General features: G+C 33.1%; 2 protein-coding genes, 1 long non-coding RNA gene and 1 pseudogene across 5 annotated transcripts; 1 reads left to right on the forward strand and 3 right to left on the reverse strand.

Annotated features, from left to right (window-relative positions):
* Positions 1-4,978: 4,978 nt before the first annotated feature.
* On the reverse strand, positions 4,979-132,168 carry LOC145293091 (hexosaminidase D-like). Of its 2 annotated transcripts, none has more exons than XM_080139465.1 (15): positions 95,692-95,819; positions 89,891-89,958; positions 85,430-85,484; positions 82,648-82,757; positions 68,556-68,643; positions 51,696-51,774; positions 42,497-42,582; positions 37,254-37,437; positions 33,349-33,417; positions 32,160-32,355; positions 27,705-27,787; positions 21,912-21,993; positions 16,892-16,993; positions 9,208-9,294; positions 4,979-6,176 (listed from the first exon to the last, which is right to left on the reverse strand). In XM_080139465.1, the coding sequence occupies exons 2-15, from the start codon at positions 89,914-89,916 to the stop codon at positions 5,996-5,998; spliced, it is 1,428 nt and encodes a 475-aa protein (XP_079995591.1). In that variant the 5' UTR covers positions 89,917-89,958; positions 95,692-95,819; the 3' UTR covers positions 4,979-5,995. The 2 variants fall into 2 exon arrangements, with proteins under 2 accessions (XP_079995591.1, XP_079995592.1); XM_080139466.1 differs by lacking the exon at positions 95,692-95,819 and adding an exon at positions 132,048-132,168 and having other exon boundaries at positions 5,165-6,176.
* LOC145293093 (uncharacterized) lies at positions 57,966-58,981 on the reverse strand. The gene is made up of 2 exons (XR_013869659.1): positions 58,868-58,981; positions 57,966-58,739 (listed from the first exon to the last, which is right to left on the reverse strand). It is a non-coding gene; the product is annotated as an uncharacterized LOC145293093 (long non-coding RNA).
* On the forward strand, positions 106,478-173,231 carry LOC145293092 (COP9 signalosome complex subunit 3-like). Of its 2 annotated transcripts, none has more exons than XM_080139467.1 (15): positions 106,478-107,022; positions 140,464-140,593; positions 140,741-140,853; positions 142,191-142,240; positions 145,623-145,724; positions 147,360-147,434; positions 152,825-152,929; positions 156,754-156,843; positions 156,991-157,041; positions 157,657-157,758; positions 163,091-163,162; positions 164,706-164,792; positions 166,890-167,003; positions 168,573-168,653; positions 172,794-172,991. In XM_080139467.1, exons 1-15 carry the CDS (start codon positions 106,917-106,919, stop codon positions 172,854-172,856), a joined length of 1,341 nt encoding a protein of 446 aa, XP_079995593.1. In that variant the 5' UTR covers positions 106,478-106,916; the 3' UTR covers positions 172,857-172,991. The 2 variants fall into 2 exon arrangements, with proteins under 2 accessions (XP_079995593.1, XP_079995594.1); XM_080139468.1 differs by lacking the exon at positions 106,478-107,022 and adding an exon at positions 132,528-132,676 and having other exon boundaries at positions 172,794-173,231.
* An 80,110-nt stretch (positions 173,232-253,341) lies between these two features.
* On the reverse strand, positions 253,342-253,458 carry LOC145293437 (5S ribosomal RNA; annotated as a pseudogene).
* Between the last annotated feature and the right edge of the window lie 34,900 nt (positions 253,459-288,358).

Consider the following 288,358-nt stretch of genomic DNA (forward strand, 5'->3'; position numbering starts at 1 on the left):
AGTGATGGGTTTTTTTCAGGCTTCATGTGTGACGTTCTATCAGGTGGCATTCCAACTTCGTTCCACACACGAGATGCACTAATGGAGATGTTTGGAAATGCTTCACTGAAAATTAGAACAGTTGTCAGACCTTGGCATTCCTGTACATAAAACTGGTTATAGCTTATTTATCTAGAAAGACATCAACCAAATCTACTGGAGCACAAACTGCAGAAGAAAAGAGCAGAACACAATTGAGAGAAGGAAGACTTGATACACAACCATTGAATGACACAAAGATTGTTGTTATTAATATAATTAAGGTCATAACATTAATAAAGATGCATCCACTTAGAAAGTTGAATAAAAAGAAAATTTTTGCTTCTTTATTTAAACAAAGAAATGGATGAGAAAGCATAAACATTTTGACGTTTCCGAATTTTTGAGATGAGGATTAGTTATTCATATTATTTAGATTGATCCGACTACTGCTCTCATCTTGAGTGTGATTTTCACGTCTCGGTCGATGTAACCTCCGACCTTCTTCAAATGTATCTTATCGAACCCGGGACGGAATTTCGAACAGAACCCTTTATTTACTTTACAGGGTAGCATGCTCTCATTCCGTCAGCCATGACTGGATAGAGGCCCCAAGTAAAGTAGAAATACAATTACAAATTACTTAGGACCTTTATCCGTGGCTGACAGAACGAGAGCATGCTAATCTTATGAAGTAAATAAAGGGTTCCGTTCAAAATTCCGTCCAGATTCCCAAGTTCGACAGAAACATTCATGAGTTCAACAAGATACACCCGAAGAAGATCAAAGGTTCCATTAACCAAAACGTTGTGAAAATCACACTCAAGATGAGAACAGTAGTCTGAAGAATCCAAATAATATGAATAACCAATCCTCATCTCAAAAACTCAGAAATGTCAAAACATTTTGGGGCATTTATGAAGGATGATAGCAATGCAGAAAATCTATTTATTTTTCAAAAGAGCTCTCACTTAATGAATCAATAAAAATGAGATGCACTGCAAAATATAAATAAAAATAATAGGTTCAGGGTCATCATTTATACATTGTACAGGTTGGAACGATAAAATTGTCACCCTAAAGAAAACAGCACTACAGTTTTACAAGTTAGAAAAGCATTTCATCCAAGGCATGAAAATTGTTGAACAAAATGTTTTTACTATAGGCTTTAAAAATAAAGGTACAAGATACAATTTGAAATTTATTTATCTTCAAAGTGCACTTTTATAAATTTTACAAAGTAAGGTATAAAAATTTAATTTAAGTTGAATCAAAAAAATTACATTGGATTTATTTTATGTAATGTACATTTTGTTGCACTTTTTAAAAAAAAATCATTGAAAATTTTATATCTATATCATTAATTGCTAGATGAAAGATAATGTTTTTAAATTGCAACAGAATGTACATTACATAAAATAAATCCAAGGTAATTTTTTGATTCAATTTAAATTTTTGTTAAAAAAAAATTCAAATATTTTAGCGAAAAGTGAAAGGAGGCTAATGGGGTGGTAATTTACTGGGTCAGTTCTTTCGCCAGAATTCTTGAAAACTGGTACCACAGAAGCAGTTTTCCAGCAAGCAGGAAAGCAAGATTCATTAAGGCATTTGTCGTAAAGTTTGGAGAGAACTGGAGTTACTTTGGTGGAGCACTTTTTTAATAGCACAGCCGGGATGAGATCAGGTCCACATGCTTTTGAAGTGTCAAGATTTTTTATGATAGCATATATATATATATATATATTTAGTAATGTGATTGATAATTTAAAATATATATATATATATATATATATATATATATATATATATATATATATATATATATATATAAAACTTTTACAATGTGAGAAAATATATAATTATTTCCACAGACAGACAACGTCACAGCTCACAAGAGTCAGGACAGCCAACAAACCGAAAGTCCAAACTCGAGTTTCGCCCTCATTTGGGCTCATCAGTTAAACACATCTGAACTCGGTATTCGAAACCAGAGCCTCTTGCATGCAAAGCAAGCACTCTACCAGCTGAGTAAGCGTGCAGCTCGTTTGCGCATTTTCTAGTGATTCATCTTTGATATTTTGTTTATTCGTGTCTAACAGCTGAGGAGCTGGTTGCTGTTCCCAGAACGTAACAATAGATGCAGAAACATCCTCATGAGAAACCAAGTAACTCTCCCTGGCAAACCATCAAATCATTTTAGTACTGACAAAGTTCATCCTTGCTTAACGATATATACATATATCCATCTAGAGCAAACAATAGAACCTGTAACCATATATCTCCATCATATGAAAGGAATGGCACCTGTCACCACCTAGAACAAGACTGACATGCTTACCCCATTACAGCAAGATGTGACACAGTCAGAAGGGAGAGAAGCAGCTCCCCCTCTTGGTCAGATATTGTTGTATCATTGAGTAGAAAGCGATGATAAAATAGGTTTATTCCGTTAGGTGCAATAATAGAAGTCCGTGTCAGGTAAGAACAAATTGATTTGACAAGTAAACCACTAAGTTTTCACATTCCGACTCTCATCCAAATAATGTCAAAAAAACATTAGTTTCTACATAATCTCCAACAGACATTCATTCGCCTTAATTTAATATATTAGTTTGAAACACATCGTTAGTTTTTGGGTTTTATTTAATGTCCATTACGGTATTTTATACTGAAACAAACCATATAAATGTCTTCTGAAGATGATTGATTAAATTTCAAGCTATGCAACAAATAAAAAGTCAGATAAAAAGCAGAGATGAAATGCAGTTTGTTTTTATGCCGCAACTTATTTCACCGAGATACACTTGTGAATGGTTAGTTCTTGGTTGGCTTGCTTTTCTAAAAATAATGGTTGGAGTATGAACTGTGATTAAAGGAAAGTATTCTATCTTCAAGTGGAAAGCAATACAACAAATATAAAATAGGTTTATTCCATTAGGTACAATAATAGAAGTCCGTGTCAGGTAAGAACAAATTGATTTGACAAGTAAACTGTTAAGTATTCATGTTCCAACTCAGCACCAACTGACTCTAACAAGTTTTGTTCTCTTTAAATATACATAAATCATAGTCAAGTGGTCAAACCATAAAACAAGAATTTTTTTTTTGTGTTAATTGGCTTTGCGAATTCAATTTTTCTTGATTCAAACAATTCAACACAAGTCCACAGGTTACATAGCATGGTTGGAGTATTATTCAATCCTTACAGTATCTCCACTTCATTGCTGAAAAAACATTGGTTATATTTCTGCAGTTGTAGTGATGAGGTGGCAGCCAACTTTCCCTCTCGTCTTTCCATCGCTGCAAATGTCAGCTTCATATTCTTTTTACTAACATCGTTTGTAAATAATACAAAGAAAAAAAAAGCACAAATTCCTTGGATTTGAACAATTTCTTTTAGACATTTTATTCATTATTTTTTTATAGTATAACTATTTTTATTTTATAGTATACATATTTTTTGGATAGTATACATGTATTCAGATAAAATAAACCTTCCTTCCTTCATTTCCTTTCCCCATGAAAGAAGGAGGAAGCAACTATCCAAACCCAACAAATCTCTTTGATAATTCATTCAAAAGAGACAGATATGTTAGCTTGATATGTTAGCCTAGCGACTTCCTGTTCATGTGACGTCACTGTCATAATCCTATGATTTCTACCTGAAAAATTCCACTCTACCTAATTTTTAACCTGACATGGAAATGTACCAAACTAATTCTATTCTTGCACACCCGTCTTTGATATTGTTATATTATGACGATGACGTCTTGTTGTTTTGGAAACAACGTTTTATTTTCTTGTATTTGAGACGGTTGTTGTTTTACAGCATTAATTTGCGGTCGAGTCATTTGTGACGTGTCCGTCTTGTTGACATTATTCTCGTGCTTGTTGCTTTTCATTTCTGACATTTTTACTGACTTTATTCAGTTTTGTTTGACAAAAAACTGCTTTCTCAAGAGATCGATTTTCTCTTCCAACTTCACAAACCTGCTTCCTATATCAGTGACGTCACAGCCAGAATACATGGGTTTCTTCTAATCTTAAATGGAAAATTCCACTCAACCTAATTTTTAACTGGCTACCCTGTTTCTTTCTAATCTTAAATGGAAAATTCCACTCAACCTAATTTTTAACTGGCCGTCAAAATTTGCCATTACAAATCCTATTCGTACACACCCATCTCTAATATTGCTACGGATGCACGTCTAAAGCTTTGAACTATCAAATCTTCTTATCTGTCGCATTTTGAAAAATGCATATTCTTACTTTATTTTTTGTGGAAATCGATCCAGACAAAGCATGAAGCCACTTGATGTAAGGAGTTAAAAAATACTACTTCACGGTCACAACTGAATTTAATATTGTTATATAATGATGATGACATCTTGGTGCGGTGGAAACAACATATTTTTTTTGTATTCAAGACGGATATTGTTTTGCAGCTAAATTATTTGTGAAGTGTCTGTGTTGTTGATATTATTCTCATGCTTTTTTGCCTTTCACTTCTGATAATTGTTTTTACTGTTTTGTTTGACAAAAAAGCAAATTGTCTTCTCTGGTAGTTCATACAAAAGAAATCAATTCTCTCATGGGGGAGGAAGCAGGTATCAAAAAGTCTAAGTACCGTTTCTAGTGGTTCAGCCGAAAGACTTGATTCTCAATACCAATTTGTCACATTTGCTTATTTCTTCTAATCTTAAAAAGAACCATATATATTTTATATGCCAGACCCTTCTGCTTGTACAGTGATAAAACTTTTCAAATGATCTTGTGATGTTAGGCTGTATAAGGATGTTAACTTTGCTCAAAACTGGACTGTTTCTTCTTTAATCGGATTTTTTGGATTACTGATACTTATCGGAGGCATTCTTATACAAAACACTCCCAAACATATAAAGTACATTTGTGTGAAATAAAAAATCAAAAAAAAAAAAAAATCAGCCCAACCATTTCAAAGTCCATAGGAAACAAACTCACACAAAGTGCCTTTTATATACTGATAGAGATAGAAATGTTATAAAAACATTAAAAAGTATCAAAATATATTCAATTGATTTTTAAATAGATTGGACAGTTTAAAGCCCAAAGCAATTTTGTTTTCACTTGTACAATTTTCATAAAAATTTGATTTGATCTTTTTGGCTTTTTTTTTTCGCAAAACTCAAGTCGTTATATAAAATCTACGGCCAATAAGTGTTTGGATTATAAAAGTTATTTGGGCAACCAGGAATAAAAAGCAATAGATTTTAAAACATAGAATTTATGGTTTGAATTAAAGTTCAAAAGTAAAAGTCAAGTATTATGGTTCATCTGTGCTCTTAAACCACAGGGAAACATTTATTTTTTAATGTGCCCCTGCAATATCAAAGAACCACGATTTCCTTGCTTTGATTTTCTGCTGTTGTCTTGAAGCCAAAAGAAAAAAAAAGGTGCTTATTCAGCTTGGCACTTATAACGATAAACAAAAATGAAGGAAAATTATTATATTGTACCTACTTGTCAGAGAATGAAAATTTTATCTTCCAAAAATCACTAAAATTTATCAAATAGTTTTTTTTTTTTATTTACGAAAAACAAATTTGCTGTGTCTTATGAATAAGTGAAAGACAAGGCCATGTTTCTATAGAGAATATAATAAGGGGAGATAATCAGTGATTATTTTGACAGTTTCCACATGCATTAGGGTTGTTTGTCCTTGTCTACTGATTTGTTGATTTTATTTTTTTCATCCTCATCAAAACAGGGCAAAAATTGATTTTCTTGAATAAAAAGAAAACTACTTGATCAAATTATGTGATTTTTGGAATTTTTCATTATCCGTGACAGCATCATACATCATACAAGCATGTTTCTATTTTCTTTCATTTTAAATGCCGCCATAAGTGCCTATCTAAATAAACACAAAAAAAAAAATCTGATCTTAAAATCAAACTTTCTCTCTAAAAAATTTCAAGTCTCTTATTTTTGCGGACTTTCAGGATGCTGTGGTTGTGGGACTTGGCAGCAGGGGAGAAGCTTTGTCGAGGATGGCCTTGAGTTTTTCCAACTTCTGCTCAATGTGAACAGCGATCCATTCACTGACCATGTTCTCGTAGAAGACTACTGACAGACATTGCTGCATTTTAAACTGCAGCTGCTGAAGGCTGTTCATCAACCTGCAAATACGAACAAGACAACGAAAACATATCATTGAAAAAAAAAAAAAAAATGGTGAGTGATTTGAATTTAAGGTATGCTTCAATCTTCAGAATTACCCCATATAAATAGAAAAGAAAAATCTGTATAATGTATATACCAGTGACAAAATGAAAATATATTCCAAAAATCACATAAATTATTTTTAAAAAGAAAATTAAATTTGTTGCTTCTATATTATTGGGATGAGATTTCTTAGTCGATAAATGGAGTTTTCAGATAAAAAAAATGGTTTCAACTGATTTTTTTTGTCAATGTTGCGAGTTTGTCTCTGCTTTATCGTTATTTTCATGGAAAGTGTTCGACTGAGCTTCAATCTATGGTCCCCCCTCGCCAAACTTTCACAAGAAACACTCGTCTAGCTGAAAACACTATCAATAATTCCCCCCCCCACTCCTTATCTGTGCTTAAACCTAAACATAGATTCCAAGATCAAAGCTTCTTTCTTAGAACTGCACGCCTGTGAAATTGTCTTCCGTTTTCCTACTTTCCAGCAGTCTATAATATGGTTGTCTTCAAGTCCAACGTGAACAAGTTTCTGATGAGCCGTTCCACTTGTTAACAAATTTACCGAACTTCCATTACTATCGATTACTATATTGTCCTTTTGACTACTGTACACTCTTTAACCCTTATCCTTGAGTGGCCTATCGGCCTTGATAAGTGGTGACGACTATGTAAAAAAAAAAAAAATTTACAATGGTAGCTTCCAAATTATACAGTCAAAATTACCTGAATATTTACTGGATCATAAAAAAAAACAACTTTAATCATGCTAGCAGGTGAAAATTTGGCGCCATCTTTGTTTAATTTGAATGGAAAATTACCTCCCTATTGAACTCTCCAGTGTTTTACGATCATTTTCATCAAATTCTATTTTTTTATTTTCTTTAATAAAAAATTTTCTACCTTATCAATTTTCGTCATTTTTTAATATAATCATCTTAAAAATACGAGGAATACGTGGATACCATTGTTTATATGTAAAATTTAGTTTTATGATTTCCGAAAATCTCGTCCCAATTCTGTAGAAGCGCCTTAAATTTTATGAGTAACTACGGAACGGCTGTTTCGTTTGCCATTTTGAAAATAATCTAAAAAAAAAAAAAAATAACTAAAAGGAGATAACTAAACATAATTCAAACTTGCAAGATTTATATTGTAATACCTATGAAACTCCATTAATTGCTTAAAAATAAGAACAAGAATGAAAACATTTCTCCATTTATATAAATTGAAATGTTTAATGTATATTAGTGTTGGGACGATTAATAGGAATTGGGAATCGAAAAAAAAAATCACAGAATCGGAAATTTTTTTGCTTATTTTCCACTGCCAAAACCAATGCTTTTAATTGTTTAATTTTTACCTTTAACACATATTTATATATTTTGAAAACTAAAATCTACAGATTCTGACTAACCACAAGTGTACTTTTACATTACTGCAAATGTATGTACATATTACACAAGTATTTACGACAATCTATCTCCCCTCCCCTAAAAATACAACTCTATAACAAAATATTTTTGATTTAAAAAGAACTAGAATCAGTAACTGTATTGGGATCAGTAATTGTATTGGAATCAGTAATTGTATTGGAATCGGTAATTCAAAACAGAAACAATAATTGTATCTGAATTTGGAAAAATATTGTTAATTGTCCCATCATTAATGTACATACCAGATGATTAACAAAAATATCATATTCCAAAAATCGCATAAATTATTTTTAAAGAGGAAAATCAAATTTTATGAATAACTAAAGAATGGCTGTCTTGTCTGCCATTTTGAAAACAATCTAAAAAGAAATAAAGGAAGATAACTCAACAATAATTCAAACTTGCGAGATTTATGCTGTAATACTTATGAAGTCCCATTAATTGCTTAAAAATTATTTTCTTTATAAAAATAAAACTACTTGATGAATTTACATCATTTTTGGAATATGATATTTTCGTTTTGTCATAGGTACGTACATCATACAGATTTTTATACTTATGTTTCAATAGAGGGGGAATTCTGGACAAGAACGCAATCTTTATATTAATAAAATTCCAAAGTGATCATATCTAATGTGTCTGTGTTCATATTTATTTTCCTCTCCATGAAGGTAAGCTTTTAAAGGTATCTAAATTACTTTACTATGTAATTGAAACTTTGTGTAATGACTAAAAATAGGTTAGAATGCACAAATTGTTAAGAAAAAGCTATCTATTTTATTTAGACAGTGAAATATTAAAGTGATTTGGATTTAAATTGATCGCTCAAGGATGGAAAAATAACAATGGATACGATATTGGTCGGGACTATGATTTTAGTGATGATCACTTATGTTTGCCACATTTATATCCGTGATAGTCACCGTATTAGTCGTGTTCATTATCTTGTCAGTCTAAGATAATGAAGGTGACAGCCACACTGACTGTAATATAGTATGGATGGCTATATGCAAATACCGAACCGTGAGCAAAATGACGCCACAGTAAGGAAATAGAAGACTATAGAAAGGAGAGAACACGTTTAAGAAGACTATCATGTTAGAGACGTCACAGCTGTAACGAGAAGTCACGTGTAGCAGGAGATAGTGGAAATAAATGTCATTGTACAACAAAAAATAAAACTAAGCAAGTTCAAATTGTTTTCTATTCTTTGTCTATTTTGCGACTGAGCTTACAATGTATTGGGTATCGTTACATGACAAAAATGAAATGGACTTACTTACTTACAACTACTACTACAACAACAACAACAACCTCATTTGGTAGTATAATTGATTGACGAAGAACTAATTTCAAACTCAATTTTGAAACACACACATTTTTTTATTCACTGAGAAATGGCTGCCCAACATGCGAAACATCCCACACAGGAGCTGGTAAGCATTTGCTTTCGTCCTCATTGTTAGATTTTATTCCTTTTAATTTTCAAACTATATGGAGCAAACTTTTAAGACAACGGTGGATTATGTCAAAGGTCAAACTCGATTACCTGATTGCTTCATTAAGGAGACTCTGTAAATGTGCCGGATTAACAAATTTTCGAGCTATAAAGTAGTCGTTCATCCATGTAAGACGTCTGCAAGAAAAAAAAAAACACAAAAGAAAACAGTTAATTGAGAATAACAGAAAATTAAAGGCCATGTGAGGTCAACTGGGGGGGGTGAGGATTTCTAGATTGTGGGAATAAATAAAAAGCGTTTTTATTTTATATGACGTCATATGGCTCAAAGAGAAAGTGGGAGAGAAAAGCTGTCAGCTTGTTGAGTATATGCAATGTATAAACATGAAAATTGAGATAGGCTATAAAATATAATTAAATAATGATTATCAATCTCTTACTGGTCAATGATTTGAAGTTGTCTTCCATCAGACTTGAGTCGACTTGGTCCTTTTCAAAAATGTAAATAAGGAGCTTTCATTACATTTCAGAATTTTTGAGATGAGGATTGGTTATTCATATTATTTGGTTTCCTCAGACTACTGTTCTCATCTTGAGTGTCATTTTCACAATGTTTTCGTTGATGTAACCTCCAACTTTCTTCAGATGTATCTTGTCAAACTATGGAATATTTCTGTCAAACTCGGGAATTCAAACGGAATTTTGAACGGAACTCTTTATTTACTTCAAGGGGGTAGCATGCTCTTGTTCCATCAGCCATGATTGGATAGAGGTCCTAAGTAATTTGCAATTGTATTTTTCAGTCACCTACACTGACAATTGAACCTTCAACCTTCAGGAGAATATCACTTTTTATAATTAATTTCTCCAAGTACTCTAACCACTGTGCCATAGGCCCTATTTAGAGCCATACCTGCAGAGACATTGTAGGGAGATGAGTCGTGAGATGCCTGTTCAAATTACATTTAAACTTCAGCATGTCAGTACAGTCAGGCAACCAGATCTCGGCCCCCAAAAAAACTATTGATCAAAATAAGCACCATGAGAACCAATACACTTTTGTCAACGCAAAACAAGTTTATTTATGCCAGTAAGGTAAAAATTTTGCATTCTGGTGGCGATAAAGTCACTGAAGGTGTTTTTGATATCGATTAGGTTTTTTAAGCATTTCTCATGCAGAAAGTTGTCAAGATACTTGAAAAGTGGTAGTCGGTAGGTGAAAGATCTGGAAAGTATGGTGAATGAGGCTGAGTTTCATAGCCCAATTCATTCAACTTCTGCAGAGGTGGCTTAGCAACATCAGTCTGACATTGTTGTGGAGGAGAATTGGGCTTTTTCTGTTGACTAATGCTGGGTGTTGTTGTTGAAGTTTCTGATGCATTTCATCCATTTGTTGAGAGTACTTCACCACCGTAATGGTTTCACCTGCATTAAAAAACTGTAATGGATGACACTGGTTGCAGACCACCATACAGTGCAACTTTGGCTTTGGGAAGTGTAACTATGTCGGCATCTAACTACAGCTCTTTCTCTCAAGTGGTTGGAAATCGTTGTATATGTTACATCTAGTTCAGAAGCAAGTTATTAAACAGTTGTGCATGGATTGTCTTCGACTAAGGCTCTTAATTGATCGTTGTCAACATCCAATGGCCGACTACTATGTTCATCATTTTCAAGACTCTCGCTGCTGCCATGAAATTTCCTAAACCACCATTGTGCTGTGCATTCAATAGTTGTTCCTGAGCCAAATCCCTTGTTGATATTGCAACCTGTTTCAGCAGTTTTTCAGCCTAGCTTGAATTGAAATAAGAAAATTGTGCAAATTTGCTTTTTTTCCATCTTGTATTCAATGTTCTGAAAAAAAAGACATAATTGTTTTAAAGCAGTTCTTATTTAAACGATTAAATAGATCGAAAAACACTCTTTAAAATGATATACAAATAAAGGTATTATTAAACGATTAAATAGAGCGAAAAACGATCTTTATAATGATATATAAAGTAAAGGTATTATAAAAAAAAAACTTGTTTGAAAATGCATCATTTGAAATCAAAATTAAAAATTCTGCAAGAACTTTATTCTCAATCTAATAGTTTTCTGATTTGTAATAAACTAGAAGAATACCCGTCCCTGGACGAATACAAGCAATATGTATATCATTTTGTGCTACACATTAAGATTTAAAGAAATACATGGGTGCTTCTTAGTTATAATAGCAAAATCCAAAAATCAAAAAACTGAGTTTCAATTAAAGTCAATAATGAAAACCTAAGAATAAGCGAAGTAAAAAAAACAAAAAAGAAAACAGAAAAACGAACGCGGGCGTTTGGGGGGGAGGGGGGAATCAAAACATAAGAATAAAACACAAAAAAACTAACGTAAGGCAAACGAACGATGTTAAATGTAAAAATCGAAAAAAACAAAAAGAAAACAGAAAAACCAACGTTAAAACTGCTTTAAAAAATCTGAAAAATAAAAACCAAAAAAAAAAAAAAAACATGTGAAAAATGGCTTAAATAAGCCTGTTTCGATATTAAAATTTAAAAAATCGGTGGGTACCCGGGTGTTTTTGGGTGTGTGTGGTCGGTCGGAGGTGGGAGGTGTTAATGAAAACCTAAGAATAAGCGAAGTAAAAAAAGAACAGAAAAATGAACGTTACATGAAAAATGGCTTAAATAGCCCTGCTTCAATATTTAAATTTAAAAAATCGAAAAAAAAAAAAAAAGAAATCTCACACCATGATTCGAACCCAAAACCTTAAGATAATGAACCAACGCTCTAACCAACTGAGCTAACACAACATACATGAAATTGTGTCAGTTCTTCAAATATTTAAACTAAATCAGGTTATGATGTCGTCTGATGCATGCGTAGAACCGATCTCGTCATGAGAGGACGGTTTTTGCTGACCCCCCCACCCTAGAAAAGGATGAAAAAATTAATGTTTTTGGCTAATTTTTCGATATTTGTCGGGCGAAGGATGGGGCTTTCATATAAGACCAAGTTTGTGAATTTTTGTTCTGTCTGTCGAAAGTTTTTAGCAGACATACAAACACACAAACATACATACATTTTCGCTTTCATATAAATACTAGCGGGGGTACCCAGCATTGCCCGGGTGTTTGGTGGTGTGTGTGGTTTTGAGTAAATAAAAAGAAAAATCGTTGGTTGTTTAAAAAACAAAACGAAGCCTTGACGCGCAGTTAGAAAATAGTAGAGTGTGAAAAAAACAAAAAACAACAGGTGCCCGTTTTGACGAGTTATTGACATGAACTTTGAGCGCGGGACAGTGCTTTATTTAACGCGAGTCTGTTTTTTTTATACAAAAAAGCTTAATGCACATGCAGCGATGGTACGCGATAGCTATTCAGCAGTTAACATTTTCTGCGGGACAGTTTTTAATGAGGTCAATAAACCGGTTTGTTTGTTTTTAACTAACTTTGGAAAAAAACAGCTCCCTGTTTATTAGGGGGAGTGTCTTGTCTCAAAATAAAAGCAACCGTCTGATATGACGAAGCCAACATTGACCGAACGTTACATAGCTTTCTAGAGACCACTGACCGTGGACCAGTGTTTCGAATCGAGTTTCGCTTTTTTTTTTTATACTGAAAAACGAATGCAACACGTGTAGATCTGAAAATGTCGAATAATTAACGTTTCAAAGTCGGGCAAACTAAATAGAGAGGCGACCACCGTTGTTAAGTCATAGATATTATCATTTAGACGAGTTTTAAAAATGAGCGACGGCCTTGAGAATCCGCCGGAAAATAGCCTTTTGAAGACATACAGAAAAAGCGAACACACATACATTTTCGCTTTTATATATATATAGAAGGAACATTTTCCATTTTATCTTTTTGGTGCTTTTTCCCGAAAAACTTGGCTTTAAATTTTTTTTTTTATATACTTTGGCAACTCGAGTTACTTCTCTTAAAGTGTAAAAACTGCCAAAAACAATATGGCTGGTAGTTGTTTTTCGCAATGCATGAAAATACGTGCTTTTTATAATTTAAAAAAAAACTTAATTTAACTGAAGTTGAACTGACTTTTTCGACTACCGTATTTCGTCATTATAATGAAGAACTAATTTTTCGTGGCTTTTGAGCGAAAAACAAAGTGTAATAGACTGGCGTTAGGTTTATAATGGAAAGGGAGATAACTCAAGATAAAGTTTGTAAAAGTTATCTCCCTTGAGTTGAATGCGGCTGATTCTGATTTTAATAATTATGTTTTCGCTGTCCAAAACAATATGGGTGCCGCATTTTCGCGATTCATAAAAATACATCATTTTAGTAATCGTGCAGTAATATTTAACTAATTACGACATGACAATTAAGTAGATAACATTGCTTTTAGTTGAAACTGATATAAAGAATAAGTAATTTTTTTTTTAAATAAAAACTTAATTTTTCGACTGTCGGATCTCGCTAATAACAAAGAATAACCACTACTGCAATACTGCATGCATGTTAGTCACGAAATGTAGTTCAATAGTTCATCATGTTAATAGCAAAATGTTATTTATTTTTCACAGTTATTTTATTTAAAAGGAAATTGTATGTAATTTATTATAATTTTTGGTAGTTGTGCAGTAGGTGTGTCAGAAATTTCGTGAAAATAGTGAATAATTCCACCCCATCTTTCCAAGCTTATAACTCCTCGAAAAATGTAATTCAAGCCCTAATGTTTTTTTTTTTCAATTAAAGGAGCAAGGACCAAGGTTTTATTAAAAAAAACAAAAAAAAAACGTGTTTTTTTTATTTAAAAAGGTTTTAAACTTCGGACTTTACAGGTAAATTTCTAAAAAACAGTTCTTTTTTTTGTTTTAAATTTGAATATATTATTTATTGACCTTTTCTCTTCAATTTGTGATATATAAGACTTTGGTACATAAATTAATTATTTACTTTTTAATAGACATTTCAAAATGGGAGGCGTGAATTATTCGACCCCCTGTCTTTCCAAGCTTCTAACTCCTCAAAAAATGTAATTCAAGCCCTAATTGTTTTTTTTTTCAATTAAAGGAGCAAGGACGAAGGTTCCATTAAAAAAAAAAACAAGAAAAAACAAATAACGTGGTTTAAAAAAAAAGGTTTTAAACTTCAAACTTTACAGGTAAAATTCTAAAAAAACACTACTTGTTTTTTGTTTTAAATTTGAATATATTATTTATTGACCTTTTCTCTTCAATTTGTGAGTAAATTAATTATTTACTTTTCGGTGAGTAAATTAATTATTTGGTTTTTAATAGAAACTTGAAAATGGGGGGGGGTGAATTAAAAAAAAAACGTTTGTCTAAAATATTATATTCGGTTTATTGGAAAGAACATAAAATTTCACATTGACCCTGAAAATCGTCAGTTTTTCGTGAAATTTTTTATAGAATCAATAGTCAGTTTTTCGTGAAAGTTTTATAGAATCAATAGAAAAATTTTGATAGATTTTTAAAGTTTAAAAATTGAAAAATATTGAGTTCGGAAAATTCATTACTGTTTAAAAAAATATATATTTCTATTACTTTTAAAACAACTTAAATAGTTTATTTTGGAAGTATAATCCATAAAGAAAATAAATAACCCACTTTTAACAGAGAAATTACGAGATTTTTATATTTTATTCGTAGTTTCGTGTTAGGGGTGTCAAAAATTCCTACAAAAATTCTGATACACCTAGTTGTGCAGTAGGGTCTGCCAAACGATTGTGAAAAATGGACCGCATGTTTCCGTGACGTCAGATTTGTATTAACTATACGAACTATGGAAAAGCAGAAGCGACTTAATGATTTTTTAAAACCTTTGTTTATCTTCTTCAAACTGTAATTAATAATTAATCTTTGTTATAATTTTGTTAGGTTTTAAGATTTACACAGTTTAACGATTAATCATATTATAAACATTTGGATATTAAATATGAATGTTCATTTGGTTACCTACAGGGTTCCATATTTTGTTTGGTAAAAAGAAACATAAAAAATATGAGGGGGGTGGCCTACAAAATGCTTATGTTTATATTAAAACTTAATATTTTTAAAAATATTTAAACACAATTAATTAAAAATCTGTTGTAATGACACTTTTTATAAATAATGGAATTTTAATCATTTTAATCTTTTAAAAATTAATTAATTTTTAGGAAGTTTCTTTTCCTTGGCAATTCAACTGATTATAGTATATATTAATTAGAAAAAACGCTATTTAAAAAAAAAAACATAATAATATTAAATTTATATCATTTTTTTAATTGCAACTTCCAAGATAATTTTTTGTTCAATATGTGTATTTAAATTTTTTAAAAATAAATGTTTCATAATAAATAGAAATATCGATAGATTTAAATATATTTTGTTCAAATTTCGAAAAACATAAATAGGGGGGGGGGACACGCACTAAAAAAAATATTTTCCCTCATATATTTTATGGAAACTGCATTTTATATGTAATTTAATTCTAAAATGGGCAAGTATCGAAAATTTCACGAAAAGCTGACCATTAGTTGATTTTTGCTAGATTTATTAAACACGGGTATGTTTTCACGTTCGAAATGCTTACTACATGAGAACGTTATTTTAAAACGCCAATTATGTAAACACGATTTTCGTCTCACAATTTCATTATTTTCGTACGATGAAAAAAATTTTTCAAAAATTATTACTGGTTTATTTTGCCTTTCTTCTTTTAAATGATACAAAAGTTATACTGATAATATTAATTTATAATAAAGTTACATCGTGTTACATATAGGGTGGGGTAATTCTGTAGTGAATTTTGGCTGTCCCTACGGATTTTGCTATTATAACAAAGAAGAACCACTGCATGTTAGTCACGAAATGCTCATCATGTTAATAGCAAAATGTTATTTATTTTTCACAGTTATTTTATTTGAAAGGAAATTGTATGTGACTTATTATAATTTTTGGTACATTTGCAGATTTTGAACTAGACTTATCTAAGCTTTGCCCGGAATATGATGTCAGTCGCTTGGGTTTGGCTCTAATCTGATGTAAGACGCAATCACAATGCACAACAATGAGCAGATGACTTTCATATAAATAATGAAAAAGAAAAACAAAAGCTAGAGGTTACATAGAAAAGATGGAGAATAACAATAGTATGAATTTAATAATGTCAGACAAACAACTGCAGACGTTCAAAGAAAAAGCTGCTTTTATTTACTTTTCGTTTTTTGTCAGAATAAGAAATTAATTGGATTCCAAAAAGAATTGCATTACATGTGGCATCAGATGCATCATTGCAAAGAGAGGCTCCATAAGTGACAGATTTGGTTGGAGGTGCGCAAACTTTTACTTACAATTTTCTTTGATAAAAAAGTTTTAACAATTGCACCTTTTTTAAAACACCTTTTTGCAATTTTCTTTGAAAAATGAAAACAAAAAATACAAAAAAAAAAAAAATGGTGTTAGTAAATCCCCCCTCCGCATAAAAAAGATATATTTGCCATGAAATATTAAATGAATAATAAAACAAAATTATGGTAATTGTTGTTTGTTGTTTTTTATTTCTACAGTTTCCATTTTTTTTACTATTTTCCTGTTTCATACCGTTTTTAAGATTTTATCATTGGTGAAGTTTGCCATAATATAATGCTTGACATCATGTTCCGGGCAAAGCCAAGCGGACACTTACATGTGTCCAATTCAAAATCTGCACAAGTATCTAATTTTTTAGTGGGCGAGTGTGGGGAGGTTGCTGGGGGCACAAATGACAAGAAAATGTGTCCATAATGCACATAAGGAATGGATGCCTCTTTAACTTACCTGTCGCTGTGCATGTATTCTTCATATTCCAATTCAAGACGCAAAAATTCAAACATTCCAAGATAAATCTCACTGCCAGGAAATTTGCAACTTGGACTTACTCTAAAAAAAAAAAACAAAAAAAGAAAAAGAATGAAGAACAGAAATGGATTCAATCAAACAAGCAGATTATTTTTTTTCAATGAATTTGCATGTTTTCATCATTTGTTGAATAGCAATAAGCCACAGCTTATAAAGGCTCAATGGCCATTTAAGGATAAAAATCTACCTATCTATTAGTGGTGGGACGATTAATCGGAATCGGAATCGTTAATCGTAAGAATCGTGTATTTTGGGAGGTATCGGAATCGGAATCGCATCGTTAAAAAATACCTTAATTTTCCGATTCCTTCATTACGATTCTTTTAGTCTGATGCTGAAAAAAAGAAAAAAAATTCCTGATATTTCTAACCGCAAGAGAGAAATAAAAAGAAACCAAAGAAATTCATTATTAACAGGGCAATGCTTAGTGCCCCTTCCTTACAAGGTTCATTCATTCAGATCTATTGTAATCAAAACTACAAAAGAGTTAACTTGAAAAGAAGTATGCAGGGCTCTATATTGCGAGTAAAAATAAAAAAAACGCTTATCTTTTTGGCGATTGTTTTTTTTTACTGACAAATCTAATACTGAATGAAAATGCTTTTTCAACTTATATTTTCTTAAAATAAAAAGAGCAAAGTCAAATTATTTAAACAGTAAAAGGTTTAATAGAACAATATACTTTTTTTTTTCTTTTTTTAAAAGAAGGCTTTTGAAAGAAATATCTCTAAAATGAAATTGATCACGTTGTATTATTTCGCAAAGTTTTGACAGTAGTCAGTTTCTTTTGAAGTTTCAAAAAAATCGACCCCATACCTATCTCTATCAAACCTAAAGTTATTAAATAACCCCTTCGTTAATTTAAGGGTAATTAATTCAATTCAGTCAAGTTTTTTTTTTTTTAATTTTATTGAAATAAAATCCATTATTTTTTTTTTTTCTCCAGAAAGATAAAACCCTGAATTTGATTATATTAAAAGCAGAATAATATAATCTTTTTTCTAGAATTTTAAATTGAAAATTAAAAGTGTTTTGCGCAGTTCTTTGCCGAACGAAAAAGAAATTAATATATATATTTTTAAAAGGTTTTGTAATCAGTTAATTTTTATGTCTAAATAATATTTACGATTAATTAAATAATTTCATTTTAAAAAGTATTTATAAATAGAATTTTACTAAGGACTTATAGTTGGCTTTGTATTACTGTACACATAGATTCGAAAAAGTTGTCAAAAAACAAATATATAACAAATAAATGTTATCAAAGGCAAGATAAGTTATTTTTCTACCTAACTGGATATATTTTTCGGGTTTTTATTCAATGTAACATGTTTATTCAGCTCCAAAAGCATACAGTGTTTACAGATGTATTGGAAAATTCAAAATGGCGCCCGACACTCTCTTTAACACGGTAAGTTTGGGAAAAGATGTTATAAATAATAAACTATACAAAATACTGCTAGAAACTCGCTCAATATATGTTACCATGACATATTTTGATATATATTCGGTGTTTTTTTTAATAGTATTTTGTCTAGTTTATTATTTGTAACACCTTTTCCCGAACTTACCATGTTAAAGAGAGTGTCGGGCGCCATTTTGAATTTTCCATTACATCGGTAAACACTGCATGTTTTTGAGCTGAATAAACATGTTACATTGAATAAAAACAAAAAAAAATGTATCCAGTTTGGTAGAAAAGTAACTTATCTTGCCTTTGATAATATTTGTTTGTTATATATTTGTTTTTTGACAACTTTTTCGAATCTATGTGTACAGTAATACAAACCCGGTTATTTTGTATCTACGGCGCCATGTCACGTGGTATATTGTTTTTTTTTTCATTACGCACATTCATTTATAAATTATTAAATTAAATATTTATCTTTTTTATATTTAATTAGTATATATTTTCTTTCTCTTCCGCTATATTTTTTTTATTTAATTCATTAAATCTGTTAATTATGAGGACCAAAATAATGAATCGTGTGTATTTATTCTCTAATTTTCTTGTTTTTGTTTTGTTATATAAATTCTATTTTATTTGTTTTTTCTCTGAAGGATAAATTCTATTTTCTTTGAGTTTTTTTTTCTGTATTCCAATTAAGTAAAATAAATTTTCTCTAGAATAAATTTTGTTAATTTTTCCGTTTAGTTTGCTATATAATAATTTTATTTAATCCAAAACACGACGGTGTAGACATAAAATATCTCTTCCAAAGTTAGGGAACATATTTGGGAACTACCGACTATAAGTATAAAACTACCTGGTATATTTCAAAACAATAAATTCCCTAGGAATCGGAATCAGAATCGTACTTGGTATCGGAATCGTTAATCAATATTTTCCTGGAATCGGAATCGGAATCATATAAAAATTAGGAATCGTCCCAACACTACTATCTATTATCTATCTACTATTATATAAAAAGAACTTTGTGTGTGTGTGAGTTCATGCTCAATGGACTAAAAAATGGCTGGGTAGATTTTTATGAAATTTCACACATTTGCATACAACGTGTGGGTCGCGAGTGTTGACGACTATGTTATAGCAGAGTTACATTTATCAAAACAAAGATTAATTATTTTTCTTTATACAATTCTTTTTTTTTTGCATTAAAAAATTGTGTGGTGTTATATTTAAGGTCAGAAGGGATTTCTCATTCAATCCCAGACAATGCTAACTCTACATGCTAGCAGACAATTGTAGCAAACAAAAATGTCTATAAATATTCTGGGATGAAGTATAGAATAAAGACTCCAGCCGACTTCACTAAGAAAAGATTTCGGTTGACCTTCACCTTGGCATGTTCCAGCAGATTTTCACACCTAAAATTGTGTTTTTTATATTTTTACACAACTTTAATTGATCTTTGGATTGTTAATGTTGATTTTGAATTTTAAAAGAAAAATAAAAAAAATTAGCCCCAAAAGGTGTGTTTTTCACCCCTAAAACATCCTGGGGCTCAAGTACCAGAATTTTCCCAGGGTCAAATATTACGTTTCCAGATGTATATCCATGTGATCTTGCTTTTGGATAATTTTCAGCAAAATCTAAGGATCAGAAGAGAAAAATGATACTTTTGGCCATTTTGACCCCTTTTGAACTCCTGGGGACGCAACCAGAATTTTTATCAAAAATCCGAGAATATTACATTTCCTCCATTGGATAATTGTAACTTCATGCAAAATTTTAGAAAAATGTAATGAGTAGTTATTCAGAATTTGGGGAATGAATGGATGAACGGACAAAGGTGAATTCTAAGGCCCAAATCCAACTAAGTCAGTGGACCAACAAGTTATATTATTTATACGTGACCAAGATTGATATTTTTTATGGAGAGTGGATTTATAGATTTACAAATTTGGATTGATATTTTGATATTTTGATATTTTGATATATTTTATTAAAAAGAAACAAACAATGATAATCAAAAAAATGAATTATATTAGGTATTTGTGGCCTGGTAGAGCAAGTGAAGACTTACAATTAAAAAGTTGAGATTTTTAGGGGTATTTCAGGTCTGTTTTGAATGAATATCACAATTAAAATTGTCGCTGGCAAGTACTTGTTTACAAGTAAGGAACAAGTCAATCCGGTTTCGTTTTCGATTTTTCAAAAATCCTATCGTGCAATGATGGTTCAAACTTAATCACAAATTTACCAAAACAAATCCCAGTTGCTTAAATTGTGTTAACCCATCTACATTTTTTTTTTTTTTTTTTTTACAAAAGAGTCACCACTTATCAAGGTTTGTTAGCCACTCGAGGATAAGGGTAATTCCATCCATCTTTTTTTTTTTAAGTCGGTTTATATCCAAATTAGCTATCAAAATCCACAATTCTGAGAATGAAGATATTTCCTTTCAGCAAATGGATGCCTAAGATGTAAAGCATCTGCCACACTTGGAAATAAGAATGTTTTTGTCTATTATTACAACAATAAAATTTTATAAGAAACTATGTAGGGGTGGGATTTTGCTGCTTGCTGGGTTAATCTTTATTTAGTATTTATGTCGAGAAGGCACAAGTGCTATGAGTTCATCAGCATTTACTGGCACCTATTGAATGTTTACAAAGCCGATGCAAATGATGTCAGCACAATTAGGAGATGGGTTCTTCGATTTCTATTTATTTTACTTCAGTCAAAGTTTTTAGAAATCAAGGGCCTACAACCTGGGGCTAACACTTGCACTCTATATAAGATACAGAGATATTCAAATGTTCCATTTAAGTTCTTTATTTCTCAAACACTTAGTAAAGAAATTGAGAATATAATTTTCCTCTCCCCAATTAACCATTTTCATACATTGTAGTATATCTTCCGTTTTGGTCTCTTGGTCTTAGTGGATTCCAAAGCAAGAATTTATCTAGTCTGATGGAGTATCCAACTTTGTGCTATTACTTGAGGTAACAACACTAGGTAACATTCCTCGTAAAAGCTAATATGCATTAGCAATAGAAAGGAGATCTTACTTGGGCTACGAATACTATGTGATTTTGAATATTTGGTCAGGGTTTACTTCTATGGAAAAGTATCCTCATGCCAGGTTATTCTGAAAAACCCCTGTACAGAGAGACCTTAGACACTCGAGGATAGTGTTTAGTAGGTATCCAAGTTCTCTCCTATGAGTAATGAAACACTTTTTGAACTTTTATGACCAAGCCATCAAAAGGGACTGGCAAAAGTGCATTGAGAATGGTGGTGACTATGTAGAAAAATAAATTCTGAAGCCCAAAAGGTCGCTCGTTTTAATAGTACCACTCCCACCTTTGCAGCTCTTCAACGTTTTAGTTTGTGAGTTAAAAGAGGCCTTACTCGTAGGATACAAATCAAAGTAATAGACTCAGTGCAAAACTTTTGAATAACCTTAATATACTTTTTCGACGTCCAAGTTCTCAAAAATAGTTTTCAAAAAGTGCTAATAATGATACAAACCGTTTATCAGGTACGAGCGGCAAAGCCGACTCAAACTGTAATTCCTGCGAAACTGACAGATGGACATCAGAATTAAACGTTCCTACAAATAATAAAAGATAAACTTTTAATTTTTTTTTTTTTAATTTTGTTCAAGTGAATAATTTTGTTCAAAATCAAAATTTTCTAGAAATTAAAACTAAATAAAAATACAAAACAACAAAAAAAAAAAGAAAACTTAATCCATCATTAATCATGTTATTTGGATTATTCGTACTACTGGTTTTATCTTGAATGTTTATTTTCACAATCTAACCTCTGACCGTCTCCAGGCATATCTTATCAAACTCAAGAATCTGCACGGAATTTTGAATGGAACCCTTTATTTAATCCACGGGGGTAGCATGCTCTTATTCTGTCAACCATGACTGGGTAAAAGTCTCAGGTAATTCGCAATTATATTTTTGAATGCCACCTGCACTGATAACTGAACCTTCAACCTCCAGAAAAGTTGTCACTTACAATTGAATTTTACCAAGCACTTTATCAAGTATACCATGAGTTCTTGCGGACAATTCTAGTATGAATTTTAAGACTCTTCAACCTATTTTTTTTTTTTTAGATGTACATCCTTACTACTTATCACTGTACATCATTACATATTATTACTGCATGTATTAGCAGGGTGACGCAACATTGCCCGGATTTTAATGATGATCAACAAATGTTCCACATTTTCAATATTTTTATTGTCATCGAAGTCGGTGTAATCACCCATTTTTCAATCAAACTGATTGATTGCCTACTCTAGTTGGGGAACCATCGTGGTGAACCAGGAGAAGCTCACATTCCTCTCGCAGTGACTTACTCCACCATACATTGTATTCTACATTGCACTGTAGAGAACCTCCTGTTGATTTTATAAAATTATTTTTTATATATAATGACTTTCAAATACAAAAGTTTCAAATACAAAAATCAAGTATCATAACTCAATTTTACTCTAAACAGAAATATTTGAATGTGCTCCTGTCATATCAAAGAACCTACTGTTGATTTTATAAGCATGGCCTTGAGGCTTGTGCGGTGATAATTGTTTGAATTTAAGTTTAAAATGAAAAAGCCAAGTATCATGGTACAACTGTCCTTTAAACAGAAACATTCAGTTCAAACGTGCCCCTGTCATATCAAAGAACCTACTGTTGATCTTGTATGTTGGGCGTTTCAGTTTGTGTGACAATAAAATTTCTCAAATGTTAGGCTGTGTAAGGTGTTAAGTTTGGTCAAAATCGCCTGTTCCTTTTTTTCATTAGATTATTTTGATTATTGATATTTGTTGAAGACATTGTGATACAAAACCTATGTAAGAACACTGCCAGGCACATAAAGTACCTTCGTGTAAATTTCATAAAAATCGACCCAGCGGTTTTCGAGTCCATAGGGAATGAACTCACACACACACGAGGCTTTTTTTTATATAATAGTAGATATATATATATCATATTATATTATATTATAGTTATAATTAATGGTTAACTAAATATTGTGTTAAATTCTATGCTAGATCTGTTTAGTAGGTTATCATCACCCAGCATATACACTGCACCTATGAGTCGTCTTACTCTCCACCATTTTTCTCTGTCTATAAGATGTCTGAGATTACATTGGCCAAAATGCTGTGAAAAACACTCAAGATGAGATCAGTAGTCCAAATAATATGAATAATCAATCCTCATCTCAAAAATTCAGAAACTTAATTCATAATTTCATTAATCTTTCAGATCCAAAATACACATACCTACACATGCCAGATAGACTCTTGATCAACACATTCTTCGATGGCCTAACGAGAAATTCATTCACAAATTGGTTGCCCCAACAACAACAATAGCATTAGAAAGGGTAACGATGAACAACTGCTGAAATGGATTAAAATGATGAAAGATATGTAGCAGGTAGCGAGCCCATACATCTTTGGAGTCGAGAATGGCTGAAGTGTGCCAAAGACTCCACTACCAATCAATATTGGTTGACTGCCTTGACATGAACATATCTAGAGCCAGTTCAACCCATCCCGGGTAAATGCTATTATAAGTTACAAAAGTATTTGTGTGAATTTGAAAACTATTTAAGAAATTAATTTCCATTGCATTCTGTTGGATATTTTGATACTTTTGTAGAATAAGGAAATGTCTAGTGTGAAAATTTTCTGGATAGTTTATGTAAAACGGTAAACGGTGCCGAAATGCTGAGCCAATGAAATCGCAGTAGCTCACATCGTGTAAGAAAACATTTACCATTGTTGGTTTATTATAAAATAATTTTTTTAAATCTAAATATTTAATTTAATTTGAACAAAAAAGATCATAAATAAAGGAAAAAATCATTAAAAAGAATGAAAAAAAAGTTGTTTGTTATTCAAAAAATAAACATTTATTCATAAAACACCTTACAATTAGTGGATTTTGTTTCTGGATTTGAATTATAATTTTCTTAAAGTTTCATAAAAATTGTCCAAAAATTAATTCATTGTATTTTCTTCATAAAAACAAAAAATTGTTTTTATTTTTTTTCATTGAATTATCTTCGTAATAACAGAAATAATGTATTTTCCATTGAAAAAAAATCAGCTAATATTTGTACAAAAAAAAACAAAACACAGAAAACAAAAAAAAAATCATGAAACTATCGTTCAGCACCTTCCAGCATTTTACAAAAACTACCCTGAAAATTCTGATGGTAACATCATCCTTATTCTGCAGAAGTGCCACCATTTCACAAACATTATTCAAACACTATTGCAATCAACTTTCCATGTTCCAAATATGATTTTTTGATAACAAAACAACATAATTTAACAGAAATAATTTGTTACAGAAGAAATGACTCCACTTTCCTGGGCCATGGCATGAGCATTCTACCCTGGTTTGATCCACTTAGAAGTGCAGAAAAACCTTTTAAACAATAACCACAGAATTCATTTGTTGAAGGAAAGACATTTCCAAATAGTAAGTAATGGGCAATCAACAATTCCCCCACCAACAATCATGAAGTTGTTGGCACAGCAACCGAGAAGGCTAACATGCTAGCCAGTCGGTTTGCCTCCAACTCCCCACTGGACCCTGCTAACCACCCCTTCCCTGTCTTTCCTTTACGGAAAGACACCATGCTAGATGATCTGAAAATCACCCCTTCTCAGGTGTATGCTATCATAAAAAACCTTGACACTTCAAAAGCATGTGGACCTGATTTAATCTCGGCTGTTCTATTAAAAAAATGCTCCACCGAAGTAGCTTCAGTTCTTTCCAAACTTTACAACAAACGCCTTAATGAATCTTGCTTTCCAGACTGCTGGAAAACCGTTTCTGTGGTACCAGTTTTCAAGAATTCTGGCGAAAGAACTGACCCATTAAATTATCACCCAATTAGCCTCCTCCCACTTTTCGCCAAAATATTTGAGTCCATAATTAACCAAGCTCTAGTTCATCACCTTTTTTTTTTACACAGTGATCACCACTTATCAAGGCCCGGAAGCCACTCAGGGATAAGGGTTATTGCAAGTACATTACGTTAGTGTGGAGATTTGATGAAGTGTTTACTTAAGGGGGCGGTTCATTAAGAATTTGTTAAGGTTGGACTTGAACACATCCAAGTTGTAGTCCGGTGGGAAGCAGGCAGACAGAACAGAGTTCCACAGGCGTGCAGTTCTAAGAAAGAAGCTTTGTTCATGGAATCCACGTTTTGATTTAGGCACAGATATAGAGTGGGGGAAATTTTTCACAGTGGATTCAGCTAGACGGGTGTTTTTCGTGAAAGATTGGCGAGGGGGGGACCAGAGATTGAAGTTCAGATGAGCACCTGCCATGGAAATAACGATAAAACAAGGATAGGCTCGTAACATCTCTTCTGTGGGAGAGAGGTTGCAGGGTAGAGAAAAGGGCATCCCCCACTAAGCCACGAAGTCTATTTTGTACTCTGTCAAGGCAGGATAGGCTGTTTTTAGCAGCTCCTGCCCAGATATGGCAACAGTATTCCATCCTTGGATGTACTTGGCTTTTATATAGATAGAGAATTGCAACAGTAGTGAGATATCTTCTGGAGCGGTAGAAGGATCCCACCATCTTTCCAGCGACCTTGGCAACAGACTTGATGTACGTGTTCCATTTCAGATCAGGAGTAAAGGTCAAACCCAGAAGCTTGTCAAAACACGGGGCCTCACCCAGACGAGAGCCATCCATCACAATTGATGCCAGATGGGGATCAGAGCGTTGGTGATGTAAGGATAGGAGTTTGGTTTTTGATGCATTAAAAGTAACCAGCCACGTCTTCCCCCACTGAACCACGCGCTCGAGATCAGAGGAGAGAGAATCAGAGAGAACTTTGTCATTTACAGCCTTTGATGTGTTGCCGTAGATAGTCGTGTCATCAGCATAGATGTCAACGAATGATTTAAGTATGTGTTTAGGGAGGTCATTGATATACAGATTCTAAACTTCTGACCGACCAACAATATGGATTTAGTTCCACAGCAGATATCTTAATTGTAATCTCTGAACGTATATACCATTCACTGGACAAAGCAGGTGAGGGTAGAGTAGTAGCTCTAGATATATCTAAGGCTTTTGACAGGGTATGGCATGAAAATTAGATCATACAGTATTACTGGACAAATACTTAAAATAATTAAATATTTCTTAGATAAGAGAAAAATCCAGGTTGTCCTTGACGGTCGTACATCTAAACAATATGATATAAATGCGGGAGTGTCTCAGGGGTCTATCCTTGGACCTCTATTATTCCTAATATTCATAAATGACCTCCCCGACAAAATTGCCTCTGAGATGGGTATATATGCTGATTACACACTCTATAATAGGGACAGCAGGAAAACAAATGAACACATATCTAAAGAAATGGCAGAAACACTAGAGGATGACCTCCAATCTGTAATGGAATAGTGACAAAAATGGATGGTCATGTTCAATGCCGCCAAGACTAAACTTGTTTCCTTCAATAATTACAAGAAACCTTTTCTACCACCAATAGTAATGGCCAAAGATTCATTATCTGAAAGTACTTCTTTTAAACTCCTCAGACTAACGTTTACAGGAAACATGAGTTGGAACAATTACATTGAGAGCATTACCAGGACCGCTGCAAGGAAGGTAGGCTCTCTCTACCGTGTTAGAAAGCTACTAATGTCCGAAAGTATCCTGTATCTCAATAAGGCCACCATTCGCCCATGTATGGAGTATTGTTGTCATTTGGGCTGATGCATCTGCTACTAGTCTCTCGCTCCTATACAAGGTCCAAAAGAGAACCTCCAACCTGATAGGTCCTTAACTGTCATCTAAGCTTCAGCCTCTGTCCCACTGATGAAATGTTGCATCCCTCTGCTTGTTCTACAAGTATTTTAATGGTGAATGCTCTGACGAACTGCAAGCACTTGTGCCCCCACAGTGTAAACACCCTTGACAAACCCAACAAGCAGCTAAATCCCACCCCTACACAGTAGAGATCCCTAGATGTAAGAGAGGTTTCTACTTCAGTAGTTTCTTCCCCAGAACCGCTAGATTTTGGAATTCCCCAACTTCCCCAACTGTACTGACATGCAGAAGTTCAAGTGTAACGTGAACGACATCTTGCTGCCCAACTCCTTACATAGTACCCCAGTAGCTTATATCCCTGATAGTAGCCCCCTACACGAAAGTGGCAATGTGTCTTGTTTGGAGTGAAAATGTAATTTAAAAAAAAATAGTAACATCTTCTAAATTTTGAGCAATTTTTTGAAAAAAAATAACATAAAAAACTCACCAGTTTTCAAGACATTAAGACAAATAGCCAAACATGGAAGTGCTTCTGGAAGAACTTCACAAAGAATTGCATAATGGTCATATCTAGAATAGAAAACAAAAACTCATTCATCATATTAAGATACCATCTATACTGATTTGCCTCAAACCCTCTCTCTCTCTCTGTCTAGCTAAACGTGACAATTGTGCAATGCTGTCTTGAAAACAGTCTAAAGGGACAAGGGAGATAACTTCAAATCAAGATTTTAGAAAACCATTCTTAATATAGGGTGTGGAAGTATTGGAAAAACTCAAATTTGCATAAAAATAAAACAACTTAATCTGTGACAATGTAAGGAGTTAAAAAAAAAAGAAGAGGGTTGATATGCTATACCTCCAATCTATATATATATATGCTAAACCTCCAATCTATATATATATGCTATACCTCCAATCTATATATATGCTATACCTCCAATCTATATATATGCTATACAGACAAATGTTAAGATTCAGACAGTGGAAAAGAAAAGGATGAAAGGACAAAAAAGAAAAGGAAAGGAAAAGGTTGAACAATGCTTTGAACAGTCAGAAAAAAATAGGATTGATAGTTACATATTCTGTTTTTTCTCAAGGAGGGCCTTTGAGTTATTTTAGGTGTCACAAGTCTGTCTAGGAATATGAACGTGCAATAAATTAAAAGAAAAAAACAAATAAAACTCAGAGTTAAAATAAAGAAATGTTTAACAACAAACAAAACATACAAATAATATTTACAAGCAAATACACTTTCTTAATACTACTGCTATTAGCTTTGAAAGCGATTATAATGTCTATAGCGTTGATGGTAAAAGGGAGATAAGAACTACTAACTTCAAATAAAATGTTTTATGTATGAGTAAAATTGAATGCCTCTAACCCACAGCACACTCTTGACTCTCCACCAGAGACTGAGAAAGAAACCACACACTCACACAGGAATAGTTAATAATTGAATTACCTGGATCCTTCCCAGTGATTGAGTTTTAATAAAAAATTGAATGAAGAAGGGTTATGTTCAATGCAAATTAAAGAAACACATTTATAACTTTGGGGAGCAACCCAAAAGAGGAACCTCTCATTCATAGTAGCAACGAGACATGAAAAATAGATTAAGAAGAAAAGAGCAAACCGTCCAAAAGTCCATTAGCCACTCATGATCCGATAATGTATTCTTCAGAGTTGGGAATTATAGAATAATGTCTTATTGAGAATTATGAGTTGAATTCTATTGGGAGGGAGACGTAGCTATACCCATCTGGTTCTCGATATAAGTTGGTGTATCAGGAGCTTCAGAGATTGGACCTGACTTAACCCAATGGGTTCTGCGCTGCTAAGGGATTGCCCCTTGGCTTGGAGTTGAAATGACTAAACTTGAAAATCGTTCAAACTCGACACAGCTCTCCACCAGAATCCACACGGCTTGGGGATTGCTCCTTGGTTTGAGATCGCTTAACTCAATAAGTGACTCGCTCTGCTTGCCTGCCGACTCCGCACCATTAAGAGACTGACCCTTGGACTTAGGGTTGAAATTACTCAACTCAAAAATCGCCCAGATTTTTACCAAAGGCAGTTGTTAATATTAAAAGCTTAAGTGAATGATCAGAGTTGTGTAATTGTCGAATGAAAAATTATTTTTACTTTATCCAAAAAGACCAGTCGTCAAAGTAGTATTCTTTCTTCTTTTGGCATGTAAGTAACCTTTGCTCCCCAGTGATACAAACTGTAGCAATTAGTGCCGAGTGATTCGCCCTCTTGATCTTTTCACAATGTGGGGAGAGTGGTGATTAGCCAGACAGGAACTTTCAACACCCAGGGCCTTCACCAGAATGACCGCTGAGCACCAAGAGACCAATCAGGACTCAGAACGGCCAAATTTGGTGACATCACTCATTGGACATTGTTACAGGAGTGGATGAGGTGCAGATAATTTTACGTGATTTTCGGTATACAATATTTTCTTTCCATTATAGGTATCTACATCAAACAGATTTTTCTTTATTTTTGTTTTTTTCGTAGGAAGGCAGAGTTCTGGACAAATGCCATTTTTTTCTTCTTTTTCTGATTTATAGCTTTCTATTTGACTTTCTTCACAAAGTTTACTACTGTTTTTATGCTGTCAATATTTGACTGAAAACACGGGGAAAAAGATTTATAAAGAGGGGAGTGGTGGTAAAAAAATTCTTCATTGTTTTTTACTAAAAACAAATTTCTTAAACATAATGGTAAACAAACACCTAACTATGTGACATTTATTATGGCTGCCAGTGAAACATTCATGTTTTTTTTTATTATTATTTTATTGTTTCCAATAATTTATGGGAGGGGGAGGTTAAGAAACAAAAATCATAACATTTTCTTAATATTTAACTTTATCGTTTGCATTTTACAAATATCTCCAGTTTATAAATTTTATGTAAGTATCCTTTCTCGTGCATACACATTTCGGCAATCTCCAGCCAGCGTGCCCCCAAAATAAAGATGGTGGAAATGGATATGGTTGATGCAAATACAGAACAGAAGTCACTAAGCATGAAATAAAATACAAAACCACATACAAATATTTACATTATTAATGAAAACAGTTTTCAAAAACAATTAGTGAAATTAAAGTTTTGCTAAATTGGTCGAAGATTTTCAGTTTTCAAAAAATATTTATCTCCTTTTTGCTACAATTAAAACTCTTTGGTTTCTTTTTTTTGCAAAATTCAATTTCATTAAGAATTAATTTTCTATCCCATCGTTTTTCATAATTTTGGGATATTTTAATTACTGTGACCTGATAATTCAGTAGATTCCATTGGTTTCACTTGAAGTTCAATATTTCAATTTTCGAATTTCAATAACGAAGAACCGAAAGTTAATCATGCGCTATTATGTGTTATTTCCCTGGCGTTATTTATGAGACTTAATAGCGATTACAGATGACCACAACAGCTAGTAGTTCATAGACAGCTCATAGTTTATGATTTTGAATCTGCATTTAGTTTCTAAACGCAGCACTGATTGGTGCAAACATTTAATTACCTTCCTGGCTTACCCAATAAGAGGCTATCTCTCAGGTGAACCAAGAACATTACTGAAGTTAATAAAAGGGATTAACACACAGTTTGCTCCCTCTTTTCTCAGTCAAGACATGGTACCAACAACAGCTCCACATGGCTAGGATCAAATCCCAAACTCCTTTCTTGGGGTACAACAGACCCCATCCCCCGGATATCTAGCCCTGGATTCAACTTCAACAAGAAAACATAATAATCCATACAAGATTAATATTAGTTTATCTTTGATTTTTGGTCAATGGATTTGTGATAATCATTGTAGAACTTGCTTTTCAAGGACATTTTGTATTTTGTTGACAAACTGCTTTTTTTTCATTGTTTTATTTGGTTTATGTGGTTAAATAATCAAGTGGTAACTATTCTACACTTACTGAAGTTAAATTTGACACACTGCTGTCAAAAACTTGCTACTCAAAAACTTGACGCTCTTCTGCTGTCAAAACTCACAATTCCAAAACTCGACACGCTGCCATCGAAACTTGTTACTCTAATGTCTAAATCCAAATCAAGTGAATCTCTGAAAAATTATGCTTTTTATTTAAACCAGAAGCATCTCATTTGCATATGAGGTGACAAGATTGCAAGAATATAAAGAGAAGCAGCAGTTATTTTTTATCTTTTCTTTATTCTTTTTGTCTGCACCAGACACCAAATTCAACAAACTGCTGTCAAAACTTGCTACTTTAATATTCAATTTCAAATCAACAGAGTTTTTGAAAATTCAGGTTTTTATTTAAACCAGAAATATCTCATTTGCATATCATATTATTACTAGTATTACTATTATTATTACCATTACTATTATTATTACCATTACTATTGTATCTCCATATATAATAAAATGACTGCAGAAATTCCCCTCTGGTATTGTAGGTTTGCAACCTTCTTTAAACAGTATTCTTTTCAATTTTTTTCCATCCATTTATTACTGATAAAACACTATACTTTCATACAAAAAAAAAAAAAATGATTGGATAAATCTTTTAATTTACAAGATTTTCAAGTGTCTGCTCACATACATGTCCATAGTAACATTAAACCCTCATGTTTTGCCCACTATCGACCTAAGGAAGAACAGGCAACAAACTTGCATTGAATGACTTCAACGAATACACCATTTTTATTTAAGATATTGCACTTCACAATTCGCTGGCGTTTGCAATAACCATTATCAAGTCTCAAAATATTGTGTATCAGTATTGAAACCATGATCATAAGAAACATACACTTGGTCTTTTTTGTTTGTTTCCCATTTAAACAAACTGAGCCACAGCAACACGTGGCCTGGTACAGCTAGTTATTAATATTATTATGATCACAAAAGCAATGAAAGGAAAGCATCTGTTCTGTGGTTATTTTTGCAATGATTTGCTTACCTTTGCCAACCGGTGATTGCAATTCCTCGTATCGTCTGAAACTTGTGTTTTTCTTTGGCCATCATAGCAATCCAAGCCAAATGGTTCTCAACATGATATATAATGTTCGTTACATACATACACGAGCCTGTGGCGCCTTTAAAAGCACTGGCCAGCCAGATATTGGGGAACACTTTTGAATACCTGTCCCATATATCTGAAAAACAAAATTAAAATAATAGAAAAAAAAAGTTTCACAAACTTCATTGTGCTAACACGCAGAAATTCAAATGAAATGCGGACATCTCGCTGCTCAACTCCCTGTAGACATGGCCCCAAATAATAGCCCCTTATGTCCAAATGGCGATAGGCATTACTTGAGTAAAAAAATAAACTTGTCTGACAAGATATTTTCAGTCTATAAAAATTCATATTAAAATATCAGTTTGGAAATTATTTTAAAGTCTGTAAAAAAATTTGGTTCGTGTTCAGAATTCTCCCATATTAAAATAAAACAAACTTCTTGTGGATTTATAAGATCAAAAAATCCAACCTTGATCGCCCTTCGGGGCCCGTGGCGCAGTTGATAGAGACGTTGAATCTCTACGGTTCCAGATGAGCATTATCAGAAGATAGCGGTTTCAATCCTACCCAAAGCCGGTCAGAGGCTTACTTGGTCAAAATATGGTGAGACGACAACAACTACGGATGGCAGTAATTGCAGTGAATGCAGTCAGGAGGTTCAGAGTTCCTATCTGTCGCGGTTACCACCTGATGAAGGCCAGAGGAATAGTTGGCCGAAACGTTGTGAAACAACAACTAATAAAGATGAGAATAATAGTTCGCAATAAATAAAAAAAAAAATTAATATATTCAATTTTTTTTTTATAAAAATGTTACACAACTCAATTGGGTTCGTTATCATTTATTTATTTAATTTGAAAAACTAACCCTTACTTCCTTTATTTTGTCATTTAGTTCTCACATTCCACGAGTGATGTTTCTGACAAAGGGAGAAAAATTGCTGTTTTCCGAGTCAAAATCTATATAACTAACATTTCTTGTTAGATAGTTTTTGACCGTAAAGTAATATTGTATTTCATTTTTTTTTAGCTTCTTACATTAATTGGCTTCATGCTTTATCTGGAGTGATTTCATTTACTAATTGAGATAAGGCAAAGAAGGTTTTGCTTTTTTTCTTCCAACCTACCTGGAGGCAACAAGAAATGATTCAGATAATGCCACACCATCGGTTCCACCATATTGCCAATCCCGGATTCTAAAAAACAGATAAACCAACAAAACACATTAATGACACAAACAAAATATTAAAATTTTTCAATCATAGCAAAAGTTCCTATTTTGAATTCAATTTAATAAAATAGAAAACGAAAATACAGAAAATATGAACAAATCTTTATAATGTACATACCAGTCACATAAGATGTATTCCAAAAATCATTTAAATTAAGTAGTTTGTTTAGTTTTTTTGTTTTTTTTTTAATTAAGAAAATAAAAATTCATGACAAGCCAGGAGTCACGCAACTGAGATTTTATTTGTATTCAAAATAATTAAAAATTCTTAATTGCTAAAAATTGTAAATTTTGATTTTCTTAGTAAAAAAAAAACAAAAAAAAAACACTTGATTAATTTACGTGATTTTTGGAACATGACATTTTCATTTCATGATCAGTATTTACATGAAGATTTTTCTTTATTTTTATGTTATAATGTACTTCCTAATTTCCGGTGTAGCACTACCGAAAGCAGCAACAAGTTTTTTTGTTTTTTTTTAATTTTTAAAAATAAGTTTTTTATTTGAATTTATACAATAAAAATGCATTTGTCATGCAATAAAAATGCGTTTGTCATGCAATAAAAAAGAGTACATGCACAGGACATGAAAGAAAAAAAGCAAAGGAACCAATTTTCCTTGTCACTGTTTCTGGTAGCACTATGCCGGAAATTAGGAAGTATGTTAGCTTACTATAACCTATTTTTGTTTTTAATCAATTCAAATCTAAGAACCAATTTCTTCATGATGCAGGAGGAAAACATCTTTTTTCATTGAATAATAATTGAAAAGTTTTTTTTCAGTCTTATTTTAATTAAGAAATAGCGGGACCTGTGGAAATTCCATAAGAGACTCATTTATATGTAATATATTGATGTTGGCATTCTGTAGATGTTCAGTGTAAATGGAGATGCTCTGATATTATTGTAGTTTGTTTTATTAAAACTGCAAAAGTATTTATTTAAGCTAGCACGCATTCTCGGCAAAGCCTGGTCATAAAGTACGCTTAAATATGATATTTTAATTCTTGCAGATTTTGTATATATTATTATAGAGTTCATGTTCTATCGATTTTTATATATTATAAAGTTGTGATTTCAAATATAAAAAATATATATCCATATGACTTTAGTGCATTGGCTTGAATCAAAACCAACATAAAAACTTATGAAAAAAAATATAGGTATGTATATATAATTTGAGTTCCTTCAGCCATAATTGAAACTGAAACCAAAACTTAGTAAGAACTCTTGATAAAATTATTTATAAAAAAATAGATGACTTAAGTGCCATTAACTATAATCGAAACTGAAACCAAAACTTATGGAGAATTATTGGTAAAATTATTTATGACAAGAAATTGAAGTACATAACAATTAAACAACCCGGATGTAAGTGTGACGCAGAAAATAACACACACGCTATCGTATTAATATATAGATGAAAAATAGTCTAATTTGATCTAGAGCAAATGTGGAATGGTATTTCTTGTCGAATTCAACTGGCGGATTCAAAGAGATGATTATGATGATGATAATCATCATCATCATAATAATAATAATAATAATATCGTATAAATACAAAGATTCTGTTGTTGTCATTGATTTAAAAAGAGAACAACTATTTTAAATATCTGTTCATCAACATCTTCATATGAATCCAAAGATTCTATTGTTAGCATTGGTTTCCCCGATATTTTTCTAGTCAGACACAGAAAATAATACACATGCTATCGTATTAATATATAGATTATCGAAATTAGTTTCAGTTTGTTTGAAATTTTGTTATTTTGAGTTCACTAATTTTATTTTTATACTTTCACAAATATAAATTTATTATATAAATTCAAATAAACTTTAGGTGCCTTAAATAAGTTTCCAGATTTTTGTTTTTTGTTTTTGTACATGCCTTTAAAATTGTTGTAGACTGTTTAAAATTCAGTATGTTATTGCTATACATATTATGGGATGACTGACCAATTTTTAGGATTTAAGGTTAAAATAAACAGGTACAGCAGGAATTGGAATACACCCTACTAAAGCCTGATTGTCACAATTGATGAATTTCAAAAATACAATCTGAACATGAGGACACTTTAAAAGAACGATATGCAATAAAATTCTGTTTTAAACTTTGCAAAAATGTTACAGAAATGTATGGAATGCTTCAGATTGTTTTGGACCATCTTGCATGAATCAAACATCAGTTTTTGATTGGCATAAGAGATTCAAGGAAGGCAGGGAGTCTGTGAGAGATGATGAGAGGTGTGAGAGGAGTAAGGAAGTCAGAACACCAGAGCTGGATGGCCAAATTAAGAATTTCATGGAGAAGAACCATCGTGTGTCTAAAGTGTACAGTTGGATGTCAATGTGAGAATTGTACACATTATTCATGAGGAACTGAAGTTATGGAAGATTTGTGCGAATGCACCAGTCCACGACTTCATCATTGTCACAGACTATTTGACCAAGATGAGCATCAAGACAATTCCTCACCTTCCTTATAGTCCAGATCTTGCTCTCTGTGGCTTTTTGTTGTTCCCTAAGCCCAAAGAAAACCTTAGATGCTGTTGTTATGAAACAATTAAGGAGATTAAAAAAGGCTGTGATGACAGTCATTGACATGCTCACACAACTTCCATGGGGCCTTCCAGAAGTCGTTGGAACAGTACAACAAGTGCATTGCAGCCGGAGGAGATTACTTTGATACTATCCCATTGATTACTGTACACGAAATAACCCTTATCCCCGAGTGGTTTCCAGGCCTTGATAAGTGGTGACTTCCATGTAAAAAAAAAATAAATAAATAAAAAAACTTTGACTCCTGACCTTGTAATCTGAAACTAAAATATTTTTTTTTGTTTTCATGGGAATTTGTCCAGACCAAACATGAAGCCACTGGACGTAAGGAGCTAAAAATAAATTACTTCAAGGTCAAAAACTTGCCAACACTAAGTGTTAGCTGGAATAGATTCTGACCCAGAAAACAGCAACTCTTCCCTCTCTGTCAGAAACATTGCTTATAGAATGTGAGGAGTAAAGAAAAATATAAGGAAAACAAGAACTTCAATAATCATTTATTTTTTGCAGTCATATTCTTTGAATTATTAAGACTACTGTTCTCAACAACAGTTCAGTCAATGTAACGGCTAACCCTTTTCAAGTGTATCTTGTCGAATTTGGGAATCCTTTATTTAATCCATATGGGTTGCATGTTTTTGTTCTGTCAGCCATGATGGGGTATAAGCCCTGAGTAATTAGCAATTGCATTATTAGTGCCACCTACACTGAGGATTGAACATTCAACCTCCAAAAGAGTGTAATTTATAACTGAATTTTACCAAGTACTTTATCTACTATGCCACGGGTTCTTGCAAGCATTTCTAGAATTAATTTTAAGAGCTTGAAAACTATTTCGTTTCTAGATGTACATTCGTAGTTCTTATCGCTATTTATTACAACATACAATACCCCTGAAGAAGGTTTCATTGACCGAAACGTTGTGAAAATAATGCTCAAGATGAAAAGAATCCAAATAATACAAATATTCAATCCTCATCTCAAAAATTCAGAAGCATAATGGCTTTGTTACTGTCAGAATGCGCAAGGGTTCTATGCCGTATTAGGGAGTCCCCCTTCCCAGGCTTTACCTTCTTTTTTGAGAAGGGGTCAGTTTATTGCTATTCACTTGAGGTGCTTTTACTTGAGAATGCCAGTGGCGCTTCTAAGGCATTTTTATAAGCTAGACAGTGCTGCAATTTTACGTAGTACTTTATCCGCTATACCACAGGTCCTTGCGGAAACAAATAATGTTTCATTACCTTCAAGAACAGAGAGTTCTGTGATTCTCATCATATCGTCCCACATAAGCACCGTGATGTGGCTATAATGAGTTTTGATGTAACTGATGACAGCACGGATATGAGCAAAAAACATCTGTTGGCTCGACAGCTTCTCGGAACGCATTCTTTTCTGACAATGCTCACAGACTCCAATATAATAGACCTGCAAAAGAAAATCAAAAACAACATCAGAAAGAATACAAGGGTTCTGTTGTTAAATGCTGACAACATACTTCTTCCTACGTCAAACTTCTCAACTTAACAGTTACAGGAAACATTAATTGGAACAAACACACTGAGGATATTACCAAGGCTGCTGCAAAGAAGGTAGTTTCCCTATACCGTGCTAAAAAATTACTCACACCAGAGAATATTCTATATCTTTACAAAGTTACCATTCAGCCATGTATGCAGTATTATTGCTACATCTTGGCTGATGCATCTATCGTTAATTTATCTCTCTCAGACAGGGTATAAAAAAATTCTCCAATCTAATAGATCCCCCCACCATCGATCTAACTCCAACCTCTGTCCCATCACCACAGTGTTGCATCCCTGTGCCTGTTTTACAAGTACTGTAACCGTGCATGCTCTGATGAACTACATCAATATACATACTTCCAACTAACCCGACTAACAGCAAAATCCCACCCCTTTCACCATTGAAGTCACTGGATGCCAGAGAGCCTTCTACTCTATTTTTTTCTCTTGGATTGCTTCCCTTTCTATTTTATGCTTCCCTGACTGTACTAACTTGCAGAAGTTTAAATGTAATTGTAAACAGACATCTCGCTGCTCAACTTCTCAGATTTCTTCATGATCTCGAATAGTAGACCTTTATATTCCAAGTGGCAATGTCTTGTTTGGAGTGAAAAAGAGCACTTGAATGAAATGTGTTCTGATGAGCTCAGCACTTGTGCCCTCTTGAGATACAGACTCCCAACTAACCCGACAAGCAGTAAAATCCCACCTCTTCACTGTCGTGGTTCTTAGACGCAGAAAAGCCTTCTATTCTCATAATTTCTTCTTTCAGACTGCTAGACTTTGGCATTCTCTATTTCCTGCTACCCTGACTGTACTAACCTGCAGAAGTTTAAATGTAATGTGAACAGCCATCTATCAGCAAACTACTTTTTGATAAAATTATGTCGGTTGAATCTCATTATTATGTACAGTGAATCCCCGTGTTGTATTTAGCACTTGAACTGCCTTGCCTGTCTTTCAGAAAGACATACTTCTCACGCAACAAAAAAATTTAGTGATATAAAAATCCAAATATCATTGTAAGGCTATGTTGGTTGTACTCTTCAATTCTTAGAAGTCAGAATGGCACAGCATGTCCCTGCCTGTTTTCACATGTCACAGACATGCGTGAAAAAAAATATTAATAGGCATATTCAAGCAATCACCAATTCACAAATTATCGCCTGGTCAGCACCTGCATGAAAATAAAATGTGTGGTGCAGCGTACTCTGATGATTGCTTTCATACATGGTGTGGCAGAAATACCTCCCATATTTTAAACTTTCAAGTATATATTGCTAATGAACTTATGCAAGTATTAATGATGGTTTTTTTGTTGTTTTTTTTTACATAGGCGTCACCACTTATCAAGGCCGATAGGCCACTCAAGGATAAGGGTTAAAGAGTGTAGAGTAGTCAAAAGGACAATATAGTAATCAATAGTAATGGAAGTTTGGTAAATTTGTTAACTTAAGTGGAACGGCTCATCAGAAACTTGTTCACGTTGGACTTGAAGACAACCATATTATAGACAGCTGGAAAGCAGGAAAACGGAAGACAATTCCACAGGCGTGCAGTTCTAAGAAAGAAGCTTTGATCATGGAATCTATGTTTAGGTTTAGGCACAGATAAAGAGTGGGGAAAATTATTGATAATGTTTTCAGCTAGTCTAGTGTTTCTTGTGAAAGTTTGGCGAGGGGGGACCATAGATTGAAGCTCAGTCAAACACTTTCCATGAAAATAACGATTTCATTTAGCTAATAAGTTGCCATGAGTTTTTTTTTTCAGGTATCCTCATCAAGCAATATGGTTTGGATTGGTGCACATCGTGTTTTTACTGTAGAAATGTTTTTGAAGAATAGTGAATCTGTAATTGAAACACAGAGAGCTTTCCAAGTTATTTCCATGGCAGGTGCTCGTCTGAACTCCAATCTCTGGTCCCCCCTCGCTAATCTTTCACAAAAAACACCCGTCTAGCTGAATCCACTGTGAAAAATTTCCCCCACTCTTTATCTGTGCCTAAATCAAAACGTGGATTCCATGAACAAAGCTTCTTTCTTAGAACTGCACGCCTGTGGAACTCTGTTCCGTCAGCCTGCTTCCCACCTGACTTCAACTTGGATGGCTTCAAGTCCAACGGTAACAAATTCCTAATGAACCGCCCCCTTAAGTAAACACTCTATCAAATCTCCACACTAACGTAATGTACTTGCAATAACTCTTATCCTTGAGTGGCTTCCGGGCCTTGATAAGTGGTAACCACTGTGTAAAAAAAAAAAAATAAATAAATTTCATTACAAGTTAGGACGACATGGTGCTGTTTCAGATAGAAAATCAATACAGCAAATTTCAGAGCTATGGGTTTGGCACTTAAAAGAAAGCCACCTGGAAGGCCTTAAAGTACTTGAACACAGGACAGAATTCGAGCTGTGAGACTTTCTCTTACTCAGTCTCCTACATGTTCAGCTCGCCAACATGCTTTGGCCTTGGGATTGTCTGATTCAAACAGTCAGAAGAATTCTACATACTGACATGCAGTTCCATTCATATAAATTAATGATTGCTCAGAAACTGCATGAGTGTGACTGGGAAGATTACATGTCAAAATGTGGGCGATATTTCTGCCGTAACCTGTATTTGTGGTAATGGTGTGGAGAGGTATAGCAATAAGTGCCCACAGTCGACATGTGCCTACTAATAGTGAAAGAAACCTGGACCCAATACAAGAATAATACAATTATGCAAATTTAAGCAGTGTTTGGGAGTTCAAAGTGGCAGCATAAGAAGACAGATTTTTTGTTCCACAACAATGTCTTTGATGTTTCTGAATTTTTTTGAGATGAGGATTGGTTATTCATATTATTTGGATACATCAGACTACTGTTCTCATCTTGAGTACGATTTTCATAACGTTTCGGTCGATGTAACCTCTGACCTTCTTTGGGTGTATCTTGTCAAACTCTGGAATGTTTTTTGTTGAACTCAGGAATTTGGACGCAAGGACCTGTTGTGCAGTGGTTAGAGTACTTGGAAAAATCAATTGTAAAAAATGATATTCTCCTGAAGGTTGAAGGTTCAATCCTCAGTGTGGGCAAACAAAAAATACAATTGCGAATCCTGTCATGGCTGATGGAACAAGAGCACGCTACCCCCGTGAAGTAAATAAGGGGTTCTGCTCGAAATTCCATCCAAATTCCTGAGTTCAACAGAAACATTCCAGAGTTCGACAAGATACACCTGAAGAAGGTCGGAGGTTACATCGACAGAAACGTTGTGAAAATCACATTCAAGATGAGAACAGTAGTCCGACGAATCCAAATAATACGAACAATCTCTTTATTTAGAACTCTGTCTAGTTTATGCGTGATTTTATTGTTAGAGAGAAAAAAGAAGAAAAGAACTGCAGGTGATAAAGCAAATGTTTCGTTATGAGAAAAACAAAAAGAACAAAATAATCCAACTCAAGTGTGCATTTTGTTTAAAACTCCAAAGAATTTACATGACTGAAATCGGAATTAATTTCCTAAAATACATTCTTCGGTCATGAAAAATTATAGATAATCCTTGGACATCGTAAACAAGGCCCACTCCGATCACCACCTTAGTATTTTTGAAGCCGTAAATGTAAGCATCCAAAGACCCTAACTCTCCAGACAAAAAAGCTGCCACATAATATACATCTTAAACTTTTTTGCAGATAGTGCATCATTTCTTTACAATTTAGGCGATATTCATTTGTTCTTTTTCTCCTTCCCCACTTTATCGCTTTTCCTTTTTTTCTTTTGTTTGGCTCTAAGGGAAACGGTATGTAATTACTAATTTATTTATTTTAACTAATTTTTGATTCACTAAAATTAAACTGTGGAAATCAATTAAAATCCACAATAAAAGCTTATGAAGACATTTTTGTTGATTTAAAATTGATAAATGTTTTTTTCTTTTTCAAATTATTTAAAACACTATTCTATGTAAATAAAACAGTAAATGCACGCGTGTCTGTGTGTGAATATTTAACTGATAAACTGTTAAACTCCTGGTTATCTAACACTGAAATTAATAGCCTGCTTCCCACATGACCACAATCTGGATGTCTTCAAGTCCAACGTAAACAAATTCCTGATGAACCGCCCCCCTTAAGTAGGCACTTTATTAAATCTCCACACTAACGTACTGTACTTACAATAACCCTTATCCCTGAGTGGCTTCCGGGCCTTGATAAGTGGTGACCACTTGTAAAAAAAAAAAAAAAAAAAAAATAGTAATCATACACCAAGAATGGTTTATAACAAGTAAAATCTTTGTTTGGACGATGCATAATACATACAGACATATCAGCAAGTTAAAATGCAAAATGTTCATTTCAACTTGCCAACATATTTCTGTTACTTTTTTGCATGCCCAAATTCATTCATAATTGAACTCGTTTAATTATATTTTTTTTTTATTTGTCTGTTGATAGATCAAATGGTAGGAATCATGTCACTAAATGTTTTGCTTTCAATTCTAGCTGATGGTACCCAAGTCATTTTTTTTTTTAGCTTTTAAAATCACTACTATATATTAGGTACAATATAATATTCAATAGAGAATTCCATCCATAGCTTTGAGCCCATGGAGGGGAATAGACCATTTAAAACTTTATAGATGCTTTTGTAGCGAGGAGTTCTTTTTTCAGGATAAGGGTACTGGCCCCAGAAGGTACATATAGCACTTGGCCTTTCCAAATGGTCACCCATCTGGCCAGGCTCAACGTTGCTTAACTTTGGTGATCTGGTGAGAACCGGTGTGTCAACGTGATTGTGCCATACATCAATAAAGAATTGGCTTTCTAATAATAAATATGAAATTTGCATGAATTAAAAGACATTTAAGCATATTTCATGACATGATATTTCATAAAAAACAAAACAAAATACAATTACAGAAACTTTAGCTATTTTATTACTATTTTATTACTTCCTTAAGAAGAAATATTTTACCTCATCAGCTCCGATGTGAAATCTACGCGCCTGTGGATGCAAAGCTATAACCTGATCTATCATCATTTGAACCGTCTTTATAGAACCTGGAAAATAGCAGAAAAGGAAATTCTGTTCATTTCTTACCATATTTCATAAAATGGCAGTTTATTTCACAAAAAAAAAATAAATAATTTTCAAAATATTCAATGAACATAAACTGAAACTGGACATTCGAATTATTTCTGAAAATTCACAAAATGCTACGATTACATCTACTACAATTGTCTTACATTCAATAATTATATAAAAAATTACAATTGCCGACTATTCAACAAGTGTGTATCTCATTATTTGGATACTTTAGAATACTGTTCTCGTCTTGAGTATAACACATAAGACATACTTCAGTCGATGTAAACTCCGACTTTCTTCAGGTGTATCTTGTCAAACTCAAGAATTTTTCTGTCAAACTCGGAAATCTGCAGTGAATTTCAAACGAAACATTTTATTTTATCCATGGGGTAGCATGCTCTCGTTCTGTCAGCTATTACTGGATAAAAGGTCCGAAAGGACCTGTGGCATAGTGGATAAAGTACTTGATAAAATTCAGTTGTAAAGTTACACTTTTCTGGATATTAAAGGTTCAATCTTCAGCGCAAGCGATACTCAAAATACAATTGTGAATGACTTCTTTTTCTGAGCATTTGTACATTAGATCGGAAACCATAAGTAATAAATGGAATTGTTTAGCTGGTGGACACTAACAACACACATCAGCAATTTTCCTTGGAACAAATGATAATTGTTGCAGTTGCTAGATAATCAAAAGCAATTCTTGGTTGCAATGAATGATGGCTTTTTTAAAATTTGGTTTAAATGAGGCTGTAAGAAATGTCAAAGAAGGAACGAGAATATATATATATATATATGATGATTGCAACGCCACTCCCTCTGACACTGAAAGTTCATGAGCCCGAAAATGACTTATTTAGTCCTGCCGGCGAATTCACACGCTCAAGCAGACATGACATTGAAGACGGTCATTGGTATACATACATATATATACTCGCACACACACATACATATCACACACATATATACATACATACACAATACATAATATGTATACATATACATACACACGGGCAAACATACACAAGACAGTCATTGGCATACATATATATAAATATATACACGCATGCACACATATATACACATACATATCTATAAACATACGTACATATATACTTATATACATACACAATGCATAATACACATACATACATATACATAGCCACATGCATACATATATACACACATATACTTACACATATATATACGTACATATATGCACCTACATATACATACACATATATCCATTCATACAAATACATATACATGCATACATACATACACACAAATGCGTACATACACATGCACACATATGTGCATATATACACATAAACACATATATGCATATATACACATAAACACATATATGCATATATACACATACATGCATACAAACATATATAAATGTATATACATACACACACAAACATATACATACATATACACATCGATATACATACATATACACACACATGTACATATATAAATATACATACACATATACATACATATATACATATAATGATGGCAGATCAATTGTTACATGTATCCAGCATTTCAGGCCCACACACGTCACAGCTTTTTCATCGCCACAGGACTATTTTTTATAGACAAATGCCTGAGGGAGTATCTATACAAAGATGATGTTACAGAGTTTTAGCTTTGTACGACAGCTAAATCTCTCTCTCGGTTCAAAATGTTGACATCCAGCAACAAGCAAGAGCAAGATAGCCAGCAACAAGTCAAACTGCAGACCAGCTTAATGTGGGTACTGGTCTCCCGCGTTATGGTTTTTTAAATCAGAGATTTGCTTCTCCTAGAGGGGTTGCCTTCACCACAGCTTACGGGAGCCCTCTCCACCCCACACACATATGGAAATAAACACATGCATACATGCAGATGTACGCCAATATAGATATGCATGTGCATACACATGCAAACATACACACGTAGAAGCACAGATATATGCATATACATAGACATGCATATACATACGTACACATAATACACATGAAGGAACATTCCAAAAGTCATACTCAATGATCAGGACGACGATGATGGTGATGGGCACGATTAAATGAGTTTGAAATTAAAAAAAAAAATAGCACGGATTTCCATCTTCTTCTCATTGTTAAATAAAAAGTTTGTCTATAAGACTAACACTTCTGCGGTAGATAATGATGATGTGGACAAATTCACACATTATTTCACAAATAAAATCGACGTCCAAATCAAATGTAAACACAATCCAACTGACATGTATTAAAGACGCTTGGACTTTCTTTTTTTTTTTAATAGAAAGTTTGGTTGAGACTCACACTTCTGCAGTAGAAAATGATGATGATGTGGACAAATTCACACATTATTTCACAAATAAATATATGAGTGTGTGTGTGTGTGTGTGTGTGTGTGTGTATATATATATATATATATATATATATATATATATATATATATATAGCGTGGAACAATAAAATTGTCACCCTAGAAAAGATGACATGATTACATTTCTGTTTGATGAAAACCAGTTTTCTTTTTGGTTGCAGACTATCTACTAGTTGGCCAGTTGTGTACAAATCTCAAGAGTGATAGGAACCTTCTATTATATCTTAAAGTGATACTATATTCAACGAGCGAGATCAGAGATGCACCGCTGTACAAATCATTCTCTCTACTGATCCAAGTTATGACAACAGGACCATTACCAGCACCCTCAAAATGTAAATCTGGACTGTTCAATGCTTGAGGGCACAGTTCACTGAAGTTTCCGGCCATGGTATTGAGCTGTAGTGTTGTTTTTTTAGGGCGACAAATTTAACGTTCCACCCTGTATATGTATATATCATGTATATATATATCATGTAATCAATAAATGATTAAATAAGTAGAGAATGAGTACAACACACGTCCTTGGATGGAGTGAATAAAATATCCATTCAAAATTTCTTATAGATTCCTGAATACATAAAGATTCCCAAGCTTTAAATGATGCGCTTGAAGTAGATTGGATGCCATATCGATCGCAAGGTTTGTGAAAACATCAAACAAAAAGAGAATAGTAGTTTAAATAATTCAAATAAGACCAATTATCACTCCACGTGTAAAAAAACAATCTCAAAACCTATTAAAAAGTTATTTTGTATTATAAGTGTTATGCAAAGTTGAATTAGAATTTGTAAGTTAACAAGCCGATACAAAGCAGAAGTTATTTTTAAAATAAATATTTATTCATTATAAAATTTAAAATCAGCTACGACGATATACGCCTCTATTTTTTATTTGCTTTTTCTTTCCTCCTGACGGAATGAGAGCATGCTACCCCCATGGATTAAATAAGGATTCGGTTAAAAATTGTGTGCAGATTCCATACTTTGACATAAAGATTCCCAACTTTGAAAACAACACTCAAAATGAGAACAGCAGTCCGAATAATTTTGAAAACCCAGAACTATAATAATAGTAATAATAATAATAATTTATGAATTTTAGAAGGGAAGAAAAAGTAAAAGTAAAATGAAAGTCAGAGTTGTGTTTTCCGTGATAGTATCAGTAAATTAAAGAACATTCCAAATAACATAATTGCATTGGTTAGATAATCTACCTGGCATTGCCGGGAATCTTTACTTCCATTTTTGTCCCCCACCTCCTTTTCGAACTGTTGCTATGACATCATATATACTGCACATATAATACATACCAAACAAACAGGAATACAGCTTTATACTAGGTACTAGCTGTACCCGGCCACTCTTTGTTGTGGCTCAGTTTGTGTAAATGGAACCCACCTCCACAAAAAAAAAGAACATAATTCATGACTACTCTGTCAATTTTCAGTCTACAGGCTTCAGATTTGACATAAGGGGTATTGAGATTTGGGAAAATCTTTAATCAGTTTTCGATCAGAAATTTGGCTGTTAAAACTCTATCAAACTCCTCCACCAATTTTGGGTCTAAACAGTTAAAATTTTAGATGTAGGTCACTTGGACATGGATCAAACTTTTTTAGTTGATTTGAGCCCAAAACAATAAATCTTAAGGGGTCAAAATTGGGGTCAAAGTTAAAAATAAAGTTTGACCTTTTTTTTTTTTTAACTTTGACCCCAATTTACAAATTACTCAGCCAATTTTTGGTCTAAGCATTTGAAATTTTACATAAAGTGTATTCAGACATAGAGCAAGCTTTTTAATCAGCTTTTGGGTGAAAATTTGTCTGCCCAGGGGTCAAAGTTCAAAAGATTTGACTTTTTTTTTTTTTTAAATTAATTTTCACCCGAAACAAGACACAGTGCCACTTTGAAGTAGGGGGCTACTACCGTGGACATAATTTGCAGAGGCATTATGAAGGGAGATGAGTAGCAAGATGTTTGTTGACATTACACTTGAACTTCTGCATATCAGTACAGTTGAGAAAGCAGAATCCTGGAAGGGAGTTCCAAAGACTTGCAGTTTTGGGGAAGAAACTATTGGAGTAAAAGGCTTTCTTACATCTAGGGATCTCTACTGTAAAGGGGTGGGACTTAATTGCTTGTTGGGTTTGTCGGGGGTAATCACGTTGAGGAGGTACAAGTGCTTGCAGTTCGTCAGAGCATTCACTATTAAAGTATTTTTAGAACAGGCAGAGGTATAGGACAGAGGCTGAAGCCTAGATGACAGTTTAGGACCTATCAGGTTGGCAACTCTCTTTTGAACCCTGTCCAGGAGCGAGAGACAAGCAGCAGATGCACCAGCCCAAATATGACAACAATACTCCATACATGGGTGAATGGTGGCCTTATAGAGGTACAGGATACTTTCAGGCATAAGTAATTTTCTAGCATGGTAGAGAGAGTCCACCTTCTTTGCAGCAGCCTTGGCAATGCTCTCAATGTATCTATTCCAGTCCATGTTCCCTGTAAACGTTAGGCCGAGGAGTTTAAAAGAACTACTTTGAGGCAATGTGTTCTTGGCCATTGCTATTGGTAGTAGAAGTGGTTTCTTGTAGTTATTGAAAGAAACAAGTTTAGTCTTGGCAGCATTGAATGTGACCATCCATTTTTGTCCCCATTCCACTACAGATTGGCGGTCATCCTCTAGTGTTTCTGCCATTTCCTTAGATATGTGTTCATTTGTTTTCCCCTCATGCCTTTCAGAGAGTGGTGTCATCGGCAAATATACACATCTCTGAAACAATTTTATCAGGGATGTCATTTATAAATATCAGGAATAATAAAGGTCCAAGGATACACCCCTGAGGCACTCCCGCATTTATATCATATTGTTAAAATGTACGACCGTCGAGGACAACTTGGATTTTTCTCTTACTTAAGAAGGATTTAATTACATTATGTATTCTTCCAGTGATACCATATGATCTAATTTTCCTTAGAAGACCATCGTGCCATGCCCTAACAAAAGCCTTAGATATATCAAGGGCTACTGCTCTACCCTCCCCTGTTTTATCCAGTGAACGGTATATACGTTCAGATATCTACTGTTGAATGGGCTTGCCTAAATCCATATTGTTTGTCGGTCAGGAGTTTAGCAGCTGTTAGGTGTTGGACTAGGGTTTAATTAACTAAGAACTCAAATATTTTTGTGAAAAACGGGAGGCTAATGGGGCGATAATTTAGTGGGCCAGTTCTTTCACCAGAATTCTTCAAGACTGGTACCACAGAAGTGGTTTTCCAGTAGTCGGGAAAGCAAGATTCGTTAATGCATTTATTGTAAAGTTTGGAGAGGACTGGAGCAACCTCAGCAGAGCATTTTTTTAATAGCACAGCCGGGATGAGATCTGGTCCACAGGTTTTAAGGTGTCTAGGTTTATGATACCATGTACCTGAGAAGGGGTGATTTTCAAATCGCCTAGTGTGGTGTCTGTCCGCAAAGGAAAGTCGAGGAGGGAGTGGTGTGCCCGGTCTAGTGTGGAGTTTGAGGCAAACCGACTGGCAAGCAGATTAGCCTTGTCGGTTTCTGTGCAAGCAACCTCATGATTGTTTGATAGTGGAGGAATCGTTGACTGCCCATTATTTACTACACTTGTAGATTTTCCAAAAATCACGGGTTCCTAATTTCTGTGCTTTGATGCGTTTTCTGGTGGTTTCAGTGTAATCTGTCTTAGCTGTCGCTATTACTCTCTTACAATTATTTCTAGCTTCTATATACTTCTGTTTGTTTGAACTGGACTTATGTCGGTTAAATCTGCAGAACACATGCTGCCTTTGAGCAATGGCAGCTGCACAAGCAGAAGTAAACCATTGGGGAAAGTGGGGCATGCTATAGAATTTCCGTGTGGGAATATGTGCTTCAATTGCAGTTTTGAACCATTCAGTGGTCTCATTTGCACACTTTTGCGCTGGAAGAGAAAAGATATTTCGCCATGGGGCATCTCTGATGAGTTCGCTGATGGCTTTCCAGTCAGCCTTTTTATAATACATCATTGTTTTGAGTAGTGGGTCTTCAGTTTTAGGGCGAGAATTTAGGGTGATTTCTACCATTATCACAGTGTGATCAGCATGGGCTGTGGACATTTGTTGTACAATTATCAGGAACTGTTGTCAGAAATAGATCTTGTTGATCTTGCTGGTCTGGGAAACGTGTCGGAAATGTAACTGTCTGAGATAGGCAATGGGATATAGATAAGCTATGTGTTGTGCTACCATCTGTGTAATTAGAGAATCCAAGCCAGTTACTGTGGTGGACATTGAAGTCACCAAATACATGTACTTGTGCGCTAGTATTGAGGGAGAGTGCTATATCTATGGTGTCAGAGACTTTGTTTATTAGGGTACAGTCCTGGGTTAAGGGAGAGCGGTAAAGAAAATAGAAGTAGCTAATATTATGCTGCATATTTAGTCTGAAGCACATAAAGGCCTGGTCATCTGATGCTAGTTTTATTTCTCTAGTCAGGGGGAGTGTGTTATGAATATAGACTCCCAGCCCATGCATATGTCTGTCCGAGTCCTTACGGTAGAGTGGGAGATAACCAGGCATGTTAAAGTGGTTAGAAGGAATGGAGGAGTGTAGGTTAGTTTCCTTTAATGCTAAGATATCCGGGTGTTTACAAGGAGAAATGATTCAACATCATCTAAGTTAGTTCTAAGCCCGCGCATATTCGTAAATGTAAGTCTCAAGGGAGGAGGCAGGTTGGTTTTCTTTGAGTTTGGTCCTGGTTTAAACGTAACTTTTGCTTGAACTGTCACTTTATTTTTCAGTCTGTAGCAAACTATTCAGCCAATTTTGGGTCTAAACATTTGAAATTTTACATAAGTGGTTTTCAGACATACAGCAAGCTTTTTTATCAGTTTAGGGGTGAAAATTTGGCTGGCAAGAGGTCAAAGTTGAAAGAGTTGACCTTAGCAGACTCTACCAAACTCCTCCACCAATTTTGGGTCTAAACACTTGAAATTATAGATGTAGATTACTTGGACATGAGTCAAACCTTTTAATATATATATATATATATATATATATATATGCACATAAAGTTATGAACAGTACATAAGGCCTGAGCAAAGCCGGGCTGAACTGCTAGTCTCCTATAGTTGCTGTTTCACAACAATCTTTGAATACGTAAGTAAAGGCAGAATGAAAAGTAGGTAGATTAAGTTTTTTTTGCTTTTCTGATAGCAATAAATTGCTATCATGATAAAACGAACACACAGACACAGAAACACGCAAGAGAAATAATAATCAGAGTGAGAGAAGAGAGAGTGAAAAAGGACAGTTGGGAAGAATATATACAGAAGGAGAGAGGGAGAGAGAGAAAGAGAAAGAGGAAATAAAACTGTTGTAAAACGTTTGCTTTCTTTTGGCATGAGAAGAAATGTAAAAAGCGAGAGAAAGAAAGGAAATAAAAACTGTTGTAAGATAATGTTAACGCCGTGAAATGTTTATCGATTTTTCTTCAGCATAAAAAGAAATGTAAAAAGCGAGAGAAAGAGAGTGAGGGAGAGAGTTGGGAAGAATATATACAGAGAGAGAGAGGGAGAGAGAGAAAGAGGAAATAAAAACTGGTGTAATGCTTTTTTATTCTTCGCATAAAAAGAAATGTAAAAAGCAAGCGAGTGAGAGAAAGAGAAAGAGTTGGGAAGAATATATACAGAGGGAGAGAAAGAGAGAGGGAATAAAAACTGGTATAGATATTGCATGCAAATACTGTTAATCTGGCCAATCAGAATGAGCGGAATTAGTCTAGGGAGACTTTATTATTTATGTATCGGAAAAGAGGAAGATTATGTTATGTTTATGAGTTTATGATCCAGTTAGGAAGGGTGCAAGCACAATATATATATATATAATGTGTATATTTCCTCCCAGTGATAATTGGGGGTGGTAGGATATAATATTTAGAGGGAAAAATAGGAACCACTTCCTCTAAAGAGGGTTGTGATTGTGATGGTGATGCTCTTAGGATTAAATGTAGGATTTATTTATTGTGATGGTGATGCTCTTAGGATTAAATGTAGGATTTATTTATTATGTGTCTGAAATGGCGTTCTAAAGTTACATAAGATAATGGCTAATAGTCTAGACAATAAATTTGTATGTGGCATCTTTTGATGCAAACCTACAGTACTTTGGTCCAGAGGGGAATTCCTGCAATCAAAGTATTATATATGGAGATAATTAAAATTATATATGGGAAGCAAAAAGGGCAAAAAAATTCATCCATAAAAGTTAATTCTTAGTTTTTATTATACTGTTCTATGTGATATTGCCCCCCCCCACACACACACAAATAAAAAGCAAAACAGAGTAGCTTTGCTAATATATAACTATTAAATCAAGTTTATATCATTCTAATGACAATTTGCTTTAAGAGTTGCATTAAAATTTTAAAAGTTGAACTTCATCTTTGCTTTAGGTACTGATTACTATTCAAATTGATATCAACTGCATAAATTTGCTCTCATAGTGTTACATACTGGCTGACCCATGTTCTGCCATTGCCCAGAAAAGTTAAAGAATTAACTGATGGCAAAGCAATCACTTACAGGGATAGATAAAAGGAGTTGCTTACTTGGACACCGAGCTAATATACCAAAACTGAGAAAGGAGTCATTTATCTGGATGGGCAAGATAGAAAATTGATGAAGGAACCACTTACCTGGATGGGTCGGACAGAGAGCTGCTGGGTAAGGAGCCACTTCCCGCAATTCCTTGAACTTCTCATGTTTTAATACAAACTAAATTTATGAAAAAAAAAAAAAAATCATTTATATTCAAAATGTAATCAACTAATAGAGTTACCCAGAAGTTTCTGGAGGGGTGATTGGTTAATACTAGTGGTGGGACGATTAATCGGAATCGGAATCGTTAATCGTAAGAATCGTGTATTTTGGGAGGTATCGGAATCGGAATCGCATCGTTAAAAAATACCTTAATTTTCCGATTCCTTCATTACGATTCTTTTAGTCTGATGTTGAAAAAAAGAAAAAAAATTCCTGATATTTCTAACCGCAAGAGAGAAATAAAAAGAAACCAAAGAAATTCATTATTAACAGGGCAATGCTTAGTGCCCCTCCCTTACAAGGTTCATTCATTCAGATCTATTGTAATCAAAACTACAAAAGAGTTAACTTGAAAAGAAGTATGCAGGGCTCTACATTGCGAGTAAAAATAAAAAAAAAAAACGCTTATCTTTTTAGCGATTGTTTTTTTTTACTGACAAATCTTCTAATACTGAATGAAAATGCTTTTTCAACTTATATTTTCTTAAAATAAAACGAGCAAAGTCAAATTATTTAAACAGTAAAAGGTTTAATAGAACAATATACTTTTTTTCTCTTTTTTTAAAAGAAGGCTTTTGAAAGAAATATCTCTAAAATGAAATTGATCACGTTGTATTATTTCGCAAAGTTTTGACAGTAGTCGGTTTCTTTTGAAGTTTCAAAAAAATCGACCCCATACCTATCTCTTCCAAACCTAAAGTTATTAAATAACCCCTTCGTTAATTCAAGGGTAATTAATTCAATTCAGTCAAGTTTTTTTTTTTAATTTCATTGAAATAAAATCCATTATATTTTTTTTTCTCTCCATAAAGATAAAACCCTGAATTTGATTATATTAAAAGCAGAATAATATAATCTTTTTTCTAGAATTTTAAATTGAAAATTAAAAGTGTTTTGTGCAGTTCTTTGCCGAACGAAAAAGAAATTAATATATATATTTTTAAAAGGTTTTGTAATCAGTTAATTTTTATGTCATTTACGATTAATTAAATAATTTCATTTTAAAAAGTATTTATAAATAGAATTTTACTAAGGACTTATAGTTGGGTTGGTATTACTGTACACATAGATTCGAAAAAGTTGTCAAAAAACAAATATATAACAAATAAATGTTATCAAAGGCAAGATAAGTTATTTTTCTACCTAACTGGATATATTTTTCGGGTTTTTATTCAATGTAACATGTTTATTCAGCTCGAAAAGCATACAGTGTTTACCGATGTATTGGAAAATTCAAAATGGCGCCCGACGCTCTCTTTAACACGGTAAGTTTGGGAAAAGATGTTATAAATAATAAACTAGACAAAATACTGCTAGAAACTCGCTCAATGTATGTTACCGTGACATATTTTGATATATATTCGGTGTTTTTTAAATAGTATTTTGTCTAGTTTATTATTTATAACACCTTTTCCCGAACTTACCATGTTAAAGAGAGTGTCGGGCGCCATTTTGAATTTTCCAATACATCGGTAAACACTGCATGTTTTTCGAGCTGAATAAACATGTTACATTGAATAAAAACAAAAAAAATGTATCCAGTTTGGTAGAAAAGTAACTTATCTTGCCTTTGATAATATTTGTTTGTTATATATTTGTTTTTTGACAACTTTTTCGAATCTATGTATACAGTAATACAAACCCGGTTATTTTGTATCTACGGCGCCATGTCACGTGGTATATTGTTTTTTTTTTTTTTCATTACGCACGTTCATTTATAAATTATTAAATTAAATATTTGTCTTTTTTATATTTAATTAGTATATATTTTCTTTCTCTTCCGCTATATTTTTTTATTTAATTCATTAAATCTGTTAATTATGAGGACCAAAATAATGAATCGTGTGTATTTATTCTCTAATTTTCTTGTTTTTGTTCTGTTATATAAATTCTATTTTATTTGTTTTTTCTCTGAAGGATAAATTCTATTTTCTTTGAGTTTTTTTTTCTGTATTCCAATTAAGTAAAATAAATTTTCTCTAGAATAAATTTTGCTAATTTTTCCGTTTAGTTTGCTATATAATAATTTTATTTAATCCAAAACACGACGGTGTAGACATAAAATATCTCTTCCAAAGTTAGGGAACATATTTGGGAACTACCGACCATAAGTATAAAACTACCTGGTATATTTCAAAACAATAAATTCCCTAGGAATCGGAATCGGAATCGTACTTGGTATCGGAATCGTTAATCAATATTTTCCTGGAATCGGAATCGGAATCGTATAAAAATTAGGAATCGTCCCAACACTAGTTAATACCACATGCAACAGTATAATAAAAAGTACTTTTTATAAGTATGTTTATATTCGACCCTCCCACCTTTCCTTCAACCCCCTAAAATATAAATGAAGCATAAAAATAAGTGCATATGCACATCCGTATATTATATGAGCTTATCTAATTTTTTTTTCTGCCCCATCACACATTATATTTATAGACATCTCTCATTGGCACACTTCTAAATTTTTATATAATTCTACCACCCCATCCTCATCCTCTATCCCATACTCTTTTAGAATGCACACTAGCTTAATCACCAACTTAACTCCCCTCTAACCTCAATATAAACCTCTACTTCCAATCCCCTACATTCTTCTCATTTTTTCCTCTCTATGTCCTACACCACATCAATCTTCATTCCACACTCTTCTTTTTCCTTTCATTTTTGTCTGCAGCCTTATTTCTATATTTTTTCATGTTTTTTAAAGGTTTTATTTTTTTTTATAGTTTACGGTATATTAGGAAGGAAATGTACCCTAAATGAAATATCACATTTCTCTATACCTGTAATCTAGCTCCGTTCTCTTCTGATGGGAAGCATTAGGCTTCGAAAAGCCTAGGTATAAATAGCATCTATATCTCCTATTCCTAGTGATATAATTTCCTTTTTGAATGCATTATACAGAGCATCTTTAACCCCTCTTCCTATTGATGTTTTTATATGCTTAAGAACTGACAAGTACATTCATACATACATATTTACTTTATTTTGTCTATAATTTTTTTCTATATTTTTGCTCCACCTCCATATGTTGAGCTTCATATATTTGGAATAGATATAAGGCATACATCCATATCCCATAATCCCAAATTGATGAATATATGTACATATATATGCACACACATTATATATATAGATAGATAGATATACAGATATAGGCATATACATATACATATAGAGAAATGCATATCTATATATATATACATATACACATATATACATATACATATATATACATACATATACAGAGATATGCATATGTATATATACACATATAGAGATATGCATATATATACATATACACATATAGAGATAAAGATATACATATATATACATAAATATGCATACATATACACCTATAAATACATATAAAGATATCCATATATATACACAACCATATACATATATATACACATATACATACATATATATGTACATGTACATGCATAAATATATATGCATATACAAATATATGTACATATACATGCACATATACATATGCATATACAAATATATGTACATATACATGCACATATACATATGCATATACAAATATATGTACATATACATGCACATATACATATGCATATACAAATATATGTACATATACATGCACATATACATGTACATATAAATACATATATATACATATACATGCATATATATATACATATACATGCATATATATATATGCATATACATGCATATATATATGCATATATATACATATATATGCATATATATATACATATATATGCATATATATGCATATATATACATATATATGCATATATATATACATATATATGCATATATATATACATATATATGCATATATATATACATATATATGCATATATATATACATATATATGCATATATATATACATATATATGCATATATATATACATATATATGCATATATATATACATATATATGCATATATATATACATATATATGCATATATATATACATATATATGCATATATATATACATATATATGCATATATATATACATATATATGCATATATATACATATATATGCATATATATACATATATATATACATATACATGCATATATATACACATGCATATATATATATACATATACATGCATATATATACACATGCATATATATATATACACACATACATACATCCATAAATATATACATATACACATGTATAGTCATATATATATACACATGTACATATAGATGCATAAATATACATGTAAACATGCATATATATATATAGATATGTGCATACATATACATGCATATATATACATGTACACGCATACATGCATATATATATACACATATGTGCATACATATACATGCACATATGCACATAAATATACATGCATATATATATATATATATACATACATATGCATACATATATATACATATATATATATATATATATACATATACACATGTATATACATATGCATATATATGTATATACATGTGTATATCTATATGCATATATATGTATATACATATGTATGTACATGTGTATATGTATATACATATGCATATATATGTTTATGTATGTACATGTATATACATATGCATATATATGTATATGTATGTACATATGTATATACATATGCATATATATGTATATGTATGTACATATGTATATACATATGCATATATATGTATATGTATGTACATATGTATATACATATGCATATATATGTATATGTATGTACATATGTATATACATATGCATATATATGTATATGTATGTACATATGTATATACATATGCATATATATGTATGTACATGTGTATATGTATATACATATGCATATATAAGTATATGTACATACATATACATATGTATATACATACATATATATACATGCATATATATATATATACATGCATATATATACATGCATATATATATATATATATACATGCATATATATATATATACATACATGCATTTACATATACATACATATACATACATACGTACATATATATACATGCATATATATATACATGCATATATATATATACATGCATATATATATACATACATGCATATATATATACATACATGCATATATATATACATACATGCATATATATATACATACATGCATATATATATACATACATGCATATATATATACATACATGCATATATATATATACATATACATACATATATACATACATATACATACATATATACATACATATACATACGTATATATATATACATACGCACATATATATACATACGCACATATATATATATATATACATATATATATATCATTATTATAATTATAATTATTATACACACATATAAGTTTGATCTGAACACATAAAATAAAACATTAATAAAAAGAGAGTTCAGCTGTTATAAACATTCGTTGCTTATAACTTGACAATGAAGAAAAACGGTCTGTAATTTACTTAAAACTGTCAGGAGTCGAACAAAATATTTGATTTATAGTGTTTTCTTTTATTTAAAAAAAAAATCTCTTAGCACTAAATTTGTGCTTTAAAATGTTTTATTATATATATCTCCTTTTCCTTTTTCAATGTTCTTATCATATTTTTCTAGGTGGAGATGGGACATTCCAACAAAGAAATCTTTTTAAGATCCTAACTACCTTTTTTAAGTCCAAATGCTTATATATAAATGAAATTTGAAACTACATATAGTAGCATTACAAGTTGATTTTTTCTTTTTAGATAATTTTTATTTGTCAACTTACATGAAAAGAGTTGTGTAAAAAGATACTTAAAACCGTTTGAATTATGCAAATATCATCAGTAGCTCAAAAGTTATTAGAATTTTAAGTGCCAAAATTTATGCTTTTCCATGGACATTTTTCTTTACTAAATCTCTAGAAAAAATGGGCTAAATTAGACATCAACATTTCAAGAAATTCAGTAATTTCACCATCATTTATTTAATTTTGCAAGCTATTCTTATGAAACTTGGTACTCTTATGTAAAATTGTGTGCTCTTTCTGATTATGCAGTGAAATGTGATGTATTTCTTTACCATAAGCCAGGAATTATAAATTAAGATGCACAAATTTCAAAGTTTTAAAAACTGGCTACAGTGGTAGTCTATTCATGAACAAAACGAAGGATTATAGCAGTATTTAAATATAGATTTATTGAAAGCAAGTATTTACATGCCTCCCCACTAAAGGGGAGCTTAATCTTGGGTGTAGCCATTGAATGCCTCAAGAGCATTTATGGTCAGTATTTACTACTCCTCTCAAAAAAAAAATAAATAAATTGAGTAGATATGACTTAATCTCAGAAATAAATCGAAGAAAAATTTTCATATAGATTTTGAATTTTTGTAAGAGATAAAAATTCTCATAGTCGACCAGAACTTATGACTTCTAGGACCAGTCCAATTTTCTAAAATAAACTCCTGATTTACATTTTGCAAATCCTCTCTATCTGGCTAAAACTATACACCTATTTTCCGAGATGCAGTCATAAACCATACTCTACATGAATTCTCGAACATAGCTTTCACAATATCAGGAACCCTGGTAAGCAACAACTATATATTCAATGGTTGATGGTAATTTTTTTGATAGTTGTTCACACAGTTGTTGAATAAGACATTGAACGTCTGCCTCATTGCTTTGTTGCATGCTGTCGTCAGTTCAATTTTTTATAGTTTTCTTATTCTTTTCTCCAACAACTATTTCTTTTAACACAGACTTTTCACTTTTTTGTGTTTTCTTCATCAGATTGCAATGATCCTCCAATGACATATCTTGCAACCATTTCATCATTTTCGCTCCATTGCATTTCAGTAGTTGAACAGAGGAACGATGATGCATTGGCCATCCTCTTTGGTTATGGTCTAGATCACCAAAATGATGTTCGCATCCCAAGCAGATCTATAAATTGAACAATATTTTCTTTTAGCAATATTCACTTTTTGATATTTTTTAAAAATATATATTTTTTATATCGTTTTAGTGTAAAATTACAAAATTTGCTGTAAATTTTATTAAAATATTCTTACCGTGCACAATTAATGTCTTTATCTGAAGGGGGTCCACCAAATTTGCTTCCTGGAAGAAAGACAGCAAACCGCTTTTCAATTGTTTGGTCCATTACTGATGCTACAACCTTGAGACATGAAAATAATTCATCTCTTGTGTCATCATGAACAATGAATAAGCACTCTATCATCCTATTCCTGTGAGGAAAATTTAAGATTTCATCAGTGATGTCTTAAGTGGCTGTCTGAACGTAAAATAATGAACAAGTTCTTTTTACATTTTTCTAAAAAGGTATGGACATTTTGAACATGTTCGTTAAGCTGAAGATAAGATACCCCTGATTTGGTAATCAAATTCCAAAATGGTCCCATATTTTCATATAAATAAATGCCAATAAATTGTGACTGCAGGTCAGCTTGAACAGCTTTAAATTTCTGGTTTGCATTTTTTTACCATTTCCAAAACTTTCAGGAATTGTTCTCTATGAAGGAAAAGGGCATTGAACTTATCATCTCTGTAATTCCCTATTACAGACTTGACACCATTTTCTTGGCAATAACCTTGCCACAAATCCCGAATTCCATAATTGTGACTAGCTGAACCAAATATTTCTGATACTGTTTGTATTACTCTCTCCATTATAGAGCTTTCAGAATTCCAAGTGCGGAAAAATTATAGAGTTACAACCGAGTCGACGATGTTTATTTCTTTGCATTTTTCTGATTACTTGCTGATTACAGAAGTTTCTTCAATGTCAATTTTATAAATTTATCTGAATTTTTAGCTTTGTACCATCAATGTTGGCAAGTTTCATGAAATGATCTTTGGTAACATTATGGATGGCAACTGTCTGTATTTTTGAGATGAGGTGTTTTCATTTATTGAGATTGTCGGACTGACTTCCTCATCTTGGTTGTTATAGTCACAACGTTTCGGACGTTTTGCCCTCCGGCCTTCATCAGGTGTTTTGTATCGAACTAGGGAACCGTTTGTTAGGAGTCTCGAACCCAACCCTTTATTATTATTACAGGGGTACCGTGTTCGGACTCCAGCTAGGCTCTGGGACATAGTTGCTGATTCTCTGTTTTGAATGTTTTCACCAGTGATGGTGAACATATACATGGAATACTTCGAAGACATGGCCTTAGGTTCAGCTCCCTTAAAGCCAACCATGTGGCTAAGACACGTTGATGACACCTTCATACTTTGGACCCATCAGGAAGACATCCAGGCTCTCCTAGACCATGTGAACTCAATAAAACCATCGATACAGTTCACAATGGAGAAAGAAAAAGATAACCAACTGGCCTTCCTTGATATACTCATATCACGCACAGAGCATGGGTTTAAGACATCCGTATATCGCAAGCCTACTTTCACCGGACAATACTTTAACTTCAACTCCCATCACCCATACAGTATCAAACATGGAATCGCATGCTGCCTACAACATCGAGCAGAGACAATAAGTAGCGACACCATTACATACCACCAAGAAATGGTCAGGTTGAAGAATACCCTCCGTCGTAACAACTACCCCGACAGCATACTATCCACCAGATGTGTTAATAGTATAAGAGAGGAGAATGAAACCCAAAAACCACCAACGGTCTGCCTACCATACATATGAGGCATCTCCGAAAAGATTCAGAGAATATGTGCCCCCTACAACATCAGGACGGTATTCGAGCAAGTCAACACTTAGACGACACCTGGTACGAGTGAAGCCCCGCATGGAGGAGAACATGACCAAGAACTGCATATACTCCATCCCATGCAGTTGCAGAAAGGTTTACAAGGGTGAAACATGCCGCCCTCTCAAAGTAAGGGTGGAAGAGCACTGAAAAGCGGTAACTAAAGGGGAGACGGAAAAATCGGGTATAGCCAACAATGTCTGGATGGAGAGGGGGGACCATCGCCCCATATGGGATGAAGTAAAAATAATAAACAGAGAGACCCACTGGAAAGTGAGAAAACTTAAAGAAACAGCTCACATGCTCGGACATAACAACCTACTGAGCAAACCAAGCGTAGAGCTGAATGCAATTTGGACACCTCTAATAGAGAGAGAAAACCTTGAATAACAACATAGGTTTAATATTAACAAAAACCAACTAAGAATTGTCCTAGTGACATATGGCCGAGTGGTCCTAGACGTTGTATCAAAGTTTGCAGTTACCCAAAGGTTCTGAGTTCAATCCTGAACGAAGGCAGTGAAAAGTAACATACAAAACAGAGAATCAGTAACTATGTCCCAGAGTCTAGCTGGAGTCTGACCACGGTACCCCCTGTAATAATAATAAAGGGTTGGGTTCGAGACTCCTAACAAACGGTTCCCCAGTTCGATACAAAACACCTGATGAAGGCCGGAGGGCAAAACATCCGAAACGTTGTAACTATAACAACCAAGATGAGGAAGTCAGTCCGACAATCTCAATAAATTATGGATGGCATTTGCCATTTCAGAGCCAACCCTGGTAAATCCTAAGCTGATAATGCTCCCAGATGATAATATAATAGAGGTATCAATTATTTTTTTTTCTGGTTGTTCCATCTCAGTTCACTCCTCAATGTTCAGCTGCAGCTCTTTTTCTTATTCTTAAGGGTTTTATCACTCAATGAGGAACCCCTCCCTGGGCTTTAGCTATCTATCTCTGTCCCGAGCTATCCATTGCCATGTGGGACTCCACCTCATTCTTGATCTTCCCTTTGGCCTCTTATGTTCATGAGGTGTCGATTCCATTGTCCTAATGGGCCATCTGTTGTCATGTTGTCTGGCTATGTGCCCTGCATCTGTGTTTGGATGTCTTGATGGCAGTATTGATGTCAGTAACTCTTGTTTGTTGGCGAATCAAATGTTTGCCTTTCTGTCTTGTAGAGTGATGCCCAACATTATCCTCTCTATCTTCCTTAGCTGCAGCTAACTTCTCTGAAATAAACTTTTTAGCAAGAAAATATCCTTCATCAACAATCGCTTGAACAGTTGAGGTGCTTGGCAAATCAACTTTGTTTCCGTATTTTTCCAAAGAGATACTTTTGATACACATCATAACTGGTGACACTTTCTGTGGTGCAAACTCAAGTCCAGAAAGTTCAATAATGCACATACGCAAATTGTCTGTTAAAGTACCATCTTTTTCTTTTGTTTTTATGGTTTTGGATATTTGAGACAAAAAATTTTCAATTTCAATTTCCAATGTTTGAATCTGTATCTCTTTTTCTTTTAATCTCATTTCCATGGCCTAGATAGTTTCATCTTTACTTTTCTGCACTTTACTGCATCGTAAACTAAAGTTGGAGGTTGATTTTTATGCTGCTCTCTTCTTTCGAATTTCCTCATCTATAAATGATATTTTATCATCTTCATATTCTTTTAAATATTTGTTCTCCATCAATTGCTTTAATTTTTAAAAATTTTTTCTCTTTGTTGGACAAGTTTCATAGAAACTTTTTATTTTTTCTCTTTGACATGTTTCATAGAAAGAAATTTTTTCTCTTTGACAAGTTTCATAGAAAGCTTTGAAAATTTTGACATTTTGCATTCTTATTCTCTTATTTAAAATTACCATTTTTTCCTGTAGCATTCAGCTCTCTTTCTCATGCTTTTCAAAGAATAATAACCCATTCGTCTTTGAACATCCTTTAATTTTGTCTCAGCACATGAGATGTTCAACACTTGACGTAATTTCTTGGATTTTTTTTGGAAATTTCATACTGTAATAAGTTCTCTATCTTTTTAAATTCCCTTTCTCTATGTAGGCTATCAGAAATTTCACGGTCATGTTGCCTTTATGCCGCTGAGATCAGAACTTGGTATATGTTCATGATCCTGTGATTTTTCGGATTGAGGTTTCAATATTCTTCTTGCTACATGAAAGTCTGCACCAAGGAAATCTTTCAAATTCTCAAATCCTCCATCCTTTTTTTTCCTGTCAAAATTCAAAATTCATCCTTGGTCTTTGCTAACCTAGAAATCTTTGTTTTTCAACCTGTTGCATTAATTACTTTACAACATAATGTCTGTATAAGAGTAAGAACATTCTTCATATCTTTTTTAAACAATCTGAGTAACTCAAGAGCAACAGCATTTTGTAAAGCATCACACAGCACTGAAATGCTTCTTTCAACAAGGTTGTGGTAGGTTAATTTCAGTGCTTCACAGTAAGGTCCTGTATAGATTTCCTCCATAATATACTAAAAAAAAAAAAAAAAAAAAAAAAAAAAAAAATGATGTGATAGAGTTGGTATAGTAATTTACTTGCACATAAATAATCTAATCAATTAACCCTTTGTTGTTCTAAGTTAACGACTTGGCACTACACGTTTCAAACTTAATGCCTTTAAATAAGTAAAAACACTAAAAACAGTATTTGTGCATCTATATTACTGCGCTGAAATATTTACGTTATTATTTAGAAACCCATTTTTAACATAGGGAGGGAAGGGTGTTTTGTAACTATGCTGTACTTTCACCTAACAATTTAATACACAAAAGATAGTGTAAAACTTGAATTAAACTTTAAAATACTATTTAAAAAATAGCATGGTAACATAGATGCATAAGCAGCCTAAAAATTTATACAGGCAGGGAGAAGAGAACTTATATTGCTTTTGGTAGCATTTTATTGCTATATATGTGTTTTTTATCATTTTTGCAATTTATTGTCGATGATAATAATTGCTTGAAAATTCTTTGTACTGTTTTTTGTTTGTAGTCCTGAGAATTGCTTAAAAAGTCATAAATAAAAAAAATCATAACAGGAAAAAAAATAAGGGGGAGGGGCATTTTAAAAATTTTTTATTGGAGGGTTAAAAGACTGCACAAATCAAAATATGAGAGGTTATGTTATTTGCTGTAACACCGTCGACCGAGTACCATGTGATCTAACTTTCCCAAAATGAAAAGAGGGCTCGAATTTCAGATCCCCTCTATGCTATTTGCACTAAAAGTTTATTTTTTTTTTTTTAGTCCATAAGGAGCATTTTCTTTTCCAAGTTACAAGTTTTCACAGTTGTAAAATAAATGCAAAGTTTATAGTTGAATTTTCAGTAAAGCAACAGAATAGAAATCACAAAATTAAATGCATAAACAACAACAACAAAAAAAAAAAACACTTTGCGTATATAAAACGCATCACAATGAAATTCTAATTTTTACATTTGGAAACAATATTTTGTTCTTAAAAGTGATTTTAATGACAGTGAGAACGAACATGTCATGGGGCCATATTATTTTAAAACCCTTGACATGCGTTTTTTTTGGAGGGGGGGGGTTAGCATTTATTTCTGTGATACCTAAAAATTAGTTGGTTCAATAGAGAATTTCATCGGAATGAGTTTTGGTTTTTTTTTCCTCCTTTTTTTGTGATTTCCCTTCTGTTATTTTACTGCACTGAGATACTGCTTGTGAGAATTTATCTAAATCAATATTAAAAAAAAAATGACATCACTAATTAAAAGTACAATTACATATTTTATTTTTATTATAAAAATGAAACAGATGCGGTATTTAAACGAAAAAAACGTTAACTCTATTTTTTGAATATCTAAGTTTTTTGATATAAAAAAATAAAAAGGTGAAGAAACGGTTATTATTTTTTTTTTAAATATCTTCAGTTTAAAAAACAAAACAAAAACAGGCTTATTTTACAGATATTCGAAAAAAATGGTCTCGACAATGAGTTCAAAATAAAAAAATATACAAAATACTATTAGAAACCCACCCAATAAATATCATGGAAACATTTATTGACTGAGTTTCTAACAGTGTTTTGTATATTTTTTAAGTTATTGTCGAGATTTCAAAGACGTGAGATACCACACGGCCATTTTTCTTGTGTTGTGTAATGCTCAACACAACTTGTTTTTTAAAACAAATAAACATTTCACATTAAATAAAAACTTATCCGTCTAGGTAGAAGAGCGACTTATTTGAGCACTTATTGACTTATGTTACTGTGCTTGTAGTTAAAACAATCAAATGTTAAATTCGGCACATTGCTGCCAAAAACTTGCTACTCCAAAACTCAACGCTCTACTCTCAAAACTCAACTCTAATACAAAATGCACTGCTTACAACACTTTCTACTCTCACATCCAAATTGAAAATCAACTCAGTCTCTGAAAAATCAGGCTTTTTATATCCAACCGGAAGCATCTCATTTGCATGTTAGATGACAATCTCTTTATATGCAAAAGCATATAAAGAGAAAAGGCAGCCATTTTTTTTCTTCATTCTTTTTGTCCACACTGAACTCTATAGACTGCACACAAACAAGTTTGTACTATTTTTTTGTTTTTGTACTAATTTTTTAAATGCTTGATTATAGAAGAGCAACTTATTTTGCCTTTGGTAGTATTTTAGACCACAGTGCTATATTTTTAATAGTATTTTTAAGTTAAACTGAAGTTTTACAATATCTTTTTTTATTAAATTGCTAGGTGAAAGTACAAAACGCCCCCCCCCATGTTAAGAATGGCTTTCTAAATAACGTTATTATTTCAGTACAGTGACATAAATGCATAAGTACCTTTATTTGTTATATATTTGTTTTGTTTTTTGACCACCAGAAAATGCAATTCTACTTTAAGTATAAGTAAGGAGTTATAAATATCATGATAATAAGAACGTGTACTGAAAGCGTTAAAAAGTTTTGGTTCGGTATTGTTTAGAAATAAAACTTGAATTGATAAAATTATTTTTTTTAAATTGACAAACTCAGAATAAAAAAAAGTTGTTAAAAAACAAATATATAACAAATAAATGTTATCAAAAGCAAGATAAGTTACTTTTCTACGAAACTGGATAAGTTTTTAGTGTTTTTATTTAATGTAAAATGTTTATACGGTTTGAAAAACGAGTAATGTTGAATGCTGCCAGAGAACAAGAAAAGATAGCCACAAGGTCTTTTAAGAGTCGATAATCACTTCAAAATAAGAAATAGAACAAAACTGTGATAGAAACCCACCCAATAAATGTTACCGTAACATTTATTGGGTGGGTATCGCAATCGTGACAATATTGATGGATCAAAAAGGGCTTGGTGTTGAATTTGCAATTTAATCAGGAAAATGATAAATCAAGTGGAAATGAAAATAATAACTTTTTTTCTGCATCATATAAATAAATAAAATTGGTTGGAAAACAAAGTGGCTGGCTTTGTAATTGGTACCGGTTATCTAAGGTCTGTGGGCAATGTTGACCGACACATCCCTGACCTCAGGAAAAGTGAAATACATTCCATTTCTAAAGGGTACATTGTTCGTATGACGATGAGTCTATAGAGGGGGAGGGGGGTGAAAAAGACCCACCCCCTCCCTGCCAGTTGAAGTAAGAGTTAGGAAATGATGTAATAATTCAATACAATGAGAGAGTGAAACCTCCCCTTCCTGAGATAGTAGAGAGAGTGAGTTGGGAAGACTAATACAATGCTAGATTGCCTTGCTGAATTCGTGATGCATTATAATTGGCTACATTCTGTGCCCAACAGATTCAATTCTTCATCGTTTGAAGATGGACCATGGACTTGGAGTAGATATCAGCAAATTAAATTACTTAAAGCTCAATAACCAAGCCAGCCCCAAAAGATTAAGTAGAAAGCTCAGAACAACCATTTTTATACGAACAGAAAATCCATTGAAGTGTTATTTATATTTGTTATGCTTAAAAGCTGGATGATTGCCTTTATCATCTTGAAAATTATTCTGCTGGCATGAAAATCTTCAAAATCCGTGGTCTTCATCAGAACGGCAACCTATTCGTGAGCAAGTATTAAGTGACCACCACAGAATAATAATGAACTGAAAAGGTATGATTTCTGTATATGTGCGAAAAAAATAACAACCTATGTTAAGCTGTAGAATTGTTTTGCACATTTTTTTTTTAGTGAAATGTTGAAACAGATTTGCAAATAAACTCGTGTGTGTATGGATCTATGGTGGTAATTTGAATAGGAGAAAATTCACTTTTGTTTATTGGATAATTGAATCTTACTCTAAATTCCTAATTCTCATACAACTACTTATACCAACGGTCTTACGGTCAAGATCAAAGTGTAGTATCTGTTCCGGCAGATGCTGCAAGCTATGACTAGCTATGACTAGCAGAGACCAGATGTGGGGGCAACCCCACATGCCTGACCATTAACCAGCTTCCATTTCCCACCTCTCGGGAGTTGGTCCCCTTTTTCCCTTCCCCCTCCCTTCACCCCTCACATTAAAAATCGGCCTTGTGCCTAATTTGCTCGGTGGGGGAGCAAATAAATACCATCTGTTCCGGCAGATGCTGCAAGCTATGACTGGCTATGACTAGCTATGACTAGCAAAGACCAGATGTGGGGGCAACCCCACATGCCTGACCTTTAACCAGCTCCCATTTCCCACCTCTCGGGAGCTGGTCCCCTTTTTCCCTTCCCCCTCCCTTCACTCCTCACATTAAAAATCGGCCTTGTGCCTAATTTGCTCGGTGGGGGAGCAAATAAATACCATCTGTTCCGGCAGATACTGCAAGCAAAGACCATATGTGGGGGAAACCCCACATATAAGACCTTGGTCAATGTAGAGACAACCCTTCATACCAATTGTCACTATCCAGCTCCCCTACTCCCCGGGGAATTGGTCCCCATTTCCCCTTCACTCCTCACATTAAAGATCGGCCTTGTGCCTAATTTGCTCAGTGGGGGAGCAAATAAATACCTCAAAGTGTAGTATCTGTTCTTCAGATGCTGCACTTCAATTTCTTGTTCTCTGTCAGTGGAGAAAAAATCCTTCACGGCTGAGACAATTTTTATTTTTGTTCCTTTCTCCACGTTAAAAAACGACCCCGGTGTCTAAATCTGCCCTCGTGGGGAGGCATTGTAAATAGGAACTACTGATTCTGACTAAAAATCACCTTAAAAAAAAAAAAAAGAAAAAAGTAGAATTTCATTTGGGAAGGCGGCTTGATTTAGCAGATAATCCTCACCTACATTTAAATATAGATATAATTTTCTCAACATGTTCCCTTTATGTATTATATTCAAGACTTTGATAAACGCATCACGAGATTTTCATCTATATTTTATATTTGTGCCATTTTTTTCTGTTTATCCATTTGTGCCATTTTTATGACAGCATTATTTTCAGTGTCATTTTTACCTAAATTTGTTATAATAATCTGTGGCTTCCTTCAGTCTTGACAGACTATGGATACCCACTGTAAGGGTGCCTGCACGTGGAATTTGTGTGGCAAGAGTTGCAAGTCTCCAACCACTCCCCCTCCGGAGTCAACATTGTTGCATACCAGCAGCAAGTTGAGATACAGGACGACTGGAAACAATGTCAAGATGAGAGGAGAGCACTTACAATCCTTAAAATTCCTAAACGGTCACCCATCTGGTATTAGTCAGGCTCAATGTTGCTTAACTTTGGTGATCTGGCGAGAACCGGTGTGTCAACGTGATATATATATATAATAATCTACTGGTAGATTAAAAGAACCGGTTTTTGAATCAGAAATTATTTTTCTTATTCCATTTCAATTCTGATTAATCATAACAGCACTAGTTGCTAACTTTATCAATGACCCAAAATATGTGAGCGAATCTGATGTGAATTTGAGTCAACAAATTGCATAGTCCACGGCAGCATCCATTGTGCTAAATCATGCCTCCTTTGCTATATTCACTATTGGTGATGGTTATACGCAGAGATCGATGATTCAATACGTACTTCAAAATGTCCGAACGTCTGGATAAGTGGTATAATTTCCAAATCGTTCTGCTCAGCCAACTGTTGAATCCGTTGGAGATCCTCTTTGCTGCAAAAAGTTGGAAAACAAGAACAATTAAACATTTTGCATTTTTGTTCCTTTTTTACTGCAAAGTTATGATTTCACATAAAAACAAAATTTTTTCACATCAAATGTTTTGATGAACTAAAGTCAAAGCTTATATAATTCATGTTGGTAAACAGATTAGACCATCTATGACCCAGTTGGCTCAATTTTTATTTTATATATATATATATATTCTAGTTTCCTCCTTACATCAAGAGGCTTCACACCTTGTTTGAGGGGACTGCCATTAAAAATGTACATATATTTATATAATTATAAAAATCTGGGCCTTGCTTGCTTGCATTTTGTCTTTGATCATTGGGCAATTCCAGCTTTTATAAAAGGGATGCCAGGTGAATATATATATATATATATATATATATATATATATATATATATATATATATATATATATAGGCATGGCTCAGAGGCTAAGGAATGAGGATGGAAAGTTATATGTTTTGGTTTCAATTCTACAATTCTAGCTGATGGCAGACAAATTATATATATATATATATATATATATATATATATATATATATATATATATATATATATATATAGTTTTGATCTCACTGCTATATATTAGGTTTAATATAATAATCAACAGAGAATTAACTCTATAATAATAAATATGTAATCTGCATGAATTAAAATATTATATTTTAGCGTATCTTACAACTGGGCAATGCCAGGCGACCAGCTAGTATATATATATATATATATATATATATATATATATATATATATATATTAAGTAATGTGATTTATAATTTAAAATTTAAAAATCCGTTTCATAAGAAGGAACAACAACAAAATCAATTATCTGTACGATCGTTTTGGAAAACAATGCTTTTTATTGTGGTATACATCAAGTTATGTAGAATAATTATATATAGTTTTTTGGTAAGCAAGGTCTCCTCATCAGCAAATTTTGGAGGGTTTTTATTGAATTTAAAAGACACCATAAATAAACCTAGCATTAAAAGTAAGGCAGATGAATCTTTTAATTTTTCTTTTTTTGAAATCAGGAACTGTGGTTAAAGTAGTCATTTAGATGTTTGCTATAGCTTTTTATCTTATTATATATATATAAAAGTGAACGTGTCTGTCTGTGTGTGTGTGTGTGTGTGTCTGTGTACATTTCCCTACGCAACAACTCTGTCAATTTTAAGTCTACAGACTCGAAATTTGATATACAGGGTACTGAGATTTGGGAAAATCGATGTGATCGGTTTTCAGCCAAAAATTTGGCTGTTAAGGAATCAAAGTTCAACGATTTGACCTTTGAGAACTCTACCAAGCTCCTCCGACAATTTTCGGTGTAAACACTTGAAATTTTAGATATAGGTTCCTTGGACATAGATCTAACTTAATAACTTGATTTAAGCCCAAAACAATAAATGGTAAGGGGTCATAATAGGGGTCAAATTAAAAAAAATTGACCGCTTTTTTTATTTTTTATTATTATTATGCTCAACATACACCTCCAAACACCCGGGCAATGCCGGGCACCCATGTTAGTATGTATATAAAAGTTAACGTGTCTGTGTGTGTGTCTGTGTACATTTTCCTACGCAATAACTCTGCCAATTTTAAGTCTACAGACTCGAAATTTGATATACAGGGTACTGAGATTTGGGAAAATATTTGTGATTGGTTTTCAGCCAGAAATTTGGCTGTTAAATGGCCAAAGTTCAACGATTTGACCTTTGAGAACTCTACCAAACTCCTCCGACAATTTTGGGTCTAAACACTTGAAATATTAGATATAGGTTCCTTGGACATGGATATAACTTAATAACTTGATTTGAGCCCAAAACAATAAATGTTAAGGGGTCATAATAGGGGTCAAAGTTTTTTTTTTTGCTCAACATACACATCCAAACACCCAGCCAACGTCGGGCTGAAATGCTAGTATATATATATATATATATATATATATATATATATATATATATATATGTGTGTGTTAATAACAAAATTCCTTTTCTTGATGTTCTTATAGGTACTTCCAAGAACACATTCAGCACCTCCAACTAAAAAAAAAAAACACCAACCTAAATTCTTGCCTTCTAAGTTTTAAGATTAAGAGAGAATATCCTCACTGTTACAAAATAGTCATTCTTAACCGCGCCAACCTAATCTCCTGATAAAAGGACACTTTTCTTTGATCTAAAAAATATCAAGCAAGTCCTTATCAATAACAGATTTCCAAACTATAGTGTCAACCAGCAAATAAAATTAATGCTCCAGAACTTAAAAATACCATCACAAATAGTAATACTCCACAACAGCAAACTCCTGATACTATTAATCTACTCTACTGTAACCAAATTAAACAGGGCTTTGAATTAGAAGGCCATAAAACATATTATCCATAGATACGTTTCCTCTTACTGACAACAATAAAATTAGACTTATCATATTTTATAAAAAATTTAAAACCTAAAATGTAGTAGTAAAAAGCAATGCATCCCCAACCCTCAAAACCACTAGAATGAATCAACATCATTTATAAGTTCAGTGCAGCTCCTATAACAACAGTAAAACTAATAGTTACATTGGTATTAAATAAAAGATGAGGAATAAAAGTTGCATATCATCAGATCAATAAGAAAAGAATACAATAGAAAAACCTCTTTAGACCATAACATTTTGAAGCTAAATGCTTCTCTTCTTATCAGAAGAAGAGAAAAGTCAGGATTATACCAAATCTATATATCTATAAAAGTGAACGTGTCTGTCTGTCTGTCTGTCTGTGTACATTTCCCTATGCAATAACTCTGTCAATTTTTAGTCTATAGACTCGAAATTTGAAATACCGGGTACTGAGATTTGGGAAAATCGATGTGACGGGTGTCAGCCAGAAATTTGGCTGTTAAGGGGTCAAATTTCAACGATTTGACCTTTAAGAACTCTACCAAACTCCTCCGACAATTTTGGGTCTAGACACTTGAAATTTTAGATATAGGTTCCTTGAACCTGGATCTAACTTAATAAAGTGTTGAGCCCGAAACTATAAATTTTAAGGGGTCATAATAGGGGTCAAAGTTTTAAAAAATTAACCATTTTTTTTGTTTTTTTGCTTTTTTTGCACAGCATACACCTCCAAACAGCCGAGCAACGCCGGGCACCCCTGCTAGTATAAAATATAGATCAAAGTTGGTTTACCATTTATAGTGGAAATGATGGAAGTATACATTAAACTATATTAAAAAAGATATAACATACGAGCATAAAAATATTAAAATATAATTAAATGGAATCAAGTATACGAGAATAGAAAGGCTCTATATATATATAAATGTTTAGAGGTACAGAATTTAAATACAGTTTTAAATATAATGGGCAGAAGTTTCTCGAGAGCTCTTTCAACTATCATCTCATCAGGAGAAAATCGATAGCATAAAATAATAATACTATGTCGAAAGTAAAGAGTTCTGATGGGGAACTATTGAATGTGCCAAAAAATACGGGGACACGAAAATAAAGTTTATTAACGTTTAAAATACGATTAAAATATTGGCACAATATTCCCCCCCCCTCGTTGTGCCAATATTTTAATCGTTTTTTAAACGTTAATAAACTTTATTTTAGTGTCCCTGTATTTTTGGCACATTCAATAGTTCCCCATCAGAACTCTTTACTTTAGTATTATTATTTTACGCTATCGATTTTCTCCTGATGAGATGATAGCTGAAAGAGCTTTCGAGAGACTTCCGGCCATTATATTTAAAATTATATATATATATATATATATAATATAAAGCTGAATGTCTGTGTGTGTATGTGTGTTTGGTCACGAATAGGTTCCTATATAGTTGATTATTTTAAAAAACTGATTACATATAATGATAGAAGATGTATCAAGACACAGGAATGGGTATGTTTGATCTGGCAGAATAGGGGTTCATTAAAATTGTGGGGTCTGTGTTCGCGTCTGGTCCACAAAGTATGGAAATAAAAAATTTAAAAATTAAATAAAAAAACGTTTACAAGTTTTTTTGATATAGATGTACATAAGAATACTTTGATAAGTATGTTTCAACTTAAATAGGGATGGTATAATAAAATTGTGGGGTCTGCGTTCGCGCCTGGCCTCCATATAATGGAAATAGGCACAAACTTTAATAAAGACTTTTCATATCTATCTGCATAAGTATACTTTGATAATTATGTTTCAGTTTGAAGAAATATGGTATAATAAAATTATGAGGTGTTCGTTCGCGCCTGACCTCCATAGAATGGAAATATGTCACAAAGTTTAACAAGGTTCTTTAATATAGATCCACAGAATATTGTGATAAGTGTTTCAGTGTGAACAGGTATGGTATAATAAATTATGGGGTTTATCTATTTTATTTTTATCATATTTTGCTTTGGTTTTGATAACCCCCAAATTCGAAGCTATCTCTTTACAACCCTTCCTTTTCATAACCTATCATACTTTCATAAATCAGAGTCCATTTTCTGTAGGCTGTTTTTGAACCCAGTCAATGACGGGTACTTTTACTAGTATATATATATATATATATATATATATATATATATATATATATATATTACCTTTCTATTCTCGTATGTTTGGTTCTATTTAAGGGGTATTAGCATAAGCCTGACGAATTCTCATGAGAATAAAACACAGAATATGCTGTATAGTTTAATTACCATATATATTTTTATAACATACATCTACTTCATTTAATCATATAAATTAATATTTAAAAAATATAATTTTATGCATAAATTTTCAGTATTTACTTCAACAGTGCTCAATACATAGGTAGAGCTAGGTAGTAAGTTATAAAAATATATATATGGCAATTAAGCTACACAGAATATTCCACGTTTCATTCTCATGAGAATTCGTCAGGCTTATGCAAAGTGTTCTGGTTACTGCACATTTTTATATACGCACATGCTATTGAATTTTTAGTTAGCCAATCAGCTTCCTAGTTTCCACTGTGCTCATCCTAATAAGCCAATGGGCGGGCACTTGCAGGACAAAAGTATAGTTGCCCTTAGGTTCACCCCTTCTTTTGTGTGTGTTTTTCACGAGAAGAGTAGATATCTAAGTAAGCTGACCTATTTTCAACCTAGGTATAGTTAGATATTTTTTTAACAATATATATATGTGAAAAGGCAACATATAAGTAATAACAAAAAGAAAATAAATAATGGGTATCATTAAAAAAGAATAGACAATAAAAGAAAGAACAGGAGAGAGTAGAAAGAGAAAAAGGTAAAGAGACTAGAAATGGAGATAGAAAAAGTAGGGGTAATTCCATCTCAAATCATCCAGACCATGACACCCTTACCTCTCAGATTTTTTCCAAACTTTCCTCATATGTTGATATCATAAAAACTAGGGAATCCTGAAAATTTGGGATTTTAACTTGAAGCGGTTTCAGAAATATCGCAATTTTGGTATTTTACGTATATCGCATCAAGGCGCAAATTCGCGAAATTATGAAATTACGTTTTGGGGCATAAATCAATTTCTAGACTAGGTAGAACCTTGAAAATTCGCATGGACATGGACACGAGGAATCCAAAAATCATGTTTAAAACCTCTGAAAAGGAACTGTTTCTGAGTTATTGAACTTTTAAGTTCAGATTCGGGTATTGGTCTAAGGCGACCCAAAAAAAACATGTGGCACTATTGGAAATTGAATTTTTATTGTTCCTAGACATTCTTGATAGTCTGAATTTAAATTCCTCCAAAAAAGGTGTTTGGTTCTTTCCTCGTTAGCTCACAATTGAACCTCAAATGTGGGCAGTTTTACAGGCCTCACTTTCAGACAGAGCAATGTACAAGGAGTCACTTGACTTCACCATAAACAGGAATAACTTACCTTTTCTAATCTGATTGCTCAGTAGAACTTGTAAATTTACTAGGTAACCCATCTGCGAGTGAATGACTAAAGAGGTTTTTTAACACATTGTGCTGAAACACTGGAGCAGTTGAAATATGTGAGAATTACTTGAGTCGATCTTTGTCTGACTAGTTCAACAAGCCCCAACTCCCCTATCTATATTTCTTCCACAAGAGCAATTTTTTTTTTGTTTTGCATACTACCTTTATTCACTTGACTGGCCTAGACTATTCTAAAACTGCACTTAAATCAAATTTTTCAATCTTTATCCCCGAAGATACAAAACTAACTAAAATACCAATTTCCATAAGTATTAAAGACCCCTCAGTGTTGACGACAGGCTGAAAAGAAATTGAAACCTAACTGAATACAATGCGTAATCGCAACTGTCGTGGTAAACAAACATCTTTTAATTACCACTGCTAAGGAAGCAATTATTAATATAAAATACAAAGTCATTGCTAATTCACCAAACCTATTTTCCTGCTCTCATTTGCTTATACTGTTTTCCTCTTTTTGGAAATCATAATATATCATTCTATGACTAAGTGTAATGTTTAAATATAAGGCCTATACTGGCCACATTTTTATTGTTACTGAGTTATTTTACTAAAATAACTGGCACAAATGTTATTTCTAAATGTCTGCTTAAAAGGGATAATACTTGCCTCCAAGACACCTGCCTGTGTCTGCTTTGCATGGAAACGTTACACACTCTTATACCCCTAAAACCTCTCCTAATCCCTGTATATCTATATTGTATATTAATGCTGTATTCTTGTAAGTATATCATCTCTCCTATTCCAAGTGGGCGAAAAAAACAATTGCTCTTCTCCCCAAGCTGATGTTGGTGGGTTGTTTGGTTGGTTTTGTTTTACGGCATATCAACTCTTTTCAGGTTATTTAATGCCGAATCCAAAGATTTTGAAGAACAATTTTTTAATAGAATATATTTGTTGTTTTCAAGTTGGTTTCTATTTAACCCATAGTTGGGATCCTAACAGGTACTACCACTCCGGGTCAGAGTGGACCTGGGAGCAATGGTAATTAAAGGGTGGCTCCACACTCCCCAAAGCCTGCAAGCTGGGGCCTCACCACTAGATATAGTTTAAGGTCATATCCAGGACCACCAAGCTGATGTAAAATCACGTACCTTGGAAGGGTTTTTTTTCGCTTTCGGTCATAAACAATAGGAGGCTGACCTTTTAAAAATCGGTAAATGCTAAACATCCATAGAATTCTATTGCTAAGGCATGCATTAGCTTAACCTATATTTATACTCTATAGAATAGATACCTATTAGCCACGGTTTGTGCCCAGTGATCTATATTAACTAGCAAACTACATTTCTTTCACTTAGATGGGAAACGTACTGGTGATTATCTCTACATGAAAACTAACACCTAACCCTTATACTATAATTTTCCAATTAGTCACTAATCCAAAAACGATATTTTTTTTTCTAGTAGAAATTAATTTTAAACCTACAACCCATACTCATATATAACTCCTTTCAAAACGTAACCTCATCTTCCAATTCTGAGGAGTGTAACTTCAAAGCAGATACTAATTCTTTGATACTAACTCTATTAATCCTAACTATGCATGTGAGGGCATAGAAATACCTGGCCTTGAAACCAGGTGCGGGGAAAACCCTTTCAGTGCTGATGGACCCATAGATCTGATTAGGTCATCCATCTAGGAGACAGAAAACTCAGATTTGTAAACCTGTGCCACTGACCTCATACGTCTTGGCACAAAACAGGGGAGGGAGGCCTCCTCAGTCCTGGACAACAACCTCCTGAGAGCTGGTGACTTGATCAAATCACCGGTTTGCAAACCAAAACTGCTTAAGGAGTAGATAGGCTCTGCTTATCACCCGGCTTCCATACTCCTTCTTTGCCTATTAGCCAGGAGCAGAGGTGCGGCTGCAGGGACTCATTAGAGAAGCTCAATGCTTAGTCTTGTTTCTTGACTAGGGCAATGAATGCCGTCCCTCACATTTGCCTCATTCCCTTCCCCTACGCCTGGGCATCTTGGGGGTGTTTGTTTACCATACATGCTAACATGATTGGACTGGGCCACTCCTGTCAGACAGGTTTGAGGGTACCGGTTTGACAGTTGCTGGTTGCTGTTTCCGACTGACAGTACAGGAGCCCTAACTCTTTGGTAGCGTTTAGAGCGGCTGCTCTATCATCAGTTGTATAATATTGGGATGTTTGTAGTGCCATGTCGCGCATGGAAAGGCACCCTGCACTCATCTCTGGTGGGCATTCACGAGGCCACATTCCTGTGGATGAGGAGTCAGCTGATGGTCTACTCGTGTTGCATGATGGTGCCTATGCACATCCGTTTTGCCTAGCACTTCACCTTAGATCTGAAAAACTATGAAATAAAATGAAATGACAGCTCAATCCAAAAAAATGTTCAAACCAGACACACACTCAAACAATTTGCCTCTTCCCTTGAGGCTTGCATTTACAAATATCAAAGGACTTAGAACTAACTTAGATGATGTAGAATCATTTCTCCTAGCAAACTACCCGGATATATTAGCACTAAGTGAAACTAACTTGCACTCCTCAATCCCATCTAACATCTTTAACATGTCTGGTTATCTTCCACTTTGTCGTAAGGACTCTGACAAGCATATGCACGGACCTGGAGTCTATATTCGTAACACCCTCTCCATGTCTAGAGAATCTAAACTAGAACCAGGTGACCAACCCTTCATGTGCTTTAAAGTAACTTTACAACATAGCGTTAGCTACTTGTATTTTCTTTATCGCTCTCCACCAACCCAGGACTGTACTATAATCAATCATGTCTCTTACAGCATAGATGTAGCACTCTCCCTTGACACTAGCGCCCAAATACATGTATTTGGTGAATTTGACACCCACCACAAAAATTGGCTTGGCTTCTCTAACTACACTGATACAGCTAGCAGCATCATCCATAACTTTGCTATATCCCATTCCTTGACGCAGACAGTAACATTCCCGAAACGTCTCCCAGATCGCCAGGATGAGCAAGCCTCACTTTTGGATCTATTTCTGACAACTGTTCCTGATGATTGTGTAACAAATACTCATTGCCCACTCAGGAATGCTGATCACGCTGTGATAATGATAGACATTACTCTAAACTCTCGACCCCAAGTTGAAAAGCCATTGTTCAAAACAACAAGGTACTACAATAAGGCTGACTGGGAAGCCATTAAAGATCATATCAGAGACACCCCATGGGGAAATATATTTTCTCTTCCAGCAGAACAGTGCGCAAATGAGACTACTGAATGGTTCAAAGCAGCAATTGAAGCGCATGTTCCTACATGGAAGTCTATAGTAAACCCCACTCTCCCCAATGGTTTACGTCTACATGTGCAGCAGCCATTGCTCAGAGGCAACATGTATACCATAGATTTATCCGGCATAAGTCATGTACAAACAGACAAAGGTATATAGAAATTAGAAATAATTGCAAGAAAGAAGTAGCAACAGCTAAGAGTAAATATACTGAAACCACCAGGAAACGCATTGAAGCGCAAAAATTAGGAACTCTACAATAGTGTAGTAAATAATGGGCAATCGACAATACCCTCACTATCAAACAATCATGAGGTTGTTTGCACAGCAACTGAGAAAGCTAGCATGCTTGTTCGTCAGTTTGCCTCAAACTCTAACTTGGATCCAGCAAGCCATTCCCTCTCTGATTTTCCTCTGCGGACAGAAACCACGCTAGATGATCTGAAAATCACGCCCTCCCAAGTACATGATATTATAAAAAACCTAGACACCTCAAAAGCATGTGGACTTGACCTCATCCCAACTGTGCTATTAAAAAAATGCTCCCACTGACGTTGCTCCTGTTCTCTCTAAACTCTTTAACAAATGCCTTAACGAATCTTGCTTCCTGGCTGCTGGAAAACTGCTTCTGTGGTACCAGTTTACAAAAACTCTGGCGAAAGAAGTGACCCATTAAATTATTGCCCAATTAGCTTCCTCCCTCTTTTTGCCAAAATATTTGAGTCCTTAATTAAGCTCTAGTCCACTACTTTACAGGTGCTAAACTTCTGTCAGACCACCACTATGGGTATAAGCAAACCTGTTATACTGCAGATATTCTAACTGTAATCTCTAAACGTTTATACCAAGCACTGGATAAGGCAGGGGAGGGGAGGGCAGTAGCCCTTGATACATCTAAGGCTTTTGACAGAGTATAGCACGATGGTCTTCTCATAAAAATAAGATCCTATGGTATTACTGGATGAATGCTTAGCATAATTAGATCCTTCTTAAATGAGAGAATAATCCAGGACGTCCTCGATGAGTGTACATCCAAAAAATTTTATATAAATGCGGGTGTACCTCAGGGATCGATCCTTGGACCTTTATTTCGTATATTCATAAATGACTTACCTTTCAAAATTGTCTCTGAGATGGATATATTTGCCGACGACACTACGCTCTATTGCAGACACATGGGGAAAACCAATGAACACCTATCAAAGGTAATGGTCGAAACCCTAGAGGAATATCTTCAGTCTGCAGTGGAATGGGGTCATAAATGAATAGTAACGTTCAATGCTGCCAAGACAAAGCTAGTTTTCTTTAATAATTACATGAAACCTTACCAACCACCAATACCTATGGCTAGAGATACTTTACCTGCGAGCACTTCATTCAAGCTCCTTGGCTTAATGTTCACAGGAAACATGAGTTGGAATAGATACATTGATATCATTGCTAAGGTTGCTGCAAAGAAGGTGGGCTCTTTCTATCGTGCTAGAAAGTTACTTACACCTGAAAATATCCTGTATCTCTACAAAGCCACCATTCGCCGATGTATGGAGTACTGCTGTCACATTTGGGCTGGTGCGTCTGCCACTAGTTTCTCGCTCCTGGACAGGGTCCAAAAGAGAGTCGCCAACCTAATTGGTCCCGAACTGTCATCTAAACTTCAGCTCCTGTCCCACCGACGAAATGTTGCATCCCTCTGCATGTTTTGCAAATATTTTAATGGTGAATGCTCTGACAAATTACAATATGGATTTAGACAAGCCCGTTCCACAGCAGACATCCTAACTGTAATCTCTGAACGTATATACCATTCACTGGACAAAGCAGGGGAGGGCAGAGCGGTAGCTCTAGATATATCTAAGGCTTTTGACAGGGTATGGCATGAGGGTCTCCTCAGGAAAATTAGATCATACGGTATCACTAGTAGAATACTTAACATAATTAAATCCTTCTTAGAAAAATCCAGGTTGTCCTCGACGGTCATACATCTAAACAATATGATATAAATGCGGGAGTGCCCCAGGGGTCTATCCTTGGACCTCTATTGTTCCTGATATTCATAAATGACCTCCCAGACAAAATTGCCTCTGAGATGGGTATATATGCTGATGACACTACACTCTATGGCAGGCACGACAGGAAGACGAATGAACACATTTCTAAAGAAATGGCAGAAACACTAGAGGAAGACCTCCAATCTGTAGTGGAATGGGGACAAAAATTGTTGGTCATGTTCAATGCTGCCAAGACTAAACTAGTTTCATTCAATAATTACAAGAAACCCTCTCTACCACCTATAGCAATGGCCAACGACCCTTTATCTGAGAGTACATCTTTCAAACTCCTTGGCCTAACGTTCACAAGAAACATGAGTTGGAACAATTACATTGAAGGCATTGCCAGGGCCACTGCAAGAAAGGTGGGCTCTCTCTACCATGCTAGAAAACTACTAACACCCAAAAGTATCCTGTACCTCTATAAGGCCACCATTCGCCCATGTATGGAGTATTGCTGTCACATTTGGGCTGGTGCATCTGCTACTAGTCTCTCGCTCCTTGACAAGGTTCAAAAGAGAGTCGCAAACCTGATAGGCTCTGAACTTGCATCTAAGCTTCAGCCTCTGTCCCATCGACGAAATGTTGCATCCCTCTGCCTGTTCTACAAGTATTTTAGTGGTGAATGCTCTGACGAACTGCAATCACTTGTGCCCTCAGGACGTGAGCACCCTCGACAAACCTGACAGGCTGCTAAATCCCACCCCCACACTGTAGAGATCCCTAGATGTAAAAGATCTTTCTACTCCAATAGTTTCTTCCCCAGAACCGCTAGACTTTGGAATTCCATTCCAGGTCCCTGCTTCCCCAACAGTACTGACGTGCAGAAGTTCAAGTGTAACATGAACCAACATCTTGCTGCCCAAATCCCTATATAGTACCCCAGTAGTTGTTGCCCCTGATAGTAGCCCCCTACACCAAAGTGGCAATTTGCCTTGTTTGGGGTGAAAATGTAATAAAAAAAAAAAAAAAAGGACTTGTACCCCCTCAATGAAAATACCCCCGATAAACCTGACAAGCAGCAAAGTCCCACCCCTACACAGTAGAGATCTCTAGATGTAAAAAGCCTTATACTCTAATAGATTCTTCCCCAGAACTGCAGGACTTTGGAGTTCTCTTCTGGTTTTCTGCTTCCCCAACTGTTGCAGAAGTTCAAGTGTAATGTGAACAGACATCTTGCTGCTAAACTCCCTAGATAGTACCCCTGGAACTTAGGTCCCTGACAGTAGCCCCCTACATCAAAGTCGCAATATGCCTTGTTTGGGTGAAAATGTAATAAAAAAAATAAAAATAAAAAAAAAACAAGAAACAGTGTTCTGAGTTGTACCTCCCCAAATATGGCTGCAAGAATTCACACTAGGACATATCTAAATTTTATGCAGATAGAGAATTAGTGAGATTTTTTTAATGATGAGCTCTCTTAATCTGTTTATCAATGAGAAAAAAGTTTGGTGAAAATTCTTTCTTTTCATACAGATAAAAAAAAAATACATGTCTTGATTAAAAGTTTTGATAATTCAAGGAAAATACTTATACAAGCAAATGTGTTCAACAAGCAACCTGATGTTCGTAATTGATAGTTTAAAAGTAACAAAAATATTTAGGCAAGTACAAATGCTCTAAGCAACGCCTCTCCATTTTAGCATTATATAGATGGAGGAATGCATAAGAAGTCTAGTAATTTCTGGCACGGTAAAATCAAACAAAAATAAAATGATCATTTCTGCAGCAATGTAAGCAACAGTTTGGATAGAAGTTTTTCATTTTAGATCAGGAGAAAAAGTCACTTGAAATAGTATATCGATAGATGCTGATTAGATTGAAGCACAGGGTGGAACAGGTGCTAGTGTGATTGCAAGAGTTAGGGGTTCTTGTCCAGAATTCCTTCATATTAAAAACAAACAAGCTGAGCACGCGAGGTCCTTCTTCACAAGTGAAAAAATTTACTTACACCATGACTAATGTTTATACAAAGTTTTTTTTTAAAAATTCAATGCATGGTTATTGAGAAAAGTGCGAACAAACGAATGTATGAACGATTTTTCTCTGACAATGCCCTCTGGAGAGGGTGGGGGCACAAGAGCTATCTCGAAAATCCGTTCTGGTAAAAATTTACTTTTACCATGACTAACGTTTGTCCAAAATTTTGAAAATTCCAAGGCGTGGTTATTGAGAAAAGTGTGAACAAACGAACAGGAGTGAATTACTAGGTTCAATCCCTCCTTTGTCCGGGGACCAAAAATAAAGAAAAATCTGTATGATTTACGTACCCTTGATGAAACAAAAATACATATTCCAAAAATCATATAAACTGATCAAGTAATTTTATTTTCATAAAGAAATTCATTTTTAAGCTATTAATAAGAATTCATAGGTGTTACAACATAAAGTTTGAATTATTGTTGATAATCGCCTTTGGATTTTCTTTAGTGGATATTCGTAGGTTACTCATAAAATTTGATTTTCTTATAAAATCTTAAAACTACTTGATCAATTTATATGATTTTTGGAATATGATATTTACGTTTTATCATGGGTATGTGTACATCATACAGATTTTTCTTTATTTTTGTTTTTTTAATACATGGTGAATTCTGGGCAAGAACCCATTTTTCTCTTTTCCACATAAGGTTATCAATCAGTTGGGTTCTTATTCTTTATGTGATCATGCATCCCCTTTAATATTCAACTCAACAACAACAAAGCATAATTGAATCAGGTTTGAAAAGAAAACTCGAAACAGTTACGAACCTGTAAGCGTGTTCAGCTGCGATTGTCTCCAGTTCCCCTTCGTATGGAAACATATCTTCATACTCAATCAGCAAACAGTTTGAACCCCATTTGTGCATCAATGGAAACACCTAAAAGAATTCAAACAGTTGTTAGAAAACAGTTACCATGACACATGCACGCATGTTAAAGGTACTATGGTATGATTAAATAGATATTTATTTTTTGGGGATAGGTGTGACATGAAAATTTAAAGAATTCAATAGTATGTCGCCATGTAAACAGGTTGGGAACCACAGGTCTAACCTATTAATGTTTCTATTGAATGACACATTTTTATTTTGGTTTATGTTCTGTTAAAAAAAAGTCAAAAATTCAAAATTATCTGGGACATAGAACATACAAAGTATTTGTTCAGTCAAGTTTTTTTTTATTTATAGACAACATATTCTTCTAGGTGTAAGTACAATTTTTTAAAGACTTGTTGTTCAATCACAAAGAACAAAGAAAAACAAGATAGCTCTCAAATGAGTGAATGGTTTCAGATGATTATAAATATTGATTAAAGATTTTGTTTCATTTATAACATCAAACTGTCATAGACATATTCAGAGACAATGGATACCCCCTGTAAGAGTGCCTGTGCATGTAATTTGTACAAAAAAAAAATACAAATGAAAATAGTTTATGTTATATACAGTTTATTTAAAATCAGTTCAGCACACAACTTGAAGAATTATAATGGTTCTTGTCCAGAATTCCAAAATTATTGGATTTGGCATTAAATAACCAGAAAAGGGTTTATATGCCATAAAATAAAACAACCAAACCAAACTCCATGAATAAATATTTGAAGATATAACAATCTTGAAGCATAAAAACCGTTTTCCAAGCTTACTGGATTTGGCATTAAATAATCTGAAAAGACTTGTAATGATTCAAAGATGATATTAACCAACAGCACATTGAAACCAATGTAAGTGATAGGGTTCTTGCTCAGAATTCACCCTATATTAAAAAAAATATAAAAAATAAAATGAGAATATCATATTTCAAAAATCATATAAATTGATCAAGTAATTTTATTTTTAAACAAGAAAATCAAATTTCCTACTGTGAAGAAGTGACTGTCTAGCATTGACATCTTGAAAATAATTTAAAAAAATAAGAAAGATGAATCAACAATAATTCAAACTTGTAAGATTTTTGTTATGAATCACTTAAAAAACCACTTGATGAATTTATATGATTTTTGGAATATGATGTTTTCGTTTTGTCACGGCTGCCTACATCATACAGATTTTTCTTTAGTTTTTGATTTGTTAATATGGAGGAAAGTAGAAAGTGGATCTTGGATTTACTTTATACAGCCGCATAACTTTTACTTCCCTTATTTTGTCCTTTAGTCCTCACATTCCATCAGTGATGTTTCTGACAAAGAGAGAAGAATCGTTGTTTTCTGAGTCAGAATCTAGTCCATCTAACACTTATTGTTGGCAAGTTTTTGGCCTTGAAGTAGTATTTTTTAGCTCCTTACATCAAGTAGCTTCATGCTGTATCTAAAGAAATTTCTATTAAAAAAAAAAAAAGACCCTGAATTCATCAATGAGATATAAAAGAATTCTTATTAAAATCAGCAGCTAGCCCAAATATTTATCAATGTGATTAACAGTTACCGATAATAAACATGAATTATCTCCCTTGTTCTCATGTCATTTGGTTCATGCATGTTATTTTAAAAGGCAATCGGTCAATTACACTTTGGGAGAGGAGATGATCTCAAAGAAAGCAAATATTTTGGTTTTTCTCCAGATAAATGAGAAAAATATGTATTTCGTACCTAACTGTAATGAAACAAAACTATCATATTCAAAAAATCATGTAAAATGATAAAGTAGTTTCATTCTTATAAAGAAAACCATTCTTAAGCAATTAATAGGAATTCATAGGCATTACAACAGAAATGTAGTAAGCATAGATTATTGTTGACTTATCTCCTTTTGTTTCTTTGAAGTTTTTTCAAAATAGTGGTAGTAACTGCTAGAAGCAGCTTATCCTGCTTGACAGAGTTCAAAATAGACTTTGTAGCTTAGTAGGGGATGCCCTTTTCTCTTCCCTGCAGCCTCTTTCCCACAGAAGAGACGTTGCGAGCTTGTCTCTGCTTTATCATTATTTCCATGGCAAGTGCTCGTCTGAGCTCCAATCTATGATCCTCCCTTGCCAAACTTTCACAAAAAACACCTGTCTAGCTGAAAACACTGTCAATAATTTTCTCCACGCTTTTTGTGCCTAAACCAAAACGTAGATTTCATGAAGAAAGCTTCTTTCTTAAAACTGCATGCCAGTGGAACTCTCTTCCATTTGCCTGTTTTCCACCTGACTACAATTTGGTTGTCTTCAAGTCCAACATAAACAAATTCTTGATGAACCGTCCCCTTAAGTAATCCAATTTACCAAATTTCCACTACTAACGATTACTGTATTATCCCACTGACTACTGTACACTCAATAACCCTTATCCTCGAGTGGCCTCTGGGCCTTGATAAGTGGCGACCCCTATGTATAAAAAAAAAAAAGAAAAAAAGACAATCACTCCTTGGATACTAATAAAATTTGATTTTCTTATTTAAAGATATAACTAATTGATTAATTTGTGTGATTTTTGGAATATGATATTTTAGTTCTGTCACGGGTACATATATCATACATATTTTTCTTTATTTTTATTATTTAATATTAGGTGAATAGTGAACAAGAACCTCCAAAAAATGATTTCGTAAAATCAAAATAGCTGTGTACTTACCTCAGCTAAATAGCTAAGTTTGGGTGGAGCACCCTTCAAGTCTAGATGGACAATGCTGAAAAAAAGAAAAAAAAAATTATTGAAATTTAATCCATTTATGCTTTAAAAAAGACGATGGAAAATTGGATGTAAAAATAATAATTATTATTATTAGGGCTTGGACAACAGCATATTCTTTTCATTGTTTGGACTCTTGAGTATATATCCATTGATATCTTATATATTTTTTATATAGAGTGATGTGGTTCTCAGTTGATTAACTGTGTCGGATATATACTCAAGAGTAAAAACAATGAATAGAATATTCTGTTGTCCTAGCCCTAATTATTATACAAAAGTGGTGATTAATTTCAGATCTATTTCAATTACTGCGAAACTGCTTGTTTTACAAATGCCCCCCCCCCCCATATGCATGTTTTAACTATAGTCAACCATATCTGAAGAAGGAATATTTTTCTGGAATATAATACGATTCAGAACTCCCATCAGATAACACTGTAAGAACATGTAATAAGTAAGAAAACAATAAGTTCATTCGTCAACATATATACAAACAACATTACCATATATGGCAGTGGTTCCCACGGAATGAGTACTGGTAAACCGTGAAGAGATAATAGCTAGAAGCCATTTAATTTCATTTTGTTTAATAAAAACATTTAATTTCTTAATCATGATGACACCAGTTAATTCCAAAGTAAAAAAAAGCCATCAGAATCTTACTGTAATTCTCAACTTCGTACGTATGTGAACTGGGAATGCCTTACCTAAACAACATAAAAATAAGTGAAACATGCATGGTCCCCTGTAAGTACACAGTGAACGAGGCATAAAAAAATGACTAAAGTCAGCATTGCCCTCCCTCCCATTTAGCCCCAAAAGTCCCCAGTGAAAATGAACAAACGGTGCAGCCATAACATATGTAAATTTGAGTTCTGCACCATGCAAAAAAAAAAAAATGACTAAGTCCATCATTTGCCCTCTCCCCCATTTAGTCCCAAAAGTCCTGAAGGCCTTAAAATATTTAAATTTGAGTTAAGCACCATGCAAAACTGCTAAATAGACATACACAGAAAATTTTGGACAAAAATGGAATGTTTTTATTAGCCCTAAAAGAGCTCCTGGGACATACCCAAGAGTTATCGCGAAGTATATAGACAAACAAAATTATATGGAAATCAGCTAGTTACAATTTTTCAGAAAGTTTTTCAAAAATCCAAGGCATCAATTTTTTTTAATAAACACAAAAGTGTCAATTTTAGCCATTTTTACCCGAAAGGCACCCCTGATATTAATGAAAAGGTGAATCAGCATAGCTTATTCCACCGTTATATATCTTAATTTGCTTCAGTTTGTGTCTATCCATTTCGCCTCCATATTTGTATTGGCTTCTATAAATTTGAATATCAATATGTTTTGTACATGAACTATGTTTTTATCTCTTTCATTCACCAAACCTTCTGGTGAATTAAGCACTTGCTGAATAGTGACGTTTTTAATTTGTAACAACAATTTTTGTCCATTTAACATATGCAATCTCTTTGACCCTCAGTAGGAGTCTTCATACATTTCCAAATTTAAGATATATTCTATCCAAGCCATGATCCAGGCTAGATGACTTTCTGCCAAGGGAGGGGATGATTAAAACAACTGACTTCTTAAGGACAGTAGAAAGTAGATCTTGTTATGTCTTCTTTTTTTTTTTTTTTACAAGGGAGTTATCACTTATCAAAGCCGAAAGGCCACTCGAGGATAAGAGTTAATGAATGTAATGTGATAGTGTAGTAATCGTTAATGGTTAAGTTGGGTAGAATTTGCATTATTTAAGAGGACAGGTCAACAAGAACTTGTTCACATTCGACTTGAAAGCTACCATATTGTAATCGACTGGGAAGCACGCGAGTGGAACAATGTCCCACAGGCAGGCAGTTATATGAAAGAAACTTTGTTTATGGAATCTGCGTTTAGATTTAGGCACAGATTGAGAGTAGGGGAAATTGTTGATAGTGGTTGTAGCTAGTTTTGTGAAAGTTTGGCAAAGGGGAGATATAGATTAGAGCTCAGACGAGCACTTGCCATAAAAATAACAACAGAACAGAGACAGACTCACAATGCGCCTTCTGTGGTAAAGAGGTCGCAGAGAAGAGAAAAGTACATCATCTATTAGGTTATGAAGTCAGTTTTGAACTCTATCAAAGCATAACTTCCCTTATTTTGCCTTTTAGTCCTCACATTCCATCAGTGATGTTTCTGACATTGCTGTTTTCTAGGTTGGATCCTATTCCGTCTAACACTTATCATTGGCAAGTTTTTGATCTTGAAGTTGTATTTTTTTAGCTCCTTATATCAAGTGGCTTCATGCCTTGTCTGGAGCGATTTCCATTAAAAATTTAAGTCTTAGGTCTTGGTTGTTGCAATGAAAAAAAAAATCACCAAAATATCACAACGTAACATTTTTGGTTTACTTTTTGTCGATAGCTCAAGTTTTCAAACTTTTTGTCGATAGCTCAAGTTTTCAAACTTTTTGTCGATAGCTACAGTTTTCAAACTTTTTGTCGATAGCTCAAGTTTTCAAACTTTTTGTCGATAGCTCAAGTTTTCAAACTTTTTGTTGATAGCTCAAGTTTCTCCATGTTGGAAATCCAGGCGTCTCCTCTTTCAAAAACTCAAGTCTTTCTTTAATGAAACCTAAAGGTCTTTCTATCTGGAAAGCACAAGCTTAAATGTAACATTTTAGCATCAAACAAAAACATTAAACAAACTATTTGCGCACGTTGTTTCCAACAAACGCATATATGTGGATTATTGCAAATCAGCGATCAAGAAACAGTCAACAAAACAAAGTCTTTTTATGTACGTGAACAGTCGCTTGTCTTTCATTCATTAAAAAAAAAAGAAAGGTACATGATATGTTTTAGTTCAAGTTAAGAACCAAAACAATTGAGGTTTTTTATCTTTAAAACTTTAAATGACTTTTTATTTTAAAATTGTATTTCTTATTAATAATAATATTCTGTTTGTTCCTTCCTTGATTAGTCCGTATGTTACACTTTGAAAAAGACCAAATACAATTTTTGAAAGTCACAATGCTTCAAAAAAGTCAAATTTGCAAAATTTGGCTTTAAATGGAACATTCGAAAGAAACAGGGCAAAAACACAAAAATCTGAATGTAACATTTTAATAGTAAACAAATTTGTTGCCATTCAAAGCTTTTGTAATGTAATCTGGCTCAGCAATTAAATGACGACTCACGTGACGAGTCAGCTTTTTAAGCTGTGATATTGGCGTAACGTCATGAAAGGGAATACATATATAGGTATAAAGATCAGCAGGAAGGGGGAGGAGAAGCAAAGAGAAGAAAAAAGAAAGAATATGTGGTGATTTGGAAGTTACATTCAACAAGCACGTGAATCTCTTTCTTTTACCCCTTCCAAAGCTATCCAGCTAACCAAGTATTGAGAGCCAGCTGTGTCTGGTATCATGTACTGAGAGCCAGCTGTGTCTGATGTTATGTATTAAGAGCCAGCTGTGTCTGGTCCCGTGTATTGAGAACCAGCAGTGTCTGGTGCCGTGTATTAAGAGCCAGCTGTGTCTGGTGCCGTGTATTGAGAGCCAGCTGTGTCTGGTGCCGTGTATTGAGAGCCAGCAGTGTCTGGTGCCGTGTATTGAGAGCCAGCAGTGTCTGGTGCTGTGTATTGAGAGCCAGCAGTGTCTGGTGCCGTGTATTGAGAGCCAGCAGTGTCTGGTTCCGTGTATTGAGAGCCAGCAGTGTCTGGTGCCGTGTATTGAGAGCCAGCAGTGTCTGGTGCCGTGTATTGAGAGCCAGCAGTGTCTGGTGCCGTGTATTGAGAGCCAGCAGTGTCTGGTGCTGTGTATTGAGAGCCAGCAGTGTCTGGTGCCGTGTATTGAGAGCCAGCAGTGTCTGGTGCCGTGTACTGAGAGCCAGCAGTGTCTAGTGCCGTGTATTGAGAGCCAGCTGTGTCTGGTGCCGTGTATTGAGAGCCAGCTGTGTCTGGTGCCATTTATCGAGAGCTGGGCAACATTAGAGAGAACAACAACATTACACTTTTATTCAGAGAAGTTTCTCTTTTGGGGAAAGATCACATAAATTACTTGTAAATTAATATTCTTACTTGGCCTTAAAATGGTTGATGAACGGAAATATTCACGTATATTTCTACATTGCCAAGCAGATCTTGTCTATCCATGTCCCTGCTTCAAAACTGTTCTCTCCCCTGAACATGTGATTATTTCTATCTAATATCATTCAACACCTAACTTTCAAGTGCGTTTTGTCTAGGTTGCTAACCTTTGAACACCCGCATTAATCACGGCAGCTGGTGGTCTATTTCTGTTTGCTGTCAGGTTTTCCTGGCATGTAATTCTTGTCAAAATTCATACTAGTTAACATAATCTCTACTCACTAGCATACAATCCCAATATATAACAGCAATACTTACTGGTAAAAATCTGGATCCGTAGCCATGGACGCAACTTGATGACTGCTGCAATATCGTTGAAATTGATTCTGTTAAAGAAAACAAAAATAAAGGGTCAAGTTTGTCATATCTGAATGCCTTTAATTAATAACTGGAGGTAAATTTTAATTGTGTAGTCAGTTGTTTTTTATGATGTTTTTTTTTGTGATATTCAACTTTAGGAACGCCAAGTGTCCTTATGTACGCACACCCCACCCTCAAGGACAGAGGTAGACATAAGGTCAGTTTTTAATGTAATAAAAAATCCAGCTCTAGATTGGAACAAAAATTAAAATTTTCTCAGCCTAGAAGGATTTCTCCTTCAATGACTGAGGACAAAAAGTAGCAGAACAGATACTACACTTTGCATAATTTATTTGCAGAAAATATTTTAAAATTTACTTTTAAAACAAATTAGGTGCATGGACATTAAAAGCGTGATGAAAATGGGTGTCATTGGTCATCCTTCATCCAAAGTAGTGTTGGGAAAGTTAATCGAAATCATGAATCGGAAAAATCAGAACTTTTGGAAGTATGGAAATTATAAAAATCAGAACTTTTAGAGATATCAGAATCAGTATCAAATAAATCTGTGCATATTTTTTGATGCCAAAAACGATTCTTTTAATTGTCTTGTTTATTTGATATTTTTTTAAGCAAAATATTCCACTGCTGGTAGTTATCATAAAATAATAGATATTTATTGATAGAATAATAAATATTTATTGATAGAATAATAAATATTTATTGATAGAATAATAAATATTTATTGATTATAAACTACCAGTAAAACTAAAATCTATAGATTACCAGCCACATGTGTTTTTACATTTTAGAAAATATCTGCATACTTAACATATGTTTTTATGATAATCTGGAAAATATAACAACTCTATTGTTGTTCGAGATTTATAAAGAATCGGAATTGATAATTTAGTATGGAATCGGTAATTGTATCAGAATCGGGGAAAAATATTGGAATCGTCCCATCATTAGTCTAAAGTGATAAAAAAATGTCCATCCTAGTCTTAACTAGAATCATTACAGTCACCACAATACCACATTTACACTAGAGACCATCCTACTTAAAATAATCCCAAATTTACGTTTTTGAATTTTTTAGATGAGGATTGGTTATTTGTATTATTTGGTTTCTTTGGACTACTGTTCTCATCTTGAGTGTCATTTTCACAATGTTTCAGTTGATGTAACCTCTGATCTTCTCCAGCAAGAACTCGTGGTGCAGTGGTTAGAGTACTTGGAAAAATTCAGCTGTATAAAGTTTAATTCTCAGTGTGGGCGACCGAAAAATACAATTGCAAATTACTTTGGACCTTTATCCAGTCATGGCTGAAGGAAGAAGAACAAGTTACGCCCATGAAGTAAATACAGAGTTCTGTTCAAAATTCTTTCCCGAGTTTGACAGAAAGATTCTACAGTTCGACAAGATACACCTGAAGAAGTTACATCAGCTGAAATGTTATGAAAATGACATGCGAGATGAGAACAATAGTCCAAAGAATCCAAATAATACGAATCCCAAATTTGTTGGAAAATTTATTTTTTTATAAAGATATTTATAAACAGACATCTTGCTCCTATCCAAAAGACCAAGTGTGACTGGTGCTATGTCTGGTTGATGAGCTGCATGTTCAAACCACCAAAGTATTAATGTATGCACAGATACAAATAAATCCAAACCATGTATTTATCTCAGTGACTCCTACACCATGCCGTGTCACATTGATGTGCCATAAAAATGATTACTGGTGTGCCGCAAAACGTTGTAAGTGGAAAACAGCTTTCATATCATTATGAGAGTTTTTGTTTTTGTTACTAGGGGGTCACCACCTATCTATGCCTGAAGTGTCAGGTAGTTTCCTTTCATAATAAACTTTATTAATCGAAATAAAAACCATTAGAATCAACACATTTTTGCCAATGAGAAAAAAGTTTATTTATCCTAGCATAGAAATCCAGAGTACTGGAAGCAATGAAGTCATTAAAGGCCGATTCAGCATCATTTCCGCTTTTGAAGCATTTTTCACACAGGAAGTTGTCAAAATGCTTGAAAAAGTCCGGTGAATATGGCAGATGAGGCAGAGTCTCGTAGACCAATTTGTTCAGCTTCTGCAGGGTCAGTCGCGCAACATGCAGGCGACCGTTGTCATGGAGGAGAATTGGTCCCTTTATATTGACCCATCTCAGGCATGTACGCTGTAACGTCTGGTGCATTTTGTCAATTTGTTGGCAGCACTTTTCCACCGTAATCGTTTTGCCCTGATTCAAGAGGCTGTGATGGATGAGACCAGCCACAGATCACCAAACAGCGACCATAACCTTTTTTTGGTGCAATTTCGGCTTTGGGAAGTGTTGTGGGCTTCTACGGCATCCAACCACTGTGCTGAATGTTGCAAGTTGTCATAGAGGATCCACTTCTCATCACATGTCACAATCCACTCGAGAAATGGGTCATTTTTGTTGCGCAGAAAGAGTGTAGAAGACACCTCAAAACGGCACCCATTTATCCAACTTTTTGACATCCCTATTTGCCTTAAATGGCAAACAACTGTTGAGTGAGCGACCTTGAGTTCAATAGCAACTTCTTGTGTGGTTTTGCAAGGATCGGCTTCAATTAAGGCTTTCAAATATTCGTTATAAATCACAGTCAGTAGACCTTGACTGTCTCCATCTTCGAGGCTCTCGTCACCATTGCAAAATTTCTTGAACCACCATTGTGCCACATGTTCGTCAGTGGTTCCTGGGCCAAACGCATCATTGATATCATGAGCTGTCTCGCCAGCTTTTCAGCCAAGTTTGAACTGGAACAAGAAAATCGTACAGATTTGAATTTTGTCCGTGCTGTTGAAAAGCCTGCAAAAAAATGAATGAAGAAATTGAGAATGTTAACGCATAACACAATTTGATAGTGAAAAACGCGCTTCAAAATGACATATAACCTGGCTATATATATACATATCAATGAATTAATTCAGAAATCATATATAAAAGTAACATATGTGAGAAAACAATATTGTTTTTGCACCAACCTAATATTTGCTGATGATAAACGCTCTATAACATGCATGAGAGAAGAACGGATGTACACAAATCTAAAACAATGGCTGAATCATTAGAAAATGCCCTCCAGACCGTAGTTGAATGGGCACGTAAATGGATGGTGACATTTAATGCTAGTAAAACTAAGCTGCTCTCCTTTAACAATTACAAGACGCCTCTCCAATCACTGATATCCATGACAAATAACTCACTACCTGCGAATTCTTCCTTCGAATTCCTTGGCTTAACATTCACAGGAAATATGAACTGGAATAAATACATTGAGGACATTGCAAAGACTGCTGCAAAGAAGGTGGGCTCCCTCTATTGTGCTAGAAGATTACTCACACTGGAGAGTATCCTGTACTTTTATAAAGCCACCATTCACCCATGCATGGTGTATTGTTGCCACATCTAGGCTGGTTCATCTACCACTAGTCTTTTCCTCTTATATAGGGTCCAAAAAAGGCTCTCCAATCTAACAAATCCTAATTTATAAACTAGACTCCAACCCCTGTCCCATCACCGCAATGTTGCATCCCTGTGCTTGTTTTACAAGTATTTTAATGGATTATGCACTGATGAACTCATTGCACTTGTGCCCCCTCGACATACATGTCCCCGACAAACCCACTTAGCAACAAAATCACACCCCTTCACGTTAGGTCTCTAAATGACAAGCTTTCTACTCTAATAGCTTCTTCCTTCGAACAACTAGACTTTGGAATCCTTTCTATCTACCTGCTTCCATGATTGTACTGACATGCAGAAGTTCAAATGTAATGTATATCAACATCTTGTTAATCTTTCCTCGGCATGGTCCCAATTAGTAGTCCCTTATGTCCAAGTGGCGATATTAGACCTTGTTTGGGGTGGAGGTGAGTAAAAAAAAAAAAAAAATCAAAGCATGCATAGCATAGCATCAGTTCTATCCTTAAACAGTGAAGAAGAAATCTTTCTAAACTGAGTCATTTTTTTTTTTTTTTTTTTTTTTTTTCAATCCCAAGTGCCAGTTTTTAGGGAACTGTATTTCCTCATATTAAAAATTCTGCCCTTGTGGGGAGGGATATAGGATCAGCATCTAACAGCATCTCTATAGACATCTGTACCGACCTGGTGTTGTTTGGAGAGCTTTTTATTTTGATTTTTGGGTTCGCATGCAGAGTAAGTATGATTCTGAAATAATAGTATTATTATTTAGAAACCCATTTTTAACATGAGAGGGAAGAGTGTTTTGTAACTATTCTGTAATTTCACCTCAATATTTAATAAAGAAAAATACCTTAAAACATGAATTTAACTTTAAAACACAATTAAAAAAAAAAAAAAATAGCACGGTACCTTCTCTGCATACGCATCCATCTTTATTTCGTCTGTTTTTCTTAAACTATACCGTTTTTTTATTTTATTTTTTTCAATTCTGTTTCTCTTTATAATTATTAATGTTTTTTTAAAATAGAATTTTTCAAGTGAAATTTAATTATTTCGTAATTGGCCATATTAAATTTATTAAAAAAAAAAAAACAAATGTTAATAAAAAATTATATGATAAGATTACGGATATTCTTATTTATTATATTTAAAGACAATATATTTGGTAATGCCACTAAATAGGGTTTGTGGGTGATATGAAAAAAATAAGTCTGTGTAGGCATTAAAAATATTTCTTATTTAAACATTATTACATGAGGAGTCATTTCGATTAAAAAGTTAATTCATTTTACCCATCGAAACTCGAGAAATGCACGATTAAAATGTGTAAACATTGAATGAGTAAAATATCAAGATGGCTGTCACTAGCAATTTTGTAGAGCAAGTAGCAGCCTTGACCTTGCGATCAAAAACCAAGATCAAGACGCAAAAATGTCAGTGTTACTTATTTTATTGATTTTAATATTAAAACTATTAAAACGTATTTCGTTTCTAAATCCACATTTCGCAATTAAAAAATGTAGTCACAACTTCGCTTTCGTTTGTTGTTTTCCTTCTTTTATTCAAATTCTCGTTAATGCAAATGTTTGTGTTTTTTGTTGTTTTTTGCGTCAAAAACTATTAAAACGCGTTTCGTTCCTAAATCCGCATTTCGCAATTTTAAATTACCACGTGACGTCAACATCAGTCGGACATGTTGGTTAATCAATCTATGAAAGCCCATATAGCCAATATTTTTAATACTTTATGCTATTATAGTTTTGATTTCAACAAATAACGGATTTCAACAAAAAACCACGTGCACGATTGGACGTCACGTCACGTCACGTCACGTAGAGACGAGAAATACACATAACTATCCCAAATTTATAAATTAAATATTAAAAGAAAAACGGTATTTTTTTACGACCTGCCCTAGCGTAGTAAACACCCCCAGCCTCCCCATGTTAAGAACGGCTTTCTGAAAAAAAAAAAAACCCCAAAAAAACTCCCCAACCTCGAAGGCCTTTTAATATGAGGAGGTTAAGGGGTATTTATTCCGAAAGCCGTTCTTAACATGAGGAGGTTGTGGGTATTTATACTGCTTATATGGGCAGGTCGTAAAAAATACCATAAAAACAATATTTTTCGACATTGTTATTGTTTGTTGCGTTGTGTTCACTTGTAAATATTTCAAATGTCTTTTTATTATTATTTTCTTAATATTTAAAAATACGATGATAAAAAAAATTGTCTGGCCAGTTAGAATAAAACAAAGATGTATTTGTTGCAAATTGCAATGAAATTCTTACCTTTTTCGCAATTCGAATTTCTATTCATAGAAAAGCGATAATTCTTGTCATGCTCGATTCTCGCCGACCCGGCAAGCCATTTTTTTTATTTATTTTTTTTTTTTTCGCTTAGTTATGTCTTCGTTGCGTATTTGCAACAAGCACGTGTTGTCTCCCTTCAACCATCCTGAACAGCTCGACTTGATGAATCCCTCAACCGGCAAAAGTGGATAGTTATTAAAAGATTTCTTTCTTATGGTTTTGTTTAAAAATATAAAAATAAAAAATAATGAGGGGGTTTGTATTGCTGTACACATAGATTCGAAAAAGTTGTCAAAAAACAAATATGCAACTGGTTTGCAAACCTAAACTACGTAAGGAGTAAATAGACTCTGTCTCTCGCCCGGCTTTCATACTCCTTCTTTGCCTAATAGCCAGGTGCAGAGGTGCAATCACAGTGACTCTACAGCAACACTACTGATGCAATTCTCTATCTATATAAAAGCCAAGTACGTCCAAGGATGGAATACTGTTGCCATATCTGGGCAGGAGCTGCTAAAATCAGCCTATCCTGCCTTGACAGAGTACAAAATAGACTTCGTGGCTTAGTGGGGGATGCCCTTTTCTCTACCCTGCAACCTCTCTCCCACAGAAGAGACGTTGCGAGCCTATCCTTGTTTTATCGTTACTTCCATGGCAGGTGCTCGTCTGAACTCCAATCTCTGGTCCCCCCTCGCCAATCTTTCACGAAAAACACCCGTCTAGCTGAATCCACTGTGAAAAATTTCCCCCACTCTATATCTGTGCCTAAATCTTTCTTAGAACTGCACGCCTGTGGAACTCTGTTCCGTCTGCCTGCTTCCCACCGGACTACAACTTGGATGTCTTCAAGTCAAACGTTAACAAATTCCTAATGAACCCCCCCCCTTAAGTAAACACTTCATCAAATCTCCACACTAACGTAATGTACTTGCAATAACCCTTATCCCTGAGTGGCTTCTGGGCCTTGATAAGTGGTGATCACTGTGTAAAAAAAAAAAAAAAAAAAAAAAAAAGCAACACAGAGTGGTGGACCTTGTCTCCTGACTAGGGCAATGAACGCCGTTCCCCATGCTTGCAACATCTCATCTCCTAAAACTGGGCACTTTGGGGGTGCTTGAGTGCCACATATGCCAATGCAATTCGATTGGGTTGATTTTTTTCTGATGAGCTGAGGGTACCGAATTGACAGTTCCTGGCTGCTGTTTCTGACTGATAGTACAGGTGTGCTTAGAGCGATTGCTCCATCAACAGTTGCATAATATCAGGATGGTTGTAGTGCCATGTCGCACATGGAAAGGGACCCTGCACCCATCTCTGGTGGGCCTCTCCCGATGCCACAATTCTGTAGATGAGGAGTCGGCTGATGGTCTACTTGTATTGCATGTTTGGCTTTCTGCTCAACCACTTTGTCCAGCACATCTCACCCTTAAACTGAAACTTCTAAATAAAATAAAATGACAGTTCAATCAAAAATTACGATTAAACAAGGCTCAAACTCAAGCAAAACCAATTTGTCTCCTCCCTCGAGGCTTGCATTTAGAAATATTCATGGGCTTAGAACTAATTTAGATTTTGTTGAATCATTTCTCCTAGCAAACACCCCAGATATCTTGGCGCTAAGTGAAACTAACCTACACTCTTCCATCTCATCTAATCACTTTAACATGCCTGGTTATTTCCCACTTTGCTGTAAGGACTCAGACAGACATATGCACGGACTTGGAGTCTATATTCGACTCCCTCCCTTGACTAGAGAAACAAAACTAGAATCAGACGACTAGGCCTTTATATGCTTTAGACTTAACATGCAACATAACATTAGCTACTTATATTTTCTCTACCGCTCTCCCTCGACCCAGGACTGTACCCTAATAAACCAAGTCTCTGACAGCATAGATACAGCACTCTCTCTCTATACTAGCATGCAAGTACATGTATTCGGTGACTTCAATGTCCACCACAATAATTGGCTTGGATTTTCTACGTACACTGACACAGCTGGTAGCAAAACACATAGCTTCTCTATATATCATTCTCTATCACAGACGGTTATGTTTCTGACACGTTCCCCAAATCAGCAATGGTTTACTTCTACTTGTGCAGCTGCCATTGCTCAAAGGCAACATGCATACTGCAGTTTTATCCAACATAAGTCCAGTACAAACAAAAGTTTATAGAAGCTAAAAATAATTAGAAGGACGCAATAGCAACAACTAAGAGAAATCTACTGAAACCACCAGAAAACGCATCAAAGCACAGAAATTAGGAACTCGTAATTGCTGGAAAATCCACAACAGTGTAGTTAATAATGGACAATCAACAATTCTCCCACTATCCAACAATCATGAGCTTGTTTGCACGGTAACTGAGAAGGCTAACATACTTGCCAGTCGGTTTACCTCAAACTCCACATTGGACCCAGCAAACCACTCCCTCCCTGACTTTCCTTTGTGGATAGACACCACAATAGATGATCTGAAAATCATCTCTTCTCAGGTGCATGATATCATAAAAAACTTAGACACCTGAAAAGCATGTTGACCCAATCTCATCCCGGCTATACTATTAAATGCTCTGCTGAGGTTGCTCCAGTCCTCTCCAAACTATACAACAAATGCCTTAACGAATCTTGCTTTCCTGACTGCTGGAAAACTGCTTCTGTGGTACCAGTTTACAAGAATTCTGGCAAAAGAACTGACTCATTAAATTATAGCCCCATTAGCTTCCTCCTACTTTTTGCCAAAATATTTGAGTCCATAATTAACCAAGCTCTAGTTCATTACCTTACAGCTGCTAAACTTCTGACTGACCAACAATATGGATTTAGACAAGGCCATTCTACAGCAGATATCCTAACTGTAATCTCTGAACGTATATACCAAACACTAGATAAAACAGGTGAGGGTAGAGCAGTAGCCCTAGATATATCTAAGGCTTTTGACAGAGTATGGCACGATGGTCTTTTCAGGAAAATCAGATCTTACGGCATCACTGGATGAATACTTAACATAATTAGATCCTTTTTAAATAAGAGAAGAATCCAGGTTTTCCTCAACGGTCGTACTTCTTAACCAGATGATATAAATGCAGGTGTACCTCAGGGGTCTATCCTTGCACTTTTATTATTCCTAATATTCATAAATGACCTACCTGATAAAATTGTTTCTAAGATGGGTATATTTGCTGATGACTCTATGCTCTACAAAAAGCACGAGGGGAAAACAAATGAACACATATCTAAATAAATGGCAAAAACACTAGAGGAAGACCTTCAATCTGTAGTGGAATGCGAACAAACATGGATGGTCACATTCAATGCTGTCAAGATTAAGCTTATTTTTTTCAATAATTATAAGAAACCTTCTCAATCACCAATAGCTATGACTAAAGAAACATTACCTGAAAGTACTTCTTTTAAACTCCTCGGCTTAACATTCACAGGGAACATGAGCTGGAACAGATAACTTGAGAGCATTGCCAAGGCCACTGCGAAGAAGGTGGGCTCTCTCTACTGTGCTAGAAAGCTACTTACGCCTGAAAGTATCCTATACCTCTACAAGGCCACCATTCGTCCATGTATGGAGTACTGTTGTCACATTTAGGCTGGTGCATCTGATACTAGTCTCTCGCTCCTGGACAGGGTTACAAAAAAAAGAGTTGCCAACCTAATAGGTCTTGAGCTGTCATCTAAGCTTTGGCTTCTGTCTCATGGATGAAATGTTGCATCCCTCTGCCTATTTTATAAGTATTTTAATTGTAGATGCTCTGACAGACTACAAGCCCTTGTACCCCCTCGATGTATATACCCCCAACAAACCTGTCCAGCAGCAAAATCCCACCCCTACACAGTAGACATCCCTAGATTTAAGAAAGCCTTCTACTCTAATAGTTTCTTTCCCCAGAACTGCTAGACTTTGGAATTCCCTTCCAGGTTCCTGCTTTCCCAACAGTACTGACATGCAGAAGTTCAAGCATAATGTGAACAGACATTTTGCTTCTCAACTCCCTACATAGTATCCCTACAACATATACATATACGATAGCAGCCCACTACATTAAAGTGGCACTCTGCTTTGTTTGGGATGAAAATGGAATTTAAAAAAAATACATGATAATTAAGTAAGTACTAGTGTTGGGACGATTAATCAGAATTGGAATCGGGAATCAAAAAAATTGGAACTATTTGGAGTACCGGAATTGGAAAATGTGTGCCGATTTTTTGATGCCAAAAAAGGATTCTTTTAATTGGCTTTTTTTATTTGATTTTCTGTAAAAATTCTTTCTACTGCTGATATTAATACAAAAATAATGAATATCTATTAATTTTAAACTTTTAATAAAATTAAAATCGATAGATCACCCCTCACAAGTGTATCCTTACGTTTAAGAAAAGATCTGCACATTTAACATGTGTTTTTACGGTAATCGTAAAAAGTAACAACTTTATTGTTAAATATTTAGATATTAATAAAGTATCGGGATCAGTATCGGTAATTGCATCGGAATCGGGAATTTAATACGGAATCGGTAATTGTATTGGAATCGAACAAAATATTGGAATGGTCCCATCCCTAGTAAGTACTGTTGTTTTTGCTCAAAGCAACATATTTTTAAAAAATCGATCTGTTTACTCTATTATGACAAGCACCAGAGGTGCTTCGTTGTTATTGCAATGAAATTCGAAAAGTCTTACTTTTAAAATGTTCATTTTTAAGCGATATTCAGATTTGTTTTGAACAAATATGACACTTGAAATTGTTGCCGACAAGTATTTTCCATGATTGCATTGCATTGCATGATGCCCATTGCAAACAACATGGCAACCAATGAAAACTATAAGGAATACATTGGTTAATATTGGTTAATATTGGTTAATATCATGAAAAATACTTGTCGGCGTCAATTTTAAGTGTGATATTTATTCAATATATGTTTTTTGATAAAGCTTGAACATTCATGTTTTATGTAATATTTAACTAATTGCGACATGACAATTAAGTAGGTAACATTGCTTTTAGTTGAAAATTAAATTGGTATGACATCTTAGCAATAATTCTGTAACAAAAGCTAATATTTGGACAAGAAAATGCTACAACGAAGACCTAACTAAGCGAGAACTTTTCTCAGTGTGCAGGAGACTGGTTGGTCATTACTGGGATTATGATAACAGAATATTTGTATTGTTTTGACTCTCGAGTATATATCCGACACAGTTAGACACAGGGGATCAATTGATAACCACATCACTCTATATAAAAGCATATAAGATATCAACGGATGCACACTCGAGAGTCAAAACAATGAAAAGAATATGCTGTTGTTCTAGGCCTAGTTATTAACCTATGATCGGATAGTTACAGACTGTATGCAGCTTTATTAAAGCACAAACTGGTGTAGACCAATGAGAGGATGCCATTGATTAAGAGGTGCTGTGCATGATACAAGAGGTCATTACAGAAGTAAAAAAGGGTAAAATCGGTAAAGGGAGAATGGCATATAAAAAGGAGCTCAAAAAGGGTAATATGGAGCAACGCTAGCAGTCTGGCATTATGGAATCTGTTAGAAATAGAAGCAGTAATTGCTGAAGATGCAGCTTGACTATGAAAAAAGAATGATAATGCTTACAGCAATGTTGCAGAGCTTGATGCCATAATGAAGGGCATCAATTTGGCTTTGAAATTGGAGCTACAAACAGTGGATGTACAAACGGACTCAGCAAGAGTAGCATCATAGATTAAATCAGAAATGTCAAGCGATAAGCGGATCAGGGCGAAAGGGGCAGCTGAAATGCTTATGAAGCCTGAAGCACTTGAAGACCTGATCAGAGAATTCGGTCTGAAGGTAACTGTCACATTGATTCCATTACAGAAAAACAAAGTGGTTGTACTGACCAGAGTGAAAAAGGCCTGCCTAATGAGAAAAGAAAGATGTGGTATTGGTGTGCTGTAGTGTAAAAGATGTGAAGACCCTGCATAATATGCATCATTTTAGAAAGAAAAAAAAAAACCTTGTATCTTGTATCTAACAATGAAAAGTGAATCTTAACATCAAAATGGATGATGTTCAGGCAGTCATGGAGCAATCCAGGGAAACATCAATCCATTGATCCTGCATTGTGCAAGCTTGAAAAAGGGGAACTGCATATAACAGAAAATTGGTGAGAATTGATATGCATTACCAACACGAATTGTATTTAACCATGATTGACTGTGGACCTGGTAGAGGGGTGATATGGCAAAAAAATTAGAGCAGAAACAGTAGCAGAGGTAAAGAAAGTTGTTGAAAAGGTGTTCATGGAAGGGGGGGGCAGTGGAAAAGGTTTTAGTAGATAACGGCATGTCTTTCTGCTCAGAAGCCTTTAGAATACTGGGTGAGAAATGGGGCATTAAGCAATATTTTGGATCTGCATACTGCCCAAGTGGCAATGGAATCATAGAGAGACACCATCAAACTATAAAAGCTGTGGCAGTAAAAAGACAAATTTTGCCTCAGGAAGCATTTTTTTTTTTTAAATCACATGGCAGCAAAGACTGGCCAAAATGAAGCGTCAGTGCCACATCAATCTGTTTTTACATACAAATGACAACATCTGCTGGCCATAATGGAGAGAGCAGAACAGGCACAAGTGAAGATCACAATAAGTGAGGAGGTATGGATGAAAGTGCCCAATTCTCGTTTTACAATGAGCTGGGAAGAGGGACAGTAACTAAAGTATTCTTGAAAAACTAAAGTGGCAGTTGATGGAGTGCCACGTCACATCTTAGACATACAGAGAGTTTCCTTACCAGTAGAAGAGGTTTTGTATAGTGTGGGGGTCATGTTCAACAGATATGACGGGACTTATGTAATACATAGTCACTGTGATTTTTCTTCCATCAGAGCGGCCAAGATCCCAAAACAGAGATATCCCGCATTCATACATCTCTAAAAAAATATATAATATAGTTATGAGAGGGAGAGAGGACATTTATACAGTTCTGATATTTCTTGGGGCTTCATATATACTGACTGGAGATGTACACAAGTTCTTAACACAGAGGAGGGGAGATACATAATCTTGTAGGGTTACACAAAGCTCGTTATAAGATGATTAACACATTATCTTTTGGGTGTTGAAGGATGACACGTGACAACAGTTACAAAAACACAATGATGATTCTTTATTCATTGGACCGGTCGAATGATGATGATGATGTCAGGAATTCACATTTGGGATCTATATAGTTTAATGTTCTTCCTTTCACTTTCAAAGGGTCAGCTGATCACTAACCGCCAACTGACTGACTCCTGTAGCTCATATATTCAGAATTCCACTTCGCTATGACGTCATAAGTGTGTTTTCCAAACGTGACCATTTCACATGGCTATGCACACGCTTTTGACAACAAAAAACTCTCAACATATGACTCTAACCTATTTTTTAACAATATATTTTTTATTTGTATTGTTCATTCTTTTTGGCTGACCTTTTTAACATTCCGATTCCAAACAGAATGAACAATCAATTCTTTTTACGATATAAACAATACCTAGCTATTTCTAATAGAATTTATCAAAAGACTAAATTCTAACATTCCAAATCTTAACTTTGCTTACAAGGTTCGAGTCTCAGCTTATCCTAATCTCATTTTAACTTATCTAATGTTCTTCTTATTTACATGGAAAGGGGACAGCCCTTTTCCTGTAACATTCCTATCCTTCCCATTTTTCAAAAAATGTACGAATTTTTAAATTCTAGTGCATTTTTTCCTCTATATCTGTACAACCACTTGGCTAAGAAAAATCAGACACTATAAAAAAAAAGACTTCTTTAGTTAGTCTTTTTCCAACTGATTTCATAATTATTATATTTAGATCAGAATCTCTCTCTGATCTTCCTGGCATTTCCTTTTTTGAGTGTAGGGTATACCTCCTATGATTCATATCAGCTGCTTCATCCAGCCACCTTTATGCCGTAAACCGAGGTTTAACACCACCTCTCACGAAATCAACGACCCTTCGTCCAAATGTGTCCCGATCCTTTCCCTCGCCTAGTTGTTCTACTAATTAGAGCTTTGCCTCATTTTCTAACTATTTTATTTCTTTTGGGACATACATCAGAACTCATTAACTTAAATCTTTGTGTTTGGCTTCATATTATTAAAATATACCTTTTCATCACACTGATTCGCTCGAATTTTCTTGCTTGGACTCTTGAAACTTAGAAAACATTACCCTTAACTAAATAACCTCCATCCCTTGTGCCAAAATTCCTATATGCGCACTTAATTCTAACTATGGCCTGGATTTCTGTGATTTTTCTTTTTTTTTTCTTCCATCAGAGTGTCCAAAATCCCAAAACAGAGATATCCCGCATTCATACATCCCTAAAAAAATATAAAGTTATATCTTTTCTTCCTACATACACGTTATATTTTACTTTTTCTCCCTTCTTAATGCTATATGTGATTTGCCTGTGGTACTGACTCTTATAGTCCTTTGGTACTCTAAGGAATTCTTGTATCCGTCAGCACCTGCCTTTTTAATTTATTGTGCCGAGACTTATAATTCTACTCGGTGCCGTTACTTGCAGCATGCTTTATAAGCACCCAATATCGCAGGTTCCCATCTATATTTTCCTAACAGGGGCATTCTAATGCGGTCTCCTGGTAAGCTACATTTCTTACAAAAAATGTTTATGGGCTGACCTTGTTAACACTCAGATTCCAAACAGAATAAACAATCAATTCTTTTTACGATATAAATAATACCTAACTATTTCTAATAGAATTTATCAATAGACTAAATTCTAACATCCCAATTCTTAACTTTGCTTACAAGGTTCGAGTCTCTGTTTATCCTAATCTCATTTTAACTTATCTAATGTTATTATTATTAATTTATATGGAAAGAGGACAGCCCTTTTCCCGTAACAGAGGAAGTCAAGGGAGTTCCTCAACCTATATGACTGTTGCACTGCAAATGAAGATGCCTGGCTTGGATGATGGAATGAAACCAATCATTGATCTTTAAGATCAAGGGGGCATGTGATTAAATTCGTTAAAAATTGGTACAAACCTGTTTTTGTGCAGCCTTTAATGTCCGGTGGCAGACAAAAAGAATGAAATGAAAATAAATAGCTTCTCTTTGAATGCTTGCGATCTTGTCACTTCATATGCAAATGAGATGCTTCCAGTTTAAATAAAAAGCCTTTTTTATTTTTTTTATTCAGATATTCACTTAATTTGAATTTGGACTTTGGAGTAGCAAGTTTTGATGGCGGTGTGTCGAATTTTGGAGTTATGAGTTTTGACAGTAGTTTGTTGAATTTGAAGGAGTGAGTTTTGACAGCATTGTGTCGAATTTAACCGCAGAAATTGTTAGTTGAAAGTGCAGCATAGTTAATAATCCACCAGTGTAGAATAGTTAATACTTGATTATTTAACCACATAATCTAAGGCACAGAACTCCCTTCTCTCGTGCGCAGACGGATGCCAACAACAGTCTTAAGACATGAGTGCTAGTTTCATCTTTACTAAAAGATCGTTTATTCTAACTATGGTCCGTTAAATTCATGCTAAACATTGCTCTCATTGTGTGATTTTGAAAGACAGTGAGTCTTTTTTCCCCCCGCATTAATTTGTCTTCAAGAGACAGTGTCTCTTAGAGACACTCATGGTCGACCGTGTAGCTTTACTGGTGATGTATGGGTTTAAAATCTAAGCGTTCATTCGATGTAATGTTAATTATTAAGTTTCATTTATTCATGGGCGAATTTGAACGACAAGACGGAATTAGTGTCGTGGCGACAAAAACGCAACAACAACAACAACAACAACAACAACAATAATAAGTGGAATGCCAAATAATGATAATGATGGAAAACAAATGATGACGCTTCTTTTGGAGAATTCCGTCTTACCACGCACACACACACACACACACACGTGCATGCGCGTAATCGACTTCTCCAGATTAAAAAATTAGCAACAACTCCACCGTAGTAAAGAAGAAAAAGAATAAGAAGAAAAAGAAGAAGAAAAAGAGTAAGAAGAATAAGAAGAAAAAGAGCGAAAAGAAGGAGGAGGAGAAGAAGAAGAAGAAAAAAAAATTGCTTGTTTCTAGTTATCCCCTCCCCACAAAGGCTGGGTGCAACATAAAGTCGACTTTGTGGGGAAGATATCCAGCTCCCCAAAAGGATTGAGAACAGCAATGACAACAAAAAATATTGACCCAATCTAAAAAGAATTTTTCCTCCTCTGACTGAGCGCCCTCCCCTCCCCCATCACTGAAGTGAAATCGCTTTATTTTAAACATTGCGGACTCTTCTCTTTCGTTTTTACGTTCGCTTCTTAGGAATTATAAAAAAAAAAAAAAAAATAAAAGTGTCGACAGACAAACTATTCTAATTTCGAATTTGTCACGTGATCGATCGCTCGATATTCTGATCTTTAAAATATGATCACATAGTTCGGAAGAAGTTTTGGTGCTCTTTTAAATCAACACATTTCAGGTGAAAACATTATTACGTATTTACGTGCCGCGGCGAAATAAGTATAAATTAAAAAAAAAAAAAAAAAAACGAAAAATAGGTACTTCTATAATTATATCTATATCTTCTATAATTATAAGCAAAAATATAATTTCATCGAAGTTATATTTTATTTTTTAATTGATGAAAACGAAAAAATAAAAAATTGAGAATTTTTTATTTTTTTATTCATTGACCCTTGTTCGTTAGAATATTTAATTTTGAAATCAGGTTCACGAGAATAATAAACAGCCTGACAGAATATGTATATTACTTAGAAGGTACTGTGCTAAAATAATAACATTATTTAGAAACCCATTCTTAATATGAGGATGGGGTATTTTTTTAAAAATAATTTTGTACTTTCATCTAAGCATTGAATAAACAAAATATGCTGTAAAACTTGAAAATACTAGAAATAAATAGATATATAGTTAATTTTTTGGATGAAACGAGTTTTCTAAAAAAAAAAAAAAAGGAGAGAAGGCACCGCGCATGTGTTGTCGCTTCTGTAAATGACAAAAAAAAATAATAACAATAAAAAAAAATCAATTTCGACATGAATCGATAAAAGCAAACTTATATTATTCAAAGGAAACAGAAAACTTTAAAAAAAAATATCAAAAATAAAATTGTATAAAAAACACAAAAATTTGAACAAATATTTATTTCGTATTTAAACCAAAGAAAGGAGATGAACTTTCTTTCTACGTTCCTAGGCGGCACGAGTAATACAAACGCTAAAATGGCAATCACGCTGGAAAGTTATGTTAATACTGTAATTGAATTGTCCGACGAAGGTGAGATGTGTTTATTTATTTTTGTATTGGTTTCTAAATCCTTCATTTCCTTTTCCAGCTAGCGCATTTACTCTCCTGCTTTCTGGAAACTTCATAACTTTTGTTTACGACTTATTTGTTGGCCTCTTTCTCTTTTATGATGACGATTGTGATGATGACATTATCATGCCCATTGTGTATATGACATGATCATGACTATGGTGATGATGACATGACCATGATTGGTGGTGCTAACATCATGACGATGATGACATGATCATGACTATAGTGATGATGGATGTAAATTATTGAAGACAGTGTTTACTGTTTCTCTGTTTTCGTTTTTTTTTTATATCCACTTCAACCTAAGCAAACAAAGAAATTAAGTATGTAAAAACCTGTGGGTGTGGTTATTTGGCAATACGGCATATACACTCATTGTAACTATATGGCTAAAAATACCGGAAGTAAACGGTTATAGCCAATTTCGCGTCTCCTGATGAAAAAAGTTCCGAGTTATTGCTTGTTTCTTTTCAGTGTCTGACTTTAAATATAATAAATAAGAATGTCCGTAAACTGGACCAACTGTTTTTGTTTATTTTTATGGATGTAATTTTTTCGGTATTTCTACAGTTTATCGCCGAAAATGAACACGCCATTTTTTTTCGCGCACCTGTCATTAAAATCCGAAGTAGAAATCAGTATTTTAAACTATGACGGAAGCATGAAATAAAAAAAAAATAAACTAGATAATGATTTTTCTGTTTCATTTAAATTAATTTGTTGTTGACCCTTAAAAGTTGCTTTAATTCTAAAAGTTTCATTAAAATTATTTGTTCGAAAAAAAAAAAAATCTATTTTCTAAATATCCAATGTAATTTTCATTACAAAAGTGTTTTATTAAAATTATATTTGGTACTCCTTGGGCGTTGTGTTCCATGGCGACCAGCAGAAAAATTTAATGGGTAAAACTAACACCACCGACCAATAAAATTTGTTTTTTTTTATAGGCTTTCGGGGTCGCTGACAACGAATCTGATATTAAAACCGTCGCAAATTTACCGTTTGCATGGTATTAACCCCTGAACCCTCGCACTATTTTGTGCCAACTCATCGCCATTGTTTATGCTCTTCCTACATGATGCGTTCGCGCATGGACGCGCGTAGTAAGGTGACTTGTCACATCGCGGAAGAATTTTTTAGCAGACATTTAAAATAACAGGAAAGTTTTCAAAAACAATGTGATTCATTTTTCTGTGTTACGTAGTGGGTTTGTATTACTGTACACATAGATTCGAAAAAGTTGTTAAAAAAAAACAAATATATAACAAATAAACTTTTCTACCAAACTGGATATATTTTTTGTGTTTTTATTCAATGTAACATATTTATTCAGCTCGAAAAACATGTATTGGAAAATTCAAGATGGCGGCTGATTCTCTCTTTAACACGGTAAGTTTGGGAAAAGGTGTTATAAATAAAAAACTATACAAAATACTATTAAAAACCCGCCGAATATATGTCAACCTATGTCACGGTAACATATATTGAGCGAGTTTTTAACAGTATTTTATCTGGGTTTTTATTTATAACACCTTTTCCCAAACTTACCGTGTTAAAGAGAGAATCAGACGCCATCTTAAATTTTCCAATACATCAGTAAACACTGTATGTTTTTCGAGCTGAATAAACATGTTACATTGAATAAAAACACGAAAAATATATCCAGTTTGGTAGAAAAGTAACTTATCTTGCTTTTGATAACATTTATTTGTTATATATTTGTTTTTTGACAACTTTTTCGAATCTGTGTACACTGTACAGTAATACAAACCCACTTTTCTGGTATTTTAAATGTCTGCTAAAAAAATTCTTCCGCGATGTGATAAGTCACCTTACTACGCGCGCCCATGCGCGAACAATAGCATAAACGATGGCGATGATGAGTTGGCACAAAATAGTGCGAGGGTTCAGGGGGTTAATACCATGCAAACGGTAAATTTGCGACGGGTTTGAATATCAGATTCGCTGTCGAAAACCGTTAAAAAAAAAAAAAGTTTTATTGGTCGGTGTTCTGTTGTAGTTAAAGTAAATATTTACTTATTAAATTTTTCTGCTGGTCGCCATGGAACTCAACGCCCAATGATTACCTTATATTTTCTTACGCAAACTTTTTAATAAATGTTTTTACAATTATATTTTGATAAATTTTTATACAATGTTTTGGTTTTCAAATGACGCTCGATCGCCCAGTTTAAACAATTATGAGTATGTCATTTTCATGTTCTGTTTTTAATCGTGAAGAAAGAGAGCCTGTTTCCTCCGTTTGACTATAGGTGGCGTTACTGTCTGTCCACTCAGTTACGGAAGTACAAAATGTATATAATGGCACCCTTGAAATAAAAATGTTTTTGTTATATTTTAATTTTAAGCATGTTTTTTGTAAACATATTTAAGTTTATTTTTCCAAACATTTACGTGTTGTTACTTGTTTATTTTCAAACATTTACGTTTTTTTTTTTTTTTTTTTTTTTTTTTTTTTTTTTTTTGCAAGCATAAACTAAATGTTTTTGCTATATTTTTCTTTTAAACATATTTATGGGTACAACCGTTTTTCCGCGAGTATTTTTTACGCTCTTATGATAAAAAAAAAAATCAACGTTTTTTTTTCTTTCTTTTATCTTTATGACCCCCCCTTTTTTCTTAATTTTTTTGCACTTTACCTTTTCCGCGAGTGTGTATATATATATATATATATATATATATATATATATATATATATATATTTGAAAAAGGATATTGTAAAACCTGAATTTTACTTGAAACTACTATTAAAAAAAAAAAAACGCGGTACAATACGTGCATAAGCAAATTTTTCAAAAAGAAAAATATTTCAAAAATATTTAGTTTATGCTTGCAAAAAAAAAAAAAAAACACAACGTAAAAACAAAATGTTAATGTTTGAAAATAAACAAGCAACATGTAAATTTTTATTTTAGTGATCTTTTATCTTCAATTTGTGATATAAATCTGAGGTGAGAAAATTATTTTCATTTTAATAGACATTTCTAAATGGGGGGGGGGGTTAAAAAACGTTTGTCTAGAATATTATATTCGGTTTATTGGAAAGAGCATAAAATTTCACATTAAACCTGCAAATATCGTAAAAATTGAACCAATAGAAACATTTTGATAAATTTTTAAATTGAAAAAAATTTAACTTGTAAAATTCAATTCATTTCATATGGCTGCATGAGCGCATGCATGCACTTTGTAAACACTGTTTTTAAAAAAAATAAAAAATATTTCTATTATTTATCTAAATCTTTAATAGTTTGGAAGTATATTCCATAAAGAAAATAAACAACCCACTTTAAAAAGAGAAATTACAAGTTTTTTTTATATTTTATTTGCAGTTTTGTGTGAGGGGTGTCAAAAATTCCCAAAAAATTCTGACACGCCTTCCGCTGAAAACGAATCTGGCATTCGTCGCAAATTTACCATTTGCATGGTATTAACCCCTGGACCCTGGGACTATTTTGCACCATTACACCGCCTTTCGTTAACGTTTTTCTTACATGATGTGTTTGCACGCACGCACGCACGTAGTAAAGTGACTTGTCACATCGCGGAGGAATCTTTAGCGGACATTTGAAATAAGTAAGTTTTCAAAAAAAAAAAAAGTGGCGAACGTTCATGTACGTTAGCCAAAAAAGTGGTTCATTTTTTTTTTTTTGTGCTACGTAGTTTTAATGTTTTTAATCAATCTAAAACTGAAAAATTAATTTTTCATGAGCGGTTTACAAAAACATTGTTTTTCATTCCTTTTTTTTTTTTTTTTTTTTTTTTTTTTGGGGGGGATATTCAATTATAGAACTTGTAAAATTTTTAACCGGTGCTTCTGCAGTTTAAATAATGTTTTACTGTAAATAACGTGCTGACATTAACACTGTTAATGTCAGCACGTTACTTAATTAAACCGCAGAAGCACCTGTTAAAAACTATACAAGTTATATAATTGAATACCCCCCCTCCCCCAAAAAAGTGAGGGGGGGGGACGAAAAACATAAAAATATGTCTTTGTAAACCGTGCGTGAAAACTTAATCTTTTAGATCGATTAAAAAGCAGGATATTTAGCAAATTAACTAACAAACGACTACGACGAATATATATATATATATATATATGGCGACATCTTCATTTTTGGAAAGCAAGCCTCATTTTGAATTCAAGGTTTACAGGTGTTTTGAATTTTTTTGGTATTTTTTTTTACAAGAGTACACAGTGTAGTATAAATACATCAACTTCCTCATGTTAAGAACGGCTTTCAGACTTTCAGAATAAACATTCCAACCTCGAAAGCCGTTCTTCACATGGGGAGGTTGGTGTTTATAGTACGCTGTGTACTCTTGTAAAAAAAAAAAAAAAAAAAAAAAAAAAATTCAAAACGAGGCTTGCTTTCCAGAAAAAGATGCCGTCATTTTTTTTAAATCTGCTTGAAAAAACTGAAATTTTGAAATTAAATAAAGAGCAATAAAAACTACTTGAAAACACAAACAAATGAGCCTTTTATTGGCCATGGTGCCATATTTGTTGTATATTTAGTTTTTTTTGGATAGTCGTTTGTTGGTTAATCTGCTAAATTATCAAATAGCATTAAATCTATGTAACAAAAAAAAAAAAAAAAAAAAAAAAAAAATGAACTGCCATTTTTTTTTTTTTTTTTTTTTTTTTTGAAAACTTATTTTAAATATCCGCTAAAGATTCCTCTGCAATCTTTCAAGTCACTTTACTATGCGTGAATGCATCATGTAAGAAAAGCGTTAACGAAGGCGGTGAAATGGTGCAAAATAATCCCAGAGGTCAGGGATTAATACTATGCAAACAGTAAATTTGCAACGAGTTTAAATGCCACATTTGTTTTCAGCAACCTCGATAACCCCTAAAAACACAAACTAGAATGGTCGGCGTTGGGTTACAGTTAAAATAAACATTTACCTTTCTTGAGCAATTTTTTTTTTTTTTTTTTTTTCAGAAAGATGAAAACCTGAATTTTATCGTAAAACGTTTTCTACTATTTTTAATAAAATTTACCCCCCCCTCTAAAAAAAAAAAAGACACCATTCATCGCTATTTTTGTCTTGATGGATCATTTAAATTTAAAATTTTTTAATCAATGAATTTTTTTGTTTAAATAAGATTTAGGATGATTTGATATACGAATATGCAAAAAAAATATAACACAAGTTCCTGAATTTCAAATAATTCCATCTTTTATCTTCTGCTATAGATTCCGCATAGCGAAATTGAAAAAATCTAAAATTTAATGGTATTTTCGAAGAAACTATGGTAGCCTTTACATGAATAAATAAAGTTCATTTAGTCCTGTAAATTTCCATGTATTTTTAATGTTTGTTTTGATGATTTAGTGAAGAATCAACTTTATAAGGGTTTAATTATTTTTTCATAAGCGATACAGGTATATATTTGTATATATATATATATATATATATATATATATTTGTTGCCTGTAAGGCCTGAAGTTAAGCAACGATGAGGTTGACCAGTACCAGATGGATGATCATTTTGGGAATGCTAGGTGCCGTATGTTTTGGAGACAACTCCTGCATCTAGTATCATGCTTAGTCATCTTGACCCTATCTTGCCATCAGTTTCTGAACGAGAGTGTGGTAGATGCAAGTCCCCCACACTTTAAACTAAAGTCAAGCACAAGTCACAGCAAAAATGTAAAGGGGGGGATAACAACTGTTTGTAGGCTTTTATGGGCTACCATAGGTGAAGAAATATCACGTAACAACAAATTGCCCAAAGAAATTATTGTATTTTTTAGCAAAATGCACAATTATTTATCTTTTTTGTATCGATTCTTCAAAGCATTTCTTATTTAATGGTATATTAGCAATATTGGGCTCATTAAAAAAAAAAATTCTAATTTATTTTTCAAAGATTTAAAAGTAGTGTTTTTCGTAAAAATAATGAAGATATATATAACTTTATTTATTTGTTTTTTTTTTGTTAATCTTAAAGAATATATATTAACATATTCAACAGATTTCACACTTCAGAACACAAAAGATGAAAAATAAAACATATTTAAAATTCGGATTTTCAACCTTAAAATCTGATATGTGCACAGTTGTTTTTCTTTTGTTTTATATACAATCCTCAGCCTCCTCACAGTACAATATATTTTGTTTATTTTCGGCTGATTATTTTAAGCATATTTGTAACCACAAATAAAGGGGATTTTGTAGGCAAAAATATACATATATATTTATTATGAAAGAAAAGAAAAGTACACGGTTATAAAGTTCATTCCTCACTTAATAATCGGTGAAAATTTCGTATTGATTGGATAATTACTTGATTTTTGGTAGATTTTTTTTAAAGAGAGACTCGGTCAAATAATACTTACTCCCTCATTTCATTTTGGCCGCACCTAGTTTAATGTCTTATTCCAAAAATCATGGAAATTGATCAAGTAACGTTTATATAGAAAATCATTTTACCTTTTGTAGCAATTTTAATAGTAAATCGTAGCCATTACAAAGCTGATTTTGATCTCGATAGTTCGAATTGAGTTTCCTCTCTTTATTTATTAAATATGGCAGATCAAGACAACATTCTCACTCTCATAAAATTTGATTTACTTAGTTAAAAAAAACCAAACTATATGATCAGAGCTTTACGTTACGAGTGAAACAGTCGTATTTTAATTTCTTGAAGTGGCGACTAGAAATAATAAAATGATTTGGCAATTGTGTTTTTACACCAATCTTCCAAAGCTCATTGCTGAGTGAAAAATATCTTTTCAACCCTTATATTTTTTTTTAATAAAACAAAGTCAAATTATTTAACCAATAAAAGGTTTAATAGAATATATATATATATATATATATATATATATAAATGAAGGCTGTTTAAAAAAACATCTGGAGAAATTCGAATATTTATACTTTAAAGTCTAAACATAAAATTTAGAGCATATTTAGAATTACACTTATTTAAAAAAAAAAAAGCAAAAGAAAATTTTTTTATGATGTATGTACTTATCACAGAATGAAGATGTCGTTTTCCAAAAGTCATGTGGCTTAGACTAGTAACTTTTATATTTGGCTAGTAAATGAAAATATTTAGTTGTTAACGGTCAACTAAATATAAATTTGTCTGAAGGACCCTGAAAAGTAAAAAAAACAAAAAAAAACTTGGGTGTCATTAGCTAGGATTGAAACCAAAATATATAGCTCTCCAGCATGATTCGTTACCATCTGAGCTAAGACCACATGCATATAAAAACTTTACAAATAATGTTGTTAAAGGTCTACATGTATATTTGCGCATGTGTAGAAATAACGGGTTTAGTCAAATTACGCCTGCCAAGTTCTAACTTATGAAGACAGGTTTGGCCTTCACCTGGCAAATTCCAATTTTTTAATTTTCACTTTTGCACCGATTTTCTTTGGCGAAAACCCAAGTATAAAATTTCGCATGGGTTTGAATACCCTATATATTAAGTTTCATGTCTCTAGACCAAAAACTGACAGGAGTTTGATAGGCAAAAGTTTTAAACAAATATGCATACATAAATATATAGAGAAAGAGCTTTGTGTTTACTATAACCTTTTTACGCAAATATTATGCAAGTATAAATAATGTAGAATGTCTGCATGAATGTAATTACACGTAATAGTTAACTAAAGATGATCATTCCGTAAGAAAACTGAAAAAAACAAATAGGAAATTAATTAAAATAAATGTTTAAAAGATTATGCAAATTAGCTAGATCTTTTGCTAGTGAATGCAATTCAACGATCCATATATAACAAAGTTGTATATTTACTTTTTAAATAAATAGAAAAAAGGATTTTTAATCTGAATATCAATACACAAAAAAAAAAATTTATAGGAGTCTAGATTTGCTGATAATGCCATTATCAAAACCAAAGTTAAACTATTTTCTAATGAAAGGCACTCATTTTGAAGACAATTTCTTCTAAACAAGATTTGGTGCTTGTGTAGATCAGTGACACATTATTACGTACTTACATGTCATGTTGAAATTAGTATAAATTCCAAAAATTATTAAAAATGATCCAGTAGAAGATGTGCTGGCTGTGTTTTGAACAAAAATCAACAATTATGTTCTGACATATTGTGTTTAAAAATGACCCCCCCCCTTAATTTAACTCAAGGGAGATAAGTTCGTTTGTCATACAGAATTGGTTACACAAATCCTCCACATTAAAACACAAAATTCGATAATTCTATCTTCACTTGTAATTATTTTCCTGCTGGATCATTTTTTGTAATTTTTAAAATTTATATTACTATCGACATATGTATATACGTAATTAATGTTTTTACATGTAAAGTGTTGGTTTAAAACATCACTTATCTGCACAAGCACCCAAGATTTTTTCTAAGTCCATCATATTTATTATCCAGTAATGTCTTTTTTTTTTTTTTTAAGCAGTAAGACATGATGTTAAATATGGCTGCCAATAAATAATGTAAAGGGCAGAAAATGTTGCAGTTAGTTTTATTTGCATCAGTGGTTATAGTCAGCTAAACCTACTTTCCAATTTTCTGCAGCGACAAGACAAATCAATTCCCTCGCTTTTTTTCTCTCACACCCTGTGCATGTACTATTTTTTTTTTTTTTTCATTACATTTTAGTAAAAACAGTTTTTTTCCAATCTTTTTGTTTAATAAATCTTGAAAACAGGTTTTGCAATTTAAAAAAAAAATTTTTTTGAGAGGGACTTCTGATGCAAACTCTGATAGTCATCTGCAAGAATTCCTATGGAGGTGGAGAATCAAAGGCAACTATTTTTGGAATATTATCTATTGGATACGTTTTCTATGTTTGAAATTTTGGATGCTTATCTACATTTGAATCTAATGAAAATTTTTTTCCAAGAAAAATCTTTAAAAATCTTTGTACATACCTGTCAGCACATGAAGATGACATATTCCAAAAATCACGTAAATCGATCAAGTTTTTTTTTTTTTTTTTTTTTTTTTTTTTTTTTTTTTTAAAGAAAATCACCTGCCCAAATGTAAGCAGATTTTTTTTGTTGGGAAGGGGGTCAACATGTGGGTGCTCATTTTCTTTTTAAATTGTTTTCATAAACGTTATTTTAGTTTTCAGCACCCCCGAAAACCTGTAAAAGGGGTAATTTGAAAGGATTTTTTCAAGAGTGAAAAGATTTTTTCTTTTTTTTTTTTTTTCAAAGTCGATTTGTCTGCCCTTGTTGATCCTGCATTCCTGATCATTTGAAATTAAGATTGTGCACTAATCCTTCGATAAAATGTGTCATAAAATTTGATTTTCTAAAATAAAATAAAAAAAATACTTGATCGATTTATGTGATTTTTGGAATATGACATCTTTATATGGTGACAGGTATGTACATCATAAAGATTTTTAATTTTTCTTGAAAAAAAATTTTTTTTTATAGGCCCAAATGTCTGTAGACAAGCACCAAATTTTATTTTAATTTCAATAATTTTATTTTTATATAATAAATATATTTTATAATTTTTATATAATAAATATATTTTATAATTTTTATATAATAAATTTTATAATTTTATATAATAAATTTTATAATTTTATATAATAAATTTTATAATTTTATATAATAAATTTTATAATTTTATATAATAAATTTTATATTTTTATATAATAAATTTTATATTTTTATATAATAAATATTTTATAATTTTTATATAATAAATATATGTTTATGAAGGTATTTATGAACATATTTATTATATAAATTCAAATAAAAACATTTCTTTAAAATAAAAAATAAATTTTTATGATTATAATTTCGTAAACATATCTCTTATAAAATTTCAAATAAAATAAAAGCTTAAAATAAATTTGTTATTAAAAATGCAAAGAAAGATTAATTTTATTTGTATAATTTTGTTAATTTTTATTGTATACTTTTCAGTAATGGCTATTTTCTTATATTTTATGTCACTAAATAGCTTCACAATAGAAATACTGATGAACAATAAAAGTGAAGGAACTGATTTGCCTTGTCCTGCTTCCAGTAGTGCTCCACAAAAAATTGAGAAGCATGTTAGCTGACTATAACCTCGTCAATTTTATTTCGCTTTGGGCTTGATTATCTGAATAGACAAAAGCACCCAAAACTTTTCAATAATATTTCACATATTCAAACATGGCTAACATTTGTGCTGCTGCATCAAGTGTTTTCAAAGAAATTGTTCTGTCGTCCATTTTTATTATTTTATTTTTTGAGGCTTGTAGCTTTTGTATGAGAAAAAAAATCATATTTGTGTTTATAACTCCTTTTCACGAGACTATCCCCCACCATCTGTCAGAATCACATTCAGCAAGGCAGACATGTTCTCATTAACGATCAACTACCTTTGTAGCACAAAGACGCCAGAGTTATTTCCCTTGTCTCAAGTGCTTTTAGCCTGTCAACATTCCTGATTTGAGAAAATAATAATCGCTAGGCAACATCGTCACAGAGGACAAGTAATTATGTCGGCCCCCTCGTCTTTATTTGAGCTCATCTTTTTTTCATATTCGTCTTTTTCTTTCTCTATTCACACAAAATTCTGAGGGATTAATTTTTTGATGCTTGTATAAATCAGTGTTTTGAGGTGAAAACATGGTGCTTATTCAAATTAACACTTATGGTGGCAATTATAAAAAAGATAATGTCTCTGTGTGTACTCGTTACAGAACAGATGTCATATTCCAAAAATTATATAAATCAATGAAGTAGTTTTATTTAAAACAAAGAATCAAAATTTACAATTTTTATTGATTTTATTACTAAACTGTATTGAACGTAAGGCTGAATTTTGACCTTGAAACTTTGATTTCAGTTATCTTCCCCTTATTTATTTCATTGGATTTCATCATACTTGACAAAAGCACTACAATTTGCTTAGTCGTAAAATTTAATTTTCTTAAATAAGAAAAAAGCTACTTGATCAAATTATGCGATTTTTGGAACATGACATCTTCGTGTTGTAACGAGTATGTACATCATACAGACTTTTCTGTAGTTTCTTAACTTTTAATTGCCGCCATAAGTGCCAATTTGAACAAGCATCAAAAACATATGGGTCATGTAAATTCCAAAAGTTACGAAAAATGAATCCAGTAGAAAAATAAAATTTATCAAGTTTTATCGTATGTTTTAATGTAAAGAGTTGTATGTAATATGACAAACTTTTCCCCCTTGATTTAAATTAAGTTAAGTTAGGAGTCTGCCATTTTTAAACAGAACATAATTGTAGATTTTTTGTTAAACTATACATATAACATATCTTCTGGGTCAACTTTTCATAATTTTTGGAATTTATACTAATTTCGACATGACATGGAAGTATGTAGTAATGTTTTCTCATGAAATGCGTTGGTTCAAAAGATTACCAATCTAAACAAGCACTTTTTTTCTTTTTTTTTTTTTTTTTTTTAATAGCAAAAAAATTTTTGCTTTAGATTTTATTTTAAGAACAATTTTTTTTTCCTTTCAATGGTAGAGTAGAGTTTACTGTTAATCACATTGGCACATTTGCTTTCATCAGATTATCAAAGGCAACATGAATAGGATGCTTTACTTTGGGAATGAACCTTGTATGACAATGCGTTCAGGATGGCCATGCATGGCCATAATTCATCGCATCATTCATGACTGTAAAAATATAAATTCTGGAGCACAAAGTCGCTGTTGACGATATTGACAGTGTGAGACTCATAAGAAAGCAAGCCCTGTCATGGACGTATATCAGCAGCAGAGATCAGTCATTGAATTCCTGGCAAAAGTGGATTGAGAATGGTGGTTACTATGTAGGAAAATACATTCTTGACTACAAAAGGTCAATCATTTTAATGGTACTGCTGTCGTCTTTGTAGTCTTTCAACTTTTTTAGTTACAAAAATAGGAGGTAGTATTTTTGGAATGACCCTCATATGACAAAGTGTGCTCCTATCATTCATTCTTGGCAAAAGTGCATCGAGAATGGAGCTGACTGTGTAGAAAAATAAATTCTGGAGCACAAAAGCTTGTTCGGTTTAATGATACCATTCCTGTCTTTGTAGCTCTTCAACTTTTTTAGTTCAAAATATATGGAGCTTTACTTTTTGGAACAATCCTCGTATGTACACAATTCCAAAGCAATGTTGGAAACCCTACCAAATGATCTTCAGTATTTGAATGTGGCCATAAATGGATGTCAACATTTAATGCTACTAAGACTAAGCTTCTTTCCTTTAACAATTACAAAAAACCTTCTCAATCATTGATTGCCGTAACAAACTCTTCCACCTAACATCCACAGGCAACATGAATTGGAACAAATACATTAAGGATATTGCCAAGGCTGCCGCATAGAAAGTGGGTTCCCTCTACCATAATAGGAAATTATGCACACCAGAAAGCATCCTATATCTTTAAAACACAATTCGTCCGTGCATGGAGTATTGTTGCTGCATCTACTGCTAGTCCCTTACTCTTAGACAGAGTGCAAAAAAGAGTCTCAAGGTTCTGCACTATTAGCCAAGCTTCAACCTCTATCCCATTGCTGCAATGTCGCATCCCTATGCTTTTTTACAAGTACTTTAATAGAATGTGCTCTAATAAACTCTCAGCACTTGCGCCTCCATTGCGAGTGAAACAGTTGCATTTGCAAGTGATTTTTTTTTTTCCAGAAACTAGAAATAATAAAATGCTTATCTTTTGGCGATTTAAAAAAAAAAAAAAATTTTTTATTTATTTATTTTTTAAACATCAATCTTCCAAAGTTCATTACTGAGTGAAAAATATATTTTCAATCCTTATTTTTTAAAATAAAATGAACAAAGTCAAATTATTTAAACAATAGAAGTTTAATACACCAATATACTTTTTTTTTTTTTTTTTTTTTTTTTTTTTAACGAAGGCTATTTAAAAAAAAAAATTGGAATAAATTCGAATGTTTATACCTTCAAATCTAAACATACAATTTGGTGCATATTTATTTCGAATTACATTTATTTAAAAAGAAATACAGAAAAAAATCTTTGATGTATGTGGTCTTTTCAAATGTTGGAATGGTGCGTTAATCATGCGGAATTCACGTAAGGGTTTATGTTCCTTGATAGAAGCGCTGGTTGAGTTTGAATAAAGACCACCGTAAAAGCAACAAACGGACTTCTACTGATTCTATGCTCCAACAACAACATGACAAAAAAAAAAAAAGAAAGAAAGACATACTGATGATTAAGTGTGTCTTCAAAATATTATAAATTTCAATATGAATTTCAAACAAAATAAATATCTGTTTATTTTGTTATAATGGTAATTTGCTTCAAACGTATCTGATATGTATTTATTTTATTCAAACTCAACCAGTGCTTCTATCAAGGAACATAACCCTAATACCGTTTCGATAGGTGTATCAGAATTTTTGGGGAATTTTTGACACCCCTAACAGAAAACTGCGAATAAAATATAGAAAACTCGTAATTTCTCTTTCTAAAGTGGGTTATTTATTCTCTTTATAGAATATACTTCCAAAATAAACTATTTAAGTTGTTTAAAAAATAATAGAAATATTATTTTTCATTTTTTAAAAAACCGTGTTTACAAAGTGCGTGCGTGCGCTCAGGCAGCCATTTTGTTACGTAGTGAAATCAATTGATTTTTATGAGATGAATATTTTTCAATTTTTAAACTTTAAAAATCTATCAAAATTTTCCTATTCGTTCAATTGTTACGTTTTTTTCAGGGTGAATGTAAAATTTTATGCTCTTTCCGATAAATTGAATATAATATTTTAGACAAACGTTGTTTTATAAATTCAACCCCCCCATTTTGAAATGTCTATGAGAATTTTAATAATTAATTTTGGTTGACACGTTTTATATATCACAAATTGAAGATAAAACATCAATAAATAAAATACTCAAATTTAAAACAACAAAAAAATATCACTTATCTGTAAATTTACCGGTAAAGTCCAAAATGTAAATCCTTCTTTTTTCGATAACCACGTGTTTTTTTTTTTTTTTTTTTACACGTGGAAGCTTAATTTTTGTTTAGAATTTTCCAGTCAATATTTTTCGGTCAGTGTATATTTTTATATTTAATTCCTGGTTTCCTTTTTTTTCGATATAAAAAAAAAAAAAAGACGATACCATATAATGCAGATTTATAGTATAATAAATTAAAAATTCAGGTATTTCTTTAAGATATTAAAAAAAAAAAAATTTACATTTCATATCCTCGTCATTCCGTAATCCGTGTAAATCCAAAAATAAAAGATCCCAGTTTTCATGTACGATAGCGTAAACGCGCCAACATTAAAAAAAAGGACGATAAGTTATCTCCCTTTGGTATCGAAAATTCCTTTAAAATTACGGCCAAATCTGTTCATTGCAATGTGGCCATAAAGTGGGTGCCCATTTGACGTCACATCATTATAGAAAAGTGACCCCCCACTTTGTGACCATTTGTAAAATTTTTTATCTTGGAAACTACTAGTTTCGTTTGCCGTATATATAAATGGTTATTTCCGTTTTCAGCGCCCCCAAAAACCTTTAAAAGTGGAAAATTTGAAGGAATATAATCCCATATCGAGATTACTAACGTTTCTGAATTAGTGTTTTTTTACACTTATAGGCTTCCGTAGATAATAAAGTGACAATCTTAACATCCGGTTTCTTTAAACTTTCTTGAAAGACACGCGTTGTCGCGATATGTGTTGGAAAAATCCTTCCATTTAAAAAATACATGGATTATAATACATAAATATGAATAAATTCTCATACAGGAAGATTAAAAGAAAGCATATCTTACTCATTAACCAGGTAAGTTATATATTTTGCCAGTTAAAATATATATCGTAAGATTCAACTAGTGTTATTGTTCGACATTCCGTGAAATGTTAAGTGAAGAAATCCAAGGAAAAATAAATAAAATTGTTTATTTCTCTATTAAAGCTTTTATGATATTAAAATTTGGTCTTTGCTCGTTTTATTGAAATAAAATTTACGGGTTTAAATTACGTTTTCATATTGTTATAATCTGATAGACAGATAGGTGTCTATTCAAACAACTGTTTCTTATGGCGACTCAGCTGAAAATTCTGATACTGCTACCGTTTCGACATTTGAAAAGACCATTGTAAAAACAACAAACGGACTTCTACTGATTCTATGCTCCAACAACAACATGACAAAAAAAAAAAAAGAAAGACATACTGATGATGAAGTGTGTCTTCGAAATATATTTATAAATTTCAATATAAATAAATGTTTATTTTGTAATAATGCTTGTTTTGGCTTCAAACGTATCTAATACGTGCGTGTGTGTATGTATGTATGTATATATATATATATATATATATATACATATATATATACACACACAGACCTGACATGAAAAAAAAGAATAGACACCCATAGAAACAGTTTATTTCAATAAACATAGTTTGTAGAACAAAATAAAAAAATAAATGGTCACAAATTTAATAGCTAATACTTGGTTGACATACCCTTTTCTGTTTTGTAATGTTAGGACCCTTCTAGAACCCTTCTAGGCAAACACAAATTTATTAATTTATTAGAAGTTGTTCATTTACAACATAAGGGCCACATGGGTTATAAATCACACTCTCAGATTTTATTGGTCAATTACTGTGAACATTTATTTCTAAACCTTTTTACGCATATTCACTATAAACGTTTTAGGGATTCACATTTGATACTAAAAGATTTAAAATGCTCTGGACTAGGTTTTTTAATTTCATTGGTGCTGTCTGGACACTATTGTCTGTGATTGGGAGTCTTCTGAAATAATTAATGTTTATATGTCTTTGCTTTCGCCACAAATGAAAATATAGATAAAAATCTCATTAGTTTATCAAAATCTTGGAGAAAATACATAAAATGAAATCTTTTTCTGGATTAAAAAGAAAATATCTACATTTAAACTTACTCGAAATTCTAAAATAATTATTTTTTCTTTCCACCACATAGTCATCTAAAAAGTAAAATCTCATTTTGGGGGAGTGATTTAGCTAAAGTTGTTAATCCATTGGCCATTATTATTATTTATTCAGTAGGAGTAATCACACAGGCCATCTTCAAAGATTTCTCTTTAAGAACAATCTGCGGTGTTCTCTGGAATCTGAGTGACAACAAGTCTATTATTAATATCATTTGTATTTTGTTTTTTCTTTTTACAGTAACACAAATCAATCTAATAACCGTCCAAATCTTTATAATTATAAGAAAAAAACAAACATTTTTTTATAGAGGGAAGGAAGGTAGAGAATACTTAACAGAGACTTATCACAATGTTATGAATGTTTTAGTTAAATAGTGAGATTATTTTGTAAGAACTCATTCTTGAGAGCGGACGAACTTTGTTAACTATTCTGTTTGTAGACTGTTTTCTTATTTTGCATATCAATCCTTGATTGTTTTTTAATCATTTATAAAAATTTCAAATGGCATTAATGATGAACAAATGCAAATGATATTTGTTTTAAAAGAAAAACAAATCGTCTCACAATTTTCAATCGATTACAAGCAAAACATTAGAGAAAATGTTTAGAAAGATCTACTCTTGTAATATACACCCCCTCCCACTCCTAAGTATATTTTTATGTTTAGCAAAATGTATGCGGACATTAAACGGAGGAGATACAGTCATTTGAATATTTTTAAAAAGCATTGAATCTTTAATCAAATGTTAAATTTTAAAAGAATCAGAATTTGGTACTTATATCAGAATCTGAAATTTAGAATAGAATCAGTAATTGTATCGGAACCAAAAAATATTTTGGAACCGTCCCATCACCAATATATATATATATAATCTTTTATCCATTCTCTTTTGATTGATGACATAATCTGAAAATTACTTTTTAATACATTTTCTGAAATCCACTGATCTCAAAATACAGACAAATTACTTATGCTTTTATTTTCGTCTCAAACTTGAAGTTACCAAAAGAATCAGTCACATTCCAAACGCGATGCCTGCCCACATCCCTGACCTATATCTTGTTATCATCTAGATTACAATTTCTTTTTACTAGCCTGCATTTTCGATAACTCCAGTATTTTTTTTATACTAATGGTTCAGCATTTACCAAGGCCAAAAACCATTCGAGGATAATGGTTGAGATTTTCAGTTGCATGATGGAACAGTACTATGAATGGATTGAGAACTATGATTAATTTGTATGACGACTTGATAGATATTTGTTGACATGAGACTTGAAAATGACAGTGTTGTAATCTGTATGGGAAACATTCCTATGGTAACGTGTTCTGGTTTTTACTCTCCACCTAAGACTAAACCTATGCCCTTGCTTACCATTCATCCTTCTTCAATGACATCTCCGGTGGTTTAGGTTGTCAACCAGACTGCATGGAGAGAAGTGATATATCAGCCATTATTCATCAAAGCACTCACAAAGAAGAACTCAGCCACAGCATCCGACGCTGAACAACCAGCCAGCGTGTTAAAGATATTGCTGCAGACTTAGGGTTGTGCACGTTTTGCATGCTCTGAGCATCAGAGCAGTAATTCCAGTGATCAGAAACTGTCTGGTTACATTTTGAAGGGTCCATTATTAGACAAAGATAAAAGTGTAGCCATGGGAACTTAGTGTTAGCCCCCGTGTTTAGGGACTGAAGATAGCCTGGTAACATTAATAGGTATGAAGTAGAATTGTGCGAATCCCTTCTTCCCGTACAAGTGCAAGTAATTCCAATTTAATGTGTCTTAATTTAATGTCTTATTACACATGTAATATGATGAGTGACCATTTGGTACTACTTAGTGTTGAAACGATTAATTGGAATCAGAAGTGTGAAAATTAGAACTTTTTTGGGTAAAACAAACTTAATATCATGGCTATACTAGCGACTATGTGAAGGTTAACTAACTTGCATATTTCTTTGAAAAATGAGCGTTAATTGAGTAGAATTTAAGATGAAAACATTCTAGCACATGGAAATATTTTTATATCTATCTATCTCTATATCTATCTATATATCTGTGTGTGTGTGTGTGTGTGTAACCTCAATTTTGACCCCTTAACATTTGTTTTGGGCTCAAATCAAGTTAAAATGTTTACCCCAAGTAACCTATATCTAAACTAAGTGTTTAGACCCAAAATTGGTGGAGGAGTTTGGTAGAATCTGCAAAGGTCAGCTCTTTCAACCTTGACCTCTTGGCAGCAAAACATTCGCCCAAAAACTGATTAAATAAAGCTTGCATGTCTGAATACACTTCATGTATAATTTCAAATGTTTAGACCCAAATTGGCTAAATAGTTTGCTAGATTGCAAATGTAAAATCTTTTGAACTTTGACCCTTTGGCAGCAAAATTTTCTCCCAAAAACCCATTAAAAAGCTTGGCCTATGTCCGAATACACTTTATGTACAATTTAAAATATTTAGACCAAAAATTGGCTAAGTAATTTGGTAGAGACCGCAGAAGTCAATTTTTTTAAAACTTTGACCCCAATTTTGACCCCTAAGAATTTATTCTTTTAGGCTCAAAAAAATTATTAAATTTGATCCATGTCCAAAGAAGCTATATCTAAAATTTAAAGTGTTTAGACCCAAAATTAGAGGAGGAGGAGTTTGGTAGAGTTCTTAAAGGTCAAATCGTTGAACTTTGACCCCTTATAGCCAAATTTCTGGCCAAAAACCGATCAAAAAGATTTTCCCAAATCTCAATACCCGTTATGTCAAATTTTGAGTCTGTGAACCAAAAATTGACAAAGTTATTGTATAGGGAAATTTACACACAGAGACATTTTCACTTTTATAGATATACTAGCATGGGTACCCGGCGTTGGCCGGGTATTTGGAGGTGTATGTTGAGCAAAAAAAAAAAAAAAAAAAAAAAAAAAGCGGTAAATTTTTTTTTTTAACTTTCACACCTATTATGATCCATTAAAATTTATTGTTTTGGGCTCAAATCAAGTTATTAAGTTAGATCCATGTCCAAGGAACCTATATCTAAAATTTCAAGTGTTTAAACACAAAATTGTCGGAGTTTGGTAGACTTCTCAAAGGTCAAATCGTTGAACTTTGACCCCTTAATTGCCAAATTTCTGGCCAAAAACCGATCACATCGATTTTCCCAAATCTCAATATCCTGTATATCAAATTTTGAGTCTGTAGACTTAAAATATACAGAGTTATTGCGTAGGGAAATGTACACACACAGATAGATTAAACAAAAATATATACGTATACATAAATATATATGGAAACAATATTGTGTGTCCTGTAAACTTTTTACGCAAATATTATGCAAGTATAAATGTCGAATATCTGCATGAATATAATTACATATAAACTAAAGATGATCATTCCATGAGAAAACCGAAAAACTAATAGGGAATTAATTAAAATAAATGTTTAAAAGAATATGCAAATTAGCTAGATCTTTTGCAGACGAATTCAATTTCATGAAAATTGTATTTTCTTTTTAAATAAATAGAAAAGGGGCTTGCCTTTTTTCTGTTGTTCTAGGCCTTAGTGTAGTATCTGTTCCGGCAGATACTGCAAGCAAAGACCATGTGTGGGGTTTCCCCCACATATAAGACCTTGGTCAATGTAGGGGAAACCCTTCATACCAATTGTCACTATCCAGCTCCCCTACTCCCCGGGGAGTTGGTCCCCATTTCCCCTTCACTCCTCATATTAAAAATCGGCCTTGTGCCTAATTTGCTCGGTCGGGGAGCAAATAAATACCTTGCCCTTTTTCTGTTGTTCTTGGCCTTTGGGCCGGGATCAAAGTGTAGTATCTGTTCGGCAGATGCTGCACTTAAGATAATTTGTACTAGTCAATGGAGGGGAAACCCTCTATACTGGGACAATTATTATTTTTGGTAACCAGAGTGCCCCCTTTTTGCCTACTTTTAGGGGAGCTGGTTTTTACCCCACATTAAAAACGGCCTTGTGCCTAATTTGCTTTGGTGTGGAAGCAAATGAATACAATAAATAGAAAAGAGGTTTTTTTAATATGAATATCAATACACACAAAAGAAACACAAATTTATAGGAGTAGAGATAGATATACTAGCATTTCAGCCCGGCCTTGCCCGGGTGTTTGGAGGTGTATGCTGAGCAAAAAAAAAGTCAATTTTTTTAAAACTTTGACCTCTATTATGACCCCTTAAAATTTATTGTTTTGGGCTCAAATCAAGTTATTAAGTTAGATCCATGTCCAAGGAAACTATATCTAAAATTTCAAGTGTTTAGACCTAAAATTGTCGGAGTTTGGTAGAGTTTTTAAAAGTCAAATCGTTGAACTTTGACCCCTTAACAGCCAAATTTCTGGCTGAAAACAGATCAGATTTCCCCAAATCTCAGTACCCTGTATATCAGTCTGTAGACTAAAAATTGACAGTTATTGCGTAGGAAAATGTACACAGACACTTTTCTAGATATATAGACTAGCATTTTAGCCCGGTGTTGCCCAGGTGTTTGGAGGTGTGTGTTGAACAAAAAAAAAAAAAAATTGGTAGTTGGAAGGCAGGCTCGAACCCGTACCGCAAAGAAGGAAAAGGGGGAAAGAAACCTTACGTCTTTGCTGTTATGGCCAACCGCCAAACCGAAAGTGACGTAAGTTTAAATTAAGGCTAGACAATCGAAAGGAGAGGATGACTTTCGAAAATATCGGTGAAAAAAGCGCCCCCCCCCCCGTAGAAAAGTGTCCAGTTGAAGGTGAAGATATTAATGTTTTTAGCCAATTTTTTGATATTTGTTGTCTGAAAGGTCGAACTTCCAAACGATACTAATTTTTTAAAAATCCGTCGCCTCTATCGAAAGTTAGACAGACATGCAAACATACATACATACATACATACATTTATAACTAACTAAAAATTTTCGACCCAAACCGATTAAAAAGCTTGTCTTATCTCTGAATACCCTTTATGTAAAATTTCAAATGTTTAGACCGGAAATTGTCTGAGTAATTTGGTAGAAACTGCAGAGGTCAGATTTTTCTTAACTTTGACCCCTTAACATTTATTGTTTTGGGCTCAAATCAAGTTAAGTTAGATCCATGTCCAAGGAACCTATATCTTAAATTTCAATTGTTTATACCCAAAATTGGTGGAGGAGTTTGGTAGAGTTCACAAAGGTCAAATCATTGAACTTTGACCTCTTAACAGCCAAATTTCTGGCCGAAAACAAAACGGATTAGAAAGATTTTCCCAAATCTCTATACCTGTATATCAAATTTCGAGTCTGTAGACTGAAAATTGACAGTTATTGTATAGGGAAATGTAGACACAGACAGACACTTTCACTTTTCTATGCACATAAAGTTATGAACAGTGCATAGGGCCCGAGCAACGGAACTGCTAGTATATATGTGTATATATATATATATATATATATATATATATATATATATACACACACACACGTATATATAAATGAGAATGTGTGTTTGTGTGAGGACACTTCTCAACCTATATACTCAACTGATTTTTGATATACAGACTTGAAATTTGGAATATAGGATAGATATTCAGTTATGTGGAAAAAATCGATTTCAGAAAAATGGCCTCCTATGAGGTCAAAATTGTAAAATTGGCGTGTGGGGGTTGTCGGATTTTTATCTGTTTGCCAACTATTTCATGAATGTGCATGCATGACTAGTTTACATGACGGATTCATTGTTAAAAATCAGTAGGTTTTAACACACTTTTTAAAGATGTCAAGCCTGCCTAATGGTTATTGTACTTAACTCACTGCTTTAGGTTTTGATTTCGATTTCAGCTTAAGGATCTTTTTTTTTTTTTTTTTTTTTTTTTTTGACTTAGAAGAATTGAATTGTTTAGAAAAAACATAGTCGCATGCACATGTCTCAGTTTCTGTTTTTCATTTTTTTTTTTTTTTTTAAAGGAATTTAATGTTATGTTTAATACTGGGCAATGCCAGGTACACCTATTATAACCAAGGCAATGGTGGAAATCCTAGAGGAATACCTTCAGTCTGTAGTAGAATGGGGACAAATGGATGGTAACGTTAAGTACTGTCAAGACTAAGCTCGTTTCCTTTAATAACTACAAGAAACCTTCTCCACCACAAATAGCCATGACTAATGATACTTATCTAAAAGTAGCTCGTTCAAACTCCTTAGCTTAACATTTATGGAGAACATGAGTTGGAACAGATACAGATGTAACCTCTGGCCTTCTTCAGGGGTATTTTGTTTATCAAACTCAGGAAATATTTCAAATGGAACTCTTTATTTATTCCACAAGGTTAGAATGCTCTTATTCTGTCAGCCATGGCTGGATAGAAATCCTAAGTAATTCGTAATTGTATTTTGAGTGTCGGCTGCTCTGAGGATTGAACCTTCAACCTCGAGAAAAATGTAACTTTGCAACTAAATTTTGCCAAGTACTTTATCTGCTACGCCACAGGTCTTTGTGCAAGGATTTTTGCCCAATCATGACTGACCGAGCAAGAGCATGTTACTCCGTGGATTAAATAAAGTTTGAAATTTTGTGCAGATTCCTGAGTACTATAGAAAGATTCCCGAAGTTCGACAAGATACATATGAAGAAGGTCAGAGGTTACATCGGTCAAACCTTCTGAAAATAACACTCAAGATGGGAGCAATGGTCTGAAGAAACCAAACAATACGAACGATCAATCCTCATCTCAAAAAATTCAAAAACGTAAATTGTTATTAGACCCCCCCCCCCAAAAAAAAATAAAACCGCATGACCACGAGTAATTAAAACATCAAATTAAATTTGATTTTAAGTTAGAATTGATGGAGGTGACAATGGTTAAATGGTTAACGACACTGACAACCTGGGTGTTCCAAGTTCAAATCCAGTTTGTTCCACAAAAAAACAAGTGAAGCATGCATGGTCCCCCGTGGAGTGCATAGGGAACGAGGCATAAAAAAAATGACTAAGTTCAACATTTTCCGCCAGGGGACGTCAAATCCTGGTGAAAATGAACAAACGGTGCCGTTTTAGTCTTTAACATATGTAAATTTGAGTTCTGCATCATGCAAATAAAGAAATGACTAAGTCCATCATTTGTGCTCCCCACCCCCGCATTTAGCCCCAAAAGTCCCCACATATTTAAATTTGAGTTCAGCACCATGCAAAACTGCTAAATAGACATATACAGAAAATTTTGGACAAATATGGTAAAATAGTTCCAAAAATGGAGTGTTTTTATTAGCCCTAAAAGAGCCCTGGGTTGCGAAGTATAGAGACAAACAAAATTATATAGAAATCAGTTAGTTACAACCTTTCAGAAAGTTTTATAAAAATGTAAGGCATCAATTTTTTTTTTTTTAATAAGCACAAGTGTCAATTTTAGCCATTTTAACCCGAAAGGAACCCCTGGGGGTGGGGTGGGGGGCAACGGGAGTTTCCCAGAAAATCTGTTCTGTTACTTTTTTTTTACTCATATCATGTTTAACGTTTGTGCAAAATTTCAAAACATTCCAAGGCGTAGTTATTGAGAAAAGTGCAGATGGACAGACGAACAAAGGTGAATTTACAAGTCCACCCTCCTTTTTGTCGGGAGAAAAAAAATCCCTTTCATTTAGGGATGTTGGCAACCTTTACACGGTCCCTCCCTCACGTAAGCACTCGTTATCTTTCTAGAAAGAAATCTGACTAGAAAATCATTGAAGAAGCCAATGCCAAAAATAGAATTGGCAAGACTGGAGTTTAGGTGGAAAAATAATCTCGAACCCTTTATCACATAAAAGGAACTAATTTCCCTAATCACCGGTACGTTACTATGTCAATAATATATAAACAATATTGGTATTTCAGAAGTTGTTTTTGAAAACAACTTTTAAAAAAAAAAATTCTTTTTATATTGCTTTTAATTAAAATAAAAAAGGTTTTCGTAGGTTACAATTATGAAAAGTTCTATTCATATTTAAATGTCTTATATGTTCCGTGTTTTTTTTTTTTTTTTACACAATGAATACCTTTTTTAATGAAGGTGCTAATTCAGAGAGTGATCCGCGCTATTTTTTTTTAAATCGTATTTCAAAGTTTAATTAAAGTTTTATATGTTTTTTATTCAATTGTAAGGTTGAAGTATAGAATATGTACAAAACACCCTCCCCTCCCCATATTAAGAATGGCTTTTTAAATATAACGTTATTATTTACGTCCGGATCGCTATGCACTAGTACCTTAATGATAAACAATACATAAATAGAAATAATAAATTATCAGACTTTTTAAAGTTTAAGTTTAAACAACATTTTTTTAATTAAAAATTGAATCGCGTGATTATTATTAAATTACGTGAGTAGTTATAAACGATACAAATTAATATTAAACACGCGTAATCTCTTGCAATTTATTATTTCTCTATTTCAAATTTAAATTTATTAATTATAAAACCTTCCTTCGTTACTTATGTATTTTTGTTACCGTGCTAAAAAAAAGGGTGCTTAAGATATCGTGGAACGTTCTGTTTAAAATAAAAAAATGTTGTTTAAAATAAAGAAGTAAAAAATGAGAGAAGAAAGATATCGTGAAAAAAAGATCGTGAAACGTTTTAAACTAAATAAGTAAAAAGTTGGGCTTCAAGTTGTTTTCAAAAACAACTTCTGAAATACCATATTATTGACATAGTAACCTACCGGTGATCGGTGATTAGGGAAATTAGTTCCTTTTATGTGATAAAGGGTTCGAGATTATTTTTCCACCTAAACTCCAGTCTCGCCATTTTTTTTTTTTTTTTTTTTTTTTTTTTTTAATAAAAAAGTAAAAAGTTTGATGTGCGTGGGCAAAGACCAATATGACCACTAGTGACAATAATAGCGAATACATTGGATAATAAATGTTTTATTATGACAGCAACAATTTTTAATGTAATATTCGCTTAAAACAGAGCCAACATACATCCCTAAAGATTAACTTTTTAAAAGTAAGTCTTTAGTTGTTACTGTACACAGCACATTGACTATGAGCAAGGTAAATTTTTACTTTCTTTCCACTCACCTTACAATGGTGACTTAGAGAGGTTTTTGGATATGCTGAAAACAAATATTTAAATTTGGGGTAGACAAGTAGTTTACTGGATATTAATTATTTATTAATTATTATTACTATTTATTATCCAATGTAGTCCATTGTTTTCACTGGCTGCCATATTTTCCCAACTAATGTGCAAGTAGTACTAATGCGCATGCGTGTTACAAAACACCTCCCTCTTCTCATGTTAAGAATGGCGAACACTACTGACATTTATTAAGTAATACATTGAATAATAAATGTCTTAAACTATTTGTCTGTCCCAAATTTGAATGTGATATTCGTTTTTAGCATACTCGAAAATTCTTAAAAGTCGTCATTTTAAAAGAAAGTAAAAAAAAAATAAAATAAATAAAATAAAAATACCCCCCCCCCGAAAAAAAACAAAAAAAACAACAAAAAAACAATGTCAGATTGGATAAAAATCAGTCGGAAATATTCAAAAAGTCCCTATTCCACAATTAAACGTAAGTTTATATTTTAACAAATCGGAAGTGACGTCATTGCCAGGCCGCATTTCCTAAGCGACGCGACCCACAAGATGGCGACATCATTGGAACATTACGTCGCTACTGTTACACATTTGTCTGAACAAGGTTAGAATAGCAGTCATTTTGTTCTGTTTTATTTTTTCTTAGATTTCTAATACCTTTTTGCAATCACTTGGAGCCATTTTCTATATGTTGTGATCAAATGTCGACGTGTAGAGCCTTCCTCCAGTTCAGCCAAATTTCATATAAACTGCGATGCTTATGTCGGTTACCCCTCGATTAAAAGCCTACAATAATAAAACTAATCCTATTCATTGTTAAACAAAGCTGAACATTTCTTTTCAAAATCGTAATTTTCTTTTAAAGGCGAACTTAATGTTTTTTTTTTTGTTAAAATTTCTTTTAGAAAATCACAAACTATTTATTTTCCGTCCAGACATTAACATTTTCGATTAGTTCTTCCTTCTACAGTTTTGTCATTTTTTTTATTTTGAATGTTTTTCACATTTTTCTATCAAAAACAATTAAAATGTTTATGCAGAGAAGGTATCGTACTATTTAAAAAAAATAGTATTTTAATTTTATGCTATCTTTTGTTTCTCTAAATTGTTAGGTGAAAGTATAGAATAGTTACAAAATACCCCCCTCTCCGTGTTAAGAATGGGGTTCGTTTCGGACCTATCTCACCTCTATAATTGTTTTTGTTTTCGTTTATTTTATTTTTTTATTTAGCAGATTATTATCGATTGGGTACTAGTCTACTCGATTATAAAAAAAAAAAAAAAAAAAAAAAATTGGCCAACGTACACGAGTCGGGCCCCTATTGTTAAAAGCGCCGGCTACAATTTGTTTATTTAGGTGCTCAGTTTCTAATACAACGCGCGTGCGCGGTGAACCCTCTACATATTTTGATAATTTTTTATACTGTTAAAAAATAAAAAAAGTTCTAAAAACAATCTAGAAATGTTTCATTTTTTATTTAGTTATAAATCGCTCATTAAAACTTGAAAATTATATTTTGATACATTTTTTATGTTTTCATTTTCATATATTTTCTTGCTCTTTTTTTCGTTATATATTGTATATATTTGAGGTTCACGGAACGGCCAATAGAGGGCTTTCAAAGAACAGGGGTCGATAACTTCTCTCTAACTTCATTGACATGCAGAAGTGCCTTTTTTATTTTTGGCTTAAAAAAAAAGGGGTAAATTTTTACGTGCCCCAGCATATTATAAACACTCCAACCTCCCCATGTTAACAGTTTTTGGACTAAACCCCCTCCAAACGCGAGAGCCGTTCTTAACATGGGGTGGTTGGGGGCGTTACTATTTTACTACGTTGGAGCAGGTCGTAAAAAAAAAAAAAAAAAAAAAAAAATACCAAAATAATTTTTTGGTAAATATTACCTTACGCTACAACAGAACACCGACCACTCTAATTTAGTTTTTAGTGGTATTCGAGGTCGCTGACAACGAATCTGGTAATCAAACCCGTCGCAAATTTACCGTTCGCATGGTATTAACCCGTGGACCTTGGGACTATTTTGCGCCATTTCATCGCCTTCAGTCATGTTTTTCTTACATAATACATTTACGGGCGTAGTGAAGTGACTTGTCACATTGCGCAGGGATCTAAGCGGCCATTTGAAATAAGTTAAAGCCACATTTTTTTTTGTCTTACGTAGTTTTTAATGCATTTTAATTGACCTAAAAATAATGTTTTCACGAACAGTTCACAAAAACAAACATTTTTATGTTTTTCGTTTTTATTTGGGAAAGTCAATTATAGAACTTATGTAGCTTAACAGGTGCTTCTGCATTTTAATTAACCGTTTTTCCGTAAGTAACGCGCCTAAAAATGTTAAATGGTATTCTAATCAGAATACCATTTGACATTTTTAGATTTTACTGTTTCTAGGTTACACTGGGGAGGAGGCGGAGAAAGGTGTTGACGTACGCCCCAACACCACCCCGACCCCGACCCCGCCTCCTCCCCAATGTAAACAGAAACAGTAAAATCTAAAAATGTTAAATGGAATACCATTTAACACTTTTAGATTTTACTGTTTCTAGGTTACACTGGGGAATACCATTTAACATTTTTAGATTTTACTGTTTCTAGGTTACACTGGGGAGGAGGCGGGGGAAGGTGTTGACGTACGCCCCAACACCACCCCGCCTCCTCCCCAGTGTAAACAGAAACAGTAAAATCTAAAAATGTTAAATGGTATTCTGATCAGTAAATAGTATTTTAATGTTTTGTTTCATTAAATTGTTGGGTGAAAGTAATAGTTGCAAAACACCCTCCCCTCTCTACCAGATTATTAAAAATTTTGGTAAATGTGTAGTTTAGTGGCGTAAATTATTTGACAGACAAAAAATTATAAACTGTTTTTATATAAAGCATATTAGGTCAAGTTTATTTGCTATAAAGTATATTAGGTCAAGTTGGCGGAAGTGATGTCCGACAAATTTTTAGATACGGATATGACCAACTTTTTTTTTTTTTTTTTTTTAGAGGCGAGTATAAAAATAGAAGTTTTATTCAAACAGTCTTTAACAATGGACTGTTTTTTTATTTATTTATATTTATGAACTGTTTCTTCCCCATTAATGTTTATGGACTGTTTTATTTGTTTTATCAAACAAAATAGAACTTTTATAATGAAATGTGTATTATGAACTGTTTTCCAAACATCAGGTGTTGGTAACTTTTATAAATAATAAAATATAAAGTATAACTTTTATTATAAAACTTAGATAAACGTCGATATCGAAATTTTAAAATTAAAGTTTTATTAAAAAGAAAAAAAACCGGTGTTTTGTTTTTCCCCAATTACATTACAAACTTTAGTTGAACTTTTTAACAAACTTTTACATACATAAAAAATAGACTTTAAAGATCTTTTATAATAAACTTTTTAAAAATTTATATAACAAAAAGTTTTTTTTGACATTTCTCATGTATTTTAATCAAACATAAAAAAACGCATTCAATACATGATATTCCCCAAATAATTGTCTTGGTTTATTTGAAATTTTTGACTCCATTTTGTTAAAGTGTTCATAATTTGGAAATCACTTTCGAAAACTTAAGTCAAGTTAGAAAAAATCTTGTTACAAAAATCTCATTTCGAAAAATAAATTTTGTATTTTTATTTTAAATTGGTTTATCATTTTATTGTTGAATAAAATTTCTAAGTGATAAATTGAGAAAAAAAATATCTGAAAGAAAACAGTTCATAAATATTTAAAAAAAAACAAAAAAACCCCAGTCCATTAAGTTCAAATAAAAACAAAACTGTTTGAATAAAACTTGTATTTTTATATTTGCATCTAAAAAAAAAAAAAAAAAAAAAAAAAAAAAAAAAAGATGCATTCTATACAGTTGTGGTCATCCGTAGCTAAAAATTTGTTGAACGTCACACAGGAATGCAGAAGATGAACTTAACCGCATATTATTAGACCCAAAGGCTGAAATAAAATCGGAAAAAATTGTTTTATTTTTTTATTAAACTAAATGTACGACAATCGAGACCGCCGTATTGCTTTTAGAATTTGGTCTTTATAAAGTTTTACAGATTGGCCTTTTTTTAAGGTAAAATTTGGCCTTTTTTTTTTTTTTACATTCTTTCAAAAAAAAAAAAAAAAAAAATATGGTGGCCATTTAAGAGCGTAAAAATGGCCAAATTTGGCCTATTTAAGGCCAATCTGTTAAACCTTAGAAAGGCCAAATTTAAAAAAAAAGCCTCGAATATTATACATTTAGTATAATAAAAATGAAATTTTTTCTGGTTCTATTTCAGCCTTACAATAAATCGATCTCCCATATTGCAACCACTCGACAAGAACACACACACCCCTTTTACATAAAGGATTTTTCATTTATCAATCTAAGGACAATAATTAATGGTTAATTTGCGAAGGAGTACCAACTAAAAACTTGCTTTTAAAAAAATTGATTTTTATAGGTAATTGGGTCTATATTCCGTATTGTTTTCACTGGTTATCATGTTTGTTTTTACTTGCGTGCATTCAATTTATATGACTATATTGATTAATGAACATGTACTTGAAGGGATGCTTTTTGTAGGTTTTCTTTGTTGATGCTACTTTTATATATGTTATCAGATCAGGCTGTCTGAAGATATTAATCTCCTGACTTAAATGCACCAAGCATTGATGTTTTATTTCCCTTTGCAAAACTTAGTTTTGGCTTTGCAAAATTCAATTTGCTTTGCAAAGCCAAAACCAACTATTTTTTTTTTTTCTTCAAAACAACCAAACTAAGCACAATGAGTAAATATTTGAAGATATAAAATCTTTTATCAAAATGATTAAACCTGAAAAGGATTAATGTCATAAAATAAGCAAATCAAACACCACGGATAAATATTTGAAGATATAAAGAACTTGGATAATAAAACCTCTTTTTCCCCAAATGATTGGATTCTGCACTAAATAACCATAAAAGGGTTGATATGCTGGAAAACAAAATAACCAAACCAAACTTTTACATTAAATATCTGCACTAAAATAATATTGTTTTAGCATCCATCAGCAGATACACCATTTTGGTCCATCGACTTCAGTCTGATTTCGACCTTGTCCGTTCGTTTTCCAAATTCTCAATAACTATTCATTACATTTTCTAAAATTTTGCATGAAGTTACATTTCCTCCATTGGATAATTGTAACATTCTTGGATTTTTGATAAAAATTCTGGTTGCGTCATAAAGGAGCAAAAGGAGTCAAAATGGCCAAAAAATAGCACTTTACGGAATATCGAATATTTTCCGACCATTATTTACTGAAAATTACCCAAAAGCAAGATTACATTGACATACATCTGGAAACGTAATATTTGACCCTGGGAAAATTCTGGTGGTTGAGCCCCAGAGTGTTTTAGGGGTGAAAAACGCACCTTTTAGTGCTAATTTTTATTTTTCTCCTAAAATTCAAGCTATCAGTTGGGAGACCATATAGTTTTTGACTTTTTTTCATTGTGTTGTATGATGGCCATCAATGGAATTAAATTTTTATGCAAACTGAATTTTTTTTTCCTAGGACAGTAATCAACTGTTTCTACTGTTCTTGAGCACAAGAATATTTTGATACTGTTTTGCAACTCTGCCGTTACTATGACCCGTCCTTCATAGGTCAGTAAGGTAGCTCAGTGTGGCAAGATCCGTCAACCGATTTGCTTTGTCTTGATTTCACGATCGGTTGATATGTCGCCGCTTCATCGATCTATCGGTTACAAGGAAAGCAATTTCATGCACACAAAAGAAAGAAACAACTCTGTTTTCTATTCTACTCATTAAATTCACGATAAGATATACAGATATAGTTATATACAATAGTCCGTAGTTCAATGTTGATTTTTGACACTCTGCTGAGTCAAACAGGTTAATTTATCTCTGTATCGCAGTGGAATGATCCAGGAAGAGAGGGGTGTGGCAACTCTTCGACTGTGCTTGACTCTGCTCCAAACTCGGCTCAATTCTCTAACTGACCGTTTTGACGCTGGGACCTGCGCATATACTCAGGGAAGGGGTGAGACTGGGGCTGCTTCCTGGGCCAATCGCATCCAGTTACGTTATCCCTAGGGGAGGTTCGCTCTTCCCTGTGTGCACCTGTGGTTCTGCCAGCGCTCTCATGCCCTGAAAAGGTCACTCCAGTGACCTCGGGGGTCGCGGGCATTGTACTCAACTATAAACATCCTTAGACTTGAGTCCTGAGTCATTCCATTTTCGGAGTACAATTTACAAAAAAAAAAATGATATTGTCAACAATTTTCATAACAATGAAAATTACAATCTAATCTTTCTCTCAGCAAGGTCATTTGCCATCACCCGGGCACACCAACGATAATTAAAGAATAAAAAGGACTATCTACCTGGCTTCTTTAGCATTTCAGGAGTCTTGATCTCCCCCTCCGTGTGGAGCCCAATCGCCCCCTTGGACAATCACGTCACGTTACTATATCTGTGGTTCACTTCCATGTTGCGATCTCTAGTTTATTTCTACAGAAAAGTCTACATGAAATTCTGTGTTCTTCAAGCTTAACCAAGTTGTCATCATCTGTTTGTGTTTTCTCAGCACTTGTTTCTTTATAGCCACATGTTTCAAGGTGAACAATTTGCAACATTTTCCACTTAAACCAAATTGGTGCTTTTTTATTATTGGAGCGAAATTCAAAAATCGAACAGATGAATTTTCATTAAAAACCAATGTTTACTTTTTATGCCAATTTCAACTAAAAGCAATGATGTCTACTTGTCATGTTGCAATTAGTTAAATATTAATGTATTATTACATAAAACAAGAATGTTCAAGCTTTAACTGAAAATAAGTTGCCATATTTGTTTAAGATATGAAATGTGAAAAAACAAGGGAAGTAACTCATAATTTGGAATTTTTTGAAAACTTCTCCAGAATTGAATAAGATTTACAATTTTCAGAAAATAATTACAGTAGAATCCCGGGATACAGTGACCCTAGGATACGTTTTTTTCAGGTTATGATATGGAATACAGATGTTTTTCCGGCCCCTGGTTACGGTATTTGTCCTGCCTTACGGTTTTATTTATAATGTTATTTAATTATATACATATGTATTATATACTGTACTATATTTCGTTACTAATTTTTAATGCCTTATCCCGGGGTTCTACTATACTTCCCCAGTTATGATACAAAACTTTTTTTTTTTTTTTTCAAAACTTTCAACTTTTGTTAATTTTATTTGAAAACTATTTTCGTTAATTTTTTACGCTATTGTTTTTCATAATTTTTGGATTTGATCATTATTGCAACATGACAATTAAGTAAATACCATTAGTTTTGCATGAAATTCAATTTTTAAGTTTTGGAATGTCGCTCTAATGTAGAAGCTAGAAGTACCCCAAATTTAACATTTTTATTATTCTTTTGGTAACAAATGAAAAATTGGAAAAATCTTTTTCCATTACATGATTTTAACTAAAAAAATTCTGAGAACTTTCTATTTATTCTTTAATTCTTTTTGTTTGCGATGAATGTCAAAATAGAATTAAATCTATGCTCCGATCATTAAGAAAGTATAAAAAATTCTAAAATTATTACAATTGTAAATGATTTATTTCTAGTTAAAATTAATCTCAATATTTCAAACAAGAAATAAGATATCCTTAACATGTCTCTTCTAGTATTTTTTTTTTGTGATAAAAATAGTCATAAAAAAGATTCAGAAATTCTAAGATGACCCTTGAAGTGAATGTGGTATGATGATGGGTCCTAACTAGGAAAAACAGAAAACCTTTAAGGATGACCACAAACTCCCTCTTCCCCATACTTTTGAATGGCCTTGTACCTAATTTATTTTACGTTTATTATAAAATTTGCTAAAATGAATCAATTTTGAAATTGTGACTAAATAATGAACAAAATCTCTTATAATGGAGCTGCTTTATTGCATTGAAAAATGCAATTTCAAACTTATTGTAAAAGACTTTCAGACTGAGGCAATTTTTATTTTTGTCCCAATCCAGTTATTCTTTTTGGGGAGATTTTCCTCATTAAAAACTGACTTTTTATCTAACTCTACCCTTGTAGGCAGGTTAATAAATAGGGACTACTACCCCTCCCTAAAAAAAAATAAATCAAATTCTCTTTATACAGTGTAACCCGGATATAAGAGATCTTTTCTGGTCCCAAATTAGAGCCAGTGTTAATGTACAGTATAACCCAGATATGAGGAGAGTCTCTTATATCCGGGTTACACTTATAATCAAAAAAATATTTACCAAAGTCTTAGGTTTGTTTGTCACTTAAGAAGAGTGGATGGAGGGAAGGATCACAAAAAAACCTTCAGTTGGATTTTCTGATAATGTTAATTTTTGTTTATTTCAGGCAATTTTCTCAAATTAAGTGAATTCATCAACAAAAGTGCTGATTTTTTGGCCAAGAATGCCAGCCACTTAGACAATGTGATAGCCTCTTTAGACTGTCAAAAATATTCGTTTGGAATACTCGGAATTCTGTAAGTTTTGTTGCCGTTATTTTCTTTTCTTTTGGCCTTATTTAAAATTGTGGTTGTTATAAGTAAATGTCTGCCATTTTGTATAAAATTGTCTCTAAAAATGCTTCGCTGACTTTTGTGTTTTTCTTTTGTTGTTTCTCTTTTTAGCTGTGTAAAATATAATTTGAGCAACATTGCAGATTTTGAAACATTGTATGTACAAACGCAAGAGTTTATTTTGTCTTGCAATGGAGAACATGTACGAAATGCAACGAGCAACTGTAAGTATTTTGATTCACTTAGTTATCAAAATATTGATTCTTGTCCAGATTTCCCCCTTATGCTAATAAAAGCAAAAATAAAAAATCTTCATGATGTATGTACATGTAAAGGTCATATTCCAAAAATCATGTAAACTGATCAAGTAGTTTTATTTCTAATAATCGTTTTTAAATGATTTTAAGTGATTAATGAGAAATCTTAGGCATTACAAGACTGATCACACAAGTTTGAATATCGTGAAGTTCTCTGCTTTTCTTTTTTTTTTTTTTTCTCAAGATGATGCAAGACTTGTTTGCTTACTCATAAAATTTGATTTTTTATTTAAAAAAAGAAAATATATACTTGATCCATTTATGCGATTTTTGGAATATGATATTTACAAATTGCACTTAATGAAAATAAACTGGAATCTTAAGAAGCTCTCCGGTAATTATAGGAGCAACTGGACCCATGGAAAAGAATTTAAAAAACTACCTAGCAAATATACCTGGTGAACCAAGTTAAGAATCTTAAAAAGATTTTTCTGTTAGAATGTATAACTAGTGAATATCTGGCATCTGGTAGGATTTCCCATCCCTAGCTTGAATAAAATAAGAAAACTGAAATAAAAACAAGACAATTTATGTAAAATCTTTTATAAAGGCTGAGAAAAAGATTAGGTTATAGTCAGCTAACATACTTCCTTTTTAGTCTTTTCCCAATAGTCATCTGCAAGAGTTTGAATGCTGGTAGAGAATCCAAATATTTTGGGAATATTATCTATTGGATACTTTTTATTTTTTTCTAATAATGTTTGAAATTATTTTAATTTCAATGATTTTATGTTTATACTTTCACAAACATATAAATTCAAATAAAAACTTATTTTTAAAATGTAAAAAAAAAATTGGATTTTTATTTCATAAACACATATTCATAAAATTTCAAATAATTTTTTTTATTTTTTAAAATTTATTAAAAGTACAAATAATAAATAATTGTGCTGTTTGTATAATTTTGTTAATTTTTTATTGTATATTTTTTTTAATAATGTTCTTTGTTTTCTTTCAATAAATAGAAATACTGAAGAACCATAAAAGTGAAGGGACTGATTTGCTTTATCACTGCTTCTGGTAGCGCTATGCCAGAAGTTAGGAAATACCTTAGCAAAGATTGAAATTTATGATAGTTTTATCAGAAATTTCTATGATCAGAATTAGTAAAAAAATTTTTAAATTTCTTATTTTTGTAGATAAGAACTTTTTATTGGCTGCTTTAAAAGAAATGTCCAACTTAAGTGAAATGAATATTGTTATATTAATTGCAATTCAAAAATTTTTGTTTTTCTTTTTTTTAGTTGCTGATCTTTGCCATAATTTCACACAATATTTAATGGAAACAAGACAAGTAAGTCATCAAATTTTCTTTGCAAACAGTTACAAATTTTTTTTTTTTTTTTTTTGAAAACCATTAAATTTTTAAACTTTTAATCAAATTGTCAGCTTTTCTTATTACCATATCAGCATGATACATTTCAACAAGAAAAACTATTTAATTGTTTGTATTTTGAATAGTTTAATAAGCTTATTTGTATTTTGGTTGTGAAAGGCTGTTGTAATGAATGTAGATAAAAAGAAATAGTTTTCTTTATCCTTTGCTTTAATAAGTTTTTTATAATTTTTTTTACATTGAATTTTGAAGGGAAAAATGATTATTGCATTAAAAACTTTTAAAATCATACAGTTTTATAAAGTAAATAGCAAAGATTGATATTAGAGTATTGTTTTTGAAAAAATGAATTTTCTTTGTTTTTGCTGGTGTAAATAAAAATGAATGCACAAAATTTTTTTATATTCTATTATGAATTACAAATTGTTTTTTTAACGTTTTTAGTAGATAACAATGCTAACTTTTACTTTTTTTAAAATTAAAGTAAAATCCTATTTTGTTTCATCATAATTCTACTAAACCATGAATTTTTTAATCATTATTTTATTAAATGTTTTGTTAAAATAATGTTTTATCAAATAAACCCTTATGAAAGGTGACATTTTATATGTTGCCTGAAATGGCCCTGAAAGAAAAATAGGATTTTGATACTAAACGCCTCTCAAAATCATAAACTAAAAAAAAATTAAAAAAAAAAGCCTAGGTTTTAACTTTTTTTTTTTCTTTTTAATTTCTGGTCGAATTATAAACAAAATATTGCTGGTTTTCATTTTGAGATATCTTAAAGATCTGGAAAATGATAATAAAGAGGCTTCCCTTTTGTTGAAAATATTTTTATTTCAAACAACAATATTTAATCATTATGTCGAGTTTTAAGATGATCCCCGGTGTTCACAAATTATAAACACATATTTGATGATGCAAATCTATATATAATATTCTGATTGTTCCTACCTTAGTTATTTCATGTTATGCTTTGAAAACGGCCAAATACAATTTTTGAAAGCCAAACTGCTTTAAAGAAAAAAAAAAAAAAAAAAAGGCCAAATGTACAAAATTGGCTTTAATAAAGTTAATTTGGAAGAGAAAAATCTTTTTCTCTTACTTGTGGTGGATGTGATTTTGAACCCAGATTGATCAGTGGAAATGGCCTCGATTTGCTTCATTCCTGTGATAAAAGGATCTATCTTTGCTTGCCCTGCTTTCTTCCTGACTGTACTAACATGCAGAAGTTTAAATGTAATGTGATCAAACATATTGATCAACTCCTTACTGTCCCTTGTAAACATAGTTTCAAATAGTAGCCTAAGCACTGCCAAAACGGAAGGAGGGAGTGAGTATTTTTTGATGGAATCTCTCTTTAAAAATTTACAAAAAATAAATTATCCAATCAATATGAAATTTTCACCGGTTATTAAGGTGTATTTTTTTTTCTCCATAATTTATGTGTATATATATATATATATATATATTTGAACATTTTTTTTTTTTTGGGGGGGGGGTACAAAATTTAATTTAATTATGGTTAAATACAGACCAATCAACATGATGATATCAATAATCAGTCAAAGCTGAACAAAATATATTGTATTGTGGGGAGGGTAAGGATTGTAGATAAAACAAACAATTGTGCACATAGCAGATATTAAGGTTCCAAATCTGAATTTTGAAGGTGTTTAATGTTTCATCTTTTGTGTTTTGAAGTGTGAAATTTGTTGAATTTATTCTTTCAGATTACCAAAAAAAAAAATATTTTTATGAAAAACACTACTTTTAAATCTTTGAAAATAAATTAATAATTTTCTTTGAGTGAGCTCAATATTGCTAATATACCATTAAATAGAAAATGCTTTGAAGAATCGATACCAAAAGAAAAGATGGATAGCTAACTGCACATTTTGCTAAAAATACAATAATTTCTTTCGGCAATTTGTCGTTGTGTGATATTTCCTCATCTATGGTAGACCATAAAGGCCTACAAACAGTTGTTCGTATTACAAACAGTTGTTATCTCCCCTTTTCCTTTTTGTTGTGACTTGGTTTAAAGTTTGGCAGACTTTTGCATCTACTACACTCTTGTCCAGAAACCTTTGGTCCTGATGGCAAGACAGAGTCAAGATGACCAAGCGTGATACTAGATGCAGGAGTTGTCTCCAACGCATATGGCACCTAGCATTCCTAAAATGGTCATCCATCATTGCTTAACTTCTAGGTTTATGCAAGCAACAAATATGTATCGCTGATGAAAAAAGAATTAAACACTTATAAAGTTGATTCTTCACTTGATCGTCAAAACAAATGTTAAAAATAAATGGAAATTTACAGGACTAAATGACTTCATTTATTCATGTAAAGCCTACCTTAGTTTCAAAGAAACTATTATTAAATTTTGGATTTTTTCATTTCACCATGTGAAATCTATAGACCGAGATAAAAGAAATTCAGGTACTTATAGTTTTGCATATTCTTATAGCAAATTATCCTAAATCTTAGACAAAAAAAATTGATTCAAAAACCTTTTAAAAAATGTTATCTACGAGAGAAAAATTGCAGTGAAAAAATAGAAAAAGTTTTATATTCTGCTTTTCATATAAAATTCAGTCTTTTATCTTTCTGGAAAAAAAAGTGGTTCAAGAATAATGGATTTTAATAGCTTTTTATCAATTTTTTTATTTTAGCTGTGCCTATAGTAGCCCCTTATGTCTAAATGGTAATATGCCTTGTTTGGAGTGAATAAGAGTTAAAAAAAAAAAAAAAAAATGTAATTCGAAAATCAAATGTTGAAATCGTAAATAAGGATTGAACTCCCAACCAATGAGAAACAAAATGACTAACTAGTTAATGTAGTGTAATAAACAAATTGAATGTAATAAGAAAAACTTGAACCAATGAATTATTGGTATTTTCATTGGCTGATATTTTGCTGAAATCTGTTGATTTGAAGGCAGATAAGGAAAGAAGAGAAAATGTCCAGTGATTATGAGCCACATTATTTTTGACTCAAACATCAAATCATTATTTTCATATTAATTTGGTTAAATTGTGTTTAAGTGTTTTCCCCCATTGAAATCAAAGTCTAAACATTTCCCTGATCAAATTTCCAACCTTTTTACAATTCATGTTCATTTTTTTCCCCAAAAATTTATTTTAGCATAGTTTCTGTTTTAATGTCACTTATTAACTCTCAAATAAAAAAATCTTTAGTAACATTAAATAAATATTAAGTTACTTTCTTTTCTGGGTGAGTCTATCATTGCAAATAGGGAGTAATGGGTGATAGAAATGCCTATTCACGTTTGCCCTTTTTCACAATTGTTTTTTTTTTTTCTTTTGTTTTCAGCCAGCTCAAGCCATGCGGGGTATCCCAATTCTTATTAAAGCCATCAACAAAATCCAATTGTTTCCGTCTCAGTTGACTTCCATCCACAGTGATCTCTGCAAGGTAAACATAATGCATATTTATAGCTTGCCATACGTTGTTGAAAACACTTGCCATTCACAACTGTAAAATATTTGTAATCACTTATAAACTTGTTAATTCTCAAACAACTGTGTTCCATTATTATCCTCGTTTTTATTTATGCTTCAACAATAAAATGTTTCAGTGAAATATGAATTCTAGATGGATTTTACCAGCAGCAGTTCTTGTTAAAGGCTGTGTAGTCATCAAAATTTGTTCAACATATATTGGGTGTATACGTGGGTTAAGGTTATTTTCCGTAGCCTTGTAACTCTTGCATTCACTTATTTTGTTCTTTTAGTTCTTGCATTTCATGAACAATATTTCTCAAAGGGGAAGGAATTGTTGTTTGAAGTGAGTGATGTAAAGATTTTTAATTATTTCGTAGCGTTTGTTATTAAACTGTCAATCTGTCCTCGAGTGGATTTTTAGCCTTAATAAGTAACTTGTTAAAAAAAACAAAAAAAACTAGCAATAAAAACATCTCTATATATGATGAACATTGTCCTAGGCAAATACAAAATTCATACCGATTATAAATGATCGTACCCTAGATTGTTTGAACCAAAAGAAAAATTGGGAGTGATTTACTGTTGGATATTTGCAGCATGTGTGTATTGAGAAATCAATTTTGACAAAAGCCTGCATCTGCATTATCAAATGTACCAAAAGGTCATTTGAATAAATAAAAATTATGAACCTTGCATCTTAATACCCAAGTTGTGTCTACCGATTGTTTTTACAAAAGCTTGCACCTGTAAAATAATAATTATCAAATGTATTAAAAGGTTATTTGAATAAATTATAAACATGATCAGCACCTGTGTATAAAAAAAACAACTTAAAATTGTCAGAAAGAAAGAAATACAATAGTTTCTATTCTGATTTTTCAATCGAATTTCTTGACTAGCAAGGGTAAGGGAGATTATTCTTTGTTTTCAAAATTTTTTTAGCATATTAAATTTACTTATGATTTGTTTAGATAGATAATAGATATTTAACTCTATTCTTTATGATACGCAACAGTTTTTTTATCTTTATAATTTTACTAATTTGTTTCTAATAAGAAGACGCCTTTCACTGATTTTCAAGTTTAGAGAAAATATTGAAACCTTGTGTTGAAAGGTACTTCAACTAGTATAGCTTAAAATTAGTATTTTTATTTTCCTTGGTTCTTATCCAGAATTCAACCTAATTAAAAATATAGAACAATCTTTATGATGTATATAATTTTCATGGAATGAAAATATCATACTCTAAAAATCATGTAAATTGATCAAGTAGTTTTCTTTTTACTACAGAAAATCATTTTTTTTACAATATTTTAGTAATTTAAATAGTAATTATTATAAGGCTTATTTTAAAATCTCGGTAGTTCAAATTGAGTTGTCTTCCATTATTAAATATGGCAGATCAAGACAAGGTTCTTGCTTCATCATAAAATTTGATTTTCTTAGTTAAAAAAAAAAAATGACTACTTGAGCAATTATGTGACTCGATTTGTGATGAGTATGTATATCAAAGCTTTTAGGTTGAATTCTGAACTTGCACTTCTCCTTCCCTTTCTCATATTGATCATTGTTGAACATATTCTTTTTTATTTCTTGTGTTTCACAGTTATGCTTGCAATCTAAAAATCTCCAGCCTGCTTTGCAATTTTTGAATGTTGATTTTGTGGACATAGGTGATGAGGTAAGTGTTATTATTCTTTATTCTCATTCTTTTCATGATGAATAAGTAGGTGTCCGCCTATTAAGTGTAATGCTTTACAACTCATTGCTTACCCTTTTTAAAGCAGTAATAAAAATTAGTGCACGTTTTTCTCGTTGTTGGAAAGAGAAAACGATAAATTTAAGCTTGTATAGGACAGCAATAAAAATTAATATTTATTTTAAATTTCTAATTAAGAAAGCCAGTGAATGCAGAGTTTAAAAAACACTTTTTTTTTTTTTTAATCCAAATTTTTGGTGATATAACACCTTCACCAGGGAATTTATTTTCTTTCTCCTCATCCTATGTGGTTAGCAGTCAAACAGGAGAGTGAAGTCAGCGTCTTGTTTTAAACAGTGATATTTTGAATGTTCAAGTCTTGAGGTCAAGTGACAGCATGAATTAAACATTTTTTTACTTTTTGTAAGCATTCTTTAAATTTGAATGAATTTGTAATTGTAAATTAGATTTATTCAAACAATGCTTCCAAAGAAGAAAAAAAAAACCCTTTTAATGTTCTTTTTTTTCCAATCAAAATCAAATGTTCTATTTTGTCTGAAAAATTTGAATAGCATAATTAAAACAAATCTAAAACAATAATTCTGTGAAAAAAAAATAACAAAAAAAAAAAAATGCATTTAGTGTGATCATAACTTAAAAGGGATTGTACCAAAAAATTTTCAAGAAAAATTTGAAAATATCAATGTCTTTGAATTAAGAGAATGATTGCTCAGAAAGCCGGGTTGACTATAGGAAAGACTGGCCAAGATTACAGGCCTTACAAACCTAGCTTGTGAAAATAATTTGTCATGGTTGTGGCATTCATTCTGGGTCGGCTTTTTCCAACAAGTTCACCATGTCTCAAACACTAACTGACCTGGTATTCAAGGCTGCCTCTGTTATGACTGCAAACAATTTGTGGTTCCAGTGACACTGTAAAAATAATTGACACCAAGGGAAAAGTATGCAAGGAGCAGCTTTGGCAGTGTTAATCCTCCAAATTGTAAAGTACATAGTAAAGCACATATCTCCTGTAGTTTGCATACTTCCAGTATGCAAACTACAGGAGATTGATTAATGCTACAGCATCAGTAGGCCTTAGTCCATCAGCAGAAATGATTATAGATGGTGTAAATGTTGCATCAACTAACCAATAGATTTAACAGTAGGAGCCTCAACTCGATGCTCAATGGAGCAGGAGGAGAGCGGTTAGCATGAAATCTGTAGAGAGGTAAGCCCTGAACCGGATATGGCCCACTCATAAATATGGCCCCATACGTCACATTTACAAGCTAATAGCTAACATGCTGATTGAAACTAAAAACAATCAACAGACTGACCGTTTAGATAATTAAAAAGTTGAAAATCATTCAAGCATGATCACTCTTGATGGCTAATTATTTATCGGTTTAATTTTGACAACAAAAGTGTAAACATGCACTTTAATTTTGAAAACATGTTTAAAAATTAAAATGAGTTCTGATAAATTCTCTTGAAATTTTATTTTTTTTATTTGCATATAAAAACATAATTCTTAAAGTTACTCTTTTAAATTTTGTAATTACCTAAACAGTCAGTCTGTTTATTTTTTTAGTTTCAGTTTCAATCAACGTGTTAGGAATCAGCTTGTAAATGTGACATATACGGCCCCTATTTATGAGTGGGATATAAAGTAGACCATATTCTTACCTGATCACCTCAACTATGCTGTTATCCAATATATGGGAATATATGCTGATTGTATTCTAATGAGTTGTGTTGACTCTCTACATATTTTAAAACAAAAGGGACTTTATATACATTGGTCCACATACATCAAAAATTGGCAAGGGGAAATCGGTATTTCTACTTTTTTTCATTGATGCTGGTATACAGAAAATAGGTACTGCCACATTTTTTGTAGGTAAAACACTAGAACATGAATTTAAAATTGTTAAAAATCTGTTTTTAAAAATATTTAAAAAAATATTGCCGATTTTAATCATCACTCAATTAATCATAGAAATAGTTGTGCCATTCTCCCTGGGTTGGTTGGGACAGCTCTTTCCAACAAGTTCACCACGTCCCGAACATTAGCTGACCGGGCACGGTGGTTCAAGTCTGCTTTCATTATGAGTGTAAGCCATTTGTGGTTTCAACAACAAACTGTAAAGGTGTAGATCCAGAATCAGTTCAGTATTCTGCTTCACTGTTCTAAGCCAGGTTTTGAGTTGACCACTGCAACCTTTCTTCCAGCCTGGTGGTGGAGCTGGATTGCAGCTAATCACAGATTAAGTTACCTGAGCACCGACGAAGAGTGTGAGTGGTCTGGTAAAGAAAGATTTTTGGAGAGAGTGAATCAAGCAGCGAGTGTACTGTTGGGGATAAACTGTTGCCTGCAGACACAGGATGCGAGGAAGGCATTGATTGTTGAATACCTCCAGTTTGTGTAGGTCACTTGCCCACATAAGTCAAGTCATACAGAAGAATAAAAAATTTATTTTATTTTTAATTTTGATTGTAAAAATTCACGGATGAAAACTTCTAAAAAAAAAAAAAAATGTAGAATTTAATTATGAAGAGAATGTATGTTTTGAAATGGTAAAAACAATTGTTTGAATTAAAATATTTTTTAAGCAAATATGGAATGTTTAATAACTTGTCTGTACAAGTAGGAATCCCAATGTTGCCCGAGATTGAATAAGGATCAATGAATGTTCCACACTTCTAATATTTTTGTCATCAAACTCTGTTAAATCGCCCATTCCTCAATCAAATCAATCAACTGCCTGCTCTAGTTGGGAACCCGGTGCACTGGGAGGAAGCTTCACATGCCTTCCTGTAGTGACAGTCTACATTTCATTGTAGTCTACATTGCACTGTAGAGAACCTACTGTTGATGTTATGAAATAATTTATGAAATTATTTTTTTTTACAATAACTTTAATTAAAGTCTAAAATGTATATCAAGTATCATGGTTCAATTATCTAAACGGGAGCCTTCATTTTGAATGTGCCCCTGTCTTATCAAAGAACCAACTGTTAATTTTATATGGCATGCCCTTCTGATTGTGCAGTGATAAAAGTTCTCAAATACACTTGGGATGTTTGCTTGTATAAAAGTGGTGAATTTGATCAAAATTGGACTGTTCCTTCTTTAATAGGATTTCTCCGATTTTTCAATACTTATTGGAGGTTTTGTATCGGGATACCTCCAATATCTAAGAACACTTCCAAGTACATAATTTACATTTGTGTAAATTTGAAATAAATCATCCCAGCTGTTTTGGAGTACATAAGGAAAGAAATCGCACATACAAAGTACCTTCTTCTATTCTATAAAGGAGAGATGTCTGTTAGTGTGAATGTATATATGCATGTAAAAAAAACTTTAAAAATCCAAATTGGATAAGAATGATTCTGGTACTGTCTTAAAGGACAGGGACTCTGATGCATAATATGTGAAATTTAGAACAAAATATTCAATTTTTTTTCTATTTTAATGACCGCAGAATCTGATGGGGGATACGTAAAATCATCTTTTTCTAAATGATTTGTGAACTGCTTCACCTCTCTGATACGTCAAGTATATAAGTTTGCAAGATCATAGTATGACTGTCACTGTGGCCCAATGGGTTAGGACATCAATTGAGAAATATTTGTTTTTGTGTTCGTGTTCATGCCCACCTTAGGACAAATGTTTCGTTTTATTTTTTAACTTTTTTAATTAAAAAAAAATTTTTTTGGTTAGCTTTTACGTTTAACAGGGTTAAAATATTATTATTATTTATTTTTTTTTTTTTAAATATTTTTTGTTTTGTACTTTGTATTATTTACTTGGCTCCAAACAAATAATTAGAAGGAATTTTTTTATTGGCAGTTGATTTAAAGATCAGATTGCTATTAAATGCATGAATATTATTATTTACATTAATCATATTGTTGTAGAAATTTTATTTACATAATTCATATTGTTGTAGAAATTTTATTTTCCTTTTTCTCTATTTACCTCCCCTTCCTTTTTTCCTGCTATTAGTCTTTCTACTCTCTCCATCCCCTTCCTTTTCCCCCTCTAATTGGTGTATTTTCTTTTCTCTTTCTCCCCCTCTCTTGGTGTATCTCGTTCTACTACTTTTTGCTGTGTCACGCACGTGGGATTCGATTGGCTCAAACATTGAGCGCGCCATTTTAAAAAGAGTGAAATCAGCAGAAGCTGGGAAGAAAAAAAACAAACAAAAAAAACACCAGAGACTGGCAGGACAATAAAAGCACCAGAGCGGTGTTGAGTTGAACTGAATTACACCAGAGTGGTGTTGCGACGAACTGAAAGAACCAGAGCGGTTTTGCAACGTTTGAAATACAAGAAGAAAGTAATATTTATCGAGATTATTAAACTTACCAAACAAATCCTGAACGGAATCGAAATCAGATAAAATTATAAATTCGAGAAACAAGCGAAACAGTCTTTCAATTTCCCATGACAACAGTTGGAATTACTATTTTATTTGATAAAATAATATCTGTTATTTCCGGATGAATATTAATTCGATGTAAAATAACACAAGAAAGGGTTGATATGTCGTGAAAAAAAGCAAAGTAAAAGAAATAAATTTTGGTAACGGATCCTCCATCGATTTATTTCTAGTGGTGAGAAGTCAGATAAACTCAATTGGAAACTGCTAATGATTTATGCATCTCAATTCTGCATTGAATAACACAAAAAAGGGTAAGAGGTGTTGCTGTGTTCCAACCATGCCGAATTTTTTTTGTAAAAATATAATTGTTAAGAGTTCTTTAAGAACTGCCAGAGGGACTGATTTGACAGCCCAGTCGAACTATACATTTCCTTTTCTATCATTCTTTCCTTTTCTATTTTTCTTTTTGATAAAATCTCATACCAGTTTACCTTGGTCTCTTTATTTGTTATTAAATTTCTTTTAGAACTCTGTCATGCAACGGGATAAAATTCGTTGAACGTAACGATAAAATTTCCATTATCGTAACCACTTAAAACTTTTTTTTTTCTTGCTCACATGCCCCTATTCCGAATTCGTAGGAGTGGGCCAACATCAGTGGATTTTTTTTTTTTTTTTTTCAAACTGATATAAATTATTATACATTAAAAATAGTTAAATTAAAACAAAAATCATTTAACAAGTGTAGTCAAATGCAACTTTATTTTCTTTTCTTATATGGGCCCGGGAGATGCTGAGTAGCTCTGCTAGTATATATATAAGTAGATAAATAGATAAGTTTAATGAAACAAATAACAATACAAATGAAAAAATGTAGAAAGCATTCCCCAATTTGTTTTTTTATTAAGAGATTTTTTTTAATTAACAAACCAGATTGTAAACATTTCATTCAAATTGTTTCTATTTTTTTCTTTGAAGAGTGGTCATTATGATGCGAAAGATTTCTTGCTTTATTATTATTATGGAGGAATGATTTATACAGCGCTGAAAAACTATGACAGAGCTCTCTATTTTTTTGAAGTGGTGAGTTTATTACATTTCTATCATTTATTTTGTTGCTTTTGAATTTGTTACCCCCCCCCCATTTATTTTCTTTTTAAAAATTGGCTGAATTTCTTTGCAAAACCTTTTTATCCGTGAAACAAGATTGTCTGTTTTAGGGCTACCATAAGGTCATCTTCAAATCTAGTATCAATAAAAGCTTGTCATAAACTGGTATCAAAAGTAATAAAATTTTAATCATTTCATTCAATCTTCTCATAATACTCTTCACTATTCTACTGACACTCTGTCCATTGAGCCATGATGTGCCTTTGTATGATGTGACTTGTTAATAATATAAAAATAAAATTCTACAACTTAAATTTAAAAAAATATAAACAGAAAATTAGGTGTCCTCATGGATTTTTTAGATATGTATTTACAATTCGGATTTTTTGGACTACTGTTCTCATCTTTAGTGTTATTTTCACAATGTTTCGCAAAGACCCACAGCGTAACAAAAAAATGCTTAGTAAAATTCAGTTTGAAGTGAAATGTTTTTTAGAATCGAATTGTGAATTAAGAATTCCATCCAATCATTCCAATCATGGCTGACAGAACAAGAACATGTTACTCTTATGGACAAAACAAACGGTTTTGTTTAAAATTTCATGCATGTTCCAGAGTTTAACAGGAAAGATTCCTGAATCTGACAAGATAGACCTGAAGATCTGAAACATGAAAATAATGCTCAAGATGAAAACAATAATCCAAAGAATCAAAGAAAAACATTAGGTGTTCTTGAGTTCTTATTGCCATCATCACTTTCGTCATCTCATCTGAAACAATAGTGAAATTTTGATTCGGCCTCGGAATGACTATATTAGCAGGAACAATGGTATATAAGTGTTGGCTGAGAAAATGTGAGAACCCAAGAAACTCTTGCTTTTATTTTGTTATTTCTGGAACAACCAGTTTTCAAGTAGAAAAAATAAAGTAATCTTTAAAGCTTTGACCAATGATGGTATTGTAAAATCACATTGTCATTGATTGAGAAATGGTTAAATATAATTACATCATTTAAAAAAATGCATTAAACTATCATATTTTGTATTTAACAAAATAAAATGTATATTAATTGTATTTTAAACTTGTAAAAAAAAAAGATTTTTTATAACATATATTGCCCTTAAGCATCCATTCAAAAAAAAAAACCAAAGGTATTTTGTATATAGACAAAAAAAAAACAAAAAAGTGAAACTGTATCATATTTAAAAGATTAAAATGAAGAGATGTACCTGTAAAATATAGCATCTTTTTTCTTTGTCCTCAGAGTTTATATCATATTTTAAAACAAATCAAAGCACTATAGCTTAAATGTCTTTCTCAAGCAGCGATTGAAAAGAGGTCAGCACCAACAAACAGTGTATTTTATGCAGAAAAATTGTATTTTAAAAACAAAATAATATATAGAACTTAAAAAAGAAAAAAACAATATATATTTTGTATTAAAAAATAAAAATATTAAAAAAAAATTGTAATTCAGAAAATGTACTCTAAATTTCTTTCAGATTTCTTGTAATTGTAATAGGGTTGAAATTTTTTCTTTATGAAACCAAATCAGTAATCACTGAAAAAAAAAAAAAAAAAATTTTTATTTGCAAAATTTAAATTGTCAGATTTTTTTTTTATCTAAGAGAAAAATCTTTCATAATTTTTTTACTGCTAAAATGGAAATGATTTACAGAATCTTTATTTTTTCTTTAAAATTTTAATTTCTGATGAATTTAAATTAATTTAATTAATGATCATTTTAGAAAGTCGCTATTTTGTTTGGATGGTGCAAAAATGGTTTTTGACATTCAATTTCAAAAGATCATAACTCCCTCCATAATAAACTTTATTAATTGAAATAAGAACCATTAGAATCAACACATTTTTTCCAACACATTTTCATGGAAAGTGTTCAACTGAGCTTCAATCTATGGTCCCCCCTCGCCAAACTTTCACAAGAAACACTCGTCTAGCTGTAAACACTATCAATAATTTCCCCCACTCTTTATCTGTGCCTAAACCTAAACGTAGATTCCATGAACAAAGCTTCTTTCTTAGAACTGCATGCCTGTGGAATTGTCTTCCGTTTTCCTGCTTTCCGGCTGACTACAATATGGTTGTGTTCAAGTCTAAAGTAAATAAGTTCTTGATGAGCCGTTCCATATAAGTTATTAAATTTACCAAATTTTCATTACTAATGATTACTATATTGACCAATTTCTACTGTACACTCTTTAACCCTTATCCTTGAGTGGCCTCTGGGCCTTGATAATGTGGTGATGCCTTTGTAAAAAAAAAACAAAAAAAAAAAAAAAACAGAAACAAGTTTAGTTATCCAATTAGCATAAAAATCTGGAGTTCTGGAAGCAATGAAGTCATTGAAGGCTGATTCGGCATCACATCGGCTTTTGAAGCATTTTTTGCACAGGAAGTTGTCGAGATGATTGAAAGTGATAATCGGTGGGCGAGAGGTCCGATGAATATGGCGGATGAGGCAGTCTTTTTTTTTTTTTTTTTTTTTTTTTTTTGTGCAAGTTCGGCTTCGGGGAAGTGTTGTGGAGTTTCTCTGGCATTCAATCACTGTCCTGAGCATCGCCTGTTGTCGTAGAGGATCCACTTCACACATCACAATCCACTCGAGAAATGTCATTTTTGTTGCTTGTTGCACAGAAGGAGCATAGAAGACACCTCAAAACGACATTTTTTTTTATTATTGTTCAATTCATGCGGCACCCATTTATCCAACTTTTTTGACTTATTTGCTTTAAGTGGCGAACAACTGTTAGGTAGTAGACCTTGAGTTCAACAGCAACTTCTTGTGTGGTTTTGTGAGGATCGGCTTCAATTAAAGCTTTCAAATGTTCATTATCAACTGCAGTCGGCAGGCCACAACCATCTTCATCTTCGAGACTCTTGTCACCATTGCAAAATTTCTTGAACCACCGTTGTGCTATACGTTCGTTAGTGATTCCTGGGCCAAACGCATCATTGATATCACGAGCTGTCTCAACAGCTTTTCAGCCTAGTTTGAACTGGAATAAGAAAAGCGTGCGGATTTGAATTTTGTCCGTGCTGTTGAAAAACCTGCAAAAAAATGAAGAGATTGAGAATGGTAACGAATAAAATAATTCGATAGAGCAAAAAACGTGCTTCAAAATGATATATAACATGGCTATATACACATATCAATGAATTAATTCAGAAATCATATATAAAAGTAACATGTGAAAAAAAACGATATTGTTTTTGCACCAACCTTATATTAGCAAATATCTTAAATCTAAAAGAAGCAAATTTGTTATTCCCTAATGTAATAACCTAGAGGTTAATTATAACTAAAAAAAAAACAAAAAAAAACCCCAAACTTTTATTTAATTTCTGTTAAAGTTCATACGAGCAGAGGCAGCAGTATTTGATAGATTACCTAGGATTATAGAGCTGTGACACTAGGGTTGGAAAATGACACTTTGACCTGTAAAAAGTGCCTTAGCAGCCTCATCGGCATTCCCTAGTAAGGGTGCCTCAAGTGATTAGCAATAAACTAACTCCTCAAAGAGACAAGACAAAACCTAAGAGGGTGGACCTCCTGGAACTGCACAGAACCAGCATTACAACGCAATCAACATGGACCAGATCATTACAGCAATGGTCTAATCTTTGTTGATGTTGGGGGCCGAGGATATATTAATAATTTCAAAAGGAAAATCTCAACATGAAATTGATTAATTCATAAGAAAAAAGTCTTTCTTTTATTTTCCTTATAAAAAAACGCATAATTTTGTGTGTAATCTTTGCCATTCCGTTTTTTTCAGGCAATCACAACCCCCAGTATGGCTGTTAGTCATATTATGATGGAAGCTTATAAGAAATACATATTGGTAGCACTAATTCTTCACGGAAAAGTAAGAAAACTGCAAATTCCATTCATTTATTTTCTGCAATTTTTTCTCAAGTTTGTTGGATTAAATGTTCAGTTTGAAAAGCAAATCGGTTCATGTTAATTGATTTTTCTTTAAAAAAAAAAAAAAATTTTTTTTTCTTTTCTGTAGATTCCAGCACTTCCAAAATATACCTCACAAGTTGTTGGAAAATATATTAAGGTAAGAATGCTTTTCTTTCAACTAATATTACATTTTCGGTTCTTCATTATTGTAGCAAAAATTGAAATATTGAATTGTCATGTCACAGTTATGAAAATATCCAAAAATTACACAAGCGATAAGATAGAAAATTAATTATTAATGGAAAAAGTTTTTGAAGTTAATTAGGGAAAATAAAATTTTGCTAAATTGGTCAAAGATTTTCAGTGTTTTACAAAATTTAATTTTCCCTGTCTTTGAAAGCTATTTTCTACTTTATCGTTTTTCGTAATTTTTGGATATGTTCATTATTGACACTATGATCAATATCAAAATCAAGTATTGAATTTAATTTGACAATAAGTTGACGATCATGACCTGTGCAATAAATTGCACACACAAAGTTTCCATTATGACTTGCGCATTTTTTTTTAACCTTTGTATTAGCCATATTATTTTAATTTTCATTTCAGCCATATTTATTTTTTTTAACCTTTATAAGTCATATTATTTATTTTTTTTCAACCTTTGTCAGCCATACTATTTTTTTTTTTTTTCAACCTTTGTCAGCCATCTTTTTTTTTTTTTTTTTTTTTTTTTTTTGCAAAATCTGTCAACCATATTTTTTTCTTTCAGCCTTTATGTCAGCCGTATTATGATTTAGCCACATCCTATTCAACAAATGATCCTAATGATCTTCGCATGAACGTAAACAAACATTCAGAAGTATTTAACAAGGTAAACAGCCATTTTAGTTGATTTGTAATTTAAATTTCCTGTTTTTTTTTTGTTTTTTTTTTATCCAGGTGATATTGCAACATTTATCTAAGTAGTTTGCAGTTTTTATGAAAATGTAACTCGCATTAATAGCTACTCTTCTAATTGACATTAAAAATGTTACCAACATTTTTAAAATTTTGATTATAGTAATCTCATAAAAATGAGATATTCAACTACAAAATATCTTATAGATAATAAAGATGAATACCTGTGCTTGTTTGTACATCTGTTGAAAGAAACACTACTTTTATGAAATTTACAGCAAAGATTGGATTTTATTTTTTAAGGAGAGCAAAAGCAGTAGAACTCTCCTGTGAAAATAAATGTAACTATAGATAACTGAAAAAACAAAGTACTGTACAAATTTTTATGAAATTTGAAAAGTTGTCATGAGATGTAAGAAAATAGATTAAAGTAGCAATACACATGAAAAAATTGAAATAGCTTGAAATATTTCAATATTGGTATGCATAGAAAGAGCTTGATGAGCTAAGAAAGAATCTTTTTAAATTTTTAAAATCTGATAAAAATTAAGGAAGTTATGGCTATTTTTGTGCCTCACACGGGGATATTTTTCCCTCTTTAAGACCATATGCGTTTCGTCACATTTTTTACACTACTTTTTCAGTAAAAATGTCATATCTTTGTTAAAACACAAGACTAAGAAATGAAATTTACCATATAAGTGTATTTTTGTACAAGGAATCAGAATATGCAACTGAAAATCTCCCAAAGTTTATGGTTTCCAAATAATCTGCAGTAAATGTGCATAAATATGCAGCAATTCCTTAAAAATGCCATGTATCCATAAACAGAAAAGTTGGAGAACTCAAAGTTGAATTGTAATGTGCTTTATGTACAAAAAACTTAAATCTAAACATAAGACCATTTAAAAATGAATATATTGCAATATTTCTTTGGTATTATTGTAGATTAACACCTTCTGTTTAACCCCACTCAACTCCTTCTGACCACCCCTCCAAAATGTGATTCTACCTTTTTAGGAAATTATGTATAAAATGCCATGAAAAACTTTAATGAAAGATAAACAAATTATTTTAGAATTGAATGTAAAATGATTTCCTAATATAGGTCATTCTAGCATTTTAGGGCAGTTAACTGGTTTTTTTTTTTTTTTTTTTTTTTTTTTTTTTAAGATGATTATGTGTAGTTTTAAGAGGGTTTCTATGCAATGAGAATATGGGGAGGGTTGCCATTCGGACTTTAAATTAATTGTAGGGGCTAAGGAAAATTATGTGTGAACATACTGAAAACTTGACAGAGACAAAGCTAACAAAAACTATTAGAGGGGGGAGCGGTTAGTTTCACAAAAATTTAATGTAAAATAATTCACCATTTCCTGGCCATTCTAGCATTTTAGGACAGTTAACCAATTTATTTTCATGTGTATCTTTCTTTAAGGAAGGATCTATTTTTTGTTTGTTTGTTTTAGATGCTTGTATGTGGCTTACAAAGGTATTTTATTTGGGAGGGGGGCTTGCCACTCGAACTAAGTGTTATTGTTAGGGTTAAAGAGTGTTTTAGGAATACGAACCGTTACTTCATTTTTGTTTTGTTGTCCTAACTGCAAAATGCCGTTTCCATTTCAAATAAATATTTTACAGAAAGATATATATATATATACATATATATGTGTGTGTGTATTCGACAGGTAAATAAGTCAGAAAATGTTATATTTAGTTTTAATTTAATAAAAAACTTCGTTGCGAAATTTCAAAGAAAATTCCATAAATTTGTTGATTTCTATTTTCGAGGTTGAAGGTGTTAATTCCATAGGCCGTTTATACTACGCTGGAGCAGGTTGTAAAAATATCTTTCGCTTAATAAGTAGAAAAAAAAATAACGAAATAAAAAGCTTCCTAATTGTAGTTTGATGTGTTTTCTTTTAAAATTTCAAGAATATTGATATAGATTTTGAGGGTTTGCATTACTATACACATAGATTCGAAAAAGTTGTCAAAAAACAAATATATAACAAATAAATGTTATCAAAAGCAAGTTACTTTTCTACATAACTGGATAATTTTTTAGTGTTTTTATTTAATGTAACATGTTTATTCAGCTTGAAAACAGTGGTTACCGATGTATTGGAAAATTTAAAATGGCGCCCGACTCTTGAAACGGTAAGTTTGTGGAAAAGAGTTAAAAATAAAAAAGTAGACAAAATACTGCTAGAAACTCGCTCAATATATGTTACCGTGACATGTGACATAGGCTGACATATATTCGGTGAGTTTTTAACAGTATTTTGTATAGTTTTTTTTATTTTTAACTCCTTTTCTCAAACTTACCGTGTCAAAGAGAGTCGGGCCGGGCGCCATTTTTAATTTTCCAATACATCGGTAAACACTGTACGTTTTTCGAGCTGAATAAACATGTTACATTAAATAAAAACACTAGAAAATTATCCAGTTAGGTAGAAAAGTAACTTATCTTGCCTTTGATAACATTTATTTGTTATATATTTGTTTTTTGACAACTTTTTCGAATCTATGTATAAACGAGATTGATACTTATTTTGATTTTGAAAAAAAACATTTGTGGCTGTTCGCAGTAAAACATTGTTTTAATTCGCTGTTCAAAACTAATTTAAAGAATAAAAGTGCATGCAATCTACAAAAGTTTATTTTGTTTTTTTAACCATGTTTTTAAATTTGACGAGAAATGTGAGAAATTGCAACAGATTCAATGAATGTCCGCGTATTCAATCACCGCGAGCGGATATTTTGTCAACAGTTTTTTAACAAATAAGAAATAATATTTTTATTATGTTTGAAACAACTTTAATAGTTTATTTTGGAAGTATATTCCATAAATAAAATAAAAAACCCACTTTAAAAACAGAAATTACGATTTTTTATATTTCATTCGCAGTTTTGTCTTAGGGGTGTCAAATTTGCAATGGCGATTTTTTTTTTTTTTTTTTTTTTTTTTTTTTTTTTTTCCCAAAGATTCTGACACTGCTACAGATTCATAATGCCGAATTGGTTGGGATTGTTGTTATTATACATTCTGAAAACCGAATAGTTCTAAACTAATGTTATTCTGATAACAAAATAGCTCTAATTAAACATATAAGAACATTTATATTCATATTTTCATGTTTTTCTTAATTCGTTCTTGAATAAAAATTAAAGAACGCGTGTTGTTTATACACTGTGCTGTGCTATGGCTGATTCTACAGGCTGGAGCTGCTGCTCCTGCTAGTAATACTAACTTCATTTGACCAAATTCGAGAAATAGAAACAATTTTTTTTTCGGGTAGGTCCTTTTAAATTATCAATTACCGCGGTCCTACTCAACATAAAATAATACTTTTAATTGATAAAGATAGTAAAAAGATTGATTTACTTACTACTGGGTGTCCGAAGAATTTTTTTTTCAAAATGTTCTATACTAGTCATATTAAAGTCTTATTTTTAACACAACAAAAAAAGAAATGGTCAAAAATATTTCGGACACTTGACAGAATTAAGATTAACACCTCTACTGATTGGTTCCCAAATTTCATGACGAAATTCTTCATAAAATCACGGTACGGACCTTTAGAAAACGGGGGGTCATTACAAAACCTTACCGAAAACGCCATTTTATGACATTCACATTTTTATCACTTTATTTGCTTAAAACTCTTAAAATATATAATGTACATTCATATTTATTAATTCATTTGAAAGTATATTCATTTCCAAACAAAACAGTAGTAATTTGAAGACTTGAAGTGCTTTGGTTTAAAAAATATGGCTATTTTAGTAGAACTACCTTGAAATCTGTGATTATCCAAAGCGTTTTTTCGTCCGTGTGTATTACTAATTAAAGAGGTATAGTGAGTCGCATCCATATTAATGTCATGTTTGGGTCTACGCCCATCGAGGATAACCTGGATTTTTCTCTCATCTAAGAAGGATCTGATTATATTAAGTATTCATCCAGTAATACCATACGATTTAATTTTCACGAGAATATCTTCATACCAGACCTTGTCAAATGGTTTGGATGTATCAAGGGCTATTTCTCTAACTTCCTCTTTGTACAGTGCATGGAATATGCGTTCAGAGATGATTGTTTGGATGTTTGTAGTAGAACGCGTTTGCCTAAATCCATACTGGCTGTCAGAAAAAAAAAATTCAGCTTTTCTAAGGTGGTGGACTAGCATTTTGTTAACAAACTTAACGTACTATGAATCATTAAGATTCAATTTTTTTAAAAAATCAATCTTATATGAACAAAATTTAATTTCTTTGTCATTTTACAAGCTTTTTTAAGGAGTAATTGGATTTTGCACAATGTTTTGGTTGGTTTAATTTAATAATTATTGTTTCTTTATGATTAATTTTCATTCACTCAAGATGACCTGTAGGACTTTTTCACTTGTTTGAAGCGTTTTTAGTTTTACACTGTAAAAATAGGCTTACATACAGTTGGTCCAATAGTGCACAGGACAGTTTTTTTTTTAAATTTCCAACACTGAACGGGCATAATTGAGCTATAAAAAAATTTGGTAATATTCTTTGTTTTCCAAAAATCATTGTACCTACATAAAAGGGTTTTATATAAATAGTAAAAATTTTTTGTTTTTAATACTTATTTGTATTAAGTTTTAGTTATTTGAGTTTTCAACTTTTATAGAAATGTATTTTTTTTTCCATTTTATTTATTGTAGTGAGAAGACAAAATCTATTCAAATAAAATACATTAATTCAGACAAAGAATATAAAACTACTGTTGTTCCTTTTTCGTCCTTGATTTCATGTGGTGTTATCTCCCTCCTGGCAATGCTGATATAACTGAGATACAAAATTGGAGAACTTTAGAGCCCAAAGCATTTTGTTCTGTTAACATATTTCATAGACTGTTCAACTGACTTTACCCAGTGTATCAAAGTTTATTTTTTCTTTTTTATGGGAAATAACATTTTCTCATTTTGCCTTTTTCATATCATTTAGAAAACGATGGCAGACGTTTTCGAATTTTTTAGAAACTTTTTTGTCTGTGTAAAAAAAATAAATATAACATAAAATAACTAAATGGAGTTGTGTGGTAGTAGTGACTGAAACTGAAAATTTACTTTCAAAAAGAAGTGGGAGGTGAATTGATAATGAATATCCCGCGATAATATATACTTCCTTACAATTTTCTTTTTTCTACTTTGATTAAAATTTTTGCTTTCTCTTTAACAAAATTAGACTTGTATGATGACTGTTTTGTTTTCAAATTTTTTGTTTTTTAACAAAGTATAAACAAAACTTATGTCTTTAAAATCTTGTAGGACAACAATATGGGTCTTGTGAAACAATGTATTATTTCCCTTTATAAGAAAAATATTCAAAGATTAACAAAGGTAAGAAAATGTCTCAAATATTCTTTCATTCATTGATTATTTATTAATCCATCTTCAAATATTTAACTTGAATTTTGTGTTTGGTAATTATCAGTTAATCTGATCCATGATCAAATGATCTCCACCATAAGTGATAATTTTTCAGTCATTTTATGTTCATTATGCATAATGTGATTTGTACATTATTAATTTTATTTCCTATGAATGCAATTCTATAAAATGAACTTAAAAAAAAAAAAAATTTTGAAAGAATTACAAAATTAAATCTGCCACTGTGTATATCGGTGTCTTAAGTAATTTTCATTTTTGTTAACAGTTGAAAACAAAATGTATTACGTTGTAACCCTTCAGAATTTGAAAAGAATTTAGAAGTATTTAAACTGTTGACTAAAAAGTCATGAAAGATTTTTAGCAAATCGTCATGTATTAAAGGATTGAAAGTTTAAAAATATTTATATTCAATAATTTTATAACTGGAAATAAAAATAACATTACCATATTTGATTAATTTAATAATTTAATAGCCAAACGATGTCATAAACAATTAAATTTAACTTTCATAATTTTATTTTAAAAAGAATAATTTGAGAAATAAACAGCAGAATTTAAAAAAAAAAAAAAATGGATGTAAAAAGATTCCTGAGCAACGCTGGGTAGTTACAGATAGTCTGTTAATTAACTGCCTGCCTGCTGGCCTGCTTTCTAACTGACTACAATATGGATCGTCTTTAAGTCCAATTTAAACAAGTTCTTGCTGAGGTATTCACTTAAATAATCAAATTACACCAAATTCTCACAGCTAACGATTACTATACTGTTGTCCGGATACCATACACTTATTAACTCTTATCCTCGAGTGGTCTGTGGACCTTGATGAATGGTGAGTCCTTTGTAAAAAAACACAAGGAAACTAATCTTTTATTTATTCTGTTAATAAAATACTAGTTTGCGAAAGAAATAATTTTGAAAGTTTAGTTATCTCCCTTTAAAAAAATAATTGTTATTGCAGTGAAATTCGAAAAATGAAATATTGAATTTCAAGTGAAACCAATATCTACTGAATTGTCGTGTCACAGTAATAAACATATCCAAAAATTACAAAAAACGATAGGTAGAAAATTAATTATTAATGAAAACAGTTTTTGAAGACAATTAGCGAAAATTAAGTTTTGCTAAATTCGCCAAAGATTTTCAGAAATCAGAAAATATTTCTTTTTGTTACAATTCAAACTTTCGTTTTTTTTCTTCTCAAAATTCAACTTTCACTGTCTTTGAAAACTCTAAAAAAAAATAGAAGGCTTTACTTTTGGAACAACCCTTGTAGTTCCACCAATATCAGTGAAAACATTTTGATATTTTTTTTATTACAGTTTTGGCACCTTTTAAAAATATTTTGAATGCCATATCTCCTTCCTGCACAATTTCTTAATGTTTGTTAGCATGTAAAAAAAAAAAAAAAATTAATTACTTATCGGTTTTTTAATTTTCTTTTTTTTTTTATATGTGATAATAAACTGAAAGTTTTGATCCATTTATTTGACAGACATTCTTGACGTTATCCCTAGCAGATATGGCTGGTCGAGTACAGTTAACTAGTCCTTCGGAAGCAGAAAAATATGTATTGCGTATGGTATGTTTTATTTGTACCTTATTCTTAATTCTTTTTATTTAAAAAAAATGTTTTTTCCTAACGATTTTACAATGTTTTATTTGTCTTTTCTTTTTATAGTTTGAAATAATTTTGATTTCCATAAACAAATTTTTGTTGGTATCAATGTCGAAGCAGATGCTTCGTTTGGTGATCAAAACAAATTTTTTGGTCATTGAAAGCACAAATTTCCATCCTCTAAAATGAGATCGTCAAATTTTCAGCATTAATCTTTAATTGCATGTTGTTTAGAATATAAAAAGTCATAGTGAACAAAAAAAACAAAAAATCAATGCATCTACTGTTAACGTTTTCATATTTGTTTCAACACAACATAGATATTATATAGTATCTTTATTTATACAAATATTAGCTGCATATGTGCATACATGTTTTTGCTGTGACTTTACAAAGAAACAGTGTCATCAGGCCTAGTCTTAAGACCAAATTCAAAAATATTCTTTTTATACCAAATTTTTATCAAATGATGATTAAAAAAAAGATGAAAATTACATTATATAAGAAAAAGAGGAGAGGAAGAGAAAAAAAGCAAACATAGATATTATTATTATACTTGCCAAACTTTCATGTAAAACACTCGTCGAGTTGAAACCACTACCAATAATTTATCTGTACCTAAATCTTAACGTAGATTCCATGAACAAAACTTCTTTCTTAGAACTGCATGCCTATGGAACTCTCTTCCGTTTCCTTGCTTTTCAGTTGGCTACAATATGGTTGTCTTAAAGTCCAACTTGATCAAGTTTTTGATAAGCCTTTACCTTAAGTCATCCAATTTACCAAATTTCCACTATTAACGATCACTATTGCCCCATTGACTACTGTACACTTGTCAACCCTAATCCTCAAGTGACCTCTGGGCCTTGATAAGTGGTGACTCCTTTGTAAAAAAAAAAAAAAATTAGCATAACGAAGGCAATAACTCCATGTTTTTGTTCTCGTCATTTTTAAAAAAAATATGCCATTTTTTAAAAAAGCATCTTGCAAGAAAATTCATATTTAAAATTATTTTCAAATGGTCTCTTGTACACAACAAAAAGCATGTACTCTGTATTAGTTGAGAAGGAGGATGTAAATCCAGTGACATTTATTGGAACAATTTTCGATGCATAGTCTGTAAGCACATCTGAACTTATTCTTTTTAATCCCCCTCCCCCTTCTTTCCATTCATTGTTCTTATTCACCTAATCTACTGACTTCCTTTCTTATTCATGTGCAAACTTGTAATAAAAAGACTAAAATGAAATCAAGTGGCAATACAGATTGTTAATGATGTACAATTATGCCGTAGTTGTAGCAAACAAAAATATTTGCTTTGTTTAGTAAATATCGTATTAGCATTATTAGATATGATGGATCAGACAAAAAGTACTTACAATATTATCATAACAATAACATATGAATTAAAGACTTCTAATTGGTCTCCCGGTAAAGAAGGGATTGGACATAGTAATTCACTTCTGTTCATTTGTTCAATAATCACGACTTGGATTTTTTTTTATTTATTTATTTTTATTTTTTTATAAATCTTGCACAAACATTAGTTATAATAAAAGTAAATTTTTAATTTTGCCAGAACGGATTTTCCAGGATAACTCTGGGTGTCTCCCTAGGGGCCTATCCCAAAATTATTTGTCTGTTCGCACTTTTCTCAGTAACCATTCCTTGAATTTAAAAAAATTTTTCCCTAAGTCATGGTGAAAGTAAATTTTTTAACTCATGGAGAGGAACCCCGCATACTTGGCGTGTTTGATCTCTGGTGACCCGAAGTATATTAATATTATATCTTTTTCAGCCAGTCTTTCGTTTTTCTGACGACCAGAGAATGTTTGTTGGCCATAAAATAATAGATTGATGATACTGTTTTACTCACTATATTTATTTTATACATTAATCTTGTTAGAATTAGCAACACATTTGGCCTTCTCTTGGGAGTTTTGTATGTTTTGTCTATGAAAGATGCTAATTATTTACTCTTTGTGTGTGAAACAAATGAAGACTTGTTCAGAACTTCGGAGAACTTTCCTCCTCTAATCAATGTTTAATGTTTTCTTTCAGATTGAAGATGGTGAAATATTTGCCACAATCAACCAGAAAGATGGAATGGTGGAGTTCCATGACAATCCAGAGAAATATAACAGTGCACATATGTTACTGCAACTCAACACTGAAGTAAGATACTTTTTTTTTTCTTCATGGTAAAATCAATGATTGGATTCTCATGATTTGATTTTATCGACAGATTTTTTTTTCACACCATCCTTCAGATGCTTTATTTGAAAGCAAGAAAACTAACTTGCCCCGTCATATTTTACCTTTTTATTTATTTTTACTTATTTTTTTTCTTAGGGGATCACTGCTTATCAATTCCTGAGGATCACTCTCTAATAAGTGTTAGGTAGATGGTAGATGGTGAGACATGATCAGTAATGGTGGAACTTGGGTAGGGATAGATTATTTAAGAGGACGACTAATCTTTGCTTCTCTTATGAACATTAAAATTTTACCACGGCATGGTACATAATTGCCTCAGGCTTTTTGAAACTGTGTTCATCTCAACAAAATATTTCCCAGTACTTTTTTATTGTTTTTACTTGGAAAAGGCAAAATTTTTTTTCCTTTTCCATCTTCTGAACTCTGTCATCAACCATTCTGACTCTTTCTACCACAATCTTGTTTTTCGTGTGTAAGGATCATATGTTGTTGAAGGATCCAATTTGAGAGCCCTGCAGGAGTGTGAAATCATTACCCTTACTTCCAGCTCCATTCTGACTTGGAGAAGTGGTAGTACCCGTCAGGGTTGCATCTCTGGATGAAATCATATCTGTTGTTTGCAGACAAATTGATTTACAAAATATTTGCCAACAAAACAAACTCCTCAATAATTTTTGAAAATATCAGCAGCTTGCCCTGGCATTGCCGCTAGGTCATGAAATACGCTTAAATATATTTTAATTTAATTTATGCAGGTTTGGTATTTATTATTATAATCAATTCTCTATTGATTATTATATTGTACCCAATATATGGCAGTGATTTACCTGAGTTTTGGAATATGTACATAAATATTTTTCTGTATTTTTGCTTTTTAGATAAGTGTAATCTAATAACTAAAAGGCACTATATCTGTTTATCTCCATATTTTCAAACTATCTCTTCTGAAATTGAAAATCGCAGAGTGGTGCTAGGGATTTCAAATGCTTGGATTTTTTATGAACTGTTCTTTCATGGATCTTTAGCCAGTTAAAATAGTTTTTACAAGGTCAAAAAGGGGTCAAATTGAAAAAATCGTAATACATTTTGTTCATCTTAGTTTATTTTAAATTTTTAATCAGTTCATATGCATGTCACGTTGATACAGTGGTAACATCACCAGCTTTGAATGCTACAATTTTGCTTTCAGTTTTGATTTTAGCTGATTGCACCAAAATACTTTTTGTTTTATTTTTGAAATCATGACTATAATAATATATCCGAAATATGGACAAATTACAATATCATATTTAAGCATATTTTACCACAGGGTAAAGCTATCCCTCCCCCCACTAGTTCTTAATAAACGCTGTTTTATTTTTTATTTTTTTTTTTTTTTTTAGTCCATCCAAGTTGTTTCAAATGTAACTGCAAACCAGTTGATAGCTTGGAATGCATGTTGTCAACAACATTGGATTACAATTATTTGTTTTTGTCATATTTGAGTTAATTTAAAAAAATTTTTTTTACATGTTTTTATTTTATCAGATGCAAAAATGTATTGCATTAGATGAAAAGTTACAAGAAATGGATAAAGATATAACAGTCAATTCGCAATATGTTCAAAAGGTCAGTATTTTTTTTTTTAATACACAAGTAAAAATATTCTCTCTGGTTACAGATTTTCGCTAGGTTGGGAAGATTATATAATTGTGAAAAAAAAACTACATTCAATACGTAGTTAAAGCAAAATAATTTATTTTGGACTATTAAAATAATTTCCAACTCCATTGATAATATTTAGCCATTAATTAAATTTTTTTTATCATTTATGTTTGAATTCATGTTCTGAAACATGGCGTAAATCCAATCTATGATTTCATGCTAAAGCTATGATCATTTTAACTTAATGTTTTAATCTCTATTTCAGAGAGTCCAAATAGCTTGGTTCATAGACTCTTAGACTGAAGATGTTAATGTTTTGATTCTGGTGCCACCAGATCAGGCTGTCGAGTGGCTTCCTGAGACGAAATGCACCTACATTAAACTTCTGTTTTTGTTTTTTATTCTCTTTTGGAAAACTTAATTATGTTCTGCAAAAACAGACCCTTTCCTCTTCCCCTCCTGTTTTTTTTTTTTTTTTTTTTTTTTTTTTTTTTTTATCCCTTCCCTACTCCCCAACCCCGTTGGTGGGGCATTAGAATACACACTGTCCCCTTGCAGAGAGCTGTTGGCCGTGGGTGGCGACCCGTAATGACTCTGAAAAGGATCCTGGTGGCTGAGCAACTGATATCTAGGGAAATTAAAGATATCACTTGCAACACTCCACTTTGGTCTCATACAAGGCTAGACGGGCGGTCGGAGGGGCCCGATTTGATCAATCGGATAGTTACGTCAAGCCCTTACACATCTACTTTTCTATCAATTTCCTCTAAACCGTAACAAATACAGTTCTACCCTGTACCACTATAAACTATATACATATTTCCCCCTCTTTTCCATGTGTTAGAAGGTGGTGGCTAGGGTCAAATGTTCCAAATGATTAAAGTCCTGACATGGCTGTATAGTGCTGGAAGTTGCCACAAATGACTTGGATTGTGTAACTAAAGGATTATGGGTGCTCACGGCTCCCATTTGGAACATGTATACTGTTTATGTAGCCCTGGCATGGGTTTCCCCCTTAACATCCCCCAATATTGGACTCCGAGGTGGGTGGGGAGCATAAACAAAGAATTTAATATATATATATATATATATATATATTATATATAAAAACTCCAAGCGCCAACACGTCGACTCTGATAGTTCAGATAATGAATTACATCAAACATCCTCAAAATTTATTGTATTGGAATCCACCGAAGAAACCAAAATAACTGACTTATCACCGTTTATTATACATAAAATTATATCGGCATATGTTACCCCCAAAAATGTAAAAAAACTTTAAAAAAATAAAACTCTACTAGTGGAAGTGGAAAGAGAAAAACATGCCACTTTTCTCCTAGGAATGAAAACTTTCCACAACATAAAATATCAAAAAAGGTAAAAAGTAAAATAGAAAGACTTCAATGTGCACTACTGAAGAGATAACAAAAAACTTAAAAACCAAGGAGTAATAAACGTTAAAAGAATTACAATAAAAAAAGAGAATCAGACTATACACACGAACACTGTCAATGACTGCAATCTTGATTGCAAATGTGCAAATTGTGGAGAAAACCATCTTGCTTATGCTAGAGCATGCAGAATCTGGAAGAAAGAAAAGGAAGTAGTGTCAATAAAACATACTAAAAACATTTCCTTCCTCGAAGCCAGGAAAATAGTAGATGGATACATGAAGGAAAAGATGTACTCAAGTTGTATATCATCCAACATCACTAACCAAGACTCCAAATACGAAATACTAATAAACAAATTGTTACAATTGGGACCAAATGACTGGCCCAAATTTATAAATGAAATCAAACAAAACCTATCAAAAATGAATCATCCCATTAAATCATCAACTAATGTTACCAATAAAACAAATTCTCAACCAAAATCAGAACATTCAAGAAAACAAAATTGATCACAAGTAAGACCACAAAAATCACTAGTATGTTGTGCAGAGGCTGAAAAAGACGAAACTAAGGAAAACAAAATCAGTTAAAAGAAACACCACACAGGTCACCAATACGTCTTCCCCGTGGTAAAAAAAAACACACTTGAAAAACAAACAAAAAATACCTTTACCAAAAAACAAAATATTATAAAGAAATTACCACAAACAGAAGCCACTACTACTACTATAGATTTATGGATTTTCTTGGCCTTCGGGACAAGATCAAAGTGTAGTATCTGTTCTTCAGATGCTGCACTTCTATTTCTTGTTCTCTTTCGGTGGAGGAGAAATCCTTCACGACTGAGACAATTTTTATTTTTGTACCTTTTCTCCACGTTAAAAAACGACCCTGGTGTCTAACTCTGTCCCGTGGGGAGGCATAGTAAATAGGTACTACTATAAATAGATTTATGGAATTAGAAGACATGGAAACTGAAGTTACTTCTTAAACCAAAAAAAAATCATCATGAATTACAAGATAATCCAATGGAATTGCCGTGGATTGAAGGCAAATTACAGTGAAATTTTATTGTTGCAAACCAAATTTAATCCTTTGATTATTTATTTCCAAGAAACCACCCTTAAGAATGAGGACAATTTGAATATAAAACACTATCAACAATATAACTACATTCATAATACAGGACTTAATAATACTGTAACCCTTTTCCCCCTCCCAATCATATTCTGCAAGGCAGAGAACAAAAATGACAAAATCCACTATAAAACAACCAAATCAAAAGCTATGAACTAACGATTGAAAATACAAGGAGCTTGAAGAATAAAAATCTCATAAAATAACTGAATGCAACATGAATACTATTCCCAAAATAACTGGATTCGGTATTAAATAACCCACAAAGCGTTGATATGCTGTTAAACAACAACAAAAATGTTTTGATTGACACCCACTTTTAAAAGTAGTTAAGATGCCTGATATTTTGAAATGGGACAAATTCTGCAATGTATTTATGTTTAAAAATAATTTGGATGGACGCAATCTATAAGATGCCTTCCATCCATAACAAGGTTTTGTTTATTGTTCTACTTGAAATACCATTTTATCGGTGTAATGCTTAAAGTTTTTCAATTACATTTTTATCACTAAATGCATATCTTGAATGAACACAACTTAAAAAATTTTTTTTTTTTTTTTTTTTTTTTTTTTTTTTTTAACTGATTGATTGATTGATTGATTGATTGATCCAAATGATATCTTCACTCATTCTTAAATCATTCTGGTAGTCACTTTCTCTTATCTCCCTTATATTCCTGGGTGGATCATGGACTGAGTGACCAGTCCAACCAAATTTTTCATAAAGCTATTAATGTTGTATATACTATTATCGAATTTTCGGCTGCCACCAAATGCGCTGGCATTGTTTCACTAACAGCTATGTTGTGTTGATGACGCATAGTAGCAGTGACGGTTTATAGAGTTTGTCTGCTACTTTCTCTCTTATTTCTTTGTTGTATCTTTGGTGAGTATAGAGTTGATCTGTTCTCTTTTGGTTGTATTCATAGGGCGATTCCAATATTTTCCTGATTCCAAAACAATTACTAATTTCGTATTAAAAATCATGATTCTGATACAATTACTGATTCCGATTCTTTATAAATCTCTAAATATATAAAATAGCTATTTTTTCCCCCGATTGCCGTAAAAACACGTTAAATGTGCACATTTTCGCAAATGTAAAAACACATTTGTGTGGTGAGGGTGATCTATAGATTTTAGTTTAAAATCAATAAATATTTATTTTATTATTACTAGCAATGGAAGATTTTGTTTTAAACAAAGTCAAATAAAAAAAAATAATTCACAGAACTGTTTTTGGAATTGGAAAATATGCCGAAATTATTCCAATTTTTGTGGTTTACTCATGCGTTCTTAAAGCTGTGATAAGTGGAAAGCATGTTAAGAATTGTCCTTCATTTTTCCGACTCGCAGGTTGGAAATATCAAAATTCTAAATGTTTAATAATTGTTTAAAGTGCATATCTTTTTCATTATAAATGCTTCAGCTGATAAACCATGATAATCTTTAGAGCCGGCTATTCAGAGTTCTGTTGTCATTTATGTATAAATATGGTTGGGAAAGGTATGAACCCAAAATTTTTATTTTTTTAAACCAATGTTTCATGCAATCTTTAATTTTCTTTTAGTGTGCTGGTTTACACGAAGAAGAAATTCCTGGTTCTTCCAACATCAAAGGACAAGGCTACTAGTAATGTGAATCCCATCTGCCATGGCGGGATGGAAAAAGACTTGATTTTTTTTTTTTTTACCCTCTTTTTCTGCGTTGGACATTGTTTACTTGAACTGTTAATAAAACAACAAATTCTCTTCAGGAAAAATTTAAAAAATTTTGTTTTTGCTTTTTTTTTTACTTTTTTTAACAATATTTTTCTCTATTTTTATTTACTTTTTCTCTTTTCGTTAATTTTTTTTTTCTTTTGTCTTTTTTCTTTCTGTTTTTTCTTTGTCGCCGTCGCCTTTTCTGTCTTTGTTGTCATCCTCTTTTTTTTTCTCATCAAATGCTATTATTTATCAACTGATTAATCCACAAAAATGTTTTGTCTAATTAAATTTTTTTTATACTGGTGGCGTTTAAAAGATTTATCTTTATTTTAAGCAGAAAATCACCTTTAAATCCCAAGAGTTTGGAATTATCTCCCTTTGAATTATAGATTATATTCAAGATATAATAGCATATTAACCCTCCCTTCCCTTTACTTTTTGAACTCTTTAATATATTTAAATCCATAAGAAAATGTTTAGTCCAAGTTTAAAATTTTCTCTACAAATGGAGTTAAACAAGGCCATGATTTTTAAATAATCATGGCCTTGTTTAACTCCATTTGTAGAGAAAATTTTAAACTTGGACTAAACATTTTCTTATGGATTTAAATATATTAAGAGAAATATATTAAGAGAAAAGAAAATATCCCTTAGTAAAAAGTAACATTTTACAAATAGCTACTAATTATTTCCTATTGGATATTATTAGGTTGAATAGAAAGTTCTTGTAGAATTTTTAATTTCGATTTCAAATGATGTATTTTCAAATAAGTTTTCATTATAATACCTTTACTTTATATATCATTTTAGAGAGAATTTTTCACTCGATCTAATCATTTAAATTACAATTTTTTTAAAAACAATTTTCTTTTCACAACATTGAGTACAAGATGAAAACCCCCCCCGCAAATTTGCATAATTTTCTTATTTCAATTCAGTCTATGCCAAAAAGCTGCTGAAACAGCTTGCAATATTAATGAAGCATTTGGGTTAGGAACCACTACTGAAAGCAAAGCACAATGGTGATTTCAGAAATTTTGTGGTGGCGACACGTCTTGAAGATAATGAGCATAGTAGTCATCCATCAGATGTTAACAATCAGTTAAGAGCCTTAGTCGAAGCCAATCCACACACAACTGTTAGAGAACTTGCTTCTGAATTAGACGTAACGTATACGATTTCCAACCACTTGAGAAAGATCGGAAAGACAAAGAGCTTGATAAATGAGTACCTTGTGAATTGAACGACGACCAAAAGAAATGACGTTAGGAAATGTCATCTTCCCTTTTTACACAAGAACGACCCATTTCTTGACTGGATTGTGACTTGCAATGAAAAGTAGGTTCTTTACAATAAACGGAGACGCTAAGTAATGCCTCCTATTTTATTCCACCCAAATAAATCAGTGGATTGCAAATTGCATTGTTATGATGACTCAATTTATGCATTCATGAACTAAAAATTTAATCTCTCTGTTGCAGATGTTGATGGTGTGAGACTCTAAGAAAGCAACTCCTGTCATCAACGTGTCTGAAGCAGAGATGTTATTTAATTCCTCCATGCAGCACAAAAGGTCGCTTGTTTTAATGATACCACTACTGTCTTCGTAGCTTTTCAACATTTTAGTTTCTGGATTAAAAAAATACTTTTGTAATGACTCTTGTACTTCCATCCAAGTGAAACACATACTTTTTCAAGTCCTTGGACGAAACCATTTCAAATAGTGAGACAACCATCTCAGACCTACCCCACTGCCTGAAATGAATTGTGAAAGAAATCCTCCAGTATATATATAAAAAAAAACCCAATAGATTTTATTTTTTTTTCTTTAGGTCATCAGAAATGATAATGATAATTTATATATTAACAAAAAAAGAGATAATGCATATATGACCTGAAAGTTTCATCTCTGTTGCAGATATTGATTGTGAGACTCTTAAGAAACAACAACTGTCATCGACACGTGCCAGAAGCAAAAATGTATCCTTTAATTCCTCCTTGCGGAAAAAATTGAACCAATCAATATTCATTGGCACCTGTTGAATGTTTACGAAGCTGATGCAGTTGATGTTAGCTCAGTTAGGAGATGGGTTTGTACATTTCAAAGATGTGAATGACAGTGTGCACTCTGGACTTTTATCACTGAGGCATTGTTTATCATCAGCAAAAGTGTATTGAGAATGGTAATGATTATGTAGAAAAATAAATTCTGGAGCACTAAAGGTCGCTTGTTTTAATGGTACCATTCCTGTTTTCGTAGCTCTCCAACATTTTAGTTTCTGAATTAAATACTTTTGGAACAATCCTTATATTCCCATCCAAGTGAAGCGCATGCATTTTCAAGTCCTTATATGAAATCGTTTAAAGTGGTGAGAGGATTATCAACTAGCAAGTCAGACACCCACCTCAGACCTACTCCACTGTCTGAAATAGGAAATAAATTCTCCAATCTATTTAAAAAAAACAAAAAAAAACAAGATGTTATTTCTTGGTGTTTATACACTTTTGTTACTGTGATATTTTTAAAAATATTATTTTCAAGTTTTATTGATACTTTTTTTTTTTTTTTAAATTGTTAGGTGAAAGTACACAATTACAAAACACCTTCCCCTCCCATGTTAAGAATGACTTTCTAAATAATGGAATGTTATTTCAGCACAATAGCAAAAGTGCATAAGTACGTTTTTTTTTTTATTTTTTTATTTTTATTTTTTTTTATTAAGGTCATCAGAAGTGATAATGATAGTTTGCATATTAAACGTAATTATACTATTTCCGGTTCACCTTTCTCTCTTTCCTTTCATCTCTTATGATTGGCGAGGAATCTTGATTGTTTCAAGAAATAAATCAATGTATGGTGCTTGTTCACTTTAGCTTTTAAACGAACACATTTCAGGTGTAAAAATTATTACATGTACGTAATGGCAAAATTAGTATAAAATTACAAAAAATGATCCAGTAGATGTGCTAGAGGTAGTAAAAAAAAACAAATCCATAATTAGGTTCCGTTTAAAAATGGCATGCTCTTAATGTAAGACGATTTAAGTCAAAGGAGTTATAAGTCTGTCATACTGAATTAGTCACACAGCTTTTCAACATTAAAGCATGATAAAACTTGATAATTTGATAAATTCTATTTTTACTTGTAATTATTTTTGGAATTTTATACTAATTTTGCCATAAAATGTAAATATATAATGTTTTCACCTGAAATGTGTTGGTTTAAAAGATCATTAATGCAAACAACTACACTGTTTATTACAATGCTCCTGATTTTTTCGAGGGCATTGGAACCAATACTGATAATTTAAATATTAAGAAGTAAATTACTCACGTAATTCTATGATTATATATGAATAATAAATGTTGAGTTTGAACATTAACGAAGCATAATTTTTCTTTCATCACTTTTGAAAGAGGATGTACACTAGTTAATATTTAAATAGCAAGTCAAACAAGCAACTCTATTACTTCATTAACAATTAAATTACTGATGTAATTATATAAATTCATGTTTAGTAATATATATAGATAAATAACACCGGCAAAGCATGTTTTATTTTGTTATTTTTGACGTATCATATACGATATTTATTACATGAAACCTGAACAAAATCCAACTTTTTTTATAGATTTTAATGAAGGTTTTTATTTTATTTCTTACATTTTTCTGCCTGTGTTTGTTCGCCATTGGCACTGCTAGTTTGGTATTTTTAGACCGTCGGGTTAGGGAGAGCTGTAGAAACATGCAACGTTGTATACCATTAGTAAACCGAATGTCAAATGTTAATAAATTGTAGGGAAGCTATATTTCATAAATATTTGAACTTGGTTGATAGTGCAAGAACTATTTGATTGGAGTCTTTTTTTTTTTTTTTTTTTTTTTTTTTTTTTTTTTGACCCTTCCTAAGAGGGGGAGACCAGTGATAAATGCACCAGCCCATATGTGGCAACAATATTCCATGATATAGGTGCATTTCTAAATAAGTACCAAATAACAGTCAAGGATACGTCTTTGACACTCAGTTTGACCGAGTTTGTAATGTTTGCTTCTGTAGGATTAAGTATAGTGCTATGGAGTCTATCTTCCTAGGATTTATCTTTTCTCTTTGAGAAGGGATTAGGTAATTGTTGATCACCTGAAATGTTGCTATCGGAATGCCAACCATTCCCTGTTTTTTACTTTTTCACACCAAACAAGACACTTGGAACATATTCAGGGTTTTGTCTGACAAATGTTTGTTCACATTACATTTAAACTTTTGTAGGTTAGTACACTCAGGTAAACATGAAACAAGGAGGGAATTCCAATGTCTAGAAGTTTGAGCAAAGAAACTATTAGAATAGGTTTTCCTGCTTCTAGGAATCTCAACAGTCGAGAGGTGAAATTTTGCTGCTTGTTGGGTTAATCGGGAGTATGTACGTCAAGGGAGACATAAGTGCTATGAGTTCATCAGAGCACATTCCATTAAAGTACTTATAAAACGGGCACAGAGATGCAAAACTCTAGTGATGGGACAGATGTTGGAGCTTGGCCGATAGTGCCCTAATAAACTTCAGACTTTTTTTTTTTTTTTGAACCCTGTTTAAGACTAAAAGACTAGGAGTAGATGCTCCGGCCCAAATGTGGCAACAATACTCTATCTATCTATCTGGATCTTGTAATGTGTGGTGACCCAACTTCCAGTTGCGCATGCGTACATAAACAAATAATCAACGTGACAATAAAACGTATTGTTTTACTGTGTGCGTTTTCAGCATCCCAATTGTTTTTTTGTTGTTTTTGTTTTTTGCGGTTAAATTATCCAAATAAACAATTAATACTTTCTGCATTTAAAAAATTTTTTTTTTTTTTTTTTAACATTGTTCATTTCCGTATTACGTTTAAGTTATTTAACGCAATTTTCTTACAAATAAATCTACTTTAACCCATTGACAACCATAAAGAGCATTTTACAACGGTGATTTACCCACCGCCTTCCTATTTTTTTTATTAAAAAAAAAATTTTTTTTATACACCTTTCTTAAAAAGCTTTAATATACATTTTCTTCTACACTACAAACATAAAAAAATAACCCGAAAATGTTTTTTTTTTTTTTTATTTGCATTACAAATAAATAATCGCGACAATAAAACATTGTGCTACTGTGTAGGTTTTCAGCGTCTCAATTGTTTTTTTTTTTTTTGTTTTTTTTCACGTTTAAATTAAGATATATCAAAATTTGAATTTAACTTTAAGTATTATGGTATCTGTTCAGTGCACATTTACCTATAAGTATGGTAAACCACTTATAATTCAATGGCTGTAAGTTTGTTTATTTTTGAAAAAAAAAAAAATTATAAACAGAACGACTCATAGAAATCTATCTATATTCTTTTTTCATTTTAATATACTTTCATAGAAATGTTTCTGTTATGTCACAAAAAAACTATTTTATTTACGTCACAAGTGTCATGCTCATACATTAATTACATAGCTAATATAACATACTGACCCCTTAGGTCACGGGTAGTCTAATATATATACATATTTATGGGCAAATGATGGCTTTTTAAAGATAAAGGATACTCTCAGATGCAAGTAATTTTCTAGCATGTTAGAGGGATCCCACCTCTTTGCAGCAGCTTTGGCAATGTTCTCAATGCGCTTGTTCCATTGTCACTGCAGGTTTATTTTTAGACTGGACTAGTTTTAAGCAGAGCTGAAGAAACATACAACATATATTATTAGAGCGAACTATAGGTCAAAAGAAATTTAATTTTTATACATTTTAGGGAAGCTGTATTTGATTAACATAGGTCAAGAAAAGTCCTATGCAGTCCTATGATCTCCACACTCCCAGGATTTACCCTTCTTTTTGAGAAGGTTTTTTTTTATTATTAATCACCTTACACTTTTCTATGGAAGAATATTAATGGGGCTGCTAAGACATTTTGTGGGCTATTTATGCGTTGACTTTTTAATCTCGACCTTGCCAGTGAGAGAAGGGTACAAAGTCATAGCATTTCTTTTGAGGCCAAACCTGCATCTCTTTGAACTTGTGGTCCAGCGCTGAGTCCTGCTGCCATACTCAGGGTCTGCCAGCGACCACCTAATTGCACCAGGGGATCACCACACTCTTCAGCACATTCAGGTACATTTTGGTGTTGACTTTCAAGTCGACTTCAAAGATGTGAAATGGTATGATGTGGCCCTCCTTTGAAACCACACCAAAGACTATAACCGTGGCTGGAAACTTCGGAGCTGTGCCCTCAACCATTGAACAGTCCCAATTTGCATTTTGAAGGTGTTGGCAATGGTCCTGTTGTCATAACTTGGAAGCATGAGTTGTACAGTGGCATATCTCCGATCTTGCTTGTTGAACATTGTGTCACTTTCAGACATAGTAGAAGGCTCCTATCGCTCTTGGGATTTGTACACAACTGGCCAACAAGTAGATGTCTGCAATAAAAAAGAAAACCGGTTTTCATCAAACGGAAATGGAATCATGTCGCCTTTTCGAGGACAACCATTTTGTCGTTCCACACTGTGCATGGTAAAGATTGAGTTGTAAGTTACGTTCAAGATGAGACCAGTAGTCTAAAGAATGCAAATAATACAGACAAAGCCACTGTTGGACTGATTGGCAAGGACGTATCATCGTCTGGCACGAAGAGAAATTATTTCTTAGTCGGCTATTCTTGTGACACTGAAATTGCCTTCTTACGCTAAACAAGGAAATGACACTTTTGGGAATCGATTTTTACGATCGGTTTCCGTTTCACTTACAACGTGGCTTTAAGGTCACTTCGTTCCTTGTTGCCAATGAAACTGTTTCTTTTGTTTTTATTTCGTCGCCATTCCACATTTTTCATTTTCTTTTAATTAGTATGCAAGCCCATCAAATAACCCGATCTAATCAACTGTACGGCCACCCGGCATTCAATCTGATATTGAAGTCCCTGCACGCAATCAACGTTTTTGGTCGCTAGAACTTGATCCGCATCAACATACTTCCGGTTCGCTTCTCTCTCTCTCTCTCTCTCTCTCTCTTTAATCTCATGGTTGGCGAGGAATCTTGATTGTTTCAAGAATTAAATAAATGCAAGGTGCTTGTTTACTTTGGTGGTCTTTTAAAATAATGTATTTCAGGTAAAAACATTATTACTTACGTTATTACGTGTTATGACGAAATAAGTATAAAATTCCAAAATATTACGAAAAATGATCCAGTAAAAAAACCAAAAAAAAAACCAAAAACAAAAAAAAACATATTTCGATGTATAAGGCGACCGTCAGATAAGACGAGGTACAGAATAGGAGCAGATTTGATTCAATTTATTTATAAATCGGTTGTATAAGACGACTGCTAAATCACAAAACCATGTTTGTTTAGTCTAGGCTAGAGATTACAACACTCGGTATCTTATGAAATATTGGTTCTTAAAGATAATTTTTTACCTTTGAAGGTCGTCCTATACGCAAAAATATACGGTAAATAAATAAATAAATAAAGTAAAAAAAAAACAACCCTATCCCCACAATTACGTTTGAAAATGGCGGACCCTTAATGTAAGAGACTTTAAGTAAAAGGAGTTTGTCATAATGAATTGGTCGCACAGCTTTTCCACATTAAAATATACGATAAAACTCGATAATTTGATAAATTCTGTTTTACTAAAAAAAAAAAATAAATAAATACGAAAAATGATCCCGTACAAAAATAGTACGGGATCATTTTTCGTATTTATTTATTTATTTATTTTTTTGAATTTTATACTAATTTGGCCATAAAATGCAAGTACGTAATGTTTTCACCTGAAAGGTGTTGGTTTAAAAGATAACCAATGTAAACAAGCACCCTGTTTATTATAAAGCTCCTGATTATTTCTGTTTCTTCATTTACTTACAATCACATGAATGATCCCTATTAAGTGGAGTATTACAAGAAGAAAAGGTCATTTATCTTTTCTCAGTAACATTTTGCTAACTTTACAAGAAGTGTCGATTGGAAGTGAACATGCTCACGATTATGGTACTCGGGAGAGCATTTACAATCCGCCACGGCACAATCAACGTTTGTATCTTGTAACAACTTAATCGGGAAGGGATTCTAACGAACAGTAGAAAGCAAATTACTTTAATTGCTATCCCCTTTTTTCTCCACTTTGTTGTATTCGATTTTTTATTGTCACTTCCAAAGGTTAAAAAGTTTCACAAGAAGGTGTTAACTCTAAATATTTCCAACCAATGAAACTCGTTCCAAACCCCAAAATAAACATGTCTATGTGGAAATAAGAAACCAGTGCGAACTTAGAAATTCCGATAACACCTGGTCAACAAAATCAGTTTGGGCAAACATTAAGTTGGCCTGAAAAAATACCCCCCCCCCCAAAAAAAAAACTCAACACTCACCTGAAGCCTTTGATTGGAGGAGGGTGAAAAGACTCAATGATTCACATACAAGCTTTTTCTATCTGTGCGCACATTCCCACATACTAGCAACGGTGAGGCGAATGGAAAAAAAATTATCTACTCACGCACTAACAAGAACAAGGGAAACCAACACACTGCCACGCTATCAAATACCAATATACGTATAGTATTTGCATACGCATATTTACACTCTGAACATTTTGAATGGTGATTATTAACTCAGCTTTCAGCAACATACTATTTGACATGTACAATTTGAAAACCTTAAATCCACGATTTTTAACGTGCAATATATTGAAGCACTTCTCTACTGCTAAGTAAATATAGAAAATCAATAATAATTGTTACTGAATTGAGATAGTATCATAAGTAGCACATGGCAAGTCAATAGTTACATCTGTATCTTTTAATGAGACTTAACTCACATACTATTAACATGTCTTCAATTTAAATACATACATCTTTTTATTCCATTTTCACCCCAAACAAGGCAGAGCGCACCTTTGATGTTGGGGGCTACTATCAGGGACACAAGTGTCAGGGATACTATGTAGGGAGTTGAGCAGCGAGATGTCGATTCACATTACACTTGAGCTTCTGCATGTCAGTACAGTTAGGAAAACAGGAACTCGGAATGGAGTTCCAAAGTCTAGTAGTTCTGGGCAAGAAACTATTAGAGTAGAAGGCATTTTTTTTATATGGGAGACACCACATTATCAAGGCCAAGAGGCCACTCGAGGATAAGGGTTAAAGAGTGTACAGTAGAAATTGGACAATATAGTAATCATTAGTAATGGAAATTCGGTAAATTTGTTAACTTATATGGAACGGCTCATCAAGAACTTGTTTACGTTAGACTTGAAGACAACCACATTGTAGTCACCAGGAAAACGGAAGACAATTCCACAGGCGTGCAGTTCTAAGAAAGAAGCTTTGTTCATGGAATCTACGTTTAGATTTAGGCACAGATAAAGAGTGGGGGGAATTATTGATAGTGTTTTCAGTTAGACGAGTGTTTCTTGTGAAAGTTTAGCGAAGGGGGACCATAGACTGAAGTTCAGTCGAACACTTTCCATGAAAATAACGATACATCAGAGATAAACTCGCAACATCTCTTCTGTGAGATAGAGGTTGCAGGGAAGAGAAAAGGACATCTCCTACGAGGCTAGGAAGTCTATTTTGAACTCTATCAAGGCAGGACAAGTCCTTTCTAGCAACTCATGCCCAGATGTGGCAACAGTATTCCATCCTTGGACGTACCTGGCTCTTATATAGATAGAGAATTGCATCAGCAGTGAGATATCTACTGGATCGATAGAAAGCTCGAACCATTTTTCCAGCAGCCTTGGCAACAGATTTGATGCATTTAAGATCAGGAGTAATGGTCAAGCCCAGAAGCTTGTCAAAACTTGAGGCCTCCTGAAGACGAGAGCCATTCATTTCAATTGATGCCAGATGTGGATCAGAATATTGATGATGTAAAGAGAGAAGCTTGGTTTTAGATGCATTAAAAGTAACCAGCCACTCCTTTCCCCATTGTACTACATGCTCAAGATCAGAGGAGAGAGAATTGGAGAGAACTTGGTCGTTTACTGTCTTAGATGTGCTACCATAAATGGTAGTGTCATCAGCATAAATGTCTACAAATGATGTAAGGATGTGATTTGGAAGATCATTAATGTAGATCAGGAAAAGAGTTGGGCCCAGGATGGACCCCTGAGGGACTCCAGCATTAATACTGTAAGTTTCTGATTTTTGCCCCTCAACTACTACTCTTATGAACCTATCAGAAAGAAATGATTTCATAATTGAGAAGACATTTCCAGCTATACCATAGCTAGAGATCTTGTGAAGTAAACCTTTATGCCATACCCTATCAAAGGCCTTAGATATGTCAAGAGCAATTGCCCTAGAAAGGTTGCCTCATTCGAGAGATTTGCTAATCCTATGAGATATAACTGTACGTACATCTGCTGTAGATCTAGCAGAACGGAAACCACGTTGAGTGTCACTAAGAAGGTTATTTTTGTTGAGATGGTTGATTACTTCTGTATTTAACACAGATTCCAGCAACTTACTCATGACGCACAGGAGACTTATTGGCCTGTACTGAGAGAGTGGTGAGCGATCACCTGACTACTTAAATACAGGGCATACTGATTAGATTTTCTAGGGTGATTGGAAACTATTCTCCTTAAGACAACATTTAAACATTTTTGTAAATATGGGCGCTAGTTCTGGTTGAAGTTTTTTGAGTATTATAATTGGAATACCGTCAGGGCCGGTTGCTTTACTGGAATCAAGGATTTTGATTAGCTTGGCAACATCACGCACAGATATATGTATGTCACATAGCGTGTTTTCTGATACAGGAGGAAATATTGGGGGTTGGCGGCCTTGGTTGCAAAAGGTAGAATTAGCTGCAAAGTTTTGGCAAAGAGTTTGGCTTTGTCTGATGCTGACGAGATTACCTCAGGTTCATTGATAATAGTTGGGATAGAACACACCCTTCTGTTCAGAATTCTGTTTGCTATTTGCCAAAACTGGTGGGAACCAAGCCACTACTCAGCTACTTTAGACTTAACAGACTGAGCATACAACTCTCTTGCGTTCTTTATTACTTTCTTACAATGGTTGCTGGCAGTCCTGAAAGCGGCTTTAGTTTCCATACATCTATTACGTTGGAAGCAGTGGAAAAAGTGATTTCTGTGCGCTATGGCAGCAGCACATTCTGGAGAGAACCATGGCTGGCTGTTAGGATTTTGCTGGAACTTTTTCGAGGGTATGAAACGGTCTATACCTACAATTAACCATTCCGTTAGGTCTGATACTATAGAGGACACATCCTTTTTAAACATGGAATGTAGAGGTAAATCCGATATAAATGTACGGAAGCTATCCCAGTCAGCCTTAGTTTATCGACATACTGTACGATGGAGAGGTATGTCTGGGGACTTATTACATTTCAGTTTTATCTTAATTGATACAACAGAGTGGTCGGAAGATTCAAGAGGAGTCAGAACAGAAACTGAATCATAGTTCAGGGCAAGTTGTGAGAAAAAGGTCTAGTAGACTCGCATACTGGCCGTCATTGTCGGGCACACGGGTGGGTTCATGTACTATCTGAGTGAGGTCATAAGCAATGGAGAAATCATGACAGAACCTCCCCTCATCATCGGTCTTGTTTGAGTCGGTCAACCAATCCATGTTGTGAATATTGAAGTCTCCACATACGTGAATGTTAGCTGAAGGATAAGCAGATAGGACTTGGTCAATTTTCTCAGATATGCTTTTAAAGATAGTTACTCCGCTGTTGTGGGGGCGATAGAGAGTAAATATAAATGCAGTAGTGTGAGCTAATGCAATCCGGAAGCACATATAGGGTAAGTTAGGATCTTCTCTGGAGATGTCCCTACCACATGGAAAGCCATCTTTAATATAGGCACATATTCCATGCCCATGGCGGTCTTGGGGGTCAGATTTAGACGTTAAGTATCCTTTAATTGCGAACTCTTCTAGGGAAATAGCCTGTCCAATGCCAGTTTCGCTTAAAAATAAAAGGTCTGGTTTAGTCACTTGTAATTGTGTTTCAACCTCTGGAAGGTTAGAACGTAGATCTCTGATGTTGGAGAACGAGACATGGTAGTAGGGGTCTACGTTGGAAGTCGGAGAACCGGGTTTAATCGTGTATTTTTTCTTGAAACTTGTCATGATGGAATTTTGGAATTTGTGGACTAGGTCGTCAGATTTGCTTAGAGCAGGAAATAGAGGGGAAACTAAGAAAGAAAAAGAAACAAAGAATTTTTTTTGTAGAACATGATAAGGTAGAGCCGTAACAATTACCCACTAATATGGCATCGAGAGGCCCCACCAGAATCTACTGAATGGTCCAGAATCCATTCACCAAATGGCAATACAGCAGCCTCAGTACTTTGCACCTACTGATAGGACAGCCTCCTTAGTGGTTAATCCAAGGTTCGGGTCCCTGACTATCAGGCAGATAACGTCAGCCCAGATAAAACGTTTACCTCCAGCAACCTTACTAGTGACACGGCTACAAGGATACACAAGAAACAGAAATTTTTTCGCCATCTCTGCCAACTGTTCGCGCAAAATACTGCCAACTTAGAAAACAGATTTTTCTTCTCCCTTTGTCAGAAAAATCACTCATTAAAAAATGAGGACCGAGGGCCAAATAAGGAGAAGCGAGAGTAAAAAAATTATTAAGTATTATATTTAATAAAAGTCCAACGGACGTGTTTAAGGGAAAATATGGTGATAGATTCCCCTCTCACGAAATAAAAATGAATACAATTACCTAATCTATTTTTGCAATCAACTTGGTAGATAAATAAACATTTATGGACGAGAAAAACGCTAGCATTTAATAAAACAGAAATACATAAATTAAATACTGAAATAAAATGTAGTTATTAATATTTGCATCTAAAAATAAAAAGTACGATTAATATAGAAGTCACTCATCTCAAAAAACACTTCCGTCCCCAAAATGCAAACTGTAGAAAAGCTTTCTTGCATCTAGGGATCTCCACTCTGTAGGGGTGGGATTTTGCCGCTTGTCGGGAGTATTTATATCGAAGTGGTACAATGGATTGTAGTTCACCGGAGTATTCTCCATTAAAATACTTGTAGAACAGGCAGAGGGATGCAACATTACGTCGATGGGACAGAGGTTGAAGCTTTGATGGCAGTTCAGGGCCTCTCAGATTAGCGACTCTTTTCTGAACCCTGTCCAAAAGTAAGAGACTAGTAGCAGATGCACCCCTATATGTGACAACAATACTCCATACATGGTCGAATCATGGCCTTGTAGAGATACAGGATACTTTCAGGCGTAAGTAGCTTTCTAGCATGGTAGAGAGAGCCCACCTTCTTCGCAGCAACCTTGGGAATGCTCTCAATGTATCTGTTCCAGCTCACGTTCCCTGTGAACGTTAAGCCGAGGAGTTTGGATGAAGTATTTTCAAGTAATGTATCTTTAGTCATGGCTATTGGTGGTTGAGAAAATTTCTTGTCATTATTGAACGAAACAAGTTTAGTCTTAGCATTAATTGTGACCATCCATTTTGTCCCCATACCACTACAGATTGGAGGTCTTCCTCTAATGTTTCTGCCATTTTCTTAGATATATGTTCATTTGTTTTCCCCTCATGCCTGTTATAGAACGTGGTGTCATCAGCAAATATACTCATCCCAGAAACAATTTTATCAGGGAGGTTATTTATGAATATTAGGAATAATAAAGGTCCAAGGATAGACCCCTGAGGTACACCTGCATTTATATCATATTGTTTGGATGTACGACCGTCGAGGACAACCTGGATTCTTCTCTTATGTAAGAAATATTTAATTATGTTAAGTATTCTTCCAGTGATACCGTAAGATCTGATTTTCCTGAGAAGCCCATCGTGCCAAACCCTTTCAAAAGCCTTAGATATATCTAGGGATACCGCTCTACTCTTACCTTCTTTGTCCAGTGAATGGTATATACGTTCAGAGATTACAGTAAGAATATCTGCTGTAGAACGAGCTTGTCTAAATAGGTATTGTTGGTCAGTAAAAGTTTAGCAGCTGTAAGGTGATGAACTACAGCTGGGTTAATTATGGACTCAAATATTTTGGAGAAAAGAGAGAGGAGGCTAATGGGGTGATAATTTAATGGGTCAGTTCTTTCACCAGAATTCTTGTAAACTGGTACCGCAGAAGACGTTTTCCAGCAGCCAGGAAAACAAGATTCGCCAAGGCATTGTTTGTATAGTTTGGAGAGGACTGGGGCAACCTCAGCGGGGAATTTTTTAATAGCACAGCCGGGATGAGATCGGGTTTACAAGCTTTTGAGGTGCATAGGTTTTTTATGATATTATGCACCTGAGAAGGGGTGATTTCCAGATCATCTAACGTGGCATCTTTCCACATGTATATATATATATATATATATATATATATATATATATATATATATATATATATATATATATATATATGTGTGTGTGTGTGTGTGTGTGTGTGTGTATTTTTCCAGCATATCTATGGGTATGTTGGAGACAGCTCGACACGTGTTGTTTTTCAGGTGAGTCAAGGTGCTAGGATGATCGTTGTAAACAATGTCCCTATTAAAAACAGTCACATGGTGATAAATCAAGAGACCGCGCCCCGCAAGGAGATGAGGTGTCCTGGTAAATTCTGCCGCAAAACAGTCATTGATACGCGCGCTGTGTGCCGTGGCACCGTCCTTCTGGAACCACACATTTTCCACAATAATCTGGTTCAGTGATGGCAGGAAACACTCATTGATCATGTTGACGTAATGGTCAGATGTCACTGATATTGCCTGTTCGTTTTTTTTTTCGAAAAAAACATGGGCCAATTATGCCAACTCGCGATAGTGCACACCAAACAGTTGTATGTAGTGCATGTAGAGGACGTTGATGAAGTTCTCTGGGGTTTTCAGAAGTTCAATGGCGCATGTTTTGCTTATTTACAGATCCCGAAAGATGGAAATAAGCCCCATTACTGACAAAATGGAGTGTGTCGTCAGGCAAGCCCAAAAGCGCCCCGCATGCATTTTCACGAGCAATAAAATCGCATGGATTAAATTCCTACACCATAACCAATTTGTTGGGATGAAATTTCAAGTCTTCATGGAGGATTTCGTCTCACAGAACGAGCAGACAACTCAAGAGCAGATACATGTTTTCAGGCAGACCGTCGGTGAGATCTCAAAGCAGATTGTTTCACCGCGTCAATGTTTTGGGTGACCTTGCTGCTTGTGCGAGGTTTCTTTTGCTTTACATCAGCCGTTTCCCTGAGGTTGCTTACCCATGAATCAATCGACTGCCAACCACGAACACGACCACGGGGGCAATATTGAAATGCATACGGAATGCACATTACGTTGCGACGATTGAATGAACGCTTGAAAAAATGCCTCAACTGCGAAAGCACGTTCCAACTTCACCCACCCCATGATGCTCACTGGGGTTGCTGAAAAAAAAATAAACAAAAAGTAATTACGCACATTAAAAACCAAACTTTAAGCCCCATCCTCTCAAATAAATCCGCTCCTACCATCCTTGAAGCAACCATTGCTTTTAGGCGCCAAATTTAAATAAGCAAGTTGCTCTACCCACCCTGTATATGCATATATGCATATGTATATATGTGTATATATGTATATATATACATACATATATTGTACGGCATAATCACATTGACACACCGGTTCTTGTCAGATAATCGAAGTTAAACAAGGTTGAGCCTGGCTAGTACCAGATGGGTGACCATTTGAGAATTCTAGGCGCTGTATGTGCTTTCCGTTTATCTCGGCATTGTGTCCAGTCGTTCTGAACCTCCACTTGCTACTAGCATTCAACAATGTCGACTCATGAGAGGTGGGGTTGCAGATTGCGCAACTCTTGTCACAAAAATTTCACATGCAGGCAACCTTACAGTGGGTATCCATCGTCTGTCAAGACTGAAGGAAGACTTTATATATATATATATATATATATATATATATATATATATATATATATATATATATATAGGCAGCATGTTTTCGTTTAGACGGACATTGTTGAACAACACGGATTGTTTCTGCTTAATCGTCTTTTTTTTTTTGGTAATTTCTCCATTTTTCGTATGGTCGTTCTAATATCGCGGTCAAATTTGTGTAAGAAAGTTCCAATAGTCGTTTTCGTCCATCTGTTTTTCTTTTTTTTGCAAGTATTTTCAACTGATTCTCTTCAGTCATCTTCAGACAGTTTTTAAATACTGTTTCGTTTAAACTCTGGATGCTTTTATATGATTAAGTTCAAATTATATTTAAATTACTTAAAATAGTGAAGCATCTCGTGTGTAAAAACGATGTATACTGTATATGTATATACATATGGCTATATATATATATATATATATATATATATATATATATATGACTGCACACACACACAGATATATATATATATATATATATATATATATATATATATATATATATATATATATATATATTAGTATATTTTGGCAGCAACACGACGTAGTTATTCTTTTCTCCGATTTTTTTGGATATCTTTTCAATTCACCGAGCATTCTTTTTTTAATTTCAGCTGGCATATATATACATATATATATATATATATATATATATATATATATATATATATATATATATATATATATATATATATATATATATATATATATATATATTGTAATTAGTAATTTATAAAATATATATGGCGATTAAGCTACACTGAATATTCGGCGTTTCATCCACTCTAGGATTCGTCAGGCTTATATATTTTATAAATTACTAACTAGCTCTACCTACGTATTGAGCACTTTTGAAGTAAATACTTAAACTTTACGCATAAATCTATACTTTCGTATATTAATTTATGTGAGTAAATAAAGTAGTTATATATATATATATATATATATATATATATATATATATATATATATATATATATGTTATAGAAAGTCCACTGTTAATATGAAATACAAAATTCAAAATTTAATTATATAAACCCAAATAAGTGCAAAATATTATTTAATAAATATATATATATATTTTATGTATAAATATATATATATTTTATATATATATATATATATATATATATATATATATATATATATATATATATATATATATATATATATATATATATATATATATATTGTGTTTGTGTATAGAGTGTGTATTGTGTTCTTGTCGTAATTTTTTCCTGTATGCATTCTGATGATTTTTTGTTGCAATTTTTACTGACCATCAAATCGATAAACCGGATCTATTTACGTTCATTCGTTTGTCAATAACGTTGGTCGCGTAGAAATTCCAATTCTTCATCCCCAACCTAGAATAAAATAGCACTTTGCTATCATTGGATCGATTACAGATGATCATGGACTAAAGTGTTGATATGCCGTAAGTTGAACCGATTTAAAGGCGATCAATATTGACTCCCTTATCAGATCAGGGGTATTTTTCTGTTTGATTTGCTTCGTCTGTTCTACGGCATGGCAACCTTTTTTTCAGTAATTTAATTCTGGATTACATTTTACTGTCAACTATCAATGAATATGGTACCGCCTCTTTTATCGTAAATTGAACTTATTAATAAGAAAAAAAAATGAAAATAAAATGGTGAGGTACACCGGGATTAAACAGTGGTTCATTCGATCTGTAGTTCAATGTTCTACAACTAAACTATATCTCCAGATTATAATAATTTTTTTTTTTTTAGAAGAAATGATTTGCTGAGATTTTATTATTTTCCTTCGCCGGTTTAGCGTAAAAAATACCCTGTAAAAATATTATTTTATCTATAACAGAGAAGGGCTATTTTTACGATCGGATTTTTTCGATTTGCGATACTTATCCGATAAATTTCTATACAAAACATATCTAAGAACACTGCCAGACATATAAATTAGCTTCGTGTGAAATTGGCATAAGATAGGCTCGTTGACCGAAAGATAGGCTCGGTGTACAGAAAGTCGTCCGATAAGTATAAATTAAAAAAAAAAAAAAAATCCGATCTTGAAAATAGTCTTTTCTTATAGATAAAAATAAAAAAGAAGAATTCTTACAAGGGAATATTTGACGTTACACAAATAATGATAATGTTTAAGATTGTAAAGCCGAAATAACAGCTAGCGTTATATTATAAACAAACGAAATTGGATGAACGGCATTTTCATTAATATTTTTTATTTTTTGCGAATTATTCACCGGAAAAATTATTCCTCGTAATATATAATAATTAATAGAGAATTCATTCTATAGTAATACATACGCAATCTGCATAAATTTAAATATCATGTGCAAGCGTTGTACGATCGGGCAACGCCGGGCGGCCAACTAGTATATATATATATATATATATATATATATATATATATATATATATATATATATATATATATATATATATTCACCTGATATCTGTTTTTCAAAAGTTAGAATCGCCCTATCGACGAAGACAAGATTAAAAGCAATCAAGCAGGTAATCTATCTATCTATCTATCTCTCTCTCTCTCTCTCTCTCTCTCTCTCTCTCTCTCTCTCTCTCTCTCTCTCTATATATATATATATATATATATATATATATATATATATATATATCTAGATGATGCTCCCTCTCTTGGGTTGACCATATTGGGAAGTGATATACAAACTTCCATTAGCGTATTAAGCGATGCTCTTTGTGTAAACAAATCGAGCTTCGGCATTTGGACGATGTCAAAACATCGTTAATTCACTACCTGCACAGCAGCAGCCGTATAGCGTAATGGTTAGAAGCTTTGACTTGGGCGGTCGGGTTTCGATCCTGGCTTGAGGTAGTTGTCTCTGATGAGCTATGATAAAGCGAAACAGTACTGTATGTGCATGACTACACACATATACATATATATATATATATATATATATATATATATATATATATATATATATATATATATTAGTTTTAAAATCTAATTATCCACTGACACGTGTTTCATCGCATACGACTCATCAGAGTGGCTGAATCTAGCGAGATTCGAAATCGGGACCCCACGGTAATGAGCCTAAACCCCTAACAGCTGACCCATCTCGCACGACTGTCTGGATATATAGCGATTTACTTAGATGTTGTTTGTTTTGGTTTTAGCGATATGTTTTGAATGAATTCAATTATATACGAAACTGCATTTTTACCTAAATGCAAGTTGGGAATAATAATAATAATAATAATAATAATAATAATAATAATAATAATAACAACAACAACAACAACAACAACAACAACAACAACAACAACAACATAGGGAAATAGAAAAAAAATTAAAACGAGTCAATTGACATGTTTCGCCCTCACTCATCAAAATTGGAATCGAGGGATTTATTCTTTTAGTAATTTGTTTTCCTTAATGATAAAATCTAAAAAAAGAGAAGGAAGCAAGAGCAATCGTATGGGGATGAATTTTAGAAGCTGATCACGTTCAAACCCAACAAGCAATCCTTTTGCTTACAAAGGGAAGGCGAACGTGAACAAGTGACAATCTATAAATCAATATTTATTTATTTATTGAATCATATTATGTATCAATATGTCCTACTTGAGGAATCCAACTTTGGCATAGTAGTCTACTGTGTATGACAGTGGTCCATGATATATTTCGGAGAAGCCCCTTCATCAAATGTGGGCATTACAGACCTGTTCAAAACATGCTTAATGGAAGAATAAAAATAGAAATGCTCGTGCGATATATACTGCAGTGAATGTATAGAGACAATAATAATAATAATAATAATAATAATAATAATAATAATAATAATAATAATAATATAACTATTGAGAGACTAAAGGTGTAAAAGCGAGGCGTGTTATTTACTAATTAGATTTAATTTTAATATTTATCATTAATTTTATGATCTAAATATCTCTCGGAGAAAATGATTCATACGGACTTTACTTAACCCCAGCAAATCTGTGGGGTTATTATTAAAACTTTATTGGGGAGGTATGTGTAGCGTGTTTGTAGTAATTACAATTATTGTTATTTTTATCAGCTTTTTATTTGTTTTTAGATAATTAAAAAAATAATATAGTGATTTACTAATTCAGTGAAACAACCTGGTCTATGTAAATCAAGTGGGTCGCTCGCTTGGATAGGCTAAATATGGAGAGAAAGATAGATAGATAGATAAAGAGAGAGAGAGAGAGAGAGGAGGGGGGAAAGGTAGTGAGGAGAGGAGGGCTGTTTAGCAACTGTTGAAATTTGAATCTGCGGTTAAGAAAGATAGAAAAAAGACAGAAAGAACGAGAAGAGGAAGGACGCCATTGCTATAATATATACGTAGAATTTAAAAATTTAAATTATTGTAAAATGACTTAATTACTAAGTAGTAATCATTAGTATAAAAAATAATTATTATAAAATAATTTTTAAAAACTTAAAGTCATATTTAAGTAACACAATTCGATTGGCTATTAAAAATGAAGTATTTTACTTTATTTTAAAATTAAAAAAAAAATTAATTAGATCTCTAAAAATCGAAAATGCAGGGAAGTCGACCTCAGTTACTAAAATTTATTTATTTTATTCTTCATACATTTTTTAAAATTTATACTTAAGTGATTATAAATAACACATTTTTCCTCCTTACACAATTTTTCATATTTACTGATTAAGATGAACAAATTACAGATATGTATATATATTAGATGTTTATCTTTATATACATATATATATATATATATATATATATATATATATATATATATATATATATATATATATATATATGTATATATATACATATACATATATATATACATATATATATATATATATATATATATATATATATATATATATATATATATATATATATATAATAAAAATTACAATTAAATTTACCAAAATGGTCCAAGATGGTAAAACTAAAGTATATTATAAATATTAAAGAATTAATATTTATAAAGTCATCTCAACCAGATGTAAAAGCTCGATAAAACCAAATAGGAGATAGAGCTTGTAATAAGAGCAAATAGTTAATAATACATTTAAAAAAACACTTTGAAAAAGAGTTAGAAACGTATTTAATTTGAAAAGGAAACACTAAATAAGTGGATAGTCCTTAATCAGCGGAGTTTCGAAGAAATACTTTCCTTCTGATCAGAGAGTAGGAATTAGCAAAATGCGGGATCGGATTTTGCCTGCAAAAGTATTTGATGAAACTGCAAGTAAGTCAAAGATATTACTTGATAACAAAAAGTGAAGCAGAGGGAATATGTTGAAGAAAAAGGTGATTTCACGTGAATACACACACACACACACACACACACACACACACACACACACACACACACACACACACACACACACATATATATTAGGTATTCATCGTTCTGAAAAGAAGGCATAATAATTTTAAAACAATTGTAATTTAAACGATTAGACAGAGTGAAAAACTTTCTTTAAAATGATATATAAAGTAAAGGTATCATAACGAAAACTTATTAATACATGTACTTTGAAATAAAAATCAAGAACTTTCCACCTAATCTAATATATAAAAGGCTATATGTCTGTCTGTCTGTTTCCATAATTTCAAACTACCTTTCCCGAAACTAAAAGTCGCAGAGCTGCACTAAGGGCCTCAACTGATTGGATGTTTATGGACCGTTCTTTTATGGGGATTTAGGCAGTTAAAATAGTTTTTAATGAGGTCAAAATTGAAAAAAAATCGTTATATATTTTGTACATTCATCTTAGTTTATTTTTAATTTTTAATCAGTTCATACGCATGTCATGTTGGTACAGTGGTAACGACACCGGCTTTAACTGCTACAGTTTGGCTTTCGGTTTCGATTCCAGTTGATATAACCCAAATACCCCCTTTTTTTACTTGTGAAATCAAGACTATAATTTGGACAAATTACAAAATCTGGACAAATTAAAATATCATATTTAAGCGTATTTTACGACTGGGCGACGCCGACCTCCGCTAGTATATATATATAGTATATATATATATATATATATATATATAGTATATATATATATAGTATATAGTATATATATATATATATAGTATATATATAGTATATATATAGTATGTATATATATATATATATATATATATATATATATATATATATATATATATATATATATATATATATATAAATGTAAATTTGGTTCGTTCCAAACGAATAAAACCATATTTCTACGTTACCAATTTATTTGAATTTTTCAGACAACCCATCTTTAAAGTCGAGGCATGTTTTTATGTTATTAAAATAAATTTACCTCGCAAATTATTAAAATATTAAATAAAATAAATATATTTTTTTAACCGTGGTGCGAATCTGTTCTGTTGATAAAACTGAACTTCCGGTTTGATTCATTTCACAGCCACGAATTGACGAAAGATTTCATTTTCTGTTTAGTAAGTAAAAAAACAAAACAAAAAAAAACAACATAATTCATTTGTTTATCTTCCAAATTTTTTAATTTACACATTTTTTCTTTATTATATAAGGCCAAAAAAAAAAAAAAGGTTTTTCGCTTGCTTTTTGAGTTTTTTTTTTTGTTTTTCGATATAAGATTGGTTGGAATAAAAAAAACACGATTTAAAAAATAGCGCGGATCACTCTCTGCATTAGCACCGAAAAATGTTACTAAACATTTATTAATAATTATTAAATTAATAATTTCTCACTTTTACAAACATTTGATTTTAAATTTCTTTTTAAATGACGACTTTTATCGACTTTTTTTTAAAAATATCCCCCCCAATGATGTTTATTCCGAAATCCGTTGTTAACATGGAGAGGTTGAGGGTGTTTATTCTGAAAGTCGTTCTTAACATTTGTGGAGGTGGACCTAATGTAAAAAAAAAAAATAAAATAAAATAAATTAAAAAAAAAAACTAAATCATTTACTGATAACTTCTGATAACTTCTCACTTTTACAAATATTTTTTAATTTACATGCGCGGATGAACAAATTGTTGAATTGTGCGAAAACAAAACGTTTTTGCAATAAACTTCGGGATAATTTTTTTGGTAAATATTTACATTTAGGTCAACCTCCACAATTTTCTTTTTTAAATGACGACTTTTATTGATAAATAAATTTACTTCTCCGCAGCTTTTATTGATAAATAAATCTACTTCTCTGCCACGGGCACTGAACGCCTCCTTTTTTTTTAATAGTATTTTCGGGTGGGTATGCTGACAACAAATATCAGTTAAATTTTGCAAATAGCCCCCCTCCAAAAGTGGTGTTTATTTCGGAAGCTGTTCTTAAGATTTGGAGGTTGGGGGGGGGGGTGATTCCAAGGTGGACCTAATCTAAAAAAAAAAAAAAGTTTTTTATGCGCACATAAGCAATTATTTTTTTATTAACTTTTTTTTACCCGGTCGGTTTCTAATGTGAGGAAAATCTAGCCCCCCCCCCCAAAGGGGTACTCTGGATAATAACAAAACATTAAAATTGCCTCAGTCCCGAAAGATTTCTTCTCTATTGAACGAGGAAACAAACAGTGAAGTGTAGCTCACCTTCTGTTTCTCTCCCCCTCTCTCTTCCTCTCTTAATATCTCTCTCTATCCATCTCTCCCTTTCCCTCTCTCAATCTATCTTTCTCTCTATATCACCCTCTCCATCTCTCTTAGAGCCCCATTCTCTCTCTAACTCCCTCTATCTCTCTCCTTTCCTCTGTCTTATCACTCTCTGTTTATAACTCTCCCCCTCTCTCTGTTTATCTATCAATCCCTTTATCTCTCTATCTCCTTCTCTTTCTCTATTTTCCTCTCACTTTCTCTTTCCTATCTATATATCTTCCTCTCTATCTGTCCATCTCTAATCCCTCATCCTATTTTAGTCTCCTAAATTAATTACAGTGAATAAGGTATTGTCAAAACATGGATAAATCCTATTTTAGTCACCTAATTTACTGACTGTGAGAATAGAAGTTATTTGGAAATTACTGCTACCTTGAACAGCACCAGAAGTAACTGGTGAAACCTTTCTAATTAAATTGATTTTGGCAGCCATTTGGTAACAAAATGACATAGCCTTAGCCCTTGCTGCATGAAGAATACCTGCGACCTTGCTGCCAAGTAAAAGAATTATTTATTCTACTTTAAAACATTCAATTTTTCAAAAATCTCATGTTCGACATCTCCAAAACATCCAATATGGAAAAAATATTGCAGAAATGCAAACTTATTGTTTAGGATGAATGCACAATGGTACGCAAAAAAATCACTTGAGGCTCTTGGTCGTCCTTGCAAGATTTGCGTGGCAATGTCAGACCATTTGGGAATGCAGTAATATTGCTTGCAGGAGATTTCAGACAAATGTTACCTGTTATTCTTCAATCAACACCAGCAGATGAAATAAATGCTTGCCTCAAATACTCTACATTTTTGTTCCATGTGAAGACATTAAACTTAACTCAAAATATGCATGTACAGTTGCAGACTGTTCGATCCGCACAAAAACTTTTGCATCACTTGTGGGAAATTGGGTACGAAAAAGTGCCAGCTGATCAGAGTTAAGGGCAAAATTCTTTGACTTTTAACTTCTGTAATTTCTGTAATTTTATTTCATCAAAATAATAGTTAGTTTAAAAGGGTTTTGCAGATATTCAAATTATAAGAATTCTATTTGACTGAGTGAATGAGCTATTCTTGCAGGTCAATACAAAGATGCCCATGAACTTAACGCTATTATTCAATGTAAAATTCCAAGTGAGGTAGTCAAATACAAATCCAACGACACGGTTGTGAAAGCAGATAAAGTTGTTAATTATTCAACAGTTATATTTGCCAGGGATGCCACCGTATGTATTGCAACTGAAATTTGGTGTACTAATTATCATGTTGTGAAATATAAACCAATCTAAGCTTTGCAATGGCACATAGCTTGCAGTAAAAAAAAAATTAACAAACAATATCATAGAAACAACAATCTTAACAGGACCTTTCACAGATGAATATATCTTCATTCCATGCATTCCTATGATTCCACCGGATACATCATTACACTTTCGGAAATTGAACTTTCCAATTTTATTGTCATTTGCAATAACCATCAACAAAGCACAGGGAACAATCTTTACAATTGTGGGCCTTACAGTTACACACTGACTGTTTTTTCACATGGACAATTTATATTACGTATTCAAGAGTCACCAAACCGGAAAATCTCTATATCAGCTAAGAAAATGGAACAACAAAAACTGTGTACCCATGCAAAATGGAAAATTAAACCTATAAGAAACATGCTTTTTCTCATTTTGGAACTTTTTCCATTGCGCCAATTTGAGCCACAGCAACGCGTGGCAGGGTACAGCTAGTATATATATATATAGTATATATATATAGTATATATATAGTATATATATATAGAGTATATATATAGTATATATATATAGTATATACATAGTATATATATAGTATATATATATAGTATATATATATAGTATATATATAGTATATATATAGTATATATATATATATATCCTATATATATAGTATATATAGTATATATATGTATGTATATATATATATATATATATATATATATATATATATATATATATATATATATATATATATATGTATAATTGCACCTGTCACATGTGCACATGTCATGTCGTTTAGATTAAGTTAATTGACATCATCTAAATGTGCCGCCTTATTCTGAGAAAAAGAATATTGAAAGATTTAAAGCAGACTCACTTTACAAGTCGAAACCAAGGGGTAATGCCTTGTTACAATTTCTAAGTGTCTCTTTTTTTGCCGCCAGGTGTCGCTGTAATCTAGCGACATTTTTTTTTTTACTCGTCATCAAAAGTTCTGGACACGTCACCCGGACCGGTAATTTAACGGCGTCAATTGCTTGTCACTTTATAACGCGACAAAGAATTTCAACCTCCGTCATAATTGCTCTTCTGGTTACGTGGTTACGTTGCCTCTGATCTGTCGACACACACACACACACACACACACACACACACACACACACACACACACACACACACACACACACACGCACGCACGCACGCACGCACGCACGCACACACACACACACACACACACACACACATTTCGTTTATAACTACAATAATCCAAATATTTATTTATAATAATGTACATATGCATATACATGTAATTATAATAATTATTACCGTTACAGTCACTAATACATTCATATTGGCTCGAAGTAAATATCTATATACACATGAAGCAGAGTTTCTTTGTCGCAATGGCATTAATATTAAAAACCCACTATTTCTATTTAAAAATAATGAAAACGAACTTCTTAGTATACCTAGTCATGGATATGTGAGCGATTATATAAAGGTGAACTAATTTGCATATTCTTTTGAAAAGCGAACTTTCATTAATTACATTATTCATTTTTTTATGGTTTCTTATAAGATGAAATACAGCACAATCACGTTGACACACCGATTCTCGCTTCTCACCAAATCACCGAAGTTAAGCAACGATGAGCTGTACCAGTACCAGATGGGCGACCATTTGGGAAGGCTAGGCGCTGTACGTACCGTGCCGAGTCGTAGAAATTTCCAAGTTAATATTTGGAGGCACGTTAAACTCACCGGGGGAGATGCATATGCGCTTCAAGACAGGAAGCATCGGGAAACTGCCGTCTTTACTTTATATATAACGGCTCTCCAATCTGAAAAGCTGTGGTCGCCGATGCTGTTAAAGACAGTAGGGTCGCTTATGAGGATAATGATTAGATGGTTGGTTTCATTTAACTATTACGCTCAATTCTATGTATTAATATATTCGACACTGTACATAATTGAGCAGCATTTAGTAGCATGAAAAAGTTCTAGCACACGTATGTATTAGTGGCCTAGATACTCTAAAGGGAAGACAACCAAGCAAAGAAAAACCCTAAGCACAATTCATCCAAAAGCAGCAAAACTGAAGCTAGGCTGCCAGGACACTATATATACAAATATAGGCAAATTTGAGCATATTTTAGTGTTTTTTTTTTTACCAATTGCCATAAAATTTTAACCATAGAATAGTATAATAATCTTCAAAAAGCTTGCAAATTTTCGTGTAGTTTCGTGCCATAGAACCAAAGATATGAGCATTCCATTTTTTTTTGTTTAATATATATCATTCAAACACTACTGTGTTTGAATATATGGTTAAGTATCAGTTTTAGTCATTTAGAACTGCTTTAAAGCTTTACCGCTCACTCATTTTGCGACCAAATTCCAAACAATTATTACAGTTTATAGATCACCATCTCAGCTATATTGTGAAACAAAAAAATCAATTTTTGTATAGTAAAACAAAAGTTATGATGAATTTTCTGGTGTTCAAAATCTTAAGAATATGTAAGGAGGTGAGCGACGCTTTTTATGACTGGTTTCCATAGCAACTACGTCGCTTCAGCGACTACTGTTGCTACTAATTTACTGCTGTCGCGGGAAAAGAAGTAACAAGTGAAACAGAGAGAATGAAAGCATGAAAGGAAGATAATTGGGGGGATTTTATTGAAAGCAGACGAGTGCCATACATTGTTATTACATATGTGTTTATGGTAGCAAAAAACTAAAAAATAAGACTGAAATTAAACAAAGAACAAGTGAATTTATTGGAAGCCTGGAAAAATCATGGATTACAATAGAAACATGCGAGCATGAAATGTAATATGGTTAAGTTTAAACACGGAAAAGTACAGGACTAATTGTTAAAACTTGAAAAGAAAAGGACAAGATATTCTAATAAAGGATATAATAAATTTATAACTTAAAATATTGCCGCATTAAATAAAAAAAAATCAATTTATAACATTATACAATCAATTCTTAATGCTGCAATATTTTTTTCAAGGAAAATATAATGAATAAATCAAAAACAATTTCATAGGTGGACAGCGAGAAAAATAAGTCATGAGGCCTCCAGAGCGCTACTGAAAGAGACGAAGAAGAAAAATACAGTTGTTAACTGCTGAAGAATACTACAGAAATAAAACTTACGATAGATATCTCTGAAAAGATCAGAAGCTGTTAAAATATTGTTAATTGTCCTTCTGGTTCCCAAAACTAATAAGGCCGCTGATGGGTTAACGTTATTTAATCTAAACTAGTAGGGTGACCCGAACTTGCCCGGAACTGAATAATGATCATCGAATGTGTCACACTCCCATATTTTTATTGTCATCGAAAATGCTGAAATCGATTGATTGCCTGCTCTAGTTGGGGACACATCGCGGTGCACCGGGAAGAAACTTCCATGTCTCACGCATTGACTTACTTCACAATCCATTATAGTCTACAGTGCACTGTAAAGAATTATAAAATTATTTTTTATGTAATGGCTTGAATTAAAGTTTAAAATGCTAAAGACAGGTATCATACTTCGATTGTGCTTAAACAGAAATATTCATTTCGAACGCGCCCTTGTCATATCAAAGAACCTACTGTTGGTTTTATATTCTGGGCCCTTCTGTTTGTGTGGTAATAAAACCTCTCAAATGCACTTGCGATGTTAGGCTGTGTAAGGCGTTAATTTTTGTTAAAATCGACTGTTCCTTTACCGATCAGAGTATTTCGATTATCGATTAGTAATACTTATCGAAGACAGAACACTACCAAGCACATAAAGTAACTTCGTGTGAAATTTTTATAAAAATCGCTCGAGCCATTTTCGAGTCTATAGGGAACAAACTCAAAAACACATAGACATTCAGACACACAGACACACTAACAAAATTATTTTTATATAATAGAAGAGATAGAAATAATGAAAACTCTTTCCCCTGAGAATTTAGACAAAATTATATATTTATTTATTTAAAAAAAACAGCCAATCAAGACTTGAAAGCTTTTTGTGTGGTAAAAAAGATTGCAAATCAAAGAAACTTGAATCGATTTCTTCAAAAATGATATTGAGTTAATTATTTTTTTAGCGTGTTGCAATGAAAAGGTTTGCTGTCATCTCTGATGCCCGTTCGAGAAGTTAATCTTTCATTTAAAGCGAACGAAAGGTTATACGAACGAATTGTTTGAAGTTGCCGCCATTTTTTTATTTTGTAAGGACCAAAGGTGAGAGAAAAATATCTCATCTTACTTACTTTCACCCCCACCCCCCAAATCAGCTGTCACCATATTTTTATAGATATCTCCCCTTCTACTCTCTCTCTCTCTCTCTCTCTCTCTCTCTCTCATACGTTGTCTCACGCCCTCCTACCGCTCTCTTTCTCTTTATGCTCCTCTTCATGTATCGGTAGGGAGACCCGCCGTTATCCGGGATTCCATGAGGATCAACAAATGTTTCACCTTCCCATAATTTTATTGCCATCGAAATCGGCGAAATTGATTGATTGCCTGCTGTAGTTAGGCCCCCCCCCCTCGCAGTGTATCGGGAGGAAGCTTCACATACCTTCCGGGAGTGACTTAAACCACAATCCATTAATACGTTAGAGAGTACATTGCACTGTAGAGAATCTACTGTTGATTTTCTAACATTATGTGTAAATAATGTCTCTACTTAAAGTTTAAAATGCAAAAGTGAAATATCATGGTTCAATTGTGCTCTAAACTGAAACTTTTATTTCGAACGCACCTCTGTCATATCAAATAACCTACTGTTGATTTTATATACCGGGCTTTCTCAAATGCACTTGTAATGATAGATTGTATAAACTTTAGTAAAAATCGGACTTTCTTCTTTATGTAATACTAGCGGGGGTACCCGGCGTTGCCCGGGTGTTTGGAGGTGTTTGTGTAAGGGGGGGAGGTAAAAAAAAGAATAAGCGAAGTAATAATCCTGTTTAAATATTATATATAAACAAAACGATGTTAAACTTATTTAAAAATTTGGAAAACCAAAAACCAAAAAATAACAGAGAACAAACGTAAAACTTCCTTAAAAAAAAAAAAAATCGGAAAAACAAAAAGCAAAAATAAGGAAAAAAAATGATGACCGTGGTCGGAAAAACAAAAACAGAACAAAACAAACAAAAAAAACACACAGCGAAAAGCGAAAATAATAATAATAATAAATGGTATAAATAACCCTTCGATTCGGTTAAGTCCATGGTAGAAAGCATAGAACGAAAAGGAACGTTAAAAATCCATTTTAGTTTTTTTTAAGCAACTACAAAACGAAAATAATGTTTGTGGTGCGTTTCACCCAATAGGAAGCATAGAACGAAAAGGCACTGTAAAATTCCATTCCAGTTTTTTTAAGCAACTACGAAGTAAAGAAAACCCAAACCGGCGTTACTTCATAACTGACCCTTGTGAACGATACCGGACACGATGTAAGTGTTGGCGGGGAAGGAGGAATTAATCAGAGAGAAAATATTTTACTACTTCCATTGAGTTTAACCGATTTGGGCAGTGAACTCTCACCAGAAAAATATAGGAATCTATGATTATCGAGTAAGTGGAGAGGTAATATGCCTATAACACACCTCAGATATATTGCTGCAGTTTGTGCATATTACATTTGCATGAAATGTCTTGATTTTTAATCCTATTAACATCAAAATAACAGGGGAAAAATTAGTTAATTTTAGATATATAGGGATAGGGCGCGTGAGCGTATGGAAAGTAGCATCAACAGCGAAGGATAGCCAGCATGCGAAGAGATTAGCAGTATCAGCAGCAATAGCAGAAAAACGCGTATATGCAAGTTAGGAAGTGTGCGCGAGAAGAAAGAAAAAGAAGGAGAAAAGGAGAAAAAATGCAACACATGCTCGCGAGAAAACAAAGTCGGAGTCGAAAAAAATGGAAGTGTAAATACGAAGACGAGAAATGGCTGGCTGCAGCTGGCGTGCGATCGGAGGAAGGAGAACCGCACAGATAAAATCAACATGTGGCAGCGAGAGAAATTTTTAAGCGGTGTCAAAAGTAACGGTAATAAAAACTTTTGTCGAAAAAAAAAATAACGACCTAAATTTTTTTATTTCTTTCTATTTCTTCCATTTGTTTTTCTCTAACGGTTACGTTACATTTAATAGGATTGTTTCGATTATCGAATTTTGATACTTATCAACTGGAAGAAACCGATGTAGCCTTGAATTCGTTGCTTTCACCCTGCCCTAAAAACCTAATTGGTCCACCTGTTTTTGGTAGGTATTTATTCGAAAGGGAACAGTGCAAGTCTCACCTGGAGTAAGAATCAAATGATAAAATCCTGGTATCGGAGGGATCATTCGACGATTAACTTTTCATTCTCACCTGTGTTACCTTCCTCACGTGTTCATGATAGCTGTGATCATAAGAGGGCGTCGATCATCACGAGGTATTCCCTCATTCGCATTGAGAACTGACCACTTCAGTTACGCGCTCAATCTCGAATTGTCGTCATTTATTGTTTAGAGTAATAAACCCAACTGCCTCCTTAATTGTATCCTCCTTCACTTATCTGCCCCTTATCCGGACGTGATGTATATGCAATGCCTCACACTGACGTGTGACGTTATGCCAGTAGGCCCCCTCTCCATGGCAGAACAATTTTTTCTGATCACAATGGTTGTTATTGTTGTTGTTGCAATCGTTATCGCGATATTTTTCTAGTTAAAATTCTTTCGAGAAATACATCGGATACTTACGGAAGGGACTACGTGAAGGTTGCCAACATCCTTAAGTGAAAGTGTTTCATTGGATCGAACTGGATTTGAACTTGCCACATGCAGGTTCTCAGTTAATCCATTAGCTACCGTAACCTTCTTGGTCCTGATCCCCAGCCAAGACATGAACGCACTGGAACCTCGAATGCATGTCCCACATTGAAGCGTCAGCAAGTGAAGAGAGTATCGTTGTCAGTTAATATCTCGTCCATAAAACTCGTCTCCGCCTAATTAACAGAATTGGTTGCGCCTTGCCAAACTAGTAGCCGTTTTGTGAACCGGGAGGAATCGCAGTCGATAACCGTTAGAAAATTTTCACTATCGTAGTGGGATATGTCCAATGTTCATCTGCTCAAGTTTTTCTTAACAGCTAACTTTCTCTACACCAAATGAACTGGTGCTGTATCGATCGACACTTAGGCTTCACAGATGTCTCAATTCAATCTATGTATTTAACAAGTAAAACGTTATTTTGAATTTAGGAATGAATAAAGATACTTGCACGAATCTAAAAGAAAATTATTTCAAACCAAAGCGGCGTAAATGATTGGATGCATTTCAAATAAGAAGCCATCATTCAGTATGTGCTTTTTATTCAACAGACTTTAAATTTAAATATAAATGACTAACACACCGAATCTTTTTTATCAACCGACTGATCGATGGACTTAAGAACAGAACCTGTTATTGCAATGAAGGGATGCACTGATTGGTAGACTGATAAATGGACTGATCGATAGACTGATGAACAAAGTATATTATTGTGCTTTGCATAGAAGAAACTAAAGTCCATGAATTAACTGACAGATGGATCGACCGATACACAGAGTATATTATTGTAATGTATGGCATCTCTAAATGATGGATTGATTGATCGATAGAAAGCCAAATTGACCGATGAACAGAGACTACTATTGAGATTCATGGAATAACATTCGGAAAGTGATGGTGGTCAAGTAGGTAACGACACGGACAGATGACCTGGGGTTCCAAGTTCAAATCCAGTTCGTTCCACAAAATCACTATTATAATAATATTAGTAATAATAATAATATAAATAATAATAGTAATAATTTTAATTAATAGTATAATGCTAATTAATATTAGTAATAATAATAATAATAATGCTAATTATTATAAGTTATAATAATACTAATTAATACTAGTAATAATAATATTAATATCGCTAAAACTATTCCGTATATATATATATATATATATATATATATATATATATATATATAGTCATCCACATACATATATATATATATTGCAGAATGTGTGAGAGAATATATAATTATTTCCACAGCCAGTATATATATATATATATATATATATATATATATATATATATATATATATATAGTATATTTCGGCGTATAAGACGACTCTTTAAGTTAAAAAATCATCTTTAAAAACAATATTTCATAAGATACTGGGTGTTTCAATCTCTAGCCTAGGCTAAACGAACATGGTTTCGTGCTTTAACAGTCGTCTTATACAACCGATATATGATAAATTTATTAATTTTTGCTCCAATTTTCTACCTCGTCTTATTTGACGGTCGCCTTATACGCCGAAATATACAGTATAAGAAAATAGAACAATAAAATTACAAATTAATAACACAGAATAATACTAGGATGAATAGTGGAAATTCCATGCAATGAGAAATATAGTTAATCAACAATATTTTTTCCTGATAGCAATCTTCACGTTGTCCCTCCCGTAAGTATCTGATGTATTTCTAGCGAGAGTTCTGACTAGAAAACTATCGCGGAAACCAATGCCAATTATAAAATCATCTGAGTCATACGATGATGATGATGATGGTGGAAGAATCAAACATTTCTAGATTGACTGACTAGCGATTTGGCTATAACTAATCAGTTGAATGCATACGGCAAGAAGCACGGCCCTCAGTCATAGCGACGAGAAACGCTTGATCTTGTCCATAGAAAAGCAAAACGCTCTAAATCTATTCAACGATTAGCATGTCAGTTATGAATCTAACATTTTGCGTGTAAGCAAGAGTCAACACATCGTCTTTTACGTAAGCGCGCACTTATGCACATACGCGTTCTCGCCAGTGAGCGATCGAGAAAACAAATCAACACATCCATATTACATACGTGCCCAGTTGCTGGTCTTTATTCTCTGATCGTCGTTTTCCATGCAAGAGCCGTGTCCTCCTTGTAATTGTTTAAACGAATCTGCTCATGCATGGAAACAAACTGGTGACTTGCAGACTTTCAAAAGGTTTTTATTTAGAAGGAGGTTGTTCATGGGAGGAGAGACCGATACATATTATAATTAATTCTCAACTCCTTTTTCTGACTAAACATTGCGACGTACGGGAAACATTCGCTTAGATTTATACAATCTAGGGAACGTCTTGTCTGTCCCGACTCCCAACACAAACTGCCTTGAAACTCTGTTCTGACCTCGAACACGTGACATCATCTCTATGCTATATCATTTTTAGCGCGTTTTATCTAGAGAGTAAATTCTTCACCTCTCCGCAGGTGTGTCTATTTCAGTATTAAAAAAAAAGAATTACTGCTTTTACACCCTAAACAAAGCACAGTTCCACTAAATCGCAAAGGGGTTACTATTTGGGACCAGATTTGCAGAGATATTATGTAGGAAGTTGAGCACCGAGATGTCTATTCACATTACATTTGAACTTGTGCATGTCAGTACAGTTAGGGAAGCAGGGGCCTGGGAGGAAATTCCAAAGTCTAGCAGTTCGAGGAAAGAAGCCATTTGAGTAGAAAGCGTTACGCCATCTAGGGATCTCTACAGTGTAAGGGGTGAGATTTTGATGCTTGTCTGGTTTGTCATGGCTATTTACGCCGAGGGGGTACACTGCTTTGAGTTCGTCTGAGCACTTACCATTAAAGTACTTGCAAAACAGGCACAGAGATGCCACATTTCGGTGATGGGACAGAGGTTGAAGGTTGACGACTTTTTTTTATCCTGACACGTACTCATATAACACTCGTCAACATTCATACTAGTTAACATAATCTTTACTTACTGGCGTAAAAGATCACAAAGATTTCTTCGTTCTTCCAACAAAATTCACAAAGAAAAAAGACAAACCTTCTAAATAAATGCGAAATCATTTTCCTCTTATCCGAAGTTTCATAGCCTCCGTTCAGTCTCGAGATAATGGATACTCCCTATATGGATGGCTGCGCGTGTAGTTGTGCGGCAAGGGTTGCGCAATCTCTAACCACACCTTTTCTGAATCGGCACTGCGTGAGTACAGTGGCAAGAAGAAGTCCAGGACGACTGGAAACAATGGGAAAATAAACGGAGAGCGCCTGGAATTCCCAAATCCCATTTTAATACTGACCAGGCTTAATGTTGTTTAACTTTGGTGATTTAACGGGAACCGGTGTGTTAACATATGCCAAAGTATAACAATATATAATAACATAAAAACAACCCAGGTTTTTTTTTCAACTCAATGAAACAACATGATATTTTGAAATGCTTGTTCCTTCTTTAGTTAGTCCGTACGTTAGGCTTTTAAAAATAGCAAATATAATTTTGGGAAGGCCAAAATGCTTTTAAAAACATCGATTTCGCGAAATTTAGCATAAAAAGCCCAATCTGGCAACCCTAGACAAAAGTATAAGAGTGATCTCCCTTTGATATAGCCTCGTTTCTGAATATTATTATGATAATACATGATCGTTGTTTAATGATGTGAGAATAATACTCATAGTAATTGCGACGTGCAGTGGTTTTTAACTGGGGAAAAAGTATGTAAAACGTTACGTAAAAAGGGTACATTTGAAAGAAATAGGGCTAAAAATGAAAAACAATGTTTGCTAAAGGATGCTTAAATGAAGAAGTAAATTAAAAATTACAATGTAGTTTTGTTATTTGTATTGAACTATATAGCACAATATTACTTTCTGAGTATTTATTATTAATTTATCTCATTTGGATCATTTCTATATTTAAAATACAATTGACACTATTTTTTATAGAAATGCTAAGAAACTCATATTTGCTGCATGTTATTGGTTCTTCTTCTGACCAAGAATTAATTTTTTTACACTATCCAGAAAAATATAAGTTTTATGAAACATATTTGTTGAATAAATATATTTCTCATCCCAAGGAAATTCCACGGGTCATCCTCATATTATTCTGTGTTATTCATTTATAATCTATATTGTTCAATTTTCTCATATATATATACAGAATAGATTCAACGATATTAATATTAACATTAATAATATTAATTAGTATTATTATAACTCATATAAATAAATATTAATATTATTACTAATATCAATTACTATTATACTAATAATTAATATTTTTTCTATTACTTATTATTACTGATCCTATTACTTATATTCATATTAATATATTAATATTAAATAATCTTATTACTAATATTATAATATTAATATTATTAAATATTACTTAAATATTAATTATTATTATTATTAACAATGTTACTTATGTTAAAATTATTACAAATATAAATTATTATGATTAGTAATATTATTACTAATATCGATATTATTACTAATACTGTTACTAGTATTAATATTGTTACAAATATTAAGTATTATTACTAATGCTATTAATATTAATTGTATTATACTAATTTTTATATTATCACTAATATTAAATATTATTATTTATATTATTACTAATATTAAATATGCTTAATAATATCAACATTATTATTGAATAATATTATTATTGATATTATTACTAATATCAATATTTTTACTAATAGTAATATTATTAATAATATTAAACATTATTATTACTAATATTATTTAATATTATTATTAATTTTCAATAATGTTATTATTATTTATATTATTACTAATATTAATATTATTGCAAATATTTAATACTATCATAATTACACGTGTATTGTTATTATTAATATTATTGCTAATATAATATTATTACTAATATTAAATATTATTATTACTAACATTATCAGTATTATTAATATTATTATAATTAAATAAATATCACTAATATTAATATTATATCTAATATTAAATAATATTAATATTACTAATAATAAATATAATTATCGGCTCTCTAGGAGCTTTTATACAGGTCATCAAAGATCTCTACTTGAAAACATCTTGTTAGCTGTGTGACAACAAGTCTCCCCAGATTTCCAGTACTTTCCACCTCTTTCAATAATATTTTCAAATAAACTTGCGTTATCGCAATAGCCGCTTACCATTGATTTCTCGATGGCAGCGGCCATTAGTCTCCACTGGAAGTTTAGTGAAAATAAACCTCCCAAGGTCCCATTTTTATTCGCACTTGAACAGCGGAGATCTAGCCAGTGTTCTCTCCTCGGTATTTCCATCTCCCTTGACCCTTCTCGACTATTTGGCATCACTTTTTTAGTGTGGAGGCGGTGATTGGGCAATGGAAGGGGATGGGGAGAGGTGCTAGAAAAGTTATAAATGTGCATCTTCAATGTTTTTGGTTCCATGTAACGCTTCTTCAGTTTTGGCCTCTGCAGCAGTTTGTCTGACCCGCTTATGTGGCTCATGTGTGTTAGTCTCTGCATTCAAGGGATTTCCTTAGTATTTCAGCTGTTTTCATTATTGTTATACGTTGTATCTTTGCAGCCATTCCTCTGATTCCAATTTCTCCCATTCTTTTTTCAAAGTTTTTTAGAACTGTTCCTAGTGCTTCTACTGTTATAGGTACTATCTTGATCTTTGATCATCCATATCCCTTTCACCTCTCTGTGTATTTGCTCCGTTTCTCCTTTTCTTTGATATTAAACCTGTGGTCAGCTGGAACAGTAAAGTCTACGATTTGACAAGACTTTTCTCTCTAGTTAATTATTATGACATCCGGTCTTCTTGCTTGGATGGGTTTACTATTTGTATGTTCATGTCCCATAGAATTTTGTGATTCTCGTTTTCAAGTACTGTTGCCGGCTTATGCTTGTACCATTTGTCTGTACGTTCCAGATGCAGTTGTTTGCATAATTCCTGTGTACTGCCCTTGGTAGTGCCTGTTCTTGTATTCCTTTTGGGCCAGTTTACTGCATTCGTTTACTATATGGTTTATCGTTTCGTCTCTTTGTCCACAGAGTCTGCATTTGCGGTTTATTTGTGTTTTGTTGACCCTTGCTTTGATGTGGCTGGTTCTTATTGAGTTATCTTGTGCTGCAGTTATAATGGATTCAGTTTCGCGGTTTACGTGTCCTTTTCGCATCCATGTTCAAGTGTTTTTGTTATAGTTATCTTTAGTCAATCTTCCGTGTAGTTGTTTCTCTTCCCATTTTTTCTCGTCTTATCCTTTGTCTCTTTGTTTTCTCTTTTGTTGATGTTTTCAGTGTCTTTCGCTGCCATGATTATCCTTTCAGTGTTTTGCATTATGTATTTTTCTAGTTCTTTTTTTGTGTCATTAACACAATCTTCTATGCAAACCAGTCCTCTCCCGCCGTCTGATTTATTTTTTATTATAATTATAATAATTGTTATTTTAAGTTTTATTAAAAAGTTCTGTAAATATATTAAAAACGCACTCGGAAAGGCACCCATTTATTTAAGTATATTACTTTTGGATTTTTTTGTCATTTAATAAATTTATCACGTGAGGGTATCATGAGATTAGATCAAAATTTAATATTTAAAAAATATTAATTGTCGCTAAAGTTAATGTTTTAAACAATAATTAAATTAAGTTTTATTAAAAACGCACACAGAAAAAAAAAAACCCACTATACATAAAAATCAATCTTGGTCGCAAAAACCCGTGAAACATTCACAAAAATTCGAACAAGTCATTTATTTTATATTTGTTTCTGCCATTAATAAGTTTGGCTTAAATTTATTTATTTTATAATAATTATTATTATTCTAAGTTTTATTAAAAAGTTCTGTAAATATATAAATAACGCACTCAGAAAGTCACCCATTTATTTAAATATCTTTTATTTAAATACGTTCGTTTTGTTACTTACTTAAAAAAAATGTTTTGTAAATATATATTTTTCATTTAAATCTTAAAAAGTTTTGTAAATATATATATTTTTTAAATCTTGCTCGCGAATATTCGACCATGTCTGCTATTTGACCTGTTTACAAACAATCAACGCCATGTGCTTGTGCCAATGTCAAGGTCGAATTACCGGTGTCACTTGAAATGTGCGCCGGTCCTCGCTAGTCGTCGTCTTCTGCTACAGGGTATCTATTCTTTACTTGATCCAATAACGTTAGGTATGGGGCAGTCGAACCAACTGCGAACATTCTCGTGCTTTTTATTGAAACCAACCGAGAGCTCTTTTTAGTATCCTCGCGGTTTCCTTAAGTGCAATTGTCTGGATCTCTCTTGCACTTGGTTCACCAGGAATATTAGTTAGGTAGGACTTCAGGTTCTTCATAAATCCCGTGGCACCTATAATAACTGGTATGACTTAAATCTCCCTAAAGTTCCAGTTTCTTTTCGTATCATACATGAGACCTTGATATTTGGTCTGTTTCTCCTTTTCAGCTCTGTTCAGACTTCCATCATTAGGGACACTCACAGCAACCAAGGTTGCCACTCTCCCTGACTTATTCCATATAACTACGTCAGGTTTGACAGCATCATTTTCAAGGTAAGTGGCTGTAAAGATTAAAAGGTCGTAATGTATGGTATATAAGTCATTTTCAACTGTTCTTTCAGGTTGATGTTCCCAGGACTTGCTGGTACACTGGATGTTTAATGTTTTACAGATGACCCTGTTGAGGTACTTACATATTCCCTCATGTCTCGCTGTGTAGTGGTCCTGGATATGACCTTAAACTATATTTGATGGTGAGGCCCCAGTTTGCGGGGTTTGGGGAGTGTGGAGCCACCCCTTAATTGCCATTGCTCACAGGTCCATTCTGACCAGGAGTGGTAGTATCTGTAAGGGTTCCAGTTATGGGTTAAATAGAAACCGATTTGAAAAAAAAAATTCTACTAAAAACTTTTTCATCAAAATCACTTGATTCGGCATTAAATAAAATGAAAAGGGTTGATATGTCGTCAAACAAAAACAACCAACCAATCGCTGTGTATTAGCCGTCCCCCAAAAGAACTTTGCAACTTGATACCAGATGACTCACACTTTCTGTGGGGTATATGGTTAGAAAAGAAGAAAAAAAAGAAGAAAAAAAAAGAAACGTACCGGGCGTATCTGCATCGCTCGTTGGGAAAGAAGAAGGAAAGGATGGCCAGCGCATTTGTATACGCGAAGGGCATCTTCGGAAGGCAGAGCATGATGGGAGAAGCTATTTTTTCCCTTGTCTCTTCCTTTTTTTTCTAGATAGGAGGATATAAAAGCAGGGAAAAATTCCCTGGGGGAGGAGAGAGAAAAGAGTCGTGAACATCTCTTGAAAAGAATTTTGTATTGCTGACGTTCAGATTGTGCGGTGTGACATTGGTGGCGAGAGGTCAGGTGTGGTCGATTGGAAAAGAAGAGGGCACAAACGTGCTGTTGTCGAGAGAGTGACTCACTCCTTCCCGAACTCCAGAACCGAATCCTGATTATAACCCTAGACTTTCCACTTCTGTGTGGTAGAACCTCTGCAGTGTGTGTACTTTTGTGTCCAATGAGATCACACTTAAAACACCTCTTCATTTTATACGGCCAATTTTTTAGTAATGCAATTACTCGCCGCCGGAACGTGGCTTAGGAGACAATTTATTTATTTATTTTGCTTATCAAATTTAGTTCTTGAAATAATTCCCTTTTTGTTACAGAATTTTTCTAATATGTGATACCCTACTTGGTTCAATGTCTTTTGAACCGTGTACCAACGCTGAGAAAGCGATTTATTGGAGTGTTAAATTAAGTTCATTCTCTTTTTTATTATCTGATTTCTACATCGATACTGATATTCCATACTGATACTTGTACAAATAGAAACTATTTAAAATTATTCACACTCAACTCCGACGATTTGAAAGCATCGCAGTATTTGTTACCAATTTGTAATTTTTTAAAGTTGAACACTGTCTGGGGAAATCTAAGAAGTCGGTCATCTAGCCTTGCGTGCGAGAACGTAACTTTCTGTTGTGTGATACCTCTAGAATCGTCCGTATTAAGCTTCATTGCGGCTAAAGTTCCCCATAGTTTGTGGAGATGGTGTACATTCCTTGCTAATAAAGCTGCAGGTGGCTTTGTTACGGTGTTCGAATCCCTCGATTATTCGTCACCTTCTGCACTTATTATTGCAGAACCAGGAAACACTAGTGTCTGTAAGCATATACAAATGAGTATTTATAATGAATAATTATATTTATGTATCTATAGATATACATATTTCTATATGCTTGCACACACGCACACACACACACACACACACACGTACACACACAGACACACACACACGCACGCACACACACACACACACACACGCATACACACACATATATGAGAAAAAGTATTTTTATAATATACAAAATATCACAAATATCCCTAAAAAAAGCTTCACATGTGTATAATATCCCACAGTCAGTCAGATTCAAAGGATTTTTTTCAGATGTATCAATACTAGGTCTCGGAGCCATGTTGGAACAAAAACACAATAATGATTGAGCTCAAGTGGCATTTGTTAGCCGCTCTTTTACATCTGCGCAGTATAACTATTGCCCCCATAAACTCGAAATGCTGTCTATAGTATTTGCTTGTAAACATTTTCATGAATTCCTATATGGACAACACTTCCTAATAAACAATGATCACAAATCTCTTAAAACTCACTGCAAAGACCCTACCTAGAGTACAACCATCCATAATTTCACAGAAGTATAATGTTGAACTCGAATACACTCAAAGCTAACTAATGCACGTTGTTGGCATACTCAGCGTGCGGCACAAAAACATAATATACCAGAAATATCCGACAAAAAATGAACTGTCTTCAGTGATAAACGCCGACAACAGCTCTCTGAAACCAAAACTAGGGATCTCAAGGCAAAATTGAATGACCTTGCTCACATTTATGCCAGTACACCAGTGTCGTATTCTGAGTTTAAATGGCGCAAAGTGGAGATTTATTGAAGTGTTTACTTGAGGTGGCGGTTCATCAGAAATTTGTTTACGTTGGACTTGAAGACATCCAGGTTGTAGTCAGGTGGGAAGCAGGCAGACGGAACAGAGTTCCACAGCCGTGCAGTTCTAAGTTCGTTTGCCTGGGTTGGGTACAGTAAGTGAGAAATTTGTCAAACAAATAAGTTCAGCAGTTCATGGACGTTATTTTGCTGCCAATGTGTGTGTTGTGTTCTTTACGAGAACTTTATTACCATCTTCTTGAAAAGACGTTCTACCCCCCCCCCCCCCATAATATTAACGTTATTTACAATTTTGAATGTGGTTGCAGTGCCAACTACTTGGGTCGAAAGGAGATTAAGATTAGATGGAAGAATCCAACAACATGTACCCAGTAAAATTAGGAATGGAACCTACCGGGCAATGGACGTTGTTACTAACACATACGGGTCCTCAATTACTTAAAAACACGTCTTGTGCAGCGAACTTTAGCACGGACTCTTTTTCTATTCTTAGTCGTGCTCATTCACCATATCACCTTAAGATCTTGGAGACTATTCGCGTTCGACTCAGAAAACCTTCTCTTTGCAAACAAAAGGAATGCCTCATGGGTTTGAACGTGATTAATCTTTAGGGTATTCGACCATAACGCTGTTTTATTTTAATCGTTTTCCCACTTTTTTTCTCCCCGTAAATTGAATAAAACGTAATTTTAATCGTTTTTTCATTCTTTGTTTTAAAAAATTCCCTCGATACAGCTTTGAGTAGCGAGGGTCGAAACCAGTCAGCTGGCTCCCCATTTCACTTTCTTTCCTCTCCTGTCCCCCGCTTTTTCCCCCTTTTTGGGGAGAAGATAAAAGGAATATATGTATATATATTTATGAAATAAAATGGAGGTGGAAGGACTTGGATACTCAACGTTTCGCCCGATTTATGCGGGCTTCTTCAAGAGGGATGGTCATTATGACCATCCCTCTTGAAGAAGATGACCATCCCTCTTGAAGAAGCCCGCATAAATCGGGCGAAACGTTGAGTATCCAGGTCCCTCCACCTCCATTTTATTTCATATCGTCGGATTTAATCCAGCTCAACAATCATATATATTCATATATACACAAATTTACTTTTAATCATGAATCATAAAAGTCTTCCCTTCTTAATTGCAATATATATATATATATATATATATATATATATATATATATATATATATATATATATATATATATATATATATATATATATATATATATATATATATATATATATATATATATATATATATATATACTCTAGAACAAAAACTGAAGAGCCAGTGCTCAAAATAACGAGATATTATAAAAAGGCTGTCTGGGAAGCAACCAGGGAGCTAATCAGAGATGCCCCCTGGCATGCATACCGCAGATTTAACCGACATAAGTCCAGTTCAAACAGACTGAAGTATATAGAAGCTAGAAATAACGTTAAGAAATAAATAGCGACAGCTAAGAGAGAATTTACGGAAACCACTAAAGACGCATCGAAGCACAAAAACTAGGAACTCGAGACTTCTGGAAAATCTACAATAGTGTAGTAAATAATGCGCAATCAAAAATTCCCCCACTAACCAACAATCACGAGGTTGTCTCCTCAGCAACCGAGAAGGCTAACATGTTTGCCAGTCGGTTTGCCTCAAACTCTACACTCGACCCTTCCAACCACCCCCTACCTGACTTTCCTATGCGGACAGACGCCACGCTAGACGATTTGAAAATCACCCCTGCTCAGGTGCATGCTATCATAAAAAACCTTGACACTTCAAAAGCATGTGGACCCGATCTCATCCCAGCTGTGCTATTAAAAAATGCTCAACCGAAGTAGCTCCAGTTCTCTTCAAACTCTACAACAAATGCCTTAATGAAGCTTGCTTTCCGGGCTGTTGGAAAACTGCTTCTGTTGTACCAGTATTCAAGAATTCTGGTGAAAGGACTGACCCATCAAATTATCGCCCCATTAGCCTCCTCCCACTTTTTGCCAAAATATTTGAAACCTTAATCAACCATGCTCTAGTCCATCACCTTACAGATGCTAAACTTCTGACTCACCAACAATATGGATTTAGATAAGCCCGTTCCACAGCAGACATCCTCACTGTAATCTTTGAACGTATATACCATTCACTGGACAAAGCAGGAGAGGGCAGACCGGTAGCTCTAGATATATCTAAGGCTTTTGACAAGGTATGGCATGAGGGTCTCCTCAGGAAAATTAGATCATACGGTATCACTGGTAGAATACTTAACATAATTAAATCCTTCTTAGATAAAAGAAAAATCCAGGTTGTCCTCGACGGTTGTACATCTAAACAATATGATATAAATGCGGGAGTGCCCAAGGGTCTATACTTGGACCTTTATTGTTCCTGATATTTATAAATGACCTCCCCGACAAAATTGCCTCTGAGATGGGTATATATGCTGATGGCACTACACTCTATGGCAGGCACGACAGGAAGACGAATGAACACATTTCTAAAGAAATGGCAGCAACACTAGAGGAAGACCTCCAATCTGTAGTGGAATGGGGACAAAAATTGTTGGTCACATTCAATGCCGCCAAGACTAAACGTTTCATTCAATAATTTCAAGAAACCCTCTCTACCACCTATAGCAATGGCCAGTGACTCTTTATCTGAGAGTACATCTTTCAAACCCCTTGGCCTAACGTTCACAGGAAGCATGAGTTGGAACAATTACATTGAATGCATTTCCAGGGCCGCTGCTAGACAACTACTAACACCCGAAAGTATCTTGTACCTCTATAAGGCCACTATTCGCCCATGTATGGAGTATTCCTGTCACATTTGGGCTGGTGCATCTGCTACTAGTATCTCGCTCCTCGACAAGGTTACAAAAGAGAGTCGCAAACCTGATAGGCCCTGAACTGGCATCTAAGCTTCAGCCTCTGTCCCATCGACGAAATATTGCATCCCTCTGCCTGTTCTACAAGTATTTTAGTGGTGAATGCTCTGACGAACTGCAGTCACTTGTGCCCCAACGACGTGAGCACCCTCGACAAACCCGACAGGCTGCTAAATCCCACCCTCACACTGTAGAGATCCCTAGATGTAAAAGATCTTTCTACTCCAATAGTTTCTTCCCTAGAACCGCTAGACTTTGGAATTCCATTCAATGTCCCTGCTTCCCCAAACAGTATTGACGTGCAGAAGTTCAAGTGTAACGTGAACCGACAACTTGCTGCCCAAATCCCTGAATAGTACCTCAGTAGTTGTTGCCCCTGATAGTAGCCCCCTACACCAAAGTGGCAATTTGCCTTGTTTGGGGTGAAAATGTAATATATATATATATATATATATATATATATATATATATATATATACTAGCAGGAAGACCCGACGTTGCCCGGGATTTAATGATGATCAACGAATGTTTCACACTCCCATATTTTTACTGTCATCAAAATCGGCGAGATCGCCCATTTTTCCATTAAATTGATTGGGGACCGATCGCGGTGAACCGACTAGAAACTTCACATTCATTTATATATGTGTATTTTTTTGAGGAACTAATGTAAGTCTCTTTGGTATGTTCATGCCATCCAATGAAACACGTGTAAAACGCAACAATAAAACAATATGAATATCCACCATACACTGTAGTCTACATTGCACTGTAGAGAACCTACTGTTGATTTTATAATATAATTATAATGGCTGGAATTAAAGTTTTAAATGCTAAAGTCAAGTATCATATTCAACTGTGCTCTGAACAGAAACATTAATGTCGAACGCGCCCCTGTTATATCAAGTAACCTACTGTTTACTTTATATGCCTAGCTTTACTGCTTGTACGGTATAATGGCTTGAATTTAAGTTCAAAATGAAAAAGTCAAGTATTATGGTGCAGTTGTGCTTCAAACACAAACATTTATTTCGAACGTGCTCCTGTCATAAAAAAAACTACTGTAAATTTTATATGTCGAACCTTTTGACTTGTTTGGTAATAAAATGCACTTGTGATATTAAGCTGTGAAAGATATTAACTTTGGTCAAAATCGCCCGTTCCTTCTTTCATCAGATCATTTCGACTATCGATTATCAATACTCATCAAAGACAATTTTTTTATTGTCATCGAAATCAATAAAATCGACCATTTTTCAATCAAATCGACTGATTGCCTGCTCTAGTTTGGGACACATCACAGTACACCGGTAGCTCCACATACCTTCTCGCAGTGGCTTAGTCCACAATACATTTTAGTCTACATTGTACCGTAGGGTTTATAAAATTACTTTTCATATATAATGGCTGGAATTAAAGTTTAAAATGCAAAAGTTAAGTATCACACTACAGTTGTGCTTTAAACAGAATAATTAATTCCGGACGCACCCCTGTCATATCAAAGAACCTGCCGGTGATTTTATAGGTCGAGCCTTTGGCTTGTGTGGTAATGAAACCTCTCAAGTGCACTCATGATGTAAGGCTATGTCAGGTGTTAACTTTGGTCAAAATCGGCTGTTCCTTCGTTCATCGGATTATTATACAATTTATCGATATTTATACAAAACCTATCTAAGAACACTGCCAGGTACATAAAGTATATTTGTATTAAATTTCATAAAAATCGGCCCAGTCGTTTTTGAGTCCATAGGGAACGAACTCACACACACAGACAACGTTCCTTTTATATAATAGAAGTGGATAGATAGCTAGCTAGCTATAGATAGCTAGCTATAGATATAGATATAGATATAGATATACAGGGTGTTTCAGAAGTCTTCGACAAATTTTTACGACTTTATATCTACTGAATTATATATGTTCAATGAAAATGACATGATTTGCAAACTAAATTTATCAAGTTCAACTTTGATTATATTTATCGGCATGGTTTTTATATCCTTAATAGTTTTTGAGATATTTAATGTTCAAATGTGTTCACGACTTGTGGAACACCCTGTATATAATTATAAACATAATATTCCAACTGGGGGGGGGAATTATATATTTATCAATGTTTCGTCTTTATTTCAAGAATTTCTCAAGATTTAAAAAAAAATAACGCACAAGCACAATATTTGAAAATATGTTTTATTATATATTTAATTCCAACGTATTTCAGTTTAGCAAGATTCTAAACGCCAGTCTTCTTCCCTCACAAGTAAAAGGGTTGCAGATAAGTTTTCGATCGTTCGTGGAAGCTACTTTAATTCGAAATAATCGATCGGTTCTCTCGTATTTACTTGGTTGGCTGACCTTAACATAAAAGCGGCGGCTTGACGAGTGTTCTGCCTGATTGGAATCAAATGCTTTCAGGCGAAACGGGCGATTCGCAAACTAATCTCGCAGGTGGAAACATGGCGGCCGTGGCGAATGAAGTGCCTTGACCGACCATGCGAATGATGATGGTTGTATTTATCGTCAGAAGAAGAAACGAATCCGAAATCGTCTAACTCTGGCCTTTGCATCCAACTTGATATTTACGTCATAACGATGAAGGGGACGATGTGGAATCTGATCTTCCCATAATCCCTCCACTCCCTCTCTCTCACTTCAGTTATGTCTGTTTCGGTTGTTTTCTTTTCCTTCCTTCACTATTTTATTCACTCTCTGTTTCGGATTGTTTACTTTTTTCTTGCTTTCTTTTTCTCCCTCTTTCTTAGCCTTCTTTCTTTCTTTTTCTTTCTCTTTCTTTCTCTTTCCTTCTTTCTTTCTATTTCTTTTTCTTTCTCTTTCTGTCTCTTTTTCTCTCACTCCCATTCTTTCTCTCTCTTTCTTCCTCGCCTTTCCTTTCTTTTTATCTTTCACTTTCTCTCTTTTTCTCCCTTTCTTTATCGCTATTTCTTTATTTTTCTACATAGTCATCACCATTCTCAATGTACTTTTGCCGGCGATGAAAGATGCCTGTACATGGACGTTCGGGGTGGGCTTTTTCATACGTGGGTTGTTCCAAATGTAAAGCCTCCTATATTTTTAAAACTGAAAACGTTTAAGACCCACAAAAACGAGAGTAGGACTTTTTGTTGATGCAGAATTTATTTTTCTACATGGTCACAACTATTCAATGCACTTTTGTCAGAAATTCATTGGCGCATCTCTGCTTCTGGCGCACGTCCTTGCAGGGGTCTCACGCCGTCAATATCTGCAACAGATAGATGAAACTTTCGGGTCATGAATGCATAAGTTCAGTCATCATAAAATGCACTTTGCAGTCTCTTGTTATCCTTTCGGGCGGAATTAAAAATAGGAGGCATTACTTTTGGAGTCGCGTTTCTGGAGTATTCATTTCAGTTGAGATTTCGTTTTTTATTTTTGTCATCACATCGGTCTCGTTTTGTCATTCTATCTTGTCAAACGATGCCAAACAGAAATAAATCGCGGGCCTCCAGCGATTTTCGAAATCGTATTCGTTAGTCCCTGAGCTCCGACTTCAGTTACCGATTAGTTAAGTATAGCTAATCGCTCATAGTAATCCAAACTCAACCAAAGAGCGCCTTCTCTCTTTCTCAACATCATTTCGATCGTAACTCGCCAATCAACACACGTTTTTCTTCTCTTTCTTCTCCTCCCCTTCATTCCGATCTTAATCCTTACATATATGCATTTGAGCCCGTGACGTCATGTTGATGTGACTACGTTACACTACAGTGCTATGAAAATTAATTACACCATAAAGTATCCTATATATTCACAAAGCAAAAAAAAATTGCCCATTGATTAACAGGAATAATTAAAAACAGAGAAGAAATATCATCCAGACAAGTATCAAAATGTACGAACGAACGACGCCATCATCACAGTTTTGCAGATCTAAATACATAACGTTGGCACAAACGCGCTAAAAAAGTTACTCACATCGGAAAATATCCTATATCTTTACAAGGTCACAGTTCGCCCATGCATAGGTTATTGTTGTCACATCTAGACTGGTGCTTCTACCACTAGTCTCTCTCTCTTAGAAAGGCTCCAAAAAAGAGTTTCAAATCTAGTAGGTCCCATACTATCGTTCCATCGCCACAATGCTGCATCCCTGTGCCTGTTTTACAAGTATTTTAATGGAATGCGCTCTGATGAACTCACTGTACTTGTACCCCCTCGATGTATGTATATATATATATATATATATATATATATATATATATATATATATATATATATATATATATATGAGCAAACAGTTAATAAAATATGTTAAAAAACACTTTGAAATGAGTTAAAAACATATTTAATCTGAAAAGGAAACACTAGATGAATGGATAGTCCTTAATCCGCGGAGTTTCGAAGAAATACTTTCCTTCCCATCAGAGGGTAGGAATTAGCAAAATGCGGGATTGGATTTTGCATGCAGAAGTATTTGATGAAACAACAAGTAAGTCAAAGATCTTACTTGAAAACAAAAAAAAAGTGAAGCAGAGGGAATATGGTAAAGAAAGAGGTGATTACACACGAATGGATAGTCTGGTGGAAGATAAAAAAATCCAGTGACGGTAAAATCCAAATGTAAAACTTCAAAAAAGTTAAAAGAATTTCCATTTGTACAAGTAAAATCCAAGGAGATCCCGTAAATGGAAGAAGATGGTCCATAATAATCCAAAGGCAGAAATCCATGGAATAATTCACAAAAATATGTGTACAAGGGGGAAAAAGAAAAGATTCCAATAATATTAATAAAAGAAAAATAAGATGTGCATTTCACTCTAATTCCGACACACACACACACACACACACACACACACACACACACACACACACACACATACATATATATATATATATATATATATATATATATATATATATATATATATATACCCGACGTCTGAAAAGCAGCAAAATCTCCCCGCTTTACTGTTGAGATCGCTAGATTCTCGGAATTTAGACTGCTAGATTTTGAAATTCTTTCCCTGTTTCCTGCTTTCCCGACTGTACTAACCTACAGAATTTAAAATGCATTGAGAACAGATATCTCGCTGATCAACTACTCACAGTCTCCTATTAGACACATATTAAATATTAACCCTTACATTTCAGGTGGCAATATGCCTTGTTAGGGCAGGGGAGATAACGACATAAGGTTTTTGTTGTTTTTGGAGGAAGGTGCCGACGTCCATCTACATATAGCGCCTGGTAGTCCCAAATAGTCACCCATCTCATAATGACCAGATTTAGCGTTGCTTTACTTCTGGCAATTTAACGAGAACCGGTATGCCAACGTTGTTATACTGTATATTCTATTTATGATTGGCCAATACTAATTGTGACGTCAACCAATTCAGAAGCCAAGTCTTATTCCCGTTCTTGCGTTCAAACTCTTATTGACTTTGTCATGCTTAACCTTTCCTTCTTATAAATCTCACATCTAACGAGTTCAACTTTGAAAGATCTGCGCCTGCGCACTCAACTTAATATAATCCTCTTCTTCGGCCATCTTCTTTACTGAGTTCAGGCAGCCGTGAAACGGAAGGCGTATCAGATCAAACAGACTTTATTTCTAAATCGGTCGGGTATTTTACCTCCGCACATTTCTGAAAGTCTGGATTACTTCGTTTTCTTACTGTGAGTAATTCTACTATGTGAATGCTCGTCCGTCGGAACAACAACGACCATCATGAAGGAATGATGAATGACAAGTGCTGAATTATGAAGCAAGGGTTGCGCATTCCCTAGCCACTCCTCTCCTAATCCGGTACTGTTTGATTTCAGTGGCAAGGAAAAGTCCAGGACGACTGGAAACAATGCAGAGATAAGCATAGAGCACAAAACGTGGCATCCCTAAATAGTCACCCATTTTAGCATTAACTAGGTTCAACAAAACGTGATTATACCGTACGATGACGAATTCTGCTAGGTAGGGATAAACTGAATGGTCGATCTCCTACCTCGCGTCAGTATTGAATTATGATCGCATATCGGACAAGGGAGATAACTCAGTATATTTTGAGTTGTCGTCTGTCTCTTCCATTTGTGTTTACTTTTTCAGTTTGTGTTTTGTGTTTCGCCAGTAAATAAAAATGTATCACACGAAACCGTTTGAAGGGACGAAGAGACTTTATTCTCGAGCGTACAGAACGAAACTCAAAACCCAAGCTGAAAAAGTAAACACAAATGGAAGAAACAGACGACAACTCAAAATATGATGATTTATCTCCCTTGACCGATATGCGATCATAATTTAATACTGACACCACATATATTTTTAAATTAAAAAAAAAAAAAAACATCAAAACAATTGATCATTAAAAAAATCACCAAAATTAAAAAAAAAAAAAAAATTTCATCAATTAACTATATTATATTTCTTTTAGTCTCTCTATCTGTCTGTTTGTCCGTTACATCTTTTTTATTGGAAACTACTGTCCGATCTAGCTAAAATTTGGTATAGATCTTTGTTATAATAAACTGCAGCGAACTGAGTGCTATGATATCCGTTTCTCGGAAACTACTGAGACGACCTGACTGAATTTTTGTGTGCATCATTGTTATAATAAGGTGCAGCGAATGAATTATGATGGTATCCGTTCGATAAACAGTATGGGATTATTAGGGATTAGTATAAATACAAAACTTATCACAAATTTAACCATATTCAGCCATCAATTTAGCAAAACGGACATATTCTAAGCCAACAGATTATAACTTTTGCTCGTTTTTAACGGATTAAACCGTCTAGTTAATTAATAATCCTGTAATATAAGGACTCAATTTTTGGTCCCCGAAAAAAGATGGTGCACCTGTAAAGTGACCCTTATCCGCTCGTCCGTTCGTCCGTTCGTCTGTCTGCACTTTTCTCAATAAGTACGTCTTGAAATTTTTTGAAATTTTGCACAAACATTAAACATTATTAGAGTAAAAAAGTAACAGAACATATTTTCCGAGAAAACTCAAGTTGCATCCCTAGTGGTGCTTTTCGTGTTAAAATGGCTAAAATTGACACTTTTATGCTTATTAAAAAAAATTGATGCCTTGGATTTTTATAAAACTTTCTGAAAAGTTGTAACTAACTGATTTCGATATAATTTCGTTTGTTTATACTTCACGAAAACTCTTGTGTGTGACCAGGGGCTCTTTAAGGGCTTATGAAAACACTCCATTTTTGCGACTATTTTACCATATTTGTAAAAAATTTAGCAGTTTTGCATGGTGCTAAACTCAAATTAAATATGTTAAGGCCTGGAGGATATTTGGGGCTAAATGGAAGGGGCAAATGAAGGACTTAGTCATTTCTTTTTCTTTTTGCATGGTGTATAACTCAAATTCACATATGTTAAGGCCTAAAACTGCACCGTGTGTTCATTTTAACCAGCATTTGACGTCACTAGGGGCTTTTGGGGCTATATAGGGGAAAAAGGGGGGAGGTAAAATGCTAACCTTAGTCATTTTTTTAATGCCTCGTTCACTGAGAACAAATGGGGACCATGCATGCTTCACTTGTTAAATAAGACATTTTAGTGACAATGTATTATTTTGTGTAAAACAAAACCACCTTCAGTAAAGTTATATATTAGGATACTAAAAGAACAAACGAATATTTTTTAATTTTTATGAAAATAAAGCACTACACATGATAATAAAAAATAAAGAACTCTACATTATAATATAAAATAAAGCACTATACATTATAATAAAAAATAAAGAACAATACATGATAATAAAAATAAAGAACTATACATGATAATAATAAATAAAGAACTATACATTATAACATAAAATAAAGCACTATACATTATAATATAAAATAAAACACTATACATTATAATATAAAATAAAACACTATACATTATAATATGGAATAAAGAACTATACATTATAATATAAAATAAAGCACTATACATGATAATAAAAAATAAAGAACAATACATGATAATAAAACATAAAGAACTATAAATTATAATATAACACAAAGCACTATACATGATAATAAAAAATAAAGTAATATACATGATAATAAAAAATAAAGCACTATACATGATAAAAAAATAAAGAGCTATACATGATAATAACAAAAAAAACACTATTCATTATAATAAAAAATACAGCACTATAATGATAATAACAAAACAACACTATTCATTATAATAAAAAAATAAAGTATTATACATTATTATATAAAATAAAGCACTATACATGAAAATAAAAAATAAAGCACTATACATGATAATAAAAAATAAAGTATTATACATGATAATAAAAAATAAAGCAATATACATGATAATAAAAAATAAGGCAATATACATGATAATAACAAATAAAGTATTATACATTATTATATAAAATAAAGCACTATACATGAAAATAAAAAATAAAGCACTATACATGATAATAAAAAATAAAGTATTATACATAATAATAAAAAATAAAGCACTATACATGATAATAAAAAATAAAGCACTATACATGATAATAAAAAATAAAGCACTATATATGACAATAAAAAATAAAGCAATATACATAATAATAAAAAATAAAAGAATATACATAATAATAAAAAATAAAGCAATATACATGATAATAAAAAATAAAGCAATATACATAATAATAAAAAATAAAGCAATATACATAATAATAAAAAATAAAGTATTATACATAATAATAAAAAATAAAGCAATATACATAATAATAAAAAATAAAGCAATATACATGATAATAAAAAATAAAGCAATATACATGATAATAAAAAATAAAGCATTATACATAATAATAAAAAATAAAGTATTATACATAATAATAAAAAATAAAGCATTATACATGATAATAAAAAAAAGTATTATACATGATAATAAAAAATAAAGCAATATGCATAATAATAAAAAAAAGCATTATACATGATAATAAAAAAAAAGTATTATACATGATAATAAAAAATAAAGCAATATACAAGATAATAAAAAAAAAAGAACTATACATGATAATAAAAAATAAAGCATTATGGATGATAATAAAAAATAAAGCAATATACATGATAATAAAAATAAAGAACTATACATTATAATAAAAAAATAAAGCAATATACATTATAATAAAAAGTAAAGCACTATACATTATAATAAAAAAAGTAAAGAACAATACATGATAATAAAAAATAAAGCACTATACATGATAATAAAAAATAAAGCACCATGGATGATAATAAAAAATAAACAATATACATGATAATAAAAAATAAAGAACAATACATGATAATAAAAAAAAAAACAATATACATAATAATAAAAAATAAAGCAATATACATAATAATAAAAATAAAGCACTATACATGATAATAAAAAATAAAGGACTATACATGATGATAAAAAATAAAGCAATATACATGATAATAAAAAATAAAGCAATATACATGATAATAAAAAATAAAGCAATATACATAATAATAAAACATAAAGAAATATGGATGATAATAAAAAATAAAGAATCATGGATGATAATAAAAATAAAGCATGATACATTATAAGAAAAAAAAGCTCTATACATGATAATAACAAATAAAACAATATACATGAAAATAAAAAATAAAGCACTATACATAATAATAAAAAATAAAGAACTATACATAATAATAAAAAATAAAGCACTATACAAAATAATAAAAAATAAAGAACTATACATGATGATAAAAAATAAAGAACTATACATAATAATAAAAAATAAAGAACTATACATAATAATAAAAAATCAAGCACTATACAAAATAATAAAAAATCAAGAACTATACATAATAATAAAAAATAAAGAACTATACATAATAATAAAAAATATAGCAATATACATAATAATAAAAAATAAAGCAATATACATAATAATAAAAAATATAGCAATATACATAATAATAAAAAATATAGCAATATACATAATAATAAAAAATAAAGCAATATACATAATAATAAAAAATATAGCAATATACATAATAATAAAAAATATAGCAATATACATAATAATAAAAAATAAAGCAATATACATAATAATAAAAAATAAAGCAATATACATGATAATAAAAAATAAAGCAATATACATAATAATAAAAAAATAAAGCAATATACATAATAATAAAAAATAAAGCAATATACATAATAATAAAAAATAAAGCAATATACATGATAATAAAAAATAAAGCAATATACATAATAATAAAAAATAAAAGAATATACATAATAATAAAAAATAAAGCAATATACATAATAATAAAAAATAAAAGAATATACATAATAATAAAAAAAAAAGCAATATACATAATTATAAAAAATAAAGCAATATACATGATAATAAAAAATAAAGCAATATACATAATAATAAAAAAATAAAGCAATATACATAATAATAAAAAATAAAGCAATATACATGATAATAAAAAATAAAGCAATATACATAATAATAAAAAATAAAGCAATATACATAATAATAAAAAATAAAGCAATATACATGATAATAAAAAATAAAGCAGTATACATGATAATAAAAAATAAAGCAATATACATAATAATGAAAAATAAAGTATTATACATGATAATAAAAAGTAAAGCAATATACATAATAATAAAAAATAATGCAATATACATAAAAATAAAAAATAAAGCAATATACATAATAATGAAAAATAAAGTATTATACATGATAATAACAAAATAAAGCAATATACATAATAATAAAAAATAAAGCAATATACATAATAATAAAAAATAAAGCAATATACATAATAATGAAAAATAAAGTATTATACATTATAATAAAAAATAAAGCACTATACATGATAATAAAAAATAAAGCAATATACATAATAATAAACAATAAAGCAATATACATAATAATAAAAAATAAAGCAATATACATGATAATAAAAAATAAAGCAATATACATAATAATAAAAAATAAAGAAATATACATGATAATAAAAAATAAAGCAATATACATAATAATAAAACATAAAGCAATATACATGATAATAAAAAATAAAGCAATATACATGATAATAAAAAATAAAGCAATATACATGATAATAAAAAATAAAGCACTATACATGATAATAAAAAATAAAGCAATATACATAATAATAAAACATAAAGCAATATACATGATAATAAAAAATAAAGCAATATACATAATAATAAAAAATAAAGAAATATACATAATAATAAAAAATAAAGCAATATACATGATAATAAAAAATAAAGTAATATACATGATAATAAAAAATAAAGCAATATACATAATAATAAAAAATAAAGCAGTATACATAATAATAAAAAATAAAGCACTATACATAATAATAAAAAATAAAGCAATATACATGATAATAAAAAATAAAGTAATATACATAATAATAAAAAATAAAGCAATATACATGATAATAAAAAATAAAGCAATATACATAATAATAAAAAATAAAGCAATATACATGATAATCAAAAATAAAGCAATATACATAATAATAAAAAATAAAGCAATATACATAATAATAAAAAAAAAGCAATGTACATAATAATAAAAAATAAAGCAATATACATAATAATAAAAAATAAAGCACTATACATAATAATAAAAAATAAAGCAATATACATAATAATAAAAAATAAAGCACTATACATAATAATAAAAAATAAAGCAATATACATAATAATAAAAAATAAAGCAATATACATAATAATAAAAAATAAAGCAATATACATAATAATAAAAAATAAAGCAATATACATAATAATATAAAATAAAGCAATATACATGATAATAAAAAATAAAGCACTATACATGATAATAAAAATTAAGGCACTATACATAATAATAAAAAATAAAGCAATATACATAATAATAAAAAATAAAGCACTATACATGATAATAAAAAATAAAGCAATATACATAATAATAAAAAATAAAGCACTATACATAATAATAAAAAATAAAGCAATATACATAATAATAAAAAATAAAGCAATATACATAATAATAAAAAATAAAGCAATATACATAATAATAAAAAATAAAGCAATATACATGATAATAAAAAATAAAGCAATATACATAATAATAAAAAATAAAGCACTATACATAATAATAAAAAATAAAGCAATATACATGATAATAAAAAATAAAGCAATATACATGATAATAAAAAATAAAGCAATATACATAATAATAAAAAATAAAGCAATATACATGATAATAAAAAATAAAGCAATATACATAATAATAAAAAATAAAGCAATATACATAATAATAAAAAATAAAGCAATATACATAATAATAAAAAATAAAGCAATATACATGATGATAAAAAATAAAGAACTATACATGATAATAAAAAATAAAGCACTATACATGATAATAAAAAATAAAGCAATATACATAATAATAAAAAATAAAGCAATATACATAATAATAAAAAATAAAGCAATATACATGATAATAAAAAATAAAGCAATATACATAATAATAAAAAATAAAGCAATATACATGATAATAAAAAATAAAGTAATATACATGATAATAAAAAATAAAGCAATATACATAATAATAAAAAATAAAGCAATATACATAATAATAAAAAATAAAGCAATATACATAATAATAAAAAATAAAGCAATATACATAATAATAAAAAATAAAGCAATATACATGATGATAAAAAATAAAGAACTATACATGATAATAAAAAATAAAGCACTATACATGATAATAAAAAATAAAGCAATATACATAATAATAAAAAATAAAGCAATATACATAATAATAAAAAATAAAGCAATATACATGATAATAAAAAATAAAGCAATATACATGATAATAAAAAATAAAGCAATATACATAATAATAAAAAATAAAGCAATATACATGATAATAAAAAATAAAGCAATATACATGATAATAAAAAATAAAGCAATATACATAATAATAAAAAATAAAGCAATATACATTATAATAAAAAATAAATCACTATACATAATAATAAAAAATAAAGCACTATACATAAAAATAAAAAATAAAGCAATATACATAATAATAAAAAATAAAGCAATATACCTAATAATAAAAAATAAAGCAATATACATAATAATAAAAAATAAAGCAATATACATAATAATAAAAAATAAAGCACTATACATGATAATAAAAAATAAAGCAATATACATAATAATAAAAAATAAAGCAATATACATAATAATAAAAAATAAAGCAATATACATAATAATAAAAAATAAAGCAATATACATAATAATAAAAAAATAAAGCAATATACATGATAATAAAAAATAAAGCACTATACATGATAATAAAAATTAAGGCACTATACATAATAATAAAAAATAAAGCAGTATACATAATAATAAAAAATAAAGCACTATACATGATAATAAAAAATAAAGCAATATACATAATAATAAAAAATAAAGCACTATACATAATAATAAAAAATAAAGCAATATACATAATAATAAAAAATAAAGCAATATACATAATAATAAAAAATAAAGCAATATACATGATAATAAAAAATAAAGCAATATACATGATAATAAAAATAAAGAACTAGGGATGATAATAAAAAATAAAGGACTATGGATGATAATAAAAAATAAAGAACCATACATGATAATAAAAAATAAAGAACTATACATGATAAAAAAACGAAACACTATACATGATAAAAAAAATAAAGAACTATACATTATAATATAAAATAAAGAACTATACCTGTTATTAAAAATAAAGCGCTATACATTATAATATAAAATAAATCACTATACCCGATAATATAACATAAAGCACTATACACGATAATAAAAAAATAAACACTATACATGATAATAAAAAATAAAGCAGTATAAATGGTAATAAAAAATCCTTTGAACTATAGTGATTATATATTATCGAAATGGCCCATTCGTGTAAATAAAATAAATATATCCAGAAAAAACATTTATCGAATTAACGATTTTATAATTTTATGAAGCATTATATTTATTACTAGCAGTTCACCCCCGCTTTGTTCGGGTCCTACGTACTTTTCATAACTTTATGTGCATATGTATATATATATATATAATAATGCGAAGCTCGCGATTTGTTTACAAACAAACGTTTGAGCCCTCTACGAGTAGCGGACGAATGTTTATTTAAATAATCGTTCGGATAAGTTAATTTCGGCCACCGATTCCGTAGTCATGTGGGTAGGACTGCCGACTGTCATCACGACGGTTCTAGGTTCGATCCTCGGCTTGGGAGAGGTGTTAGTCTAGCGGCACTGATGAGTTGTGATACAACGAAACAGGTCTGTATGTCGATGACTAAAATATATTTTATAAAGCTCCCCTCTTTGGTAGAGCACTCTTGTAAATTATCTTACTCGCTGCTTAATTTAGCTGAAATAATGCGAAGCTCGCGATTTGTTTACAAACAAACGTTTGAGCCCTCTACGAGTAGCGGACGAATGTTTATTTAAATAATCGTTCGGATAAGTTAATTTCGGCCACCGATTCCGTAGTCATGTGGGTAGGACTGCCGACTGTCATCACGACGGTTCTAGGTTCGATCCTCGGCTTGGGAGAGGTGTTAGTCTAGCGGCACTGATGAGTTGTGATACAACGAAACAGGTCTGTATGTCGATGACTAAAATATATTTTATAAAGCTCCCCTCTTTGGTAGAGCACTCTTGTAAATTATCTTACTCGCTGCTTAATTTAGCTGAAATAATGCGAAGCTCGCGATTTGTTTACAAACAAACGTTTGAGCCCTCTACGAGTAGCGGACGAATGTTTATTTAAATAATCGTTCGGATAAGTTAATTTCGGCCACCGATTCCGTAGTCATGTGGGTAGGACTGCCGACTGTCATCACGACGGTTCTAGGTTCGATCCTCGGCTTGGGAGAGGTGTTAGTCTAGCGGCACTGATGAGTTGTGATACAACGAAACAGGTCTGTATGTCGATGACTAAAATATATTTTATAAAGCTCCCCTCTTTGGTAGAGCACTCTTGTAAATTATCTTACTCGCTGCTTAATTTAGCTGAAATAATGCGAAGCTCGCGATTTGTTTACAAACAAACGTTTGAGCCCTCTACGAGTAGCGGACGAATGTTTATTTAAATAATCGTTCGGATAAGTTAATTTCGGCCACCGATTCCGTAGTCATGTGGGTAGGACTGCCGACTGTCATCACGACGGTTCTAGGTTCGATCCTCGGCTTGGGAGAGGTGTTAGTCTAGCGGCACTGATGAGTTGTGATACAACGAAACAGGTCTGTATGTCGATGACTAAAATATATTTTATATTTTATAAAGCTCCCCTCTTTGGTAGAGCACTCTTGTAAATTATCTTACTCGCTGCTTAATTTAGCTGAAATAATGCGAAGCTCGCGATTTGTTTACAAACAAACGTTTGAGCCCTCTACGAGTAGCGGACGAATGTTTATTTAAATAATCGTTCGGATAAGTTAATTTCGGCCACCGATTCCGTAGTCATGTGGGTAGGACTGCCGACTGTCATCACGACGGTTCTAGGTTCGATCCTCGGCTTGGGAGAGGTGTTAGTCTAGCGGAACTGATGAGTTGTGATACAACGAAACAGGTCTGTATGTCGATGACTAAAATATATTTTATAAAGCTCCCCTCTTTGGTAGAGCACTCTTGTAAATTATCTTACTCGCTGCTTAATTTAGCTGAAATAATGCGAAGCTCGCGATTTGTTTACAAACAAACGTTTGAGCCCTCTACGAGTAGCGGACGAATGTTTATTTAAATAATCGTTCGGATAAGTTAATTTCGGCCACCGATTCCGTAGTCATGTGGGTAGGACTGCCGACTGTCATCACGACGGTTCTAGGTTCGATCCTCGGCTTGGGAGAGGTGTTAGTCTAGCGGCACTGATGAGTTGTGATACAACGAAACAGGTCTGTATGTCGATGACTAAAATATATTTTATAAAGCTCCCCTCTTTGGTAGAGCACTCTTGTAAATTATCTTACTCGCTGCTTAATTTAGCTGAAATAATGCGAAGCTCGCGATTTGTTTACAAACAAACGTTTGAGCCCTCTACGAGTAGCGGACGAATGTTTATTTAAATAATCGTTCGGATAAGTTAATTTCGGCCACCGATTCCGTAGTCATGTGGGTAGGACTGCCGACTGTCATCACGACGGTTCTAGGTTCGATCCTCGGCTTGGGAGAGGTGTTAGTCTAGCGGCACTGATGAGTTGTGATACAACGAAACAGGTCTGTATGTCGATGACTAAAATATATTTTATAAAGCTCCCCTCTTTGGTAGAGCACTCTTGTAAATTATCTTACTCGCTGCTTAATTTAGCTGAAATAATGCGAAGCTCGCGATTTGTTTACAAACAAACGTTTGAGCCCTCTACGAGTAGCGGACGAATGTTTATTTAAATAATCGTTCGGATAAGTTAATTTCGGCCACCGATTCCGTAGTCATGTGGGTAGGACTGCCGACTGTCATCACGACGGTTCTAGGTTCGATCCTCGGCTTGGGAGAGGTGTTAGTCTAGCGGCACTGATGAGTTGTGATACAACGAAACAGGTCTGTATGTCGATGACTAAAATATATTTTATAAAGCTCCCCTCTTTGGTAGAGCACTCTTGTAAATTATCTTACTCGCTGCTTAATTTAGCTGAAATAATGCGAAGCTCGCGATTTGTTTACAAACAAACGTTTGAGCCCTCTACGAGTAGCGGACGAATGTTTATTTAAATAATCGTTCGGATAAGTTAATTTCGGCCACCGATTCCGTAGTCATGTGGGTAGGACTGCCGACTGTCATCACGACGGTTCTAGGTTCGATCCTCGGCTTGGGAGAGGTGTTAGTCTAGCGGCACTGATGAGTTGTGATACAACGAAACAGGTCTGTATGTCGATGACTAAAATATATTTTATATATATATATATATATATATATATATATATATATATATATATTTAAATGTTTCACTCGTGTCCTGGTAACCTTCATCAAAAATTTCAAGTACTTCGACACAAAATTTGCCGAGGAGTTAGGTAAAGACTGCAAAGGTCAAATCTTTCAACTGTAACCATTTGGCAGCCAAATTTTCGCCCAAAACTTGATTTAAAAGCTTGCTGCATATCTGAATAACCTTTATGTAAAATTTCAAATATTTAAACTAAAAATTGGCTAAATAGTTTGCTAGAGAGCGCAAAATCGGTGCAAAAGTGTGAAAACTTAAAAAAAAAAAAATGGAATTTTCCAGGTGATCGTCGAACGACGGCATTACGAATATGCATGCGTAACGAATTAGCTATTTGTTTATGTTTTAATTTTTAGGCTTGCAACGAACATATCTTCATAGCTCAGACATTAACGTCAAAGGAAAAAGTAAATCGTAAGTTAAACGTTTTTGTTTCGATTCTCGGTGGTGACGCACGAGTCATTAAAAAAAAAAACAACAACTTTTTAAATCATTACTATATTATTATATTAATATTTTTTACTATATTATTATATTAATATTTTTAAATCATTACTATATTATTATATTAATATTTGGTCCAATAGAATAATAAATACGAAATCTGCATTAATCCAAATATAATATTTAAACGTATTTTACGACCGGGTAATGCCAGGCGGATTGCTAGTAATTTTATGAAACCAAGAGTAAGTCGTCTACAGTGCAATGTAATCCTCCTGTGCACCACGAAGGGTCCCCAATTAGAGTAGGAAATAAGTCGATTTGATTGAAAAAATGGGCGATTTCACCGATTTCGATGACAATAAAATATGGAATTGTGAAACATTTGTTTGATGAATCATTCAATCTTGGCCAACTTCAGGTCTCCCTGCTAGTCTTCCTATTTAGAGATTTTGTCTGTCTGCCTATCCGCCAGCCACATTTTTTAAACATAATAAATAGATTGCAAAATGTTTCTCACTTCGAAATATCAGAGACCTTAAATAATTGACGAAACAGAGAATAGTGCTTTAGTTTATTATATAAATATCACCTGCCTATTTAAATTTATGTATGTATGTATGTATGTATGTTTGCCTAAAATTTTCAACAGAGGGGACGGATTTTCACGAAATAGGTATCGTTTTGAAACGCGCCCCTTCGGACGATAAATATCGACCAATTGCTAAAAACATTAATTCCTTCACCCTCAACTGAGCACTTTTCTGCAAGGAGGGGGCGCTTTTTTCGCTGATATTTTCGAAATTCATCCCATCTTTTCGATTGACTAGCTTTAATTTAAACCTTCCCCACTTCCGGTTTGGCAAGGACGCAACGGCAAAGACGTCACGTTTTTTTTTCACGTTCTTCGTGGTACCTTCAAAAACCCGGGCAACGCCGGGCACCAAGGCTAGTCTGATTTATAAAACTCACCATGCCTTTCTCTCCATTTTTTCAAAGTACATCTCCTTCGAAACCCAAGGTCGCAGAGGGACTATGATTGCATTTTTTCGTGGACCGTTGTTTTGTATATATACATATACAGAGCATATATATATATATATATATATATATATATATATATATATATATATATATATATATATATATATATATATATATATATATATATATATAAACTGGCAAAAATAGCTGCTCGTGGGTTAAAATTGACAGTGTTCTTCTACGCAAGCGCAAATATAAGTGTATACCTTAAATCTGTTCATTTTAACTCTTATTTGTCTGACGATAGCTCAAACGGTAACGACTAAGGCCGGAGCGCGAAATATTTTCGTTTCGATTCTTTTTGCTGAAAGCACACAAGTTATATTTTGTTGGACTTTTGAAATCACCAATATATTATGGTTTAGTGTACAATAATCAATAGAGAATTGGCTCTATAATAATAAATACGAAATCTGCACAAATAAATATAAAATTTAAATATTATATGTACGCATATTTTACGATCTGCTCGTCGTAAATAATCAACATATAAAGTGGATTTTATTATTGGATGTCCAAATCGAAACTCCGAGATCTTTCATCTGAGGTTCTACAAATAGATATATTTGAATTTTTTTTTTAAATAAATAAAGCTTAAAACATTACCTTTAAATAATTATAGCTTTGGTAGGATGCCATATATTTTATAATTCAGATTATTTTTCAAAACATGAATTCAAACATAAGCGATAATATGGCAAAATAAATGGCAAAACATTATCAATAGTCCATATTATTTCTATTCTTCAGACTACTGCTCTCATCTTGATGGCCATTTTAACAACTTTTTGGTCGATGTAACCTCCGACCTTTTTCAGGTGTATCTTGTCGAATCAAATTCCCGAATTCGACAGAAACTTTCCCGAGTTCGACAAGATCATGGTCGGAGGTTACATCAACTAAAACATTGTGAAAATCACACTCAAGATGAGAACAGTAGTCCGGAGAATCGAAATAATATGAATAACCAATCCTCATCTCAAAAATTCAGAAACGTATTATAAACAATGGTAAAAATTATTTTAGTAGTTTTAAAACAATTTATTTTGCTTTAATTACGTATTGTACGTAGTACTTTTCAAATTATATACCCCCCCCCCCGTCCGCCCCAGCAACCTAGCAAAAATATGTGACCGGACGAGGTATCAACAATTTGCTAGTCTATATAAAATAAAATAAAATAATTAGCGGGATCTGTGGGAATTCCACAGCGGACTCTTTAATATGTAATATATTGATATTGGCATTCTGTGGATGTTCAGTGTGAATGAAGACGCCCTGATATTATTGCAGCGCTTTTGTTAAAACTGCAAAAGTATTTATCTAAGCTAGCAGGGAGGCCCGGCATAGCCCGGCCATAAAATACGTTTAAATATGATATTTTAATTCTTGCATTTTGTTTCTAAGATGGGACATGTAAACATTACCAACTTTATCTATTACGGATATAAAGGGATTAAATAGCACATCTTCCTTTAGAGAGAGAGAGAGAGAGAGAGAGAGAGAGAGAGAGAGAGAGAGAGAGAGAGAGAGAGAGAGAGATGTTTGTTTTTTCGGGGGAGATATAATTTAATATATTTCTTCTGATATTGAAAAAGTGAATTGATTTTGTCGATTTTGTGTCGCAACACAAAAATGGCGGCCAATTTCGAAACGCTTGATTAAATGGCTAATGAACGCAGTCGTTAGCAAAGTCTAAACCAATACATCCGCCTTCTTGACACAGAAGAAAAAGACAAGATCGATTGGGCGAGAAATACCCATCTGCTTAATTTGGATGCATGCCAAAGACAGACCGACGTTAAGTGATTAAGAATTTCGCTGTAAGATAATAGACAAAAAGAGATCCTAGGAAAATAACGCTAAAAAAAAAAAAAATTAAAAACAACAAAAAAATAAAAAAAATAATACGAACAAACTAAAAATGCAAAATGGTGGCATCTCGATACACTTCAATCTGTTGCGTAAATTTATTAGAACATTTGTAAGTCATGCGCATGGTGTCGGGCTTTGGTCAAGTATCATGCTTCAATTATGCTCTAAACAGAAATATTCATCTTCAACGCGACCCTGTCATATCAAAGAACCCACTATTCTTTAAAGATGCGTGGCCTTTCTACTTGTGCGGTGATAAAACTTCTTAAATGCACTTTAACTTTAGTCAAATCGCCTGTTCCTTCTTTCATCGGAATTTTTTTGATTATCGCTTATCGATACTTCTTGGAGACATTCCGATAAAAAGTCTATAAAAAAAAAAAAACAAAAAAAAAAAACAAAAAAAAAACTGCCAGGCACAACAAGAATTTGTTAAGTTTTTCTGCGCTATTTTGAAAGCAGTATATAATTCTTCTTTAAAGGTTATAGGTAATCTAGGCGGTGTATATCATTTCTTTTAATTCGCCATTTTTCTTTTATAATTTTTAAAGGACCCCTCAGTGTATAACCAAAAACTAGTGTGAACGGACTAAAACCAAGAGATGCTTGAACAGCTTCTCTCGCAGGGAACAAAACAAAATGAACTCCATTGTCCCAATCTTTTTGATATTCGAAACAGAATTTTTAAATCATGGACTTTATTGTCTGATGAAAACCTTCAAGAGCTCCCTGTGATTCGGGGTGATAATTAGATCTCTGTACTGTTTAATAGACATTTTATGCATTACTTGTTGAAATAGACAAGACATAAAATTGGAACCCTGGTCTGATTGAATGGATGATGGGATCCCAACTAAACAGAACAATTTTACGATAGTTTTGGTCTTAACATTTCTTAAAGGAATAGCTACAGGAAAACGGGTCGATGCACACATGGTTGTTAGCAGATATGTGTAACCTGCTCTGGTTATTGGAAGACGACCAACACAATCAATTAATACCCTACTAAAAGGTTCGCCCAAAGCTGGAATAGGTTTTAGAGGTGAAGATGGAATCTTCTGATTTGGTTTTCTGACCTCTGGCAAGTGTAGCAAGAGTTACCGAAATCAATGGTATCTTGTTTCAGCTTCAGCCAGTAAAAATATTTTAATATTTTATCATATGTCTTATCAATAACTAAACTAGCCTGGGTGCCCGGCGTTGCCCCGGTGTTTGGAGGTATGTGTTGAGCAAAAAAAAAAAAAAAGTTGTAGTAAACAGCCAGGCTCGAACTCATACCACGAAAGAAGAAAAAGAACGTGTGACCCCCCCCCAAAAAAAAAAAACGTGACGTCTTTGCCGTTGCGTCCATCGCCAAAAGTGGAGTGACGAATCTTTAAATTAAGGCTAGTCAATCGAAAAGAAGGGATGACTTTAAAAAATATCAGCGACAAAAGCGACTCCTCATTATAGAAAAGTGCCCAGTTGAGGGTGAAGGAGTTAGCCAATTTTTCGATATTTGTTGTCCGAAAAGTCGAGCTTAAAACGATATTGATCTTGTGAAAATCCATCGCCTCTGTCGAACGTTTAAGGTAGATATACATACGTACATACATACATACATTTAAACAAATATACATACATACATACATACATTTAAACAGACAGGTTAGATTTATATTATAGACTAGCCTGGGTGCTCGGCGTTTCCTGGGTGTTTCGAGGTGTGTGTTTAGCAAAAAAAGTGGCAGTAGACAGGCAGGCTCGACCCGTGAATGTGGAGCGAGGTATGTGGTAGTAGCGTGAGGAGGGAATTAAAGCAGCCAGGGTGAAGAGAGGTGTTAAAAAAGTGGCAGTAGGCAGGCAAGCTCGAACCCGTGACGCGAAGGCGGAAAAGAAAGTGAAAGAAAATCTGACGTCTTAGCCGATGTCTCCATGACGTGAGTGAATGTCCAAGGCGTTTAAATTAACCGAAGTCTAATCCAACAGTGACGATGACTTGCTAAAATGTTGGCGAAAAAATAGACCCCTCCTTGTACAAAACGGCCGAGTTTAGAGTGAAGGAATTAATGTTTGGTGCCAATTTTTCGATATTTGTCGTCAGAGACGTTAAGCTTCAAAAATGATATCGATCTTGTCTGGATCCGTCGCCTTTGTCGAAAGTTTTCGCGAGACATACATACATTTGGAAAACATACATACATACATACATACATACATACATACATACATACATACATACATACATAAATCTAAACAGGCAGGTGAGATTTATATTATAGCTGACCTGGCGTAAGAGTATTATGAGCTATGCTGAGTATCTCCTGTCTATAAACTTTTGGGATAACTATTTGGTTTACTATTCTCCATACTTCATTTAGAGTAGCCTTTAATGGTCGCCATTTCCTCATTAGAATGTCATCTGTGATATAGAAACATTCTCTTACCTTTTCCGCTTCTTCTAATGGAAGTACTTTATTTTCAACAAAGTTCTGTATTTTTTTGTTGCTCCATAATAAGTTGATTTTCTAGTTTCCCTGTGTTGTTTCTATTATGTAATATAGTACTATCTAATTTCTTATCGATAGCATTAGTTTTTTCTAGGTCATGTGATAGGAATGGTTCGTTGAATTTTAATAGTGTAGCCGGTATTGTAGTGTTTTCGTTTTCTAAAAGTTGTTTCTTTGCTCTTTCTCTAGTGAGTACACATACTGGATATAAGTTTTTATCTTCTTCGTCGTCACTTATTTCAGTTGTTAATTGTCCGTAATTATTGGATTTATTATCACTTTATCCCCTGCTAAATCTTTACCTCAGATTAAAAAGACACCTTTCATTGGTAAGGTGGGACGAACGCCAACTATGACGAAACCATTTATGAAATTAGATTTAATGTAGATTTTATGAAGTGGTACTTTTATGCCACTCAAATCTATTCCTTGTAGCAAGACAAAATCTCTCGTGAAGGTAAAGCCAGATAGGGTTAATGCTCCTTCTAACTGGATTGTTTGAGACGCCCTTGTGTAGGATTTTTATGGGTGTGGTCTTTTCAGGATTGCTTATGGAAACAGCCATGGCATATGAAAGGTTGGTACATATGGGTAAATCAGAAACGTTTTTCTCAGTACGAGGGGCGTGCAATAAGTAATGCCCCTGACCCACTTCCAGTTGTCTGATCTAGCTCAAATTTTGCATGTGCAATGATTTATATCTCTATGGGTTATGTGGCAAATTACAGCTCTGAACTAATTGTGGGTATTGGTCAGTTTAGTCTGTTCATAACTCTTTCTTAGTGTTATGTTGTGTGTGTCTGAGATTATTGCTGCTTCATTATGGGTTGTACTTCTTTCTCATCCAGATGCAGTTGTGTTTCTTCATCTATCTACACATTGTTTAAATTCTTTTATTAAAATTAGTTGAAGTAATTCATCATAATCATTGTTTTTATCTTTAGCTTTAAGCTATCTGTTGAATAGATCTGGTTTCTCTCGTGCAAATTCTACGAAAGTATGGTTTTCAAATTTTCTAAAATTTCTGAATTTTAACTCATACTGCTCTGGAATTAATTCATATGCATTCATTATAGCATTTTTTAAATTTTATCATAATCTGAAGTATCTTCTATGTCAGGTGCTGCATACATGTCAGCTGCTCGCCCATTTACAACCATGTTTCACTCATTTCTTTTTATTTGGCCGGAATTAGATTCTAGCAAAAAGGTCGGCCCAACTTCGCGTCCCTTTCAATTTGGTGTATGAATCAATAACTGGGTTGACAAGCGCATACTCTTCTATTGATAGTAATCGCTGGAGAATGTTCTAGAACCCAATAATTTAGAACACTTAGTTTTTGGAACCTTCTGGAACTAACGAAAATAAAATACTTTTTTCAGTTATATTTTAAAAATCTCCAGAAACGCTTAAAAGGATATTTTCATTTCGTAATATTTAAGTAATATTTTTATGTTATTTTAAATATTATTTATATTTATTGTTTTATTATACTTTATATTTCATTTTATTATATAATATTTCAAGTATTATTATATTATTATAATATTTAGTTATATTAATAAATGTTTTCATTATATATTATTTATTAATTATTATTTTTGGTTAATTATATTATTTTGTGTAAGAAATTGTAATTTCTTCATATTTTAAGAGGAAAAGATGTCCTTATATGACAATATTACATTAACGAAACTTAAAAACTATTTTGTAAAAAGCAAAACAAAATAAAAGTAAAAATTCCCGGACAACGCCATTTAGGAACACCTCATTTACTAAAAAAATAAAAATAAATATTTTTGTTCACTTATTTCTGCAGAAGTTTTCGTCTTTTCGATAGTTATTCAGTTTACGGCCCAATTTCTAATAACTTCTCGTCAGCATTTTCCGGAAGATTACGTAAGCAGCCGAAAGATGCCAAAGCGATTAGCCAATCAGCTGTAAGCAGACAACTTTCAATAAATACAGTATGGAGGGGGATGAAGCATTTGTTGATCCTCATTCATTCCCCGGCAACGTCACGTCTCCCTGTTTATATATAAATTAGCTATTTGAAACTTTAATCGTATTATTTTGATTCTTCTGACTAATTAAGTAATTCTGAAGGTTGAAGGTTCAATCCTCAGTCCGGGAGATATTAAAATGATTTTCAACACGCTATGTCAATATGAAATTGGTCCTTTCTCCATGTTAAGAATAACTTTCTAAATAGAAAGCCATTTTAACACGAGGAAGGGGGGCGCCGAGTTTTGAATTAATCGACAGACCGTCTTCACTTCGACATCTTCAGGCTGCTTATGTAACCTGGCGGAAGATGTCGAAGCAAAGTTTCCGGAGATTGAATCGTACACTTGACCAGTTCCTCTTTTTCTTCCACATTCAACTGATTTCTGCGAAATTTTAAAATTTAACTTGTTGATCAATTTAATTTGTATAGTGAAACAGAATGACACAACTAATTTTTAAGTTCTTATTATTTGCATTCATCGGACTACTGTTCTCATCTTGTGATTTTCACAAGGTTTCGGTCGATATAATCTCCGACCTTCTTCAGGTGTATCTTGTCGAAGTCAGGGATGTTTCTGGCGCAATGGTTAGAGTATTTAGAAAAATCAATTGTAAAAAGTGATATTCTCTTGAAGGTTGAAGGTTCAATCCTCAGTGAGGTGACCGAAAAATAAATTTCCGAATTACTTAGGACCGCTATCCAGTCATGGCTGACGGAACAAGAGCACGCTACTCCCGTGAAGTAGATAAAGGGTTCCGCTCGAAATTCCATGTAAATTCCCGAGTTCGACAGAAACATTTCCGAGTTCGACAAGATACAGCTGAAGAAGGTCGGAGGTTACATCGACCGAAACGTTGTGAAAATCACACTCAAGATGAGAACAGTAGTCCGGTGAATCGAAATAATCCTCATCTCCAAAATTCAGAAACGTCATAATTTTTTTGTTGTTATTTATTTTATTTAATTAGAAAATGTAAAAGCATTTCTTTGTCAGAAAACAAACAAACCAAAAACAAACAAATTTGCTAATAAGATTGATTTTTTTTTCTCAAGTTATAAAATAAGGATTAATAATTTGTATTATTTTTATTAATTATTTGTATTATTTTTATTACTTATTTGGATTATTCGGTTGTCATCATAAGTGCTATTCGCACACCAATTGCAAATTACTTAAGACTTCTATCCAGTCATGGTTAACGGAACGATAATATGCTACCCCTATACATTAAATAAAGGATTCCGTTCGAAATTCTGTGCAGATTTCCAAGTTCGAGAGAAAGATTCCAGAGTGTGACCGAAAAATTCCAGAGCGTGACAGAAATATTCCAAAGTGTGACAGAAAGATTCCCGAATTCGATAAGATACACCTAAAAAAATTAAATAAAATTTCAGTTGGAAAATCACGTTCTACTCGAAACTGAAAATTCAATCTTCATCGCGAGCGATAAAATACAATTGCAAATTACTTAGGACATTTATCCGGTTACAGCTGGCGGAACGAGGGCATGCTACCCCCGTGGATTTTCGTTTGAAATTCTGTGCAGATTTCCGAGTTTGCCAGAAAGATTTCCGAGATCTACAAGAATCACCTGAAAAAGATTGGAAGTTACATCGACCGAAACGTTGTGCGAATAACACTCAATAGTAGAACAGTAGTTCGAAGAATTCAACCAATACGAATAGTTAATAAGAAGTAAACAGATTGGAAAACCGCGACACGTTCTAGAGGCGTCAGATATGGTGTCATGCTAAAGCCGTCGCTTTCAGAACCCAACAATAACTGGAGTGCTGAATTTATATTTGGTCCAACAAAGGTAATGGCAAAGATGTCTACGGGGAATGTATATCGCAACCATCATGTCTGTTGTTTTGTCTGTTAAAATGTTCAAGTGAAACACACACACACACACACACACACACACACACACACACACACACACACACACACACACACACACACACACACACACGCAAACAAACAAACAAACAAACAAACAAAAAAGACTCCACAATTTCGACAATTCCAGGCTAGAAGTTAAAGTAGCCAAATTAATGTAATTTGACAATTTCTTTTCGAAAGTTAGGATAATCTCGTACCAAATAATTGGGCGGAGTTGATATTGGGACAATATAACCATCCGTGTGCGTAACGCGGGAAACGAAACCTTTCTCTCTAATTGGTTGAACTTTTCAAAAGGCCATCGTCTACGATTTCAATAAATATTTGTGAGATATTATAAAAAAAAACTCGATGCTTGTTAAGTTAAAGTCAACAGATCGATTTTTTTAAATATATGGTTTTAAGCAAAAACAACACCACTTACTTAATTATCACGTCGAAAATAGTAATATATCCAAGAATTACGGAAATGCATCGAGCAGAACAACTGCTATTGTGTTTTTAGTAAAAAAAAAAGTCTATCACTATAGTCTAAAACAGTACGTAAACTATTAAAGTGTCGAAAAAAGAAATAAGTCAGTTTAATAAAATAAAAGAAAGATAAGCCAGTTTAGCCTAAAAATTAAAATAGCAACAACAGTAAATTATTTAAATTAAATAAAATTTATTTTCATAAATATATTTTTTTAAACAAAAAACAACAAAAACAGTAGTTTCAGTTCTGTTTTTTGTAAAATTATATAAAAGATATTTACGCCCGCTGTATTCGCAATCTTCAAGGTGTTCACATCTAGGGAAACCGCAGTTTCCCTCAATTTTCCGTAAAAAAAAATACTTTTAAATATAAATATTTTTTAATCGATAATTTTTTGTAATTTTAGAATATATTACTATTTTCGACATGGCAATTAAGTAAGTACTGTTGTTTTTGTATAAAACTACATATTTATAAAAAGCTATCTATCGACTCTATTATAAACACACACACACACACACACACACACACACACACACACACACACACACACACACACACACACACACACACACACACAGCCAAAACAATGTAAAATACTTCGCATGATGATGTTCGCCTATCGTTTGCAAAGATGACCGTGATTATGCAATTGTTCTGTGGGTTCGAAGATAGCTTGTTAAACCGGTTCGAGCTCTGAAGTATTCCCCGCATCTTGGACACCTGTGGGATGATTCTGTAGCAGAGGTGCTGAGTATTCTGCCTTTTCAAATGTCACGTTTCCTCCCGCGTTCCGGATTCAGTAATTGTAACCTTTTTGTGACTTGCGGCACGCCAAAAACATGGTTTATTTTTTTTTTTTCACATGTGTTAGAATACGAACCGAACTGTTTGAGGGAAACCTTCAGACTGTCCTTGTACCGTTTCCATTGTCCTCATGCGGTTCTTTTTTTTTTGTGGGGGGCCCAATTCACCGTAAAGGAGATGATTTGGGAGCCTTGAATCAGGCATGCTGCATATATGACATGCAATCGAAGAGCCGGGATAATGAAACAATGAGATGGCATATATTTTAAACTGAAATGGAATATCGACCAAAGACATGGCACTCCGAAGAAACAATAAGGATTCCAATCAAGGAATGTGATGTCTTGGCCTTTTTGTTCATTATTGATTTTCAATGTATTTTTAACATGAATAAATGCATTTAATATCTCAAAGTGTAGTATCTGTTCTTCAGATGCTGCACTTCAATTTCTCGTTCTCTCTCAGTGGAGGAGAAATTCTTCATGACTGAGACCATTTTTATTTTTGTTACTTTTCTCCACATTAAAAAACGACCCTGGTGTCTAACTCTGTGGGGAGGCATTGTAAATAGTAAACAAAGATACGAGTCAATAAGTCAGAGAGAGAGAGAGAGAGAGAGAGAGAGAGAGAGAGAGAGAGAGAGAGAGAGAGCAATTAGGTAGTAACACTTCTACCGTCGCCCCGCACCGACCAGCCGCCTGTCACCACACCACCAACCCACCTACCGATCGAATTCTCTCTTGTCATATGCTCTCATTAAAATGTAAATAAACTGTATGTTGACTTCACAGTCGTCTGCTTGATTAAAACAAAATCACGGCAAAAGAATAGCAGCGATTACATACTTCGGACGCATTTGTTAAAAGTGCAACCAATAAACTATATAGACCGACTATATAATATGGCGACCAGTTTTACAAAGTTCGATTCCTCTTATGAGTGGGAAAGAGGGTAGACACGCGTTCGCCGAACGTCACTGACCAACTGCCACGCGTCGGTTTCTTTTCCTTCTCTTTCTTCTCCCTCTTTCCGCTTCCTCTTTCCGCCTGTATATGTACTTGAGTATGTGGCGTCATGTTTACGACACGCCCGAATGTTACAATCACTCTACTATTTGTCTCACTGAAGCTTAATCTTTTATATGATGAGAATACAATCCTCTCATTATTTTTAACGTTGGAAGATGAGTCTCCTTGCTGGTTTGGTTGCTTGGAGTACCAGCCAGGAATCCATTCTTCGCAATCAGTCCAACAGGTATGGGACCAGGAACTGGCCTAGTAATTGTCGGACTGAGGTATGCTGCCTGAGTATTACCTAGGAGGTCCACCCTCGCAGGCCTTGCCACACGGCTTTTGGGCGAGGCACCGCTACTAGGGAATGCCAATGGGATGTCTATTATTGCAACATGCTAAGCAAAAGTCATTTAAATTTATTTCAGAAAAAGAATTTTTTAAAAGTGTATCCAATACTTTTGCGTTAGTTAATTCATATTTTTCCTTAAATAGAAACTTTCTAAACTTTGATTTCGTAATTATTACTTCAAATATAATTTAGAATAGTAATAGGAATATGCTGACCAAAGTTTAGGTAAAATCTTGAACCGTAATTAAAGTGATGAAGACTAATGTAATGTATCCAATACTTTTGCGTGGCACTGTATAAAGCAGTTGTGTATAAAGCAGTTGTTTATAAAGCAGTTGTGTATAAAGCTGTTTGTGCTAACGTCGCTGCTTTATGGATCGGAATCATGGACAGTTTATCGCAATCACATCCAGAATCTTGATGTTTTCCACCAAAACTGCCTAAGAACAATTTATGGCTTCATCCTAGGCAATCGAATATCTAATTCGGACCTATGCACGCGCTGCGGTATTGGCGGAATTAAAAGCTTTTTGATGCAATCAAAACTACGTTGGGCAGGACATGTCTTGCGTATGTAAAGCGACCGGATACCAAATCAAGTGGTGTACGACCTCTGCTTCGTTATAAGGACAAGTTGAAATGAATGGAGATCTGCCTGTCAGAGAGGCATCACGCAGTTCTCTGAAACTGAAATTGACCAACTGCACGTTAGACGCGAAAGAACCAAAGCATCTGCAAGTATCCCAGCCGATCATTCGCACAATCTTCATTCTTACCTTCGTTGTTGGCTTGTTTGCAGATCTCTTGCAAGACTCGGATGCCATTTACGATTGAGTAAATGTAAGCATGCTACATCGAATTAAACATGTTTAGGTTGTCAAGATCTCATACGTCGAAATCGACGGGAGAGTCCATAATACACACACACACACACACACACAAACACACACACATATCTATCTATATATCTATCTATCTATCTATCTATCTATATATATATCTATAAAAACAGAGATGTGTGTGCCACAGACGATTTCTGATTGGTTAATCCAATAATAACATCTCCTAAAAAACTATGGTTCCTACGTTCTTAAATTTACCATAAAATATTATGCCCTTATTTATTATCAATCTTGGAAGGGTCTATTTTTTCCTAACTTGCCATTTACAAAATAAAAAATTACGAAACTTACACCAGCCATCACAATCCAACCTCCGACACCACGTCCGGCATTCTGGCGCTAGCCGCACACACGTACACACAACACGAAAACAAACGCTGTCATCCAAAGGACAGACTATTAGTACTACTACCTAGCACACGCGCACACACGCACACAAACACGTTCACTACCGTCCTCTTTAAAACACGTTCTTTTGAAGAGACGATTTTTTTAAGCTGCTGACACACATGTTTTAAAAATCTAGCAAAAATTAATTTTCCTGAAATTTTTCAATATTTGAAAATAAATTATGCCGGCTGATAAAATTTTTTAACTTTTTTTAAAGCTAGAAAGGTAAAATTGAAAAATACTTATTTTTATATATATACATACATACATATATATATATATATATATATATATATATATATATATATATATATATATGAAACTAAACTAAAAAAAAAACGCGCGTTCATTTCGGGTTTGTATTACTGTACACATAGATTCGAAAAAGTTGTCAAAAAACAAATATATAACAAATAAATGTTATCAAAGGCAAGATAAGTTACTTTTCTACCAAACTGGATATATTTTTCGTGTTTTTATTCAATGTAACATGTTTATTCAGCTCGAAAAACATACAGTGTTTACTGATGTATTGGAAAATTCAAGATGGCGCCTCACTCCCTCTTTAACACGGTAAGTATGGGAAAAGGTGTTATAAATAAAAAACTAGAAAAAATACTATTAAAAACCCGCCGAATATAGGTCAACCTATGTCACGGTAACATATATTGAGCGAGTTTTTAATAGTATTTTATCCAGTTTTTTATTTATAATATCTTTTCCCAAACTTACCGTGTTAAAGAGGGAGTCAGACGCCATCTTGAATTTTCCAATACATCGGTAAACACTGTATGGTTTTCGAGCTGAATAAACATGTTACATTGAATAAAAATACGAAAAATATATCCAGTTTGGTAGAAAAGTAACTTATCTTGCCTTTGATAACATTTATTTGTTATATATTTGTTTTTTGACAACTTTTTCGAATCTATGTGTACAGTAATACAAACCCATTAAAAATATTGTTTTTGATTTTGAAAAAATATTGTGGTTCATTTGTATTTAAAAATATTGTGGTTCATTTTGATTAAAAAATATTCATTTTGATTAAAAAAATATTCATTTTGATTTAAAAAAAAATATTGTTCATTTCGATTAAAAAACATTCATTTTGATTTAAAAAAAATTCATTTTGATTAAAAAAATAGTTTAATTTTAATATTTGTTTATTGTCTTAACTCATATCAAATGTTTTGCTTGTGTTCTTCTTCAAATATTAATAATCTTACATGCATAATTTTCATTTAATTATATTAAATAAACTTCAAGTTTACTACAAATCAAATCGTGTTCCTTCACTTTTTTAAAATGTAATTTATAAGTAATTAAAGAACGCATTCTAATCTTTAAAATCTATAATACAACGAAATATTCAATTGCTTATAATACTTAAACAAACAACTTGTGTTTTTTTAAATTATTTTTTTTATTATTAATATTAGATGAGTTTCAGTATAAATCATCGTGTTCTTTATTTCAATCCAATTTTGAAGTTTTGTAACGCTGTCTGTAAAAATTACTGTTCATTATTGACAGTCTAAGAGTTCCACATATCTTGCTTGTTGGGACCTCGGCGATGACGTCATTTTTTCAGCTGGCCGGCCATCTTTATAACGAAGGCCACGCCACCATCCCCCCACCAAAAGGGGAAGCCTGGCATTTTCTCACCCGAAAGGAGGGAGCTTGGCAGTTTCTCCCCCCAAAGGAGGGAGCCGGTGTCCCCCCCAAGGGTGGGGGGGGGGGCGAAGAGGCCAGGAGGAGGTGACTATTTACTTTGGGGGGGGAAGCCTCCAGGCACCCTCCTCCCTGAAGGTGGGGTTGGGGATTATCTCTCCCTGAAGGGTGGAGGCCGGCACCAAGCATGTAAATCCAGAGGGGTGACTTTTTTTGTTACCCCTCGGAGTGGGAAGGGGGCCGATCACCCAGGCAACGCCGGGTAACCCCTGCTAGTATATATATATATATATATATATATATATATATATATATATATATATATATATATATATATATATATATATGTACGTTCAGGCAGTCTCGAGTTTCGATCCTGGCTTGAGGTAGTTGCAATACTGTATTTGAATTACTATATATATATATATATATATATATATATATATATATATATATATATATATATATATATATATATATATGAGTTGGTAATTAACTTAAGAATCATAGGAGTCGCCACGCATGCACAGAAATGAACGTTGCTTTTAAACCTGGCTGGGCCAGGTAAGCTTCTCGCTTTCTGTCGTTTTATTTATTTGCTTTCTCACGAAAGCAAATTAGACACAAGGTTGTTTTTAAACAGTTCCCTCCCCCCAAAAGGGGACACTCTGGCAGTATCACAAAAAATAGTAATTGTCTCAGTATGAAGGGTTTCCCCTACATTGACCGAAGACCAATTAACTTAAGTGAAGTGCAGCATCAGCCCGGTCTGAAGGCCAAGCTTCCCGCTGTTTGAATAGTTTCGCTTTATTATACGAAAAAGACAAACAAACACTCGAGGCAACGGCACGGTGGGTTTTTTTTTTTTTAACTCGATCAAAAAAAAAAAAAAAAAAGGAAAGAAACATTGTCCGTTTGCGAATCGAAGATATTATGATCACGGAAGTATAAGAAAATTTGTTGCGGAATCTAACTGACGCGAGAATCCCAATGCAAAAAGCCTTTGGCGGACGTACACAAACGCCCGCGCCCATTTTCCCTTTTATATATTAGATGGGCGATTTCACCGATTACGATGATAATAAAAGTATTGGAAGTGTGGAATGGCTGGTGATCATTATTCAATTCCAGGAAACGTCATGTATCCTTGCTAGAATCAAATAAATAAAGCACGTTCGAGAGATTTTTATAAAAGACATTTTTGTTTTGTCAGTATCATTATTGATCATTTTTTGATAGCTAGATAATATTCACGAATCATCAGTCTAGCATAAATAAAAAAAAAACTTACCAGGGTCGTTCCAAAAGTAAAGCCTCATATTATTTTAACTAAAAATGTTGCAGAGCTATGAAGATGGGAGTAGTACTATTAAAATGAACGTTCTTTTGTCTTCTGGAATTTATTTTCCTACATAGTCACCACTATTTTCAATGCACTTTTGTCAGCGATGAATGATGGCTGTGCATGGGTGTCCGGAGCGCGCTTCGTCAGACAAGGGTCGTTACACAAGTAAAGTCTCTTATTTTTAAACTCATAAAAGTGAAGAGCTATGAAGACTGGAGTGGTAAAACGAGCGATGCTTTGTGCCCCGGAATTTCTTTTTCTAGATAGTCACCACTATTTTCAATGCACTTTTGCCAGGAATTCAATGACGCGTCTCTGCTCCTGACACATGCCATGGTAGAGGTTGCTTTCTTAAAGTGTCAAATCGTCAATGTCTGCAACAGAGAAATGAAACTTTCAGGTCATGAATGCATAAGTTCAGTCATGATAACAATGCAATTTACAATCCTCTCTTATCCATTCAGACGAAATGAAAATAAGAAGCAGTATTTTTGGAACGCCCATTGTTTAATAATAGCGCGGACGCGCGTATGCAAATGAATGCAAAATTTCGTAACCGATAGGGAAAAATAAACAATTTAAAAAGGAGATGACATTGGAGATGGGAAGAACGTTCGAGATCACGTGATAGCCGACGTTACGGCGGTAACGAGAAAACGAGGAAATAAATGTTGTTATACAACAAAAAAAGCGAGTTGAAGTTATTTTCTATGTTTTGTCTGCTTTGCGACTGAGCATACAAGGTTTTGGGTCCTGGACAATGTTGTAATTGTAGTAAGAATAAAATAACACAAGAAATTTTAATAACTGATAGAAATAGAAATGATTCAAATAGAAATAAGGAAACAATGCAACTGCAAAATGAGGGTGAATTGGCCTTTACAAAATAACTGTTTAGCAAGACGCATTACTAAACCCCATATATCAATAGAATCCATCATTATATTTGGGGAATATAAAGTCAGCCTTAAGACATGAAAATATTTAGACACTCGGTATAGTTTGTTTGAGCAAGACACAAGAACTTTTAAAGTTTAAAGATGTAAAAAATTTAATTAAAACAAAGGAAGCAATTAATGACGTCTATAGTGCTAATAATATAACCTTCATATTATCATAGATAAAAAATTCAAAATGGCGATAGTTAAAACATAGATCAAGTAACTGAAATAATTTTCCAATACTACCCTGCGACCTGGCCCAAGATCGACAAAACTGGACTGCTATGTTTCGAGATGCAGTTGTGTTCAGGAGGAAGCCGACTCAACACGGCTAGGATGATAGCCGCTACGAATACAAGTATATAAAAGCACTTACACATCTACACTGCTATATTTTTTGTGTGTATTCATATTCGTATTAAAACCCCTTTTTGTAATTTATTTAAAAAGAAAATACAACGTTGTTATACATAGATCGTGGGATTGCCTTCACTTGCAAAATAGATCTAGCTAATTTGAATATTATTTTAAACATTCATTTTAATTAATTCCCTATTAGTTTTTTTTTTCGGTTTTCTTATGGGATGATCGTTTTTAGTTAACAACTAGCTTGGGCGTCCGGCGTTGCCCGGATGTTTGGAGGTGTGTGTTAAGCAAAAACAACAAAAAAAGAGATTTAATAGGCAGGAAACTCGAACCAGTATCGCGAACGAGGAAAAGAAAGTGAAAAAAAAAAAAAAAAACTAAAACAAAAAACGCAACATCTTTGCTGTAGCGCCCATCGCCAAACTGGAAGTGACGAATGTTAAATTAAGGCTAGTCAATTGAAAAGAGAGGGTTGACTTTCGAAAATATCGGCGAAAAAGAGACCTCTCTCTGTAGTAAAGTGCCCAGTTGAGTGTGAAGGAATTAATGTTTTTGGTTAATTTTTCGATATTTGTCGTCGAAAGGGTCGAGCTTCAAAACGATACCAATATCGTAAAAATCTGTCACCTCTGTCGAAAGTTTTAGGCAAACATACATAAATACATAAAAAAAGGGCTTCCTTCAGTCTTGACAGACTATGGATACCCACTGTAAGGGTGCCTGCGCGTGAAATTTGTGTGGCAAGAGTTGCGCAATCTTCAACCACGCCTCTCCTGAGTCAACATTGTTGCATACCAGTGGCAAGTTGAGGTACAAGACGACTGGAAACAATGCCGAGATAAGCGGAGAGCACATACAGCGCCTAGAATTCCCAAATGGTCACCCATCTGGTATTAGCCAGGCTCAACGTTGCTTAACTTCGGTGATCTGACGAGAACCGGTGTGTCAACGTGATTATGCCGTATACATAAATACATACATACATTCATACATACATACATGCATACATTTAAACAGACAGGTGAGATTGTCGTTGCCCGGGTGTTTGGAGGTGTGTATTGAGCAAAAAACAAAAAACAAAAAACAAAATGGTAGTAGACAGGCAGACTCGAACCCCTACCGCGAATGAGGAAAAGAAAGTGAAAAAAAAGAAAGAAGTGACGTCTTTGCTGTTGCGCCCTTCATCAGTTACTTGATCTATGTTTTAACTATCGCCATTTTGAATTTTTTATCTATGATAATATTAAGGCTAGATGATCGAAAAAAGGGGATGACTTTCGAAAATATCGGCGAAAATCCGACCCCTCTCTGTAGAAAAGTACCCAGTTGAGGATGAAGGAGTTAATATTTTTAGCCAATTTTTTATATTTGTCGTCCGAAGGGTCGGGCTTCAAAATGATATTAATCTCGTGAAAATCCGTCACCTCTGTCGAAAGTTTTAGGCAGACATACGCACATAATACATACATTTAAACAGATAGGTGAGATTTATATTATAGATTACGTGTAATTATATTCATGCAGATATTCTACATGATTTATACTTGCGTAAAAAGTTTACAGTAAACACTAACCTCTTTCTATAGATATATATTTATGCATGCGTATATATATATATTTGTTTAAAAATAATTTGCTTACCAAACTTCTCTGTCAGATTTTAGTCAATATATATGAAACTTAATATATAGGGTATTCGAACTCATCTGAAACTTTATATTTGGGTTTTAGCCGGAGAAAATCGGTGCAAAAGTGTGAAAATTAAAAAAATGAAACTTGCCAGGTGAAGGTCTAATGACGGTATTAAGAATATGTATGCGTAACGTAATAGCTATCGGTTCATGTTTTAATTTTTAGCTTTGCGGCAAAAATGTCTTCGTAGCTCAGGCATTACCGTCAAAAGAAAAAAGTAAATCGTAAGCTAAACGTTTTGAGTTCAATTGTCAGTGGTGGTGCTATATATTGGGTCCAGTATGATATAATGATAAATACGAAGTCTGCATTAATCAAATATCATATTTAAGTGTATTTTACGACCGGGCAATGCCGGGCGGCTTGCTAGTGCATGTATAAAAATATTATATTTGGTTTATTAATTGATCATTATTGAAAACCAATTCTCTCACTTTTTTTTTATGTGTGAATCTCTAATAATGTCGACATTTTTCCCCCTACCCACAGAAAATATAACCAAAGGAGGAAACGAGTTTGTCAGCAGAACAATGGAGAGAAAGTTGTTCACCAAGTTACACAAAAGAAAGGCGAATAAGATTTTTAATCAAGGTGAAGGAGTAACAGGAACAAAACGGTCGGTTAATATATTTAAGAGTTAGTTAATTTGTTTTGCGACATGGGATCGAGAGTGGTTAGCTATTTTCTGCGACTTGGCTCAAGATCGTCGGAACTAGACTGCGATGGTTTGAAATACAGCCTGCGCTTAGGAGGAAGCCGGATCAATCCAACCAGGATGATAGCCACTACAAGTACAAGCAAATCACTCAATACCGTTAGGCACAACATGTCAAGTTAGTTTTTACTTGTTTGTTCATGCCTTAAAACAGAACGAAACCCAAAATAATATTTAAACAATAATAGAAAAATGTACTTGTTGAGAGGAAACAACGAGTAGCGAGTGGACATTACTTGACTCTAAAAACGATCATGGAATATTAATCCATATATTTTGTCTAATGATTTTCATCGGAAATAAGCACAGACGTCTGTGTAGCTTACTTGCCATATATTTCAGCCTCTTACATCAAATTAGATTAAAGCAAAAGTAAATATAACTCACATTTGGACACTTTTCAACTGTACTCTCACCGCTCCAGTAATTATCTCACTCCTAATGCAATTCTCTGCCTATATAAAAGCCAGATACGGAAAACGATGGAGTACTGTTGCCACATCTGGGCAGGAGCTGCTAGAAGCAGCTTATCCTGCCTTGAACGAGTTCAAAATAGACTTTGTAGCTTAGTGGGAGATGCCCTTTTCTCTTCCCTGAAACCTCTTTCCCACAGAAGCGACGTTCCGAGCCTGTCTGCTTTATCGTTATTTTCATTACAAGTGCTCAGCTGAGCTACAATCTACGCCCCCCTCTCTCGCCAAACTTTCACGAAAAACACTCGTCTAGCCAAAACTACTATCAATAATTTCCCACACTCTTTATCTGTGCCTAAACCTAAACATAGATTCCATGAACAAAGCTTCTTTCTTAGAACTGCACGCCTGTGGAACTCTCTTCCGATTGCCTGCTTTCCAGCTGACTACAATCTGATTGTCTTCAAGTCGAACGTAAACAAGTTCTTGATGAACTGCCCCCCTCCCCCAAGTAATCCGATTCACAAAATACCCACTACTTATATTTACTATAATCACATTGACTAATGTACATACATTAACCCTTATCCTTGAGTGGCCTCCTGGCCTTGATAAGTGGCGATTTCTGTGTAATACATACATACATACATATATATATATATATATATATATATATATATATATATATATATATATATATATATATATATATATATATATACCCATCGTTAACTTTCTATTATTTCGGCTAGATTGAACTCTCGCAATATTAAAATGTCTTTTATTTAAAATTCGCGTAAGATTAAAACGATTTTAAAAGGATACCAAAAGTTCTTGAAAGGTTATTTAATTTCTACAAAATTTATATAGTGTTTCCCCCACCAAATCCCATTGCCATCATGTCTTTTTGTATAAAAGGAAAATCTTGGAGAGTGACATGCAATATTTCTGTTTAGTTTGGCGAGATTCCATAAGTTTATCGAGTGCTTGAGAAAAAAAACGTGTCAACGCCATCAAATTAAACTGGACACGCGGGGAGGTCTGCGCCAGAGCAGAAAATTCCACTTAATCAGGTTTTAATGAAAGGTTTTCCTAATTTATCTTTCGGGTCAATTCGGTGCAGTTGTCAGAGTTCACCCCCTTGATCGAAAGAAATTGGAACAATTTGAACATTTCCAGATTGTTTGAATGTTTTCTTACCATCTCCTGCCCAAACTACCTATTCCTGTATCGGACATTTTTTCCCACGTACTTCAAACGAGGTTAAATTTCTTGCAGGAACCAAAACAACTTAACAATTTCGTTCTTACTTTCAATTCGTGTGGGACAGTGGGGTATGGACTTACTAGATTGGGTCAGTATCTGTTATATTATTAAATATATATATTTTTTTTACAAAAGAGTCACCTTTATGAAGGCCCAGATGCCACGCAAGGATAAGGGTTAAATACTTTCATAACCTTGACATTGTTTGATAATCATATTTTTACAAGGATTAAAAAGGATTTAACAAACTCAGAGTACATTGTGATATTATAATAGACCCTAATTCTCGCCCTTTCACTTTCTTTTCCTTTGTCTACATTTTCCTCTCTCTCTCTCTCTCTCTCTCTCTCTCTTTCTCCGCTCTTTCGTTTTTCTCTCTTTTTAAATACTTACATCATTCCATTTCTCTCATCATTTCTTTTTATTATTTATCCTTTATTTTAATTGTCCTTCCTAACACTGTTTAAAACTTTCATGTACCGATAAAGCATATTCGTTCAAAAAACAATCCCATCTTCAATATTTAGAAGTATACGGATTGTTGGAGGTATTTATTTCATGCTTGTGGATTTCGACCTAAGTTACCAATACTCATAAGTTGATTTAATCAAGCCACATTACAAAACTCTATCTATACTATTATAAAAGAGTAACCCACTTAAAAATAGCCCGACATATCTAATCTTTCTCTACTCAATCTTTTTGTCAGATTAAGCGACCGATTTAAAAGTAGTCCGAGCTCTCTAATCTTTCTCTTATCGATAAACTGACACCACAAGACAAAATGCAATTCTCTTTCCAATAAGATGGCGCTACATGCCACATGTCTCACAAATCACCGACACGAGTTCATGACATGCTTACAGAAGAGAGAACAATAAGCAAAGGGCCGTGGCCATCACGTTCCCCGGACTTGTCATCATGTGATTTTTTTTTTAATCTTTGAGGGACTTTAAAACAAAAAGTTTATGAAACAATACTCACAATCTAGACTAACTAAAAGAGAACATTGCCAACGCTATCAGGAAATCACCAGAAAAGATCTACAGGCAGTATCTGCAAACGTTGTTAAACGTGCTCAGAAATGTATAGATGTCAACGGGGAGCACTTCTTTTATAAGACAACAGGTAATTTAAACAATGCTACATGTAAGTTAGACAATAAAAGAATATTCTCCTCCCTACTACATTTTCTTTGCGAATTAATGGACGAGGTAAATTATTCCTCGTAACATATAATAATCAATAAACGATTCATTCTATAATAATACATTCGCGTTCTGCAAAAATTAAAATATCATGTTTAAGCGTATTCAACGACCGAGCAACGCCGGGCTGCCAGCTAGTTATAATAATAGTTATTATTTTGTGCAATCATTTTGTACATCACTTTCTACTTATAACTATTACTGCAGTAACGTTTTTAATCCATACCTATTTTTTTTAAAGAGTGTCACCTCTTATACATATATGATATTGATGCAGAATGAGAGTCGTGCTATCCGTCAGGATTTTTTCGATAGTTTCCGTAAAACGCCGAAAGGTGCCGAAACGCTTATCTAATGAAATCGCAGCACCAATGCAATTTCTGAAAACATTTTTTTGTCCGGATATTTTTTTTTTACAAGGGATTACCGACTTATCAAGGCCAGAAGGCCACTCGAGGATAAAGGTTGATGATTATAAGGTGGTCACAACAGCGTAATTATCGTTATTGGTTGAAATCGGGTAGAATTTGATTATTTAAGGGTACGGCTACTAAAAGAACTTGTTTATATTGGAGTTGAAGACGACCATGTTGTAGTCAGTTGGAAAGCAGGCCAGAAGAACAGAGTTCTACAAGCTGGCAGTTCTAGAAAAGAAACTTTTGCGTTTAGATTTTATAGGAATTCTTCTTACATAAAAACATATTTTTGCCTCCTTAATTTAAAATTATTTTTTTAAAAATTGACGTGAACACTAGAATATTTCAATTAAAAGTCAAATATTAATAGGTAAAATTATAGAGCAATAAAAGGCGAATCAAATGAGGTATAGGTTGTTTAACAGTTGCATTAAATTTAACTTAAATTTGCAGTTTTTGAAAACAATACAGTTGTAGACTTTCTTTTTGCCGTCTGCATATATGTAGCATCACTCAGTTTCGAGTGGTCACTCAGTACATTTTATAATTTTTTCCCAAAAATGTTTTTTTTTAAAATTTCTTTGTCTTGTTTTTTCTTTGGATTCCTATTGTTGTGATTATTAATATTACTTATAGAATTAACAAACCAATCTATAAATTATAAAAAAATATTTAAATGATTAAGCACGGGAGATAGGGGGGATGTCATGGAAAAATGATCAGTATGACATATGAGCACATTTTTTTTTAAAAGTCTTTGTTTTTTTTATATTAATATTTGTTTATAAATAATAATTCTTTTAATTTCTTCGCTTTTTTTTGCTTTTAATATATTGTGTGGCAACCTTTGATGTAAAAACAAAGTCTTAGCCTCTTTGGCACAGTATCATAGAGGTTTGCTATGTAAGAATTCGGGATATTGTTGAATTCCTCTTTAATATTGGCCTACAATTGGTCCAAGTTCCTTGGTGTATATTTTTATAATTTCAATTAAAAAAAAAAACTCCAAAGATTTTCAATGGGATTTTAGTCAAAACTCTGTGCTAGCCCAGTCAGCCAACACAGTAATAACCTTTTCTTCAAAAAAATCTTCTAGAACTTTGCTCCATCCTGCATAAATACACGCTGATTTTGGTGAGTTGAAAGGTATGTTTCATTCCATATATTTTGGTATTTATAACTGTTCAAGTTACCTTTACACAGTTTGATGCATCTCTCTAGTAGCTTTTATACATCCTCATAGAGAAATATGCCTCTTTGAAGGTTTTCCTGACATATTTGTACTTCTTACATATATATTCGGCCTCTTCGGTCTATCCTACATTCATCTGAGTAGACAATATTATCAAGTTCCTGTTTTGATTTTTTCAACATATTCTAATAGAAAATTTTCCTCATTTTTAATAGTCTTTTTTTGCAAGCTACATGCCCTCATTGATTGAGATTGTCGGACTGACTTCCTCATCTTGGTTGTTATTGTCACAACGTTTCGGCCGTTTTGCCCTCCGGCCTTCATCAGGTGTTTTGTATCGAACTGGGGAACCGTTTGTTAGGAGTCTCGAACCCAACCCTTTATTATTATTACGGGGGTGTTCGGACTTAGTTGCTGATTCTCTGTTTTGACAACTGGGACATAGTTGCTGATTCTCTGTTTTGAATGTTACTTTTTCACTGCCTTCGTTCAGGATTGAACTCAGCACCTTTGGGTAACTGTAAACTTTGATACAACGTCTAGGACCACTCGGCCATATGTCACTAGGACAATTCTTAGTTGTTTTTGTTAATGTTAAACCTATGCTGTTATTCAAGGTTTTCTCTCTCTATCAGGGGTTTCCAAATTGCATTCAGCTCTATGCTTGGTTTGCTCAGTAGGTTGTTATGTCCGAGCATGTGAGCTGTTTCTTTAAGTTTTCTCACTTTCCAGTGGGTCTCTCTATTTATTATTTTTACTTCATCCCATAAGGGGCGATGGTCCCCCCTCTCCATCCAGACATGGTTGGCTATACCCAATTTTTCCGTCTCCTCTTTAGTTACCGCTTTTCGGTGTTCTTCCACCCTTACTTTAAGGGGGCGGCATGTTTCACCCTTGTAAACCTTTCTGCAACTGCATGGGATGGAGTATATGCAGTTTTTGGTCATGTTCTCCTCCATGCGGGGCTTCACTCGTACCAGGTGTCGTCTGAGTGTTGACTCGCTCTTGAATACCGTCCTGATGTTGTAGGGGGGCACATATTCTCTAAATCTTTTCGGAGATGCCTCGTATGTATGGTAGGCAGACCGCATGGAGGAGAACATGACCAAAAACTGCATATACTCCATCCCATGCAGTTGCAGAAAGGTTTACAAAGGTGAAAGCAAAGGTACCTTCCTCCTGCAGGACAACGCTCCGGTCCACAACTCGCATGTTGCCAGATCAGAAGCACGGGCGTATGGTTATGAAATTCTCTCCTATTCTCCCTACTCTCCTGACCTTGCACCCTCTGACTTTCACCTCTTCCCAGCCATGTAGTTGTTTTTGAAAGGAAAGCGTTTCCCTGATGATGCAGCCGTGATTTCTGAAGTCACGCCGTGGTTGGAGGACCAACCTGGAATGTTCTACAAAAACGGCTTCCAGAGCTGCATCAAACGACGGGAGAATGCATAACTCTTGGTGGTTCCTATGTAGAGAAAGACTAATAACTGTGCCAAGTTTCGTTGCTCTACTGCTATGGGAAGTGGGACAGGGGCATTACTTATTGCACGCCCCTCGTAGATGCGTAATCATGAAAATATTCCACTAAAGAGGATGAACACTTTTTCATGACCCCCCTTTTTTTCAACACTTTTAAAAAATATTTATTTTATTGGTCCTCCGACAAAAGGTGGGTGCACCTGTAAATGTACACTTGTCCGTTCGACTGTCCACACTTTTCTCAAAAACTACGCCTTGGAATTTTTGGAAATTTTGCACAAACATTAAACATGATATGAGTAAAAAAGTAACAGGACGGATTTTCCGGGAAACTCCGGTTGCCCCCCCCCCCCTAGGGTTGCTTTTCGGGTTAAAATGGCTATAATTGACACTTTTGTGCTTATTAAAAAAATTGATGCCTTGGATTTTTATAAAACTTTCTGAAAAGTTATAACTAACTAATTTCTATATAATTTTGTTTGTTTATACTTTGCGATAACTCCAGGGCCTCTTTTAGAGCTAATAAAAAACTCCATTTTTGGGACTGTTTTACCATATTTGTCCAAAATTTTTTGTGTTAGAAGTTTTGCATGGTACTGAATGATACTGAACTCAAATTTAAATATGTTAAGGCCTTGGGCACTTTTGGGGCTAATGATGGATTTAGTCATTTCTTTTTTTGCATGGTGCAGAACTCAAATTTACATATGTTAAGGCCTAAAACTGTACCGTTTGTTCATTTTCACCAGGATTTGATGTTACCTAGGGAGTTTTGGTGCTAAATGAAAGGGGGGGGGCAAATTCTAAACTTAGTAATTTTTTTTTTTATGCCTCGTTCACTGTGCACTCACGGGGGACCATACATGCTTCACTTGTTTCTATTGCAAGTTACCAAGAAAACTTTTAATGCTAATATTTTACGTATGATATAACTAATAAATTAATTAAAAAAAATAAAAAAAAACAAAAAAACAACAACAGCAAAATAAAAAAAAGAAAAGAATAAAAAAATATTTTGGGGGAAAATTGATAAAAATGTACTGGGTAACCACTCGAAACTGAGCGATGAATTAACTGTTTTATAAAACAGTTAATTCATTTCTTACTCTTAAATAATCAATATCATTTGGTTCTGTCTGTGAAAAAACGTATCAAACGTTTTGGTCCAGTTCGGTGCTTTCGTTTCTTCATCAAATGAAATAAAAAACCGCAATTCTTTCCGTTTCATTCAAATGTGTAATTCAAGCCGTGCGCGTGCGTACCTTGTCGAACAATCGAAACCGCCATTGATTCTCCATTCGAATTGTCGCCATTCAAAAATTGCAGCGTTTTTTGTTTGTATTTATAACAATAGCCATAAATATTGGCACGGACAACAACGCGATATAAGGTCAGCAATAATTAAAGTACACAATGGCGGTGTTGGCGGTTCTAACATGGCCCGGTATCTTTACAGCCACGACAATAATAAAGAATAGAATGTTTATATGTATTTTGTTGCTGCTAAATGTAACATTCTTTTATATTTACATAGAAAGCGAATGAAATAAAGAGTTTGAAAGAAAATAAAAGATGAATGAAGTCGATCAATGATCATATTGAACAAATGGGAGAACACACACACACACACACACACACACACACACACACATATATATATATATATATATATATATATATATATATATATATATATATGATGGGCTCTCCCGTCGATTTCAACGTATGAGCTTCCATCACATCAACTAAGTTGCTCGGAAATTCACACATATGATTTGTTTTGTAGTGGTGAGGGCTTTGTGTAGAACTATACACACTTTTTGGTATTACTGCTAACCTTTGTCGGTGCAGGTGCAGATGACTGCCACAGTACAGAGTATACAGTAAACAGCAGGTTTTTACATCAGAGTTTCCTTCTAGATACATGTCGTAACGAAGACTGGAAGTGCTTCTCTCCCAGTGAATTAATGCGCCCTCAGATACCAACCTGGAAATTTCTATGACTCGGCGCGGTATATACAGCTGCTAGACTTCGCAAACGGTCACCCATCTGGTAATGACAAGCCTCAATGTTGCTTAACTTCATTGATCTGGCTAGAACCGGTGTGTCAACGTGATTGTGCTATATATATATATATATATATATATATATATATATATATATATATATATATATATATATATATATATTCGTATTCCTGTCTGTTTGTTTGTTCACAATTCGATTAATATATACAAAACGTTTCTTACTTTAATCTTTCATTTATTTCTATATATAGTATGATTCTTGCAAAATGTACAATTAAGAGATCAACTTATTTGCATATACATTAAGAAAAATCGATTTTACTAAATAGCGGTATCTTAGTTAATGTTTCTATAGAAGAGTTTTAATTGTTCTATTTAAAATTGTTATTTAATAAACTTAAAACAACAATTATATTGATAATATATTTAATTTAATTTATTTGGATTTATTATTTCCAACATCGACCTTTTTAAAAAAACCTTTTAGAATTATTTTCCCCTAGAAACTTCGAAACATAAAAAAAAAATCTCACCAAATAAAATAATTTGGTAATCTCAATAAGTTTCTAATTGGAAAATAATCCCGTGTAGATGGAAAAATGTATGGCTTTCATTGTTTTTTTTTTAAATATTCAAACAAACAAACAAAAAAAAAACACTTACGAAAAAACTGAAAAAATTTAATTTTTTTTATTATTCTTTAAACGGCTATTACAGAATCAGTAAGTTTTTATGATATGACCCAGCGTCGTTTAACACCTAAAAATAATCTACCCCCCTCTAAATTCCAGAATTTACACTTTTTTCTTTTTTCAGGTTAATCTCATCATTAACTATCTAATTAGAAAAGGTATTTTTTTACATGACCCAGCGTCGTTTAACCCCTAAAAAAATGAAGATCTATTTATTTTCGCCTAATACGTTTAAACAGCCTTTATAAACAATATAAAAGAAGAAATTTGGAAAAAAATAATTAACTTTTTAGAGTGGTGGATCACTTTTCTATATAAATTTAACGTAAAATGTTCACCCACTTTTTGCCCACCAAGTATTCAACGAGACATGTCATCTCTAGCATTTTTTCAAGTTTGGCGATTGAGGAGGGGTGTGTGCAAAATATGACAAATACATTTTTTTTTCGGTAGGGGGGGAATTACATTTGAAACGTAAAATAACGATAAATTTAATAAATTTTGATGAGACCAATCGGTACTTTCACCTAACAATTTCATAAACTAAACAAACGCCAAAATATGACAAATTCAATTTTGTGTGTGTGGAGAGGGGGGGGGGAGGGGGAGAGGATTATATTAGAAACAGAAAATGACGAAAAATTTCATGTTTCAAACGCGCGGGAATCTTTCTCATTAGTTGAAATATTCCCGAGTTCACTACTACATGTGGTTTATTTATATTTTTTTTTTAGATTCATACAGTTTTGCCTGATTGTCCCCGATTTCTTTTAAGTCAGATTTCATCTAGAAGAACATGGGATATTTACAAGAGGGACAAATCATAAAGTAGTTCTGATTCGGACATGGAACACCCAGGTCTTTATCATATCCCATTTGAGCCTCCGTCGCCTCTCGTTTTTATTTCGAGATCTCGCGAAACGCCAAGTTATGCGATTGGCCATGGTTAACACTTGATTTCTGTATGAAATACATAGATATCTCAGCGTTCAATCAAATTTCTCCCCATCTCACCAATGTTGAGTTAGTAAAGAAGAGGAGGACACTAAATTCCTTCTCCCCAATTGGTTACTTGATTATGTACAGCTTTTCTGAAATTATACTAGATTTCAGGGCAAGGGGGTTATGCAGCTAAATGCCCTTACTTGAGATAGCATCACATTTTCAAATGTCTTATACATAGACATTTGACTACTACTTTAAAGTGCTCTATTTGTTTACATTATGCTAAGCAAACAACAGGAAAAATCATTTGCAGAAGTACTCTACTCGGAACATTTGAGGTATCGGTATCGAATCGGATGAATTTGTGCATATTTTGCGATGCAAAAACGATTCTTTTGATTGTATTTTTTTATTTGAATGTGTTAAAAGCAAAATCTTCACTTGCTGGCAATAATTAAAGATAATAAATATTGATTGATTTTTAACTACTACTAAAACTAAACTCGATAGAGTCTCTTGCATGCAAGGCGCGTACTCTGCCACTTTATCAAACGCGCACCACACCAGAAAGTTCATTAATTAACACAGATTAAACAAACCGCGGTAAAATCCGACTTTGGAATGAACCAACTTCGTCTCAAACAAGGGGTGTGGTCATCCAATTAACGATAACCCAAGCTGATGCCTCACAAGTAGGAATTTTACACTCGCTATGAAGATGTCAACGTGGGAGATGATATTATTTCCACAGTCAAGCAATTTTCGTTTTTTTGGCTGTCATAGTTCTTGTGACGTGCGACGTTGCTTGACTATATATATATAACTCAGATCAGCTTGCTTGCTTCAGCGTTTAAACCATCCATTCGGTTTGCGAAATCCGGTTTCAAAAAGTTCATCTGCTTATCTATTTCATGGCCGTCCTGTCTTAGTAAAAGTCACTGCTGCTATTCAAAGCATACACAAGGCCAACATTATTTTTTGTTTTAACTTATTTTAACGTACTATTCTAACAAATAAATGTAATTTAACCCCGTTGAATTAAAAAAAAACTGATTTATATACAATATATAACTTCAATTATATTTATAACCATTTTTACTGCTTTTAGTAGCGCTCCTGTGGATTCTGACGATTTATTTTTTTTCAGGCCTTACTTAACAAATATTTTCTCAAGGAGGAGGAGAGGCATAAACTTGGTTTTAGTAGTGTTTTAGTAGGGCCTCCTAAGTGCTTGCAGTAGTGCTCTGGAGGTATCCTAAGTTTTATTATTTTTTTTCACTTAAAAATGTTTTCTCAAGACAATAAAAGACAATATAATCTCAAATTCAAGTGTTAGACCCTTTCTGGGTTTAACACTTGAGTTCTATATGAGATACATAGATATCCGAGTGCTGAATCAAGATTCTCTTCTAACTCGTAAACGCAATGAATAACACTATTTTCCCCTTTTCCCACCTGGTCACTTTAATTATGTCACAATTTATCTTCATTGTGGTCTTTATGAATTTTACTGAATTCCAAGACAAGAATTCCTTTGGTCTGGATGAGTATCTTTTTTTTTTTTTTTACACGGTGGTCATCACTTATCAAGGGCCGGAAGTCACTCAGGGATAAGGGTTATTGCAAGTACAGTACGTTAGTGTGGAGATTTAATGAAGTGTTTACTTAAGAGGGCGGTTCATTAGGAATTTGTTAACGTTGAACTTGAAGACATCCAAGTTGTAGTCAGGTGGGAAGCAGGCAGACAGAACAGAGTTCCACAGGCGTGCAGTTATAAGAAAAAAAAGCTTTGTTCATGGAATCCACGTCTTGATTTCGGCACAGATAAAGAGTGGGGTACATTTTTGACAGTGGATTCAGCTAGACGGGTGTTTTTCGTGAAAGATTGGCGAGGGGGGGGACCAGAGATTGGAGTTCAGACGAGCACCTGCCATGGTATCTACTTATGCTTATACTTGAGCTAACATGAGCCAATGTATAGCCATAAACCGAGTGGATCTTATTTTAATATCGAATACTATGTTATTTTGTAATATTTAATCAAGGTTTACTTTGCAAGATAGACCGTAGGTAATTCGAACTTGGAATATTAAATGTTCGAATGAACGAAGAAAAACAGTGAGGTCAACAGTACTTAATTAACATGTGGAGATATAAGACAATGTTGGTTATCGATGTTCTTGCATAAGGTTATATTTTCAAATTACGTTGAGGGATCACCAAAGTGTGTGTGTGTGTATGAGATAATTGCTTATCTGTTTACGTTGCGTGGAAGAAGAAAAAACAACTATCTACCCAATTTTTGGGAAATGCAACGGGTAATATCTTTTAGAGATTAGTAGAGAGAACTTTCTTTCTTCCTGTTTTTGGTTTTACGGCATATCAACCCTTTTCAGGTCATTTAATGCCGAATCCAAAGATTTTGAAGAAATTTTTTTTAATAGAATATATTTGTTGTTTTCAAGTCGGTTTCTATTTAACCCATAGTTGGGACCCTAACAGGTACTACCACTCCGGGTCAGAGTGGACCTGGGAGCAATAGCAATTAAAGGGTGCCTCCACACTCCTCAAAGCCCACAAGCTTGGGCCTCACCACTAGATATAGGTCAAGGTCATATACAGGACCAGTAGAGAGAAACATTGCAAATGAAAGTAATATTTTGAAAATCGAACGAACTATAATGTACAGGAAAGAAAGGAAACCTGTTTAACATTAACAAACTCATATTTATTTAGTGACAGATTAGATTAGAGAAAAAAAACATCTATATTTTGTTAAATTATAAGTTGATGTATACATGTGAAAGCATGTGGTCTCTGTAGACAGCGGCGCCGTCCTCAACGTTGTATGTCGTGGTCTTCTTCTTCTTTGTCTTTTCTCGTTTTGGAAGTCGTCTCACACTGGCGGCTGCCGAGTAAGTGCGCACGGATTTACAAGTATAAAAATAAAATAAAACAATACCCACCGAAACTACCCAAAACGTCGCAAAACTGTTGTTTAACTCATTGCCAATTCTAAAACTAATTTTAAATGTATCTCAGGTCGTTTTGTTCCCGTTCATCGCCACACCTTGATTGCAACCGCATCTCAGCTCCCCTTTGTCTACCTCGATGAACAAATTCATATCCATTGTCTTTCCAACAACCATAGTTTCCACACCATTGTTTTCCCCGATAAACTTATTTCCTCTTCTTTTGTTATATTTCTTTTTCTTTTCTCCCCTGCTTTCTAACACCTAGGGAGGAGGATCTCGATAGTATCACATACGTATATAAGTTCACACAAATAGATACGCACATGTATGCTCATATTTAGACACATATACACATGTTTACACACCTATATGGATACACATTCACATGCATACATAGACACATATACGCATATATTTATACACATACGCATATATTTATACACATACATATATACGCATAACATATATACGCATATATAGATACACATAGGTCTATGTTCATGTGATTCTGTGTCTATTTATTTTTATAATATCACTAGCAGGCCGCCAGGTATTGACCGGTCGTTAAATACGCTTAAATATGATATTTTAATTAATGCAGATTTCATATTCATTATTATATTATATTGGAGCCAATATATAGTAATGATTCAAAAAGTTAAAAAAAATATGACTCATGCGCCACTACCGAGAATCGAAATCAAAACGTTTAGCTTACGATTTACTTTTTCCTTTGACGTTAACGACTGAGCTATGAAGACATTTTTCCTGCTGGCCTAAAAGTTAGAATATGAACCAATAGCTATTACGTTACGCATGCAGATTCGTAATGCCGTCGTTCGACTTTCACCTTGCAATTCATTATTTTTAAAAAATTTGTCACACTTTTCCACCGATTTCCCCCAGCTAAAACCCAAATATACAGTTTCACGTGGGTTCGAATACTCTATATATTAAAATTCATGTCTACTGACAGAGGAGTTTGGTAGGCGAAAATTTTCAAAGAAATATATATACGCATACGTAACTATATATAGATAGAGTTTTGCGCTTACTGTAACCTTTTTACACAAATATTACGCCAGTATAAATCATGTTGAATAGCTGCATAAATATAATTACACGTAATAGTTAACTAAAGATGGCCATCCTATAAGAAAATCGAAAAAAACTAATAGGGAATTAATTAAAATGAATCTTTAAAAGAATATCTAAATTAGCTAGATCTTTTGCAGATGAATGCAATTCCACGACCCATAAAAAAGAAAATCCGCACTTGCAATATTTTCAGAAACTGAACATTTAAGCTTAATTTAATGTAACTGTTTAAACAACCTATACGTCATTTGATTCGCCTTTTATCCGTTTATTTTACCTGCTCATATTTGACTTTTAATTGAAATATTCTAGTGTTCACGTCAATTTAAAAAACGAACTTCAAATTGAGGAGGCAAAAAGAAAGTCCGCAGCAACAAATTCGCTTAAAACCAGCTTAAATTATCGCCCCTAAATCAGTTTAAAATATCCACCAACAGGCAACAAAGCATCTCTAGTCGTAATTGTTGTTGTTCCAGGTTATACAACGTAACATTTAGTCCATATGCCACGACTTTCTCTCAGTGATCGTCAGGAGCTCATTAATCTCCACCTTTCTGGTTTATCCAATCGAGTAATCGGTCTCAGATTGAAATATGATGAGAAAACGGTATGTAAGGCTGTGAAAAAGTACCAAAACAACGCAATGTTCGTGATGCCCCAAAATATGATCGTACTAGAGTTACTTCTAACATGGAAGACAATGCTATCAATATCCGCAGCCTAAGAAACAGATTTGAAACGGCTCCCCAAATCCAACAATAGTGCAATCTTGTTAAAAAGTGCTCTCTTTCTACTGTCAAGAACAGATTAAAGGAATTTAATTTGCGAAGATATGTTGCAAGACGCAAGTCAATGATTTCTGTAAAGAACAGAAGGCGCCGTCTGGACTTCGTCAGATGCAATGAAGATCATGACTCTTTATATTGGTCAAAAGTGCTTTTTAGCGACGAAAGCAAGTTCAATAGGCTAGGCAGTACGTCCGTCGGAGGAAAGACGAAGAATTTAATCCTAGGTGATCAGTTACAATGCTGCAAGGTGGTGGAGGTTCAGTTTTGGTGTGCGGCATAATTATTACCAATTGCCCAGTGCCTATAGTTCGCTTGCAAGGTCGAATTAATTCGACCAAGTACATTAATATGTTGACTGGGCATTTTCTACCCTACTTTGGTCGGAATTTGGATGATAATCCACACTTCATACAGGATAATGCTCCCATTCACACAGCTGGCAATCTCAAGAGGTTCCTGGAAGAGTTTGGATTAGTCTGCACAATTTCCAGACCTCAATCCTATCGAAAACGTATGGCATTACATCAAGCAACAGCTACGCAATGATAAAATTTTAAATTTGGAAGAACTTTGGACAAAAATTAAAGAAAAGTGGGATGCCCTTTCCCCCGGAATATTGCTGCAGTCTAATTCAAAGAATTCCCAAAATATTACAGGCTGTCAAATTACTAAATATTAACTAGTTCATTGTGTTCCTGTTGTATTTGTGTTGCATTAATGACCTAAAAACAATTTTCCATTGTGCGGACTTTCTTTTTGCCTCCTCAGCTCGAAGTTTTTTTTTTTTAATTGACTGCAGAACACGTGAACACTAGAATATTTCAATTTAAAATTCAAATATGAACAGGTAAAATGATAGAAGAATAAAAGGCCAATCAAATGAGGTAGAGTTTGTTTAAACAGTTACATTAAATGTAGCTTAAATTAGCAGTCTTTGAAAAAATTACAAGTGCGGACTTTCTTTTTTATGGTGGAAGAAGATACTAGCTAAAAGAAACTTTTATTTAGTTCTGGAGTGACAAGGATGACAAACGACTCCTACTTTTTCCCCTTTTTGAGTTGACCTTGTGCCTAAGTTTTTTGTTCATGTTGAACTTTTTAGCCTGAATAAAAATGTAGTATCTGTTCTAATGCTACTCTTAAGGTAATTTGTCTCAGTTAATGGAGGGGAAACTCTCTATACTGCAGCAATTATTATTTTTGGTCCCAATCAGAGTGCCCCTTTTGCCTGTTTTTTTTTTTTTTTTTTTTTTTTTTTTTTTTTTTTTTTTTTTTTTTTTTTTTGGTGGCGGAGGGGCTGGTTTAACCCCACATTAAAAACGACCTTGTGTCACATTTTGCTTTCCTGGGGAAGCAAATAAATACTAATAAATAGAAAAAAGGATTTCGAATATGAAAAAAGAAACGCAACTTTATAGGAATATAGATTTCGGTTTAACCTTTTGTTATTTGCCCTGTGATCAGGTCGATGCAATTAATGTTTTCCTGTCATTACCAGCCACCCCGCTAACCATACCCCTCGTACCCCATCCTTTGATCGCCTTGCTACCATCATTTGACAAACACCAAACAATCTAAACGAACTTTCAATACCGACACTTTCATCGGCCGTTCAAACCGGAAATCGGGAAACAATGTTACTCTTTTTATTCATGGCGCTCTCCCCGCCATCTTCCTCTACATCCTAATCTTTATTTTTCACTAGCAAGTCGCCCAGCGTTGCCCGATCGTAAAATACGCCTAAATGTAATGTTTTAATTTATTTAAATTTCGTATTTATTATTATTATTTCTTTGTTGATTATTATAATTCACCGAATATATAGTAGCGATTTCAAAAGTTAAAATATGACTTTAGTGCCACCAGCTAGAATCAAAACCAAAACATCTAACTCTCTCGCGATATTCGCTACCACATGATCCAAGGACATACTCATGCAGAAACTTAAAAAAATACATTACTTAAACGTGTAAATATATATTTGCGCACGCATCAAAGTATACGTTAAGGCGACTTACGCCACGGCTACCGAGAGAGTAGGCCAGTGAACATGACAGCGTGACGTCATTTCCTGATCAATATGTAGGTATAGAAAGTTTTCGGTGGCCATAAAAATATTTTTCATTGCCTTAGATTGTGCATGTTTTTTATTCTCCTAAAGAGAAAAAATAATTCTCCATTTGGATAATTATATAATTGCAATCATAATATTTGCACATTGGGATAATTTTAATCTAACAAAATATAACAGTAAGTGGGTTGTATTTTAATTTTTATATCTATCAAAGGAAATCGAATATTTCATTTTATTTATTTTTTTAAACTGCAAAACAAACAATTTTTATATGAGAATAGTTTTCAGTCCGTTCTTTTAATAATAAATAAAACTTTTCACTCAGTATTTCCAAATATTTTAAAGTTGGAAGCATTTTTCATGACAGTTTTTTTTTTTTTATAATAAAAGTAAATTAAAATAAAATTAAAATAAAATAAAAACAAGTATCAAATAAAAGTATGAATCAAATTGAATAAATAAATAAAAAAATTCGAAAAATAAATGTTTACTATATTTTCTTAGTTTTTAACCAATGTTCACATTATAGTATGATTTTCTTTTAGTAGTTAGACATTTTTCAGTTAATAAGCCTTCTATATCTCGCTGGTTATGCTTACGCCAGCAACGTTCCAATTTTTAAATTTTGACCCTTTAACAGCTATTTTTCGGCCCTAAACCAAATAAAATATTTTTCACAGGGTCCCATTACCCCATATATCAAGCTTAAAATCTATAGATTAAAAATTAAGAGAATGGTGTGGTAGAAAAATTCCGCACGCACATACACAGAGGACATTTTGATATATATATACTAGTTGTACATAGCCAGCATTGCTGCTATGACGTCATATATTACGACAGTTTTTGTGAACAAAAACATGACGTCGTCATATATTACGCCATTGGCTATGATGTAATATATGACGTTTATTGTGAACAGACAGGAATACAGCTTTATTAAAATACTAGCAGTTCAGCCCGGTTTTGCTCGGGGCCTATGTACTGTTCATAACTTGTCCTACGTGTGAATACACTCTATGTAAGATTTCAAATCTTTAGACCAAAAATTGTCTGAATGATTTCGTAGAGACCGCAGAGGTAATATTTTTCTTGCCGCATGCCTGACTACCCGTTACGTATAAATTTTAAATGTTTAGACCCAAAATTGGCTGAGTAGTTTGCTAAATACCGCAAGTGTAAAAGCTCTCGAATTTTGACCCCTTGGCAGCAAAAATTTTCGACCCAAATCGATTAAACAGCTTGCCCTATCTCTGAATACTCCTGATGTAAAATTCCCAATGTTTATACCATAAATTGGCTGAGTAATTTGGTAGAGACTGCAGAGGTAAAAATTTGTTTAACTTTGACTCCAATTTTAACCCCTTAACATTTATTTGTTTGGGGCTCAAATCAAATAAAAAAGTTTGATCCACGTTCAAATAAACTACATTTAAAGTTTCAAGTGTTTAGATCCAAAATTGGCGGAGGAGTTTGGTAGAGTTTTCAAAGGTCAAATCGTTGAACTTTGACTCCTTGACAGCCAAATTTCTGACCGAAAACATATTACAAAGATCTACATTAATGATCTTCCTTACATCATTCGTAGACATTTACGCTGACGACACTACCATCTATGGCAGCACATCTAAGACTGTAAACGACCAAGTTCTCTCCGATTCTCTCTCCTCTGATCTTGAGCACGTGGTACAATGGGGAAAGAGTGGCTGGTTACTTTTAATGCATCTAAAACCAAGCTTTTATCTTTACATCATCAACGTTCTGATCCCCATCTGGCATCAATTGAAATGAATGGCTCTCGTCTTGGGGAGGCGTCGTGTTTAGATATTCAAGTTCTCTCCATTCAAGTTTGGCTCCTTTCATGCTCCTTAAATCTCTCCAATATACGTGATCATGTGGGCTTATTACGTTCATAAAATAAATCACATCTTTCCCGTCTCCTCTTCGGGTCCTACACGCCGGTAGCAGAGAGAGCACACCTTTTTGTTTCTTCGATGTAAGATTATTTGTGGCATTACTGTTGGTTTACTTTCGACATTCTCCGCCCTCCTTATTTTGCCCTTTACCCTTCGCATTTCATTTGCGACGTTTTGTTTTCTGGGTTGGAATCTATTCATATAATATTTATCCTTGGCTAGTTTTGACTTTGGCGTGAGATATTTTAGCTCCTTACATAAAGAGGCTTCATGCCTTGTCTTGAACGATTTTCGTAAAAAAATAGGCGAAAGAAGAATAGAAAAGACTGATCTCTCGGAACAAATAATTGTTTTCTGCAACTATTTTATGCATTATCTTTTTTTTAAACAACTAATAAGAACAACGCCGTACTGAAACATTCACCATATTTACCTGGTCTTACCCAGTGTGAATTTTCTCTCCTTTTTTTTTTCATTTGAAGGGGGAAAACCAACATCGCGGTAACGACGGCTTTTAGTGGGATCCCGGATGAACCTTTCCAGCAGTGCACAAAAGCGTAAGAGAGAAGAATGAGAAAGTCCATTATATTCGAGAAGGGAATTTGCTTCGAAGGAAAACAATGAATTTTTTTAGATGAGGATTGATTATTTGGATTATTTGGATTCTTCGAACAACTGTTCTCATCTTGAGTGTTATTTTCACAATGTTTCGGTCGATGTAACCTCCGACCGTCTTCAGATGTATCTTGTCGAACTCGGGAAGCTGCACTTAATTTCGAACGGAACACTTTATTTAATCCCTGGGAGAAGCATGCCGTTGTTCCGTCAGCCAGTTCGCAATTGTATTTTGAATGTCACCTGCATTAAAGATTGAACTTTCAACCTCCACAACTGTAATTTACCGAGTACTTTATCTACTACGCCACAGACCCTTACGAACAAAAATGCGATTATTTAGGACGTCTACCCAGTCATGACTGACGGAACGAGAGCATGTTACCTGCATGGATTAAATAAAGGGTTCCGTTTGAAATTCTGCGCAGATTCCCGTGTTTGTCAGAAAGATTCTCGATTTCGACAAAATACACCTAAAGAAAGTTGGAGGTTACATCGACCGAAACGTTGTCAAGGTGAGAACAGTAATCGGAAGAATCCAAACAATATGCAGAGTTTATTGTTTCGAATAGAAATGATTGCTTTTTTTTATATCAGTCCCGTTACTTTCTAGACAAAGTCTGCAAAGAAGAGGATGAAGAAAGTGGAGTTTGTAGAAGTGAAGTTAATAAGCAATTCACTAATTCAGTTGATTAATTAAGCGTACGTTCATGGATAAAAACAATGTTAGATATTATCCGGGTAATGTCGAAAGATGTGCTAGTCGACGATTCTTATGATCGTTATTAATATTTGTAAAAAATACAATATCAGAAAGAATGTTATCATAGTAAAATAAATATTTACAGATAAAATTATTCATGTTAAAATGTTTTAATAGAAAAGAATGTTCGAACATAAACAAAATACGTGACGAAGGTAAATCATACGATTTATGTCTTTAATCACGTGGAGTTAACAACGTAACGAGAGAGCTTGAAAGACATGTATCAGTTAGTCAAGAGTTGGGAGTCACAGAGAGCAAAATAGTTCAGAGTCAGAGGGATAAAGACAGTCGTAGATAGCAATGATCCCGAGTAGGGGAAAATGTCGATAGTAAAAATCTAGAACATGTGTTGCGGCTTTTTAATGAGGGAATTTTTTTTTTTTTTTACATAGGCATCACCACATTATCAAGGCCCAGAGGCCACTCAAGGATAAGGGTTAAAGAGTGTACAGTAGAAATTGGACAATATAGTAATCATTAGTAATGAAAATTTGGTAAATTTGATAACTTATATGGAACGGCTCATCAAGAACTTATTTACTTTAGACTTGAACACAACCATATTGTAGTCAGCCGGAAAGCAGGAAAACGGAAGACAATTCCACAGGCGTGCAGTTCTAAGAAAGAAGCTTTGTTCATGGAATCTACGTTTAGGTTTAGGCACAGATAAAGAGTGGGGGGAATTATTGATAGTGTTTACAGCTAGACGAGTGTTTCTAGTGAAAGTTTGGCGAGGGGGGACCATAGATTGAAGCTCAGTCGAACACTTTCCATGAAAATAACGATACATCAGAGACAAACTCGCAACATCTCTTCTGTGAGATAGAGGTTGCAAGGAGGAGAAAAGGACATCTCTTACGAGGCTACGAAGTCTATTTTGAACTCTATCAAGGCAGGACAAGTCCTTTCTAGCAGCTCCTGCCCAGATGTGGCAACAGTATTCCATCCTTGGATGTACCTGGCTCTTATATACATAGAGAATAGCATCAGCAGTGAGATATTTACCGGATCGATAGAAAGATCCCACCATTTTTCCAGCGGCCTTGGCAACAGATTTGATGTACGTGTTCCATTTAAGATCAGGAGTAATGGTCAAGCCCAGAAGCTTGTCAAAACTTGAGGCCTCCTGAAGACGAGAGCCATTCATTACAATTGAATAAAGCTGCTGTTAATACCACCAAGTCTTTGGGGCGTATGAATCTTCATTTGCAGCTTTTCCGAGAATCCGTCAAATCAAGATCAAAGATGAACCAGGTATGTTTCTCCATTAGCCGATGTAAAACCCCCCAAACTGTTATTTATCCTTTAATGTTTTAATTGTTATATGTCCTGTTTAAACATCCACATCTAGACGTAAATATATCGACACGTAAATAAATCCACATCATATATACAGCACCCCACTCATTTTAAACCACTAGATGAAAAATAAACTCAGGCGCGTATGTATATATAAAACACGTTTGTATATAAGACACGTATATATATATATATATATATATATATATATATATATATATATATATATATATATATATATATATATATAAAATAAAAATTACAATTAAATTTACCAAAATGATCCAAGATGGTAAAATTAAAATATATTGTAAATATTAAAGAATTAATATTTATAAAGTTATCTCAGCCAGATGTAAAAGCTCGATAAAACCAAATAGGAAATAGAGCTTATAATACGAGTAAACAGTTAATAAAACATGTTAAAAAACACTTTGAAATGAGTTAAAAACATATTTAATCTGAAAAGGAAACACTAGATAAGTGGATAGTCCTTAATCCGCGGAGTTTCGAAGAAATACTTTCCTTCTCATCAGAAGGTAGGAATTAGCAAAATGCGGGATCGGATTTTGCATGCAAAAGTATTTGATGAAACAACAAGTAAGTCAAAGATCTTACTTGATAACAAAAAAGTGAAGCAGAGGGAATATGGTGAAGAAAAAGGTGATTACACATGAATGGATAGTCTGGTGGAAGATAAATAATCCAGTGACGGTAAAATTCGAATGTATAACTTAAAGAAAGTTAATTGAATTTCCTCTGATGAGAAGGAAAGTATTTCTTGGAAACTCCGCGGATTAAGGACTATCCACTTATCTAGTGTTTCCTTTTCAGATTAAATATGTTTTTTAACTCATTTCAAAGTGTTTTTTAACATGTTTTATTAACTGTTTGCTCATATATATATATATATATATATATATATATATATATATATATATATATATATATATATATATATATATATATAAATATATATATATATATATGTGTGTGTGTGTGTGTGTGTGTGTGTGTGTGTGTGTGTGTATATATGCGTCTGAGTTTATGTATCGTCTAGTGGTATAAAATGAGTGGGATGTTTTATATATGATGTGGATTTATTTACGCCTATATATATATATATATATATATATATATATATATATATATATATATATATATATATATATATATATATATATTCACCGCTACACAACATGGCGGAAAGAAAAATGTATATTTTCTAGCGAAGAAGCAATATAAACATATATTAACAGTTGAATGTCAAGTCCTTTTTCTTTATTCTTTTTTATTTGTTATTAAAACAATCTGGGGTTTGACATTTTCCAAACGGGAGCATGACCTAGGTCAATTGCCAACATACCCTCACCTCCCACAAGATGCATCAACGGGAAGATAATAATGTTTCTTTATTCTTTACCGACGGGGTTAACAATAGTCACCAATTGGGCCATCCGAAAGCGCCTTTCATTACCGCCCGGCACAAAAAGATCGTTTTATTGTATATGTGTGACCTTTCAAAAATCACGGAGGAATCACACACACACACACACACACACGTTTTCATTTGCGCATCCTGCAAGCCCCCCCCCCCAAAAAAAGAACAAAATAAAACATTATTTCGTATTGTTTAGATTCTTCGGACTACTGTTTTCGTCTTAAGTGTTCCTATTTACAATGTCTCCCCACGGGACAGAGTTAGACACCAGGGTCGTTTTTTAATGTGGAGAAAAGGAACAAAAACAAAAATTGTCTCAGTCGTGCCGGATTTCTCCTTCACTGACAGAGAACAAGAAATTGAAGTGCAGTATCTGAAGAACAGATGCTACACTTTGATCCTGACCTCGAAGGTCATAAAGCGTTGTGTCATCATCATCATCATTATTATTATTATTATTATTTTTATTATTCCTATTTACAATGTCTCCCCACGGGACAGAGTTAGACACCAGGGTCGCTTTTTAATGTGGAGAAAAGGAACAAAAACAAAAATTGTCTCAGTCGTGCAGGATTTCTCCTCCACTGACAGAGAACAAAAAATTGAAGTGTAGCATCTGAAGAACAGATACCCGAAGGCCAAGTTGTATCTATATTCTCGTCTTAAGTGTTATTTACACAACGTTTCGGTCGATGTAACTTCCGACCTTCTTAAGGTGTTTCTTGTCAAACTCGGGAATCTTTCTCTCGAATTCGGGAAATTTGCAACGGAATCCTTAATTTAATTCATATGGGTAGCGTGCTCTCGTTCCGTCGGCCATAACTGGGTAGAAGTCCTTAGTAATTCGCAATTGCATATTTTATATTGGGTCTTTAACGTTCAAGAGTGTAACTCTTACAACTGAATTCACCAAGTACTTTATACATAATGCCACGTGTCTTTGATTTAATATCAAATGATTGGGAATAAGTAGAAATAATCTCTCATTTCACGATGAATGTTAACGGGATAATGGATTTATAATTAAAATTTTTTTTTTTTTTACTTATGTTCACCTTTTATAAAGCATATCGCCACTTGGACGTAAGGGGCTACTATTTGGAGCCATGTTTAGGAAAGATTAACAAGATATTTGTTTATGTTACATTTAAACTTCAGCATATCAGTACAACCAGAGAAGCAGACAGCAGGAAGGGAACTCCAAAATCTAGCTGTTCGAGGGAACAAACTATTAGAATAGAAAGCTTTTTAGTATTTAGGGACAACAAAAGTGAAGGGGTGAGATTTTATTGCTAAACGGGTTTGTCGGGGATATGTACGTCCAGGGGGTACAAGTGAAACAAGTTCATCAGAACACATTCCATCAAAATATTTGTAAAACAGGCACAGTGATGCAACATTGTGGCGATGAGACAGGGCCTGGAGCTTAGTTGATAAAGTTGAACCGATTAGATTGACAACTCTTTTTGGACTTTATCCAAGAGGGAGAGACTAGTGGTAGATGCACCAGCCCAGATGTGGCAACAATACTCCATGCATGGGTGAATGGTAGCCTTGTAGAGGTACAGGATACTCTCAGGCGTGAGTAGTCTTCTAGCTCGATAGAGGGAACACACCTTCTTTGCAGCAGCATTTGCAATGTCCTCTATATATTTGTTCCAGTTCATATTGCCCGCAAATGTTAGGCCGAGGAGTTTGAAGGTAGAATTCTCAGGTAGGGTGCTATTTGTCATGGATATAAGCGGCAGGAGATGTGTCTTGTAATTGTTAAAGGAGAGCAGCTTAGTTTTACTAGGATTAAATGACTATACCAATGGACGCTATGTAAATATTGTATATACTTTCTTGCTTTCAATATATCTGTTCTACTTTGCTTCTGTGTTGTAGTTAGTTATTCCATGTGTTCAGTCGACCTTCAACAATATATATATATATATATAAAAATAAATATTTATATATATATATATATATATATATATATATATATATATATATATATATATATATATATGTGTGTGTGTGTATGTGTGTGTGTGTGTGTGTGTGTGTGTGTGTACAGAGTATTCTTGTTAACAAATCATTACAAATTTTTTGAATATATATTCGAGGTAATACGGTAAGTAACATAGGCAAATTAATTTTTTGTAATTTTGAATTACTTAATAAATATGTATGTGCTTTGTAAAACCTAACCTATTGAACTTATTATCGAATATATATTCTAAGCATCAGGATGAGTAATTTGAGCACATCATAGTTTTTGTGAACTTTACTATTTAGTGGGTGCCATTGACACCACACCATGTAATAAAAAAGCGTTAAAAATTATAATTGATGATATATTTCTTTCTCATATCCATCCATGGATAGATATTCTACTAGTTTATTAAAAAAAAGAATATTCTATTTCAGGTCAAATTTGTCGCCTTTTCTTTCTTTTTTTTTTTGGATTATGATATTTATAGATATCAAGAGAGAATATAATAAGTGAAAAGATATGTGGGATGATCCAGCATATTCAAAATTAGCACTGAGACGAGAAAACACAAATGGAAAATAAAGATACTTGAACAATCTCATCTGTATTTTCCCTAATGATGTAGCCTCAATATAATAAGTAAATAAATAAATAAAAATCTTTTAATCAATCAATCAATCAATCAATCAATTAGTCCTCGCGCGAAAGAGCAGGACACAAAATGTTTTAAATAATAATAATAGAATAACAATAACAAAGACTTTCGCTGGTGAGGACTACGATTGACTGTAACCAGTTATACAGTCCTTTTGAAATTTTCATCTCTATTTTTCTCGTTATGTACTGAATATTTGTTCATGAAATCTATATGAAACATGTTCCTTATTAAATTTTAAAGATGTTCTATTCTGGAAGAAGTTTAAAAAAATTTAATCTAAAAAATTTATTTTAAAGTTTTTGTTAAAAAAAATCAGATTTTCTCATTATTCAGACCTGTATTACAAAGAGGGGGGTTGCAAAAATGAGTTGTGGTGTGAGGAGAAATACAAACTGAAACAGAGAGATATTCAGACCTGTAATACTACAAAGAGGGGGTTGTAAAAATAAGTTGTGGTGTGAGTAGAAATGCAAACTGAAATAGAGAGAAGAAGAGTTTTAAAATATAATCTTAAAAAGATAAGATACAAGTTAGAAAAGCATCTCATCCAAGGCATGAAAATTATTAAACAAAATGTTTTTACTATAGGATTTAAAAATAAAGGTACACGATTCAATTTTGAAATTTATTTATCTTCAAAGTGCACTTTTATAAATTTTACAAAGTAAGGTATAAAAATTTAATTTAAATTGAATAAAAAATTACCTTGGATTTATTTTATGTAATGTACATTTTGGTGCACTTTAAAAACATCATCTTTCATCTAGCAATTAATGATATAGATATAAAATTTTCAATGATTTGCACATCAGCTCTTTATCTAGCAGAACGGAAAACATATTGCATGCTACTAAGTACGTTACTTTTGCTGATGTGGTTGACAACTACTCTATTTATCACATATTCCAGCAACTTACTCATGATGCACAGAAGACTTATTGGTCTGCACTGAGAGGTAGATGATCAATCTCTGGAAATTTTAAATACATACCAAACTGATGAAGTTTTCCTATGTGTTTGAAAGCATTTCTCCGTAAGGAAACGTTTAAACAGCTTTGTAAGTATGAGAGTTAGTTCTTTTTGAGCGCTATGATTGGGATGCCAACAAGGCCAGTTGCTTTACTACAATCAAGGTCTTTGATAGGCTTAGCAACATCACGCACAGACATTTGTGCTTTCAGTCACAGGATGAAATATGGGGGAGGGGGGAGTAGGTGGCCCTGATCACAAAGAGTGGAATTTTATGCAAATTACTTAGCAATGAGTTTGGTTTTGTCAAATGTTGACGAAATTACCCCAGGTTCAGTAATGGCGTTTGGGATAAAGGACACGCATCTGTTCTAGACCCTGTTTATTATTTGCCCAAACTCGTGGGAACCAAGCTGCTGCTCAACTACTTCAGACTTGACGGATTTAGCATATCACTCTCTCGCTTTCTTTATTAATATTTTTCAGTGGTCGCTGGTTATCCTAAAGACGGTTTTAGTTTCAGCAATGGAAATAGTACTTTCTATTACTTCTTCCTCCTCCTCCTCCTTCTTCTCCTCCTCCTCCTCCTCCTCCTACTACTACTACTACTACTACTACTACTACTACTACTACTACTACACATATATGTATATATATGTAGTATTAGTCTGCCCGTGGGCCCTTAAGGGTAAGATGAAAAATGTTCAAAATAAAAAGTGATTTTGAGATTATATTGTTCTTTATTGTCTTGAGAAAACATTTTTTAAGTTATGAGTGAAAATTAAAAAAAAAAACACTCAGGAAGCTTCCAGAGCACTACTGCAAGCACTAATTAAAATTAAGGAGGCCTTACTAAAATCACTACTAAAACTAAAACCAATTTCTACCTCCTATCTCCTTGAATAGAAATATTTTTTAAGTAAGGGGCAAATAAAAAATTGTCAGAATCCACAGGAGCACTACTAAAAGCAGTAAAAATGGTTATAAATATGATTATAGCTAAACATTGTATATTTATATTTAAATCAGTTTTTAAACTCAATAGGGTTAAATTACATTTATTTGTAAAAAAAAGAAAATAAAACGTTAAAATAAGTTAAAACAAAAAATATTGTTGACCTTGTGTACGCTGTTATTAGCAGCAGTGGCTTTTAATATCGGACTTAAGACAGGAAATAGGTAAGCAGACGAATTTTTTGAACCGGAATTCAGAAACTGAATGGACAGTTTAAACGCCCAAGCAGGCAAGCAAGCTGATCTGAGCTTTAGAATTATATAGATATATACTTATATATTATTTATACTTAATGGGTTCTATAGTGTGTTAAATTCTAACGTTGTGAAAACTAAAGATTAGAACAGTATTCCGAAAAATCCAAATAGCACAATATATAGATAGGAAGTCAGCTTATACAGCGGCCAACGCTTACCAAGCCAACACTTGAAAACAGGCATCTGTGTGCGTTTCATGGAGATACATCTGACCAGCACACTGGCGTAGCTAGAGTAAATGTCACCCGAGGCGGTCAGCTCAAATGTCACCCACTGACCTCCACTTCACCCTATGCTGAATGGTTAGCTATCGTTACTTCTTACTTACTTCCTAACCGGTACGTTACTACTTACACGTATAAGACAAAACTATACACGAAAAAACAATCAGTTCAAATCCAAAGATTTTAAAAATGTAACTATTACTAGAATAAAAACCGGGTATGAAAACCATTTTAGGGAGAAAAACATAAGTACACACTATGACGAGTTAATTCATTGTTTTTATGAAGAAGAAAAGGGGACGTTAGAAACGCAGTCGAATAGAAACGCCAAAAACAAAAAAAAATAATGGAAAAAATCAGTTAATGCGTAAAATCGGAAAAGATGGTTTGGAAAGAAAAATACACATAACAGCTGACCTGTCTCATCAACTCATGAAACGAAACGAATAAAATAAATTAAAATAGAAGAGGATCAAATGATGATAATAATAAATGAATGGATGGAAAACAAAATTACAAAGGAAAAAAGAAATAAGACATTTAAAAAAATAAAAACAGGAAACTGCGAGTTAAATACCCTTTTGTTTTATATTTTAATCTACACTAGAAAGAAAAAACGGTACTTATGCAGTTTTGCTATCTCGATTTTTCCGAACCTTCACAAGTGTTTCCGGGTAGATATCTAGACGTACCGGGATACGCCGAACCGCTTAGCCAATCGAATTCAAGTTAGCAGACGCTAAAAAAATTAAATGAATTTTTTTCGATTATATTTTTTGTCAAAGTTCACACTTTAATAAAATTGTGTGTTTGCGAAGATTTCCAGATAATTACATTAATGAATCTATAAACTTTGTTTACCCTACTACACACGCGGCAACGAACCCTGCCGAGAGATAATGGAGGAAAGCAAAGCAAAGAAACAAAATCGAAGAACGCTACTTGACAGAGTTCATGTGGACACAGAAATTCAAAAATACTTTCTCCTGCATAATGAATCAGGTAGCTCAATATTACCTTCAGCTTCCTTCCACTTTCTCTATGCCCTCTTCTCTACCTTCGCGGTTATCGTCTGCTCTTGCAGCAAAAGAAAATTTGCCAACCACCCTACCCTCTACATTAAAAAAATAAATAAAAACAAAAACATAAATATGACCGCTAACAATCGACAAAATATAATAACTAATAAGAAAAAAAATTCATAACAATGCCCCCCTCAGAAAAATAAAAACAACAACGGTCTCCAAACAACAACAAATAAAAAATTTAAATTAAAAGGTTTCATTTTTTTTCACATAAAGGTACTTTATGTGTCTGACAGTGTTCTTAGATGGTTTTGCATCAGAATGTCTTCGATAAGTATCGATAATCGATAATTGAAATAATTCGATGAAAGAAAAGAAACATACGATTTTGACCAAAGTTAACACCTTAAACAGTCGAACCTCAAAAGTTCATTTGAGAAGTTCTATTACCACACAAGCTGAAAGTCTCGACATATAAACTCTACAGAAGGTTCTTTGATATGTCAGGGGCGCGTTTGACATGAATTTTTCTGTTTAATGTATAATTGTACCATACTTAACTTTTCCATTTTAAACTTTAATTCAAGACTTTATATATAAAATAATTTTATAAAATCAACAGTAGGTTCTCTACAGTGCAAGGTAGACTACAATATATTGTGAACTAAGTCACTGCGAGAGACATGTAAGCTTCCTCCCAGTGCACTGCGATGGATCTCCAACAAGAGGAGGCAATCAATCGATTTGATTTTAAATTAGGCGATTTTATCGATTTCGATGGCAATAAAAATATGGGTGTGTGTGAAACATTCGTTGATCATCATTCAATCTTGGCAATATTTGGTGACCCTGCTAGTATATATCTAAAGAGAGATGGAGATAAAAAGGTTAAAAATCAAGCGACTTTAGACTTATGGCTTAAACGCAGATCCATGATATTTTATAGCTTGGGAGTTCTTAGAAAGAAGCTCTGCTCATGGATGTCTAATTTGATTTTAGATATCCAGAGTGAGACTTGAAAGTTCTTTGTACTGCCGATAGCATAGCAGATATTTTCTGTAAATGTTTGGCAGAGAAACTAGTGATTACAGCCTTGCCCAGCATGAAAATAATGATAGAGTAGAGAAAGACTAACAGTGTCTCTTCTGTAGGTAAACGGACTCTATTTTTAAAAAAAGATTTCTGCGCCAACTCAAGCCTTCCTTACTTCACATGATCAATCAGCCAATCTATTACATTTTCTCTGTGAGGTTAACTAACTCGAAGAGACCCCGTTAAACACACCATATTACCTATTCTACTTGATAATCCAACTTATTTACAACAGTTTACTCCAAAAGCACAATAATACCAAAGGTGATATGCACCAGTATATCTAAAGCAAAAGGGAAAGCCTATGGACTGATCCTATCGTATTTCTAAGTTTGCAACTATCAATACAAAAAATTCGATGAGGCATTTGTAGATCCTGGAGAGTACAGGGGCAAGCTCAGCCGAGCATGTCTTAATTTGTATAGCAGCAATGATATAAAGCCTATATGCTTTGAAGCTGTTTAGTTAGTTTTTATTAGGATATCACGGGCACGAGAAGTGATAATTTTTCAGATCTATGAGCGTGGTTTCTGTCTCTAAGGGAAATTTGGAAGTTGTTTGTGGGGATCTAAGGTGGAGTTGGAGATGGACTGCCGAGCAAGCAAGCCAGCTGTCTTTATTACCGTGCAGGTTACTACATGATTATTGGATAGTGTGAGAATTGTTGATTGTCCGTTATTCTATCATACATTTTTCCAGAAATTGCAAATTTCTAACTCCTGCGACTCTATACGTTTTCTGATCATTTCTATATGCCTTCTCTTGGCTGCGGCTATTTCACTCTTACAATTATTTCTAGCTTATATAAAATTATGTCTATTTATGGTGGACGAATCAGCGAAATGTATACTATCTTTGCAGCTATTGTTGTTGAACATCATTAATGATATTTTTATTGCCATTCATTTCTCCGATATCTTTCTATTAAGAGTATTAGGCACGAGAGAGACCACATGATAGTTGCAACGTCCCTAAGTGAAAATGTTTCTTATGGAACGAACTGGATTCGAACTTGGCACACCCAAATTGTCAGTCCGTATCGCTAACCACTGCGCCAGCTGTTTTTGTTGTTATTGTTGTTGTGGTTAAAAAGGAGGAGAATTCCTGATGATTTTATAGGCATTCGTTTCTCTGATATCTTTATATTAAAAATATTTTCTAGAAGGATGTCAGTTATTTACAGGAAAGGTATTTATGTGAAAGTTGCCAACGTCCCTAAGTGAAAATGTTTCTGTGGAACGAACTGGATTTGAACTTGACAAATCCAGGTTGTCAGCTTAGCTACCGTCACTTCCTTTCCTTTGCAACTGCCCGTCTTGCAGGTTCAAAATGAAGTGGGTGTACTAAAAATGTTATATCTTCCCGCCGGGTGTTGATAGGCTACTTCAGCTAGTATAAATGTATTACATAGGAAGTTAGGGTCAATTTTTGCTGCTCGAAATAAAAGCAACAAAAAGCATGGAGGATTTTTCTCTTTATCAATAAACAACCGCGAAGATGCGGCAGCCATGTTGTATGAATGAAAGATGGACGCCTGCCAAAGATCTTTTTCTGTATGATTAAAAAAAAAAAAAGAACCCAGACACAAAATAAATGGACAATAGGATTGAAAGGTTTCTTGAAGAGAAGCATGAATCGCAATGGCGATCCGAACAATTGGTAAACCGATGCCATCGACGATAAAACACTTGGCGAGACATCATTCGGAATGGAATAGCAAAACAGCAGATGCACAGGAATAAAAGGCAGATGAGGAAGAATGGTCGAGAAAGACATGAGTGGGCGAGGGAAATAGATATGAATTGAGATAGAGATGTATAAAGATGGGGAGACTAGGCGTGCAAATAGATTGAGAGAGGGGCAAAACAATGGCTAGATCCTGATCTCTGTTTTAGAGGGCAATCCGTTTAATGTGTGTGTAACTATGGTTCTTGTATGTATATGTATGCATATGTCTGCCCCGTGTGTGTTTGTTGCAGTGTTGTATGTGTATTAGTGTGTGTGTGTGTGTGTGTGTGTGTGTGTGTGCGTGTGTGGATGCTTCTGTGTGTGTCTGTTAGTGAGTGCTTTGATTTTATCTGAGCTACGGTGTTACAACAATTTTTGCTTTTTTAGGGGTGGGAGGTTATTTGATTTAGAAACTACCATAAAATACTGGGAAAAAGTTACACAACAGAAAAAAGAGGATGAGTTGGCCGAAACGTAATGAAACAACAACTATGGAAGTCAGTAATTACTGGGGATAAGTTACAAGACTCCTCAGCATTCCTATCCCGTCTCAATTAATCACCTGAATAAGGTAAGAGGATGAGTTGGCCGAAATGTGGGGAAACGACAACAACTATGAAGATGAGGATAACAGTCCGCAAAAAGAATGAATGCACCATAAAAAAATTGGACTCGTCTGACAAACAAAGACGTAATAATATTCCCACTAGTAGCTGTAGCAGTAGAAGTGGCTGTAGTATTAGTAGTAGTAGTAACAACAACATCAGTAGTAGTAGTAGTAGTAGTAGTAGTAATAGTAGTAATAGTAGTAGTAACAGTTGACTGGTGGCAACGGTTTGTTGCTTTACAGTAAACTAAGAACTACCCATTCCTTTCTCATTCTTTCCCCATGCAGAATGTAATAAATATTATTTAAATAATACCGTATAATCTTGTTTTTGTTTTTAAACTCTTTTCAAACATTAAAATATCTGCAGTAGAACTTGCCTAAATCCATACTGTCGATCAGAGAGGAGATAAGATACATTTTTACAAAATGGTGGACTAGTGATTGATTGATTAATGATTCGAAGAATTTAGCAAAGAGGAGGAGACTGATAGGGCGATAATTGATCGGGCCAGTTCTTTCACAAGAATTCTTGTACACTAGTGCCGCAGAGGACAATTTTCTAGCTATCAGCGAAAAAAGATTCAGGAAGACGTTGTTGTAGAGCCTGGAAAATACAGGGGCTAGATCAATCAAACATTTCTTAATTAGTAGTGAGGAGATCAGGCCTTGAAGATGTCTAAGTTTTTTTATGATATCAAGTATGAGAAAGGGTGATTAGCAGATCAAACGTGATTTGCATAGGAAAATTTGGGAGGGAGTTGTTTGTGAAGTTTAAAGTGGAGTTGGAAGCGAATCGCCAGCCTTCTCGGTTGCCGTGCTTGTGACCTCTTGGTTGTTATATAGTGAAGGAACTATTTATTGTCTTTTATTCACTACACTATTATAAATATTCCAGAAATTGCGAGTTCCTAGATTCTGCGACTCTATTTGTTTTTCTGGTTATTTTGGATATTTCAATCTTATTATAATGTCCAGCAATTATATATTTTTGTCTATTTCTATGTGACTTATGGTGAACAAATCAGAGGAATGTATGCTCCCTTTCTGCCAATGACAGTTGCACAATTTGAAGTGAACTATTGAGAAGAGTGGCGTTTGCTATAACACTTTCGTTTGGGGACATATGCTTCAATGCTAGCTCTGCATCGTTTGGTTTTCCCATTGACACACTGTTCAACAGGAAAAAAATATATTGGTCCATGGCACATCTATGATGTGTTCTCTAATGGCTCCCCAATAAACCTTTTTGTAATACCTTGTCATTTTGAACAACGGCTCCTCAACTTTGGGTCG

This window comes from Euprymna scolopes, chromosome 14, assembly GCF_053919585.1.
Source record: "Euprymna scolopes isolate OS-2025 chromosome 14, ASM5391958v1, whole genome shotgun sequence".
NCBI lineage: Eukaryota > Metazoa > Mollusca > Cephalopoda > Sepiida > Sepiolidae > Euprymna > Euprymna scolopes.

Bases quoted from the DNA above. Each gene is read 5' to 3' on its own strand.
- LOC145293091 (XM_080139465.1), bottom strand. From the start codon at position 89,916: ATGGCTACGGATCCAGATTTTTACCA. The intron at 85,485-89,890 runs GTAAGTATTGCT...TCTTTTTTTCAG, and splicing joins ACGGATCCAGATTTTTACCA to CATTGTCCATCTAGACTTGA. The intron at 51,775-68,555 runs GTACGTATTGAA...TCATAAATTTAG, and splicing joins AGACGTTCGGACATTTTGAA to TTTGTATTAAAACATGAGAA.
- LOC145293092 (XM_080139467.1), top strand. From the start codon at position 106,917: ATGAACTTTCTTTCTACGTTCCTAGGCGGCACGAGTAATACAAACGCT. The intron at 140,594-140,740 runs GTAAGTTTTGTT...TTCTCTTTTTAG, and splicing joins TTTGGAATACTCGGAATTCT to CTGTGTAAAATATAATTTGA. The intron at 145,725-147,359 runs GTAAACATAATG...TGTGTTTCACAG, and splicing joins TCCACAGTGATCTCTGCAAG to TTATGCTTGCAATCTAAAAA.